This window comes from Cervus elaphus, chromosome 15 (assembly GCF_910594005.1).
Source record: "Cervus elaphus chromosome 15, mCerEla1.1, whole genome shotgun sequence".
In the NCBI taxonomy this organism is placed as follows: domain Eukaryota; kingdom Metazoa; phylum Chordata; class Mammalia; order Artiodactyla; family Cervidae; genus Cervus; species Cervus elaphus.
In genome coordinates this window covers 60,967,111-61,247,546 of record NC_057829.1, presented here as the reverse complement: position 1 = coordinate 61,247,546, position 280,436 = coordinate 60,967,111, and the positions used below count along the sequence as shown (strand labels likewise).

General features: G+C 43.6%; 4 protein-coding genes and 1 long non-coding RNA gene across 7 annotated transcripts; 4 read left to right on the top strand and 1 right to left on the bottom strand.

The window, feature by feature from the left end:
• The first annotated feature begins 3,871 nt into the window (after positions 1–3,871).
• Positions 3,872–61,568, top strand: TM9SF3 (transmembrane 9 superfamily member 3). Its single transcript, XM_043927008.1, has 15 exons — positions 3,872–4,157; positions 12,956–13,151; positions 26,149–26,271; positions 29,089–29,249; positions 30,264–30,341; positions 33,397–33,528; positions 35,732–35,898; positions 41,225–41,319; positions 42,848–42,978; positions 51,707–51,846; positions 54,696–54,764; positions 55,606–55,752; positions 56,204–56,287; positions 56,412–56,488; positions 60,209–61,568. The coding sequence occupies exons 1-15, from the start codon at positions 4,062–4,064 to the stop codon at positions 60,274–60,276; spliced, it is 1,764 nt and encodes a 587-aa protein (XP_043782943.1). The 5' UTR covers positions 3,872–4,061; the 3' UTR covers positions 60,277–61,568.
• Positions 61,569–68,742: 7,174 nt separating this feature from the next.
• TLL2 (tolloid like 2) lies at positions 68,743–204,915 on the top strand. Of its 2 annotated transcripts, XM_043925982.1 has the most exons (21): positions 68,743–69,176; positions 103,716–103,826; positions 130,893–130,970; positions 144,862–145,017; positions 146,678–146,795; positions 152,048–152,226; positions 153,143–153,248; positions 161,699–161,823; positions 164,409–164,524; positions 169,738–169,840; positions 178,007–178,123; positions 179,286–179,431; positions 179,873–180,068; positions 188,718–188,843; positions 189,564–189,724; positions 190,365–190,545; positions 192,498–192,623; positions 194,700–194,827; positions 198,153–198,366; positions 201,646–201,896; positions 203,928–204,915. In XM_043925982.1, the coding sequence occupies exons 1-21, from the start codon at positions 68,996–68,998 to the stop codon at positions 204,060–204,062; spliced, it is 3,054 nt and encodes a 1,017-aa protein (XP_043781917.1). In that variant the 5' UTR covers positions 68,743–68,995; the 3' UTR covers positions 204,063–204,915. The 2 variants fall into 2 exon arrangements, with proteins under 2 accessions (XP_043781917.1, XP_043781919.1); XM_043925984.1 differs by lacking the exon at positions 144,862–145,017.
• A 4,909-nt stretch (positions 204,916–209,824) lies between these two features.
• OPALIN (oligodendrocytic myelin paranodal and inner loop protein) lies at positions 209,825–224,029 on the top strand. Its single transcript, XM_043925909.1, has 6 exons — positions 209,825–210,233; positions 214,410–214,472; positions 218,312–218,347; positions 219,413–219,532; positions 220,871–220,927; positions 222,275–224,029. Exons 1-6 carry the CDS (start codon positions 210,231–210,233, stop codon positions 222,449–222,451), a joined length of 456 nt encoding a protein of 151 aa, XP_043781844.1. The 5' UTR covers positions 209,825–210,230; the 3' UTR covers positions 222,452–224,029.
• Positions 224,030–229,991: 5,962 nt separating this feature from the next.
• DNTT (DNA nucleotidylexotransferase) lies at positions 229,992–261,754 on the bottom strand. 2 transcript variants are annotated; one of them, XM_043925829.1, is made up of 11 exons: positions 261,511–261,754; positions 251,213–251,387; positions 250,412–250,540; positions 248,976–249,146; positions 247,673–247,744; positions 246,334–246,457; positions 243,696–243,828; positions 242,328–242,433; positions 237,677–237,922; positions 232,263–232,346; positions 229,992–230,423 (listed from the first exon to the last, which is right to left on the bottom strand). In XM_043925829.1, the coding sequence occupies exons 1-11, from the start codon at positions 261,711–261,713 to the stop codon at positions 230,337–230,339; spliced, it is 1,530 nt and encodes a 509-aa protein (XP_043781764.1). In that variant the 5' UTR covers positions 261,714–261,754; the 3' UTR covers positions 229,992–230,336. The 2 variants fall into 2 exon arrangements, with proteins under 2 accessions (XP_043781764.1, XP_043781765.1); XM_043925830.1 differs by having other exon boundaries at positions 232,263–232,343.
• Positions 261,755–261,799: 45 nt separating this feature from the next.
• LOC122708959 lies at positions 261,800–265,085 on the top strand. The gene is made up of 3 exons (XR_006345362.1): positions 261,800–261,904; positions 264,279–264,397; positions 264,778–265,085. It is a non-coding gene; the product is annotated as an uncharacterized LOC122708959 (long non-coding RNA).
• The last annotated feature ends 15,351 nt before the right edge of the window (positions 265,086–280,436 follow it).

Sequence of the window (280,436 nt, the reverse complement as noted above, 5' to 3'; positions counted from 1 at the left end):
TTTGGCAGAACAACCTTGATTTTGATGGTGCCCTTGAGTACTAATGATTTTTTAAAAAATTTATTTATTTTTTGCTGTGCTTTGTTTGGATCTTTGTTGCTGTGCATGGGCCTTCTCTGTGGAGAGTGGGGGATACTCTCTAGTTATTGTGTGTGGACTTCTTATTGTGGCGGCTTCTCTTGTTGGAGAGCACAGGCTCTAGGCACATGGCTTCAGTAGCTGCGGCTTGCAGGCTCCAGAGCACAGGGTTAGAAATTAAGTGGTGCGTGGGCTTAGTTGCCCCATGGCATGTGGGATCTTCCCAGACCAGGGATCGAACTGGTGTCCACTGCGTTGCAAGGCAGAGTCTTAACCACTGGACCACCAGGGAAGCCTAGCACTAGTGATTTTTGAGCCTTGAGGTCATCAGGCTCCAAAAATCTTTGAAGCCATATTCCTTTTCCTCTAATTACTTTATCTCCTATTCCTTCTTCCCAAGCCTACTCGTTATCAGACTTTTAACACCTAAAGCTATTTATCATCATTTCCTTGTACCTACCAGAGTTCCTGGCACATAACAGATGTTCAATAAACACTCTTTGCATTAATGGCCCTACATGCTCTTTCCCTCATTAAACTTTACCAAATAGGCTGCCAAAACAGGGTCTGCTTTTCTCTTCTTGCTCATTGTTCATATTGCCTTTTGAACATTTGCACTGTTGGTCACATTTTGTGCAATTCTTTTTTTGTACACTGTTACGCCTGTTGTCTGTTATGTGTGTAGCGTTTCCTAGTTCTAAGTCTACACTCCTCAAATGAATACTTTTTCTTGTGTCCTCCCTCACTCAGTTGTGTACGACTCTTTGTGACCCCCATGGACTGTAGCCCACCAAGCTCCTCTGTCCATGGAATTCTCCCGGCAAGAATACTGGAGTGGGCTGCCATTTCCTTCTCCAGGGGACCTTCCCAACCCAGAGATTGAACCTGAGTCTCCTGCATTATGGGCAGATTTTTTTACAGTCTGAGCCGCCAGGGAAGCCCTGTTATCCCCACCCTCAAGCAATCGCCAACCTAGTGCTCCTGACAATACGGAGCAAATGCTTAATGCCTCAAATCTGTGGAGGCTGGTGATGGATGTTAACCAAGAAACTACTCATCCATCTTAATTCAGCACTTACACTGCTTATTCTTCAATTGCCCATCATCACTTGATTCAAGAGCTGTGATTATTCATTCACGGAGCATTCACTGAGCTTACACTATGAGCAAGTCACAGTGCTAGGTGCTCTGAGGGATATACAAAGATGGATAAGACACCTCCTCTGACCTCTGTTGCAATTACTGGTGTATGATTCATTCAGCAATTAATCAGGTACTGCCTTTGTGATGCCTCTTAGACTATTTGGAAAGTGTTCTTTGAGTGCTTCTGTGCTATTTGACTTTTCACTTATGTATGTCTTCAGTAAATAGTTATTGAATGTCTATGATGTGACAAGCACTGTCCCAACAGCTGGGACAGATATAAACAAATGGTAGTGGATGCCATCAAAAAGGGTCAGAATGCAGTATAGAAGAGGATGTGAGACTATGGTAATTATGACATAAATTATTTTATGACATAAATGCAGCTGGAATCCTGAAGAAGGGATACTTAACTTCCTGAGGGCATCATGCAAGGTTTCACTGAAGAGGTCATTCATTTAGGCCAGGAAAATGAGTAAATAAAGGTTGTCCATTCGTTTCCATTCTAGGCAAAGGGAACATTGAAGAATCTAAAAAAGAGTGGATGAATGTGTATATACAACCGAGTCACTTTGCTGTACAGCAAAAACTAATATAACATTGTAAATCAACTATCTGCAATAAAAATTAAAAAAACAAGAGCAAAGGTACAGAGGTATAAAAGAATCTGTTGTATTTGGGAAATACAGGGATGTAGTCTGAGCAGACAGCAGGACTTTCCTGCTGGCTCAGATGGTAAAGCGCCTGTCTACAATGCGGGAGACCTGGGTTCGATCCCTGGGTCGAGAAGATTCCCTGGAGAAGCAAATGGCAACCCACTCCAGTACTCTTGCCTAGAAAATCCCATGGACAGAGGAGCCTGCTGCAGGTTACTGTCCATGAGGTCGCAAAGACCCATGTCACTTTCACTTTCAGCCTGAGCAGAGATCAGTGGGAGGTAAAGCTGAGGAGATAAATTGGGAACTGATTCCTCAGTTGCATGCTAATAGGATTATCCTTTAGGAAGGAATTTTTTTTCTAATTACACAGATAGCACATACCCACTGTATAAAACACTCAAATATTGGCAGTCATGTACACTGTTAGTGGTTTGAGTCATAATCTTTCAGATTATTTTCTGTGGTTAGACTAATATCATTCAAAATGGAATTAATCTATACTTGCAAATTTTTTCACTTAAAATTGTCTCTTGGCTATCATTCCATGCCAGTGTATACAAGTCTACTTCATTTCTTAAAATGATTGTATGGATGGCGGTCCATAAGTAGTAAGAAATAATGATTCTGGGGCTTTCTTGGTGGTTCAATGGCTAAGACTCCACACTCCCAATGCAGGGGGCCCAGATTCGATCCCTGGTGGGGAACTAAATCCCACGTGCCACAACTAAGTGTTCATATGCTGCAAATAAAAAAACCAAGTGCCGCAATGAAGACCGAATACAGCCAAATAATACATAAATAAAAATAAATATTAAAAACAAAAGACTGATTCTGAAGTCAGATGCTTGGATCAAGTCCTTCAGTAACTACTTAACCCCTCTGTGCTTCTGTTACCATTTCTGTAAAATGAACAAACAGTGCCCGTTGCCTAAGGATTGGAGTCAATACATGTGAAGTGCTCAGAATAGTGCCTGGCAGATGAAAACATTAGCTGTGATTTCTTGATTTATGTAAACAATATACAAGGAGTATTTTAAGCAAGGCAGTGATACAGTCAGGTTTCTTTATAGAAGAATCCCTCTGGTACCTGTTGGGGAGGATAAATAGGTAAGGAAGACCAGTAAAAAGGATCCTGTTAGGAGGTTGTTGCAATACATGGTGAGGGAGGTGTAGACAACTGGCTGTTACTAGGAGGGGAGAGGAAAAATTAATTCTTTAGATATTTCTAAGATAACAAATGCTAGAACTTGTTGACTGCTGATGGGTGATAGAGACAACTCGACTCCAGGGTCCAGATGTTTGGCTTAGAGGACTGTGCAGTTGTATATTCAGGTATATATTTGACAAATAACTTTCTAGTTTCCACAATGGGCCTGACACCGTTCTAGTACATGTCAGTGAACAGGATCTCTGCTTAGGAGAGAAGCTTAGATTCTAAGAGGTGTTTCTATCTGTGGACGGGCGATTCAACAAATAAACTAACAAGAATTTTAAAAAGATTGAATAGATGTTCAAAAATATTCAGGGATTTTATCACACTCGTCCAACCCGGCACCAGTTTAGCAATCTCCCTTAATGACGATTATGGAGCTGGTGATTCATTCTCGGCGGGAGCCGAGCGCCTGTGTGGGTTCTTCGATCTGATTCCCGCAAGCGAGAGGGGGCAGGTCAGACTATTACCCTACTTTACAGCCGAGGAAAATGAGGCCAGGAACAGTTGGGCGTTTTGACCCAGGTCGCACAACTAGAACAGAGGCGGCTTCGGCCCTACGCTGAGGGCCAGGCAGCCGCGAGGGGCGCGAGGCTGGGGCCAGTATGCGTGCCGCCAACCTTGGGAGCCGGCGGGCGGACCGGCCGGACCCTCGGGCGGCCCTCAGCGGCCACGGACTCGCGCCTCCCGGGCGGGGCGGCCGGCGGCGGTTGCGGCCCCGCGTCGCGAGGCACTTCCGGCGTGTGCCGGGGTGGCCGGATGACGTGGCTGAGTCAGAGGAAGAGGCAGGGAGGCGCGGGGGGCGGGGGAGGCTCCGGAGCGGGCGGTGACGGCGGCGGCGCGGAGGAGCAAGCGGCTGGGCCCGGGCCCCGTGCGTCTGTCCGCGCCCCGTGGATGCGAATCGGCCGCGGCGGAGGCGGCGGCGGAGGAGGAGTCGGTGGGCCGGCGCCGGGCCGGTGGGAGCGCGGAGGATGAGGCCGCTGCCGGGCGCTCCCGGCGTGGCGGCGGCCGCCGCGCTGTTGCTGCTGCTGCTGCCCCGGGCCCGGGCGGACGAGCACGAGCACACGGTGAGAAGAAGCGCTCCCTGCCGGCGCGGCCGCCTCCGCCCGCTCTCCGCGGCCCGCCGCCTCGGCAGGCCCGGCGCGGCCTGGACGGCTCGGCTCCCCGGCCGAGCCCCGCGGCCGCCTTCCGGTTGGGCCTGGCGGAGCAGGAACCCCGGGAGCGGGGAGGAGGCATTTCCGTGTGCTACCGGGACCGGACTCCACTCTCGAGTGCCTGGGCCTCCTTTCCCCAACCCGGACCTAAATGGCGCCGAACCTCTGAGTCCCGGGGCCCCGGGAGCCGGGAAAGAAGTGGAGTCTGAGGGTCGGGGCTCACTTGGCCGCGGCAGTGGGGGCCGCAGGCAGCCAGTCTCGGGGCTGGTGTCCCCCAGGGAAGGGAGCTGCGCCCGTGCTGCTGGGGGGCTACGACACGGCGGAAGATGGATGCACCACGTATTACTCGTCATACCCTAATCAGGAAATATCCACCACTTAATGGTGCTCACCGGCCTTGATTTCCCCCTCCTGCCCAAACCGGAATCTAACCCTGGCGTGGGGACAACCTTGATAAACTTGAGGTGAAGAGCACTTTACACGTGTACAGGCGCTCAGCCACCGGCATCCGCCTTGGAGGCCTTGTAACTTTCTCCTTACCTCTTCTGGCCCCGAGATGAGGCTCGCGTCCCAGTGGTCTCTAGGGCAGCTTCTGATTGTGCAGGGTCTTAAGTTGCCCTCTTGTCTTGCTGGGAACAGTCGGCTTTGCATTTAGCCTAAAATCGTCGACTGTTCGTTTAATTGGCATTTTCAACGTTAAAGCTTGGATATTAACGACTCTTGTGACTTTCACTTAGGAATGTAATTCACTGGCTTTCGTAATGGTAGGTGTGAGCAGGGCAGTAAAGTCATGTAAATTAGAGGGTGAGTGTGAGTAGTTTGTGTTTTTAGACCTTAACTCATTAATGATATGACTTTGCATGAGAGATTGTGTAGTACTAAATCTGAAAGTCTTCTGTCATTTCTGACAAGTGAGGAAATAAAGCGACCAGAGAAGTCTGTAGGTTAGCTGTGCTCTTCATTTAGTTAACACGAATTCTAAACTTTAAGGTACAGCAACTTCAGACACAGCAACTTCTTATCTGTATATTTTTTAAGTCCGGAGCCGGGGACGTTTTTGTACTGTATTTGTGACTTTTCACCTTAAGATAGTTTTATTCGCAGGTTAAATAGTTTAAAACTTGTCTCAAAGAGTAAGAAGTGTTCATTTCCAATGGGCATTCTTTTGGCCAACGAGTACTAATATTTTAACAGTTTTTTTTGAGCACTTTGGAAAAGTTACCATATAAAACTCGAAATTGTCTCTTTAGTTCCACCGTACAGGCATATAAGCTTAAGAGTAGTATTTTACTTTTATATAATGAAAGTGAAAGTCGCTCAGTCGTGTCCGACTTTCTGCGACCCCGTGGAAATTATACGGTCCATGGAATTCTCCAGAACAGAATACTGGAGTGGGTAGCTTTTCCCTTCTGCAGGGGATCTTCCCAACCCAAGGATCGAACCCAGGTCTCCCGCATTGCAGGCGGATTCTTTACCAGCTGAGCCATAAAGGAAGCCCGAGATACTGGAGTGGGTGGCCTATCCTTCTCCATTGGATCTTCCCAGCCCAGGAATGGAACTGGGGTCTCCTGCATTGCAGGGAGCTTCTTTACCAACTGAGCTATCAGGGAAACCCCTTTTTATATTGTGTTTTATATAAACCGCTGTAATAGGGAAAAAAAACATTAATTAAAATGCTACAAATTGGAGGTGAATAAAAAGATTAATATACAAATTTTAAATGTAAGTGCCAATTTAACTGAAATTTTATGGCAGGAACGTTTAATATTTTAAAACCAGAAATTGAATGTAAAATACTTGATAAAAGGTTTTTGAGAGAATACGTCATGTATGAGAAAATTGTTGGACAAAAAAATGTTGACTCTTTTATTTCAGTCATGTTTACATTGAACTGCTCTCACTTGTTAATACCTATTTTAAAATTTTAGGTATTTAAAAATTATGGGGAAAATAGCATGAAGATATATGTAAAAAATTTAAGTGTCATTATATATTTTTTGGTTATTAGCCAAGATATTTTATTTCTTAAAAGTTTATTGAAAATATTTTTGAAAACTAGACATTCACCTCAAACCGATAATAATACTGAAAAGGGTATGGTCAAGTGACTTTTTTTTTTCCACCAAGAAGGCAAAAGTAGCTAATGAAGACAGAATGATACTGAAGGGAGAGAAAAATTGTCAAGGGAAGGTTACTGAGTAAGTGTTTAATAAATACTTATGAAATTGGATTGTTAACCAAAGAACCGTCTAAAAGTTAGAGTTTGCCCTTAAGATTAACTTTCTGTGAAGACAGTTTCTAGATAGAAATAATAGCTAAGCTTTTGTAGCAATATGTGGTAGGCACTGTCCTAAGTACTTAATATGTATTAACTTGTATTTTAAACATGTATTGATAATCTTGTGAAATGAATGGGATTATGTCCTCTGCATAGATGAGAGAATGGGATGGCGAAGAAGTTACTTGCCTGAGGCTGCACAGCTAGTACAGGTAGAGGTAGGATTTGAACTCAGGCAAACTGAATTAATAGTCGCCTACACTCTCATAGGATATGCTCTACAGCCTTTTATCCTTAAAAAATAGGACAGTAAAACAGTTGGTTTCAAATTGAGTTATTTTCGGTATTGAAAATACTTCTAAGTGCTTAAAAGAAATGTTTGGGTAAGCCTGGTTTCATAGGGAATTGTTACTGAGGTTGTGTTTGGTTTAGTGTTAAAGAGGGACGGAAGTGGGCATGTGACCCCTGCAGCCACTTAGTGTGTGCAAGACATAGAGACTGCTTAGCTGAAGGCTGTGCTGTCACCATTTGAAATTCTTAGTACTTGTTTAGAAAGGAGTCTTGCTTGTTTATTTTGTGCTGGGCCCCACAAATTATGTAACTGATCCTAAGACAGAGCAACCAACTACTTAATGCAGTTCCTCAAAGCCCTTGATTTCTCTTACTTTACCTACTGGATTAGGATTCAGCTGACCATTTGAGTCATACGGTATTTTTTTATGTGCTTATTTGTCCAATGCTCTTAATATTCTCAGGAGAATAATGGGAAGGAAACATGCTGCTGTCTTCTGGAATATATACACATGCAGAATATATAAAATGAGTTCCTTTCAGTTTTTAAATTACGAAACATACTCTTAAATAAAAATTAAAGAATACTTTCATGAAAGACAGGTTCTTAATAAATGATTGAAGAGTCATAAAAAGAACATTTAAGAGTGAAAGGTGTATAGGTTATGGCTCATGCTTATTTGGATTTCTGAAAGTTGAAGCACTCGGAAACAACTAGAGTTAGATTATCATGTCTCCTAAGCTTCCTGAGGACTCATTAGAAAGATTGCAAATTGAGAATTTTAGAGCTGGAAAGACTTAGGACCATTGAATTCAAGACTCATTTTCCTAATGACCTGAAGAGGCCCAGTGGCTAGCCCAGGGCCACAGGAAGAGTCTGAGCTACATGATTTCTAGTCCTTGTTTTTTCCACCTGTCTTGTACATATAATTTCCATAGTAATACTATGTAAAAATATCAGCATAAAAAAACCAACAGTCAATGGCACAGAAATCTTAAAAGCATTTTATCATTTACACTGAAGCCTTGACTTATTTTGAGCTCTGTTGCCTCAAGGTCACAAAATCAAAAAATTTTTTTCTGGGTCTGTCATATACCAGGCTCTGTGCTTAGCACAAGTGGTATTTAATCAGTGCTTGTTGAGTGACTTGAGTAATTGGGGAGCTGCCAGGGGTAAGAATATGAAAGGTTGGAAGTTTGATAACCCTGTTGCTTAATGCAGACCATTGTTCATTTAAAATGCATGGTCTTGGGGATGTTGTGTCTTAGGGGCCCTTCCTAGCTTACAATTCCATTTCTTTGTGGCCCATTGTACCTCGTATAGGTAATGTTGGAAGGACCCGCTCTGTGCTTAGGATAGCCTATTCTCAAAATCTGCCATAAGCACTATTACACCACTGGGTTAGAAAAAAGATGTTTGCTTAGACAAATGGAAGCCTTTAGTCTTTATCTCTGTTGGGAGTATGGAACTCTTAAAACATATGTGAAGATTTATAAAGAGGATAAACTGTTTACTACAAGTGAATTTGTGAGTGTTTTAATATAGATCTAGTTTTAGGAAGTGCCAGAATTCATTGTCCTATTTTCAGCTGTACTCTATGGAAGACTAAAAGTTTATTTAGGGATAGGGTTATTTTGAGAGAGAGCAGTTATCTCAAGAGGTATCCAAAAATACACTAATAATTTGTTTGTATTTGCATTCTGATGTATGTGTTTTAAATAATTAAAAGGCATTGAAACTGTGATTTTTAAAACATTTCAGAACTGGATTTTGCTTTCTCAGATATGTATTTTAAAGTAAGCATATATCTTTTCCCTCATCTTATAAAAGTATTGGCATTTGGGAACTTAGTCTGAGTCTTCAGTTCTTTGCCTGTCTACATAAATTCTGATTTCTTTATTCGGATTTTACATGAGATCATCAGTAACATTATCTCCTGAAGTGTTCCTCCTGAGAAAAGGTAATTCACCATGTCTGTCAAGGAGGGAAACTTCTGTACCTGCACTGTCCCAGCACATAAACCGTATTTAAATGAGAGACCCAACATTGGTGACGTCTTGAGAACAAAGGTCATTGCTTTTGAGATTAAAGCACAAGGAGCTTCTTAGGAAGGTTGTTTTTTTTTTTTTTTTTTTTTTTACTGTTGGGCAGATTAAAGGCTCAAATGGAAAAGTTGTTCATTGTTTAGCACTTCCTTAGGTGCTTTGTACAGCTGTACTTTCCCCAGATTCCTTTATTTAGTTTTTGCTCTTCAGTTAACTGAAGCTGATTAGGGATTAGCAAAAGTGTAGTCCTAAATTTATAAACGCGATGCAAATTAGAATGATCTTGGACAAATTGTGTAACATCTCTTTCTAGTTTTTTCGAATCTGTAAAATGGGGAAACTCATAGGAGCTGTCTTATAAAGCTTTGAGACATTAAATATTTGTATATATAAAGACCTTAGAACTGCACCCAGAACATGGTATGTCCTTAACAAGAAGCCTCATGGAAGGAACCACCCCCGTGTTCAGGGATCCTCTGATCCACTGCTAGGCTTGCTTTACTTTTTCTCTCCCCCTCTTCTGATTATATCCTGCAGGTAAGTTATTAAATTCCATCTTGCTCTTTGGCAACTCAGTTTTTCCGAGAAAAGTATTTATAAAGAGCTTGCTAAGACATGGGATGTTTTGAAAGCAGGTTAGACTAGCCTTTTGGCTGCACCACTGGTGTCTCAGATGGTAAAGAATCTGCCTGCAATGCTGGAGACCTGGATTTGATCATGGATTGGGAAGATCCCCTGCAGAAGGGAATGGCAACCCACTCCAGTATTCTTGCCTGGAGAATTTAATGGACAGGGGAGCCTGGCGGGCTACAGTCCATGGGGTCGCAAAGAGTTGGACATGACTAAGCGATTCACACTTGTGACCTCCACAGGTGGAGGGGAGAGTCTTACCAGTCCTGTCTTCCCACCAAGTTGGGGAGCCCAGGGACTTTTCTAGCAGCTTAGCGGAAGGAAAGGTTTTTCTCCTTAAAACCTTTCTTCCTTTTGGTATTTTCTTATTTCAAGATCTTTTAAGACACATTTTTCTCTCTCGAAAAAGAACTCTGCCCTTTGGAAATACTTATTCTCAGGGATAATCAAAAACTATAATGAAAAGTAAACATTTTAAATTCTTGAAATTTGTGGTCTGTATAAGAAGCAATGTAAAAGAAACATTTTTAACCTTAATATTCGCCCTAATCGGTGTGTGTATGTGTATGCGTGTTTATGTCTATATAACATATATATATTATTTTTCCCCCAATCCCTGCTTTAGTCCTCTTCCCAGAAGGAATCCTAGGCTACAGAATTGTACACATTTTGTTATAGTACAATTTGCATCATGTCATCAGAACTCTACTACCGCATTAAGGTTTCATGAGTGTTTAAAATGAGTGACGTCAGAATGTGTAGTTAACACACACTATGACCCTTAAATTATTTTAGTCTTATGTTTCAATCTGTGTGAAATAAATGAATGCTCTATTTTAACAAGTGTTAATGTTTTTGTCTATTTTTAAAGGAATGTGAGCATTAGGATTTATAGAGAAGGTGTTCTGTTTATTTTCACAAGTTGTTACGTTTACAAAATTCCTGCAGACTCTCAGCAGAATTAATGACAAGAATAGTTCCTCTCTTTCAGGGTTATAATCCTGAATGGATACATGTGATTACCTCTCCTTCTTTCAAAGGATACTATTGCATTCAGTGCACATACTTGAAACTTCTTCTAAGTTGCTAACGACCTTTCATTTCAGCCTTTCTTCAGTGTTTTGTCATCATATTTATTAAATATTTTTTTGTGTACATGATACTATGCAAAAAGCTTTCTACTCTGTGAACAGGTTTCAATTCTATTATAATACCAGCTCTGTTCAGTGGATAGTGATTGGTTTAGAGAACTGTTCTGAGACTTGTTATGCTGTATCTGTATCTGTGCAGAAAGGAATACCTTGATTGATTAGTGCAGTGCGACCTTAAACATTGGACAGAAGGGTGATGTCATATGTATTTTTTCAAGCCCCTAAAGTAACAAGAGTAGTTATGAATGGGGATCTGTGGGTACATTAAGACCTTTGATTGGGTTCTTTGTACTTAAAGATTATCTACAGTTTTTCTGGATTCACTTGAAACAGCTTGTGATTTTCCATATTGTTATTCATCCCAATCCTTCTGTGCCAAAGCAAAAATAATCATTCTTTTACTGTTGCTACAATAACTCTTTTTACCTTAATTGTAACACTTACTTCTTCACTGTTAATCATTGACTTTTCTGGATCCACTTTGGACTGTGAACTACTTATAGGACAAGATTTACCTTTATAGCATTAACACCTAGTACTATTCTTAGTACACGTGTCATGTATTCAAAAAGTCAGGTAGTTTTTTATTTCCTTGATGAGGTACCTGAATGATGTCTTAGGACAGTGAGACATCATGTTTGAAGGTGATTAGATCTAAGTCCTAGTTTGATGGTGGTATGAATCAAAAGAGGCAGATGCCTTATATAAGAATAGACAAGTCAGCGGTTTTTGGATGCAGGGGAACTTGGAGATTGAGTCTCCGTGTCTGAGAGGATAATACCATTAGAAAAAGTTTTGAGGGGTTGTGTTTGGGTGGGATGAGTTTGTTTTGGAGATGTTGGATTTTGGTGGAAAATGTTTATTCATTTTAGATGGAGGAAAAGTGAAGTGGAAGTCCCTCAGTTGTGTCTGACTCTTTGTGACCCCATGGACTGTTTATGTATAGTCCGTGGAATTCTTCAGGCCAGAATACTGGAGTGGGTAGCCTTTCCCTTCTCCAGGGGATCTTCCCAACCCAGGGATTAAACCCAGGTCTCCCACATTGCGGGTGGATTCTTTACCAGCTGAGCCACAAGGGAAGCCCAAGAATATTGGAGTGGATAGCCTATCCCTTCTCCAGCGGATCTTCCTGACCCAGTAATCGAACTGGGGTCTCCTGCATTGCAGGAGGATTCTTTACCAACTGAGCTATGAGGGAAGCCATTAGATGGAGGACTGGGAGTAATGTTTGGTATTTGGGCTGGTTGGATAGGTTTCTCTTTTATATGCTCCATAGCACACTGCCTGATTATAATTGCTCATTCAGTGTCCATCTTTTTGTTTAGGCTCTAAGCTCTAGTAGGGCAGGAAATGTGTCTTGTTCAAAGCTGTCTCAGTTGTGAACACAATTATTGGCACATAGTAGGTACTCAGTAAATAGTTGTTTGGTGATATAAGTTCTGCACTGTTAGTTGACAAGCTGCGTCTTATGTTGTCTTTCATTTATATTGCTAATTAGGATTATTAGTTTTAAAATCACTCAGGTAACCACTCTTCATAGAATCATTGGAATTTTAAACTTGAGGAGATCTTAGAAATCTTTGGCAGTTCCCCAGTTGGACCCTGGAAAGGTGAAGTCACCCAAAGTCATTGGACCACAGCACAAGTTTAGCTACGTAAAGTATTCACTGATGGGTAAAGCCATAATTGTTTATTCAAAGAAATTTGCATGCAGTAGCTGTGTTTCAGGCTGATAAAGGGAAAGATAGAATGATGACTTGGATGAGTTGTGGAGGTTGCATAGTATGGCTTTCTCTTCCTCTTTGGTCATTTCCTCCTTTTGACCAATGATTGTGGGGGGGGCGGGAGGTGAGAGTTTATTTGTGCTTGCTGACAACATTAGATTTTTGGAGTTTCCAGTGATTAGGTTCTGGATAAACTACTGATTTTGTTTCCTCCTCCTTTGTCCACGTTAGCATAGTGAATCATGTCGGTTCTAGGTTTATCATTATGTGATAGTGTAAATATTAAGTATAAACATATTCTTACAGGTTATTGGAGTTTATTTAAACTGTATCTTCTATGAAACAAAGTCTGGAAAACATGAATCTGCCTGAGACCATAATCAGAATACATCATTTTAAAATTCACCAAATTTCATTTTTAATGTGTAGAAACTGATCATCATTTTGAAACAAGCTTCCAGCATTTTATTTTAAAGCTTCCAAAACTGAGATAGTACATTTTTGTTTAGAATAAATAGCAAAATATGCCCTTAACTTGAATTAGGTTTTTTAAGAAAACATATTCTTACTTGCTTTTTTGGTTTGTTTCAGTATCAGGATAAAGAGGAAGTTGTCTTATGGATGAATACTGTTGGGCCCTACCATAATCGCCAAGAGACATATAAGTACTTTTCACTTCCATTCTGTGTGGGGTCAAAAAAAAGTATCAGTCATTACCATGAAACTCTGGGAGAAGCACTTCAAGGAGTTGAATTGGAATTTAGTGGTCTGGATATTAAATTCAAAGGTACGTAAACCGTAATAGTCCTTGTGATAAAAGTTAGACTGTAGACGAGGATTTCTCAACATTGGCGTTATTGATGTTGGGTCCAGATGATTCTTTGCCAGGGTGTGGGGGTGGGCTGTCTTGTACATGGTGGGACGCTGAGCAGAGCTCCTGGCCTCTACCCTCTAGATGCCAGTGGCACGTCCCAGTTGGGACAGTCGAAACATTTTTAAACATCGGTAATCACCCTTGTTTGAGATCCACTGCTCCAGACTCTAAAAGATGTTTTTATCTTTAAGTTATGTGTATTATATTTAGAAAAGTATAATAGTAACAAAGATTTGTTTTGAATATTTATAAAATATTCATGAATCTTGTTAATAAAATTACATTTCCTTACCATATTTATTTCTGAAAGGTGTTTTCTAATAAATCTTTTAGTGATTGGACATAATGTGTTTGGGGAAAGCCTTCATTGATTCCTAATGGAGTCATTTCCAGAGGTGCAGAGATGTAATGGGCTGTATGGATACTTAAGAATTACGTGTAAAGTCTCCAGTTCACGTTTGTGCTGTTGGCTCAGTGTGTGTCAGTGTAGTATTGCTTCATCCTCTCAACACCTGTTTAGTGCGGTTTAAAATTTTAAGTCAAAGACTTGTTAAAATTGGGGGTGGGGGTGAAAATCCCCTGTAGCTATTTATTATTTGTTTTATCATTGCCCAAGAGTGTGTTTATACGTTTTATTTTTCTCTGTGAAGTTTGTCCCAGCAGGTGTTTCCTGCATGGACATTTTTACCTGGTGGGCAGACACCTGAGTAATTGAATTTTTGCAGGATCTTTGATTAGGTGTCTTGATGTCTGAATAGAGCATGGATCTTGTAATCAGAAGCTTTGAATTTTAATCCTGTTTCTTTTACTCTATTGATTTTAGTAAAGTTGTTTACTCCAATTTTAACTTTATTGTCTACATGTATGAAATGAGTAGTAATGGCCCTCTGATATTTTTAGCCTTTTGGGAAGAGAGTGTAAAATGAGATATTTTAAAGATAATATTTTGAATGTAATGTTTAATTTTGATTTGTTAAATTCTGTTGTTCTTAGGATGTTTTTCCCTATTGTTGAAAATAGGTATATGCATTTACATTTTTTTTTCTGTATTATTCCTTGGGGTTTAATTATAAAATTAAGTTTAAACCACAGTGGCATGGCCTGTAACTTTATGAATTATTATAACATGCCCTGAGGCTTGCTTTAATTTAATGAGGTAATTTATTTAATCAGAAATAAGGAGGAAACTTAGAATATGCAGTCTTTGAGAGCCTCAGTACTACATTTATTCACATACTCTCTCCTCTTCCATATTTGATACTTATGTCTAATTTATTAAAAAGGAACCAGAGGAAAAAATAGGCAAAAACCCTGAGTCCTTCGTTGCTACTATGAACAGATTTCATACCTTTTTGAAATCTTCACATTTACTAACTAAAGAAGAGTTACTCATTCAGCTGCCTTAACGATTCTTATTTTATTAGTTTCTTGAAGCTGAGATGGAAAGATTATTTAGATAGAGAGGGATGGTTTTCATGGGTTGTAGAAGTGGAATTTATTTTCCTTTCAGACTAAACACTTTTAGATGAAAAGAGTCAGAACTGGCTGATGTTACTCCCTAAGAGTTGGCAGTTCCTTGGAGTTCTGTCAACCCTGCACTCCGGCATGGATATGCTGCTAAAGGAACTGCCATGTTACGTGGTCCAGATGCAATAGAAAATGCTAATAAGATTTCTCTTTCAGTTGTAGATCCTTGCTCTCCCTGTTCAGAGATAAAGTTGATCATGCTTTGAAAAGTGTTTTGTGGGGTTTCTTGGTTGTTCTTGTATCGTAGAATTTTAAAGGTGGGATGGACCTTACGGATTGTGTCATCTGATTTCCTCTCAGGGAGGCCCAGAGATGAAACGATTTACCTAAGGCATACCGCAGCATGCTAATGCTTGTGGAAACTTGAGCGTTCTGTCCCTGTGTGAACTGTAGAAGTATTTATATTGTTAATCTTTCATCCCTTAAGTATTTGATTTTTAAAGGTTCTTCTGAAGGCATATTCAAGTAAGATAATACAATTTTGGAAATACTGTGACACTAGGGAAAACTATCTATATACAGATACAGATACACACTTAGGTGTGCATTCACACAAACATAAGTTTTTTTTTAACCTAGCAGATTCTGTCAGGCTAAATGGATTGGTGGTGTTTCGTAAAATGAAGGTCACTAAATAGATGGTGGTGCAATGGTAAAGAACCCGCCTGCTAGTGTAGGAGACAGAAGAGACTCAGGTTTGATCCCTGGGTCATGAAGATGCCCTGGAGCAGGAAATGGCAACTCTCTCCCGTCTTCTTGCCTGGAGAATCCCATGGACGGAGGAGCCTGGAGGGCTGCAGTACATGGGGTTGCCAAGAGTCAGACATGACTCAGCATTCTTAGAGGAGAGGGTGGTAGTTTTGAGTCTGATGTAGGACACCCCTCTCTCAAGGTTTTATGGACAACTTTGTTTTTTCCTTGCTTAATAGTTTTTATGCTACCACTTAGCAAAATGCTGCATCGAGAACATTTAGAGAAAGTTAGAAAGAAAAGGGCATACTCAAGGTGGGTATCTTTGAGTGAGACTTGAAATCATTACCCTGTAATTTTCAAGGGTACCTCTCTCTTAGAGTCTTGTTTTTATGGAGTAGAAAGAACATGTGCTTTAGAGTCAGAGAGACTTGATGCATCTCAGCTCTGCCTCTGCCTATCTATATGGTTCTGGACAAATTATTCAGCCTCTTTAATCTTACTTTCCTCATCTGTGAAATGAGGGAAATAATATTCACTTGATAGAATCATCAGATTTAAATGAGATAATGCATATACATCATTTATCAAAGTTCCTGAAAGTTTACATTCAGGAAAAGGTCATTGTTATGAATACTAATAGCACATAGTGTGTGTCTGTACTTCAGACTTGATTTTGTATTAGCAATTATGAAATGTTAATTGACTAAATTATAAAATTCAATTATAAAACAATAATTGAGTTTATTGACTATAGTATAGGATTTGACTTATCCTCAAGCTGCTGCACTAGCCTGCTGGGTGGTTTAGTTACTTCCCCAGGGGCAAGGACAATTGAATTCTTATTCACTGCTGCATCCTTAGCTATTAAGTTATAGTGAGCTCTAATAAATTGTCTGGCATCTAGTTTGTGCCTACTTTTCTTTATACCTGGTTCATTAATGATCTTTAGATCTGGAATAGTTATTTTTGTTTGTTTGTTTAAGGTTTTTATTTTGTATTAGGGTATAAACAATTAACAGTGTTGTGGTAGTTTCAGATGAACAGCAAAGGGACTCAGCCATACATATACATGTATCTCCTCTCTCCCAAACACCCCCCCATGCAGGCTGGCACAGAACATCGAGCTCGCGTTCCGTGTGCTGTACAGTGGGTCTTCATGAGTCATCCATTTAAATACAGCGGTGTGTACATGACCTTCCCAAAGTCCTTAACTAGCGCTTCCCCTGGCAACCATAGGTTTGGTTTCTAAGTCTGTGAGTCTCTTTCTGTTTAGTAGGTAAGTTCATTTGTGTCGTTTCTTTTTAGATTCCACATATGAGGGATGTCATTTGATATTTCTTTGTCTGGCTTACATCACTCAGTAAGATGTAAGATGGACTCTCTAGGTCCGTCCAGGTTGCTGCAAATGGCATCATTCCATTCTTTCTAAAGGCTGTGTGATATTCTATTGTAGCTATGTCCCACATCTTCTTTTTCCATTCCCTGGTCAGTGGACATTTAGGTTGCTTCCATGTCTTGGCTATTGTAAACAGTGCTGCAGTGAACATCGGGGTGCGTGTATCCTTTTGGATCATGTTTTTCTATGGTTATATGCCCAGGAGTGGGATTGCAGGGTCATGTGGTAGCTCTGTTTTTAGTTTTTTAAGGAACCTTCATACTACTCTCCATAGTGGCTCTACTAACTTACGTTCCCACCAATAGTGCAGGAGAGTTCCCTTCTCTCCACATCCTCTCCAGCATTTGTTGTTTGTGGATTTCTTTGGTGATAGCCATTCTGACTGGTGTGAGCTGATATCTCATTATAGTTTTGATTTGCATTTCTCTAATAACTAGCAGTGCTGAACTAGAATAGTAATTCTTAAGCAGGGGAGGTAACCAAACACTCCATTCCCTCTCTTACAAGAATTCTTGCAGTATAATGAACAATTAATATAAATATCATATAAATATAAATATTAATTGTTGAAAAGTTGATGGATTCCTTCCTCCTGTTTATTTTATTGATCTTCCCTTGAACTTTCTCTTCCTTGAATATTCCAAGTTAACAGAGGGGTTAACTTATCTTACTGGTATTTCTTCTACTTCTCTAGAGTGAAATGGTGAGTACTGCAGATATGGAGATATACCAGGGGCTGTTTAAGACTCTTGTGTATTTCTACTCAGTGATTCTCAATCTTGTCTATTTTCATCCTTGAAATAAACTTATAGAGGTGTATTATACCTATTTTTCAGATGAGGAAGTTGGGGCCCAGAGATGAAGTAAACTTGTTTAAGGATTCACAGGTGAAAAGTGGGGGGAGTGAGAATGTGAACTGAGCAGTCCAGGGTTAGAGTTTGAGCTTTAACCAATTTGAGTTTTAACCACTCTGCAGTATTTTCCTCCAGATATCTGTTCAGGTTGGTGAGGCCTGATTGCCAAAGGGTGGGGAAAGGACTTGGGAGGCTGCAGGTCCTTTCAGCCTGAATGAAGATTTTTGTTTTTGATAACCCCACCCCATCTCCAGTCCCTGGATTCTCCTGTTCCTGCTCTTCTGAGGCTGGAGCCTCTCTGCTGAAGTTCTCTAGGGCAAGTGCTTCTGGTCAACTGCAGGGGCAAGTTGAGGGTATTCATCTGGTTCTGTGATGGGTGGAGGAGGGGACCTGGGCATCCAAGTCCTCCATAAACGTAGTTTCATACAGTGTGTTCAGCCCTGTGTCTGTCTGTCCTCCACCTTTCAATGTCTGTGGTGCCTCCAAGTCCTCTGAGTGTGTCTCCTGTGTGCCTTCTGTTAGTTTCCTCTGCCTTATTAGTCATTGCCATCTTCCATTTGTTTTCCATTTCCTCAACGTTTATTGAAATCTTTTCTCACTGTTTTCCTTTCTGTCCTTGTGCACCAACATTCTTTTTATTCCTTTATTGACATTTTAATAGAGTTTCGAAGGTAAAAGACACTTGTGGTTAATCTGCCTTGTTTAATTGGAAGTGGGAACTCGATGCAATATTTTGTCCTATTGGCTTCAACTGAAGTGTTTTAGCTCAACCAGGCAATTTGAATCTTATATTGAATCTTGACTAGATATTTTGAATTCATGGTATTAGCAATTTTTTAAACTTTACACTAACTGAAAATTTGATAAGCACGGTCTTTCTGTAAGTTCTTATTCAAACCATTGCTAACGTTTTCTTCAGATTGACATCTGTCTTTTTTGTTTTCAAAACAATGTGTGTGTATATATATATTTTTTTGATTTTAACAGTGATATAGGATCAATGTACAAAATTTAGAAACTACAGAGAAGTGTAAAGAGTATAAAAATCACCTGGATATAAATACTAGTAATAGTTTCTTCTTTTTTTCTGAGCATCTTTACAATCACTTGCATTATTTAAGATTTTGAATATTGGGTTCATGTTATTAATATGATTTTTAAAATGTATTTAATGAGCATTTACGTAATGTTTATTGTGTGCCAGATACTGTTCTGAGCACTTGCTCATTTAATGTTATGTATTAATTAGTTTTTAATCTTTTTTTCTTAACATCTTATAAGCTTGTCTTCAGATTGTTAATTACTGTTTAAAATGTTTTTATTTAGTTTTCTGTAAGTGGATATTATAATTTCCCCCCATTTCCCAGTGCCAGTTTACTCATTATTTTCTTTCCTTCCTTCCCCCTCCCCTTTTTTTCTGTTAGAAATAATGATATTTGTCTATACTAGCACATAAGTACTTTATTTCATCTTTGAATCTTTCATTAGGTTAAATTCTTAGAAGTAGAATTACTGAATCAAAAGGTATACATGGCTTTTGTTTTTACATGTTGCCAGATAGCCATCTAGGAAAAAATTATACAGATTATCCTGCCAGTCAGTTGGGTCAGTTAGTATTGTTTATGTACATGGTTATTAATTAACAGTGAAAATGCCAGTTTTTCAGTCCTTTTTTAAAAGGTTCATTCAGCAGTTTTTCAGTGCTTATTGTATTCCAGAGCCCTATGATAGGCTCTGGGTATACAAAGTTGAGTAAGAAGCTATGGCTTCAGGGGTCTGTAGACCCTCTGGAATTGTACTTTTAACTTTGAGTGAATATGCATTTCGGGGGATAAGGGAGATATCACTTTCATTTGATTTTCAGAGAGGTACTTATAGTCACTATCTGTGACTATATGGGCACTTGTCCTTAAAACAGCTCTGGGACAGAGATAGCGTAGATGTTATCTCTTTTACAGTTGAGAAACCTGAGGGTCACAGAGGTTAAGTGAATTGCTTTTATTCACAAAGGGGCTTCCCTGGTGGCTCAGAGGTTAAAGCATCTGCCTGCAATGTGGGAGACCTGGGTTCGATCCCTGGGTTGGGAAGATTCCCTGGAGAAGGAAATGGCAACCCACTCCAGTATTCTTGCCTGGAGAATCCCATGGACGGAGGAGCCTGGTGGGCTACAGTCCACGGGGTCGCAAAGAGTCGGAAACGACTGAGCGACTTCACTTCACTTCACGTAATGATGCCCAGACTAAAATCCAAGTTTCTGCCCATTTTTCTATCATTTGTCTATAGTGACTTCATGAGAAACTGCTGAGTGCTGCTGAATTTGAGAGAATATTTTTGATTTTCCAATTCAGTAATGCAATCAAAAGAGAAAGTAAACAAAGGAAGGCGTGATATGTTCTTAGAGAACTCATGAATAATTATCACATTCTTTTTTCAGTGCTTTCACTGTTTATTCAGTTATTAGTCTGGAGTGTTGTTGAGAATTGATGACAGATTTACTGGCATGTAGTTTCCAGAAATACCCTTGCTTTCTGTTTGGAAGATCAGTGTTGACATTTGCCACTTTATAACTTTGGTTTTCTTTTTCCCCCATAAAAAAAAAAAAATTGCATTGGTAAGATCTTAATTGCATCCTCTTCAGGATTCATAGGTGTGTATTTCATGTGAGAAGAGTATGTTATTGTTGTTTAGTTGCTAAGTTGTGTGCAACTCCCCTGCGAACCCATGGACTATAGTCCACCAGGCTCTCTGTCCATGGGATTTCCCAGGCAAGAATATTGGAGCAGGTGAGGGTATATCCTATTGTAATTTTAAAGTCGTGATTTGTGGTGATGGATGTTTCAGATTGTGTTCCAGTCATGTAGAGTGCTGAGTAGTGATTTGGTATATTCAGTTTAGACATTACGTTCCTTGTCTTCAAAGTGGCTTTCTCCAGAGGGAAGTGCTTGTTTCAGTTGAGCGACCAAGCTCTTCAGTTATTGGTGATGTTTGTATTTGCTTACATGCTTGGAAGAGGAATTCATTCAAATATGACAAACCTAGGTCCTTATTATAGCCTGCCATAATGATGTTTTCTCTTTTACCTCAGTATTTATTTTCTAGATTTTATATCACTGAAAGATAGTCTTCAAGACTGCTTTATCGCTTCTTCTGAGATACTCAGCTGAGAAATTTCATTTGTTTATATTGGTGTTTTCTCCTTACACCCACACACATCCATACCCCCCTCCCCACATTCACAGGCAGATGCATGTATGTGTGCATACTTAGTAATTTCCTTTGTCAAATAAATGGAAAATCATGCTCTTAAAATTTGTTAAAATGTTTTGTTTATTTGTTCAGTGCTTGCTCTGTGCAGGATACTGAAACAGGCAGAGCTGGGGCTGAAAAAGGTTCTGATCAGTTATAGACTGATCAGTTATAGACTTGCTCTCAAGACCTCATGGTCTTTTTGAGAATCTGAGGTACTGGTGTGAGATTCTAGGTGGTGCAGGCCTAGGTCCTGTAGGAGGTATGGAAAGAAAGCCGTGGGGCTTCAGTGAAGGGGCAGGCTGAGTGGTTTGAGCAGTGAAAGGGTTGGGGAATCAGATCACTCTGCGGGGGACAGGGTTGAGAAATGGGAAGGATTCTAGGATAGACACGTGAGGTGGGGTTTACTCTACAAACAGAAAAATCCAGAGGCCCTGGGAGCACAAGGGATGTGGGGACTGCAGGTGGTTGACTTTCGCTGGAGTATAGGGAGAGAGGATGGTAGATAGTTGAGAAAGAGAGGGTTAAGCTAAAGTTCAGACTGTGAGGAATCTTTTCAAAGCTTCATATGGGTAAATGTCATATTGTATACCTCATAACTTCATTGGGGAAATTACTGCATTGTTAATGACAGTTATCAGTGAATGTCTGATTTAACACGCGGAGTTTGATGGCCTTGCAGAGGTAGCTGTGAGTTCTCCCACGGCCACTGGGGCCATTCGTTGCTGCTCAACCTGGACCTTCCTGTGGTTCTGGCTCTCCCCTCTGTAGCTCCAGTTGCCTGCTGCCCTTGGTGCATTAACACAATCTGTGGAAATCCCATTTGGAGCCCTCTTGCTGGCAGTTCTCTTAGCTCCTTTTGTAGTAATCTCTTTCTTAATTCTCTCTTCCTTCTCCTGTGCTCAGTCTCAGTTTTTGCCATTATGAAAACCCTCAATTTCTTGCTGCCTTGAAAGGGCCTGCGGAGAAGGAAAGCATGTATAGGAGCCACTGTTGTTGAATTGTTGCTTTGTTCACTCGCCCCGTCATGTCTGACTCCTTTCGATCCCATGAACTGGAGCATGCCAGGCCTCTCTGTCCCCCACCATCTCCCAAAGTTTGCCCAAGTTCATGTCTACTGCTTCAGTGATGCCATCCAGCCATCTCATCCTCTGATGCCCTCTTCTCCTTCTACCCTCAATCTTTCCCAGCATCAGGGTCTTTTCCAGTGACTCAGCTGTTCGCATCAGGTGACCAAAATAATGGAGTTTCAGTTTCAGCATCAGTCCTTCCAACGAGTATTCAGGGTTGATTTCCCTTAAGATTGACTGGTTTTATCTCCTTGCTGTCGAAGGGACTCTCAGGAGTCTTCTCCAGCACCACAGTTCAAAGGCATCAATTCTTCGGTGCTCCACCTTCTTTATGGTCCAGCTCTCACAACCGTACATTGTGACCCCTAGGAAGACCATAGCCTTGACTATACAGATCTTTGCTGGCAGAGTAATGTCTTAGCTTTTCAACACACCGTCTAGGTTTGTCATAGCTTTCCTGCCAAGAAGCAAATATCTTCTGATTTCATGGCTGCTGTCACCATCTGCAGTGATTTTAGAGCCTAAGAAGAGGAAATCTGTCACTACTTCTACCTTTTCCCCTTCTATTTGCCATGAAATAATTAATGCTTTTGAACTGTGGTGTTGGAGAAGACTCTTGAGAATCCCTTGAACTGCAAGGAGATCCAACCAGTCCATCCTAAAGGAGATTAGTCCTGGGTGTTCATTGGAAGGTCTGATGCTGAAGCTGAAACTCCAATACTTTGGCCACCTCATGCGAAGAGTTGACTCATTGGAAAAGACCCTGATGCTGGGAAGGATTGGGGGCAGGAGGAGAAGGGGACGACAGAGGATGAGATGGCTGGATGGCATCAAGGACTCGATGGACTTGAGTAAACTCCGGGAGTTGGGACAGACAGGGAGGCCTGGCGTGCTGTGATTCATGGGGTCTCAAAGAGTCGGACACGACTGAGCGACTGAACTGAACTGAACTGAATGGGGCCGGATGCCATGATCTTAGTTTTTTCAATATTCAGTTTTAAGCCAGTTCTTTCACTCTCCTTCTTCACCCTCATCAAGAGCCTCTTTAGTTCCTCTTTGCTTTCTGCCGTTAGAGTGGTATCATCTGCGTATCTGAAGTTGTTGAGGGTTCTTCTCCCACCTGTCTTGATTCCAGCCTGTAACTCATCCAGCCTGGCATTCCTGATGTGCTCAGCATATAGATTAAACAAACAGGGAGATAGCAGACAGCCCTGTCTACTGCTTTCTCAGTCCTGAACCAGTCAGTTGTTCCATACTGGGGTCTAACTGTTGCTTCTTGACCCACATACAGGTTTCTCAGGAAACAGGTAAAAAGATCTACTATTCCCATCTCTTTAAGAGCTTTCCACAGTTTATTATGATCCACACAGTCAAAGGCTTTGGCGTAGTCAATGAAACAGAAGTAGATGCTTTTTTGGAATTACCTAGCTTTCTCTATAATCCAGCGAATGTTGGCAGTTTGATCTCTGGTTCCTCTTCCTTTTCTAAACCCAGCTTGGACATCTGGAAGTTCTTGGTTTGCATAACGCTTTAGCCTAGCATACAAGATTTTAAGCATGACCTTACTAGCATAAGGGGCTTCCCTGGTGGCTCAGACAGTAAAGAATCTGCCCGTGATGTGGAAGACCCGAGTTCAGTCCCTAGGTTGGGAAGATCCCCTGGAGAAGGGAATGGCAACCTACACCAGTGTTCTTGCCTAGAGAATCCCATGGACGGAGGAGCCTGGCGGGCCAGAGTCCATGGGGTCCCAGAGAGCTGGACACAACGGAGCAACTTCCTTTACTGGCGTGGGAGATGAGTGTGATTGTCTGATGGCTAGCACATTCTTTAGTGCTACCCTTCTTGGGAATTGGGGTGAGGAATGACCTTTTCCAGTCCCATGGCCACTGCTGGGTCTTCCAGATTTGCTGATATATTGACTGCAACACCTTGATGGCATCATCCTTTAGGGTTTTGAATAGTTCTACTGGAATTTGTCGCTTTATTAACTAATTATTATTAATATTAATTAATTGTTTATTATTATTATCTAAGCTTTATTCCTAAGGCCCACTTGACTTTGCTCTCCAGAATTTTCGCTCTGGATGACTGACCACACAATTGTAGTAATTCAGTTCATTTGGATCCTTTTTGTACAGTTCTTCTGTGCATTATTTCCATCTTTTCTTGATCTCTTCAGTGTCTACTCGGTCTCTACCGTTTCTGACATTTATTGTGCCCTTCTTTGGACAAAATGTTCCCTTGATATCTCCAGTTTTCTGAAGAGATCTCTAGTCTTTCCCCTTCTCTTGTTTTCTCCTAGTTTTATACACTTCATTGAAGAAGGCCTTCTTGTGTTTCTGTGCAGTTCTTTGGAAATCTGCATTTAGTTGGATATACCTTTCTCTCTTCCTTGCTTTTCACTTCTCTTCTGTTTTTTAGCTATTTCTAAGGCCTCCTCAGATAACCACTTTGCCTTCTTGCTTTTCTTTTTCTTTGGGATGGTTTTGTTCATTGCTTCCTGTACAATATTATGGACCTTCTTCCATAGTTCTTCAGGCACACTGTTTACAAGTTTTAATCCCTTAAATCTGTTACCTTTATTGCATATTCACAGAGAATTTAATTTAAGTCGTACCTGGCTGGCTTAGTGGTTTTCCCTGCTTTCTTTAAGCTTGAATTTTGCTATGAGAAGCAGATGATCTAAGCCACAGTCAGCTCCAGGTCTTGTTTTTGCTAACTGTATACAGCTTCTTTATCTTTGGCTACAAAGAATGTAATCAATTTGACTTTGGTATTGACCATTTGTTGATGTCCATATGTAAAGTTGTCTCTTGTGTTGTTGAAAAAGGGTATTTGCTGTGACCAATGCATTCTCTTGGCAGAAATGAGTTAGCCTTCACCCTGCTTCATTTTGTTCTTCAAGGCCACACTTGCCTGTTGTTGGATACAAAGCAATTTTCTTCTCCCACTTTGAGAGTGAGAGTATTACCCTGTCCCTCTTTCATGGGACTTCAGTGTTTCTTGCTATCTTTGGTTTTATAGTTTTGGGGTATCCACTCTGGGCTGAGCAGTAATGAGGGGAAGCTGTTCTCTCTGTTGAGGACTGGGGAGACATGGTGGTGGTATCTGGAGTTATACCTCAGATTGTTACTTCTGGTCTAAATAACCTTATAGATGGCTGTTAACTATGGTTTGGCTGCAATTTATGTTTAAGTTGTTTTAATCAGCATTGAGAAATTTGAGAAATTTAACATTGTTTCTTGGAGGAAGTTGTTTTTCATTTTCTAAATAACCAGTATTCTAGTACAGGAGAACTTAAAAACAAAAATTTATGCTTTCTTTTTTGTTGTTGTTAAGGTTGATTTCTCTCTTTTTTCCCCTCATTGCTTAAGTAACATAAAAAAAAAACAGTTCAATCCTTTGGTTGGTCATGTAGAGTGTTTTTCAGATTTTGTTTTGTTTTGTGTAGAAACTAATCATCCTAAGCACATTTTTGAAAGGTTTATAAGTTAGCATCTGAACAGTATTTTCAGATAACAGTATTTTTAAAAGCAGTCAAGAATGGAGATGACTCATCTCGAAGGAACTTTCCAGTAATTTATATACAGTGACACCTACTGGATAGAGGTTTACCTTTTAGTTTTTCGAATTATGAAAAGTCACTGGCATTTTTCATAGAATCTGAAGCCTCCAGTGACTTGCACTTCTAAGAATGTTCAAATGAATACTTATCACAGAGATCTTATAGCTAGACATTATTGGCTTTACTTAGAATTATATTCTTGAGTTTTTGTATAAAATGAAGCTTTCCTATGTGTTTTAAGCTTTTCATTTCTGTTTTAAAATCAGCTTATTCATTTGAAAGTTTTTCTGTAAATGTTCTAAATAATTTTCTTTCTATAAGAGATGCATTCTTCACTAATAAGATATCTTTGAAAAATGAGGATGATTAAAATTCTTTTATTGTGATAATCTTAAACATACACAAAAGAGGAAATAAGAATTCCCATATATATGTCACCCAGGTTCAACTGTTATGAGTAGAAATTTCAACTTCAATAAATGTTGTTTTTGTGTGTGCTGATTTTCCTGTAACTCTTCTGCAAGCGAGAGTGCTGATTTGCAGTTTTTATTTTACGTAGATGATGTGATGCCAGGCACTTACTGTGAAATTGACTTAGATAAAGAAAAGAGAGATGCATTTGTGTATGCTATCAAAAATCACTACTGGTACCAGATGTACATAGATGACTTACCAATATGGGGTAAGTACTGTATGTTACATTTAAAGTTTGGGGGATATTTGCATAATTAGCAAGATTTCTGTAATGACTATTCAGGTGATTATACACTGAATCAATAAATGTGTTTTCACTCTTTTCCACAGAATTATTTTAACACCAATTTTATATGGTCTGCTGTTACTTGAAAGATTTTTGACATTGTGTCAAACTTTATATGAAAATTCCTGAAAATATAACTTTTATACAGTAAAAATATTCAGATTCAAGAGATTAAAAGGTGCTTTGAACAGTCTAAAATATTCCTCTTGCCCCAATTTTTCTCATATCTTATTTTGATTTATCAAATACAATCAAAGGGACTGAATAGGATTTTAAAATTATATTCTGGCTTTATCTCATGCAGAACTGTGGTGGTATGATTTTTAGGTACAAGAGTCTCCTGAATGACTTGTTTTGCTAGTTCTGTGTTATTTTCCAAAAGTCTATTATGTTTAAAAATTTTTTAAACTTTTTTATGTTTTATTTTTTTATATTGTATGTCCGTGTTTATCTCTGTTGATAGAGAGGAGCAATGGAATAGTAGTATCAGTTTATGCAAAATCCAACCATTGTTTGTGCTGGACTTGATTAAATTACTTAATATGCAAAAGCACAGCCATCTGTCATAGCCAGCATGTTTGATCACATTTTTCTCTTAGTGGCGTTTGTTGTTGTTTGTTTTTTGATCTTTGGACATTTGTTCTTATATATAGTTAGTACATATAGTTAATATTCTAATTCTTAAAATTATTAGCAGACTGATGTATTCATGAGAAGCAAATTGCAAGACTGAACATAACAACTCAGAGTTTAATATGGTACTAAGATGGAATTAAGGATCTTCCCTGTAGCTCAGACGGTAAAGAATCTGCCTGCAACGCAGGAGACCTGGATTTGATCCTTGGGTTGGGAAGATCCTCTGGAGAAGGGAATGGCGATTCACTCCAGTGTCGCCTGGAGAATCCCATGGAGAGAGGAAGGAGCCTGGCAGACCACAGTCCATGGGGTCGCAAAGAGTTGGACATGACTGAGCGACTAACACTATGACTAAGATGGAATTTATAAGAAAGTTACTCTCAGGATATAATTGCATGCAGCGTCATTACTGTGTCACATGTTAATTAGGTATAAATAGGAAGCATTTCATGTAAGTGACTGTAATTAGTGTAACAGACATTTCTGTGATCAGCTCTGAGGGTAGCAGGAAGATCTGCTGAATATTCGCTGAAGATTTCTGAGCCTGTAGTTTAGGAGAACCCTTTAATCTGGGTTTCCTCTTTTTGGTGAGAGAGCAAGTCCCTCTCCTTCTCTTTTGCATTGCTTATGGGTTTCCTGCCTGGAACCTTTGGCTTTTCCAGTCATTTCTTCCGCCTCCATAGCAACATGGCAGCTGTGTTTTCCTGTTTCCTGTCTTAGCATAAATCTTTTTTAGCTCTGGGTTTCTGCCATATTTGGGTAGATACTTTTGAATGTCCTAGAATGTCTGAACCGTGGAAAACCTTGTCAGAAACAAATCTTTACCTGTCTTTTCTTGGGATAAAGGTTTTAGAGCTTTTAAAAGTCCCTCAGAGAATACTTTCCTATATAGTGTAATTGTGTCTCCACCCTCAGAGTTTTCAGAGAAGATGGGTAAATAAACTTCCATGAAATTAATTATTAGGTAGATTTTATTATCCCTCTACAACCTCAAACAAAATGCATCTGTATTCCTTGAACTTGTACCAGTTAGAGCAGTTTTGGTTAATAAGCAAATAATTCTTAATAAAAAAATGATCTTTTTTTTTTCCCCCTAATGCTTTCATGAGTTGCACTGACCATAGAGGGAAGACCCAAGGAGTAACTTTTAGAACCTGAGATTTTCTAATGAATTTATAGGCTTGGGTATAGGGAACATTGAATAACTAACTGACAATGTGAGGGCACCAGAGATGGTCCTCAGCTACTACCTGATTCCTTGTTTGGGTCTTCTCCTTCAGTGTCCCTTTGTGATCAAAATGATCATTTTAACTATTGCCTCATTACCATTTATCTTCAACACTTCTGTCATTTTGTTGACAAAATCCTAGGGATAATTCTAAGACTTGAGGTATAAAGAGGAGGCATTTTAAGTTAGGCTTCCTTGGTGGTTCACATGGTAAAGAATCAGCCTGAAGTGCAGGAGACCCGGGTTTGATCCTTGGATCAGGAAGATCCCCTGGAAAGAAAATGGCAGCCTACTCCAGTATTCTTGCCTGGAGAATTCCATGCACAGAGGAGCCTCGTGGGCTCCAGCCCATGGGGTCACAAAGAGCTGGACATGACTGAGTGACTAATATGTATATACATATGTACAACTATTAGGAATGGATTGATCATAGGTTATTAGAGAAAATACGAGACTAGAACTCTGGAAACCTTGGTTTTAATTTTAGTTTGTCCACTAAAGTGAGAATCTTGCCGAATGGTAATATAGTGCTTCCTTGAAATTTTGAGATATCAGGGAACATAAAGTATATGATCATAATTATTACAGTGAAGGTGTACTTTGAGGATCAAAGTATGAACTTTGAGGATCAAATTAATGATAGATTATGCTTAGCTGTTCATCACTTTTTTACCATGAAGTGAAAATGGTTTGTATTTGCCAAGTAGTTAACAAAGAGAAGTCCAGCCTGCAGCTTTTCCTTGTTCTAACTGTAAGGAATAATAGTAATGTTGCTGTTTTTTATAAAAATGCTTTTTACTGAGCTTTTCGTTTCTAATGTGTTTTAAATATTAAGTGATGTTACATACCTGCGTGAAGTGTTATTTCTTTTGTAGGTATAGTTGGTGAAGCAGATGAAAATGGAGAAGATTATTATCTTTGGACCTATAAAAAACTTGAAATAGGCTTTAATGGAAATCGAATTGTTGATGTTAATCTTACTAGTGAAGGAAAGGTGAAACTGGTTCCCAATACTAAAATCCAGATGTCATATTCAGTAAGTATTAAAATAATTGTATACAGGAAGAAGTGTTTGTAACTTAACATCAAAAATTAAGTTTTACAACTTCAGTAAATGAAAATGTAGCTTGAAATGGGATGCAACAGAAATACTGCTCAGCATTTAATTTATATAGTAAAAATCTTATTAGACTGTATTTCCCCAGTGTCTGTAAGTAAGCCTCCTGAAAACAAGGAGATTTACTTTAGGTCTGTAGTAATAGACACCTGTTATGCAATGGCAGGACCTACCTACCAGTTGCTTCAGCAAAGTTTACCATTATAACTGAGCAGTTAGCTAACCCAGCCATGTATTCTTCTGGTTACTTTTTAGCAGTGCTCCTTGTCTTTGCTTTTTACTGTTGCAGATTAAGAGATGATGCTATTGAAAATTTCTGGATGAGTAAAGTTTACCGTATTTTGCTTTATCAGATGGAATAAGATGCTCTTGCAGAGTAAGAACCCTTTGTAGCTGTTAAGTTAATTCTTTTCTATTATGATTAAAAGTAGTGGAAAGAAGAGAAATCTGATGTAGGTAGCCTTTCTCTTTGCGAGTTTCTTTTCCTGGTAGCTAGAATGAGTCCATTGCTATTAGATGGTTTTGAAAGTTTTTCAAGGTTTGTGCATATGTACCTAGTACAAATAATATTTGCATAGCTGTATTTATAAAGAAACATTATCTTTGTAATAAAATTAATGCAATCTAGAGACAAAGATGTTCAGATTATTTATTTTGTCTATTTAATTATTATCACATTTATGAGGTCAGAGAATTTAACAGGTAATAGTCCTTGAAAACTGAAATGATCACTCTAAGTAAAGTCATAAGTTTTGTTAATACACAGAGAGGGAAGCTGGGTAGTTTTTTTAATCATATATTTCACCTTCTCAGATTTGTAGTAACTTTCTACCATTTCTCAAATTTCTTATTCTTAAGAGTGTAAATCTTTTCAAATTTTGCTCAGAGTATTGTTTACTGTCCTTGATATTCAAAAAAAATTTTTTTTTTCAGGTAAAATGGAAAAAATCAGATGTAAAATTTGAAGATCGATTTGACAAATATCTTGATCCATCCTTTTTTCAACACAGGGTAGGTAAATTGTGTACTTTACGACATTCAGTATGTGCTTCAGTCAGTCACACATTAAGCAATTGTCATCTGTAGGGCACAGTGTGAGGGCTGTGAATCTCAAAGGTTTAACTATAATGCTGATTTCAGATGTGAGCTCAGAGGGGCCTGAGCACCTGTTAAATTGGAGCTGCTGTCTGTGGGGCAAAAAGCTGTGTTTGGAGAGTTGGAGGGGACGATCAGAGTACAGTTTGGGACATAGTAGTTTTGAAGTCTTCAAGACATCCAGATGGAGATAATGACCAGCTAGTTGGATCTGTCAAATGGAGTTCAGGAGAGAGGCCTGGGCTATAGATAGAAGTTTTGTGGTCATTGGCATATAAGTAGTATTTAAAGCTGTGAGACTGAATGCAGTTACCAAGAAAGAGTGTATAGAAATAGAAGAGCACTGAGAACTGAGCACTGGGAGCAGGAGTGTAAGTGTAGAGAGAAAAGCAGAAACCAGCTCGGAGCTCTGAAGAGATACTTGTATGGTGTGAAAAAAGAATTATATGGTATCCTGAAAGCCAAGAGAAGAAAGTCTGTCATGGAGGATAGAAAGATTAGTTCTGAATTGTTGCTGATGGGCCAGTAAGGTGAGTACTGACAGTAACTGTGGATTCATCTGGAGTCATCAGTGAACTTGACAAAGAACAAGTTTGGTATAGTAGTGGGGCACAATCTCAACAGAGCTGGTGTAAGAGAGAATGAGGGGAGAGTAATTGGAGGCAACAAGTCTGGCTACTAATGGGAGTGAAGAAATGGTGCAGTAGTCAGCAGGAAAGATGGGATCAGGAGGGAGTTGGGGTGTTTTATGTTTTGTTTTTTGAAATGTAAGGAAAACATGTTTGTATGTTGATGGGGTTCCGTAAAGAATACAAAACTGACGATGCAGAAGATGGGGAGAATTAATGAACCTTTTTCCTTAAGTAGGCAGTAGTGGATGGGATCTGCTGTGAAGCATTGGGATTGTTTGTTATACAGTGACTTACCAGCACAGACTTTGGAGCTCCAACTGCATGTAAACTCTGTCTCTGTCATTTACTGTAACCTTGATGAAAGGACTCAGTTCTTTAGCTTCTTTTCAGCAGTGGAGCGGGGGTTGCAACTCTACTACTTTGCAGAGTTGTTGTGAAACTCCATTTGACCATGTTTATAAAACCTCTGGTATAAAACCTTCCATAGCAGGTGCTCAGGAAGCAGCAGCACTGGTGGTTATTAATCTCCACTGTTCTAATGGTGGTGGTAAACCTGGAGTGCCACTTTTAGGATTAGCAACGCTAGAGAGCGCTGGAGGCAGCAGTTCATAGGGTTAGTCACTGCTGTGTGACAGCTCATTTCTTTATTGTTTTAAAGAAATAATTTCCCTTGGTTAATAACTTCAGAATCATACAACATTTTATAATTTGGGGGATAAAGGAATATTATAAAATGTCAGGTTATTAGTAGTACATTATAATAGGTATTAAAGTTTGCATCTTTGATTAGAAAATAGAGAGCTTTGCTAGAAATTTTAACATTTGGGGGCATATCGTTCTTATTACCAAACAGTAACTGTATAAAACTTCTTTTCAAAAATTTGATAAATTGACTGAAAAAAGTTATGAGTTTTGTGTGTCTGTGTGTATATGTACACACATATATATGTATGTATAATTTTTTCTCTCTTGTCCTTTTCTGGGTCGTTAATTTCCAGAGTAGCAACAAAAGCAAATCTTTGTAAAAACCTATTTTTATATAGTGCATTTATAAATCTTAAGAGATACTTTTGTGATAAACTTTATATGTGAATAGTTTAGGTTCGATATGCAAGCTTCCTTGGTGTCTCAGAAGGTAAAGAGTCTGCCTGCAGTGCAGGATACCTGGGTTCGATCCCTGAGTCAGGAAGATCCCCTGGAGAAGGAAATGGCAACCCACTCCAGTATTCTTGCCTGGAAAATCCGATGGACGGAGGAACCTAGTGGACTACTATCCATGGGGTTGCAAAGAGTTGGACATGAGTGAGCGACTAACACTTTCACTTTGATATGTGAAAAAATAGGGAATGTTACTGTAAGTTTTAGAATAGAGAAACGATATATGAACATGATGTTTCAGAAAGATGTACTGGATTCGCTGTTACAGCATAGACTGAAAGGAAGGGGAAAGACCAAACATAAAAGTCATCACGTAGGAGGCCATTAGAGCTATCAGGTGAGAGGTGATGGCATGGGAATGGAGAGGAAGGGGAAAAAATGAAATGAGAGAGGAGAAATTTTGAAACTACCCATAAGGAAGAATTTTGGGGAATTAAAATGTAAAGAAATTGATGGACAGTGCCAGAGACATAGTTGAAGTCAGATGTGCTGCATCTGAATGTAATTTTTTGACAAATGTATGGGTGAAATCAAAGTCAAGAGCCTTGGGGACGTTGACAAACTATGGAGTACATCAGAGTTCTCTGTACTATGGATAGGAAGGTGGCTTAAGTCCACAGCACCCAACTATGATGGGTTTAGTCTTGTCATTTTGATAAGGTTTTCAGGTTGTTGCTCAGTTAGAGGGAAGGGAACTAATATTTATTGAGTATTCACTGACGTGTGCCAGACAGTGGTGACATGTGGCTTACATATGTATTAAAATGTACAAATCACTTATGATACAGTATCATTTCCTTCATCTTTGATGAAGGAAAACTGGGGTTCAGGGCCTGTGTTTAAACTGTATTTTGACTCCAAAACCCATTTTCTTTCTCTGTAATACTGAATAGCATACTTCATGTGGCCAAATTGTACTTTATTTGTACAATTTGATTGTGATAATCTATATATACAGTATCATACTTTTAATGCATCTGAAGCTTACTGGAAAGAAAGCCAATCTCTTTGATTACTCTTCTTCAGTGTATTTTAATTTTGGATTTTCATGTAAAAGTTTTAGAAGATTTTTGTGTTGTGTTTTTTTTTCTTTTGCATAAACATTCCATTGTCATCATGAAACCTGTGAATTTTATAACTGGTATTTCATGTAAGTAATACTTTATTTTCTGTTATTCTAGATTCACTGGTTTTCAATTTTCAACTCCTTCATGATGGTTATCTTCTTGGTGGGCTTAGTTTCAATGATTTTAATGAGAACTTTAAGAAAAGATTATGCCCGGTATAGTAAAGAAGAAGAAATGGATGACATGGTAAGCAAACATTTTATTAATACATTGTATTTACAAAAAAATTGAACTCAAGTGTTTTTGAATATTGGAAGTAGGTTTATAATCCTGAGATCAGCTGATCTTTAAAATTCAGAATTTTCAGGCTTTAGAAAGATATAAACTCCCAGAGGGGTCTCTAATCAAATATTTTAATGTTTTTAAGTTGCCCTGATTAAATGTCCTACAATCAAATACATTAATGTGTTTTCAGCAAAACATATGAATGTTCACCCTAAGTGGGATGAATAAAATAAACAGTGTAAGTAATCTCTTGTTAGTTCAGTCTTGAGATTTGCCACCAGAGAAGGATATGTCAAGCTTGTGAAACAGACTCACTTTTCAGAGCTTTTGATTTCAGAATTGCAGCTAGGAGGTTGTCAACTTGTATTGGTATCTTTCTAATGCTGCTAAATATTGCATGAAATTAAGAGCTGGTGGAAGGATTGATTTACATTTAGTTCGGATGGTTCAGAGGTTTGCTTTTGAAATTATTTTTACTAAATTATAGAACAGTGTTATAAATGAGCAAAAGTGTGGTTTGTTTGTTTGTTAATTTTTTTGACCACACTGCACGACTTGTAGGATCTTAGCTCCTCGACGAGGGGTTGAACGCATGCCCTTGACAGTGAAAGCACAGAGTCCTGACCATCGGGGAATGTTAATGGCTATTCGTTTGTTTTTTTTTCCCTTTTTAAAAAATGAAGTGTAGTTAATTTATAATGTTGTGGTAGTATCAAATGTACAGCAGAGTGATTCAGTTGTTAATGAATATTCTGTGTAGGTATGCTCCATCATTAAATAAGCTTTGAAAACAGTTCAATTAAAACTTTAATATGCGTATATGTCTTGTGAAATATCAGAGGCCCGATGAACTATTTCAGTTCAGTTCAGTTGCTGACAAAACACAGTCCACTGAAGAAGGGAATGGCAAACCACTGCAGTATTCTTGCCTTGAGAACCCCATGAACAGTATGAAAACATGAAATATTTGCTGCCTCTCAAATATAGCTGACCCAGACCACTCCCCCTCCCCTGCCACCACCAAAAGAAACCCAGAGATTATCTTGAGGGACTGATTGACATTTGTTAAGAAACACTGTTTTAGATACTTGCTTACTCAGGTTGAAAAGGCATAATTGAATGTTTTGTTTAGAAAAGCACTATAGATAGCATATTAAAAAGCAGAGACATTACTCTGCCAACAAAGGTCCGTCTAGTCAAAGCTATGGTTTTTCCAGTAGTTATGTATGGATATGAGAATTGGACCATAAAGAAAGCTGAGCACCAAAGAATTGATGCTTTTGAACTGTGGTGTTGAAGTCTTGAGAGTCCCTTGGACTGCAAGGAGATCCAACAATTCCATCCTAAAGGAAATCAATCCTGAATATTCATTGGAAGGACTGATGCTGAAGCTAAAACTTCAGTACTTTGGCCCCCTGATGCAACAAACTGACTCGTTAGAAAAGACCCTGATGCTGAGAAAGATTGAAGGCAGGAGGAGAAGGGGGGCGACAGGATGAGATGGTTTGATTGCATCACTGACTCAATGGACATGAGTTTGCACAAACTCTGGGAGTTGGTGATGGACAGGGAAGCCTGGTGTGCTGCCATCCATGGGGTCGCAAGGAATAGGACATGACTGAGTGACGGAACTGACTGATAAGACAGTTAAATAATATTTAACTATTCAATACATTCCCCATGTACTTTCTTAGGCTCCAGGCTATAAGGGGCATTTCTGCATTGCTAGGGCATCTAGTACTGGTTTTAATCTTTTCTTTTGTTCTCCACCTGGGCCCTGGTCATACGTGAGCCATAGTTATGATGTAATGTCAAGAACAGCATCTGAAGGTAATGTTCAGAGCTGCTGGGCTTTTCTCCCTGTGTGACCATTTCTTTTTGCTCCCAGACCTCTTCTTTTTCCATTCTTTGAGATTTTCTGAGTACAACCAGGAGCCACCTTTCTGAGTTTCAGTAATATCACACTTTATAACATAATAAGTTATTAAGTCAGAAATTATTTTAAATTTAAAATGTCTTTTCTTGATATTTTGAAACTTTTAATAGCTCTAAGTTTGTAGGGAGGGAACTTACAACTGTAGTTGTAATTTTTTAAGCTATTTTATGTATTTTAATTTCATTCTGGATTATTTTCTTTTCTCTCAACACATATATATATATATAGGATAGAGACCTTGGAGATGAGTATGGATGGAAGCAGGTACATGGAGATGTATTTAGACCATCAAGTCACCCACTGATATTTTCCTCTCTCATTGGTTCTGGATGTCAGATATTTGCTGTGTCTCTCATTGTTATTATTGTTGCAATGATAGAAGATCTGTATACAGAGTAAGTTCATATGTTTATAACTTTATTACTTTTCATTGTTCTTGAATAGTTTTAATAATTGAACCTTTAAGTCAATCATATTAAATATCGCTGACCCTAATTATCCTAGAATTTAAAAAGCATAAGTGCCATTATTGCAAACAAATAGTGAACAGTATTCTGCAGCTATAATAAATATACTTTCCTGTTATCTTCTAAAATTACTAACCTTATTGAATACTTTGCTTGGTTATAAAGATTATTTTTCATTAGAGGTATGAGCAGTTACAAATCAAGAGTTCTTTGACAAAGTGAGTAGACACTTTTATGAAAGCTGAAGGTCCAATTAGATCTTCTAAGAAGCACACAAGGATTACCCATTTAGTGAGTTAGTACTTCACATTTGCCTCCAAAATTTGGAGCTCTACAGAATAGAAGAAAGCATTGTAGATAACACTAAAAAGAGTGGTGGAAAAGGCACATGAGGTTAGAACAATAATTGCATGGTTTTTCCTTTATTCTGTCTTTACATGGTTTCTGGTACACTGTGTCTTTGAAGACAAAACCAGTTTCAAGAAATCTTTAATGTGAGGCCTTTGGATCCTAAGAAAAAGTTGTACATTCATGGATATCTTGTCTTTATTGAGTAGTCCTATAACCTTGTGCTCAGGGAGCCATGACCTCAACAAAGCAAACACACTCTGAGCCTGGGGTGTAGATGCCACCCCATGAAGTCCTCAATCAGAATGACACTTGTCTCCTGTTACATTTCATACCTCTGTTGCAGTTCCTGATGGTGCTTGCTTATATATGCCTGGCATTTGGTGGACAAGTGACAGATTGTTGCTGGAAGCAGGACTCTTTAGTTACATATTAAATGTTTAACTATAACTGATTTTTCCTTGCACTGGACAGTAAGCTCCTCGAGAGTAGAGACTGGGCCTTACCTTTGTGTCTCCGAGTGCCTGAAGAGCTCTGTGTATTCAGGTTCCTCAGTCAGTGCTTACTGACCTGAAATGAATGTGTGTTAGTCAACAAAGGTATTTCTGTGTAGTTTGTTATATTTCTTTAATGTAACCTTTGTATTTTAGTTACCACATAAACCTTAAAATAATTGGCCAAAACCTAAACTTCAGTGTCTTGTCGGTAGTTCTAATTTTAGGATATAATATATTTCAAGTAAACTAAATCTCAAATTCAAGAAAAGCTGCACTGGTAGGCAGATTCTTTATCACTAGTGCCACCTGGGAAGCCCCTTTCTACATGAGACTACATCATCCTTCACATTAAATACTGGATTAAATTCATCACTATGGAATTGACACTGACTATATAGTCACAGTGTTAGAAATTAGTATTGGGTATTTAGTAGTGGGTAAGAGAGTTCCAGAAAAACATCTATTTCTGCTTTATTGACTATGCCAGAGCTTTGACCGTGTGGATCACAATAAACTGTGGAAAATTCTGAGAGAGATGGAATACCAGACCACCTGACCTGCCTCTTGAGAAACCTATATGCAGGTCAGGAAGCAGCAGTTCAAACCAGACATGTAACAACAGACTGGTTCCAAATTCGGAAAAGGAGTACGTCAAGGCTGTATATTATCAGCTTATTTAACTTCTATGCAGAGTACATCATGAGAAACGCTGGGCTGGAAGAAGCACAAGCTAGAATCAAGATTGCCGTGAGGAATATCAGTAACCTCAGATATGCAGATGACACCACCCTTATGGCAGAAAGTGAAGAGGAACTAAAGAGCCTCTTGATGAAAGTGAAAGAGGAGAGTGAAAAGTTGGCTTAAAGCTCAACATTCAGAAAACTTAAGATCATGGCATCTGGTCCCATCACTTCATGGGAAATAGATGGGGAAACAGTGGAAACAGTGTCAGACTTTATTTTTCTGGGCTCCAAAATCACTGCAGAAGGTGATTGCAGCCATGAAATTAAAAGATGCTTACTCCTTGGAAGGAAAGTTATGACCAACCTAGACAGCATATTAAAAAGCAGAGACATTACTTTGCCAACAGAGGTCTGTCTAGTCAAGGCTATGGTTTTTCCAGTGGTCATGTATGGATGTGAGTGTTGGACTGTGAAGAAAGCTGAGCGCCGAAGAATTGATGCTTCTAAACTGTGATGTTGGAGAAGACTCTTGAGAGTCCGTGCAAGGGAGATCCAACCAGTCCATCCTGAAGGAGATCAGTCCTGGGTGTTCATTGGAGGGACTGATGCTGAAGCTGAAACTCCAATACTTGGGTCACCTCATGTGAAGAGTTAACTCATTGCAAAAGACCCTGATGCTGGGAGGTACTGGGGGCAGGAGGAGAAGGGGACGACAGAGGATGAGACGGCTGGATGGCATCACTGCCTTGATGGACATGAGTCTGAGTAAACTCCGGGAGTTGGTGATGGACAGGGAGGCCTGGTGTGCTGCGATTCACGGGGTCGCAAAGAGTTGACATGACTGAGCGACTGAACTGAACTGGACTGAATTGAACTGAACCTCTCCTAGGGGTTTCCCAGGTGGTGCTAGTGGTAAAGAACCTGCCTGCCAGTGTAGGTAGACATAAGAGACACAGGTTTGATCCCTGGGTTGGGAAGATTTCCTGGAGGAGGAAGTGACAATCCGCTACAGTACTGTTGCCTGGAGAATCCCATGGACAGAGGAGCCTGCAGGCTGCAGTCCACAGGGTCGCACTGAGTCAGACATGACTGAAACGACTTAGCGCACACACAGGCAACTTCTCCTAGAATCCAAATTTTTGCTTTGTTCTTTCTCAAATGCTAGTGTTTCAATGTTGGCAATTCATTTTTTAATGCTGAAGCTCTTGTGCTTATAGACCTTCAGCTTTTAGAAATAAGAATCCCCACCTAATAGATGGTTATTAGCAGGCAAGTCATGCATTGTTATTTAAGCCTGTCATTGTTATCAGTGGTTTTTCTACCATTTGAAGTGAACATACTTAATCACTTACATGATAAGTACTACACCTCTGAATATTATTATGAGATCAGAATGACTAACCTTATTGAGGTTCCATGTTAGTAGCTTTTTGCTCATTAGCTCATTTAATCCTCACATCAGCCCTGTGAAGGGACTATTATTATCTTCAACCCACAGACGAGAAAGGTGAAGCTCAGGGAGGTTGAGTAGTTTGAGTAAGATAACACAGCTATTAGTAAGGAGTGTTAGTAAGCTGAGATTTGAACCTCGACACTCTTCCCTGATAGCTTAGATGGTAAAGAGTCTGCCTGCAATGTGGGAGACCTGGGTTCAATCCCTTGGTCAGGAAGATCCCCTGAAGAAGGAAATGGCAACCCACTCCAGTATTCCTGTCTGGAAAATCCTATGGACAGAGGAGCCTGATGGGCTATGTTCCATGGACTAGCTAATGGTTGGACATGACTGAGCAAGTGACACCACTGTCACTGTGACTCCTGCACTTGTCTCTTAACCTTCAGTGCTCTAGATATGAAGATAGAGATAATAAAAATGCACAGTGATGAGAAAATGAAAAAACTTGCATGTAAAATTTGTAAGACTCACTCCAGGAGTAGAAATCTCAAGGATTCTAGAGGATAAAAAGCAGATAAATGTATATAACCTGTGACAATTACTTTGTTCAGTGATGATCATGGCAATCAGGAAAGAAGAAAATACTTAGATAGAGGATCAGCATCAATGTGTATGTGCCAATTAGTGTGATATTAACCCTGGAGAAAGCATGGTGTTTGAGAAGGTATGAGTAAGTCTGGTAAATGCTTTGTAGTGGTGGGATGGCAAGTGTAGGTAAAGCAGCTACTTAGATAAGATGTCACCCTCTCTCCCCCCACCCCCAGTCTTAGAGAGATGAGCAAGGATGGTTCTCTACTTTAGTAGGTTTCTTCATTGTAGATGAAAGTGGTCTATTTTGGGTGGAAAATGCCCATCAGATATTTATGAACGAAGAGGTGCAAGGGTATATATCTGATTTTTAAAACTGTAACTTATTCTCACACTTCCACTTAGTGGAAATCTCTCTGGGACTGAGAATGTAACTCTCTAGTCATTTTGGACTCTTAACCACATGACAGCAGCCTGAACTCTGTCAGTGTCTGTGTCAGTATCCACACACCCGGTAATAAGCAAAATGGATCAATTTGTTAATGATAGTCTGGAAAAAAAAGTTAGTACTTGCAATGTTTAATTGTATTCTTGAAAAAACAAATTTGGCTTTTCAAACTGATTAACTTTGAGAAACCCACAATCTTTTAAACATGGGAAACATATTGCTGCCACGTTTCTTTTTAGCTGTATATTTATGTAATTGAATATTATATAGTGTTTTAACATACACATTAAGAAATTGAGCTTAAGTGTTTGAGCAGAAAAGTGGTACATGTTTCAAGACTGTATGGTGGCTTTGTAAGTCCACGTAGACGGACAATGGAATGTAATAATTATTATCCAGAAAATGGTTAATTTTTGAAAGTTGTGTTTCCTTCCAGCACACACATTAGTGTAATATTCTTGTAAGTTGTGTTTAAAAGAGTATTCTTTAACTCAAATTAACAAGGCTATACGTTCTGTCTACAGACTTTTACCTTCCTAGTTGTGGTGAGTTTCAGAAATGGTCTTTATCTTTAGTTAAGTACATTTCTATATTATGGCAGATGATGCTGTCATTTTATCATTTTATTATTTCTCTTTGCAATTAGGCATTTAAAATATCTTTGTCCAGTTTTGTTCAATAGGGGAGTTGATCTGTATTGCCTAGATAGCATTACTGGAAGAAGAGGTTAGAAATTATTGATCTGAGTTAATGTTGATTTGTAGACTTATGAATTTTTAAAAACTGTTTTAACAGTATAAGGGAAACTAAATAGAAGTCTCAGTACTATACCATTTAAAGTAATAGTAGTAATATAGGTTACAGTACTTCCATCTTATTTCTGTCAGCAGGCAAGACTCTTAAGCAGTTAAACTATAAAGAGAAATATTCTAATTAATTTTCTTAACAGATGAATATTCTTTGCCATGTGATGCGATTGGTTCACAAGGTTGCGAAACAGTTTTAGTGCCAGCTTCTAGTATGTTTGCCAAAGAAATGTGAAATGTTTGTTAGGAATATTATGAAATTTAACTTCAAATTAAAGAAAAGTAGGATCAGTCTGTTACCATTTACATGTAATTTTAACTAGAAATTCATTTACTGGGCAACCTTTTGAGGTCCGCTGCAGTCCAGGAATATATTTTTTCTGTTACTGCTAAATTTGTCTTTGATGTTAAACTGATGTTAATGTGATAGTATGATATTTTCTTTAAATCATTGGTTTTAGTTTATCATATATGTTGTTTTGCCTTTTTAGGAGGGGGTCAATGCTCAGTACAGCCATATTTGTCTATGCTGCTACATCTCCAGTGAATGGTTATTTTGGAGGAAGTCTGTATGCTAGACAAGGAGGTAATTTCTGAGTTACTGTTTGTGTTTTTAATTACAGATTCTAATATTTCACTGTAAGGTGTATGTAGTTTCAAATGGGCAGTACAGCCATTATAAAGTCATTTGTTATCCAGTTTCACATAATCTCCACCAAACCTGTTACATGTTCTCATCTGCTCTTTATGGAATCCTTACATTTTATTTCCTAAAATTATGAATAATTAGTAGATTATCTCCATTGTCCACTGTGAAGTTAGGCCTGAGGAAGCTGTGGGAGAGAGTGTATTTAAGTTACTATTATTATTTTGCTTTGAGGTGTCTAATTCCCTAGTAGTGCTCCATGGGAGGCTTCCTCATAGACTCTATAGCTTTACAACTGAACATAAAGGCATATTTCATGGTTTGTGGATATATGTCTGGGCAGTGGGAGGATAATAGGAAGGAAAGCTGTTTATTTCTGTTGACCCTTAAATACTTTTCAAAAGATCCTGCAGAAAGATTTTCTATCACAATCTTTTGCTAAAGGAGCTTCATCTGAAATACCCCCCTGCTGCTTTACTATTGTGACCTGAAAATGATGGGTGTTCATGTATGATGTGAGGTTTCTGCCTTGTGGTGTTTCTTTCTGTGATGGCATTTAAGGTCTTTAAGTTCGTTTGTTTTTCCTATAATTGGTTGGGGTCAGAAAAGTGATAAAAGTAATAGATTTGCATATTTCAGTTTATGAATGAAAGGTTGTTGAAAGATGTTAAAATTATATTCCTCAGGATAGAGACTTCCTAATGAGATTTTCCTAGCCCTTCCTAAGCATTAGAGGATCCTGCCCTTCTTTTAGTAGGCTAGACATAAAGGCTAGAGGAGCTCAGAGCACAGGATCATTTAAAATTCCCCCAGGATATCCTGGTTTACCATGGCTTTTAAAAAAAATTGGTCCTGTCAGACTTAATGTGGTCTATACTGTAAACAGAGATAATTCTTTGGATTGCCTGAAGGAGTGTCATTGCAGATTCCTGACTATTTTAGTTAGCTGTTCAGTTTCTCTGTTCTCCCTCTAGATATGGGAAATGAGTCTTAGCACACAGGTCTACCATCCTGAGGAAGTAGGGATGCCTGAGGTAATGCCTGCTTTGAATTTGATCTGAAAACTGGTTAGGCTAAGAGCTGTACAGTTTATGGTCTCCAGAAAAGTTTCCACAGGAGGAACAGGTTACCCAAAACAGGAAATTGAACGCAAATTTGCTTTTAGTCTGATTGCAAGTGAAGAACACCCAACCAAACTTAACTTTACTACACTTGTTCTTGAAATTTGGCAGAGTTCAGACTTAAACTTAGGAGTATCAGATCTTACCAAGGGTAATCTAAAGGTTATTTTCTGATTGACAGTGTCCTGAGGAGATCTGATCATGTCCATGTCTGACATTGAAAGTATAGGATAAGAGAAGGCTAGAAAAGAGTTGGAACTTAAGAAGAGAAATAGCCACCTTTCAAACATTGATGTATGTCTGTCTACCTAGCTTCTCTGATCGTTAGAGTTTCCCTTTTCTTTCAGGAAGGAGATGGATAAAGCAGATGTTCATTGGTGCATTCCTCATCCCAGCTATGGTGTGTGGCACTGCCTTCTTCATCAATTTTATAGCCATTTATTACCATGCTTCGAGAGCCATTCCTTTTGGAACAATGGTGAGTTGCTCAAATCTTACTTTTAGACTGAGAGTATATTGGTGATGGACAGGGAGGCCTGGCATGCTGCAGTTGATGGGGTCGAAAGGAGTCGGACATGACTGAACTGACTGACTGACTGACTGATAAGCATTCTAATATGAGCTCTACCGTCTATCCAGGGTACCTCTAAACTAGGCGGTACCTTAAGTATAACGCTACCTTTTACTATTTGCAGCCAGTCCCTACTCAGTCCTGGAAAGTTAGGTAAAGAAAATTTTTTCTTGATTTTGTCAACCAATGAAGTGAAAGGTCAACTTTAAAGTAAGACAAAAGAGAACACTGTATTGTTTTATTAGGAATGAGGGAAACTGGTGAGTATATTTCAGAGGAAGGATGATGACACGCAAGAAACATGGGTGTTTTAAGGTGATAGTTGAGTGCAGTGGTAGGAAGTGAAGACTGTAGCATTTTTTTTTTTGTAACAGTACTATTTTTAGAACCTCATGAAAGCATTTATATTAATATTGATAACTTACATGCTATAAATATTTAAATCCTATTTTATATCTTACATGTTATTACAGAGTTTGAAATGTTTTAAATTTTTTAAATATATTAAAACTAAAGCACAGGAATACTGGTGCTTTATAGAGGTAACTCACAGTCTTGATTCTTCCAGTTGTTACCATTTTACTAGAAACAGAATTTTAGGCCTAGAGTAGACTTCAGTCTTAGTGTACACTTGTGCAGACATGCACACGCACATACACACACATAATGCAAGTTGCAAGGTGGTTACTGTTTTTCAGAGAGGTAATGTAACATTTAACGTCATACAGATTTAATGGCAGAACTGCAACTGGAACCCATATCTCTGAATTTTAACCTTGTTTTGGGTTTCTTTCTATCATATGGGAATTACTGAATGGTCCCAGAAAAGTCCAGATGATTGGTTGTTTTACAGTCCAAGTTTTTCAGAGATACCTTGCGTATATGTTTTTATTAAATCTTTAATAATTTTTATTTAGGAATATTTTGCAGATTGCTTCAAAATTGCAAGCTTTTTTTTGGTTTGGTTTTCGTTTTTCAAGCCACGGATACTGATAATGGTTAGGAAAGGGTAAAAGAATTAGTAACATTGAGAACTGGAAAATAATTTGCTTTATAGTAGTTCTAGGCCATCAGAAATTATATAGAGAGAGTCAAGTTACTTAGAGGTGATCTGCCAAATGAATTACTATCATAGGGCTTTAAAAATTAAAATTCAGATTCCGTTTTAATTTTTATAATTTGTTACGGTGAAATGTTATTTCAAAGTTGCTTTGTTTCACAAAAATTATAAATGTTGCCACTCTGTAAATGGGGTTTTAAATGTTAACATTCAATGTAATTTACCTTTAGATACTTTATTACTTACCGATTACTCAAGTACAGTATCAGACTCTATGCTGAGCAAGAGATGGTTTATAAAATTGGTTTATAAAATTGATGGTTTATAAAATTGATCTTCATTGTATAAAAAGACTGGCTGTTGGTGCTTAGCATCCTCCTACAATGTCCTGGTCTTTGTAATGAAGGACTACTGCTTTCAGGTTGTAATCAGGTGTGTGGTCTAAAATTTTTTCTTCCTTTTAAGAGTGTCGTAATTTGTTTAGAACATGAAATGTAAGAATTGAGATATTTGACGTAGTTGTCCATTAAGTGTTTTAACTACTTAAATTTGTATTTTAAGTTATTTGGCTTGTTGACATTATGAAGAAAATGGTTATATTATTCTCATAAACTCCATGGTCCCCAACCTTGGATACACATAGAATCACATGGAAGTTTAAAAAATTTTAATGCCCAGGGCTTCATCCTATGCCAGTTTATCTGTCCTACTTTAAACCCAATCTCTAGTGTTTACCTGATTCTAGTTCTCAGCGTCTGAGGATGGATCTGTTAGTTGTAAAGTTCCCGAGTCCCATATGTCTGAGAAACTGGATCCCTTACTTTAATACCCTCGTCTAAAATCAGAGTCTTCAAATAATCCTGTATACTCTTCCTCAGGCTTATTCTATCCCTGTTCCTTTGATTTCATACCCGTTGAGCCCTTTCTCTGGGTGATCTTCTCTCTAGTTCTGTTTTCTCAGAGAGTCCACAATTGAGGGCTTAATTCATTCTTAGTAAGAGTGACTTCAGCTTCTGTGTTGCCCTGCAGAGGCACCAGAACAATGGGGATTGTGTCCACTTGAAGTCCAGAGTTCTGTCAGAATACTTCTGTTGTCCCGAGGACTAGCCCAAGATAAGATTGAAAGTGGGAGAAGTTTGTCTCTGGACCCCAAATTCTCTGGTCATATGTACCTGTACATAAAAGCCATTAAATCCATGCCAGATTGAACTTGTTGAGTACTTGTCAATCTTAGCAGCTTATTAAAGGTAAACGAAACATAAATAGAGGGTGGTAGCAGTAATCTAAGCTAATGTCTAGCATCTAGTCTTAAGGCATGATTCCTAGAGAATATTACAAAACTCTATAAGAGAGCATTTAAATGAAATTCGGGGTCAAAGATGGTTCAGAGATGAACATACCCGTTACTAAAGTTGGCTTATTCTGGCCAAGATACTACAGAGAGTTAGAGAGAGTGTACTTCAAATTAAATTGAATCTGGTAAAGTAACCTTTTTCCTTTGGAATTTGTTAAAAAATGATTTAAGTGTCATACCCAGAGTTTTTGGTCCTGTGAGGGTTTCCTGGGAGTGAGGAAAGATTTGCCAGGGGATTCTGAAAAATGTTTTAGGCATCAAGTCTTCTCTGGGTTGTAAATCTCAGATTCTTAATGATATTGGAGGTTTTCAAAGGACAGAGAACCAAATTGTAGAGTTTTAAACTCATAGAGACAAAGTAGCACAGAAACTGATAACCTTTCAATCTAAATATCATTCACCTCAGAATGCACTGATAGATCCGTGACTTATCATACTTTATGATTTAGTCTGTCAGTGGGTAGAGTAGTTGATGGAGAAGTAAGAGGTCATGAGCCATGTTTGTCATTTTAAGATTGTTTTACCTGGGGAGGGGAATTATCAGAAATGTGCCCTATGTTTTAGGAAAAAAGATTTCACAAATATTTAGGGAAATGCTCTCTCATGATCCAAATATTTTACCATTGCTGGGAAAATGTCATGAGAATTCAGGGGTCTCAGAAATGAAATTCATGATGTGTAATCAGAAATTAACACAGTGAGGGAAGAATGGAGACAAAGATTAATGGATGGGTGCTATTTTGTGATCTCTCAAAGGTTGTAAGAAGAGTATAATCAATTGACCATATATTTGTTGGATCTATTTCTGGACTTTCTTTTCTACTTTGTTGTTTCATTGATTGATTCGGGTTGGTTGGTTGGTTTGTTTTTCCAGTATCACACTGTGTTGATTATTGTAGCTTTACAATAAGTCTTGAAATCAATTCTTTTTCAAAGTTGTTTTGGATTTTTTAGGTTCTTTGCATTTCCGTGTGAAGTTTAGAATTGGCTTGTCAAATTCTACAGAAAAACCTGATTAGAATTCCATTAAATCTATTGGATAAATTTGGGAAGGATTCACATCTTAACAATATTGAGTCTTGATTAATGAACATGGTATATCTCTTGATTTATTTAGACATCCTTACTTTTTCTTTGTAATGTTTTGTAGATTTTAATGTTTTGGTTTTGTACAGCTTTTATTGAAATTACTCCTAAGTATTTCATATTTTTTATTTTATTCATAAATGGTATTTCTTAAAATTTTGGTTGCTTGTTCATAGTGTATAGAAAAATAGTTGATTTATGCATATTGGCTTTGCATCCTGCAACTTGGCTAAACTCACTTATTAGTTCTTATTTCTCTTTTGTAGATTCCCAGAGATTTTTTGCATGTATTGTGTTGTCTAAGAATAAACAGTTTTACTTCTGCCTTTCTAATCTGTATACCTTTTATTGCCTCACTGCACTGGTTAGAGCCTCTAGTTCTTTTCTTTTTCTTGCCTTGTTGCACTGACTAGAACCTCCAGTCCAGTGTTGAACAGAAGAGGTGAGAGCAGACTCTTTATCGTGTTCCCAGTCTTAGGGGCAAGGTATTCAGCCTTATGCCATCAAGAAATGTTACCTGTCGTTTTTTCATACATGTCCTTCATCAGGTTGATGAAGTTCCCCTCTATTCCTAGTTTGCTGAGTTTGTTTTATTGTGAAGGGAGGTTGGCTCTTGCAACAATTTTTTCTGCACCTTTCGAGATGATCTATGATTTTTCTTTTTTTAGTCTGATAATATGGTGGATTGCATTGATTGATTTTTGACTCTTAAACCACTCTGGAATTCCATTGATAAACCTCAATTTGTTATGATGTAGTGGCTCAGACGGTAAAGTGTCAGTCTACAATGCGGAAGACCCAGGTTCAATCCCTGGGTTGGGAAGATCTCCTGGAGAAGGAAATGGCAACCCACTCCAGTATTCTTGCCTGGAAAATCCCACAGACGGAGGAGTGTGGTAGGCTACAGTCCATGGGGTCGTAAAGAGTTGGACACGACTGAGCGACTTCACTTTCACTTTATTATCCATTTTATATATAGCTTGATTTAATTTGCTGAAATTTGTTCTTTTTTGTTGTTTTGCATCTATGTTTATGAGAAATATGGATCTGCAGTTTTCTTGTAATATCTTTTTTTAATGGTTTGATATCAGGATAATGCTAGCTTTATATTGGATTGGCCAAAAAATTCATTCAGATTTTTTCATACCAGCTTACAGAAAACCTCAAACTTTTTGGCCAGCTCTGTAGAATAAGTTGTTAACTTCAAATCCAGTGTGTTCTTCTGTTATAGTATTGAAGTTGCCAGGAATCAGAATGAGAAGTGTTGAAAATATCTATAAGATAGGCTTCTTATAAGTATTTGTGTTTGAGTTGGCAGTGTCCTGATTATTAGGTTGATTATTGTCAGCATGCTTAAATTGAAGCTAATTTTTATATCGACATAAAGGTATAAAATGTATAAGTAAAAAAGGAGCAATAAAAATTGTCTGCTCTGAGCACATGTCAAGGAAATACCTAAACATAATGACTGAGAAGATGATATATTTTCTAAGAATCACCTTGTGCTAAGTCGATTCAGTTGTGTCCAACTCTTTGTGACCCCATGAACTGTAGCCCACTAGGCTCCTCTGTCCATGGGATTTTTCAGGCAATACTGGAGTGGGTTACTGTGCCCTCCTCCAAGGGATCTTCCCAACCCAGGGATTGAACCTGAGTCTCTCAAGTCTCCTGCATTGGCAGGAGGGTTTTTTAATCACTGGCACTACCTGGGAAGCCTGAGAATCACCCCACCTATAAGCAATTACTGTCTGTCACCCTCAGTGAAATTTATATCCTTTAGCATCCCAAACAGAGAAGGGAATGGCAACCCACTCCAGTACTCTTGCCTGGAAAATCCCATGGACGGAGGAGCCTGGTGGGCTGCAGTCCATGGGGTCGCACAGAGTCGGACACGACTGAAGCAACTTAGCAGCAGCAGCAGCAGCATTCCAAAATAGCACATTTTGGGCTGCCTGTTCCCTTTCCATTTTACTCACACCGCAGATTTCCTTAAAAGGCCAGTTTGGAAACAAAGGTAAAATAATATTCACAATCTTGCCTTGTGACTGAGATTGAGAATAGTTGACCAATTGGTACATCTTTGGAGTATTAAGGAGTGATATGCAGTATTTGTTTCTAACTTGTTCTTCTTGTCAGTAGGGGACGCCCTCAACCTGTAGTGAGTCCTTCCTTCCCCCCTCCCTGTTTTCACTTTACATTGATCCGTGAACAAAGGCTAGGAAGCTCTAAGGGAAGGCCCTATATTAGTTTGAGTTCCAGGTTTTCTCCAGTGTATTAAGCTAATGATTTTTTAACTCTTAGTTGCTAAATTTCAAGTTAATTGAAAGCTTAATGTAGAAACCCAAGAAAGAAAACAGATAATAAGCATGCTTCTATTAGTCTAAATAAATTTTGCTAATTCAGTACTTTAACATTTTAAGTTTAATGAAGGCAAGAAAGTTGTGATGAATACAGATCTAATATCAAGGGGTAAGATAACATTCTTCTTTAGTAACCAGTTTATTTGGTTGAGTATCAGTACTGAGAAAAATTCTGACTTCACAGATGATTTAGTTCCATGTGACTGTTTAACAACTCACATTGCAGTCTCAGAGTATTTCTTCAAGTAAACTCATCCAGAACTTGGACATAAAGGAGTAGGAAATTGGTTTCACAGTTCAGTCACTAATAGTTTCCAACATACTGCTCACATTTTTACCATGTATTAAAGTCAGGAAAAAGGGGAGGGGATTTAAACAAATATAAACAGTGATAATGTCTTGATGAGACTGTTTATTGGTTCCTTTATTGACTGTTGTTAATGCTTTGAGCACACAGGCAGGGTATGCCTTCACTTCACCTGCCACTTAATTGCTTATGACATGCATGTACTGTAGTGCATTTGCTTATAAAGCTTTTAATGAGCAAATATGTGCAGGCCAGAATTGGGTGGGAGTGGGGTATGGGACAGAAGAACAAAAGACCAGTGTAGGCCTTCCTAATCAGTGATACATTTAGTAGGAGTCCAAATATATATATATACAGAGATAGCAGAAGAAACTTTATTCTGAAGTTTACATGAAATGAGTTAACCTGATTGTGGTATCTCCAGGTATTAATATTTGGTATGAAAATAATTTGAGTCTGTTTATTTTTTTGTTGCTCTTTATTTTTACTTTATTTTTAAAATTTATTTTTAGTTGATGGATAATTGCTTTACAATATTGTGTTGGTTTCTGCCATACATCAACTATTACTTGGCCATAGGTATACATATGTCCCCTCCCTCTTGACCCTTCTCCCACCTTATTTTTTTTACAGTTAAAAATAATTTTTTTAAAAAAGCTATTTTCAAAAGGATATTCAAATCAAGTGCTTGTGGGATTCCTAACTAAAACTTTTTTCAGCAGGACCTGAGGGTTCTGTGGAACAGTTTGAAAACTACTTTGCTAGACCATGTCATTCCACATAGGAATGTTTTCTCAACAACTTCTCTTCAGTCCTTGTTTGAAATTAGAGTTCTGGTAAATTAAGGGAAAATATGTAGGTCTCTTATTACAATGTTTTAATATTTATGAGTTTTATATACTTAATGGTAGCAAAATAATAATTTAAAAACAACAAAAATTGAGACAGAATTCAACCCCCAAATATGGGATATGCATAATTCACAATATATCCTAGTATTTAAAATATCTTTAAAACATCTGCCTATTTTTTATGTTTCACCTTTTCTTATTATTCATATAAGCAAAAATTCATATTATTAACACATCTAAACTGAGATACCACTGATTTGAGTTTCTAAGTCTGAGCTTTAAAATGGAATGTCAGAACTCTTAACTCTCCTACTTTTGTACGAGTTTTACTGGGCTTCCCTGGTGGCTCAGATGGTAGAGTCCGCCTGCAATGCAGGAGACCTGGGTTTGATCCCTGGTTGGGAATATTCTCTGGAGGAGGACATGGCAACCCACTCCAGTATTCTTGCCTAGAGAATCCCCATGGACAGAGGGGTTTGGTAGGCTACAGTCCCTGAGGTTGCAAAGAATGGACACGATTGAGCGACTAAGCACGACCTGAAGGGAAAATGATGATGCCCTTTGGTTTGTCTAAACACATGCAAGCACACATCAGGGTATAATGAAGATGTAGAGTTTTCAGTAATGTTGCTTCAAATTAGATTCTTTCCTTCTCATGTCATCACTGTGGATTTTCTACCCCACACCTCTTCATTTCTCTCAGTTAATTTCTTCACAATTTTCATTCAGCGTTTCTCTCACTGTTGATTTATTAGAACCCCAAAATATATATTTGAGAGATACTAGAGGTGATTCAGTTCTGTTTCAGTTTTAGAAGTTCAGAGTGAACTAATCCTGATTTACATGGTGGCTGAAAAGAGCTTGAGTGTGTCTCTGTAAGAATACAAGTTCATATAAAAAAGAAAAAAAATCACAAAAAAAATGCTTCCTTAACTTTGGTTCTAGAATCTCTGTATGGTCTCCCCTGTAATGTTAGACTTTGGATTACTAATAGGCAGAGAAATAGTCATATTATTTTAGTAATATACATATATGCATAAATAGTGATGTTTTCTTATTTTTAAGATCCTAAAGCACTGTAGAATAGAAACGAGCAGACAGAATGAGACAGGCAGATCTGAAATGAAATCTTAGTTTGGCTACCTACTAAACTGTGTGATCATGGGAAGTCACGTAGCCTCTCTGTCTCATTTTCTTCACCTGTGAAGTAGGGAAATAACACGTGTAAAGGTCCTTGAGCTTATTAGGAGCTCAGTGAAGTATAGGCAAGTAAATAAGTTGGTTATAATGATAAAAGATAAAGGATATGTTAAAATCATGACAGCTGAAACAGAGAAAAAAGGACTATGGCAGGGGCAGTGTGCAAGAATAGGAAATATTGGGAGCTACAGTTGATAGGAAATATGGTTCAACTTGTATTTAGTTTAATTCTAATATTTTAAAGGACATTCTTTTCCTATTGCTATTAGTATGTATTCTGCACAATTTTAACCCATTTTGAACTTAAACATTTTCTTTTATAATCAAATTGTGTTTAAATTTTTTTATCCTTTTTATTTGTTTTTGTTAATATTATTGTTCTCTGAGTAATCACACACATTTTAATTTAATTTACAGGTGGCTGTTTGTTGCATCTGTTTTTTTGTTATCCTTCCTCTAAATCTTGTTGGTACAATACTTGGCCGAAATCTGTCAGGTCAACCCAACTTTCCTTGTCGTGTCAATGCTGTGCCTCGTCCCATACCGGAGAAAAAATGGTAAAGAGAATGCTAAATTTTCTTTGATTGCTTCTCACAATATATAAATTCTTAAGGCTGTTGCGTATACATAACTTTTAGAATTGGCATGTATTTATAAGTTTAAACTTAAGATTTGTATTTTTCTTTCTCCTTCAACTTATATTGTTAGGAGTAGTAATAAATGGTATCTTTATTTCACTTTTTGAATATTAGTGCCATTCACAGAGAAATCAAATGCTTTGGTCAGTACACTAGTTCATAGAGGCGGATAGGACCTAACGCAGCAGCTGTTGTATTACTGCAGCCTATAAACCAAGTCTGTTTTTATAAATAACGTTTTGTTGGAATATAGCCACGCCTGTTTATTCCCATATTGTCTATGACTGCTTTTCCACTCTAGCATCAGAGTTAAACAGTTATGACAGACACCAACCATATCACCTGTAGAACATGAAATATTATCTGAGCCTTTACAGAAAAAGTTTGCCAACACCTGGCTTACAATTTCAGTGTCCTTTCCACATTTTTTATTCAAAATAAAATTGACACACATTTATAGCCATATATTTTGAATCAATTGAGAGATTAACTAGGGCTTCCCAGGTGGCACTAATGGTAAAGAATCTGCCTGCCAATGCCAGAGATGCAGGAAAGGCCGGTTCAATCCCTGGGTCAGAAAGATCCCCTGGAGTAGGAAATGGCACCCCACCCCAGTTTTCTTGCCTGGAAAATTCCATGGGCAGAGGAGCCAGGCGGCCTCCAATCCATAGGGCCACAAAGAGTTGAATGTGACTGAGCACATAATTTACTGACCTACATTCTTTATCTTCACTTCTGGGGTAGTATAGAAATCTCTTAGATACATTTTTGTCATTTTATGCACAAAATGTATTTTTGAGGATCTCCCGTAATTCAAGATTTAATCCTGACAAAAAGATGACAGGTATTTCTGTTTAATAGCTAAAGCTATTCTTCTATTGCAGTAGTTTAAACATAGTTTATAGTTCATTTAGTCGGCTTTGAAATAGTGATTCTTGATGGATTTTTAACTTGAGATGGTTTATATTTTTTCAACCTTGGACATAAAATGAGATATCACTAATATGTTTATATTTCTAATTTTTGTAATTCAAATTTGAATAAAATGTGAACTCACTGTGCATATGTTTTGCCCTTTAAAATTAGCATATTGAATGTTTTAGTGCTGATTTATGCTATTCTGCATTCTTTATTTTACTAATTCTTACAGACATAAATAGAACAATCTTACTGCATATTTTTTTATTCCTCATCTCATTTAAAACAACTATATGGTAGACTCTACATATTCATAATAGGGGATATATATTGAAATGCCTCTGTTCATAGATATTTTGCTGTATTATAAATATTACTTATTTTCAAGTACTTATACAGTCTTTTGAAGACCTGGAGGTATGTAGACATTTGCAGAAGTGGAAGCTGGATAAAATAGCCTCATAATTTAAAGGAGAGTGATCTGTTCTAGTCTTAGGAATTATACATGTTCTATTTTTTTTTTTTCTTTTTTTTAGATTAGTGCTATGAGGATGTCTATAGTCTGTGTTTTAAAGTCAGTTTTATCTTCTTCAAATCAAGATTAGCCTGTTAAGGCCCATTGATATCCTGATGTTCCTTCACCCATTACTTAGGAGGATAAGATTAAAGTAAAAGCCTAGTCAGAAATCACAAAAGTTGCTCTGGGTCACTAGATTGGTGAGAGGAAGGAGTAACCTGTACTCTTACTAACCATGGGTGACGTTTAGGTATAGGAAAGGCTCACATGTCTCTTCATTTTCTCTATGTCATTATATGGGAACCAAAATCCACATCCTAGATCTGGCAGGCAAGTCATTTTTAACCTCTGTGGATCTTGACTTCTTATAAAAGGAAGAAAGGAGACGAGATTAAATGATCTTTAATTTTTTTTTTTTCAGCTCTCAACTCATTTTCTTCTCAATTTTGTAGTTTGTTCATGTCAGAAATGGTAGTTTGCTGTCTTTTATGTGCAGTGTACTATGCCAGGCACTGGGAATACCTAGATGAATAGCTTCTGCCTGCCAGGGTTTATAATCTAGTGAGTAATTATATAAGTAATTAGTACAGTATAGTGTGGTAAGTGCAGCCTTGGAGTTACATTCAGAAGGCAGTCGAAGAACCCACCTCTGGCTGGGAGACTTGGGAAGGGCGTTATAGGGAGAACACTCGAGCCAGTACTTGCAGGAAAAGAAATATGAGACAAGGGAGGGCATTCAGGGTTGGAGAATTACTGACTGCAATCAGTAAATATTTGTTGAGTAAATGAATGAGGTTTGAATTTTATTTTTGAGTCATTCTTTGACTCCTTTTATAACTCAGAACTCATAATACTTTAATTGTATAATTCAAAGGAAAAGGAATTACTGAACCAAGGAAAGCATGAGCAAAGAGACTGACAAGGCCACAATTTGGGAAACATTATTTCAGATGGGGGAGGCAGTTTCAAAACTTATATTTTCTTTTCCTATGGCTTTCTGTAAGTAAAGGACTAAAATTTTTAGAAGTTACTGTAAAGTATAGATCAGGAGGAGACAGAGTTTTTCTTGAGTTCTGCCAGTAGCAAGAATTTGTGTTCCTGAAATTCTTATCTTGGGCTTTAATGCCAAAAAGAATTTTAACAATAAAATTTTAACTATGGCTAATTTGAAATCCCATTTCACTATTGTGCCTCTTTGAATTTTTGTTTTTTCTCTTTACTGGCTTATTTCTGTCCTTTAGATTATTTTTAAGTACCAACGATTCCTGTTATCAGAGTTAATATAATGTGGAAATCATACTAGAAGTTCACTGCTAATTTCAATATTTTCCAGGTTCATGGAGCCTGCAGTTATTGTTTGCCTAGGAGGAATTTTACCTTTTGGCTCAATCTTTATTGAAATGTAAGTTTTGGCAATGTATTTATGTTTGGAGAGATTTCATTGTAATAAGATAAAGGAAATATGGGAGTTAGGGTCGCTCCCCCTTCCCTTGCCCAGAGCACTGCTTAGATGCTCCTCTCAGGTGCATTGGTGAAGCGCCTGTCATGGTGCGTCATGATTGTCCCTTTATTGATATTCCGTGCTGAACTCATCTCCTTGAGGGTAGAGACTGTTTAACTGTGTTCTCGCTGCTTCTCTGATATGTGTAGGGCTTCTGTAAATATCTGTTGAAAGAATGGGTAATAGATAAGGTAACTAGCAAGCAGAAGGGAACAAGAAAAAGAAAAAAGGTTAAAAAAATCCTTTTTGTTTTAATGATGGCTTAGGTAATGGAATTAGAGGAAAGGATCTTTTTTTGGTATAAAATCATAGTGCCCTTTCTCTTGCAGTCCTGTGAAAATGGCATAGAGCTTTCTTAGACTTTCTTTGCCTAATTATTTTTATTTTCCTAATTTTATACATTATTACCATATCAAACCTTTTTAAAAAATTTAATCGGGTGTTTTGTAAACTGTGTTGCTTGTATAGTAGTATGCAGAAAAAAATAAATGAGAGAATTTATTTTAAAAATATGAATTTTTAGCTGTTTTCATTTTTCTTTTCCACAGTACACTCCTAAAGCTTCTCATTTATTCAGTTTTACTTAGAGATGAAAGGGGAGGAAGGGAAACTGTTGAAAGTTGCTTGGAAGAAAAATATTGAGATTTAAGTGATAACTAAGGTGCAGATGAGATTTAGCAAGAACAGGGTAAGTTTTATGAATAAAGATTGGAGAACTGTGTCTTTGTTGGGCTGTATTTAGGTATTTCATCTTCACCTCTTTCTGGGCGTACAAGATCTATTATGTCTATGGCTTCATGATGCTGGTGCTCGTCATCCTGTGCATCGTGACTGTCTGTGTGACCATCGTGTGCACGTACTTTCTACTCAATGCAGAGGATTACAGGTGGTGAGTACTTACTTCTGGGAGGAGCTTCTGGGGACCATATAATGTAAAATAAGATTGCATTTGAAATGTATCAAGTGAAGTAAAAATCTATATACAAGTTTTCTTAAGATAGTGTAGGAGTTTTTTCAATTATAAAAATATTGACGATTTTAGAGAAAGGAATAGTATCAGTCAAAAAAATTGGGAGTATTAATGAGGGTCACTATTTTAAACATGAGGAGACATTTGAAAAAGGAAATGGTTTATTTAGGGTCATTTGTAATTAGATATCTGATAAAATTTAGGATCTCTCCTTCCAGTTCTTTGGCTTTCTCCTTGTTGATATATTTAAATGCCATTATACATGCATTTGTTTTTATATATATAGAATCATAAAGGATGTTTTTATAAAATGCTTTGCTTTAAAATCTTTCAGTGCGATCCATTCAAAAGAGTTACTTTTTTTCTTTAGGCAATGGACAAGTTTTCTCTCTGCTGCATCCACTGCAATTTATGTTTACATGTATTCCTTTTACTACTATTTTTTCAAAACAAAGTAAGTGGAGACATTTTCTCATTTTGTATTTTAGAAACTAAGTATCATTTAAATGCTAGAATTTAGGCCTTATGTTGAAAGTAAAAATGGATATGCTGTATATGATTTTTTTGTTTTATTTCAGGATGTATGGCTTATTTCAAACATCATTTTACTTTGGATATATGGCGGTATTTAGCACAGCCTTGGGGATAATGTGTGGTAAGTTCTGAAATTCTTGGAATATCATGAGTAAATCTCTGAGTGTTTCTGAATCAGAAAAATACAGTTTTTGGAAACTGAGAAATAACCTTCTATTGTTTGATCAGGAACACCAAAAGAAACTCAGACATCTGATTTCAGTCCTTTTAACTATTCCTCAAAATCTAATTTATTACCTCACTGATTTCTTTAATTTCCTGTTTTTAATAATTGTGTATAGCACTATTTCCCATACCACAATTAGTTTTTCATTCATGTTGAGAATTGCGTTTTTTTTTTTTTTAAGCTTAGATTGTTTGGAAAAGATTATTGTGTAAACAAGTTAAGGTTTTGGCCAAATGATTTTTGTTTGGAAGTTTCTGTTCCCCTGTTCATTGAGGTAAGAGTGTCCAGGAGGCAGCACAATTGACTGGTTCTGAGTACACACTTGGGTGTTTGCAGACCGGGCTTAAGTTCTGGCTGTGCAGTCTGTGGTTCTATACCTTGATCCAATTCCCCAAGCTCTCCAAGCGTCTATAAAAGGAGGATGATATCACTGTTTCATGGATGTATTACAGTCTTCCATTAAATGGAAGAGGTAATAGTTATCACCATAAATAGAGTGTATAGTGTGTGTGAAATAGCTAGAAAATGAAAGAACTTTTTAGAAGCACCATGAAAAATGGAAAAGACATGAACTGGAAAGTTTAAGAAATCTGGATTAAATCTCCATGCTGCCACTTAACCTCCTTTGTGGCCATGGGAGGGCATATTAACCTAAGTCTCATTTTCTAATCTATAAAATGGGCATATCTTTCAGAGAAGTTATCTGTAATAGTGTCATGTGTATAAAGCACCAGGTATAGTGCAGGTCTGTTATTAGGTGGTGAGACATATGAGACGTGGTGGGGAGTTTTGGGGAGGAGCAGGACTTTGGGGGGCCAGTCTTGATTGTGAATCGTAGTGCCCCTACTTAATAGCTAAATTTTTGAATGCTTTTCCTGTTGAAATTTCATCTTGCTGCCTGACAGTCCTGGCACATTTACAGTTCCCTGCTGTTCTGGCAATGTCCCAACATTTATTCTTTAATGGGTTTATATGCCTTCAGTGCTAATCTGTTTTTGTCAGGGAGGGGAACAAGTTCACACTGGAAATGATTAAAATGTCATCATAATACAAAAATTATACATACTCATCTGGTTATATTGCTAATATGCTTTTTCAATCAGTAATTGAAAGAAAAATATATATATTTTGTAATGTAGAAAAAAAATAATTTTGTTAAGGGGGAAATAATTAGATTGCTGCAGACTTTATGTTTTGAGCATAGCATTTTAGTTTTTAAAAAATTAAGTTTGGTATTATTCCCAAGACATTTCTTTTTCTAGAGAGCATATTCAGTCTCTTCCTTTTATAAAGTAGTATTTTATAAGGTTATTCTTGAGATAGTCATAAGATTAAGAAAAATGATTCTCTAGATTGACACTATTTTGCTTTTAAGCATATCTCTGCTCAAAAGGGAACAATATTTTATAAGTCTTGAAAATTGAATTTGCTTATTGGACTAGTACTGTATTGTGCCAGTTAAATTTTTGATTCTACCTAAAATTTTACAGATACTTTAAATTAAAAAGAATTCAGGTTTTTAAAATTGAATGGTTATTTCCACTTATCTTGTAAGAACTTATATATAGCTATTTTAAGGTGAATTATCACTAATTTTCAAGGATAATATAATTTCATATTAAAAAATAAGTGTCTATTTATTACAAAAATAGGTTTCCTTTATTGTCTGAGTGGGTTTTTAAAGTATTTCTGATATTTAATTATGGGGAATTTTCAAATATATGCAAAAAGAGAAACAGTAGTATATACGTAGTGAGTCCCCATGTACCTAACATACCTAATAACATCAGGAATTGTCAACTTGTATCCTGTCTTGTCTTCGTTCTTTTCCCACTTTACCTCCTTTTTTTCTGATGTGAATCTCAAGCTTCATGTCATTTTAGCTGTAAATATTTGTGTGTGTGTGTATATGCATGTGGGTATATAGATACATCAAATGTGCAGTGTTTATATAATTATTATATAGCTATAATATATAAGAATGCATTATATAATAATATTTATATATATATATATATATAATTTCCTAAGGTGCTCAAATATTCACTTAGTATTCACTTTTATCCCACACATCCTCATTTCTTTTTTAATACAGTTTGCATCAAGATCCAATTAAAGTCCATGCATTGCTTGGTAAAACTGTCTTTTAAGCAGCTTTAAGTCTGTTGATGTTTACTCTCTTTTCCCTTACAATTACTTAAGAAACTTAGGTTTTGGTTGGTTTGTTTGTTTGAAATCCTGTTGAGTTTTTCACTCTGGGTTAGGCTGATTGCATCCCTAAGGTATTATTTAATGTTTCTCTGTGTGCTTTTCCCTGTATTTCCTGTAAAGTGGTAGTTAGATCTGTAGACCTGATCACACTCAAGAATACCTGTCCAATAACACTTAACAGGTGGTTTGTAAACTTTCATAAGGAGGCACTTAAATGTCTGGTTGTCTCTGTGAGGTTAGCAGCCGTTGATGATCATTGCCTAGTTCTTCCACTAAGTTCATTAGTGGTTACAATATTTTCATTCCATTGTTCCTTTTATATTTATTAGCTGGGACACTTCTCTAAGGAGAAACTTCCTTTCATCAGCCATTTGATTCCATTGAGCTACAGTTTACATATGTATAGGAAAGGCAGAAAGACTTATTTTTTCCTTGCATACACCTTGGGTGAATAAAAGTTAGTTCAAAGGTAGCCAGTTAGGTGTATGTGTGTGTATCGTTAACTCACGGAAGACTGACTTTTAGACTTTGATGGTAAATTCCTAAATCCAGTGGAGAATCTTCTCTATCATACGAATGACCACCTGTCTTGTTCTAAAGATCTCTTAGTATTTACAGTAAAGAACTATACAGTTAATTCATTGATTCAACAAATATTTATTGAGTATCTTACCATGTGCCAAGTACTTTTTAAGGGCTAGGAGGCAGAAACTTAATTTAACAAAACAGAAACACCCCTGCTTTCTGATATTTTGGGCCCTGTTTGAGGCTAATTATTCAAAAACAGCATTTCAAAATTCCTGATCTACTTATCTGTCTCTCTCATCCATGTCCTCAAATGCCTACCTTTCTACCAATCACACAGCTTCTACATTTAAACATAAAAAGGAAGTCATCAGAAATGTGTCCTCTCTAGAGCTTCAGATGCTATTGGGCCATGGGTCTCAGTCCTTCCCTGAGAGAACCCCCAGTCACTTCTTACTAAATTATCCATAAGTGTATCATATTGTTTGGAGAACATGTTAGTATTATTTTAATAACCTAGAATAATCTATGCTTAAATTTTTAAAAGACTTATTTTTTCCATTTAATGGATTTTTGTCATTCTGAAATTATTCTGTCTTTTTAAGAGATTATTTTAATTCATATAGTTCATAATTCATGAAATAATTGATATTTAACTATAAAAATGTTACATCAGGCCAGACTTGGTATATGACAGCAACAGGTAATTTGCAAAACAAGTGACACTATTTTAGTAAGTTTAGGGAGAATGCTAACATTAGATGTTATCTTAAAAAAAGAATAACTTTCCAGAGCAGAGAGCATTTAGTGTTTGTTTGTAAATGATGGGTATATGCTCTGTATGTATTTGTTTCAAAACATCTTATTTTATCTTTACAGGAGCAATTGGTTACATGGGAACAAGTGCCTTTGTCCGAAAAATCTATACTAATGTGAAAATTGACTAAAGACCCAAGAAAGCCTGGAACTTCGGATCAATTTCTCTTTCACAGGGGTGGAACTTGCACAGCAAAAAAAAAAAAAAGGCGCAAGAAGAGATTTGGGCTTTAACACTGGGTACTTTGTGGGTCTCTTTCGTGGATGGCTTAAAGTAACATCTATTTCCATTGATCCTAGGTTCTTACTGACTGCTTTCTCCAACTGTTCACAGCAAATGCTTGGATTTTATGCAGTAGGCATTACTACAGTACATGGCTAAACTTCCCAAAAACTAGCTCATTAAAGATGAAATAGACCAGCTCTCTTCAGTGAAGAGGACAAATAGTTTATTTAAAGCATTTGTTCCAATAAAATAAATAGAGGGAAACTTGGATGCTAAAATTACATGAATAGAAATCTTCCTGGCACTAGTGTTTCTACAATACTGAAAAATGATGTTCCAGAAAGATTACTTTTTTTCTCTTATTTTTACTGCCATCATCAACCTGTTGTGGGACATTTTTATATATTGAACCTGGGTTCTTTTTTGACCTGCTTTTTTTCCGCCCCCAATTCAACTGCATCCTTTTTTTTTTTTTAAGAGAAAATTTTAAAATATTAAATCCTGCATGTAATATATCTGCTGTCATCTTAGTTGGACCAACTTCCCATTTATTTATCTTAAAACTATCCAGTTACATCTTAATTCCATCCAAAGAAGATACAGTTTGAAGATAGAGGTGTACTCTCTACAATGCAATTTACTGTACAGTTAGGAAGCAAATTGTTAAATGGAGAAGATATTTGTTTTTATTAAACATTTTGAGATTTAGATAAACTACATTTTAACTGAATGTCTAAAGTGATTATCTGCCCCCTCCCCCCAAGTTAGTCTTACATCTTTTTTGGGTTTGAATGAAGGTTTTACATAAGAAATTATTAAAAACAAGGGGGGTGGGTAATAAATGTATATAACATTAAATAATGTAATGTAGGTGTAGATTCCCAAATGCATTTGGATGTACAGATTGACTACGGAGTACTTTTTTCTGATGATGATTGGTGTAGAAATGTGTGAATTTGGGTGGCTTTTTACATCTTGCCTACCAGTGCATGAAACATTGGGGTTTCTTCAAAATGTGTGTGTCATACTTCTTTTGGGAGGGGGGATTGTTTTCTTTTGTTTTTCTTCCTGAGACTCCCTACAGGAGCCAAATTTGTAATTTAGAAACATTTAATTTTGTTAATCCTGTCTGGGGCACTTAAGTAACATCTGAAGCATTACTGCTTTAGAATGTTAAAATAAAATTTCCTGACCAAATTGTTTTGTGAAAATACATGTGTTTGCAATTTGAAGATATCTTTTCAAAAGACAGTATTACTGAACGCAGGGGGTTTTTTTATCATGCTTTTCTGATATAAGGGACCCATACTTTAAAATCCCCAATATTGCTTTCATCTAGATTATCCAGTGCAGTCACAAAATGAATGAGAAGCCCTTTGAATGAAATTGTGGCACAAAATCTGTTCAGGTCAGTGTACTATGTAAAGTGGGGATGGGTAAAAGTGGTTAGTGTACTAGAGGATGAGCAAATAAAGCTTACAGTTTTCTAAGAGAAGTAATTTTAATTTTGAATACATCTTTCTGGAACGGTCCATAATGTGAAGTTTTCCTAGAACCATTGAGTTTCTAGTTTAATAGTTTGCTATGCAAATGACCACCTAAAAACTGTACTGTATATTGGTGTTTTTAGAAAGACTCAAAACATTTTAACCTTAATGTATTTAAACCTTAACATGAAGTTCATGCCACTCAGTTACATAAGGTGTTTTTATTACAAAATATGTTTCTGTAAATTAATAGACTCTGCATCCTTTAATATAGCATTAAAGACTATAAAGGGTGGCAAGTTTGATTTCTTACCACTTAAATACGACTGACATGAACAAACAGAAATTTGATCAAAAGCTGTCAGTAAATCGTCTTCTTCAAGCCAAAATATTAAGTGTAACCTGCTAGTTCCTTCATTTTCTGTTTTTTCTCACACCTGCCTTTAAGATCTAATAAGAAAACTAAAAGTTAGTACTTAATGGCTTATATTATATAACTTTTAAAATACATGTAAAATTCTTACAAGAACATAGAGTCTATCTGATATATTGTAAATTGGGTGGCAAGCTTCTATCTTTATAAAATGAAATTTGTTTCTCATGAATCTTTCAGGTAAGATACAGGGTTTTTAAAGAATGAGTGATTTAGCTGCATTCAGGTACACCAGTTCTTTTACTAAACTAATCTGTATTTGAAAATCTTTGGAATCTTCACTGAAAAATAATTTTGTAATATCCAAATATGTGAAGAACTATTAAAATGAGTATAAGTCACCTTGAAAAGTCCTTTAGAAAATAGGTATTGGTTTATGGCTTTGTAGAGGGGCTGGGTTTTGTGTGTGTGTGTGTGTGTGTGTGTCTTGAAGAAGATGTAATCCACAAATAGTTCCATAGCTTTCAGTTGTAGAATAGCAAAATATATTATTTAAGTTAATCAAAGGGTAGGATTTTTCCACTTCATAAATGCTATTTGTCTTTCATTTATTAACATTTGCTCAACTTAGCAACTGAAGTTTTGAATATTTTCACAAACTGGGGATTTGTATCTGTAAGCACGCTTCACCTGAAACTTAGCTACACTAGTGACATTGTTAATACGTATACTCTAGTACAAGAGTGGGCTTCCCTGATGGCTCCGACGATAAAGAGTCTGCCTACCACGCAGGAGACCTGGGTTTGATCCCTGGGTAGGGAAGATCCCCTGGAGGAGGACATGACAGCCCACTCCAGTATTTTTGCCTTGGAGAATCCCATGGACAGAGGAGCCTGGCAGTGCAAGAGTAGGATAAGGTGGAAATGTAGTGACTGGAAAGTTGGGAAAGCATCCATCGTGTTGAGCTTCTGGATTGTATGGAGTTTGCCCATAAATTAAGCCCCATGCCCTTGGAATTAATTACATTGTGGTGATTTCTGAACATAGTGAATGGTATGCTTGAGTGTTTTCCATTGAGAGTGGATGGATCCCTTTATAAAGGTGGTTGCTGCAAACTCCAGTTCTTCCAAAAACCACTTTATTCAGGGTTATATATCCACAAATTGTATTCATTTTGATAAAGCTTTTGTTTCCTAAATGTTTACTGATCACCATATGCCAAATGTTTTGCAAATAAATATTAGTTGAAGATTTCCTAATTTTTTTTTTTTACAAATGTAAAAAAAAGAAATAATGTATTAGTGCAGTTTGTTCAGGAAAGGCTACATATCGAAGGGCTTCTGTGTAGGAATTTTGAGAAAGAAAAGCCTGTTTGTAATCTATACACTGCAGTTTCATCTGGGTTTTAAGTGTGTCTTAGTGCTTAATTCTATTGATTTATTGGCACGTAATTAACAGGAGTAGTGACATGAAAATACAAGTATTCATGAATGTTTTATATCTTCACAAAAATTACATAGTTATGAAGCTATATTTTAACAATATGTTAAGGAGATCAGAGAAGTGAAAATTTACCAAGACTGGAAGTGTGTATAGAAATAGACTAGATAGATTTAGAAGTAAGGTAGATCAGAAAGTTGACATATTGGTGCAGAAAGTTTATAAGATTTACATTCAGTTTGAGGAATAACTCTTGTTCTGTGAGCATTTTCTAAAAGCCACCTGATTTGACCTCTTTAGAGCTGTAGGCAGACTTGTGCAGACAAAGGAAAAATTAAGTTCTTGTTTCACTGTTACTAGGATATGGAAATAAGCTGTTGTGAAAAGTGTTCATCTTGAAGTATTGGTGAACAGGGCTAATAATTGATAAAGCAGGATTTTGTGTGCTTGCCCCAGTTCATCAGTTTAGGTCATTTGAAGGTTGTAAACATTAAAAGTAAGAGCTTAAGGGAAAGGAGGAAATAACATGGCATTCTATTTGAAGGACAACAGAGTATCTTTGGAAAAGCAGTCCCACTTGGGCTTTTTCAGCTGTGTCAGACTTGAACCTATAAATCCCCGGAGTATGGACAATTGGTGACAGAGTTGGAAGGAAACAGTTACTACTCAGTGATGACTTCCATTTTTGTACTCACCCGTGATTTGTGTAGGCCATGTTCCAACTGACTTTTTAGTAATAGAAATCCAGTGCAGTATATAATGTATCACGTTTGAAGTTCTAATCTAGTCTGTTAATCTAACCGAAGTTGAATTTTTTAAAAGTAATAAAAAGTCAAATGTTCTTCCCTCGGATGCTTTATTTCTTTCCTTTTTGAAACAGATGATCCAAGCATAAAGGATAACCCATTGTTATTGGCACGCATATGAAGAGATTACTAATAGCTTTCCACAATTAAAGAAAGCAGGGGTGAGCAAGCTTTCTGTGAAAAGCCCAATAGAAAGTATTTGAGGCTTTGAGAGCCGTGCAGCCTGTGTCACAACTGCTCTACCGTTGTAGCACAACAGCCATGGGAGACAGTACATCAGCTAATGAGCATGGCCCTGTTCCAATAAAACAGCAGAAACAGCCCGCAGGTCATAGTGTGCTGACCCCTGAAACAAAGGATTTAAAACTTGAGATTTGGGTATTTTCCCCAACTTCATACTTTGAGGGAAAAAATGTACAGAAAGTGGGAAGAATGGTATAGTGAATCAGATTTGTCTTTTTAAGAAATGATTTTTTCTCTCATTACCATTCTTTTGACTTTCTTTGTGTACAAACTCTTGACTCCAGCATTCAAACCCCTCTGTCCCTATCATTCTCCTGATTGAGAATACTTGGTATTTGTCTAGTACTACTGTTGCACAACAGTTTCACTTGCATCCTCTCACAACTATCCTGTGAAGCTGATAGCATAGGCAGCTACATTTTAAGAAACGAGAGCAGCTAGAGTTCCTTTTTAGCCCAGAAGTCATCAAAATTAGGTCCTATTGTTTTGACGGCTGTAACTGTAAAATGGGGACGTCACTTCTCCGGCTTATGGAAGAGATATTCATAGAGATCATGCTGGAAATGAGTGTTCTATAGCAATGGATGGGGTTGTTTTTATTGTACTACTAATATATCAAAAGTAGTGGCGAACTTCTCCAAGTCTATTTGTACTTTTTTTCATCTTGAGTTTTAACTAGTTATTTAAATTCTTGTTAGCCTCCTTGATTCTTTTCTCCCCCTGATTTTATTACCAGCCCCAGTTGACACCTTACTTGGAAATTCTTGTTAGCTGAATAGTTTAAATTGGTGCAAATTTGGGTACTTTAGCTCTCTTTAGTGGGCACTTTTGTCTGGTTGGAAAACTAGGAGTTTAATAGAGGAAACTGTTATACAACCAACTTCTGAATTTCACAGTGAGAGCTTTTAGTAAATAGCTAATCAACAGTTTTAACATTAGAATGGGAGGGAATAAATTTGTGTTGGGACACATGGAGTCAATGATAATGCAGTCTACAAATGTTTTTAAAGTTATCTTCAAGGTTTTGCATACTTAAGGTGGTAGGAGTTTCAAATTTTTTAAATGGAGGACATAGTTGTAGGGGGGGTTTTGACATAAGTCATTTAAACTGGCCCATGTCACAGTTCTTATGGCTCTGTGTAAGCCACTAAGATTGTGGGACCTAACCTTGGAGGTCAATGAAGGGAAGAGAGGGTCCAAAGAGGGTCCAGAGAGTAAGACAGGTCTGATACAGGTTAGAGACCCAGAAGGGACAGACAAATAGGTTAAGTGTCATAGGTGTGGTAGCTGCTGTAATGTTGGCATGAAGATGCAGCCTGTGTGGTCACGAAGTTGTGCCCGGCAAAGACATGGAGCAGCAAGGCCCTATTAGGATGAATGCAAGATGTTTAATGCAATGTGAGTAGCCATAATGGAGATGGCAAGAGCTCAAGACTGGGATACACATGTAAGGACAGCCTGATGGTGGATGGAGGGCCTGATGTGCCTCCCTTAAACGGGCTTGGGTAGGGGTCTCAGCCACAGAAGGTTTTAAACGGCTGCTGAAAATCGTTAACAGTATGAAATATTTAAAAAACTCAAAAGTACTGTCTCAGTGGTCAGTTCGTGTAAACTAAGAAGTAAACCAGCAAATGAGAGTGCCCTCTTTACCCTGAAGGGGCTGCTCCCTGCCTTGGAGAAGGTGGTGTGGTACCCTGGAAAGGCATGAAGAGGAAGAAGGGACCTCTACTCTGCAGAGTAGTTATGGAGGATAAAACTTTGTAGGGGTGGAGGCGTTTGAGAGCAGCTGTAAGAGAGCTGTGGAACTCGGCATAGGGCATAGCAGCAAAGAGTTGGGTGGATGACAGACATCTGACTGAAAAGGGACAATTGTAGGGACTTGTGATCATGAGCTGTGGAGGAGGAAACCCACAAATAACTAATGGAACTGAGCTGAGTGGCTTTAGATCCCAGAGCCTTTTATTCCAAATCTATCTCTAGTTTTTTTCATGGAAATTAAAAAATACATTTATAAAATTATTTGAGCCCTAATTAGAGTTTAAAACATAAAAGTGAGTGAAATCAGAAAACATGAAGCTGAGAAAAATATTAACCATCACTTTCAATTGTTTCTAACTTTTCTGTATTATGACTCAAGTAGTTTGTTCATACTTGTTTGGTAGCCTCTAAGATAGCATTCAAACAGGGCATCTGACATAAAGCTGCAGTTTGCTCATCCCAGAGCATGATTGTCTTCAAAATGTTTGGGCAAAGAATGTTGGTGAGAAGCCTGGCAGCTACTCACGAGGTGGGGATTAGAGGCAATAAAAGCTCACAACCTCGGTGCTTGCACAAGAGGTCGCCTGTAATGTCTATTTTCCGGAGGAATTCCCTGCTAATGAGGCCAGTTGGCTGTTCGCCTAGTGCCATCTGGAGACCTGGAAGTGTCACAGAAGTTTGTTAGGCTTTTGAGATGTTGACTTTGTGGACTTGTCTACTGACAGGTGGTGACCTTCACTGGGTTAAATGCAGAGACCTATGGCGTTGGGTTTGACTCCTTCCAGTGTTCAGGCAGAAATGACGTTCAACTCCTTCCCATACCTATTTAATGGCCACTTGGTCTTCCCTGCCATTTGGTGGCATCCATTCCCCTCCCTCTCCCCACCTGCCCCAGATTACTCCCTCCCCTCTGTCAAGTTCTTCTTGCCCAATCTGGCTCCATCCTATATGTGCCCATTTGATGAAAGCTCAGCATGAAGCAGGGTCAACTTACATTTCTAAGGGCCAAGACAAAACACCCAGTAGTTAAACCTTTACTGGGTTGTAGGACTTGTTACCCTACTTATTAGATGATCATAATGCAAGAAATTCAGAATCCTGTGTAAAGCCCAGCTCTGGGCTCCCTGTCTGCTGTTTTGTCATTGGTGGCTGTGAAACCATGTGGAAATCACAAAGGAAATCTTGGTCCCTTTTTCTGCTTGCAGTTTAAATGGAAAAAAGATTCTACTGGGTGTGATGCTGACTACACATTGATGTATTTTACTTCTTAATGGGGCAATTTTGCTTTTGTAGAAAGGTCTTTGAAAAGCCTCGTGGTAATAGCGTTTTTATGTCTATAAATCAAATTGGCTCAGTCTAACAATTTTTACATTTAAGGTACAGCATAGGAGGGGGTTTCAAATATCTCTTGATTATTCTTACATTATTTGGGCATATGTTTTTAATTAGCAAAAAATTAACCAGACTTCAGAAATTGGTTGTTTTTATTCCATCAAGTTAATGGTGAGTGGCTTATTTAATAAAACATGCCTGTAATTTAACACAAATAGTAGGTACAGCTGTTCATTTGTCAATCTTTTCCCCTGTGTGAATCGTCTTGCACTGTTTTCCTAAAGGATAGGGTCACGTAGCGGGGAAATCCGTCATTTTAAATCATTATATTCTAACCACTCAATATCACCAGCCATACGTTAGGTTAGGTGGTTACTGCAGCAAGCGCCGGTCACGGCTGGACGAGGGAATGTGGAGAAAGCTGAGAGGATCGTAATCGTCGGGTCTTTTTTCCTGCGCCAAAAAAGACCCAAAGAGAAGATTCCCTTCATCCCTACAGGGAAATGATTCTCCAAAAGCACATAGCGAGCTGGTAATGGGGATCGCTCGCATTGGGTTTCTGGTCCGGCGCTCAGAGCTCTAGCCACTACCTCCTGTCTTCACCCACGTGTGCACCCGGGAGTTGTAAAGTGAATTTTGAGAATAAAGCAAGGCGGGAAGTCCAGCCTTGATCTTCAGGAGCAGCGTTGAAGGGAGGGTGGGCCAGAGGCGCTGTAACACCCAGAGAAGGGCGCCCTAGGCTCGGTGGGAGCTCGGCGGGCTCCGGGTCCTTGCCTTCAGCATCTGCACCTCACTCCCCTTCCTCCGAAGTTGCGGAGGTGCCGGGAAGAGGAGGGGCCTCGCCTCGGGCGCCCGAGTGATTGGCTGCCCGGGGCCCCTGGCGAGGGTTGTGCGGTCCAGCCCGGGTGGAGAGGGGCGGAGCGGCCACTGCTCCAACCACTGCCACAGTCGCAGCCGCCGCAGCCTCGGCCGCCGAGCAAGTAGCTCCGAGCAGCGGCTTCCTAGGCGCGCGGACGCGGACCGGGACGCCGCGCTCTGGGGGTTCCGCGCCTGAGCCATGCCCGGCAGCCGCGCGTAATCGCCGTGCCGGGTTGCCGCCGACCCGACTCTGTACGCGGTCCCTCGCCCGAGAGTCCTGCTTTCGGTGCACTCAGCTCCCTCGGTCTTGGCCGGCCGCTCGCAACCATGCCCCGTGTGACTGCGCTCGGGGCCCTTGTGCCATTGCTGCTGCCTCTCTTGCTACTGCTGCTGCCGCTGCCCCGCGACGCCGGGGGGCTCGGGGACGCCACCTGGGACTCCTCGGCGCTGGAAGGCGAGGAGAGCGCGGAGCAGCTGCTGGAGCATTACCATGACCCGTGCAAAGCCGGTAGGTGCCGCAGCCGGGGAAGTCCGGCAGAAGTTTGCCTTTGAAATGCAAACGAGGTAGTGGGCAAGCCAGCGCGGCAGTCTGTGGGGGCGGGTCACCCTTCCCCTCCGCTGAGATTCCCCGGACTCCCCGGGAAAACAATGCCCCAGAGGGACTGCTTAAATACCTCTCCGGCTGGGACGTCCTGGCCCCTGGTGTGCGGCGCGCACCGGGTGGCGGCCGCGGGAATGTTCCCAAAGTGTCCGAGGCCGAGAGGGCGCCCAGGGGCTGGGGCGGGCCCCCGGGTCGCCTGACAGCCAGGTGGTCACCACGGGCCACCGCCGGACGCGCTGAGCTGGAGCAGAGGGGCGGGAACCGGGCTGGGCGCGGCGTTCCCAGGCTCAGACGGAGTCTGAGCTCCGATTTCATGGCATTTGTAAGTTTCACGCAAAGTTTCCCAAGATCTTGTGGTTACTCTTGGGAAGAGAGTTTAAAAAGCGAAAAGCTTCACAGCAGGCAAAAGGAAAGCGGTAGCCGATGGAGAATGAGCAGGACTCGAGTTGCTGCAGACTTCCGCGTAGCCTGCTCTGTGGTCGCGGCTGGGGGTCGTCCTGGGCGGGCAGAGATGGAAGCCGTCAGGTGCTCTAATCCGGACAGGAAGCCGCGCCCCAGGACGCGCGGGTCTTTCTGGCTCTAATCGCGGCCCGGGCGCTGCAGCTCCAGTTTCCCGCTAGGGGCTCGTGTGTCCCAAGGATAGCGGCTTCAGCCGCTGCAAAGCCCGAGCGCATGTTCCAAAGAAAGCCGTGGGTCTGGGGCAGTTCCCAGCTGGAACCGAGGGGTGCTCACACTCCCCAGAGAGGGTTGGTCTGAAGCCCGCCGAGCAGCTCCTGGCCCGGGGCCACGGGTAGAGGTGTTTATCTCTGGGCAGGGTCCGGCTGGTTCTGTGGGCGGCCGGCAGAGACGAGCGGACCAAAGGAAGCTCGCATCCTCCACGCGCAGAAGGGCAAGGTGCTTTACTTCTGTTGAATGAGGGCGTGCTGTGGGCCAGTGTGGGCCCCGTCCCCTCACTCCCTGGAGAGTCTCAGTCTCCCTCTAGTAGGCTGAGTTTTCTCTTCTGCACTGGGGACAGTAATTGTCGGAGGTCTCAGATAATTTATGGGGAAATTCTCTGCACATGGAATAATGATGAAGACACTGCTTGTGTTGTTGTTACTGCAGCCAGTGTAGTCTAGGCTCTGGGTTGGAGAGGTCAGAAGTCGGTGAAATCTGGGGCAGACCAGGGTACTCGGAGGCCAGAGAACCTGGGAGAGTGTAAGACTTGAGAATCTTGTGGAGGGTGCCGATCATACCAGGCTTGAGAGCCTGGTCTTACCCTGAAGGAAGATTTCTCCAGAATAACAGTCCATTGCTGGACCTTGTGGGATTTCTGAGTTGGAAGGAGGACAAAGAGTTGATCCCTGGGTAATTTGAGAGGACATCCACAGGTAGCATGTCCTGACAGGTTCTCCATTTCTCACTGGACCTAGGTCCCAACCAGGCTTGAAGAGCCTCTGGAGCAGTGAATGGTGGCCTTGCCTGAGAAGAAAGGCACTCAGGATGCAAAACTGGGAGGGGGGCTAAATGGAGTGGATCAGCCACCAGCCATCACCTGCACCTGTCAGATCCTGGATTTTACTGGATGTGAACCAGGGGCCTGTGGGAGGCGGTGTGGGCCTGGACTGGGGTAGCAGTCAGTGTGCTGGGGAAGGTATCGAGAGCCTCTAGGATGCTGAGTGCTGATCTGGGCTCTGTGAATCTGGGTGAAAGAGATACAGGTCTTGTCTGGGAGCTCTCCAGCTGCTGGTCTCGGCTTTGTGGAATAACACTAAGGCAGCTTGGGGCCTCATTTTTCTCCAATAATTTTAGAGAAATTGCTAGATAACCAGGGCATGCATGTTCTGCGACTCTTCCCAGATGGGATGGGATGGGCGGGCAGGGCTAGGAAAGTAGGTTTCAGCCAGCTTCCCGCATCCTCCACAGCCATCGTGTGTCCTCCCAACCCCCTGACCTCTCCCTCATCCATGCCAATGCTGAGAGTGTCCAGAAGAGGGCGATGGCAAGGGAGACATCAATAGGTTCAGGCTTCTGGAAATTCCCTGAGCAAGGTGACAGCCTTCTAAGGACAATAAGCAGTTCACCAAGGACTGGCATCTCAGCGAAAGGATGTGCCTCTCGGCTTGCGAAGAACACTGCCTTTGCTGGTTCTATATTCAAACCAAACCTTAAAGGGCAGCCTGTCCTCCTATCCCAGTCACATGCTAATCCCTGACTCCTCTTGGCCAGAGCCCCTTGCCTAGCACCTGCCTTGGGTCTTCAAATCTAAAACACCTCCCACTTGCCCTTCTTGAGCCAGGGGTCTCCATTCTGTGAAGGATGTAGAGTGCAGACAAAGAGTCTGGGGTCTGTTCCTAGCCTCTCAGGAGCTGTGTTCCTTGGCATGTTCCTTTCTGAGTCTTAGTTCCTCATCCACAGAGTGACACTGTTGGACTAGTTAGGGTGGCAGACTGCCAGGTCCAGGGAGCTGGCTCCCTTAGTCCACAGCAGCCCCCTTCACACCTCGCGAGCCCTTGAGTTTATGCCCCTGGCTCCTTCCTTCTGTGTGGTTCTATGACCTTTGCTTCCAGCTCAGGCTCTCAGAGGCTGACCAAACTGGTCAGTGTTCTGTCATTTACACTTTTACCATTTGCTCATTTTACTGTTTACTCTGTCATTTGCAAACTGTGTGACCTTGGGCAAGTCACTTGATTTCTCTGTGCCTTAGTTTCCTCGTTTGTGAATAAGGATGATTCCTAATAGGTTAGTGTGCTTAGGACAGTACCTGACTTATAGTTAAGTACTTGATAAACAGATTTCCTAGAAACTTGTTGAAAGAACATCTTCATGCTGATCTTTGGAGTAAGTTTTGAATTGTGAAACTTAAATTTACTAATAGACAATCTAATTGAGGAACTTCACTGGTGGTCCAGTGGTGAAGAATCCATCTTCCAATGCAGGAAACTCAGGTTCGATCCCTCGTCAGGGAACTAAGATCCCACATGCCTTAGGACACCTAAGCCCACGTGCCGCAACAAAGATTCCAGCTGCTGCAACTAAGACCTGATTCAGTTGAACAAATAAATAAATGTATTTTTAAAAACCAATCTATTTAATGCTATAAAAAGGAATGCTTTTGAATCATATGATCTTGAAATGAGACTGGACCTGAGAAGTGCTCCTGACCTGGGGCTGGTAAGATGCATGGGGCTTCCTGGGTGTGGTCTCTGTCTGGTGGCCCATGGGTCTGCTGTTTGCTTTTCATCTGACACTGTAAATGAGGTCAGGAGTTCAACTGAGTAAATTGCAAGACATCCTTTCAACCACCATGTCTCTGAGAACAACTTTTGCAAAATTTCTGAGAGCTTCTCTAGCCTGCTTGCCCTCACTCGTAATTCCTTAGCTGCATCCAGAGTGAGAGGCCTGGATCCTTATCCTGACCCTGCCTCTTACTCTTCGTACGGCCTGGAGCAAGTCCGTCACCTCTCTGTGCCTCAGTTTTCTCATCTGCAAAATGGGAATGGGGACGAAACTGCTTCTAGGGCAGACATAAGGCTAGTTGTAGCTGTATTTTTGAGAGGGCAGGGTCTTAGACAGGACTTGTCTGTAGATAGATTGTTTAGGAAGTGACCCCAAGCAGCAAGGAGAGGGAGCAGGGGCAAGTATGACCAGGAAAGAGGAAATCCAATGAAGGGAGAGGAATCCAGGTAACTGCCTTAAGTTAATAGGGTCGTGTTCCCACCTAGCCCTTCCATAAGGCCTCCCAGAATTATCTGCCCAGGAAACAGGAGGCTGGAACATTTATACAAAAGCTGCTGTTCTTCGTTGTTTGCTCCCTTTTCCAGCTTCTATCCCTGTGTTAAAAACCACCCGAACTCTGTAGTATTGAACAACTGCCATTTTACTGTGTAGGTGAGTCTGTGGATAAGGACTTTGGAAAGGGCACAGCAGAAATGATCTGCCTCTGCTCCACAGTGTCTGAGCCTCTGCTGGGTAGGCGTGCAGGCTGAGGGTGACTTGACAGCTGGGAGCTGGCATCATTGGAGGCTCACTGGTTCTCTCACATCTGGCAGCTGAGGCTGGCTATTGCCCAGGGCCTCAGTTGAACTGTTGGCCAGAACCTACAGGTGGCCTCTCTGTGTGGTCTGTCCATGTGGGCTGGTTAGGCTTCCTCACAGCATGGCAACTGGATTCTAGGTGCATGCATCCCAAGGAAACCAGATGGCAGCTGTATTTCCTCATGACCTTGCCTCGGGAGCTACGTAACATCTCTTCTGCCATGGTTACAAGCTCTCCCAGATTCAAGGGACATGAACATAGCCCACCTATCCAAGGGAGGAGTGTTAAAGTCACACTGTTAAAAGAGCATGTGGAGTGACTTCCCTGGTGGTCCAGTGGCTAAGACTCCATGCTCCCAATGCAGGGGGCCTGAGTTCAATCCCTGATTGGTGAACCACGATCCCACATACTGCAATTAAGCACATACTCCACAAATACTGAGCCCAGGTGTGCTCTAGAGCCTGCATGTAGCAACTAGAGAAGTTGGTGCACTGCAGAGAAGAACCCAACACAGCCGAAAGAAACAAATAAATATGTAAAACACCTAAAAAAAAAAAAAAAGAGCATGTGGAATGGGGCGTGTTGTTGCCACCAGTTTGGGAGAATGTGACACTCCTTGAGGCATGAACTTCCCTGCCCCTGTGTGTGGTTGCCATGGGCTCTAGATTCAGAAAATGTTCTCAAGTAGAAAAGTGGGAAGCCATGCAGCGGATGCATGGAACTGAGGATCTGGGACTCAGGTCACCAGCAGTGTCTACCTAAGGCTGAAACAATATACAGATACCTTGTAAACTGTCAAGTGCTACATAGCCTTTTGGGTTTATAAAAGTGAAGTTGACAGCCAGCTTTACTTTTCAGTTGGTGGCTTAATAAATGCCAGGCCTTCACATATGATAAACATATATATTCCTCCATGAATGAATACAGTCAGCAGTCCCTCATGGCTAACAGCAGCAGAGCTGGGGTGAGGAGGCTGGCCTGGGAACTAGTTCATTTCCCAGGAGCAAGTTTGCAGGCCTTACTCACACTTTGAGACCTAACTTCTGCTGGAATTTGGGGCCCCACTCCATCTTGTCATTCTTTCCCAGAGACAGTGACCTTACAATCAGTTCCTCATTTTGGGGGTCACCAAGAGCCCTCTTTAAAATGGCCCTCTCCGGGGCAGCTCCTATCTGCAAGCCCTCATGTTATGACATGAGACTGGAGTGTCAGACTGTGTGAGGCCAGTGACGGTTGTCCGCCTCGGTCACTGCTGTAAGCCCAGTGCCCCGCAGCACATCGCGGGTACTTGTCAGTATTCTCTGATTGAGGGAAGGATGATTCTGCCTGGCCCTGTATGGATGGGGTCTGTGGCCGAAGGACCCTCCAAGCTTGCTGTCAGCTTGGAAAGGGAAGCAGAGCCAGCCAGGTAGGCAGCAGCCCCTCCTGGGAGAGCTCTAGGTAGAGAGTGGGGACGTGGAGTCTTGGGCAGCACTCCCAAGGTTTCCTTCCTTCACGGCAGGGGCAGGCACCCCAGATTCTTAAGCACAGATGTGAGGCTCCTGTGGTGCCTCCTAGAAGCCTGTCTCCCTGGCATAGCCTGTCCCTAGTGCGGGAGCCACCATCTCCCTGGCACCTAGTCTTTCCCTGGGGTGCCACACCCAGGTGAGGGCAGCTGGCAGTTTTACAACTTTGTTTTTATCCCTGTGGTCTCGGTGTCCTTGCTGATTCAGGCAGGTGCTGGTTTGATGGAGTCAAATTATTCCAGAGCTGCATGGAAATGAAATGTTGATCTTCCCCTCTTCTCCAGGCAGGAGCTGCATTTAGTCCACCCTGGTTTCCAATTTTTTACCCTCGAAGTGCCCCAGGGCAGGGCATGAGGTAGTTAAGAGCCTGGGCTTTGACAGTTGATGGACTGGGGTCCAAAATCTGCTGCAGGTGCAAGGGTTTGTGACCTTTAGAAAGTTACTTAACCTCTCTGAGCCTCAGTTTCCTCCCTTGAGAAGACTCCAGATATTCACTTCTCAGGGTTGCCAAGGATTTAGTGATACAATGTTTGCCTTGTGCTCAGCACTGTTTCTGGACAAGGCAAGAGGTCAGTGATGGATATGTACATCCCTAGAGCACAGAGCAGGTGCTCCCAAGTACTTACTGAACTTGTGGTGAAACACTCCAGAGAAATTTGAATTTTGTGACACGTGAACAAGTGATTTCATGTATTAGAGTTATTTAGAGATTCTTAAGTTCAATTCTGATAATTATTGGCAAACAGCATCTCAAAAGTAAGTGAAAGGTGAATTTTAGGAAAAAGTTAAGGATGGGCCAAGGCAGAACTAGGGAAGGAAACACACTGTCTTGGCTTCTGCAGAGAGACATAGCTGCCCATGCTGAGGATTCAGCTAACCGAGCAGGTAGAGAACAGGTGGCCTTCAGGTGCCCCACAGAGCCAAGAGGTCCCAGTCAGGGCCATGACTCAGGCTAGGGGGCAGCATCTGGGGGAGGGGAGGTCAGAAGGGGAAGGCATCAGCCCCTTTTGGGTGAGGGTGTTCCGAGAGCTGAAAGATAGCAAGAACACCACCCCACTGACCTCCAGTCCAGGCCCCAGAGCAGACGAACAGCTGGAATAGTTTCCATTTTGCATCTGGAAACACACCCTCAGGCCGAGACCTTCTACCCGATGTTGGTGCTCCTTTGACTTATGATGCTGGCTCTGTAGGTGGAGCTCAACAGTGGAGGCAGAAAACTCCAAGAGGGTCCCCAACTCTGACGTCAGTGGGACCCGTGTTTCCATTTGTTTCCTGCCCGGTGATGCTGCAGTCAGCATCTTGCACCCTCTCCTGGGGGTGGCATGCGTGTGGGGAGTGTCCTTTATTCCTCTGTCCAGCACAGAGAGAGGAGAGGAGCCGTCACAACAGCCTTCTGTCTGCAGGGTGCCTGGCACACCTACGGAGCTAAGTGCCGATCAGGCCTCAGCCATGTCCCGGGAGCTCCTGGGTGTGGCCTCCTCAGCGGGAAGATGCTCCCGGTGCAAGCCAAGTGCAGACGGGCAGCAGCCCTCCCACCCGGCAGCGCCTCCCGTCGGACCTGGACCTCCCCTTTCCACTGCTTCTCCTGCCACTCTCAGGGTTCTCCCCGGCCCGGGCTGTGGTTGTTTGAGCACCTGGCTCCTCGCCTGATGTTTGACCACCTAGCCTGTTGGTTTGGTACCCAAGCTTCGGAGTCAGGCTGACTTGTATTTCCCTTCTCAGCTTTGTCGCTTACTAGCCGTGAGAGCGTGAGCGAGTCTTGCAGCTGTAAAGCCTCGGTTTCCTCTTCTACATAATGCAGTTAATAGAAACTCCTATTTCACAGGCAGTTGTTGAATGAAAGGCACTTGATACTGTGCTTAGCAAATAGAAGCACTCAATATTTGTGAAATATTGCTATCATTTTGTGGCCTCCTAAATACCTGTCACGCGCATTAAATTGAATTACATGAACAGCATCACTTGCTATTCCTCTGAGAGCTCTGAGGAGTGAGCCGACTCTGGAGACAAATTGCCCGGGTTCAGATCCCAGCTCTCACACTAAATGACTGTGGGACCTTAAGCGAGCCGCTTAAGCTTTCTGGATCTCCATTTCTTCACCCATAAAGTGTGGTTACTAATATCTACCACAGAGAGTGATTATAAGGGTTAGATGAGTTAATATAGACAAAGCACTTAGAATAGTACTTGGAACATGGTAAACTGAATGTTTAATATTCAATAAATATTATTATTTTTATTATTATCATTCCATAGAAATCCAACAAGGTTTCAAAGAGCAGGAAACGACTGGAACAGATGATGATTTTGGAGTTTTATGTTTCCTAGTGATGCTGATGGCAGCAGTTCTTCTGTATCCAGACCTTGCCCTAAAAACAAACCTTCCATGGCTCTCATTGGCTTCGTTGATGTTTGGCTGGGTTGGGGGGTAGTTCCTTGTGCTGCAAGCCAAACAGATGTCCAGGTCTCACTCTAGAAGCCAGCCCTTGACTGGAGATGTGTGATTGGTGTTAAATCTGAGCTTCCGTTCAGTCTGTGGTTCCTCCCAGCCACTCCTCTTTCGAAAAGCACTCCTCCAGGGTCCAAATAGCCAAGATGCAAGCAGGATTTGGGCCCACATTGCATTCGATGGCAGTGCACATCCTTCTGGCACACGTGGTCAAGCAATCTAAATAGAGGCTGTAACTCCATTGGTCTCCAAACCTTTGCCTTCTCACTCCTCACTATGTTCTTCAAGAGGAAGAATAATGGCATTACCCCCCACAGTGGTTACAGCATTGCCTTAGCATTGTTTATAAAGCTCTTTCCCTTCCATTCTCTCCACTGGTCTTTCAAATAGCCAGGAGATGATCCAGGCACTCACAAGAGGTGTTTCGAGATCTTATGATCCTGTGGGTATTGCATGATAGGTGACTGCCCAGGGGAGGCTGGACTAGGACCCACACAGGACACTGAACTTGTAATCTGTGAGACAGACACCTCAAACACCTGTTCTCCCTTTGAAACCCATGGTCTCGCCAACCCTGGAACAGCTTCCCTTCTCCTGGCTCCCCAACCCCCAATCAACAAGCATCTCTCACTGTTCATTCTGATGGTCATATTTTCCACTTGTTCCCCAGAGCACCATAACCCTCCACCTTCTCCCTACCCTCTTCTCTGTCCTTGGCTAGCAATCCAACATGACTAGCAAGGATGAGACAGTTCTGACCTTCAAAGTGTTCTTAGTCCCAAAGCAGAGGGAAGAATAAATGAATAACACAGGGTGTTGAAATGCATCTTTTATCCTCTCTGTTGCCCCATCCCTTTCCTACCAGTCCCAGATAAGTGCCTGGGTGTCAGGTCAGTTGAGGACAATGGGTCCAGCCACTCTCCCCTCCCCAGAAGGAGAGGACTTCGATGGCCCATGATTCCCAAAGAGGCTCTGGTTGAGTGGCAGCCTGGGTGGCAGAGCAGAGCAATGAAATATCCTGTATAAGAGACTACTTTTGGCATCAGGCAGCCCGTGGCCTAAAGCCTGCCTATGTCTTCATTGCTTGTGTGGCTTTGACTAAGTTTCTTAACCTCTCTGAGCTTCAGTTTCCTTATTGGGAAAATGATATGAAAACCCATCAACTAGATTTGTTTGCAGATTGAATGAGGTAGTGAACAAAAAGTGTTTAGCAAGTGGTCATTAATTGTTAGCTCTTCTCCTTGCTATTATGATTACACCTGTTATTGTTCCCCATTTAAGAATTTCCCTATAAGTGATAATCTCTCTGTGGCCTGTGCAGGCTTATCTCTCCCTCTGCAGAGAGTTCTCTTGGGATCCAGAGTGTGCAGCAAGTGATAATTTATTGCTCCACAGCTCACTTGCTCTCATCCATGAAGCAGGGAGTGGATAACAGATAAACCAAATGCATAGAAGCAGGTTTCTCGTGGTATCCTCTTAGCCCGCTCATAATACAGTTCTGCCTGGATGCAAACATAGCAACAGGAACTGAGCTTTCCTGCTGATTGGTTACAGACCTATCTGTGATCACGCCACCCTCTAACCACTTCTGTCAATTACCAATAAATATTCTCAAGCTCGCCTGCATGGGCACTTGAGTGTTGATGTTCAGCCCGCTCAGTCTTTGCCCGCTCCGCCAGCTGGGCCACTTATCTCGTGGCTCATCCTGCAATTTGCACTGAGCCTCCTCTCCTTCCTCCCACCTGGGTTACTGGCCTTGAGTCGATATGAGGCTTGCCTGAGCCAGTTTCCCACAGGAGCAGGCTACCTTCCTCCCTGACTTTATTATCGAATGCCTGGGTCAGTTCTCCTTCCGGCTGAGCCGGCACTGGTTCACCATCCTCTCCCCCGGGCTCACTCATGGCTTGCTGGGGTCTGGGCCCCATGGTGGCAGATCCAAGTGGCACCTGGTGGTGATGGCAGGTGCTTCAACCAGGAACTGGGCACCATCCTGGGTACAGGTCTCTCCCTCCTTCTCTCAGGCAGTCCAACCCAAGTCCTGCCTGCACCCATCTCCCTGCTGCCTCCTGGCCTCCCAGTCTGTTTAGGACCCTCAGTAAATGTGTCCTTTTCCCCTAGGGCCTTCCCAGGCCTGATCTCAATCAGGTCCCTTCTCTTAAATCTCTCATCACCTTTTTTCCCTTGTTCCACAGGTTTGACAATCAGTGACTAGGTATGGTCATTGGAGTGACTTTATCTGCTCAATGTCTGTCTCCATATCAGACAATGAACTTCAAGGGGCAGAAAATTAGACTCGTTTGGTTTCCCACTCACCAGTGCAGTGCTTGGCACATGATGAGTGCTCAACCAGTAATTGCCAAATGAAAAACTGAACAAATGAGATACCATAGAGATTTGGAAAAGGTAGCAGTTACTATAAGACAATCAAGGAAGGCTTCCTGATAAGGGAGGTGATGAGCCCTGAGTTTGGCCTGAAAGGATGGATGGGACTTAAAAAAAAAGGGATTCAGGGGAAAGCATTTCAGGTAAAATAAATATTATGAGTCAAGACAAGGCAGCAGGAATGCTTTGAAGTTGTCTGGAGCTGTGGCATTACCTGGCTTACTCTGCTGAATACTAGTGACAAGGTTGAAAGAGGTTTGAAACAGTGAATGTCAAGCTGAGACATTTAAAGCATGCCCCTTAAGCAAGGGGGAGCTATTGATGTGTTTTGAGCAGATAACTGTTGTAAGGCAAGTGATGTTTAGGATCTGTAGAAGCAGGAAATAGGAGGACCACCAGGAGTTCTAGGCTTGGGAGCATGGAGTCCAGACTTGGGCCTCAGGATTGGAAAGGAAGGGAAGATGGAGGAAAGATCATGGCTCTGTGTGTAGGACAGGTCCCAGGCTGAGTTCTGCCTCAAAGACTAGTGAAACATAAATGAGTTCATCCGGAGATGCTCAGCAAGTTTTGGGGTGCCCTTGAGATGGGCAGGAAAGGGAAATTATATTTCTTTAGCATAAAACAGTTTTCTTAATTATGCAGCAAATACACATCCACTGGAGAACATTTAGAAAATATAGAGAGAGCCAGCAAGAGTAAAAACTTCCGGCAATTCCATTGCCTAGGAGTCACTGTTGTTAATATTTGTTATATAGTCTCCCAAAGTTTTTCCATGCATGCTACCTATATTGTTTTGAATATATTGCTTGTATTTCACTTTCACTTAGTACCACGAACCTCTTCCCATGACAATAAAAATGCTTAGGTAATAAATGTACTTGTATAGCATCTATTTTCAGTTGTTTGGTATAGATGCGCCATATTTAATTTAATCAATCCCCTGTTGTTGGACATACAGATTTTTTTCCCCAGTCTTTTCTTTTGCTTTTGTAAGTAATCATGCTGGAGTTATCCTTATTGCCTGATTTATGTGTATGTTTTAAATTATTTTCTCAGAAAAAATTCTATCCATTGAATTGCTGGGTCAGAAGTATAGATCTTAGGGCTTCTGATTCTCATTTTCAAATTACCCTTCAAATTATATATATAAATATATATTTTACTCTTTGTACTCTCATTAAGATTAACATTAACATTTTTGTATTCTAGTTTTTAAAGTCTTTGTAGGTTTGAAAAGAGAAAAATAATTTACCTTTTTTTCAATTTGCCTTTATGTTATAATTGTATTTCTTTTTCAAATAATTTTGAGACTTTGAATATATATTTTGGTTATTTGTATTTATTTTGCTGTGTGCATTTCCTATTTATGGACTTTTTCCCTCCTTATTTATGGACTTTCTTTTTTCTTTCTGTTTATGCTCATTTTTCTAATTAGATGGTCATTTTTAAAACATTTTGCAGGAACCATGAAAGATTAAGACTTCAACCTTTTATCTGTCATGTTTGTCACAAATAATTTTTGGAGAGATTTTTGAAAAGCTGAAAGATTATCCCATACCTTATCACTCACTTGCTCCATGGCGATGATTGCATGGCTCAGTCAGTTAAGATTAGGTGGAACTGCTAGTAATGAACCCATGTTAATTGGCTGTGGCCATCAGGGTCCAGTTGGGAGACTGAAACCACATCAGTAATTTCAGAAGTAATTCAAAAATTTAATATAAGGATTATTAACTAGCAAAAGGGGATGACTACTAAAAGAGGCAGAGAGAACTTTAAAGAAAACAGGGATGGTAGATATAGGGAGCAATTATTAGGGAAGGAATATATTTGAAAGAGGTCCCTCCGCCCCTGCAACCCTCCCAGGCTGTGACTTAATAGGAGAGGATGTGGCTGTGGCCCCCTGACAGTTGGAGAAGTGTGTTGAGATGCTGCAGGAAAAGGCTGACAAGTGGGGAATTGCCCTTTGGAGTTTGGTCAAAACTCTGAAGGTTGGGTGCCCGTGGGTCTCCCGAGCACTGCTGGTGACCACTCTGCAGGAGCAAGAAAGATGAGACCCCCAGAAGGAGGAAGTCCCCTTCTGTGTCCCTCTTGTGCCCTCTACTGACAAAACGTTTTCAGGGTTCGGATCTAGTACCACAAGGCACAAAACATGACAAACAAGGGTGGATTTAGAGCTGATAAGCAATGTATTGATAGCCAGACCACTGCCCTAAACAAGCCAGAAGTTGCTTTCTCACTTCAAAGCCGGGAGTTCTGCGATCTATGACCAGTATGGCAGTTCTGCTCCAGCAAGTCCCCCAGGGTCCAATCTGCTTCCAGCCTGCTCCTCCACTCTCCCTAGGCTGACACCCTTGTCTTCATGGTCCATGACAGTAGCCCAAGCTCAAACCATCACAAACACAGTCTGGAGTTGGAAGTCATGGAAAAGAAAAAGGACAAAGAATGCGACAGAAGGTTCCCAGGAGATGCCATCTGTTTTCGTCTCATTGGTTGAAAGTTAGTCACATGACCACAGATAGCTATATGCGATTCTGGGAAATATTTCTTCTGGAAGGCCTGGAACTGAGCATCAAAGGTTGTGTTATTTAGGGGAGAAGGGAGAAAACTGGTGGATGATAAACAGCCTCTGCTACAAGAGTCCACACTTGTTATACCTTTATGAAGAAAATTTAGGCAAAATCATGATATGCTTATGACCACTAGTGAACATTAACTAGACACACAAGGTGAGATCTTAGAGTAAAATCTTTTAGAATGTTTGAGTTGGAAATTACCATTGAAATTATTTATTCTGTTTTATGAGAACCCTTAAGGCCTAGAAGGGCAGTTATGTGTCCAAGGTCACATGGATAGCTCCTGGCATGCCTGGACGTGGACCCCAGGTCTCCTTTACTTTCCACCTAGTGTATCTTTCCACTCTCTGCACTGCTTAGGTTCTCCAGGGGGCCTTTGTCTTCAGAATGAGTCCTGCTTAATTGCACTGGTGACTTAATGCTCGACAAGAGATCATTCCACAGTGGAGATATCAGGGCTTATGAGATATGCCTGGCCCTGGAATCAGGCACATAAGATGCAAAATTAGAGTCCAGGAACCCTCTGGCTTTTAGAACCTAAGTGAAAGTGAAGTCATTCAGTGGTGTCTGACTCTTTGCGACCGCATGGACTATAGCCTACCAGGTTCCTCCGTCCATGGGATTTTCCAGGCAAGAATACTGGAGTGGGTTACCATTTCTTCTCCAGGAGATCTTCTCAACCCAGGGATTGAACCCGGGTCTCCCGCACTGTAGGCAGACACTTTACCGTCTGAGCCAATAAATTGCACCCTTTTCTCCATGACTTATTGGAGGCCATGTGAGCTTAGGCTATGGAACACAGCAGGTGTGAGACAGCAGTAAGTTCTTTGCTGCTGGAATTTAGCAGTGAGAAGTGTCATTTAGGCCAAAGTAGCCATTCACCTTACCAGTCAGAATGCCATCTTCGTATTTAGCTATGGAAATAATAGGAGGATTTTCTTAGAACAGGATATAAGATGGCAGCAGGAAACAGACTTTACCCCAGGTGTTTCAAATGAAGAGATTTTCATGAAGGGGCTACTGTCAGAGGCAGGGTTAGGGAACAGAGAAGAGCACGAGGCAGCCAGAGACTACCAAGTCTCCCCTGGGACTGAAGAAACGGGAAGTGAGCTGTTATAGGAGCTCCGGCTCCTGTGAAGGAGGGTAGGTGGCTGAGTCACTTGAAGTATAGTTGATTTCCAATATTGTGTTAATTTCACATATACAGCATAATGATTCAGGGTTTTTTTTTTTTTTTTTTGCAGGTTATATTCCAGTATAGGTAGCTATAAGACAGTGGATATAATTCCTTATGCTATACAGTGTATCCTCCTTGCCTATCTATTTTATATATAGTAGTTTGAATCTGGCACCAAAGTAGGGAGAAAGCAGGGAAGAAATGCCTACAGCTCTCTCCCCTCTTCACTCTGATCAGCCAGGGTGTCCTCCTGATTGAATGCAACCAGAAGCCAGAGAGCAGGGAGGTGTAGAGGAAACAGTCCATAGGTTCTGCCTTCCTGGGCACAGAGCAGGGCAGAGAGGGTGGAAAGTAAGTATAAAAAGGATAGCTTGAGTCATAGCTCAGACCTTGCTGCAAGTATTCTTTTCTGTGGATGGAACTGTCTTTAGTATCTTTACAATATACATTTGTAAATGGCTGGGTGTGGCGCCTCCGATGACACTCCTTCTTCTAGGCCAGTGGCAGACATGACTAATTGATCACGGCTCCTTTTTCCCTGGGTCCAAGAAGTCACCTGTGGGCATGTGAGGGGCTTCTCAGGTGGTGCTAGTGGTAAAGAACCCACCTGCCAGTGCAGGAGACCTAAGAGACTGGGGTTCGATCCCTGTATTGGGAAGGTCCCCTGGAGGAGAAAGTGGCAACCCACTCCAGTATTCTTGCCTGGAGAATCCCATGGACAGAGGAGCCTGCTACACTATAGTCTATAGCGTTGCAAAGAGCCAGACACAGCTGAAGTGACAGCACTCACGCGCACGTGCAGAGACATGTGAGATGAAATAGATTTGGAGCTGTAAAACTTAACTAGCCTTGCTGCTGCTGCTGCTGCTAAGTCGCTTCAGTCGTGTTCGACTGTGCGACCCCATAGACAGCAGCCCACCAGGCTCCCCAGTCCCTGGGATTCTCAGGCAAGAACATTGGAGTGGGTTGCCATTTCCTTCTCCAATGCATGAAAGTGAAAAGTGAAAGTGAAGTCGCTCAGTCGTGTCCGACTCTTAGCGACCCCATGGACTGCAGCCTACAAGGCTCCTCCATCCATGGGATTTGCCAGGAAAGAGTAGGTTGGGTGGGTTGCCATTTCCTTCTCCAAACTGGCCTTGCAGATATAGCCTATCTGCTCCTGCCAGACTGGTAGAGAATCTTTTTTTCTGGAGAATTAGCTGAGCAGGTATTTCTTAAGCCAAGTGAGTCCTGCTTGGAACATGGATCTGAAGTACATTGGTGCAAACTTACTGTAATATAGATGAAGAGGCAAGACAGAAGGTAATGTCTGTCTTGAGCAAGGTAGCCTCTTGGCTCCTCTGGAAAGTAGGATGATGCCAACCAAGGTAGAAAGCAAAACTGGGTGTTCTCTTGAGATGGGATCAGCTTTCGGAGCTGAGTTGCTCTGTGGTACCCATCTGTTTGTGGTGCTCTCCTAGGTCCTGATTGACCTTAAAAAGATTTTTGTTAAGTATAGTTGATTTACAGTATTGTGTTGGTTTCAGGTTTACGGGACAATGATTCAGTTTTTTGTACATTATATTCATAATAGGTTATTACAAGATAATAGGTAAAGTTCCATGTCCTATACAGTATATTCTTGTTGCCTATTTTATATACAGTAGTTTGTGTCTGTTATTCCTATACCCCTAATTTGTCCTTCCCTCTCCCCTGTTTGTTTTGTAACAATCTTGTATGTAACCACAAGTTTGTTTTCTCTGTCTGTGAGTCTATTTCTGTTTTGTAATACATTCATTTCTACTATTTTTTAGCTTCCAAATATAAGTTATACCATATAGTATCTGTCTTTGACCTATTTCACTAAGCATAATATCTCTAGGTCTACCTACATTGCTGCAAATGGCAGTATTTCATTCGTTTTTATGGTTGAGTACTATTCTATTGTATATGTATAAAATGAAATATCTTCTTAATCCACTCATCTGTTGATAGGCACTTGGGTTGCTCCCATATCTTGGCCACAGCACTGTTACAGACATTGTGGTGCATGCACCTCTTTGAATTAGTGTTTTCATTTCCACTCAGAAGTGGAATTGTTGGATCATATGGTAGTTCTGGGCTTCCCAGGTTGTGCTAGTGGTAAAGAACCCACCTGCCAATGCCGGAGACCTAAGAGACGTAGGTTTGATCCCTGGGTCAGGAAGACCCCTGGAGGAGGGCATGGCAACTCACTCTAGTATTCTTGCCTAGAGAATCCCATGGGCAAAGGAGCTTGGCGGGCTATGAGCCATAGTGTCACACAGAGTTGGACACAACTGAAGCAACTTAGCATGTGTGGATGCATGATATTCTGTTTTTGTTTTTATAAGGAACCTGCATACTGTTTTCCATAGTGGCTGCACCAATTTATGTTCTCAACAATGGTCAAGGGTTCCCATTTCTTGAACATTTCTTATTTGTAGATTTTTTGATGATAGCCATTCTGACAAGTGTGAAGGGATACCTTATTGTGATTTTTGATGTGCATTTCTCTGATAATGAGTGATGCTAAGCATTTTTTCATGATTGACCTTTAACACAGGAAGTCCTATGGATTCTCAGGTCCTGCTGCTTTTCTGGTGTGCACACTCAGACCCCTGAGTTCAGACTGTAAGTGGCTTCGAATAGAAAACTCTTAGCTGGAACAAACGGCCAATGGGTTATAGACGTTACCAGCATGATTTAGGGCATAGATGGCAAATAGGTCCCAATTCACCTGGCATCTCCATCCATTTGTGCTAGCTCTCTGTAGACTGTGTTGAGATGGATATGAAGGCTGTGTCCTCCTGTCCAGGGCAGTAGGGTTGTGATTAGCTAAGGATAATTGCCCTGGGACAGAGGGGCTAAGAGGGGTGCATGTTTGTCTCACATTTGCCATCACTGGTTGATAGTCAGCAGATGTGGCTTCTAGATGTGATATTTTAAGCAAGTCAATTAACCTCCCTGGATCTTAGTTTCCTCATATGGAAAACAAGGACATTGCTTGGGTGACTTTTAAACTCTCTCCATCTTAGAAATGCCATGATTCAAACTAGTTTGTGTGTGTGTGTGTTCATGTAGAACCTGCAACAAATCTGTTTGATCCAATTAAACTATTTTCTTTTCCTCACCCATCTCTGCCATATGCTTGAGTAACTAAGCCTTCCATGCCTGTGAAGGCCATTTCCCCAGGCTGGAGCAGCTGGAGACCCTGGAGACAAGAGGCCTCCCATACTAAACAGATTCTCCTCTTTAATCTCAACCAAAAGATCCAAGAGGTATGATTCACAGGTCCTCCCGTTTCCTCTCCTCTGTCCTCTGCCAGCCTGAACCTCTCCCCTCCTGCTCTGCAAACATGCCTGAATGCAGAGTCCTGAAATTTAGGTTCATGGTTTCAAAGTTCATGGTCCTGAGAATAAACAAAAAAACTATTGTGGTTGCATAGAGCTGCGGACCCCATTAACACCACCCCATGAATATTTATGGCGTGGAACTACAAAAGAACATAGAGGCCATATTGTATTTCCTAGAACTTTCTTTCCATCAGGTCCTTTCTCTGTGGGTCACTTTCATGTAAGCTTTGCTTATTTAGTTGCACACTTTAAGCCGATTAACTTTTCACTAAAAAAAAAAACCCTCCCTGTTTGTTTGTACATACACTCCCTTGACAAAGATTCACAGAAAACTGCTTTAAACCTGGTAAATCCCTCTGCTGGAAACTTGACGTGAACTAAATGTGTCTCTGGGTAGGATTTCCCTGTTACCCTCCCCGCCTCTGGCCCCTCCACCCCACCTCAGCCTGTTCCCTGAGAGGAATTCCAATGGTCTGAAGGCTCTTCCAATGGTCTGAAGACTCTTCTGGAAGTCTCTGCTCCCCTCTAGGTGACCATCTCGTGGAACATTAGAGAGGTCCTTCCTCAGTGTCAGGTTATTGGGATGGACAAACGGTAGGTCCTAGGTAGATGCCCTATGCTTCTCTAATAGAAACTGGAGTGAAAGCAACATGGGAGCCAGAGGGACCTGGAGACATCACCTCCACTGCTCTCCAGACTTCAGTGAGTGAGTCACCTGTGGGGCTGGGCAGGATATGAACTTAACACGCATATTCCTGGACCCTGTCCCTAGAGATTCTGATTCCATAAATGTGGGCAGGGCCTGGGAATGTGCATATCAACCCTCTCCTTAGAGACTTCTAACACGTGGTCTGTGGCTCTGCCTCCAGAATCCCTGAGCTAGTTCAGCTGTCTCATTGTATGGCTGAAACAAATCCCACCAAAGGGAAAAGTGGCCTGCTCAATGTCACACGCAGCCTCCCAGCGCCCTCTTCCCAGGGTAGACCATGCCTGTGGTTCCATTACTGCTTTAACTCTGGCCTTTTATGTCTGAAAGGCAGCCTGTATTGTGGAACATTTGTGATTAGGACTGTGAGTGGATAATTGAAAAATAAACTTCCTGCAAGGCTAGGCCGTAGGTGTAGAAATGAAAATCAAAGACTGGCCTGGTTGATGGAGGTGAGGTGAGATGAGATCAGGTGAATACCTGCTGGAGGTCACTCCTATGGGATAAATCTGGGACTGTTGATTTTGGAATGAACCCTGGGAGGGGGCAGGCCTGTGGTCAGGATGGGCAGGAAAGTTGTGGGGAGCCGGGCAGGGAGTAGGTATCGCCCAGCTGTGGCAGCCCTCCCTGGGCCTCCTGCTCTCTGGGTGGTGGGAAACAGTCCTGGGGAGGGTGTGGTTGGGGACAGAAAGCAACAGCAGAGTTGAAGGGGTCTCCCTCTGACTGGCTGGACTTCTGCCTGGCTCACGGACTCCCCAGCTCTGTAGGCTCCAAGCCAAGGGCCACTTAACATCCCCAGAATCCTCCCTCGAGACTCTCTGGATTTCAGGGGGACCACTGGGGAGAGGGTTGTGAAGGACCCTCTGGCTAGCCTCTTCTGCTCTATGTCCCCTCCATTCACCCCCACCAGACTGCCCAGTCCAGACCGGCCAGCATCTCCTCTGGGAACAGAGCTCTTAACCGCTGACCCATGAGATCAGCTCCCACCTTGCATCCCAGTTCTAAAAATAGGTCCCGTATGAGGCAGTGAACCGGGCTCCAAGTTCAGAGCTGAGAGGTCTGCGTTCCCCCTTTCTCACAGTTGTAAGCTAACAGGCATGTTGTGAACTCCCCTGAGCCTGGCTTTCCCCGTGAAATGGAGCTGGTGATCTGTGCCCTGCCTTTTCCTGGGACTTGGGCGAGGAGTGTTCATTCACTCACTGGTTCCATATTTGTGACTGCAGAAGGTCCTAGCACTGAAGGTCCTTGCCCTCAGCAGGGTGCGGGGGTGGGGAAGAATGTGTGGTGGAGGGGATGCAGACTGTGAAGTGCTGCACCCAGTGAGGGACTCCTGTGCCCGGCTCCACCTTGGGTGTTCTAATAGCGCTGGAGCTCCATTCCCTGTGTCTGAGCCTTCCTCTCCCCCCTGCCCAGGCTCAGAGTTCCTGCAGCTTTATCTCCTATCTCACTCTTGTTGACGGTCCACATGACTGGCCATCACTTCAGCCAGGCCCTCTCACCTGGACCCTTCTGCTCTTGCCCTGACAGTGCCTCGCTGTTTCTCCCCTCAGGGTCTTTGCACATGCTGACTCTTTGACCAGCATGCCCTTTTCCCCTTGTTATCCACTTGCCAGACTTCTGCCTACCTGTCACCCTCCTATTCAAGTGTCACCCCTTCTGTGAGGCCTGTCTCAGACTCAGCCCACCCCCGAGGCTGAGTTCGTCCCTCCTCCTCTCCACCCTGCCATCCCTGCCTGAGCAGCAGGGGTCACTTCACGGCAAAGATGGGAGTTAGAACTGAGATGTGGCCTGGAACATGTTGCCTAATCTCTCTCAGCCGACTTTCCTCATCTGGAGAAAGAGCACGGTGATGGTGATGGCACAGAGTTGCGGTTGTGAGGGTTAGAAGAGTGTGGAGAGCTGGGTATGTGGCTGGTGCTCAGGAAGCATCAGTCCTGGGACTGTCTTGGCAGTCCAGTGGTTATGACTCCATGCTTTCACTGCCGGGAGTGCAGGTTCAATCCCTGGTCAGGGAATTAAGATCCTATATGCCATGCAGCAAGGCCAAAAAAAAAAAAAAAAAAAAGGTTGTCAGTCCCTTTCTTTTCTCTTGGTCCACAGAGAACAATTAGAACAGTAGGTTTGGAAGAAACAGACCTTGAGCTCCCTGTCACAGGAGGAGGGGTGTGAGGAGAGGCCACTCAGGCATCACATGGTGGGTTGGACCCAGTAGCCCCTTCTGGTCCTAGGATGATTGCTGAGCAGTGCAGCAGTCTCCACAGGTGTTCCCTAGGATGGAAGATTCGGTGAGAAGGAATTCCAGGGCAACCACATTGGCAAATGTTGCATTCTCTTTCTCTTGGAGAGTTGTGATAATTTTGGGGAGCTTGATCCTTGGAAGAAAAGCTATGACAAACCTAGACAGCATATTAAAAAGCAGAGACATTACTTTTCCAACAAAGGTCTAGTATAGTGCTGCACCCAGTATAGTCAAACAAAGGTATAGTCAAAGCTATGGTTTTTCCAGTAGTCATGTATAAATGTGAGAGTTGGACCGTAAAGAAGGCTGAGCACTGCAGAATCGATGCTTTCGAACTGTGGTGTTGGAGAAGACTCTTAAGAGTGCCTTGGACTGCAAGGAGATCAAACCAGTCAATTCTAAAGGAAGTCAACCTTGAATATTCATTGGAAGGACTGATACTGAAGCTGAAGCTCCAATACTTTGGCCACCTGATGTGAAGAACTGGCTCATTAGAAAAGACCCTGATCTGGGAAAGACTGAAGGCAGGAAGAGAAGGGGACGACAGAGGATGAGATGGTTGGATGACATCCCTGACTCAATAGACATGAGTTTGAGCAAGCTCCAGGAGATGGTGAAGGACAGAGAAGCCTGGCGTGCTGCAGTCCATGGGGTAGCAAAGAGTCAGACATGACCGAGAGACTGAATAACAAAAACAGAAGGCTCTGAGAAGTACTGCAGTAAAGAAAGCAGTTCATCTTATTTTATTTGTTTTACTTTATTTTCTTTATTGAGGTATAATTGATTGACAATATTATGTTTCAGGTGTACAACATAATTATTGACAATTTTTGAAGTTATACTCCATTTGTAGATATAAAATTTGACTGTATTCCCTGTGCTGTACAATATATCCTTGTAGCTTATTTATTTTATACATTGTAGTTTGTACCTGTTAATTCCCTACACCTATCTTGCCTTCCCCCATTCTCTCTTTCCACTGGTAACCACCAATTTGTTCTCTATGTCTATCTTTTTCTGTTTTGCTATATCTACAAATTAAGAAAGCAGCTTAAATAGTGTTGCTGAAATTTGACCAGTGCTGGCTTAAATCTTGGGGATGAATTTTGGGTGAAGTAGAAAGAAATAGTTTGAAATTTCATGGCGACTCAGTGGTTAGGACTTAGTGCTTTCACTGCCAGGGATCTGGGTGTGATTCCTGATCAGAGAACTAAGATCCTGCAAGCAATGCAGTGTGGCCAAAAAACATAAAAGAACCTATCTATGAAACAGAAACAGAATCAGGGACGTAGAGAATAGACTGGTGGTTGTCAAGGAGGAAGGGGGTGGGAGAGGATTGGATGCAAACTGGTATATATAGAGTGGATAAACAATAAGGTCCTACTGTATAGTGCAGGGAACTATATTCAATTTCCTGTGATAAACCATAATGGAAAAGCAGTAATTAACACAAAATTGCAATTTCACAATACTTCAATAAAAATAAATCTTAAAAAGTTTTATTGTTTTGCCAGGCAAAGGCGGCCATACCTGGCTAATACCTTCAAGACTGTGTGTCTCACCCTGGAGGGGTAGTGAGGAGTCTCAGTGTTCAAGGAGCGGGCCTGATTAGCTCATGAACATTCTTCTGATTGGTTGGTGGTGATGTAATTGGGAGTCAGCATCATCAACCTTCTGGTTCCAACTGGTCTGGGGTCTACATGCTTGTGGGCGGCATACAGTGAACATCTTCCTCCTGGTGGGGATTTCAGTATCTGCAAAACAACTCAAAGGACGTGGTTCAGAATATTATCTATAGTCCTTGAGGAAGAACTAAAGGTCCTTGACTTTGTTTAATGGCTAAAGATTATTTTGTCTTGCTTGACTGTTTTCCTTTCTTTCTGCCTTTTCTCACATCTCTGATGAAATTTATACTTTGACTAAAGTTTTTCTACAGACAAAAGGCAGGTGAAGGACATGGGTGGGGGTCTATTCTGAGAAAGCCTCGTAGGGTCTGCTTGTTTACAATAGTATTTCTTATTAACATCTTAGAATGTGAAACTTTGGGAGATGTTGACTTGGTGGAGGGGCTGTGATTTGGGAATCAGGGAGGCATTTTTTACTTAAAACACCCATGAAGCCTCATCGTGCCTACATGACCTTGGCCAATTCCTACCTCCTCTCTGGGCCTTCCTTTGAAGTTAATGTATAGGAGGCACTTATCCTGATCCCTGGGACAGAGTTCTGTGTGCTTCAGTCAAAATGCTGTGCTATGGGGACCCTGAGATGAGACATTCTGTGATGGGACTTGCCCTGCAAGGGTTAGGTCATGGTCATCCTTTGCAGCCTTGAGAATCAGGCTCATGGAATCAGATGGGGAACATGACATAACTGTAGAAACTGAGAGACTTTACAGTTATTTATTACCTAGACAGCATATTAAAAAGCAGAGACATTACTTTGCCAACAAGGGTCCATCTAGTTAAGGCTATGGTTTTTCCAGTAGTCATGTATGGATGTGAGAGCTGGACTATAAAGAAAGCTGAGTGCCGAAGAATTGATGCTTTTGAACTGTGGTGTTGGAGAAGACTCTTGAGAGTCCCTTGAACTGCAAGGAGATCCAACCAGTCCATCCTAAAGGAAATCAGTCCTGAATGTTCATTGGAAGGACTGATGCTGAAGCTGAAACTCCAATACTTTGGCCACCTGATGCGAAGAGCTGATTCATTTGAAAAGACCCTAATGCTGGGAAAGATTGAAGGCGGGAGCAGAAGGGGACGACAGAGGATGAGATGGCTGGATGGCATCACTGACTCAATGGACATGAGTTTGAGTAAACTCTGGGAGTTGGTGATGGACAGGGAGGCCTGAGTACTGCAGTCCATGGGGTCGCAGAATCAGACACGACTGAGCAATTGAAATGAACTGACTGATTGTTATTACAGAAATGTGCTGAAGCTGGCTCTTACCTGATTGTGAGAGCTGAATGTAGACGTATCCGCATCTCCATGTTCTGTGACCATGAAGTCAGCCACGGTGGGCGTATTTGTACCAGAGAAATAAGACTTTCCTCTCCCCTAGCCAATTGTTAAATATCAGCACTTCCTTGATTATACATCATTAGAAAGTATTTCTTTAAAATGCCTCCTTTTTTATTTTCAATTTTATTATATAATAGCTTTTAATTTTTATTTGACTACTTTCAAGGTTTCTATTTTTGATTTCTGAAAAGCAGTTTTCCTATTGTATTTCATAATTTATTCCTGATAGTCAGTGTCCAGAGCTTCGTAACCAAATACCACCACCAGGTGACAACTCCCTGAATTGCAGGTTGGAGGTCCATTGGGGTTAGCCTGGACTGGTAAAGATGGCATTTTCTTTTTTTTAAAAAAAATAATTAATTTATTTTAATTGGAGGCTAATTACTTTACAATATTGTAGTGGTTTTTGCCATACATTGACATGAATCAGGCATGGGTGTACGTGTGTCCCTCATCCTGAACCCCTCTCCCACCTTCCTCCCCATCCCATCCTTCAGGGTCGTCCCAGTGCACTGGCTCTGAGCACCCTGTCTCATGTTCTAACCTGGACTGGTGATCTATTTCATATATGGTAATATACATGTTTCAATGCTGTTCTCTCAAATCATCCCACCCTCGCCTTCTCCCACAGAGTCCAAAAGTCTGTTCTTTATCTCTGTGTCTCTTTTGCTGTCTCACATATAGGGTCATCGTTACCAGCTTTCTAAATTCCATATATATGCGTTAATATACTGTATTGGTGTTTTTCTTTCTGACTTACTTCACTCTGTATAATAGGCTCCAGTTTCATCCACCTCATTAGAACTGATTCAAATGCATTCCTCTTAATAGCTGAGTAATATTCCATTGTGTATATGTACCACAGTTTTCTTATCCTTTGATTTGCTGATGGACATCTAGGTTGCTTCCATGTCCTAGCTATTGTAAACAGTGCTGTGATGAACATTGGGGTACACGTGTCTCTTTCAATTCTGGTTTCCTCGGTGTGTGTGCCTAGCAGTGGGATTGCTGGATCGTATGGCAGTTCTGGTTCCAGTTTTTTAAGGAATCTCCACACTGTTCTCCATGGTGGCTGTACTAGTTTGCATTCCCACCAACAGTGTAAGAGGGTTCCCTTTTCTCCACACCCTCTCCAGCATTTATTGCTTGTAGACTTTTGGATAGCAGCCATTCCGACTGACATGGGATGGTACGTCATTGTGGCTTTGATTTGCATTTCTCTGATAATGAGTGATGTTGAGCATCTTTTCATGTGTTTGTTAGCCAAAAAGATAGCGTTTTCACTGGTGTACATTTTAGATCTTTCCTATGGCCTATACACCCATGTTATACATTTCTGTGAAGAATTACTCTACTTGACCTTTTCCTTACAGCCATGACAGGCTCAGAGGTGTAGAGGAGAGCCCGCGGCCCCAGGGGCGTGGTTGCTGGATGCAAAGCCTCTGGGGCCTTGAGTCAGTGCTTCTCAGACTTCACTGTGCACACGCTCCACCTAGGGATCCTGTTAACATGCAGCTTCTGATTCAGCAGCTTTGGAACAGGCCCTGGGAGTGGGTGTTTCTGTCAAGATTCAAGATGAGGTCAATGCTGCCCGTCTAGCGTGTGTGTGCTCAGTCGCTCGTGTCCAACTCTTTGTGACTCCTTGGACTGTAGCCTGCCAGGCTCCTCTGACTGTGGGGATTCTCCAGGCAAGAATACTGGAGTGGGTTGCCAGTAGCCAGGGGTCGGTGGTGGAAGAAGAAAGTTACCCAAGTGGTAGGAATCCTTCCTTCAAGAGTCTTCTCCTAGGAGGCTGATGGGTCTTGCCTTTTGGTAACCATTCAGTAGCTGTGTGTTTTGAATGTGTAGACTTAGCTCATTAGATTCTAAATACTGTTCAGCTGATATGTTGATTTCAATTATTTATTTGTGATTTATTTTGGTGAGAGGTTCAAAACCAACTTGACTTTTCCTCAAAGAGCTAACTCATTGTCTCCATGTAATTCACTGATGTTGATTAATCCCCCTCTTTCCACAAATTTGTGAGACCTCTTTTGTCATATATACATTTTCTTATATAGACTAGGGATTGCTTCCAGACTATTCCATGTTGCAGGTTTGTCAAAGATTTATAGCGTATTTTCATGTTAGAGGAGGCCAGTCATCCTTTGGTACTTTCCTCCTTCATTTTTATCACCTAATTATGCAGATGAACTTTAATATTCTTTTGTAAATAATAGGAAAAAATTTATTGGACTTTTGATTAAAATATGTTAAACCTACACATTATTTCAGAAACAGAGTATGTCTTCCCTTTCATGTCACTTTTTATAGGTTTTAGTAGAATTTTACAATGTCAGCATGGTACTACTTTTTTTTTTGGCTTCACCCTTCAGCCTGTAGGATTCCCTGACCAAGGATTGAACCTGTAACCCCTGCATTGGAAGTTTGGAGTTCTAACCACAAGACCATGGAAGTCCCAACATAGTACTACTATTTGTGTCAAGGTTTTTCCTAGACATATGATCCTTTTTTGCTGCTATTTTAAACAGAATTTATTATTTTATATTATTACATTGTATATTATACAATATTTTATTTTATATTATTTATATTGTTTACTTGGGCTTCCTTGGTGGCTCAGTAGTGAAGACACTGCCTGCAATGCAAGAGACACAGGAGACGTGGGTTCAGTCTCTGGGCTGGGAAGATCCTCTGGAGAAGGGCATGGCAACCCACTCCAGTATTCTTGCCTAGAGAATCCCATGGACAGAGACCTGGCGGGCTACAGTCCATAGGGTCACAAAGAGTCAGACACAACTGGAGCAACTGAACATGCATGCAGGCATGCACATATTGTATACTTATAGCGATTAGCCACATGTGGCAATTTAAATTAATTAAAATAATATAAAATACCGAGGGGTATCTGCTTAGCTCTGGCATTTCAGCCTGACATGCTGATCTCGCTGGTGAAGGCCATACTCTCAATCCTTTGGCTTTGGTTGTCAATCATCCTCTGTGGCCTGTCCTGTTGACCTCAGGCCTCTGCTGTTCCGCTGGCCTTCTTGACACCCCTGCATCCTCCCTAGGCATGTGGGAGCACCCAGAGTCCCAGACACCAGCTGCTGGGGACCAGATTTGGAAGCACCCTTGGCCCACGTCTCTGGACATTGCCCTGCACTCCCACTGTCCCATTGCCCCTATGTGTGGTGGATGGGTGGCTTCTTCTAGACTTGCAGCCGCCCTGGGCTATACCTTGGAGAATTGCCTAAGAGCCTTGTGTGCACAGGCTCCCTCACACCACATGGCCCATTCCTATCCTTTGACGTGGAAGGCTTCCTTCTCACCCTTCTACTGATGGGGACTCCCCAGGTCATATCCAACTCCTTCCCTGAAGTAGCCTTTGCCTTCTTCCCTCCCTGAGGCCACAATGGCAGAATGCATGCAGGAAACAAGACTCACTATCTATTGAAAATTCACCAGTTTAATGTTTTCAGGTATGCCTGTTGTTTCAAAAGGAAGGAGATCTGGTTACTTTCCAGGCAGGTGGCTGAGGAATAATTTAGCCTGGCTTTGGGCATTGAACTTACATAAATAGAATTTGGAACACACTTGCCTTTCATTAATTTATCAATAAATATTTTGTGAGCATATTCTCGATGTCAGACATCATTCTGGGCACTAGGGATATTTGTAGCAAAATAAAGTAGACAAAAATCTCTACCCACATTAACAGACCTTCTAGTGGTACCCTGGGTCCTGGTTTTATGGTGGGTAGTTATTCAACATGAGTTTTGTGCATAATACTTTTTGCTCATCTTGAGAGTGGCTTGGTGACTATTTCCTATAGGGTTAAGAGCTAATGGCCTGTCTTCATTTTCTGACAAGCCTTAGTCTGTTGGATAGAGACATAGTGACCATCCCTATAGGAGAATGTGTACTTCTTTCTATTTCATATATTAAAAAAAACCCCTAAAGGAGGGTTAAGAAGCTCTTTCTGGGCCTCAGATTTCATCTTCGGGTATAGAGACTCAGGCCAGAAGACAGTCTTCTGAAGTTCCTCAAGGCTTTCATTCAACATATGTTTCCTGCTCTCTGTGCTGAGGATGGACCTACAGGGCAGGCAGACAGTCCTTGCTTTCATGAAACTTCGAAGATAGAAGTTAATTAACTTCTGTTGTGATGAGACCCCTGGTGGCTCAAATGGTAAAGAATCTGCCTGCCAGTGCAGAAGATGAGGTACAATCCCTGGGTCAGGAAGATCCCCTGGAGAAGGAAATGGCAACCCACTCCAGTATTCTTGCCTGGGAAACACCATGGACAGAGGAGCCTGGAGAGCTACTCCATGGGGTTACAAAGAGTTGGCCATGACTGAGCAACTGAATGTGATGAGACTGTAGAGGAGAAGTTCTAGTAGAATGGCCTGGCCTTAGGACTCAGAATGGCTCAGGTGTGGTAGAACATCCTGCAACTCTTCTGGAACAAAAGGACCCTCCAGTCCATTCAGGAGAGACCCGCAAGAGTTATCTTGGAAAAAAACAGGAGACAGAGGTTTTGTCTAGTTCAGAGGACAGGCTGTTTCAGAAATAGACTCTCTCTGTAACTCCATGGATGCAGCCCTCAGAGTCCCTGCAGTCAGATGGAGTCCGCCTCTGAGGATGGGAGCCTGGCTGGAGGCTCTGGTGGCATCCTTTTCTTGCAAACAGAGCCCATCCTGTGTGCTTGGCTCAGTAAATGTTTACATCCTGCCTTCCTTCCTCAGTCTGCTCTTTATCGTGCCTTTCTGCCGGAGGAGGAGCCATAAAGCCACAGTAGATTCTGTATTGACATGAAGTTGTGACCTCTGGGGAATCCCAGAGTGACAACATCTGCCTCCAAGCTGACTCCTGAGCATTCTTATGTTCTCCTATGGGGCATTGGTTGAGATCGCTGAAGGAACTATGTGCAGAAGAGCATGCACGTTGTTGTTGGAGTCTGGGGTGATGGCTCCCCACTGTTGCCTCAGGCTTGTTTTGAATATCCAGAGCCCACGTCTTCCCCCTTTGGCATTGGGATTTTCACTCTGGGCTCCCAGATGCGTGTGGACGGATTCTACTGTACTAGTTCAGATGACAGCATGATGAGAATTGTCCTGGACTGGAGCCTTGGCTCTGTGAAATGCCTAGTTCAGGGACTTTGAACAAATCACTCAGCCTCTCTCCACAACATGCTCATGTCTATGGAACGGGATCAGGGGAGGACTGGAGATGACAACCTGATTCTGGACCTCTGTTCTGGGGTACCAGTTACTCTGGTCTGAAGCCTGATGTTGGGGAGCTTCCAGAGCCCAGTGCAGTGCTGGTGAATCATTCTAGGAGAGGCATCTAGGTGACGGGCAGCAGCCTTCTTGGACTGTGTCTTTGAGGGACAAGTTCAGTCGCTCAGTTGTGTCCGACTCTTTGCGACCCCATGGACTGCAGCATGCCAGGCTTCCTTGTCCATCATCAACTCCCGGAGTTTGCTCAAACTCAAGACCATTGAGTCGGTGGTGCCATCCAACTATCTCATCCTCTGTTGTCCCCTTCTCCTCCTGCCTTCCATCTTTCCCAGCATCAGGTCTTTTCCAGTGAGTCAGTTCTTCACATCAGGTGGCCAAAGTATTAGAGTTTCAGCTTCAGCATCAGTCCTTCCAATGAACATTCAGGACTGATTTCCTTTAGGATGGACTGGTTGGATCTCCTTGAGGGACAAAGGAGCTGCCTTTAGGATTCTGAGACAGCATAGACAGAAGGGCAGTGTGTGAGATCAGATGTGGTGTCAGGGACCCTCCAGGACCACAGGATAGGAGGCTAGGCTGGGTGTGGGAGGGGGCTTTCTGGGTCCTGAGATGGACAGTCCAGTGGCAGACCCTGTGGTCTTCCCAGTGTGTGCTCCCAGGGGCAGGCTGGGTCAGCCCCTTCTGTGGGGCTGTGGGTAAGGGCTGCCTTGGGCTGGGTGCTAGCAGTAAGTCAATGACCGCCTTGTGGAGGTGGGAGGGGTCATACCTGTTACAGCCTCTCTTGATCTCACTGTCCATCACCATTAATGGGAGCCATTGCTGAGGATCTTCATGTCTGAAGGTGCAGCTCAGCTGAGCATCTTATATTTACCCAGTGATGCCTGGTGCCAGCTTTACTCACAGTATCTCACCTGATGCTCACAACAACCTTGTGGGGAAGCTATTATAATTATTTATTCTCATGTGAAAGATGAGGAAACTGAGATTCAGAGAGGTTGCTTGCTCACGGTTACACAGGCACAGCTTGGACAGTTTATCTCATTCAGTACCTCCACTCTTAGCCAGAGCATCTATATGATTACTTTTCTTAGTGTATATAAAATGAGATTTGCTGTATGAAATATGTGTACAACTGGAGCCTGTCCTCAAGGCACTTGGAATCTGGTAGAACGGGAAGCTGAGGAAGGAAATATGGGAACTGAAAAAAGCCTGGGTTTGGTTGTTCTGGCTCTGCCACTTGCTGGCTGTGTGACCCCAAACAAGTCATTCTCTTCTTGGAATCTCAGTTTCTTCATCTATAAAATGGGAATGAGAAAGGTCAAGAATTATTGCATATGGACAATCCAATATTAATTGTAAAGCATTATAGAAAATACTTTTCCTCCCCACACCCCCAGCTTCACTTCCTCTACCCCCACCCTTGCATTTATGGGCTCAGTAAATATTTGTTAGGTAGAGGAACAGACAAAATTTAGCTCCTGTGGTCTGGTTGATGTGGTCTGGTTGGGACTGTTTTTCCTAAAGGAATGCAGAGAGAGGCAGGCATGTTTCAGGAGTGGGAGGAATACTTTCATGCAGAGATATGGCTGTTGGGAGCTGAGTGAGCTTCACAGGGCAGGGGCTTCTGGATGAAGACAGGGCAGAGTAGGAGAAAGAGAACCCAGTGAAAATTAGAGTGACACGACTCTTCACTGAATGCTCCCTGAGGGCCAGGACCTGTCATACTGAGTGTTTAACACACTTACCTCATTTAGTTCTTGCCAACTCTGCAAGGTAGGTAATTCTATTTCAAGATGAGGAAACTGAGGCTCAGTGAGTTCAAATGATTTGTTGAAGGTCACACAGCTATCAAATGGCCACAATAGGATTTGAACCCAGGATTCCTCTGGCTTAAAATTACATGTTTTTAATCAACCTACCTCCCCAGGTGAACAATACAACACAGGCAGGCTAGGAGTGCTTTCAGGAAGAATTCCTTATGTGGGAAGCAGCCTGGGACTCCTTCCCTTTGAAGTCAGGAGGACTCCTGAGTGCTGGGCACTGAAGGGCTGGAAACCAGATGGAGACCAAGGCGGGCTGAGCAAGCCCGAGACGAGTTTCTTGGCAGCCCTCTGACTTAGGAAGCTCCCTTACCCTGACCTCAGTTACTCTTTGGTTTGCAAACTGGTGTGTGCAGGGGTACCAGAGGCTTAGCAAGGGGTGCACTGTGCAGAGAATTTAGGGGAATGAATATCCAGATTCTAAAGCTTCCACACAAGATTCTGTATTAAAACTGCTGGAGGATGCCCTGGTCATGGTGGTCCCTCCCCAGTTTTACCGAAGAGAGCCTCACTTGTCACTCATCCTGGGGTACAAAACCCTCTGAGCACTAAAGAGAAAATGAGAAATGACTGGTCACAGAGCAGCCTTCTCTGATGATGAGTCAAGGTATCTTAGAAAAGGAGATGGAAGCCCACTCCAGTATTCTTGCCTGGAGAGTCCCATGGACAGAGGAGCCTGGTAGGCTACCATCCAGGGGTCACAAAGAGTTGAATGTGACTAAAAACAACAAGGCATCTTAGACCTGGCATTCTCCTGTCTTTTCCTATCTGTATGAATTTCTGTTTAGGGGGATGCATGGTGCTTAGTGGAATGTTTTGAATTCAGAACAACTTAAATAGAGTTAACGACAGTGATTCTTTTAAGTATAACTGATATGGTTGCTGGACTTTCATAAGTTCAAGATATGTGGATAAAACCCAAGATGAATATTTCCTTGTTTTCTTTCTGATGTAGCATGAGCTATTCAATAAGATGGTTAAATCTATTTTACCAAATCACATTCTGAAACATTTATTATAATTATAGTCAATCTTCATTGTATAAAATGTTCACTATTTTTTTTTTTTACTTCTTGTGAACAAAATTTTAAATGTATTTAAACTCATGGGGGAAATTCTTTAATGTTAGGCTTACAATATACATAAGGATATGTGGCTTTTAAAAATTATTTTGGGGGACTTCCCTCTGGTCCAGTGGCTAAGACTCCATGCTCCCAATGCAAGGGGCCTGGATTTGATACCTGGTCAGGGAATTAGGGCTTCCCTGGTGGCTCAGAGGTTAAAACGTCTGCCTACAATGCGGGAGACATGGGTTCAATCCCTGGGTTGGGAAGATCCCTGGGAGAAGGAAATGGCAACCCACTCCAGCATTCTTGCCTGGAGAATCCCATGGACGGAGGAGCCTGGTGGGCTACAGTTCACGGGGTCACAAAGAGTCGGACACAATTGAGTGACTTCACTTTCACTTTCAGGGAATTAGATCCCACATGCCCCAACTAAGACCTAACACAGTCAAAAAATAATAAATAAATAAAATATTTGAAAAATTATTTTGGGGATATGTGGGCACAAAAGCTTGAACATCATTGTGCTACTTCCTTGGCTTGTTGAAGTCTTCCCAGGTCCTATTAATATACTCCATTGCCTTCCGCCCTCTTGCTTCTGTGCTCTCAGATGTGAGGAGTGCTCCTGACTACACTGTGAATGCCATCAATGACAAGGATGTTTTTCCTTTGAGGAAAAGATGGCAGTGTATTGTGGACTTGAGCTAAATCTTCAGGAAAGTGGGAGGGACCCTCAGGACCCTCAGCTGGAAACCATCTTTGGCTGAGCCAACTTTGTTACACATTTCAACAAGGTGAAAATAAGTGTAAATTTCAAAATTTTAAGCAAATCGGTAGTTGTGCAAACCATCACCACAGTCCAGTTTTAGAACATTTCTACTACCTGGAAAAATTCCTTCATGGCAACTTATAGTCTGATCTCATCCACACCCCCAGCCATAAGCAATCACTATTCTTTCTAGCTCTATAAATTTGCCTTTCTAGATGCTTCATATAAATGGAATCGTATAAGATGTAGTCTTCTGCATCTGGTTTCTTTCACTTAGCATGATGTTTTTTAGAATCACGTATTGTAGCATGTGTCAAGACTTCTTTTTTTTTTAAGTTTGTTCTTTTTAATTGCTAGATAGTTTTCCATCATATAGATAGACCACATTTTGTTTATCCATTCAACAGATGATAGACGTTTAGGTTGTGTTCAAGTTTGGGGCAATTATTAATAAGGCTCCTAGAGCCTGGCGGGGTGCAGTCCATGAGGTTGCAAAGAGTTGGGCACAACTGAGTGACTAGGCACAGCACATGAATAAGGCTGCTGTTAACATTTGAGTACAAGTCTTTATGTGGACCTATATTTTCATTTCCTTTGTGAAGATCTCTAGGAGTGAAATTGCTAGCTCTTGTGATAAATTTAACTTTGTAGGAAAATGCCAGAAACCTTCCATAGGGAGTATACCATTTTATATCCCTGCTGGCATTGAATGAGGGTTCCCAGTTCTCTGCACCATGAGCCTGAGTTTAATCACTCTTTTGTTACTCAAAGGCCTTCTCAGTTTTTCTTTTACTGTTTAGTGATAAGAATAGGCTGGCTGTTCCAACTCCTGAAGTTCCTGATTTTCCAGATTCTCTCCATTTCTTTTCATTCCCACTATGAATTGCTCGATTCTTTTTTTTTTAAATTCAACTTATTTAAACAACAACAAAATAAAAACAATAAAAATAATTTACCTATTTCTCCCACACCTACCCCACTCCCTGCCTCTGGCAACCATGTATGTATATATAAGCTTATATACATATAAGCTTTCATGTGGAATATATATATTCTGCATGTAAAAGAGATCACGTGATCTCATGTGATGTTTGTCTTTGTCTGTCAGACTTTTTTCACTTAGCCTAATGCCCTCAACATTCATCCATGTTGTTGCAGCTGGCAAGATTTTGTTCTTTTTTCATGGCTGACACGTTGTTTCCGTATCTTGGCTATTGTAAATAATGCGGCAGTGAATGTGGAGATACAGATATTGTTTCAGATCAGTGTTTTCATTTTCTTTATATAAGTACTCAGAAGTGGAACTACTAGGTCACATAGTAGTTCTATTTTTCATTTTGAGGGGAAACCACCATATTGTTTTCCATAGTTTTTGTTGTTTAGTCACTAAGTCATGTCCAATTCTTTTGCAACCCCATAGACTGTAGCCTGCCAGGCTCCTTTTTCAGTGGGATTTCCCAGGCAAGCATACTGGAGTGGGTTGGCATTTCTTTCTCCAGACAATCTTCCTGATCCAGGGATTGAACCTGTGTCCTCAGCATTGGATGGCGGGTTCTTTACCACTGAGCCACCAGGGAAGCCTGTTTTCCATAGGAGCTGTACCAATTTACATTCCCACCAACAGTGCACAAAGGTTTCTTTCTTTCTTTTTTTTAAATATTTATTTATTTGGCTGTGCTGGGTCTTAGTTGCAGCATATGGGATCTAGTTCCCTGACTGGGGATCAAACCCAGGACCCCTGCACTGGTAGCTCAGAGTCTAAGCCACTGGACCACCAGGGAAGTCCCCACAAAGGTTTCTTTTTCTCCACATCTTTGCCAACACTTCCTTTCCTCGTGTTTTTGATAACAGCCATTCTAACAGACGTGAGACAATATTTCACTCTGGTTTTGCATTTTCCTGACCTAGGCCTTTAATCTTCAGTGCAGTTGGCCCCAGCCCTGTGGCTTTGATGCACAGATTTATTATCTGTTGTTCTCTCTCTACCAGTCCTATCTCTTAGGCTCAGGGAGAAATTTGATTGGATGGACTATCTTTTCCAATACCCTTTTCCAATACCCTCTGGGCCACTAGTAAATTCATTCTTTGATCTCCAGCTTAAATTGATACACTTCTATTTTCCCTTCCCAGCTGTCTTTTGGGGAGACATTGCCTTAGATGAAGAGGACCTGAAGTTATTTCACATCGACAAAGCCCATGACTGGGTCAAGCAGTCAGTGGAGGACATGGGACACAGCACAGGTAAGTACGGGGTCCCCTCCACCCCCTCCGTGGAGGGAAGGGCTGGGGACTCGGACACGGTAGATGTTGACCACAGATCATTGGTATCTGGCCTGTTGGTCCAGGGCCCACCTGTCAGTGGAAAACCAGAGGGACCACACCTTCTCCATTGCAGGCTGGGAAGCTGAAGTTTGCCTGTCCTTCTAAGAAGGCCTCCATCTGCCTCTTTATCCAAAGGTTCAACCCTGAGCTCAGAGACTTGAACTCAACATGGGTTCTCAGGACTCCAGCCTCGGGGTCTAGCGCTTCCCAAATGGAGGGGATTCCTGGAGAGGCTCCACGAGGGCAGTGGTGCTGATCAGTAGTGGGAAGATGCTTGTGGGGGGAGATGGCGAGGGAGCAGGGGTATTGTGTACTTGCTTGGCCTACAAACCAGGTGGAAATCCCCCCCGGGCCAGGAAACACTGACGAGGCGTATAACGCTCTCCCACCCTCCTTCCGTGCCTTCACCTTGGGGTAAGCAGTAATGAGACTGGTTTCCTGAGTTCTCCTCACCTCCCTGCCCACTGTACTCAGACGCCTCCCTTCTGTGGAATCTCCATTTTCAGAAAGAAGCCCAGGGTTCTGCGTTTTGGGAGATGATAGGCTGTGTGGCTGACAGTGACCAAGGCTCCTGTGTGCCAGATGCTACACTTTCTGTGCTGCCTGTGACCCCTCTACCCGCCCTCCCTTCCTTTCTTTTGAGGCTTTAAAAAATTGTGGTAAGAACACTTAACGTGAGATCTATTGTCTTAACAAAATGTTAAATGTACAACACAGTACTGGAAACTGCAAGCACGATGTGATACAGCAGATCTCCAGAACATTCATCTTGCATAACTGATGATCCTGCTACTGTGTTATGATGCTGCATACTTCCCTCTTTAGCACCTCTCATGGGTCTAATGCAGTGCTGGTAAGAGAAAGAGGAGTAACATGTGGCCTCCGCCTTCAAGGAGAGCTTTCTTGCCAGGCAGACAGAGTTTAGACCTGGACGAGCTCACTGACATCTCAAAGTTCAGTCTTCCTGTCTCTAAAATGAGGATGAAACCGGCACACCCGTCAATGGGGGTTAGGAGGAGTTACTCCAAAAGGACTGGGCTAACCTGGTGCCTGGCACGTGGCATGTTCTCAAGCAATGACAGAGGTAATCACTAAGGCACCCAATCCAGCGGAATGAAACTGAAGTGTAGATAGATAAACTGTAATTCCTCAGGGCAAGTGTTACAACGAATCAAGAGCAGTGGGGCCAAGAAGGTCATCATGGGGATGAACACTCTTGCCTTGTGTCTTGAAGGATGAATAGGAGTTCCTTAGGTGAAGAATCAAGAAGAGACATTTCAGCCAGAGGAGAGACTGTGTGCAGAGACAGGGAGTATAAAAGGGGCTGACTTAGGGAACAGAGGAAGTTGTGGGTCACTGGATGGTGGCTCTTTGGGGAGCTATTGAAGATAGATGCACCTGGAGAAGTTGGGGTAGATGATCAAGGTGCCTGTTGACAGGGTGGGTGGGAATGTGCCCAGAGTGGAGGCAGCTCTCATGGTACCTGGTGTCTACGGCCCCAAAGAGCTGGGGCTTTCCTCTGTGGGCTGCAGGAGTCCTGCCTAATGTTTCTGAATAGAAGTGTAATTCCCTCATCTGTGGCTGGGGGAGCTTGATGGAGTCCCCTCCATCGCTGCTCTCCACATCCCATCTGCTGCCCTGAGCTTGCTGGGTTCCTGGCTAGATGCTTGGGCAGCCCTATCATGCTGCTCGCTGGTGGTGATGGTGGAAGAGGGGTTGTCAGGACCACCCTTCCCCTCTGCTGATGAACTTGGTGGCATCCAAGAACATCCCCAAAGCCCCCCACCCCTGAGTGCCTTGCACAGCTCAAAGATTCTGCTAGAACTAATTTACCAATTCTCCATTTCAGCTTCTCCTGGCACCAAAGGCCCTGGGATCTGTATTCATTTAGGAGGGAAGGAGAATACATTGTATTCATATTTCTGGGTGTGGTCCGAGTTCACTCATTCACTCACTCACTCAATTATTAATTGAAACCTCTACTGAGTGTTCATTTTGTGCCAGGTCTAGTGCCGAATCCTGAGATGGTATAGACTGAGGTGTCTCTTAAAGGTTCACCAGCTCGTGGAGGAAATAGATGCAAAACGAATGAAGAGTTAGAGGTAGAGGTCCCAGGAAGCACAGGGGGAGTAGGGACACTGAAAAGCACTGCTCCCATTGCTGGGGGCGGGGAGTCAGAAAGGCTTCCCAGAGGCGGGGGTCCTGGGGAGGTGGACGGGATTCCCAGATTGGAGAAGGAGTCGAAGGGTTGAGAAAGACATTCCATACTGAGGGAGGGGTCATTCTTGGGGTGGGAAATGGGATGGCAACCTCCACTGAATTGGTGATAAGCTCCCTTCTTGTCCAAGGTCTGCTCCCTCTTTATGTGTGGGGGGGCAGTAGGACTGTGCTCAGCAGAATGGGGGGCAACTGCCATGGCTCATGGGGAACATGAGCAGCTGCAAGGACTAGGCCAAGCTCCACACAGGATGTAGGGCGGAGGGGAAGGCAAGAGAGCAAAGGTTGTCAGGAGGTCAGAGGTCCTCATCGCCAGTGGCCGGGAGGAGGGAGGAATGAGCTTCTTTTGGTGTCCGACTTTATGATTTTCACTTCTTTGGATTTGAAGGGACTTCTCCTGTATGGTTTGAAAAGTCCATTTGAATTTTAAATGGGATTTCGGAATCCAAATTATTTCTCACACTGTTATTTACATGGTATGTAAATTACATCATAATTGAACTCCAACCAAAGGAAGCATCTCTTCATAATTCTGTCATTCCAGCTCATCATATATGCCCCCCATCCGCGCCCCCCGCCAGATTCTTACTGGTGTCCTAGAGAAGTCGATCAGATTGTAAGTTTTGTGTGATTAATTTTTTTAAATTTTCTTCTTTGCTATATTGGGCTTCCCTGGTAGCTCAGCTTGTAAAGAATCCACCTGCAATGCAGGAGACCCTGGTTCAATTCCTGGGTCGGGAAGATCTGCTGGAGAGGGGAATGGCTACCCACTCCAGTATTTTGGGGCTTCCCTTGTGGCTCAGCTGGTAAAGAATCTGCCTGCAATATGGGAGACCTGGGTTTGATCCCTGGGTTGGGAAGATCTCCTGGAGAAGGGTATGGCTACCCACTCCAGTATTCTGGCCTGGAGAATTCCACGGACTGTATAGTCCATGGGGTTGCAAAGCGTTGGACACAACTGAGCAACTGTCACTCACTTCACTTTTGTTATATTATTTTAGTACTTAAAACTAGTGAACCTTGCTATGACCCGGGTTCAATCCCTGGTTAGGGAACTGAGATCCCATGAGCTGTGCAACACAAACAAAAAATCAGTGAACTTCACATAGCTCAGACATGCTGTATGACGTACTTTTCTGTGTCCAGTTCACGTGGCCACCACCCAGACCAAGGGATGGAATATTTCCAGAACCCCGAGACTCCCTCTCATGCCCCCTCCCAGCCAGCACGGCAGCCATTCGTCTGACCTCTCTCCACATGGATGCATTTTACCGACACGAATGGACCCATGCAGTGTGTGTTTGTGTCTCCTCCTCCTCAGTTTTGTGACTGTGGAATTTCCCCCATGTTGTGTGTGAAGCTCTGGTTTGTCCTCTTTGGTTCTTGTGCTGTGTTCTCCTGCATGAAAATACCCTGCTTTATTCATTATTCCATTGAGAGCCATTTGGACATTTGACAGTTTAGGGATATGATAACTGAAACTACGACTCACAGTCTTGTGTCTACCTTTCTGTGGACAGAAGCACTCATTTCTGTTTATGTACCCAGGAGTGGAATTGCTGGGTCACAGGGTATTTGTAAGTTATTAGGAGATGCAGTCAGATTTCCCAAGTGGTTGCACCAGTTTACAACTGTGTGGGTACATGTTGACTTGGAAAGCCGGCAGAGGTGACCATGCGGGACCCATGGAGACCTCTGGGTCTTGGTCTTTCCAGCTTGGGGACCCCACTCACACCTCCAGACCTGCACAGCATCATCATCACGAATGCTCAGGGTGGCTCCTGTCAGCAATCCTCCTGCTGTCCTTGGGGGATCTGCCATGGCACAGCATGGGGACCCAGGCTTGCAAATTTAAGTAAGAGACCTCAAAAAGAGGCTGGGCTGTGGCCAGCCACCATGCCAGCTGAATGACTAGCTGCCCGAGAGTCGCCTGTCTGGGAGGTTGCCTCAAGGATGTGCAGGGAAGGGAAGCCTAGCAGCCCTGCCTCTGACTCCTTCATGGTGCTCTCCTAAGGCTGCCGTGGTGAGCCTCATGCTCTGAAAACCTGAGTATCTGTCTTCTCGTTCCTTCTCCGCTGTGAGCTGAGAGAAAACAGAGTCCACACAGGTTCGACTTTGGATCCCCAGCACTTTTGTATCTAGGAGGTTGGAGACAAGAGAAGGAAGAGGTAGATGGAGACTGGCAGGCCCTGGATCATCTCCCATGGGCCTTAGGGGTGAAGAGCTCCCACAGGGCATTGCTCTCAGGAGTGTAGTCAAAGCACTGGTCACCATCACCAGCTTTGACCTCGGACTGTCTGGACTTGAATCCTTGAGCTGGGCCTCAGTATCTTCATCTGTTAAATGGGTAGAGTAATAATCCTTACCTTGGAGTGATGTTGTGAGGACCAAAGGAAAGAATACATGCAAAGTGCTGAGCACAGTGCCTGGCACATAAGAAATGCTCAATAAACATCAACTCTTCCTGTTCTTCCTCATTATTAGCAGTAGTATTTGTAGAAAGAACACTGACCTAGGTGGGTTCAAGGTTAAAGTAGAGGATGATGGACATTTGTTATGTGCAGGAGGGAACTTTAGGGGCTCAGGCATGAGGCCTTTGAAACATAAACCTTCCTGATATTTCCTCCTTCCCAAGCTAGAGATATATAGTTTTTCTGGTGTGTTTTTATGCAAGGTTATTTTTATCTTGATTACTTTTCTCTGAGGGCCTATAGGACTTTGCATCTATCTAAAAGTTATTTTATTTTCATAATGGGAATATTTTAAATTGTTTTTGCTGATTAAACTAATACCACTGGTTGTTAAAAAAAAAAAAAGTCCAATAGCTCAAAACTGTAAAAAGTATAAAGTGAAAATCCCCTTTTATCCCGGCCCCAGGGGTCCCCATCATGATCTGTTTGCTGGATCCCTTCCAGCCTTACTGCACTCAGGTCATGTGCAGATATTTTTTAAACATAAAAGGACTTTCTCTTAACAACCTCTTGTGTAACCTGCATCTTTAACACCATATCATGGACATCTTTTAATGTGGTATTTTGAGGTTGATCACATTTCATGTACAACTCTGCTACCATTTATCGAATTAATCTATACAGATGGACCTGACGGCTGTTTTTCTTCTTTTCTGTAATTTTTTTTTTTTTCTGTTAGAGACATTGCTACTGTGAACAACACTCTGCATAGATCTTTAAACGTTTGCTTTGGTTAAAAAAAAAAAAATTTTAAAGGAACCACACCTTTATCCGCTCTTTGTACTTCCAAATGTGTGAAAGGATGTATTCTTAGATATTGGTTATCTCATTTCCAAGTTTGGGTAATTAGCCCTGGGTTTTTGGGAGGGTAGGATGGGAACAGAGCTAAATCCCTGGAGGGGGATGGGATGCACTGTGGCCCCAGATACCTCCTTTCCCTGGTCTCTCCTATGAACTTGGAGCTACTTTCCCGGTTGCTGAATGAAACAGTGTCCTTGTTCTAGAAATGACCTGGTCTGCCTCATTTTCTAGATGTGCCCTGTGTCCCAAATTCAGCCAGTTGCAGAGTCAGGACTAGAACCCAAGGCTTCCCATCTCCCAGGCTGTGTCCTCTGTGGTACCAACCTGTCTGCCATGTTGCCAGAAGGAAGGAATGCAAACCAACAGGGGCGCATGTAGCCATGCCTTTGCTGGCCCTGGGAAAGGAGCTGGAGTCTTTTTGGACCAGGAAGTGAGCCAAGACCTTATCCCTAGGTGAATCTGAGAACCCACTTAGTGTGCTGGGCTGGCCCCAAAAATAGCCACTGAGGGCTCTGGGTCCCCAGAAGGGAGCCCCCTTGCTGGTCACTTAGGATCTTAGGGTATTGGTAATTCTTTCTGATCAGATCAGTCTCCCTGCCTCCAGTTTCTGCTTCCCCATCCTGCTTCCAGGTGATCTTCCTGGACCTGACCTTGCAACCAATGTACTAGATTGAAAAGTGTTCCCCTAGATTTATATCTGTCCAAACCCCAGAATACAACCCTATTTGAAAAGAGTCCTTGCAGATCTAAGATCTAGTTAAGGATCTTGAGATCATCCTTGATTTGGGGGGCCCTGAGTCCAGTGACTAGGATCTTTATAAGAAGAGGAGAGGACACAGAAAGACACAGAGAGAAAGACCATGTGAAGAGCGATGTAGCTACAAGCCAAGGGACAGCATGGATTGCGGAGAGGTAGCTCAGCTGGTAAAGAATCCACCTGCAATGCAGGAGACCCCAGTTCGATTCCTGGGTTGGGAAAATCCACTGGAGAAGGGATAGGCTACCCACTTCAGAATTCTTGGGCTTCCCTAGTGGCTCAGCTGGTAAAGAATCCGCCTGCAATGTGGGAGACCTGGGTTTGATCCCTGGATTGGGAAGATCCCCTGGAGAAGGGAACAGCTACCCACTCCAGTATTCTGGCGTGGAGAATTCCATGGACTGTGTAGTCCATGGGGTCACAAAGAGTCAGACATGACTGAGTGACTTCCACTTAATCACTTAATCACCACAAGCTAGGACGAGGCGAGGAAGGTTTCTCCCCTAGAGCCTAGAGCAGAGGAGCATAACCCTGCTGACCCCTTGATTTCTGAGTGCTGTCCTTCGGAACTGGGAGAGAATAGATACCTGTTTGTAAGCCGCCGACTCTGTGGTAACTTGTCATGGCAGCCCGAGAAAACTGATGCACGGCTTTTTAAAACCCTTCCATGGCTCCCCATCCCTTATCAGAAACATTCCTTATCTGGTGCCATAGGTCCTCGATGCTTTATCCACAGCCCACACATTCATTCCCTTCCCTCTCTTCACCCTCCAGCGAAACACTATGGCATCGTGTCTGTAGAGACCCCCAGTGTCCTTCCTTCCAGTCTTCTGTCCCAGCTATGCCCTCTGCTCCAAGTCCCCACACTACAGAAAAAGAAATGAAGGTCCATAGACAACCAACAACTTACCCAGGGCCCTACGACTAGGGAGATTCATGACACCCTTTACTCAGCACAGATGCTGGTTTCAGAGGCCACCTGGGTTGACAGTGCTGTTAATATCAACCTGATTTTGTGCTTGAGATGGAGAGAGTACTGTTCTTCCCCGCTGCCCATTTTCAGACAGTCCCATTCCCCCCACCATGAGAAGCGGCAGCAGCCTCTTGGATATGTGTGGGGGTAAGGAGGCAAGAGTGCATTCTTCAGGGAGAGAACGTCTTTCTGTGAGCATTTTATGTGCAGTGAGAAGAATGGGAGTTCTGGGCAGGCAAGAGCCAAGCTGTTCTATGAATGGGGCCCTTGAATTAACATTGCAGAGTTTCCTAAAGCTGCTAATCGGATTAGCTGTGTAGTGGAGGAAGTACTTAGCGGGACACACACACAGGCACACACACATTCTCCCATCCTTTTGCATCCTCTCTGATGTGGGGGTGCAGAGCCTGACACCCCATTTCTGAATCCTGGGATACCTCTCCCCCTAACCACACAAGATGTGGAGAAAAGGCCTGTGTGCTTGACGTTTTGGGGACTTTCTGGTTGTTTGTTTCTGTCCTAAAACGTCCAGGAAGTGAAGTTGAACATTCTCATCTTTGCAAATGTTTAGAAACTTGGAGAGGAAATCTCATCTTGCAGTTCTCTCCATCCGGGTAATGGATCTAATTTCTTGCTCTTTGTAATGAAGACTCTGGAAGGGGAAATGGCTTTAATTACTTACTGGCTCTGATGGAAGGTGACGTTTCCCGCCTTGTCTATTTTTGAGCCACTGGGCCACGTCCATCTCTTTTTAAGGAACCAACCTTACTCTTAACTCCTGCCATCTGTGTAGGACATCCACATAAGCCCAACAGTTTGGGCATTTGAGTTCAAAATAATAAATCAGCTGGAGAGAGTCCAAGACTTAAGTTGGGGTAACTTGCCTCCTCTCCTTAGGCCTTATCACTCACAGATGGACCCTGCAGAGGGTTGTTGAGTTCCTTCTCCTACTTTGTCTGTGACTTGTAGGGGTATGTGCTACCATCACCTGGTCTCAGAGTCTCCTCTGAATAGAGGATCTCATGAAACCACATCCTGACTTCTTTCAAGCCAGTTGGAACTCTGTATTTGAGCTCTGGTGCTTCAAGCTGGAGAAAAGAGAGGAAGCAGAGGCCATTGAGCATTTAGGGGCTAAATTTAGGCACAAAAGGCTAAAGGGTACCCATGAGAGACCCACACATACTACATGGGTTCCTGGGCCCTGCCTTCCAAGGGACCCAACATGTCTCTGTTCCTGGACACATTTTTAGCCGTGAGGCCCTTGAGAGAACTTGTGAGTGGGGGTTGCTTTGAGCAGCCCCATCAACAGGCTGTGGTTTTTCTGACTGTCCTCCCATGGAGACATTTCCCACACTGGGTAGACATGGCTTCAGCTTTTCACTAATCTTTATTGGTGGTGGGCAAGCTACTAACTGACCAGCATCCAGGAAAGAAATGGGGGCAGTGGTGGCTCCTTGTGACATCCTGGAGAAGGGACAGTGTCCTGAGCTTATGGATGAATGGCAGCCTAGGCTTGCTGAGATGGAGACGGTTGGGTTCAAAACTGTCTTCTGTCACATCAGAAAACATCATCTGGGTGAGATGTGGTGGTCACTCTTGCTGGGGCCACTGGCTTAGAGGAACAAGAAGCTGTCGGGAGCAATCTTACTCATCCTTTCCGCTGTCTCCTCCAGAGCTTGGGAACAAGGTCTTGGGGACTTCTTTTTCCCTCCTTATATTGGACTTGATATTTTGTGCTTCACAAATCCCTCTGAGAGTCTGATGAGTATTTTCAGCACTTCTTTGAGAGAAAGGTACAACATAGTTTTGCTTGCAATTTTAAGAAGTTTACTCTGTGAATTCCAAGTTATGAAACTCAGGTCCATGGTCCCCCTTTCCTGTCTGTTTCCACTCTTTCAGAGATGTTCTCACATGGACATCCTGGATCCTAGAGCTGCAGGATAGAAAGGCATGGATGCTGGTGTCAGGCGGGCTTCCCTGGCTCTGTACTGATAACTGTGGGAGTTAGGGGATTCCTTCCTTATTTGGAAAGTGGAATTGAGGGGGGAATGGGAAAGTGTGGGAGGTAAAGCACCCATCCTGGAGCCTGAGGAATGGTAGGTGCTCAAGAAATAATACCCATATGACTGTCTGTATGCTGGCTCCCGCCTTATCTCCCAGCCCACCTCTGTGTCCCAGACTCCACACTCCCTAGATGCCTGGAAGTCATTTCCTTTGCAGTAAGTACCCTGCCTGCATCCCGCTGGGGTTTCTGGAACCAGGCTTGTACCAGTGTCATCTGATCAGATCCTTGGATTTAGATCCCACCAGCCATGGGGAATCTCTATCAATCCCCAACATAAAGCCTTCCGTAGTCCACCTGAATCAAACTCTAGGTCATGAAGTCGGCCAAAGATCTGAGAATGAATTAGATGCTGGTTCTTCTTTGATGGCAACAACCAGAAGAATAACTACTGTTTGTTGTGTGCTAATTGTGTCTTGTTGTTTAGTCGCTTACTCGTGTCCAACTCTTTGTGACCCCATGGCGGTAACCTGCCAGGCTCCTCTGTTCACAGGATTTTCTAGGCAAGAACACTGGAGTAGGCTGCTATTTCCTTCTCCAAATAGTGTCTTAAATGATCTCATTTAATCATCATACAACAGCTCTGTGAGGCAGGTATTGTTGATACCTATAGATGTATAAGCTAATGTTCAGAGAAGTGTGTAACCTTTCTTGGATCACACAACTAACTACTGGCAGAGCCAAGATTAGGACTTAACTCTGTCTAATGTCAAAGGCTGCTTTTAGCCTCTACACTGCATTGCTTCTAGAAATAGCTGCTGGCTTCACCACTAACCCTGTTGCCTTGAGCTGTGAAGGCTTGGTTTCCCCACCACTACCTTTGAGAGGTGGTGATAGAAGACAAAGGCGAGTTCCAGGCACTTGTGGAGCTGCTCTATGGTCCTGCCCACTGTCATCTCAGGTTGCCGTGTTCATGTTCAGTGTGTGCCTTGCTTTGCCCACAAAACTGTCAATAGCTGTGACTTCTTTTGTTTGGTCTTGGCGCTCTCTCTTTAGTTCCAGCATCAGCCTGGACACAGGGACGGCAGCAGACAAACCCTTGTGAGTTGAAGATGGAGCCTCAGGATTGCATGGTGGCCTCCTTGCTCCTCTGCTCCCCCAGGCCACTTGGGGTTAGGACTGTTCGTTTGAATGTGGGTGTCTGGCATGGGAACCAGCAATGAAGAAAGGTGCGTGCTCAGGGGTGGTGCTCTCTGGCTGGGCAAGCCCAGATCACCTTGCAAGAGTGTCTGAAGAGGGCATCCTTTGGCCACATGGTCAATAGCTTAACTTTACTGAGCCCTTCGTACAAAGCCCTAGGTGTGGTCCTTGGGTCTTTTCCAAGCCAGAGACGAAGTGCCAGCCTTTCTTCCCACTCCTCCAGAGCTCCTCTCAGCTGTTTTCTTTGCAGATCTGAGCCCACCCCTTGTTGATGGCTCTATTTCACCCCTCCCCTTCCAGAGAGAATTTGCCTTGGCTCCCACAGTCTAGAACTTGATCTTTATAGCTGCACTGTGACTTAGGCATGTCTTAACACTCCCCTTGTATCTGCCCACAGCTCTGCTGAACGCTGCCTTCTTGGTAAGAGTCCTTTTCCCTCTCTCTCCCTCCACTCCCTCTCTTCCTCCTTTAAGGACCAGATGCTAATTGGGAACCTCTTCTGTGCTCAGCACCAAGGGTACAGCTGTATCCACTTTTTCTTCCGCCATTAAGGAGATGGAATTTTAATAATGGACGTGATAATGGTCCTGCTTTGGCAGTACTGCAGGAATGGGGCAGGCTGAGGTGGGGGAGGACCTGGGACCAAAAGACACCATGGGTTTAGGGGCCCTACAGACTTCCGAGAGGAGGTGAGGTCCAGTGGGCAGAACTCACACCTGGAGAGAAGGCCCAGGATAACAGCTGTCATCAGGCAGAAGTTGGTATTGGGTGTCCAGCCTGGGACCCAAGACCTGATGGAAGGCAGGAATGTTCGTGTAAGGACAGAGAGCCAGGCAGACAGCATCAGAGAGGCCTGTAATAGAACTCACAGAGGGTTCCAGTGCCATGCTGGGAACTGGGAAGAAAAGGCAAGGACCCTGGTTCTTCCGCAAAGTGGGTACTAAGGAGGACAAGAAGCCAGAGCTTTGGCCTGAGGGAATAAGATGGGGACGAGGGTCAGAAATTAAGCAGAATTCCTTAGATCAAAATTGGAGCCAAAGGTGATGTGCCGCTGTGACCCTCGAGTGTGGAGCCCAAACTCCCTAAATCCCCCTGCCTGAGGATAGGGCTGGCTCCACGCATAGTCAGCAACTGGAGAGGAGGACTGGGGTGAGGAACTAGGCGAGGCCTGGCAGTTATTCCTCCCATAAAGTTTTCAATTTAGTGAGATGATTTGAGATGAAAAAGAGGCATCTGATAAAGTGCACATCTGCTCTTTGGGAAGGAAAAAAGAATGCAACATAAGGATTCTATCATCTCTCTCCCTGAGGCCTCGTTCAGAGGCTGACTTATACCTTGGATTGAAGCCAGAGTTCTCTGTGAATTTGAAGTGTTGGGAAAAGTTAATTCACCTTTGGATTGATTTTTATTATGACTGCGTTTGTCAGAATTTGGAGAAACTGGGCTGGAAGGCTACTTGGAGTCACAACAGCGTGCAGAACCAGATGGGGGAGGGGCAGGGGCCACCCTTGGGCATCTATGCAGGGAGCCGTTATCCCAGCCCCGCCACACCCACCCCTGCCAACGAAGGACCTTGAATCTGGGATCCCGAGTCAAAACTGAGAGATATAGCTTGAGAAACCAGGACAAATAAGAGTTTACTGCCGGACCCTCTAGGCAAGGTCCTTTCAGTTGAGAGATACAGAATCCCACTCGATATAGCTTGATAGGAGAGTTTATTTAGCAATATATTTTCTTGGCCATTTAAGGACAGAAGCAGAAGAGCTGGCCTCTGGGGACTCGTCTAGAGATGAGAGAGAAAAGAAGGCAGCTGGCTTCTCTCAGGGGCCACAGAGAATCTCCTTCCTGCTTTTTCTCTTCTCCTTGCACCTGACCACCATGGCCACCGTGCCCGCGTCTGCATCGTGATCCCTCTGCTTGCGTGTTCCCCACTGAATGCCTGCGGTACCCATCTATGTCGGGGTGCTGGGGAAGCCCGCAGAGTGGAAGAGATCACCAAAAGAAGGAGTAAGAAGTGAGCTGATCAGTGCCCCGGGGAGGCAGGAGGGAGAAGCAAAGTGATGAAAGAAGCAGGTGGTGGGTCTGCTTCTGTGGCTTCAGAGAGGAGTGAAGGCTGGAGCCGCCTCTGGTCAGTGGAGGGGACGGATGAGTGAACTGCCCCCTGGCGTGTGGGGATGTGGGAGGAGCGCCCTCTGGACTTAACTTGGTCTTGGGGTCAAGCCTATTAACGTCACACCCTCTTTGCCATTTATATTATTTTCATGGGAAAAAAACGAGTTCTCATCAGTCATCTTAATACTGGAATTCGGGAACACAGCCTCATGAGAGCTGGGGATGGCTAGTCTCAGGTGAGGATCTAGCCTTTGCCACTCAGTTTTGGCCAACAGAAAGATTGTGCCTCACCTGTCCAAGCATCACTCTTTGCTTCCTCTTAATATGATTCTATTTTCATGCTCTGTTAACTGTGTATGTTTTTTTTTAATTTATTGCGTAGAAATCTGTTTTCTGTTCTTCATTTAAATAGTAGGTGATCCCTAAAACAAAATGAAATGAAATAAATCTACTCTAAGGTTTTTTATTTATGCAGCTCTCTGATTGATTGTTCTAGCCTCAGTGGCCTCAATAAAAACAATATTCCCTGCCCTGACCTAAGAGCACACTGTAGTGAATCCTTTTTGACAAAATAAAGGATGTGTTTATCTAATAATTAACCACCTTTAAAATTTTTTAGCATAGCATTTTTAGTTTTCTTGCACCCTTGCTTTTGTTTTTCTTGGCCTCTTTTGGATATGTACATTTTGTTACAGCTGAAACTGACCTTCGTTTCAAATGCATTTACTACTCAAATATTTTCTTGTTGGGCATGATAATGAACTAAATTGTTTTCAAGCAAAACCAGTGCCACACCCCTTCAGTTATCCATTGCATGGCAGACCTTGACATGTCAATTCGCCTCATGGGACCTCCTTGTCTGTAGAATGGAGGGTTGGACTTTAAGCTTCCTGAGGGCCAAGAATGATTCTCTCAGTTCTTTTGACAAAATAATCCATGAATGTATGTGGACTCAGTGATGGTGTCAGCAGTGTTCATGGTTGATCAGATATCTGTATGTCTTCAGCTCCTCATGGGATGCCTCATGGGACTTTAGAATGGTCTGCTCAAATTGCATCTAACACAAGACCTTCTAGAGACCCTCCAATGGGCTCCCACAGGTGTTGACAGCAATGTGACTGTGGCCCCACTTTGCCAGTGGAATCTCATCCTGCATTCAGGTCGACTTATTTCTCTTTGGTATCCTTTACTGACCCTGTTTGCTCACAAACAGTGAGAGAAAAGCACCTCCTGACCTGGACACTGAGCCTCTGAACTTTATCAGTCCCCATCCTGCTCCTTGCCTGTGCTTCAGAGATTCTCCATGACTCACCTGCATCCCTGGACCTTGCTGCCATGGCCCAAGGAATTCCCATCTTCCCTGACACGGGCACCTCCTAGAGGCATTCCCATTTGCTCTGCAGCCCAGAGGTCTTAAGCGGTCAACCCACCAGCCAAATCTGGTCTGCAGATGTGTTTTGTTTGTTTTGTAGAGCTTACATTTTTTAAAAATTTACTGCCAAAATTTAAAAATCAAATTTCTCATAAAAACCCAGAACTCTGGCTTCTCTTGAAAAGTTGGAAGTTCTGGCCCCACTGGTCCAGCAGTCCCACATGGCAACAACCAAAGGAGTTGCGTAACAGTGGATTGGTCTGTGGCGGAGCAGGTGCTCTGCGGTTTGCCACAGACCTCACTGCTCCCCAAGCATCTTTCATACCCTGCTGTATTACTTGCCTTGGCTCCTAACTCTGGGCATTGGAGTTGGCACTTTGGGCCAGTGGGTAAGGGTCAACATCCTTGGCCCCTAATTCAAGTCCCATGACAACAGCCAGGGCTGCGCCTCTCTGCTCCATCAAGGGAGGAGGTCCCAAGCATTAACTATTGCCTGGTAGTCTGGAACCAACCTTTTCCTGGAGTCTCTTTTCTTCCTTTCTTTGAACTTTCAATCAAAGTCCTCATCCTAGTCCTCATCCCATCCCTTCTTTACCCCACAGCACAGCATACCATATCCCAGGCTCTGGTTGGCATTAGGGTGCCAACAGGACAGTGTCCTGCAGCAGGTGGTTTATGGCACAGCATGTGCTGCTTGGCATCAGAACACATTCTTTCTGGCCCAGGGAATCAGAGGAATGGGACCATTAGGTAATAATCTTTCTGAAACAAAGGGTTCATTCCACATCATTGACATACACCACCACCCAGAAAAAGACTAGTCACTCTAATCTCTATTCACTTAGGTTATCTCTTAAAGATAAAGTCCTTGCTCTGTACTTCTTGAACTAAGCTGACTTCTGTCCCAAAAGGTCAAAGATAGGCTGTGGGGCCTCATGGTCCTCTTTCTGCTTCTCTCCTCCAGTTCCCTGAAGAGGGCTTGGGCTGGTCTTCCTTTCCATGATTCCTGAGTTCCTTGCTACTCTTCCTGTGACCCACTTCATGGGGTTTGTCCTTTGAGACATCTATAGATCTGTAAATCTTTATCAGTCATTTGGTCACCTGTGCAAAGGTCACATGCTAAAATTCTTCTAAGATGTTCAATGAGGACAAATGTGTGTCTCTTCCAAGGAATGTTATACCAGGTAGTGAGAAAGACTTAACCCTTGGGTGTCAGTTACCTTTTCTTTATTTTCAGGGGTTTTCCCTTCCTTTTCTGTTCCCATCAGACACCAAGGGACAGAGCAGTGAGGCAAAGAGTAAAGGTGCAGAGTTGGACCCTCCCAGCTCTGCTACATACCAGGTGGTGACCACAGATCAAGTACTTTAACCTCCTCGAGCCTCAGTTTCCTTATCTGTAAAATGGGGGTAGCCATAATAATTTACCCCACTCAGGTTCAGCAAGAATACACACAATTGAGATAATACATGCAAGTATCAGTCAGTCCTCTTCAGTCCAGTTCAAATGGTCATACTTGTTAAGCCTCTACTATGAAATCACACAATGGAAATAGACAAGATATTGTCTCAGTCCTCAGGAATTAAGTGTCTCATAGGAACAACAGGCTTGGTCTGCAGATTGTTATACTCCAGAGGTGGTATGATCAGGGCTGGGAGCTCCTTGAGAGGAGGGACCGCGTCTGATCTGGTTTTCTATCTCTGACACCTGGTACAGTGCCTGGCACTGAGAGGTGCCCCCTAGAAGCTTGCTGAATGACAGAATGAATGAACAGGTGAATGAGTAAAGGGCCACTAGGGGTTTGTAGGTGAAACATAGAGACAAGAGATGGCTTCACAGAGCAGGCTGAGCTGAGCTGTGGAGGATTTTGATTAGGGTCGAGGTGGGGAGGGTATTGCAGGTGGAAGGCAGAGCCTGGTCACAGTCATGGAGTGGGGAGCTTGGGGTGAGAACTGAGCGGCTCCGGGCGGTTGGCAGGTGGGTGAGGAGGTAGGACTCGGGGGAAAAGGGAAGCTGGAAAGGCTTGTTGGGACCAGACTCCGGTGGGACTTGGACTAGACTTAAACTCCCCTCCCTTTTCTGCCTCAGTGCCCAGAAAGCTGTGTGATTGTGGGTGAATTATTTAAAGTTTTCGATGCCTCAGTTCTTTCATTTGTAAGTAAAGTCGGTAATAGTCCTTACCTCACTGGACTATGCTGAGAATTAAATGAGAAAATATGCGTAAGGCAGCAAGCATAGTCCTTGGAAAACAAGGTCCCCAATAAATAATTTCCCTCAGCAAAGCTCTAACTTGTAATTTGGGACCCACTATTCAGTGAATGAGTAGATGGGGAAGAAATGGAAACAGTGGCAGATTTTATTTTCTTGAGCTCCATAATCACTGCAGATGGTGACTGCAGCCATGAAATTAAAAGACGCTTGCTCCTTGGAAAAAAAGCTATGACAAACCTAGACAGCACATTAAAAAGCAGAGACATCATTTTACCCACAAAAGCCTGTATAGTCAAAGCTATGGTTTTTCCAGGAGGCATATACAGATGTGAGTGCTGGACCATAAAGAAGGCTGAGCACTGAAGAGTTGATGCTTTCAAACTATGGTGCTGGAGAAGACTCTTGAGAGTCCCTTAGAGAGTAAAGAGATCAAACCAGTCAATCCTAAAGAAAATCAACCATGAATATTCATTGGAAGGACTGATGCTTAAGCTGAAGTTCCAGTAGTTTGGCCACCTGATGCTAAGAGCCAACTCATTGGAAAAGACTCTAATGCTGGGAAAGATTGAGGGCAGGAGGAAAAGGGGGCAACAGAGGATGAGATGGTTGGATGGCATCACCGACTAAATGGATATGAGTTTGAGCAAACTCCAGGGAAGTCTGACGTGCTGCAGTCTACGGGGTTGCAAAGAGTCGAACACAACTTAGCAACTGCACAACAACAACAACTCAGTGAATGACACTTACTTATCTTGGCCAATCCATTCTACTCTCCCAGGAATAACAGGATGACAACACACAAGCTAGTCACCTGAGTCTTTTCTTAATGTATGTGTGCAGCCTAAGTTGCTTGAGTCGTATCCGACTCTTTGTGACCCAGTGGACTGCAGCCTGCCAGGCTCCTCTGTGCATTGGATTCTCCAAGCAAGAATGCTGGAGTGGGTTGCCATGCCAGGGATCAAACCCAAGTCTATTCTGTCTCCTGCATTGTCAGGCAGGTTCTTTACCACTAGCACTACCTGGGAAGCCCACTCCAATATTCCCATGGACAGAATGGCCTAGTGGACTACAGTCCATGGGCTAATAGGATGTATATCTTCTTAATGTATATCTTTGGTTAATTTTTTAGTTGTTTGATGTCTCAAGTTGTTATGGAGCAATGTTTAAAGAAATATCATGCTTGGGTACAGAGAAGGTCTGGTTTTCACTGACTCCCATTGACTATCAATGGATCCTCAGCCTAGACTTGGTTCTCTTAAGTGTGCTTTAAGGAGAACTTGAACTTTTTACTTCATTTGTGGTATTTCTGGTATAAAATGTCTTGTTTCCATGGCTTATTGTTTCACCCCATTTCAGACTTCAGAATAGTTTTAGAACCAATAGTAATAATAGCTAACTTAGTGAATGCTGACTCTGAACCAGGCATTGCTCTATGGCTTACATAGAGCATGTGTAAGCATATGGCATCATCTCTCTTAATCTGGATGATGACCCTATGAGGTGAATACTCTCATCCGTATTTTATGGATGAGGAGACTGAAGCATAGAGACATGAAGTGAGTTAAGATCACACGGCTAGTAAGTGACAGAGTAAAGGTTTAGCCTTGGACAGTCTGACTCTAGAGCTAGCCCTCGAGGTCCATCTTGCAAACCACCTGACTTGCTAGAACTTTAAGCACCTAGAGATCAGTCTAGGGGTAGGCTGTTCCATTTGTGGTCCCTGACAAACCTCACCTGGCATAGTCATTCCTCGTGACTAGGCTTGGTTTTGACTGGCTTTGGCCAGTAGGACATTAGGAAGATTACATTATACTGTAAGCAGAAGCTGAAAAAACACTTGCACAGTGGGGCTCATCCTTTTGGAATGCTGCCTCCACATGAGCCATCTCCACCATCCCTCAACCTTTTCGTCCCAGCTCAGGTCACAGAACAGAGACCAGTCAGCCCCATTTGTTCCTCACCCCAACTCCTGGCCCTCAGAAGCAAGGCTAGAATGGTGGTTGTTTTAACCCACTCTGTTTAGAGGAATAGTTTGTTGCATAGTAACAAATGATGGAAATGATTTCCATAAATGATGGAAATGGCCAAGAAGCCAAGGCCAGGCTTGTGTGAAAGATGTGGGCCAAGTGCACAAGAATACCTAGAGTCCAGGGCTCAGGAGATCAATGGAGGTTTGAAGCCAGGTGAGCAACAAGTACTCCAAGAGCATCTTTAAGCAGAAGGCCTGACGTAGCTCAACCCACAGTCAGGGACTAGGAAAAATGCAGTCACAGGCACTCACAATGGGCGGAGGGCCCAATACCAGGCAAGGTGGACATCTGGCTGGAGGCTCCGGGAAAGAGTAGCTCAAATTTGCATGATAAGAAGGCTCTCAGGAGCTTCTGCCTGGGGTCAGAGCAAATTCCAAGGCCTCTTCAGCCAATGGCAGGACACAGGTGAGAGTCAGTGAACAGAGAGGGGAAGGGCGGACTGGGTCTCCCAGGAGCCCATCCAACACTGTCTGAACGAAGGTTCCAACAAGCCCTCCCTCATTCTCACCAATGAGCTTTCCTCTCTTCCATCTTGCCAAGGTGTGGGCTCATTGTTTTCTCTTTCCATGGTCAGAGCAGAAAATCAGAAAAAAAAAAAAAAAGGCTGGACTATAACCTTTCCATCTGCATAAACACAAGTATGTTTCTTTCTCATCAGAAAAGGGTTTCCCAGCAACTGTGTGTTTATATGTGTGTGTGTATGTGTGTGCACACATACACTATGAAGTGCAGAGCACATGTTCTTAGGCAAAATATGTGATGTAATCTAGTTCTTCATTTGAAAATCTTTTTATTCCCTGATTATAAAAGTAATATGTTGAACAAGATTTAGAAATTACAGAAAGTACATAAAAAATTAACATTTGTCCAAAAATCACCCATCAGAGATCATCACAATGGACACTGTGTTTATTTCCTTCCAGTATATTTTCCACATTGTTTTGTATTTCCTTTATATCATAATTACTTTACTACCCACTGTGGGGCGTGTGATTATACAGTCTGTCTTTAAAATGTTGGGGATGAACATCTTTTGTTTTTCATTGTCAGTTTCTTTGTACTGATATCTAGAAGTCATATTATTGGGTCAAAGTCATTATTATTGCTTGTTTTAAAAGACATTGATACATCTTGCTGAATTACCTCAAAACATATTACTAATTTATAGTTCTACACCAACAGCAGTATCTAAGAATTCCTGTTTTATTATACACTTGCCAGTAGTAAATCATTTTATTAACAAAAACTGGCAGTGATCTTTTAACTTATTTTCCCTTTCCCTTCTGTAGCATTTGAAATTTGGTGTAGATATAAAATTACTTGGCACCGAATTGCTTAGGATTACACATTGATTACTGTAGTAGTTGCCTAGTTCATTCCTAAATCAACCTGTTAAAGGGACTTTGCCTTGCTGTTTTTTTTCCTAATAAATAAATAAAAGCTCTGGTGAGTAGGTGTGTCTTGCCAGTAGTTTTCTGACAGGGTATGTAGATGCTTCATCCATTGGCCTTGCCTGGGATGCTTGCTCAGACCCCACCTATACAGGTGTAGAGCAGGGTTAGGAGCATGGATTCTGGAGTCAGAAGGGCCTGCTTTGCAAGGCAAATTCAGTCACTTACCAGCTGGGTGACCTTGGACAACTTATTCACGAACCTCAGTTGTCTCTTCTGTAGAAGAGGAATGATGTTACTTATTCATAGCATTGCCATATGAATTACATATGACCAAAGGGCGTGGCAAATTGACTGTAAGGGTAAAAGTCTAATGCCCTGCACGAACTGACCCTGCATCTCTTAGGTGTTAGCCTCAGTTCCAGCTCCATCTGACACTTATTTTCCTCCCTCTGGACTTTTTTTACTTGCTGGTTTGTTTTTTTGTTTCCTTCTAGAATACTATCCCCAGATGGATGTCTACCTCATCATTTAGGTGTCAGCTCAAATGTCACCAGCTCAGATCTTTCCTGGGATCCCATCCCCCATTGTTGTTTGAAAAACTTTTAATTTCTTGAGAGTGCTTAATCCTTCCACAGAATGGTCTTTTTCGCTGTGTTTTGTTATTTGTTTTTTGGCCGTGCCATTCAGCTTGCGGGATCTTGTTTCCCTGACCAGGGATCAAACTGAGGCCCATGGCACTGAAAATGTCGGTCCTAACCACTGGACCGCCAGGGGAGCCCCATGATCTCATTGTTTAGTGTGGATTTTCTTTCCTCCACTGGCACCAGGAAGGCACCATGAAGAGAGACACTGCCTGTCTCTGCCTTCAGGAACCCAGCATGGTGCTGCCCAAAGCCAGCACTCAATCAGTACTTATGGAGTGGACTGGCAATAAAGTGATTTTTAAGATCTTGTGCTAGAGATTTTATTTTTTTTCCTTAGAGTAAGCAAAGTAGTTTTCTGCTAGATTTACCTCTAATGGGTCAGAGCTGGAAATACAGGTATTAAAAAGTCAGTAAAAATGTAAGAGCTAATGTTGTCCTGGCAGGGTTACTTGTGTTATGTCTTAAAAGTTTTGACTTTAAGATATAAAAGTTTTGACTGATCTGGGAGATTCTCAGCCTCTTCATCCAGTGGCTGTGTGTCCACAGTGATGTCTTAACTGCCCTGAACCTCAGTTACCCTGCATGTAAAATGAGAATAACACCCACCTCAGAGGGTTAGCTTGAGGATTAAATACAGGTAACATGTGAGTACCTGAAAATAAGCAAGCACTTTTTTTTTTTTGGCCTCATGGGCATGTGGCAGCTTAGTTCCCCAACCAGGGATTGAACCCATGCCCCCTGAACTGGATGGCAGTCTTAATCACTGGACCTCCAGCAAAATCCTAGTCAACATTTAAAAACTGGTAGTTATTTTTGCGTTTAAGAAAAGCAAGAACCAAGTAACGCTGGGCTCTGAGAATGATACAGAAGGAATAATTACTATGAGGTTCTGTTTATTAATTACCATATTCATGAATATTAATTCATAGTCTCAATGAGTGATCATATATTTGAATAAACAATACTGACCTATGACTCTGTCCTCTTGGGCTTTGGAAAAGCCCATCCCTTTCTACCTAGATGTCTTTGGATGTATATGGTTAATATTTCATTAATTATGGTGGAGGGGCGTTGTGTGTACATCAGTGTCTCATATGATGCATATAATTAAGCCACTTTTTGTTGGGAGCGGAAGAAAATTGGGCTTTCCCAAAGAAAAGCAGCTTGCTCCCAAAGTTGCTAACAGATTGCTTCTTAATTGAACTTGGGAGGTGAATTATATGGTGAATTAGAAAAAAGAACAACTCTGAATTTAGTGAATTGTTCCATAAAGGAAACTGTGGGATTGAATTGCAAATGCTGGATGGAAACATTTCAGCCTGGCCCCATGCATCACGGGCCGCTGACCTCTGCTGTGTTTCAGTGAGAGCAGTGAACAGGCCTGGAGCTCTCTTTTCAAGGCATGGAGGGCATTCTTTCCCAGAGACCAGCTGTAAGCCTGGGTTTCTTATGCAAAGGAGACGTTTGAATAAACCCCTGTGACTAATGAAATCTACAAGGTCTTTGCATAGCCTCTTACTGAAGAGGTAATTAACCAAAGATCAAATATGGGCATATATATGTATTTTTTCAAGTATTTTTTTTTGTCTTGCAGTCACATGCAAGGAAAATATATCCGCAGTCTCTGAATACTCCCTGTCCTGATTGCGCCCAATCTTTGTCTGCATCAAGCTGTATTTCTCTCTGCCTTGTTCTGTGTGCTTGTGGCTGCAGTTATAACCACAGCCACACCTGTCTCACTCATTTGATTGCTTTTACTGAAATATATGTGAGAAATGACTTTTCTTAGTACTCAATGTCTGTCTCCAGCTCCACATTTTCCATTCCTGGTGAGCTTGGGAGGAAAGAGATTGGTTATAAGAACACATCATGAGATGAGGCTACCTTTTACAGGGTTCTCTCAGTAGAGAATCTCAATTTTGGCTGCACCTTAGAATCACCTGGGGAGCTTTTTAAACTCCCAAGGCCCAGGCCATGCCTCAGACCAATCAAATAAGAATCTCTGGAGAGGGATGCATACATTGGTATTTTTCTAAAAGGCTTCCCAAGGTGATCCCAAAGTGCAGCTAAAGTTGAAAGCCATTGTTCCAAGAATATCTATTCCCCTCTCTCTGTAAGCTAAAAAAGACAATATTTTTCCATCAGTGATGCTGAGTTAGAAATGATTGGGGTTTTCTTTTTAAGCACTGTCTGCCTGATTCATCCATCTACCTATGCATCCATCCATCAATCCATCCATCAGTCACATATTTTATTGGGTGTCTGCTATGATGTGCCAAGGGCAGTGCTGGGTTTATTATTGGGCAAGACAAGGTCCCTCTTCTTCAGGATGCTAAAAACTAGACTAGGGGATCAGCCAAATAGACAGGAGATACCAATGACTTGTGGTGAGGGATGTGACTAAGCCCAGGGCGCTGGAGACCGAGAAGAGGGGGCTTCTATCTCAAGAGGAGCAACAGGGCTTCCCAGAGGAAGTGGTGTTCAAGCTGAGCCTTGAAGATCCGGAAGGATTTGGCCAGGCGAAGAGGTGGGTGTGACAGAGGAAGACGCATCAGCAAGAAGAGAATGGAAATCCCAGGCACCCTGAGTAGCTGAGGTGACTGAACACAGAGCAGGAAGCCCTGAGGCACCAGGTGGAAGAGGCCAGCAGAGTCACATCACAGGGGCTTCAGGGGTCCTGCCGGGGTTTGGAACTCATCCCGGGGGGTAGTGGGAAACCTTGGGAGAGATTTCCTCAGGGGAGTAGTCAAACCATATTCACTCCAAGTTGACCCCCAGGCTTAGCTGTAGTGGAAGCAGGAGTTTGGCTGCCCTTCTGAGAAAAGATTAGACCTGCCAATCTCTTGCTGGTAAGGGTGACGGAGGAAGGATGTGTGTCCTTAACTGCTGTGACCCCAGTCTCAATGGTGACCCTGGATGTACCCTCAAGACCTCCTGGAAAACGCCCTAGGTCCCTTGGAAACAGGCAGGCACCCCCCCTAGATAACCCGACTTGTGCTCTTTGTTCTTTCTGGGTCTGAGGCAGAGGGGGAGGAGCTCAAATTTGGGGGGTCCGTCAGGACCCACCTTCAGCTTCTCCGTTACTAACCACCTCTGTACCATCAGGGCAGACAAGTCACTTCACCTTTTGGAACCTTGTTTCCTCATCTGTGAGATGGGGATGTTCTTGGCTTTTTTGCCACTGTGTCTTCATGAGGCTGGACTTCCCAGGTGACGCTAGTGGTAAAGAACCCGCCTGCCAATGCAAGAGATGTAAGAGACACAGTTTTGATCCCTAGGTCTAGAAGATCGCCTGGAGGAGGGCATGACAACTCATTCCAGTATTCTTGCCTGGAGAATCTCATGGACAGAGGAGCCTGGCAGGGTTGCAAAGAGTTGGACAGGACTGAAGCAACTTAGTGCACACACATGCAAATAGTGATGCTTTCCCCACCTTCATCTACTATGGGCACTTGGTCTCCTCCTCAACTCCAGAGCTTCTATTGTAACACCAAGGACCAAGGGGCCAAAGGAATCAGAAGTCCTCAACCTCCACCTCCTTGGCCTCCTGCAGAACTGCATAGCAATCTCTCCCAGCCATCGCTTCCTCAGCCACAGCCTCCAGCTAACCTTGAACCGGGCTGTGCCCAGCTATCCTTACAGGACTATATATATAGTATATACATATATATAGTATACTATATATATATATTTGTAGGAGCCAAGCAGGTCTAATTATTCTAACTCTCCATGCTAGACTGGAACTACATGGACATCTTTCAAATCCCAGCTTCTGTGCCCCCTACTGCCCACTACTAATACCCCTGATTATATTCAGAGCCAGTGCAGTTACAGAATCCTTTCATGTCCTCTGGCTCCCATTTAGATCTCTCAGAATAAAAGCCCTTATTTTGAAAATGGCCTGCAAGGTCCCCCACAGCTCCAGACCCTCCACTGCTCACTGACCTCAGTGCCTGCTATTCTTTGCCTAGCTCATTCCATTCCAGTCACACCCACCTCCCTACTGCCAAGCATACTCTCACCCCAGGGCCTTTGCACCTGCTGTTCCTTCAGTTGGAATGCCTTTCCCCAAATATCTACAGACCCTCTCCCTCACTTTCTTCAGGGTTCTGCCTTTCTACCTTGTGTAAAATGGCAACCCCTCACCCCTAGCATTCCCTGTTCCCCTCCACCCTTTTCTTCATAGAGCTTGTCAACAACTGACATATATTGAGTCTTCTATTTGTTATCTCCTCAATGTGGGAGACCTGGGTTCGATCCCTGGGTCGGGAAGATCCCCTAGAGAAGGAAATGGCAACCCACTCCAGTATTCTTGCCTGGAGAATCCCATGGTCAGAGGAGCCTGGCAGGCTACAGTCCCTGGGGTCACAAAGAGTTAGACATGACTGAGCGACTTCACTTCACTTCACTTCTTCTACTATCCACCAGAATATAATTTCCATGAGGTCAGAGTAGAGTTTGTTCAGTCATATCCTGAGCAGCAGAAACAGCATCTGGCATGTAGCAGGTGTCAGATAAATATTTGTTGAATGAGCGAATGCCTAAACAAACCATTAGCTCATTCGAAACTCAAAATGGCCCATTTGACAGATGAAAAGTCCTAATGCCCAAGGTCCCATCTATGCTCACACAGGGAGGAAAGACGAAGCTAGCCTTGGCCTCAGGCTCTCCTTCAGTCTGCTCACCGGCACATTCCTCTGCTGGCCAGAGATTTTCATACCATCAGGATTTCCCCTGACCTTTAGCCCAAGAGGAAATGATATTGCAACTGAAAGAATACCCAGAGGGCTGAGAGCTGGCAGCGAAGTCCCCAGCAGCTGCAGGGAGCGTGTGAGTGGATTCAGAGTTGGCCAGAAAGGCAGCGGACAGCAGGATGAAGGCATGCAAAAATATCCGCGTGCGCCTGGGCCACCGCCCGCGTCAGTCACCAGAGGGAAAGAGGTGGTCTGTGAGTCAGGAGTTGGGATTCAGGAGCAGCAGAGAAGTCTATCGGGGTTGTCTGGGGCCAGGGCATTAGGTTCCATGTTTAGGACCCTTCTTTGGGCAGCACTGGAAGCCTGTGACCTCTGTGACCTCTGGGGCACAGGAAACATCATTGAGCTTCTGACCAGGAAACTGTCTTGAGCCCTCAGCTTCCCTTATGGGCTGGCAACCCTGGGCTGATCATTTTGTGTCTCAGTTTTCTCCTCTGTAAAACGGGGTTACACTTCTGCCATAGAGTTTTTTAAGCAAAGTCAAAGGGGAGATGGAGAAACTGTTTTGTAAGCTGTGCTTTTCTAAACAAATGCAAGAAGAAATAATTTTGCACCAGTAGCTTGTTCTGTAGATGTTTTAATGTGGCTTTGTAGTCTCCTGGACACAGGATTTGTCCTTAAATCTGCTTTGTGGTATCCTGACCTACCCAGCTGCTCAACCACCGAATGCAGGAGACACTAGGGGCCCCTCTCAGTCCCTCGTGTCTAAACCATCAGCCTCTCCTGTTGCTCTGCCTCCAACTATTAATGTATTCCTAATATCCCTGCGGATCCAGCCTCCCTGCCTGCCTACCATGGTCAGCACCTCGACACCACACGCCCATTCCCGAACTAGATTCTTTTCCAGATCCTCCTTCTGCTGGGATGCGCTGGCCCAGATCTCCATGTGGCCGGCTCCTTATCTTCCAAGTCTCAACCCAAATGTCACCTCCCTGAAGGGTCTTCTCTGACCACTTTCTAAGAGGCTGCTCCAGTCCACTTTATCACATGCTGCATTTGGTCTTCAGAGCATTTTCTGAACCTGCAATTGTATCATTCCTTTATTTTCTTACCTACCATTTATCATCCAGCTGCCAATTTGGAACCGATGCACCATCTATCTTGTTCACTGCTGGATCCCTGCTCCCTGGAGCTGTACCTGGTTCATAGTAGGTCTAATAGTGGACAATGATAGACCATCTTCTTGGTGGGTCAGGTGGGAACCTGATTTCTAGATAATACTAACCAATGAGATTGTGCATCACTGCTCTTGACTGAGGCAGTGTCTGCAGAGTCTGAGTTATAAAGTGAACAGGGAAGTTTCTAAAAGGAGACTCATCCCAAAGCGGAAGCCAGGTTAACTAAGTTTAAGGCGAGGCAGCAGCCACTGTCGCATCACACAGTCAGGAGCAGAACTGGTGACTTCTCCCTGCATCCCACACCAGGGACTTCAGAATCAGAGAGCATCCTTTGTGTACTGGGCTTTCTCAGGGAGGCGAGGGTGAAGAAGCTGACGATAGTATTCATCCGTTCACTTTGTATATTTCACTCCAAGTACCCTGAACTGATTGAGGAAAGGCTACTTTATTAATAATTTGTGAGCTATGTGCATGGTTATAGGAAAGCAAGTTCTTTTTAGCTTCAGCATTTGAGAACAGCCCCCTGCATGTGGTAGGAGCCTGGATATCCTTTGTTAAACAAATCTTTGGGGACTTCCCTGGTGGTCTTGTAGTTAAGAATTCACCTTGTAATGCATGAGTCAGGGAACTAAGCTCCTCACATGCCACGAAGCAACTAAGCCTAAGCGCCCCGGTGCCCTTGCACCACACCCAGAGAGTCCATGCACCACAACGAAAGATCCCACATGACTGGAATAACACCAGAAGCATCTAAATGAATATATATTTAAAAGAAAAACAAACCAAAAAAAAAACCAAAAACCCACAAATCTTTACTGATCCACTGGTGATTCTGATCATTCCCTAGGTGACCAGGTTTGTCCCCTCATTTCATGGTGCTGATGCAAAGAAGGCTAGTATGTCCTCATGTGTCTCTTCTTTGTTCCTTTAGGTGGGCTTGGAGAGCAGCCATCTGGGAGCTGGCCAAATGCTACAGCCACAAATGCCAGCAGCGAAGAAGCCAGAGAGGGTAATGTGAGACCCCACCAGGCCTGGGGGTACTTTTTTCTTTCAGTTGTTTTAAATTTCACATAAGATTTTTAACCATTTTAATGTGTCCCATTTCATGGCATTAATTACCTATACAATGTTATGCCACCATCACCACTATCTAATTTCTGTCACTCCCCGTATCTCTCCTGCCTCCCTGATGCTGGCTTTGGGCACCTCATGTGTGTTAACAGCTCAGCCATGTCTGACTCTTTGTGACCCCATGGACTGTAGCCTGCCAGCCTCCTCTGTCCATGGAATTCTCCAGGCAAGAATACTGGAGTGGGTAGCCATTCCCTTCTCCAGGGGATCATCCTAACCCAGGGATCGAACCCCGGTCTCCGGCATTGCAAGCGGATTCTTTACCATCTGAGCTACCAGGGAAGCCCTTTGGGAATCCTTTTACTTTCAACCTTAGTGAACTAGAAGCCGCAAAGACTGTAGGTGAGAGAGTGAGTCCTCTGGTTGAGTGAGGTGGGTCGGTTGCCAGAGAAAGGTGTAAGGATGGGGTTTGGTTGCTCAGGGACTGGATAACCTCCAGTCAAACCCTACAGTCTGGACTTGATTTTTCTCTCTGGTGCTTGGCTGGTGGGCTGAAGGCTCCGAGAATTGAGAGGTGGCATGATGAGGCTATGGGCACTGGCGGTCTTACAGAATGAGTGGGCTGAAAAGGCAAGGAAGGAAAATACACCTGCTGGGGAGGTAGGTGTAGAGTAGAGACCCCTGTGGGCGTCTCTGGGGGCGGGGGTGCTGTGGGAGTGACTGGCTGTGGGCAGGGCCACTGTCAGCAGGGGTCTGCCTGGAGGTACCATCTCCGCCTGTCTGCAGCCAGCGCCCAGACACGCATGCGCTCTAAGAGATTCTAGCCTGGAGATTATAGGAGGCGCCTCACTGCAGGCATCTCACTTTGGATGAAGGTTTTCCTGTTCAGAAAGTGTGCCGGAGGAGAAAGGCTGCTGGGCTTGTGTCTGGCCTGCATCCTGCACGAATCAAGGCTATTGTCGACAATAGCATCTCTTCTATATAAAGTCAATGCAGAGCAAAGGGAATCATTTAAAATGCTAGAATCCTGTGTTTTAGGGATGCCTCTGTAGAGATGAAATACAAATCATTGTTTGCTTTATTTTATGTTTTTTCTTTAATGTTATTTTATAGTTTACACATACACACATATATATGTATAATTTCATGCTAATGTATATGATAAGTGTATGATAGCATCATATACTTTCACTAGTGTTGTGGATTTTTTCTTTTCCTTTTAATTTGGCTACCTTCTTCACTTCTTTTTTTCCACATATTACCACTCTCTCTTCACCAGGTTATGCATGCTAATAACTTTGAATGCACCCTTCCATGTGTTTCTCCATGCACATATATTCACATATACATTGATACAGAGATACACACATATATAAACATACATATAAACCCATAAACATATATACAGATATACTTTCTCACTGGTTAAAAAAAAATGGGGTCATATTTGATACATTTTTTTATGCATTATGTTTTCCTCACTCATCAATACTTCATGGCAAACCTAAGACCCTTATTACAATTTCAGTTTATTCTTTTTTAAAATTTTATTTATCCGCTTATTTATTTTTGCCTCTGCTGGATCTTCATTGCTGCTCTCAGGCTTTCTCTAGTTGCATCAGGTGGGGGCTACTCTCCAGTCGTGCTGTGTGCGCTTCTCGTTGTGATGGCTTTTCTTGTTGCAGAGCACGGACTATAGAGCAAGCGGGCTTCAACTGTTGTGGCCCATGGGCTGAGTGGCCCTGCCACAAGTGGAGTTTTCTGGGAGCAGGGATCAAACCCATGTCCCTTGCACCAACAGGTGGATTCCCAACTACTGGACCACCAAGGAAGTCCTCAATTTATTTTTGTTGTTGTTGTTCAGTCACTCAGTTGTGTCTGACTCTTTGTGACCCCATGGTGTGCCGCATGCCAGGCTTCCCTGTCCTTCACCATCTCCGGAACCTGCTCAAACTCAGGTCCATTGAGTCGGTGATGCCATCCAACCATCTCATCCTCTGTCATCCCCTTCTCCTCCTGTCTTCAAATCTTTCCCAGCATCAGGGTCTTTTCTAATGAGTCGGCTCTTCGCATCAGGTGGCCAAAGTATTAGAGCTTCAGCTTCAACATCATTCCTTCTAATGAATATTCAGGATTGATTTCCTTTAGGGTTGACTGGTTGGATCTCCTTGCAGTCCAAGGGACTCTCAAGAGTCTTCTCCAACACTACAGTTCAAAAGCATAGTAGTTATTATTATTTAATTTGTATTTCTCTTATTCCTGGTGACTTTTAGCGTCTTTTATCTTCACCAGTGACTTGGTGGTGCACTTCTGTGAATCACCTCTTGCTGTCCTTGGGTCATTTTTCTCTTAACTTGCTGACCCCCTCTTATCCATCTGACCTCATTCAGAGAGAGGCAGATTCTTCTCCCACTCCCCACCACCACCATTTAACAAACATACATCTGATTCTTAGTCACGTGAAAAATCTGTATTTTTCTGCTTTGCTTTCTTGAAGGTATTTTGACTTAGGCGTTTTCAGGTTCCTAGACACCTGATAAACTCAGGGTCACTTCATTTTGGCCACAGATGACCAGCCCTTAATGATAAAGTGATGCATAGGGTATGAGGGTGAAACCAAAGGGATTTGCCATTACTCTTTGCTGATAGGGCAGATGGTTAAGAATCTGCCTCTAATGCAGGAGACCTAGGTTTGATCCCTGGTTTGGGAAGATCCCCTGGAGAAGGGAACAGCTTACCCACTCCAGTGTTCTTGCTTGGACAATTCTGTGGACCGAGGAGCCTGGTGGGCTATACCCCTGGGGTCACAGAGAGTTGGATATGACTGAGCAACTCACACTTTCAATTTTCATTTTCGGTGATGTAGACCCCATATCTAATTTAAGTGATTTATTTTTGCATTAAAAACTATCCCCAAACTTAGTGACTTCAAACTCTGATTTGTTATCTTGCATGAGTCTGTGTGTTGCCTAGGCTTCGTGGGGTGGGTCTTTGGCTGACATCATTCAGCCAAAGTCGTTTACTTGACTACATTCATCTAGCAGCTGAGTTGGGTTGAGAGGTCCAGAAAAAGCTTTAGTCACATATTTAGCACCCCAGCGTGCCTCCACACGGCTCCTTCTCTGAGTGGACCTTTGCCATGGAGTTGTATGTGCTGTGCTTAGTCTGTCAGTCATGGCCAACTCTTTGGGACCCCATGGACTATAGCCCCCCAGGCTCCTCTGTCCATAGGCTTCTCCAGGCAAGAATACTGGAATGGTTGCCATGCCCTCCTCCAGAGGATCTTCTCACCTGGGATCGAACCCAGGTCTGCCGCATTGTGGGCAGATTCTTTACCATCTGAGCCACCAGGGAAGCCCAAGAATACTGGAGTGGGTAGCCTATCCCTGCTGCAGGGGAACTTCCCAACCCAGGAATCCAACTGGGATCTTCTGCATTGTAGGCAGATTCTTTACCAGCTGAGCTACCAGGGAAGCCCTAACTTAGGTGGTCTAACTAAGTTGTTAACTTAGTTGTCTAACTAAGATTTTTTTACAGATGGCAGTTGGCTTCCCAGAGAAAGGAGACAGAATCCACCAGTCCACTTAAGGCTGGGACTCAGAACCTTCAGAAAGCTACTTCTGCCACATTGTGTTGATCAAAGAAAGCCGAAGGGCCAGCTCAGCCTCAAGAAGAAGAAAATAGATTCCACTCCTTTGTGTGAGAAGTGGTGTGAGCTTACAGAAATGAGAGCTATGGCCATATTTAGAGACCATCTACTGTCTTCCCTCACTGTATCTTGTCTGCTCACCAGCAATAGCTATTGTTAGGATTTTTAATATTTGCTAGTTTGTTGGGTGTAAAATGACCCAATCAAATAAACTTGAACAGTCAGGCACACTTGGGTTTGCATCCCAGTTCAGCCACTTTGTAGCTACGATCTTGGATAAGTTATCCAGCTCCTCATCTAAGGTTTGGCAAGGATTATAAACAATATTTATGCAAAGCACATAGCCATGTGTCTGGAACATAAGAGGTACTCAATGAGTGTAGCCCTTCCACTTCTTTCTCTCCACCTTCACTTCCAAGAATTATATGACCCAACACTGGAAGTGCGTTGTCCACCTCTGGACTGGGATTTCACAGCTGTTCAACAGCTGCACAGAAACACAATTAAGGAGGACAGGAAGGAATAAAGCTGCCGCCACCCATTAAAATTCTGCCTCTGGTTGGGTTGTACACGGTATTCACATTGTGATGAGAGCTCTTCTCGGGTGTTTTAGGGAGGATGACAGCACTGCCCCACCCACACCCCACGCCCCTGCAGCTGGCTACATCCACAGTCTGCAGCCCCTCAGATGACCCTGGTGTGTTTGAAGAGGATAATATCAAAGTTAGGCCAATCTTTCCAGTCTGAATCCCTCCAGTATTGTCACAGCAGACGAGTGAGTCTTTAAGCATCCAGGGCGAGCTGGAGGGGGAAGGAGACCCCCAGGGTGAGGTGAGGATGGTCCCTTCTAACTTGTTCCTCCAACCCTCCCATCTGTCCCTCCAGGGCACTGTCAAGAGCCAAACTGGGTACCTCTTGTTTTGTTTGAATTAAAGATAAGACAAGTTGTGTCAATCTCAGATTCCCCTTTAATCACAACCCGCCCTCCTTCCACCACCCCCCAGAAAAAGAGACTGCCCAAGCAGGATAAAGGATCTGAAGGGAGCCTCTGGTTGGTCAGCTGTGGCAGCAGGTTTATTTCCTGGCATTATGTGGCTCTCTTCAGCCTTGACGGTGGGTATTTGTGCTTCCAGCCTTGGGGAGTGCTGGGGGGCTTGGGGAACTACTCACTCGGCACCCCCCTGGCAGACCCTTTGGTCTGAGGAGCCTTCCTTCTCTGGAGATGAGAGTTCAGCATACATTTGGGGGCTGATAATGGGATTAATGAAATGAAGTGTGTAACTGTTCCTCAAATGAAGCTGTGACTATTTTGATAGAGCCTGATTTCCAGAATCATATTCATAAAAGAGAAGGGACTTTTCCCTTTCTGTAGCTGTCCCTTGAGGGCTTTGGTCTGAACAACCTGATTCAGTTGTCCCAGAGAATAAGGATCCCTCAAACTTAGGCACAGAGCATCCAGACCCCTGAATGTCACTCAGGTCAGCATATCTGGGTGTAAACTGAACCTGACTTTGGACATTCTTTATAGCCTATCCCCAAATGCAAACATGATGGTGATGATTGCAGCTCTTGTTGAGTTCTAACCATGGCAGTCTGATGTTCACCGCCTGGCTCCACGCCCATGACACCGCCACACAGCAGGCAGGAGGGCTCAGGGGACAGTGGCTTGTCTAAAGCCACACAGGTAGTGAATGGCAACATTTATTTTCAGCCTAAGTGCCCCGGACCCCAGGCCTCTTGCTCTTAATCTCTGGGCTACCTCATTGATTCTCAAGCTTCTTTTTGTGTCCGAGTCACCTCGGGAGCTTGAAAAAGCACAGACGTCTTGACAGTCCTTTAGGTTAATTGAGTCCCAGTCTCCCAGTCTCAAGGCAGGGGGTGGACACCAGGATTTTTTAAAAGTTCCTTGATCAAACCATTGTGGAGAATAAGCCACAGTTTCCGCTTTCACCCAGCCTTTCAGAATCACCGCAGGCAAGGTGTGAGCTTGCCCATCACCCATGAGGTGAGGGTTATGCAGATGGCTGGACCATCAGGGTGTTTACTTCCAGTGTGGGAGGGACCGGTTGACTAATCGAAAATCTGCAGTTCCTCGGTTGAGAAGTCTGGGTCAGGCCTGGTTCTGTCTATGATGCGGCTGTGCCTTCAGCTGGAAACGGAACATTGAATAGCTAGAGCCGCTCTGCCTTTTCAGAGAGGAGAGGGTACACTCCCAGAGCCAGGGAATTTAAATGGACTTTATCCCCCAGCCCACCCCAACCCCCAGCGTGTTAAATCCTTTCAGACACCCCTGTGCTCCTCTTCAAATGCAGGACTCTTGGACCATAATAAATAATTACATCCTTCTATTTGGACTCCGATTCCAGATAGTAGTAATCCAAGAAAATCCAATAATGACAGTTGCATTAAGATCCTTCTTCCAGGCTAAGCAGAACATCTGTTTAGACATATTTTTAATCGGCAAATGCTTCCTGTGTTGAGTCCTCAACAAATTAAATTTCTCACTGGACTGAGGGGGAAACTGTCATTCAATAACCCATCTCTGGAAATTACACTCCAGCCTCTTTCCAGGTGTACTTAAGATTTTCCCATACTGACTCGGCTGCACACAGGCCCTTATAACACCAGGTCACAAGTATGGATAAGCGCAGCTTCTCTGAGAAACATCGGATTCCTTAGTGTTAGTTCCTCAAACAGAGAAGTATTTTTGCCTGTTCTTCAAGGGGGAGTTGGCGGCAGAGGAAAATTAAGAGACTTGTTGAAAACCATATGGGAAATGAATAACAAACTTCCACTTGCTACATCACTGCCTGTGATTACTTAAGACAGGATGATTCTCAGGATTTAAACATTAAGGACTTCAGGGCTGCCAACATTTTGGAGAGGTTTCCGCCGCAGAATTGTTTGGACTGTTGGTTGTTTATTTTTAGAATAACTCATCCATTCTTTAATTAATTAATTGAAAACCTAAAAGCACCCCATGCTTACCACCAGCCAGACACTGTGCTGGGTGTGAATAGAGTGGTAAATGAGCCAGCCACAGTCCCTGCCCCCATGGAGCTTCCAGCCTACTGGGGCAACTCACATTTGAAGCTTTCCCAATGGCTCAGCGGGAAAGAATCAGCCTGAAGTGCAGGAGATGCAGGTCTGATCCCTGGGTCTGGAAGATCTCCTGGAGGAGGAAAGGGCCATCGTTCCAGTCTTCTTGCTGGGAAAATCCCATGGACAGAGGAGCCTGGTGGGCTATAGTCCACAGGGTCGCAAAGAGTTAGACACAACTGAGCACACATACGTTTGGAATCTGGATGCAATTTGTAGTCCTGGGCTGGGATAGCAAGTTAAAATATCTGTAGAGGCCAAGCAGGTAATGTCAATGGGTGAAGTGGCTGGATGGAACCATGTGAAGTGGGAGATAGATTCCAGCAACCAGGAAAACATGTGCCTTGACTGTGAGGAGCAGATGCTACTTAACTGCTGTGGCTTGCAGATGATGGAAGATGGGCCACTGTTGCCACATCTTCCCATTTTTGAAGAACAACTAGAAAATTGGGATTTCTATGTGAAAGTCCTTGATTTTTAAAAGTTGGCTTCTCCAGTGAGATTTAAGAAAAAACAAAACAAAGTGTGGTCCAAAAGCATCCAGGCCAAACAAAACACATCTGTGGGTTGGGTTTATCCCAAGAGCTGCAAGTGTGTGAATCCCGATCTAGAAATTCTAGCAGTAAAATCATTATGTTCAGGCTGAAAGATGTGTTACGTGCCAACTTTCTGGCTCTAGCGACTGAACTGGCATGGACTGCTTTTACAAACGGAGAACTACTAGGAAAAAAAACAAAACCTTCCCCTTACCCCAAATTAAAAATACAGAGTTACACTCAAATAAAAGAAAGGGAAATTGTCATGATCAGGAAGGAATAGCTATTTGCTTTTAATGACAGATACCTAAAGCTAACTACACTTAGATACGGAGGGCTGATACTAAGACAGTGTTATATTAGCAGAGGGATAAGCAAGGGAACAGAGTAGAGAATGCAGCAATAAACCCAACTTCTGTATGACCCAGAAGTTCCACTCTTCGGTATTTATTACAAAGAAATAAAAATCTTTGTGCAAATGCCTGTACATTAAGGTTGTAAGAGCTAGAAACAACTCATATGTCCTTCAATGAGTGAATGGTTAAACAAGCTGTGGGGCGTGCATACCATGAAGTACTACTCAGCAATTAAAAGGAACTATTGATACCTGCAACAACTTGAATGAATCTCCAGGGAATGGCACTGAGAAAGAAAAGCCAGTTCCCAACGGTTATACACTGTAGGATTCCGTTTAAATAATATTCTTCAAGTGAGAACATTTTTGAAATGGAGAACAGATTAGTGGTTGAGAGTTTAGGAATGGGTTGGGAGGGAGGGGGAAGGAAGGTGGATGTGATTGTAAAATGGCAACATGAGAGATCCTTATGGTGATGGCACTATTTATAGTATCATGAATGTGATGGTGGATACACAAACCTGTACATGTAATAAATTGTGTAGAACTGTACACACACACACACACACACACATGAGTATATATAATGCTGGGGAAATCTGAATGAGATCAGTAGATGTCAATATCCCAGTTGTGGTGTTATACTATAGTTTTATAAAATGTTCGAGGAAACTGTCAAGGGTACACAAAATCTGTCTGTATTATTTCTTGCAACTGCATATGGATCTATAATTATTTCCAAAAAATTTTTCAATTTACAAAAATTATTTCATATACTTCCTGGTAAAGAACCTGCCTGGCAATGCAGGAGACGTAAGAGATGCATGTTCGATCCCTGGGTCAGGAAGATCCCCTGGAGGAGGGCATGGCCACCCATTCCAGTATTCTTGCCTGGAGAATCCCATGGACAGAGAAGCCTGGTGGGGCTACAGTCCATAGGGTAACAAAGAGTCAGACATGACTGAAGTGAGTTAGCACACATTTCATATACAAAAAAAAAAATTGAACCTCAATAGTATGACCATTGCAAAGCTTGTTTCATTGTTTGTTGTGGAAAATGTATTGCCCACAGAAAACACCTGTTGAATGATTCATTTAAAGCAAAAAACATAATTACAAAAAAAGATCGAAAGTAAGTGATGAAGGAAAACTATACGAGGCAAACACTAATCAAAATAAACTAGCATAGCAATATTAATATCAGTCAAAATAATCTTTATTATGGATGAATGTTATTACAGATAAAGAGGGTATTTATTGATAAAAGATACAGTTTAGCTGGAACATTTAACAATCCTTAACTTGTATTACTTAACCAACATAGCCTTGAAAAATATAAAGCAAAAATTAAAAATAAAGATGACATTCACAATCTCAGTTCTCAAGGTTGTTTAAAGCACTTTTCTTGATAGCAGATAAACCAAGAGGCCAAAAATATTTGTAAGGAGAATATTTGAACAACATATGTAGCACCCTTCAACCATCAGTTTTGGAAATTGATGCACTTTATTTCAAGGATATATGAAACATTTATAAAAAGCGATCACATTGTTGTTCAGTGACTCAGTTGTGTCTGACTCTTTGCAACCCCATGGACTGCAGCATGCCAGGCTTCCCTGTTCATCACCAACTCCTGGAGCTTGCTCAAACTCTTGTCCATTGAGTCAGTGATGCCGTCCAACTATCTCATCCTCTGTCATCCCCTCCTCTTCTCCTCCTACCCTCAATCTTTCCCAGCATCAGTCTTTTCCAGTGAGTCAGCTCTTTGCATAAGGTGGCCAAAGTATTGGATCTTCAGCTTCAGCTTCAGTCCTTCAAATGAATATTTAGGGTTTATTTCCTTTAGGATTGACTGGTTTGGTCTCCTGCAATCCAAGGGACCCTCAAGAGTTTTTTCCAACACCACAGTTCAAAAGCATTTGGCATTCAGCCTTCTTTATGGTTCAGCTCTTACATTCATGCATGACTACTGGAAAAACCATAGCTTTGACTATATGGACCTTTGTCGGCAAAGTAATGTCTCTGCTTTTTAATATGCTGTCTAGGTTTATTATAGTTTTTCTTCCAAGGAGCAAATGTCTTTTAATTTCATGGCTGTAGTCACCATCTGCAGTGATTTTGGAGCCCAAGAAAATAAAGTCTGTCACTGTTTTCATAAAGCAAAGCTCAAGACACCAAAGAGTTGATGCCTTGAAGCACAGGCCAGCATCCATGGCCAGAAGGCCAAATCTAGCCTGCCATCTGTTTTTGGAAATACAGAGTTATTGGAACACAGCCATACCCACTCATTTACATAGTGTCTATGGCTGATTTCACACTACAGTAGCAGAGTTAGATAGTTGCAACAGAGAATATAGTAACCTCAAAATGTAAAAATATTTACTATATGGCTTTTTACAGAAAAAGTTTACTGACCCCTGCCTTGGAGAGTAAGTCTTTGGAACACAAAGCAATGTTGGAGATCAATAACACACACACACACACACACATTTTAGATATTAAAAATCACACCTCTAAATAATTCAAGGACCAAAGAAGAAAGTCCAAATGGAACTTACAGGATGTATCAAGGTCTAACATTGAAATGTACATGTCAGACTTCCCTGGTGGTCCAGTGGTTAAGACTTCACCTTCCAATGCAGGGGGTGTAGGTTTGATCCCTGGTCAGGGGGTTAAGATACCACATACCTCTCGGCCAAAAAACCAAAACATAAAACAGAAGCAATATTGTAACAAATTCAATGAAAAAAAATTTTTTTAAGAAATGTACATGTCAAAAGACGGGATGTAGATAAAAAGGAACTCAGAGAAATTTCAGTGTTAAAAATGGTAATACTAGAATATAAGAACAATTGAAAATTAATGTGCCAAACATTTAACTCAAGATGCTGGAAAAGCATGGCCAATTGATTTTTTATGGGTTGCCAGGACAATCCCATGGAGGGAAAACTAGTCTTTTCATCAAATGGTGCTGCTGCTGCGAAGTCGCTTCAGTTGTGTCTGACTTTGTGCAACCCCATAGATGGCAGCCCACCAGGCCCCTCCGTCCCTGGGATTCTCCAGGCAAGAATACTGGAGTGGGTTGCCATTTCCGTCTCCAACACACGCACGCATGCTAAGTCGCTTCAGTCATGTCCGACTCTATGTGACCCTAGCTAGTACAACCAGATATTGCATACAAAAGAATGAAATTAGACCCCTACCTCACACTATATACAAAAATTAATTTAAAATGTTTGAAGATCTAAATACAAGAGATAAAACTATAGAACTCTAAAAGAAAATACAGATGTGAATTGTAAAGAGGTTGGATTTTGCTGCACCTTGGAATATCGTGACCTTGGCTCCAGACTACTGCAATAAGGTAAGTTGCACACATTTTTTGGTTTCCTGCTGCATATAAAAGTTATGTCTATACTATACTGTAGTTTATTAAGTTTGCAAAAGCATTGCATTTGAAAAAACAATGTATATAATTTTAAAATACTGCTAAAAAATGCTAACCATCATCTGACAACTCAGGGTTACCACACACCTTCCATTTGTAAAAAACACTCAATAAAGTGAAGCACAATTAAACAAAGTATGCTTGTAATTTATTATGTATGACACAAAAAGCAACAAAAGAAAAAAATGAATAAGTTGGACTGCATCAAAATTAAGAACTTCTGTGTTTCAAAGGATACCATCATAAAAATGAGAAGAGAACCTACAAAATTGGAAAAAATATTTGAATTTGTCTGATAAGGATATGGTCTCCAGAATATACAGAGAGTAACTATAATGCAAGAATAAAAAGACAACCCAGTTGAGAAATGGACAAAGGATTTGAATAGACATTTCTCCAAAGAAGATATGTTGTTGTTGTTTAGTTGTTAAGTCATGTCTGACTTTTTTGATCCCATGGACTGTAGCCTGCCAGGCTCCTCTGTCCATGGGATTTCCCAGGCAAGAATACTAAAGTGTGTTGCCGTTTCTTTTTCCAGGGGATCTTCCCAACCCAGGGATCGAACATGAGTCTCCTGTGTTAGGAAGCGGATTCTTTACCACTGAGCTACCAGGGGAACCCCCAGAGAGGATATACAAATAACTAATAAGCACCCAAAGATATATTCAACATCATTAGTCATTAGAGAAATGTAATTCAGAATCACAGTGAGATGCCATTGCACAGCCTTAGGATAGCTATAATAAAAAAGATTGGTGTTGACAAGGATATGGAGATCCTGGAACCCTGATACTTTGCTGGTAGGAATATAAATAGTGCAGCTCCTTTGGAAAACAGTCTGGTAGTTCTCTAAAAGGTTAAACATAGAGTTATTATGTGCATTGGGATGCTTCCACTCTTTGGCATATACCCAAAAGAACTGAAAAATATATGTCCACACCAAAATGTGCACATTAATGTTCAGATCAGTATTATTCATGATAGCCGAAAAAGTGGAAACAAACCAAATGTCCACCAACTAAAGGACAGGTAAACAAAATGTGATATACCTACACAGCAGATTATTATTTAGCCATAAAATGTAGTGAAGTACTGACACATGCTACAACATGAATGAACCTTGAAAACATGCTAAGTGAAAAAGGCTAGACACAAAAGGCCACGTATTGCATGATTCCATTTATATGAAATGTCTAGAATAGGCAAATCCATAGAAACAGAAAGTAGATTACTGGTTGCCAATGGCTGGAGGGATTGACTGATAATGGATACAGGGTTTCTTTTGGTGGTGATGAAAATGTGGAATTCCATAGAGGTGATGGTTGCACAAATTTGTGAATATACTAAAAACCAGTAAACTGTACACTTTAAAGTGGTGACTATTATGATGTGTGAACTGTATCTCAGTTTTTTTAAAAGAGAGAAAAGAAGGTAGAAAGGAAACATCAGAATAAAATAAGTGAAAATAGAAGGATGTAAATAAAATAAAATTAATGAAATAATGAAAACAAAAAGAATAAACAAAACCAAATCTAATTTTTAGGGGAAAAAATATAAAAACAAAAGAGAAAATGTCCCAAAGTGAGCTTAATGAGTGTAAGCAAGTAGATTGAAAACAAAACCTTAAACTGTCTGAATGATGAATTAAACAAATGTGGATTCAATTATTCAGTTGCCTCAAGGTTAAGCGTTTCTACCCACCCATCTATCTCTGCTGTTCCTAGGGATCATAACTTGAACTCAGAGCCTTAAATAGAGTCCCCATTTCTTTCCCATATTCTTCCCTCAAGGTCCAGATATACAGAGAAATCCAGAAGAGCTGGGGATTCTATGGGGCTCTACATTTTACAGGGGTTTATTTTGCAAATAATTTATTGGTTTATCTTGCAAATAATTTATTTTCCCAGCATCACAGACTCATTCACTTTATTCGTCACACTGGCCAAATTATTTCCAATATTTGTAGCATTGACAATATTTGGTCAAGGCAGGTGACTGACGCAGTTTGTTCTCCCCAGTGTCTGTGGCTCTGAGAAGAGAGTACATCCCTAACTTGGCTCCACTTTAAAGGGCTGTGAGGTGTCCTAGTCACTTAATTCTGTGGCTCACAGGCTGCCCTTGAGTCCCATGGGGCTTCTGTCAAGACCTCCTACAAGCCAGACCCACTTCTATACTAGGCCTAGGATGCTTACTACACTTACTCTTTAAAAAAATAAAATTTCTCTTTTTTCTTTATTTTTGGCTGTGCTAGGTCTTTGCTGCTGTGTGGGGCTTTCTCAGGCTTTTCTCTAGTTGTGGCAAGTGGGGTCTGCTCTTCATTGCAGTGCACGGGCTTCCCATCGCAATGGCTTCTCTCTTGTGGTGGAGCATGTGCTCTAGGGCATGTGGGTTTCAGTGGCTACAGCATGTGGGCTCAGGAGTTTGCAGCTCCCCGGCTCTAGAGCACAGGTTCAACAGGCACATGGGTTTACTTGCTCCAAGGCACGTGGCATCTTCCTGGGTCAGGGATCGAACCAGTCTGTGTCTCCTGCACCGGCAGGTGAATTCTTCACCACTGAGCCCCAGGGAAGCCCTACACTTTCTCTTCCTCTACTCAGGTTTAAAACCCTGAACAGATCCAATATCCCCTTTAGAATACATGTTCTGACTTTCTCCTTTTGTGGATTCATGGGTGATATAATCTTCACTTTATGCCCAAGAGGAATTAAAAGCAAAGTAAATGGCAGCCCAACTCTCTTGCAGATGGAAAGGAGAATGCCCTGCTTCCACAGAGCCCTGGAACCTTGCATGCTGGAGCTGAGACCTTCTCTCCCCGGGTCCGAAGAGCCACAACCTCAAGGACAGAGAGGATATGGCCGGGAGGGGTCATCCCGTACGTCATTGGAGGGAACTTCACTGGTCAGTAGCTCCAGATGAGGCTTGCTTGGGGCTGGGGGCTTTGTCTCCCCTAGTGGGCAAAGTTCTCCCTGCAAGGACTCAGGTGGGATGGGACAGATGCTGGGGTCATAGCAGTCCCCGTGCTTCAAGCTTCCTCACGACCACAGGGTCTAATGCACTCAGCCTGAGGAAACTTCAGTCTCATTTGGGGCTCTGTCCTCAGAGGTGGTCACCCGGTCCCTGAGGCATTATCCCAGAGCCTCCAGTACAATGTCACTCTGCCCCTCAAAGAGTCCCCAGTTCTAATAAGAGAGAGAAAGAGATGTGTGTTCTTAAAGAACTAAAATGTAGGAATTGTCATCAGCTGCTAACTTTTGTTCCTTGATATATTTTTTGTTTGTTTGTTTTCTTTTTTCTTTGGCCTTGCCACATGGCTTGTGGGGGTCTTAGCTCCCTGACCAGGGATCAAACCCATATCCAGTGCCGTGAACGCCCAGAGTCTTAACCATTGGACTGCCAGGGAAGTCCCTGTTTCTTGGCATCTTAACCATGTTCTTTCAGATCTAGTGTGCTTATCTTGCCAAATATTTATATAACTTTCATCAAAATTAACTAATTTTATAAAGAAAACTTTCTTTACAAAGAGATTTTTTATTCTATAATTAGTAGGATTGCTATTTTGGTGAATCATTGTTCTATAAACAATTTTAACTTAAAGTATCAAGATGGCTCCCCCAAAATGGACAGCTAAGTTACTCTTTATTCTGTATATATGTTTTAGGGGGTCAGTGAAATGACACCACACCCACATCTTCTAGATCATCATGGGAACCTCCTAGTGGTTTGTTGGTTTTCTGCAACGAAGTCATTCCAGAATTCAGATCCCATCCCCAACCTGCCTGTGTACTTCCCAAACAATTCTTTTTTTCTAGATCCTTCTCATTCCTTCTACCAAAATCAAAATACAGTTATCTTATTTATTTCAGACTGATAGATTTTTAAAAGAACACTTATTGACTGGATGAAACTATCAGCCTAGAGTTTGCAACTACTTTTTTCTTGCTCCTAATTTACTTGTTGATTTATCTTCAATGTCTAGTCAAGGAAATATTAAGAAAAGTTTGGAGGAAGTATGAAATTCGTCTGTTCTCAAAGGCCTTGTAGAACATTAGGCTCAAGGATCCCCCAGCAAACACTGAAACCTAATGCAAAAATATGATGAGTGTACCTACAAATAGAATTTTTAGAGCATATGGGAATATACTCTCCTATAGGTAGAAAGTAAAACGAAGGGGTAGAATGCAGTACTGGTGAGTTACTTGAAAGGTCAAAAATTTCCAAATTGAATAACCTAAGTAACATTTTTTTAAAGTTTAGGAAAGTACTTTCAATACAAAGGAAAAGTTGGGAGGCTGGGGACATTTGAAAATCTATTTTTACACTCGCTTCCAATTCACAAACTCCTACTCTCTAAGTTTTGGTTATTTGGGAAAGTTATATTGTATTCTTAGCCAGGGAAATCCTTAATCCTAGTTCATTTTAATTCTGGGTCACTGAAACAAGCTTTTTTTTTTTTTTGATCATTGGAACAAGCTTTGTTAATGAACCAGCATGCTCTAGAACATCTAAGGAAGCTATGGACCCATGAATGAATTGATGAGCACCTATCCTGTCATTTCAGGAAGCCAGAGGGCCATTTTTAAGCAGGCCATGAGACATTGGGAGAAGCATACCTGCGTGACCTTCATAGAGAGGACAGATGAAGAAAGCTTCATTGTGTTCAGTTACAGAACATGTGGGTAAGTGAAAGTGAGTTCACCTCAGTGGAGACTGAGGCAGACAAGTCAGGTGGCCCATGAGCCTTGAATTTTTTCTCTAAAACAATATGTGTTCTAATATGCTGTAATATATAGGAGTCCAGAACTTGCCAGAAACTCTTCTTGCCCTCAATGAACTCACAGTCCGGGGACAAAGTAGGTAGGTCAAGAGGAAGACTCCAGAATGACAAGGTGTTTGTATTTCCTGTCATGGGAGCAAGCTGAAGGAATTGAGAATGTTTCATACGGAGAAGTGATTCTGAACCAACTTGGGGCCAGTGATTCCACTGAGAATCTGATGGAGCTACGGGCTCCCTCATGATGGATATACATTTATACAAAATTCTGCATGTAATTTTGTGAGCTCCATGGGCTTACAGACTTCCTCCAGAAAACATGATAAATAATAAGATGATTGTATTATAACCAAACTTATCTGTTATGCCAATAAATATAAGTGTGGTGTATTTTCCTGAAAGGAAAACTTTCTCATATTAGTTCAAAATCTTAAATCCAACTACATGCTATATATGTGAGAGGACTACTGAAGAAAATGATCCAGAAAGGTTTAAAAGCAAAAGGTAAGAAGGCATATAGGCAAATACTAACAAAAAGAAAGCTGAGATCACAATGCTAGTTGTAGACAACACTTTTTTGTTGTTTCTTCAATTCATTTTTAAAGAAAGTGCTGAAAGAAAAAAAAAGGTGAGACACTTTATAATGAGAAAGAGTACAAGCTACAGTGAGAATGTAACAGTCATAAATCTTTATGCACAAAATAGCATAGCATTAAGAGTCATAAAACAAGCCCCAAGGGTTTCAAGGGGAAATCGACAGAAACACCAACGGCAGAAGACTTTATTTCATTGCTGTCAACCCAAGTAGATCAATGTCAAGTTAACCAAAAAATAAGTAGAGATTTGTAGAGGACTGGAAAAATGTAATTAACAGAGTTGAGCCTCTGGGTCTACCAGATTCTATAACCTGTAACACATTTTAAAAATGCCTCTTAAACATTTATAGACATGGTTTATCTATTAAGTGTTAAAAACACCTCAATGTATTCTAAAAGTCCAAAATAAAATTAAAATATTCTCTGATTGTAAAGCAATGAAACTGGACATAATAACAACAACAAAAATAGAATAAATGCTCCTGCATTATCTGTTAAGACCTCCCCTCCCCCCACCCTTGTTTTTTACAACTCTTAGGTTTTAAAGAAATCAGGATTAAAATTACAAGACATCTAGATAGCAAAAGCTCCATGATTCAGAATTGAAGAGATCTGGGTAAAGCTATGTCCAGAAAAAACCACATAGCCTCAGATAGCCACAAATCTGAGAATTAAGAATGACAGTGAAATATTCAATTTGAAGAAGTTAGCAAAACAAATGAATACATAAAACCCTCCACCACAACAAAATAAACCTCACAAGAGCAAGAAAATGGACAAGGTAACACATTATAGAACCGATAAATTGGAGACTGACTTCTTCAAATAAGCAAACAAAAAACTGTAGATAAACTAATTACTTGTTAGTCTAAGACAAAAAAGTGGCAGTGCAGAAACATACAAAGTTAGACATGCAAGAGGGAGAAGTAACCACAGATTCAGCAGAATCATAAAAAAGAACTTTATAAACTCTAGGGAAAGAAATGTTGAAACCTGGATGATGTGATTGACTTCAAGGTAGATATAAAGGACTGGCACAGACCAGTAACTTTGAAAGAAATTGGAAAATTGATGGAGAAACTTTCTCCTCATACCATTAACCTAGAGTTTCACAGATGAATTCTTTCAAAACTTCAAGAAACAGATCACTCTGGTACTATTTAAGTTTTTTAGAGCATAAAGAAAACATTCTTCCAATTTACTTTTAATAAACTATCATGGTGTTGCTACCTCAAAATGAAAAAGGTGGCACTAAAAAGGGAAAATTATAAACTCATCTAACTTATGAACAGCCATGCAAAATCCTAACTAAAATGTTGGCACATAGAACACAGCAGTAAAAGAATAGAAGAGTAGCCTGCCAAAAAGGTTTATCTAAGGAATACAGGACTAGTTCAACATTAAGAAATCTATCTGCATGATTCAACAAATTGATAGCTCAAAGGAGAGAAGCCATATTCATGTCTCAATAGGTGCTAAAAAGGCATCTGCACATTTCAGCATACCTTCATGATAGATCCTTGACTTAACACACCCACATATACACATTAACATAACACACACAAATCAAATATATATATATATATCCCAAAAGCCCACATCATGTTTATCAATGATAATTCTAGAAGCATTTCTATTAGAATCAGGAACAAAAGATGTTTATGATCACCATAGTTATTTCACATTTTTTTTCTGGAAATACTAGCTAATGTAATTTGACATGAGAAAGATAAACACAATGAATATTGGCAAGAACAAGTATTGTTTGAAGTTAATGCGACATGTGGTGAAAAAACCCAGAAAATCAATAGGAAAACTATCAGAAACAAAAGGAGACTCTATTAAGGTAACTGACTACAAAATTAATCAATAGTAAATAACTTTTGCCTTAATGAAATAATTTGATACAGTAATACTTTCATAATGGGGGAAATCATAACTTTAGTAGAAACATAGTAGATAATATGTCTAAGAATAAATCATAACAAAAATGCAAAAATATGCCAGCCGTATAGGAAGAAAACAACAAAATTCTAAGGAAACTTTAAAAAAAAGAAGTAAAAATGGAAATACATACTGTTTCCTCATATGGAAATGCCCAACATAGTAAAGATGTCAGGACTTCCTAAAATAACCTATAAATTCATGCCATTTTGATTTAAACAGCATCTTCATATATGTATTTGTGGGTGTGTATGCACATATATTTTAAGAGCTTGAATAAATGATAGTAGAGTTTTTCATGTAGAAATAACAGAGAGAACAAACAATAGTGATAGGGACAGAGGTAGGGGAAGAGAAGAGGTCTGATGTTCTATCCCAACATATATGATATCAAAATGCAAATGAAGGGCTTCCGTGGTGGCTCAGCGGTAAAGAATCAGTCTGCCAATTCAGGAGACATGGGTTCAATCCCTGACAAGATCCCACATGCCACAGAGCAACTAAGCCAGTGTACAACTATTGAGCCTGTGCTCTAGAGCCTGGGAACCACGACAAGAGAAGCTACCACAATGAGAAGCCCACGTACCACAACTAGAAAGAAGCCTGTGCAGCAACATAGACCCAGCAGAGCCAAAATAAATAAATAAAATTATTTTTAAAATGCAAATGAACATAATAATTAAAACCATTTGGAACTCAAGAAAAAAGTAAGATATATGGAACGAAAGAGCTTGAAATGAATATGTTTATACACTAATATGGTAGCATTTTAAATGAGAGAAAGATGGATTAGTCAGGGATATGTGACTATTGGGATAATTCAGCAGCTCATTTTAAAGAAAATAAAACTGGGATACTACCACACTTCATATACCAAAAATGATTCTGGCCAGATCAAAGATGTAAGCATTAAAAAAATGTATTTTCATATTTATTTTTGGCTTTGCTGGGTCTTCATTGCTGTGCAGGCTTTTCTTGAGTTGCAGCAAGCAGTGGCTACTCTATAGTTGCGGCGCACAGGCTTCTCATTGCGATGGCTTCTCTTGTTGCTGAGCACCGGCTCTGGGGCATGCAGGCTCAGTAGTTACAGCTCGCAGTCCCTAAAGCACAAGCTCAATCGTTGTGGCACATGGGCTTAGTTGCTCCATGGCATATGGGAGCTTCCCAGACCAGGGATTGAATCCATGTCTCCTGATTCTTTACTACTGAGCCACCAGGGAAGTCCAAAGATGTAAGGATTTTTAAAAGAAAAAGAACAAATGTGAAAAGTACTAGAAGGAAGCAAGATTGCATATTAATTATAATCTTGCAGTGTAGATGGCCTTTCTAAATAGCACATAAGAAAATAAAGACATTGCATTAAAATTTTAAACCTTTATATGGCTATAACAAAAAAATAACAAAGGGCGAAAAACATTTGTAATGCATTTAAGAGTCAAAGATTTAATCCCCTAGTTTTCAAAAGGTTCTTACAAATCAGTAACAAAAAGATGGACAACCCTCCCCCCTCCCCAACTGGAGGAAGATGTGATCTCATAGTTCACAAGAAAAAAATATAAACATCACATAAAACATGGAAAACTATCCAGCTTCAGTGAAATACCACTTTTTATCTATCAAATTGGCAAAAGTAGTTTGGCAAAACCAGGGCTGGCCCAGTTGTGGGGAAATAGGGCTATTTAACATACTATTAATGGGCATATAAAAAGACACAACATTTTGGGATTGCAACTTGATAGCATCTATCAAAATATCAAATGCACATATCCTTTTATCCATTGATTCCATTGCTCGGAATTTACCCTACCAAAAGCAAGTAAGACTCCAGTGGTTTCTTTGTTTTGTATTTTGTTGTTTGTTTTGTCTCCCTCTTCCCTGAGGCTTCGGTTAAATAGAAAAAACTGAAGTCAGTCTAAATGTGTGTTAATAAGAGACTGATTAAATAAATTTTAATACTTTGTTGCTTTGAAAAAAATTAGGTTAACATTTACTGTTATGAAAATATCTATGAATTAAGGAGGAAAAAAGGCAAGATGAAGGACAATGTACATGATGTATTTTGTAATTAAAAATATTATATGTGTATATACAGATGTATTACATTTTTTGGACTAGAATTTGAGAAGCTGTTAACAATAGTTATCTTTGGAACCTTAATACTATACTTAAATCTTTTGTGACATGGGCATGTATTTTTTAAACATTTTATAGAAGTTATCTGAGTGGTTGGATTATGGGCCATTTTAATTTACTTTTTACAGCTTTCTATATTAGGAACAATGAATATATATTTTAAAAAATAATTGTGCCCAGAAGGGAAGTCATCTCTAAGGCTCCTCTGATAATAGCAAAAAGACTCATGCTTTACAGAAACTCAGGGGCTCCTTCCTTTGTCTCTGCCTTGTCATCAGAGACTCAGGGATAGAAGGGTGGGGGAAGGTATGTACTTTTTTCCTGGAGGAGAGGCCGTATCTTTCTAAGGATTCTCCAGGCCACCAAAAAGGTCAAGAGCCATTTTTGGAGGGAATTCCTGCCTTGGGAGGGAAGTTGGACAATGAGATTGTTTTCAAGCTTCATTCCCTGATCTGCTGACCTGGGTATTTCTGCAATTGTCCAGCTGTTGTTCCTATGTTGGGCGCCGAGGTGGAGGCCCACAGGCCATATCCATTGGAAAAAACTGTGACAAGTTTGGCATTGTGGCCCACGAGCTGGGCCATGTGGTTGGGTTCTGGCATGAACACACCCGGCCAGACAGAGACCAGCATGTAACCATCATCAGAGAAAACATCCAGCCAGGTAAGGAGTCTGTATGGAGCCTAGAAGCCAGCAGTCAGGCAGGTAGCATCATGGGGTCAGGAGGGAGGAAAGAGAAGGGCAGACTGACACTCATTTGTAAGTATGGAGGCCTTTGTCACCAGCATTTTGTCCTTTGTCCTTCTGTGGTCCTTCCTGGGAGGTCATCTGCTAGAGCTTTCAGGTTAGAGCAGAAGCAAAATGATTCCATGTCGTAACGGACTGTGAAATCCAACTCCATTTCCTAACAGGAACAGAATCGACCAGAACACTGTTGCAGCATCAAAGCTACTCATCCAAAAAAAGAGTTCTCCCAGTTGCTTTTCTAAGGCTCATTTTTGCTGATGTAGGCAACACATATTTTTGAAACTGAAATATAATTAGGACACAAGTACATGAAAAACAGTATTTCTGCCTATCCCAAGGCAGATAAAGTGTCTAGATTTCTTAAAAATACCTCCCTGTGTTAAACAGTTTTATACAGAAATTCATATTGAACATGAAAGTCACTGATTGAATCATATATTTGACTTAAAAATGCTTTCAAGAGTCTGAATAGTGAATTTGAGATTGAACTTAAATATTGGATTTCTTTTCTTTGTTCCTTCAATAGCGAGACTAGAGAGTTAAAGGCAATTTTTTTTTATTTCATAACTAACCTGTCTATTAACTTACTTTAAGAGTTTTGAGAGGCATTTTGGGAGGAGTGTTGGGTGGTGGGGTTGGGACCACACAGAGCTGTTCTAAGTTTCAAATTTCTAATCTGTCAAAAACAACAAGAAGAACCACCACCAAGCCTGTCGTTTGACTGACTAACAGAGCTCTCGGAAGTTGCTATGGGCCCTCCTTCTCCCCCCTCTGCCTCCTTTCAGGTGCCTGCCTTGGTTTTCAAAGACCTTAACAGAGTGTTGTGTCACAGGTCAGGAGTATAATTTCTTAAAAATGGAAGCTGGGGAAGTGAGCTCTCTGGGAGAGATGTACGACTTCGACAGCATCATGCACTACGCCCGAAACACCTTCTCAAGGTCGGAATCTATGGTTACGCCTCATCTGTGTTGTACTGTGCCTGCCGCAGGCGGGGGTCGGATTCCAGGAGGTCTGCGGAGAGCAGGTCTCTGCATGTTCCTAGCACAGTTGACATGTCTGTCCTTGAAATACGGTGGCCTCTGGGCTGCAGTGAAATATAATCTAATCAGGTTCCTGCTAATAAGATTGAATCCCATTGTGAAGCTGGTGTTTCATCATGCCCTCATGTCACAAGCAGCAAACTGGAAAAGGGAAATTATTGAGGGGCTGGCTGGAATCATAACTTAGAAGCTCTGCGTAAAATTTCCAGTGGGTGGGGCCTTCTTTTAAAGTACATCCAACCAGGTCTCCTAGAAGAGGTGTGGTTTATTGGAAGCTAGACTGTGTCAAAGTTGGGAGGGTGGTAAATCAGGGGTTCATTTTAGAAGAAAGTGGGGCTCCAGTCAGTTGGGGGGCTCACAGGTAGCGGAGGTTGGAATGAGAACAAAAATCCAGGTCTCCTGCCTGCTGGCCACATGTGATGGTAGCTGGTGTCCTCAAGCCTGGGCAGGCCAGTTATTTATGGCTGGCCTCAGCAGGATCGGTTTTGATGAGCTCATGCTGTGCTGGACCCAGTGTTAAGTATTTTGCATATTACCCTTGCTTCTATATTACCGTATTATCCTACCCTCATCATGTAAGTATTTTGTATAGAGAAGTGTTTCACTGCTCGTCCCAGTTTTGTAGATCTTTCCACTCGAGTTATTTTTCTCTCTTGGCATTTTTTCCCCTTAGTTTCAACCTAAAATCAGCTTTTTGTTTATTTATTTAATCATTAAATAAGATTTAAGGTGATTCCCAATATATACAAGAAAAAAAAATAGGTGAGGAGATTTGGAGATGTGAAGAGGGAAAAAATAAGGGTAGATAGCTAAGTTGAAGCTTGGAATCTATTTGGTATTCAGAATATATGCCACAAACTCCTGTACCCTTTGTGGGGTTGGCAGCAAATCCTGCCCCATGCTTCCTAGCAGGTCATAGCAAAGAGGGAAACAGTCTATTTCATGAGTCTCTATGTCCATCAAGATCAAAGGAAACCATTAATTCAAGAGACACACAGCTCTTGGGAGTGGAAAGGACACTGTTTACCCAGACTTCTTGGCTCTTAGGTACAGCTTCTGAAAGCATCCTGTCGATAAGGTCATACTGCCATGGGTGACATCCTCCACATCTCAGCATCCCAAGTTCCAAGGGGGCACTGGTCCTCTGGCCACACAACTGAGTTAGTTATGATCGCCATCCTGCATCCAGGCAGGAGCCCTCCAGTGCTTTAGTGGGTGGCGTTTGACCCAAAGTCAGCATCTTGGAACACCTGGCATGGGAGTGACCTACCCACTTCTCTTTGCTCTTCTTCTGACTCTTTATCAGAAGATACAGAAGGCAATATGATGTAATGAAGAGACCACTGACCTGAGAATCGAAGGCTGAATTCTAGCCCTTGTTCACCCATGCACCTTGCTGTTGAAGGAGGTCTGGATAGTAATTAGGGGCAGCTTTGTGTGGGGTCAGATCTCCACCTTCCTGGGCCTCAGTTCCCTCATGACAGAGTTGGAACAGATGTTTTCTGAGCCCTTCCAGCTCTAACATTTCATGTTGTAATTTCTTAACCAGAATGGGTGAAGGATTGACACGTATGATCTCACACATTGCCATATGGGAATCTGAGGCTTCCTCTTCCACACTGGGAAATGGAGACTTTGAAGGACCTAACCTGGGGCTCTGAGAGGCAGGATGAGTGCCCCCTCTGCAGATGTTGGAGGTGGGATGCTTGGATGTGGGGGTGGTACTGACTCCCAGGGTTGGGAAGTGGTGCAGGGAATAGCCAACTTGCACCACATTAGCTCTGGGGGTTGCTAAGTGGAGCCAAAGTATTGATTTTTTCAGGGAATCAAGGTCAAGTTGGTCCAACTGAGAAGCTTGTACCTTGTTGTTGTTGTTGAGTTGCTCAGTTGTGTCCTACTCTTTGCGGCCCCATGGACTGAAGCACGCCAGGCTTCCCTGTTCTTCACCATCTCCTGGAGCTTGCTCAAACTCATGTCCATTGAGTTGGTGATCCCATCCAACCATCTTGTCCTCTGTCGTGCCTTTTTCCTCCTGCCTTCAATCTTTCCCAGCATCAGGGTCTTTTCCAATGAGTCAGTTCTTGGCATCAGGTGGCCAAAGTATTGGAGTTCCAGCTTCAACATCAGTCCTTCCAATGAATATTCAGGGCTGATTTCCTTTAGGATTGACTGGTTTGATCCTCTTGCAGTCCAAGGGACTCGCAAAGTCTTCTCCAACATCGTAGTTCAAAAGCATCAGTTCTTTGGCATTCAGCCTTCTTTGGTTCAACTATCACATCCATACATGACTACTGGAAAAATGATTGCTTTGACTAGATGGACCTTTGTTGGCAAAGTAATGTCTCTGCCTTTTAATACACTGTCTAGGTTGGTCATAGCTTTTCTTCCAAGGAGCAAGAGTCTTTTAATTTCATGGCTGCAGTCACCATCTGCAGTGATTTTGGAGCCCAAGAAAATAAAGTATCTCACTGTTTCCATTGTTTCCCCATCTATTTGCCATGAAATGATGGGGCTGGATGCCATGATCTTCATTTTTTGAATGTTGAGTTTTAAGCCAGCTTTTTCACTCTCCTTTTTCACTTTCATCAAGAGGTTCTTTAGTTCCTCTTCACTTTCTGCCATGAGGGTGGCGTCATCTGCATATCTGAGGTTATTGATATTTCTCTGGCAATCTTGATTCCAACTTGTGCTTCATCCAGCCTAGCGTTTCACCTGATGTACTCTGCATATAAATTAAACAAGCAGGGTGACAGTATACAGCCTTGATTTTCTCCTTTCCCAATTTGGAACCAATCCATTGTTCCATGTCCTTGTACCTTGGGTTTTGTTTTTATAGATGCCAAAACTCTTCATATTGCTTTATAACTTATCTATTAATTATTTGTATAAACTCATTTATTATTATTTATATGTTGGGACTTCCCTGGTGGTCCACTGGTTAAGACTTCACCTTCCAATGCAGAGGGTCAAGATCTGATCCTTGAAAACCAAAACACAAAACAGAAACAGCATCATAACAAATTCAATAAAGACTTTAAAAAATAATCCACATCAAAAAAAAAATATCTATCTGTTGTATTCTTCTCTCCCTCACTGAACTGAGGTCTTTGTGGATAGAGACCACCTCATTCTCTTCTATTTCCCAGCACTCAAGACAGTGCCTGACACAGAGTAGCTGTTCAATAAATATTTGTCAAATGAACAAATTAATGAATGAGTCCAAGGAGACAGGAAATCTGTAGTGCCGGGGACTTGGTGAGGGAATAAATGTCCATCATCTGACAACAATTCTTCCCATAAACAGATACAGCGGTCACTTCATTAAGAAGAATCTACACATTTATTTCAGATAGATTACTACTAATGGGTTGTAGAAGCTTAATTGCCTTCTCCATGCCTGCAATGTGCCAGTTACTATGCAAAGTTCTGTAACTAGAGCCCATGGCAAGAATGCAGGTAAATCTTCTCTTCTGACACCAACATTTCTTTTCTTGTCTTTTCAGAAAAAAATTCTTTCTTTTTTTTTTATTTCTAACCCACCAGGGAAGCCCACCCCCTCCTGCTACCATGATGTCACCTATTGTCACTGTACCTGGCGTGCATGCTAAGTCCCTTCAGTTGTGTCCAACTTTTTGCGAACCTATGAACCGTAGCCTGCCAGGCTCCTCTGTCCATGGGATTCTTCAGGCAAGAATATTGGAGTGAGTTGCCATGCCCTCCTCCAGGGACTCTTCCCAACCCAGGGACTGAACCCGAGTCTCTTTCCTTCTTCTGCATTGGCAGACAGCTTCTTTACCACTAGCACCACCTGGGAAACCCTGTCACAGCACCATCTACCCCCAAACTTGGCAGTTAATAACAGCTTATTTTTTTTAATGACACTGTGTGGGTCATCCTGATACATTCCTTGCTGGTCTTGCCTGGGATTGCTGCCACGACAATAACCATTAAAACTCCTAAGACCTGGGCTTTAGAATGTGCATGACATTATCTCTGTCACATTTTATTGGCCAGAGCAAGGCACAAGTCTAGCCCAGATTCAGGTGATGATGAAAGACATTTTACGTCTTAATGGGAGTACTTGCAACTTCGCATTGCCAAGAGGCACAATTTGTTATTTTAACAATCCACCATAGTTAACTTCACACCCTGCCCCAGAACTGAGAATGGTCTCAAAATAGGAGATCTATTTTGTCGCTGTGTCCTCTATGCTAATTTTCTTTATGGATTTTCAGAAAACTACTTTGTTCATTGGGGATATTTATCAATGGAGTCTTTAACTAGGGGTCTTTCCTGGTCTACTTTTTGTTAAAATTTCCCCCCTTCTTAACCCTCTGGCATTACTCTTGGTCAGGTGTCCCCTGGATCAAGCCTGCCTATCATCTTTGATTCTGCCAAAGACCAGAAAATGCCTACAGAACATTCTCTCATCTCTGGGGCAAATGCTATTCTTGCTGTTGGGAAACTCAGTCTTCGTGTGTCTTTACAACTGAGCTGTTTGCTTCCAACTTCATTCCTTCTAGTTTATTGCAGTTCTTGCCTCCTCCCCTTGGTTGGACCACAGGCTGTGGGGAGTGATATCTTTGGAGGTTTCGTGGGCAAGAGTCCAAGAGATGAGGAGACAGTTCTCTGGTACAGGAGCGTCTTTGTTTGGAGAACTCCGAGCTGACAGTTTTATTCCCTGAGGGCATCTGCCAAAGCTTTTCTTAGTTTAGCAGAATGTCAATGCTAAGGGTTGTCCTACATAAAAGGGGGGATGTGACTGCAGCGGTTTACACAGGGACGTCTCTTGTGGTAAACATCTTCCAGAGCCCACCGCAGTGCTGCCCGCCCCAGGATGTGCTTGGGGGAAGGTGGGAAGGGGCTCTCAGCTTGCAGAGCCATCTGACTGTGAGCCGTGGTTGTTCCTGCTTCTTTGGTTTTTGAAGTCTCCTCACTTCCTAACTCTATCAAGGCATCTAACGCACCTGAAGATCTGTTTCTTGGGTGGTGGGAAACACTGGCTGGAGAGAGGACGATGTCAGGAGGGGGTGTCCAGGCCTGCCTGTGTTCAGGTCCAGAGTTGGCTCCCCATCACTAGCTTTGTCCTCGGGTGAGTCTCTGAGGCTCTGCAGGTTGGTATTCTCACCCGTAGAGAGGACCCCGCGTAACAACAGCACCTGCTTCTTACGGTGTTATGAGGATTAAATGAGAGGGTGCATTTAGAGGGTTCACCCAGGTCCTGGCACGTAGGCAGTTCCCATGAATGGACAGTGTGTATGAGCACACACTGCCCACGCAGCAGGCTGCTGGCCGAGTCGCCTGCCCCGTGTGAGTTTCCACAGTGTCAGTTAGCCTGAGTTGCCAAGAGATTATACCGAGCCCTGCATTTTGTGCAGCAAAATGTCTTTCTCCAGGGGAATCAAGACAACAATTACAAGTAAATACGTTTTATATTGGAGCAGAAGCACCCATTTTTAGATTCACAGGTGACTGGATTTAGAATTTTATGTAGTCATCCTTTGTGGTTTCACTCTTGGTGAAACCGGTGAGGTCAGTGAGGGAGACCAGGGATTCCACAAAAGTCTCTCTAAAGGACCCAGAGATGAGGCAATAGTGAGAGACAGGCCGGGTGGTTAAATGTTGGGGCAAGCGATTCTGAAACGGACATCGGCAGACAACCTGGTTAACAATGAAAAGAAAGTGAGCTTGAAATCTGATTTAGAAAAAGAAGAAATATATACAAAAACAAAAAGGAAGAAACAGGGACTAATATATATTTTCAAAGGTAATGCTGACCTTAGGGAAAAGAAAACGTTTGAAAGTGAGAGAGAAGAGAAAGGAGAAAGCAGCTAATAACTAGGTAACAGGCATTTTTTGCATTCCCTTTTGAGTCTAAATAGCTATTTTGCAAAACCTTTTGATGCCAGTGTCCTGTCTTGGCTATGGGATTTAATTCAAGAAGCCTTTGTTGAGGTCTGCTCTGCTATAGTTCCCTTGAGGGCAGAGATGAAGGACCTGGTCTCTCAGCTGGAGGAACTTACTGTTTAGCACAGAAGATAATTATCATCAATCCCAAAAGATAATACAGTTTGATAAGAAGAATCATATCGAATTAGACAAGAAAGGCCCAGAGGAGGGAACAACTCACTCAGGATGGGAGGGATAGAAAGTGCTCGGGAAAGACTTCTAAAAGGGAAGCCATCTGCTGGAGTTTTGAAGAATGGTCAGCAGTTTGGTAGTGAAGAAGATGAGTGGTGGGCAGCCTTGGCAGAGGACAGCTTGCTTAAGGGCATGTTTGGGGCAAGAAGGAGGATGAGGTTGTTTATGGTAAAGGTGGAGGAGTCAGGAGAGGAAGGCTGAAGCCAGCGAGTCCTGGGCCTGGAGCTTCAGGTGATGGTTGGAAGTGGGTGAAGGCCTCCAAGCAGAGCGGACACATGCCTGCCCTTATATCCAGGATGATCACATTGCTGCATTGGGTGGGGAGTGAAGAGTGGCTGAGCCTACAGTGGGGTGACTACTGGAAAGAGTTCAGGAAGGGAATTCTGATAGCTAAGGCAGTGGTCTGGAATGAGGAGGAGGGCATAGATTCAAAGAATGGATAAAGCGTGCTACAGACTGGCCCTGGTTCCTCGTTTCAACAAGGGAGTGAGAGGGAGAAGACAAAGCCAAGGGCACCTTCAAATTCAGTCTCAGGTTCATGGAAGGAGCAGGAAAATGGAGTGCATTAGGTTTTGAATGAATTGGATTTAAGAACTCCATAGGACAGTGCAGTGGAGGGGTCGCTAGACATATCTCTTAGCAGATGGTTCTAGAACTGGAATCAGAGAATTAGCTGTCAGCCTATAGGTATTCCCTGGTGGCTTAGACAGTAAGGAATCTGCCTGCATTGTGAGAGACCTGGGTTCGATCCCTGGGTTGGGAAATGGCAACCCACTCCAGTATTCTTGCCTGGAAACTTCCATGGACAGAGGAGACTGGTGGGCTACAATCCATGGAGTTGCAAAAAGTCAGACACGACTGAGCGACTGACACTATAGGTGTTGGTTAAAACCCAGAGAGCAGGTGGAGCAGGAGAGAGGAAAGAAGAAGGAGAGGGCGGAATTCTAGGAATAGCATTTCCAGGAGGCAGGAGAAGTAGATCCTAACTTGAGAGAGCAGTGCCTGGGGAACCAGGGAGAGGAGAGTCTGAGGGGGGGGGGGGTGGGGGGCTGCAAAGGTGGTCATGCTGCAGAGAGAGCCGCTGAGCACTGACAAGGGTGACCCACCTCGTTGGTCACTGGCTGGTGACTGGTGACCATTGCCGGTGAGGTCAGATCGCAGTTGGATTGAGGAGTGAAGGAGCAGGAGGCAGCCAGACTGAGTATGGAGACGATTCTTTCCAGATTCTTGGTGAAGAAGGGATGGAAAGGATCAGGGTGGTAACTAGAGAAGGCCCTGCCCTCCAGGAGAGGTCCCTGATCGGGGTCTGGAAGCAGAGTGGGAGGGTCAGGCAGGGGGTTAACCACACCCATGACAGGGAGATGTGAAGAGAGCCAGTGTCATCCAGGCAGGCTGGTGGGCTATTGTCTGCTTTGCTCCTCTTAGCTTTCATTCCCACTGGAGCAGAGCGAGATGACCATCTAAACCAACCTCTCACTGTCCAGAGGGGCGAACTGAGGCTCAGAGAGGGAAGGGACTTGTCTGAGCTCACCAGGTGGCAGTCAGGCCTTAGATAGAGATCTCTAGGCCAGAGCTGTCCTGACTACCTCCTGTCCTCTGTATTCAGCCCATTTGCCATCTGATTATCCCTCCTGCCAGCAAGGCCCCTAAACCCTGAACGCCTTCTTTCACCAACCCATCAACCAGCTCTTGCTGACCAGCCCCTCCCTGAGAACCTCTCATTGTACTGGTTCCCAAGCTCTCTCTGGAGCCTCTCCAAGACCTATCCACGTTGGGAGCTGCCTGTCGCACAACTCCAGAGGGCGCCACTCACACGGTCATCTCTGAATGATGCTCCCTGCAACTGTGCAGTGGGGGCGGTGGTGGTGGGGGGACCCTGAGGCCTGGACCTGTCAGGGAATTTGTGGAGATGCTCAGGACACTTCAGTAAGGAAGCCCTCAGGGCCACTGGGCTAGGGCATATTTTTAAACTTGGCAGAGTCATTTTCCCATTGGAAAGGGAGCTGGCAGCTGAGGAAATGGAATGCTAACATGCCAGCGCCAGGCAAGGCAGCCCCGTGAGTCACACCACCAGGGGTGGGCAGGCCAGGGGGTAGGAATGTGGATGGGGTGTGGACAAGGACATGAAGACTCTAAACCCCCACACGGACGGCCTGACAGCCTTGACTTTTCATTCTCCTTTCTCTCTCTCTCCTTTCTTCCTATAGAGGAGTTTTCTTGGACACCATCCTCCCCCGACGAGATGACAATGGTGTCAGGCCAACCATCGGCCAGCGGGTGCGGCTCAGTCAGGGAGACATAGCTCAAGCCAGGAAGCTATACAAGTGCCCAGGTAACTGTAAATCACGGGGTCCCAGGGCCTCCGGAGCACCACAGACCTCTCAACCACTGTTTGCAAGCTTCCCCGGGGCTGGGAAGACACCTCGGGGAGTGTGAAGAGTCTCTCCCTTGGCAGCTGTCATTCCCAGTGTGCTGCTGTTAGGAGGTGGTAGACAGTGCAGAAAGCCCAACCGGTGGAGTGGTTGCAGGCAATGAAGCAAATGATGGCTCTTAGAGGCCACAACTTAACTTGTGGGAAGCTTTGGAACTCTCTGGCAAAGCCCTGATGGTCAGAAGAGGAAGAAGTCGTAGTGGAACAACAGTGAACGGGGGTCCAACGCGGTGTGCATGCCACAGGTGTGAAAGCGCTCTCCTTGCTAAGGGAGTCGGGGAGGTGGGTTTAGTAAAACAATAACCCAGGGTTTTGCAGAAAGGCAGAGTGAGGGAGCATGTTTTTGGAAGGGTGGAAGCCGGCTTCCCAAACACTGGAAGGCAGAGGGTATCTCAGTACTGTAAATGAAGTCACTTCTGTGATCTCGGGCTCTCCTAACCATCTAAGGTGCTTGTCGGTGGCCAATATTCTGCCACTGGAGGCTGGACAGGACACTGGATCCCAGCAGATGTCTGTTTCTCTTCCGGTTCAGAAGCCCCACCCCTTGAGTTTGCCCTCTTTGCTTCCATCTCATGGGCTTCAGCATCACCTCCCTGCCCCTGCACCTGCTTGCCACCCTAGGAGAAACTCACGTCAGCCCCTTTAAGTTGCTGAGCTTCAGTGGAAAGCACTACTTGACAGCAGGCATGTCTCCACCAGTGATAGGAGAAAAGGCAATTTGGTGGCTTAGAGAGGAAAAAGGAAATTCCGCTACCAAAAGGTCTGCTTATCTTTTCCAGACTCTTAGACCAGACCTGCATATGATCATAGGACAGAATATTTGAAATAGGGGCGATCTTTGAAAATTGGCCTGTCACCTTTTTTTTTAACCACACTGCCGGCAGGATGCACTCGCTCATAAAGCCACAACCGTACTTGGTCCCTAGGATGGCAGTGCTGGCGCTGCTTCCCTCCCAGGCCGCCGTTCTGGGAGACTCACTTCCTCCTACAACCCACTTCCCGACCATCTGTGTCCTGAACCTGCCCAGGAAAGCCCTCTGGCTGCCTCAGCTTGTGTGCAGAGGACCGTGTGGGACTGCTCCATCATGAAACTCTAGGAAATGTGTCCATCCAGCTATTAGTCGTCTGGGGGTGTTTTAGGGCTGAAATACAGGACACATGTATCATATAACCCTGCTGCATTGAAAGAGAAATCTTATAGCATTCCCTGGGAAATGCCATAGTATTTATTTAGTTATAATGTATGTATGTGTGCCTCTTACTTCCCCCTGAAGGATTGGAAGCAGCTGGTAAATACCATGGAGCCACACAGTAATGTGTCTGTCCCTGCAGAATGTTGATGATTATTCTAAAATAATTTCCACAGAACCCTCAGGGGTGTTGACTGCTGGGCGTAATCCTCATGATGCCTGGCAGTTGTTCAGTAACATGATATCGAAGCCCCGATATCCAGGATTTCCTGAGGTCAAGGATGGGCCGTTCTCCAGCCATCCCTTCCTACAGCTCCCCAAACTGCATCTTCAAGTAGTTTCAAGCAGTCATTGAAAGCAAAGGTGGTTGCCATGCGGAGGCCACATTGAATGGAGGAAAAGAAGCCTAAGGAAGTGTGTGTCCCACACTTTGGAGGTGGCCCCACGAGTCGAGGGGTGCTCAGCAAACCAATGCTCTTGTCTTTGAGTTCTGAATCCCTAGAGGTGAGGGGATACGAAACGCACAGCTTCCAAGCTTATGCCTACAGACATTGTTTCTTTTGAGGACAGATTAGGGGAAATACTGCTTACATACATAGGACTAGGTTCCAGACTCCAGGCAGCCCTCAAACATTCAAGGGAAGAATATCCCACTGTAGAATGTGCCAGCTTCCTGTGCTGCTGGTCATTTTCCTTCCTTTTTCTTGACTATTCCATGCTCTTTCAGAGGTGGGTAGCAGAAAAAGAAGAGACAAGATCTCACTTAACAGCTGATGTACATTTTAAAGTGTTTTGTTTTCTCTTTTTGCTCCACATGCATGCCCTTTTGTATTTTCTCTGCCACAGATATTATTAGCAGTAATTATAATGGCTGCTATGTGGGGGGTACTCATGGTGTGTCAAGCACTGTGCTGAGCCGTTTCATGTAAAGCAGATGGTTTCATTAATCCTCTAAGCAGGTCCCACCCATTTCACAGATAAAGAAAACTGAGGCCCAGCAAAGCTGGGACATGTGCCCACCACCAAACAGCCAGCTGGAGAGCTGAATTCAAAGCCAGCTCTAGGCTGTGCTCAATCCTGAGAGCCTCAGAGGAAACCTTTAGGGTGTTACTTTTTGGCCCCCAGGCCTAGTTTTTGCTTTTATTGGTCAGAAAAATGTCAATCTGCCTGCCATGCTTTTCAGCAGGGTGTTCCTGGGGCTTTGGCTGGTTAACAGTGAATTTGCTTAGCAGTACTGTCCATGGGCGGGAAGCGTGTGCACATGCCTGAATCATATGTGTTGTTTTGCTTGCGCAGCCTGTGGGGAGACCCTGCAGGACACGATGGGGAACTTTTCTGCACCTGGTTTCCCGAACGGCTACCCTTCTTACTCCCACTGTGTATGGAGGATATCGGTCACTCCAGGGGAAAAGGTAGGTATGAAACCACCTCAGGAAATGCTTTGCATTCTTTGAGTTGGGTGAGGCATGAGGAATTAGTGTTATTATTCATAGCAGTAATGGTATCTGTTATGTTTTGTTATGAGCACCTACTATGTGCCAATTACTGGGCAAACTTGCTGAATGTTCATGATTTCTGGACTTTCCCACCCGCCTCCCCCATACAAATAGAGGCCTATGTACTACATGTCCACTGGAGTTCTAAATCAAGCTCACATCTGGTAAAACAAAGTAGGCACTATCCTCCTACCTTGATAAAGACACCATCAGGATGCTCTGGAAGGCAAGGGACCAACTTAGAATTTCTTGACACCTCAGAGTGCTGTGTATCAAAGTGGTACTACAAGGAGAGTTAGCCGCCAACCGTGGCTGTCCCCTCCTCCTCTCCCCAGCCCCAGCTCCATCTAGGAGCAACCAGGGCCACCCCCAGCCCACAGTCCCAAGCATTCTCCACACCTACCTTGCAAACAGCTGTTGCTGGGCTCCCCTTCTAGTGGAGGTGGACTGGCCGTCTGTGTTGTCCACCTTTGGGAGGATGGATCCAAGGCAGAGATCCTTGCACACCCTGGATTCCTGTCCTGGGTGCAGTTTAGGGTATATGATCTGGGGAAATCCTGGGTAGGTACATTCCTTTGGTTCTGAAGATTCCACAACCCTCTAAAGTTGAGCCCAGGGCAGGGGTCTCTTTTGCCCTGGTGCAGGGATGGTATATTCTTAACCCTTCTGCAGGGTTCATCTTCTTATCTCCATTATATGAACAAAGGATCTGAATCTCAGACATTTAAAAAATTGCCCCCATCCACTACAAGATATAGAACTGGGAACTGGGGCTTCTGCACCTCGAAGTTTGTTTTTTTCCCCTACATCTCTACAAAACCAAAGGTCCTTCAGGTCTTCTCAACCTAGATGCAGCTACCTGTGAAATGTCCTCTCTGCCCCTTGGGTCTAGCTTCCTACAGTCATACCTGTCGTGACTTGTCTCACAGTATCTTGACTGCTGACTTATATGGCTGTTCCCTTTCTAGACCCTAAATTCCTTGAGTACAGACATGGTTCACCCCCAACACTCAATACAGCCCATGGCAGAGTCACACAAGAAGTATTTGTGGACGTGTAGATAGATGAGTGGCTGAATGGAAAAAATAATAGTTGGGGGTGCAGTGGGGGGGTGTTGGATTTTCCAGTACCTGTAGCCATTCTTCAGAATATTCCTAATTCATCACTTCAAAAAAATGTCCACTTAAATGTTAAGTTAAACATATTGTGATAACTAAAGAGAAATGATGGCGAGGAACGACTGTGAGCACTTTCTACGGGCTAGGCATTGTTCTTGGCATAGCATGTGGAGTCTCTCATTTAATCTTCACTTCCTGTGACTATTACCACACTCATTTTGCAGGTAAGGAAATGAACTTGCCTAAGGCTACTCAGTTTGTTGTAGAGCTGGGATTTGACCCCAGACAATTTGATTTGGAGAGTCTGGATAGTTAATCATCCTAAATTATTCCACAAAGGGGACAGGCTAGACATTTAAACATGTATTCATACACACAGACTCACATGCACACACACACAACAGCCATATGCTCACATCCTTCCTTTGGTTCTAGGCATTTATAACAGTGTGGTTGTCATCTTGAACCTAAGAGACTTCAGACCAGTCTGCCTTGAGCAGGTTTGCTGTGCTTGTGCCTGCAGGAGGCTTCCAGGGGAGGGAGGCAGGAAGAAGGAGGAGGAGGAAGAGGAAGGGATGTGGTAATCCCTAAACTGTTGAATTGCCCTGAATAGCAGAGGCTATGTGGTATGTGTGAACAGCAGAAGATTCACCAAGCCCTAATTATAAATGCTGACTGGGGCAGGGAGACTATATATGCTGACTGGAGCAGGGAGAATATATCATTGAAATTCCAGCCCCAATTATTTCAACTTTGACTTCATCCAGCCTTCTCCAGAGGTGCTAGTAATCAGCAAACTTGATTGATTTGAGTTTCGCCTCCTGTGCATCAACCTCTTCCCCTGTGGTCTTCATGGTTCACTAATAGACCTAAATAATTAGCCTGAATAATTATCCATTCATTTACATTGTGAACATGTTACCGAGGAAGTTGTAATAACATTTCCGTTCTGCAATTTTACAAAGCAAAGGCTAAAGAATTATATTGCAACCAGTTAGCAAGGATTACCGAGCCCTTCCTTCCTGAATTCCAGCACTGTGAGAGAGATGAAAGAAATCTAAGGTATAACCTCTGTCTTCAAGAGACTTAAGAGTTGAGAGTCCTTTCTTCACCGCTAGGAAGTCTCATTTAATTGAAGGAGGGGCATTTGCTCAGCACCAGTACTTTTTTTAACTTCTGAAGTGATTCCAGTCCACAGGCAGATTGAAAGAAGAGTAACATCACACACACACACACACACACACACACACACACACTCTACAGCACAGGAGGTGAGCTGGCTGGTTATTTTCCGGTGCTGACTTCATTTCCTAGGAGATTATAGAGCTCTGCTGAAGATGGTGCTCCTTGTCCTGAGACCTGAACTGCAGAGCTGTGGGCACTCTCAAGATAGGCTATGCAAAGAGCACTTAGTGCACGATGTACACTCAGTGTGGCTTGATTTTTTTAAATCGCCCTTTATCGAGTGTCTATTATATCCAGGCACGGCACGATACCTGCCATATACAGTTTCTCATGCAGTCTCGTGAAAAACCCAGTGGTGGGCATGTTGTTTTACAGCTGAGAAAGCTAAAGACCCAAGGGGAAAGTATTTTCCCAAGATTTCATAGCTGGGAAGATATCCAGACCTTCCTGCCTCTAAAAACACCTGCTCTAGAATCACTCCAAGAGAGGGGAGAGTTCACCTGCTCTAGAATCACTCCAAGAGAGGGGAAAGTTCACCTGCTCTAGAATCACTCTAAGAGAGGGAAAAGTTCACCTGCTCTAGAATCACTCTAAGAGAGGGGGAAAGTTCCAAAGAGGGAAAGTCAAGTTTATCTGGGCAATCAGGGAAGGTATCAGGGAGGAGGGAAGGGCCCCTGATCTGGGTCTGGGAAGGACCCATTAGCACAGATACATCAGGGTGCACCTGGAAAACAAGGTCAGGCAGGCTGGGCGCTGGGGGCTCTGAAAAGTAAGCCAAGTTTAGTTTATGAGACAGGTGTATAGGGAGCCACTGAAGTTTTCTGAGCACAGGAGGGATCTGGTAAACATGAGCTGTATGTGCAGGATTGATCCAGAAGACCTGGTGTGCAGAATGGGATGGGGGTGCAGCAGGCCTGGTGAAGGGGAGCAAGACTGGCTCATAGCAGGGACTCCGACATCTCAAAGGAAGGAAGTCCATCAGTGCTGGCATAAACAATGGAGGCCAAGGAGAACTAACCCCGAGCTAGAGCACCTTAGTGACTGGGGTGAGGGTGTCCCCTACAGACAGGGAAGCTAGAAGGACAATGTTTTTCTTTTGAGGTGCCCTCAAGGTAATGACATCACCGATTCAGTGGATGTGAGTTTGAGCAAACTCTGGGAGATGGTGAGGGACAGGGAAGCATGGTGTGCTGCAGTCCATGGGGTCGCGAAGAGTCAGACACAACTTGGCGACTGAACAACACAGTTAATGGGCACCCAGCAGAGGAGAGAGAACAGTGGGCAGAGCACGGGCTGCTGTGGCAAAAACCAGAGAGGAGAGATTCCAAGCAGAGAGGCCAGAGAATAAGGACAAGACCCAAGTCCTTTGCATGTGACCAGGAGAGCACTGCAGAGCCTCCAAGGTTTACTTAGAGATGTAAGACCCGGGGCTATAAGAACAGGAAAGAAAGTGGTCAGTGGAGGCAGGAGAGTGAAGATGCTAGAAAAAGATGAATGGACGGTGAGCAAACCCCCACGGCCCTGGGTGGGAAAACGTCAGGGGTGCAGGGCCTGGGGCATTGCCCTTATGCAGGACCCTGGAGAGAAGAAAAGCTGAGAGGTGACAGGTGAGGACACTCCAAGCGCAGACAAGGAGCCCACCAGAGAGCTGCAGCCAGACAGTCCTGGGCACGTGCGTGGTGGGCTCCAAGCGGGGGTGAGGGGAGAGGGCAAGCCTGAGCTCGGTCTGGGCTGGCTGAGCTGGAAGGGGCGCAGGGCCCATGTACTGAGCCTGCAGGGCCACCCAGCCCCTCCATCACTTGTGGACTAAGGCACCGACTGAATGGCCTCAGGGGGTCTCAGGGTTGTCCAAAGGAACTGAAGCCTCCTTCCCAGTCCCTCGGAACCCACCTCCCTTCTCACCTCTCCTGCCCCCTCACTCCAGACATGCACACAATGACCTCTACAGAACGCTCAGCAAAGTTCCCCAAGTGTCTCCTTGGTCTGCTCGTGTCAAGCCCTCGCACCAAAATTCTGTCTGGCCCTCCTCTACCCCTGCGTCCCCGTTCCCCTTAGGTTAAATGCCACCCCCTCCAAGAAACCTTCTCCTTGTCCCTGGGGCAGAATCTAGTTCTCCTTCCTCGAGGCTCCAGAATGCCTTTCTGTCCATCCCTGTCTTTTCAGCATTTCTTCCATAGTGTTTACATTGATTTAGCACATCTGTCCTCCTCTCCTTCTCTGAGCTTCTTACAGGCAAGAAATCTGTCTGACTGACCTTTCTTCTTGATTGGCCGACACAGACTGGCACACAGTAGGTGGTCAACTAACAATGGTGAAATGAATGAATGAAACTGCTGGAAGGTTATTAACACACCACACCTCAGAAGAGTGAGGTCACGACCAGGGGAACATTGATCACAGAGATGCTCGGATGCACTCAGGCTCACCCCGGGCCCTTTAGAATGATTGATGATGTTTTAAGATCTTTTCGTATCTCTAAACTTCACTGACCCCTTACCTCCTCCCAAATCCCCAGTCTCAACGCATCCTGGCCTGTGTTTTTAATGCATCTTGCTTTCTGTAAACCACTAAGTGACTTCAAAAGCTCAAGTTATTCCCCAGACAGAACCATAGAACCCATCTCCTCTGTTTACTCCTCATCCTGTTTAAGGTTTATTATTTAATGTCATGAGGTTTCCTGTGAATGCATTTTTGAGAGGACACTCCTACTGTGGTCTGAGAGCTCTGTATGCTAAAGGGTAATGTGAGAACACCGCTATGCAAGATGTATCTTCAAAACTCCTCAGACTTGGCTGCCAAAACTCACTTTACGGTAACTCTTTACAGATCGTCTTAAACTTCACATCCATGGATTTGTTTAAAAGCCGCCTGTGCTGGTATGACTACGTGGAGGTCCGGGATGGTTACTGGAGAAAAGCCCCCCTGTTGGGTGAGTTGACTGCAGAGAGCCTTAAGAGGGGCGCGCTTAGATGCTCTCTGCGATGCTCTTAAATGTTTGGAAGGGGCCATCCACCAGTCACAGGAAGCTCTCACGGGTTGGTGTCGTTGTAAAACTCTGAACACTCCATTTGGCCGCACATGTTAAAAGCTTTTAAAACTGTGAATACTCTTTGACCCAGCCGTTCCACTTCTTGGAATTTATCCTAGGGAACTAATTAAGGAAGTGTGCAAAGCTCTCGCTACAGGGACATTCACTGAAGCAGGAAACATTGAAAACAATTTAAATATTCAACAGTAGGGGTTAGATGAATAAATTATAATACATCTCTTCCATAGAAAACTATCCAGCCATTAAAAACAAAGTTGGACTATTTATTGATAGAGAAAGATGTTTGTTGTATGTTGCTATGCAAAAGGTGTTGCAAAATGGATATGCAGTAAGATTCTGTTTTAACAAAAGCATATATATTACGAAGCACTGCAAAATCAGACGCCTTCAGGGCTGCTTTCCATAGGGTCGCACAGAGTTGGACACGACTGAAGCAGCTTAGCATGCATGCATGCATTGGAGAAGGAAATGGCAGCCCACTCCAGTGTTCTTGCCTGGAGAATCCCAGGGACGGGGGAGCCTGGTGGGCTGCCGTCTATGGGGTCACACAGAGTCGGACACGACTGAAGTGACTCAGCAGCAGCAGCAGCAGCAGGGATAAGGTTTAAATGAGAGAGATGGCATTGGTATAATCAAGTAAGGAGTGGTGGGGAGTGTGGCAAACTAAACAGTAAATATCCTGACTCGAGTTACCCAAAGCAAAATTACTTAAAACAATCATGCAGGCTGGATTCAACTGGAAGGAACCATTTTGTGACCTACAATATAAACATTAAGTAAAGTTAGAAATATAAATAAATAACCGTGGTTATTTCAGGATGATGGATATAAAATTTATTCTCTTGTTGTTCCTGGTTTATCTAATTCTTCTCTGATAAAAATGTATTCTTTTGGGAAGATGAACAATACATGAACTCAACAGTACATGAACTCATGAAAAGGCAGGTGGGCCTTTGAGTAAGAGGCAGTGGGCAGGTGGCATAAAGAGAAAGGTCAGTTCACTCAGGATTGATCACCAGAAGAGAGATCTCTAAGGGTGACCAAGGAAAGTTAAGGTCATATAGAGGCCTGATGGCATCGGTGTCAGGACAATGGACATGGGGACTTGTTTGGCCCAGGAATGTCAACCATGGTGGAACCAGAAAGAGGAGCAGAGCCTAAGGAGTCAGTTGGGAGGGTCTCCGCTGAGAGTGGGTTGTTTATAGACGGCTGTTCAGGGTGGGCTTCTGAGGTGGACCACTCTTAAGTTCTCTGTGCAAACTTTGTCCCTGGCAGATCTTCACGTGGGCAAAAAGCCATACTTGTGATGCTTCCAGTGACTGGGCCGAGTGTGACAGCTGACTAAAGATGGAAGCAGGAAAGAGTGGAGAACACTAAGGTGGGGAGTTTCCCTGCCAGACCAAGCCCAACTTCCTGTCAGATTCCGGAATAGCTCAGGAGAGACAGGGATGGAAGGTCTGGCTGGACCCAGGGGGCCTGGCAGATACTAAACTTCCATATGGCCAAAGGGTCTCAGCCAGATCAGCTACTGCTGGGAAGGGCACACAAGTCCTCTCAGTCCAGAGGGCCATGAGCTTAACTTCCTAAGGTACAAATAGGTAGGAATTTGTGTCCTCTGGAGTGGGAACATAGCCAGAGCCGGCTTTGAGTGGAGGGTGCCAAGTTATCACTGGTAGGGGGTCAGTCAGGTAGTTGGTGGGCCAGGAAGGCAAGGCAAGAAACTGATTCCCAGGCCAGGCACAGACAGACAGGAGTGTGTGCACTTCGGGACAGATGAGTTATGCCACCCGATGGCAGGGTGGACACTCTCTGGGTTTCTGCTTCCTGTCCAACGTGAGCAGACGCATTGTGTATGGGGAGGCGTGGCTTTGTAGGTAGCACCGATTGGGTGCAACAAAATAAAAACAGAGGGCTGCTCTCCTGGCCGCAGAGGTTCCAAAACCTGGCTGCACCCCAGCATCAGTGGGGAAGATTTCTATGAGATTCCTGGGAAACTGTTGAATCAGGATCTCCACGTGGTGGGTCAAGGAATGATCCCACTTACCAATAAATATTTGTGCATGTGTACTTGTCTGCTACCAAATACACAGAAACGGGCTGCAAGGGCTCTCAGCAAACTAAAGAAGGTGGTTGCCTCGGAGAAAGAAAGAATGGGGAGGGGGTAACCTCCTGGTTTGGTTTGTGTACTTCTGGATTATTTGGCTTTTTGATAAGAATGCATCCAAATATTCCATAATTGAATTAAAAAAAAAAACAACGCTGTGTGGGAGGAGTTTCTTGAGAACGTGGAATCGTGTGGACCTTTGAGTCACTTCATCACACACCTTCATGAGAAACCCACACTCCCCAAGAGCAGGCGGACTCACCAGGGCCTCACAGCCTGCTAGTGGCTTGAGATCAGTTCAGAACTTAGAAGTCCGCTGATGGGGTGAGGGGACTGTGAATCTAGAAGGGACTCCCCATAGGACTGCCAGATAAAAATGCATGATTCGTTGTTTATCTGAAATTTAAATTGAACTGGGCTTCCTGTATTTTTGTTTGCTAAATCTGGCACCCCATACCCCCTAGGGAACGTGATAGACTTGAAAAGCTCAGGAGGGGGGACGTTCTCTATTCCTAAAGTTCCCTGGAGAGGGCCAAGGCACGCTCCTGAAAATGGGCACAGACAGAGGGATTTCCAGCCACCCCTTGAACTTGAAACAAGAATTTTCTCACTACAGATCCTGGGAACTCTGACCACACGTTCATTGATTCGATGGGGCTTTTGCTGTTCGTCATTGTCAGTGATGGTTTTTGTGTGTGGGTTTTTTGTTTTGCTCAGGTTTTACACTTTTGCAGTGAGTGTGTGTAGGTATTTGTGTGTGTATGTCTGTGTGTGTGTGTGCCAAGTGTGCTGCAGCCAAGGCATGGCCCAGCGCCTGTAACCGTCATTCTTCATTTGCAGGAGTTCTCCTTTGCCAACTATTTGGCCTGCTCTGATGTTTCCAAATGCAGTTGTTAGTGAACTTTTGTGTTTGGAACAAGTGCATTGTGTGGGCCGAGCTGGTCCCTGGGAGGGGTCAGTGCCATGAAATCTGCCGGGAGGAGGCAGGTCAATGCCCCTTTGGCAGGAGGGAGAGCGGATTAGAGCGGATTGTGAAAGTATGCATCTTGCTCTGAAAAACTGTGCATTGCATATTTTCCCAGGGCAGTGTGTGAAACTCCAGGCATAATGGACGCATAACTTTTTATGAATGAACCCTTTATGACTCCCCATGGAGTCCTCTTGTAGTGTCCTCATCTGCATTTCCTCTTCTTGATATCCTTATTAAACTCCTCCTCCAAAGGCGGGAACCAGAGTTCAGTTTAGGAATTTGACACTTTTTCTCTCATCCAATTTCTCTCCAGCCTGTTAGTCTCCCTGGGAGGAGGCTGTTTGGGTCCCGGCTTTTCACATCCTGATTAAAGGGAAATGTAAGTAGATTGAGAACATTTCACGCCTGCTTAAAGGTAGCAGATTCATTTTTTCAGTTTCGAGGGTCACTGATGAGTTTGCACCTAGAGAGGGGAGAAAGGTGGCTGCACAGAACTCATCCAGTAACCTGAAATGCTGGCCTATTAATTGGATTCTCCTCCCTTCTTTCTGCTAGAGGAATTACTCTAACAATGCACTTTTGTATGCAGAACCATCCTTGGGCATTCTGTACCACCACAATGCGCACAAAAGCCTTTTTCCCCACTTTCCCTGAAGTGGGGAGGGAAGTTCAGAAAGGCCAGGCCGGCCAATCAGTGTCGCGTGGCCCCACTACTGGGGGCTCCCTGGATTGGGGCAGCCTCCCAAATGAGCAGAACCCATACCACGAGGCAAATTGGCATGCCTGGCATTGTCACAGGCTTGCTCTATGGTTTGAGTCTTTGATCGTCATTCCAATGTGTCTGTTTCCAAACTGGGAAATGGGAATAGTGATTACATTCCCAGAGAACAGATTTGATGTCTATTGATCCAAAAATGTACAGTATTTAGAACCAAGTCCTAAACAGAGATGTTCCTTTGGATGGTGGGTGGCAGTAATGGTGAGCATGATGAAGAGGGTTAGACTGGGGATGAAGGTCAAGATCTCAGGCTGCTAAGGTTCAAATCCTGCTGCACTTACAATCTTGAATGTGTCCCAATGTGCTCAGTCGCTCAGTCGTGTCTGACTCTTTGTGACCCCGTGGACTGCAGCCTGCAAGGTCCTCTGTCCATGTAATTTTCCAGGCAAGAATACTGGAGTGGGTTGCCATTTCCTACTCCAGGGTTACAACCTTGAGTATAACTTAAATTGAGTATGGTAGTAGTGGTTTAGTTGCGAAGTCGTGTCTGACTCTTGTGACCCCATGGACTGTAGCCTGTCAGGCTCCTCTGTCCATGGGATTCTCCAGGCAAGAATACTAGAGTGGGTTGCCATTTCCTCCTCCATAAATTGAGTATAATTCAACTCAAATTCTCCAAGGCTCAGTTTTCTCAGAAACGAGATTAATAATAGCACCTACTTCAAAAGGTAGTAGGGAGACAGATAATCTATATAAAGTGCATAGGACAGTGTCTGGTATAGACTAGCTCGATTTAAAAGGGAACTTTTATTAGAACCATTACTATGATGGTAAAAGTCTGGTGACATCAGTCTAGGGACAGTGTAGGAGGTTCAGGTTAAGAATTGCAAGGTGATTTGGGGAGATTTTGCTTAGAAATAATTTGTGATTTACTCTACCAAGCCTAGCTCTGCCACGGCCATAAAGGGGCTTCCCTGGTGGCTCAGTCAGTAAAGAATCTGCAATGCAGGAGACTTGGGTTCAGTCTCTGGTTCGGGAAGATCCTTTGGAGGAGGGCATGGCAACCCACTCCAGTATTCTTGGCTGGAGAATCCCCATGAACAGAGGAGCCTGGCAGGCTGTAGTCCATGGAGTTACGAAGCACCGGACATGACTGAGTGACTAAGCACATGAGCACAAGGCAGTGAAATCCAGCTGAGCCTGTAATTCCTACCTCCTCCCGGATAGTGGAGCAGAGGCAGGTTGTCCTGCGGCCCCAGGGTGGGTGCTTCAATCTCATCTGGTTGGGTTCTTAGGCAACAAGGAGGTGGAAGTCCCTCTCTCTTTTGGAAACATCCCCAGCAGCTGTGACAGCTGGGATTTTAAAAGGAGGAATTTGGACTTGAAACTGGGTTTGGCTGAGAAACCGTTCTTTTTGTGAACCAGCATTCAGAGGCTCTGTCTCCTCCTCACTGGTGAGAAATACCTCCCCAGGTTTACATGTTGTTTTCCAAAAACTAATTGATACTAATTGGTGATGCTGAAGGAGCCATTACTGGAAGTGTAGAAGCATCTGATGGATTTTTCCCTGCTCAATTCTCAACAACAGTTTCAGCTCATCTTATTAAGCTCCCCAGATCCAAAAGGCTGCAGGGGGCCAGAATTGGAAGGTTAGGAGCCTTCCAAGACACTTGCTCCTTGGAAGAAAAGCTATGACCAACTTAGACCAGCATATTAAAAAGCAGAGACATTACTTTGCCAACAAAGGTCTGTCTAGTCAAGGCTATGGTTTTTCTAGTGGTTATGTATGGATGTGAGAGTTGGACTATAAAGAAAGCTGAGCGCTGAAGAATTGATGCTTTTGAACTGTGGTATTGGAGAAGACTCTTGAAAGTCCCTTGGACTGCAAGGAGATACAACCAGTCCATCCTAAAGGAAATCAGTCCTGAATATTCATTGGAAGGACTGATGCTAAAACTCCAATCCTTTGGCCACCTGCTGTGAAGAACTGACTCATTGGAAAAGACCCCGATTCTGGGAAAGATTGAAGGCAGGAGGAGAAGGTGACAACAGAGGATGAGATGGTTGGATGGCATCACTGACTCGATGGACATGAGTTTGAGCAAGTTCCGGGAGTTGGTGATGGACAGGGAAGCCTGGTGTGCTGCAGTCCATGGGGTCGCAAAGAGTCTGACACGACTGAGCGACTGAACTGAATTGAACTAGGAGCCTCTACCCTCTGTGTCACCCCTAAAGATTGTTGACCCCCGTTGGCCAATAGCAAGTGTCTTTTATTATATAGTGGCTTTTATTCCTCCCTGTCTCACTCCCACATTTCTCAGAAGGGCAATAAGAGGATACCCATTAAATACCTGTCAAGTGAACTTTAAAATGGTTTTTGGAGATGAAATTCACACACCATACAACTCTGCATTTAAAGCATGCATGTCAGCAGTGATGGCATGCTCACAGATTTGTACAGCCATCACCACAGATTTAGAACATCTTCATCAGCCCTCAAAGAAGACCCATGCCCATTCACAGTCATTCCCCCACAATGTTAAATGGATTTTTGAGTGATTCATACTGTTAGCACTTGGCAAAACCATGCGCTTTCCATCCAAATAGACCTTGACTAGTCTGTGTTGTGAGCTGATCAGTGTGACTTAGCTCACCTCCCACCCCACCCCCATCTCTAGTCTTGCTGTGCTGCTATCCTTATATGGCATTGGAAGTGATAATAGTCAAGGAGGACCATGCTCTGGGAAGGCCTGACCTTCCCCCTTTTCCTCTGTAAAAGGTCCAAATTTCATAGAATGTATTCATTAGCTTAAAAAATACACATTTTGGAGAAAGAAATGGCAACCCACTCCAGTATTCTTGCCTGGAAAAGTCCATGGACAGAGGAGCCTGGCGGGCTGAAGTCCATGGGGTTACATGACTGGGCATGTGTGCATGAGGTGGAGGGAGATGGGTTGGTAGCAGTAAAGTGGAAGAACTAAAAAAAAAAAAAATACACATTTATTTGCATTTTCAATAACGCAAGTTCAATAACAATTAGGAACCCCTTTGCATCAGATAGTAGGAACTTAATTGAAGTCAATTTGTGTTCCTCCTCCTCAGAGTGCCAGTAGGGGGCACACTTTGTGCCAGGGGCTGGTGTCCCAGGGGCATCTGCATTGCTATCCCAACTGGCATTCCTGGTTCGACCTCATCCCCCTCTGGTCTCCAGTCCTCTGGCATCTAAGTGGCTGTTGTGCCTTATCCTGTCTCAACTTCTCCAGCCCCATGTAGATCAGTGCCAAGTCCACATCTCCCTAGAAGACGTTCTATGGGAGGCATTCAATGGCTGTCCAGGCCCTCTGGGCCATGGGAAAATTCCTTCTATCCCCTTCCCAGGAGTCCTGTTGCTGCCATCCTTTCCTGCTTTTCATGAAGAACTCTGCCTGCCTGTCTCCTGCCCTAATGTCTTAAGAAACCCTATAGACACTCCTGTTCTGAGCCCAGGTCGGACATGGGGGATCCAGGGTCTTGTTGCGCCTCAAGGCTCTGCCAGGAACTTACCCCGGGGACACAGCTCTCTGCTTCTTCCAACTCCTTAAACCTCCCTGGGGCATCTATCATCCTTGTCCACCTGGGGCACCAAGTCTTTCCAGAGGTCCCATGACGCCCTCTCCAATTCTCTGTCCCCCTAGTCCCCTTGCTCCTCTATCCCAGGAATCTTTCTAAGACAACAAGGGGAAGGGAATGTGCTCTTATGCACTGTGTACTTTCCTGAATTTTTGGTGTTGTGACCAGACTTGTGGAATTCAAAAGCCAAGAAGATCTGATCACATCACCTTGTGTCCTCTGGCAACCCTTCCTGGGGCAGGGAAGGTATAAGGCATGCCCCTCAAATAGAAGGCTATGTATGTAGTAGAAATACCAGGGGGGACCCTCATCACTCGCTCAGACCACCACCCCACCCCTGGCCTTGCTGAGACGTCCTCCTCCCCCTCAGCACTTGTCATGACCCCCTGGCAGGGGAGGGGCCACATTCTGGGTATTCGGTTGATTGGCGTCTGAGACTCTCCGGAAGGAGGCACACCGGCGGTCACTGGTTCTATTCCAGCTTTTCATCCTTCAGTGCTACAGGATGAGTCAGTCACCCGGTGAGGACTGCTCCCCTTGAACCTCATCTGAAGCAGCACTGCCTGCTCTCTCTGTCTTTCTGCTTCTGCTGAGCCCCCTCCTTGCTGTCTGCCAGCAGCCTGACAGTTCTTTTCCCTTTCCCAGGTAGGTTTTGTGGCGACAAAGTCCCAGAGCCCCTCATCTCCACGGATAGCCGGCTCTGGGTGGAATTCCGAAGCAGCAGCAACATCCTGGGCAAGGGCTTCTTCGCGGTATATGAAGGTTTGTTCAGGAGGGGAGAGGCCGCCAGTATGGCTCCTGACGTGCCTCTGTCCTTCCCACGCAGCCTGTGCCCCTTCCCACCCTGGCCCGGGCAGCAGCTGCCGGTGCCATGAGGGTGGGGTAGCCGTCGTCCCCTTCCCCCATGTCTGGAAGCAGAGAGGCCAGCTGGGCTCCCTTCAGCACAGGCTACCTGTCACTACCCTGCTCAACCCCATTAGAGTTCAGCGGGGACGGTGTTGGGGACTTAGAGAACCCTGGGGAAATGCAAGCCACCTCTGAGGAGCTGTATGAGGCTGAGCAAAGAACCCAACCTCTCTGAGTTTCATCTGTGAAACGGGGACTTTGGACAACGTCCAGGAATTTCCAACTGATTTCTTGGAAGGGTGGTGGTTGAGGAAACCAAGAGGTCTGGGCTCTAGGCAGCTGTCACCAGGGCAATTCTGCTTCTGTCTATTCTACATATTGGGTCTCTCTGGCTAAATAACCCTGTGCCCTCCCTCCCCCAGAGGAAAAGTCCCTTAGGGACTTAGATTGTAATTTTGGAGAGGCCTAAGTTTTTGTTTTTTAATATTTATTTATTTGGCTGCACCGGGTCTTAGTTACAGCATGTGGGACATTTTTAGTTGTGGCATGTGGGATCTACTTCCCTGACTAGGGTATCAAACCTGAGCCCCTTGCATTAGGAGCTCAGAGTCTTAGCCACTGGACCACCAAGGAAGTCCCAAGTTTTGTTTTTATAAAGGAAATAGCATGGGTGTGCGTATGTACACATCAGTCTCTACCCGTGGCCCTCCTTCTCTGCATCAGGGTTACAGGGGGAAGTCAGATGTCACTGCTGCTGGGACCCCTCCCTCAACACTGCCCCACCCCCCATACCCGCACACTTGATTGGAACTTCTGAAGGTGTGGCCCCGGGGTTCCCAGAGCTTGAAAAAATATGCCAGGTGATTGTGATGCCAAGCAAAGGTAGAGAGCCACTGCTCTCCATGGTTGTTTTCTTTATATGAGAAAAATTCAGAGTTGCAAACACAGGGAACCATGCCTTTCCAGAGGCGTCAGTCCATTGGAAATGAAAATGTTGGCAAGTGGAGCCACCTAGCGGTGTACTTCCTTAGTAAGCTCTGACGGGGGACCCCCCTTCCTCCTGGCTCTTTTTCTAAAGCTACCTGTGGGGGAGACATTAACAAAGATGCCGGTCAGATTCAATCTCCTAACTACCCGGATGATTACAGACCTTCCAAGGAATGTGTTTGGAGGATTACCGTTTCGGAGGGGTATCACGTGGGGCTTACCTTCCAAGCTTTTGAGGTGAGTACTGCTGGTCTTAGACACTGCTCTATAAAGATGAGTTTCCAGTTTGGGTTTGAAGACAGGAACCCAAGAGGCTATTTCAAGTCCAAGGCACATTTTGCCAGGACATCTGGTATCAAAACGTCTGCAGGTTTTGAAATTGCATCTGCCTCCTTTCTGAAGGCTGCTGGAGAAGGTGGGGGAATCATTGAAGCATAAGTCCAGAATGGGATCCCAGGGCGTTTTATTGACTCTTTCTTCCCAGTTTATCATGACTTAATGTCTTTTCAACTTGATTCATCCTTGCCTTACGCAAGTAGGAGACAGCTTGGAAAAGTTCCAGAACACACTTGGGCATCCTGGTTAGGTTTTTGAGAGTGATATTTAGTTTCCTTTCTTAGATTGAAAACCTTTAGGCCGAGCTGCTATCTTCCACATTGCCTCTGTTTCTCCATTTAGATTGAAAGGCACGACAGCTGTGCCTACGACTACCTGGAAATCCGTGACGGCTTCACGGAAGACAGCGCCCTGATTGGCCACTTCTGTGGCTATGAGAAGCCAGACGATGTGAAGTCCAGCTCCAATAGAATGTGGATGAAGTTCGTGTCCGACGGCTCTATCAATAAAGCTGGCTTTGCAGCCAATTTTTTCAAGGGTATGAATTAGCAGTTGTTTCCATTTTAGACACAGGAAGAGGTATTGCCCCCCGGCCTAAGAATCACTACACCCGCAGACCTTAGCACCAAACAACGCTCCCTGCAGTGGGGAGGCAGCGATCCGTTTATGCAAAGAGCTGTGCATAGATTCCCCAGTAGAGAGAGTTCTCCACTGACTCAGGAACAGGCTTAGTCTTGGCTTCTGTCTTTGTGGCAGAAAGTTTTGCTGCTGTGCTTGGAAATTAGGTTTATCGGTTTACAAGGTCAGCTTCATGAACCTTAGTGCAACTGAGCATTGATAACAATTTTTGTTTGTGTAGTCACTATCATTAATTGAGCACCTATTGTGTCAGGAACCACGCAAGGTACTTGATTTACACTATGTCACTTAATGCCCTCGATCAAGGTTGAAAAAGGCAGGCTCAGGGTTGCTCAGATAGTTAAGCAGCAGACCAAGAATCTAGTCACAGTCTGACTCCTAAACAAACTCTCTCCAGAACACTGCCTTGCATTCCCTGATATGGGATAGAGAGGCAGCCCAGGTCTTTAGCTCCTGAAGCATCAACTCCCAGCCTGCAAGTCTACACTCAAGTGGCAGGGCTTGTGGGGGAGACTGAGAAGGTTTGGTGCTCAGGAAACAAATATCCATGCTGCATTAGGGACTGACTGCTCTCCGAGTTCTTGATAAAATCAGGCCCAGAGTGGCATGGGAAGACCATCATTCCTGGCCCCAGCGGAACAGCTTCCTAAGACTCTTTTGAATGGACAGGTCTGCCTTCTCCACTCTCAGCGCCCTGGAATTCCTCAGACCACTTGCTAAGAAGCAATATAGGATATTCCGCAGTGCCTTTGGGTTGGGCACCCACCAGCACATCAGCAGCCGCTGAATGGATATATCCAGTCTATAACTGGGGTGACCGATCAGTAACTCCTTCCCACTTCCCTCCTTTCCCGGGCTTCTGGCTGCGCTGACCCAGAAATCCTGGTCCCTTCCTTACTGTGTCTCCCCATCTGCCCCCTTTCTATCCCCTTCTCCCAGGTTTTAGGTGAGCAGATGGTGTCAGAAGAGCCCATTTCCAGCTGTGTGACCTGAGCCGGCATCCCTTTGTCCTTACTGAAGCCTCAGTGTTCCTCTCTGTAAAACAAGAAGGAATCTGCCCATTTTCCCCAACCAGCTGTGAAGCCCCAATGAACTAATGGCTGTGGAGACACTTCATAAGCTGAAAAGTGCCACACGAGTGTGTGAGAATGTTATTTTTTCCTGCTTTGAGGCGTCTGATGACAGCAAACCAAAACAGCAAGAAGCATAGCATTCTGAATTACTGGAGGCAAAGTTAAATACTTTCCCAAGCAAAAACAAAGCAAAAAACACAGAAAAAACAAGCCATAGCACGTGTATTGCAAATGTAGTTAGGTTAGTGATCACAGTGGAAAGAAGAATGTGGGGGTCTTAGTAGAGATCCCAGGAAAGTCACAGCCCCCGCCCCACCCTAGCCCAGACTGCCCCTGCTATCTCCCAGCCTGGGGACACCCCCATCTGACTTAGTAGCTACAGTGGCTGGGTGGTCTTCAGCAAGTTACAAATCCTTTCTGAGCCCCAGTCTCTCCACCTATAGAAATGATACTACTAGTTTATCTCAGAGTTATTGTCAGGAAAAAATGAAATGGCATTAAGTGAATAGACATGGTATCCTGTTTAGTCCTGTTAATTGTCTTTGCTAAGGAAGGGATCTCTGAAGTGGTTATTTTTTTCTCTGGAAAAAATGATGTGACCGTTTCTTCTTGCTGTCAGTTTTTTTTTTTCAGGTATCAGTTTTTTATCGATGCTCTAACAGATCACCACAAATGTGATCATCTTACAGTTCTCAAGGTCAGACTTCCTTGCCTTTCCCAGCTTCTGGGAGGAGGCGCCTGCACTTCTTGACTGGTGGTGCTTTTTGGTCTTCAAGCCAGCAAGGGTGGCTGAGACCGTCTCAGGCTGCATCATCGACCTCGGTCTCCATCGTTGTTTCCTTTTCTGACTCTGATTCTCCTCTTGCTACTGTCAGTTGGAAGGACCCTTGTAGTTACTGTGGGCCCACCAAGCTGATCCAATGTAGTCTCCCATTTCAAGAACCTGAATCTAATCACATATGCAAAGTCCTTTTTGCCATGTAAGGGTAAGGTGACACAGATTCTAGGTTCCAGGACTGTGATGTGAATGACTTTGGGAGACCTCATTTTAGTTAACCTGTCACCCATAATCATGAGGTTTTATTCTAATTCTCTTGGTCCTAATTCTCCTGTCCTTCTTCTTCCCTGATTTCCCACCCCCAGGTCTTAGGTGTTGGGACTTCTTTGCAGTAAGATAACTGACAACCAGTTGGCACTGGTCCACCCACATCTCATTCCTGGTTCTACTGATGATCTGCATTATAATTTTGAGAGGACCAGCTAAAATCGAAGGGCTTCCAAATTGAACAAGTTAAAATAGTGTGCCCAGTTAAATTCAAAATTCCGATAAGAATGATCTTTTTAGTGTGTGTCCCAAATATTGCATACTGTACTAAGAAATAATTGTTCATCTGAAATTCAACTTTAACTGAACCTTCTGCTTTTTTTTGTGGCAGCCCTAGTGGAGATGACTGGAGAAGGCAATGGCACCCCACTCCAGTACTCTTGCCTGGAAAATCCCATGGACGGAGGAGCCTGGTAGGCTGCAGTCCATGGGGTCGCAAAGAGTCGGACACGACTGAGCGACTTCACTTTCACTTTTCACTTTGATGCATTGGAGAAGGAAATGGCAACCCACTCCAGTGTTCTTGCCTGGAGAATCCCAGGGACGGCGGAGCCTGGTGGGCTGCCATCTATGGGGTCACACAGAGATGGACACGACTGAAGTGACAGCAGCAGCAGTGGAGATGACAGGCATTGCAATGGTGGGGGGGGGGGGGTCCTCTCTGTGATGCTAAACCAGTTTGTAAGGGACTGAGTCGAGAACCTTGACCTGCTCTGACCAGCTGTGATAACTGGCTCTGTTTTGCTGGTTAGAAAATGCCATCTTCTCCCCACTCCACATTTAACATTTATTCAGCAGTCATCAAACTGTGTGTCAGGGACTGTGGGACAGAGGAGAACATGGTCATTGTCTTCAAGAACTCAAGCTGACCAAGGGGACCTGTAAGCCAATGGGCAGTGATGTTGTGTGAAGTGTGGACATCGGAGGAGGGTCTCACTCAGTGTGGGGGTGGGGTGAGTGAGTACCCAGACAAGCTACTTCAAAGACATTTCAGTTGGCAGACATCCTTTTAGATGCCCATCAAGGTGTTGAGGCCCACGTACACTAACTTAGTGCACAGTTAAGACATCTTTTTTGAGCTTGTTTTTATGTTAAGAAGGGCCTCAGAGAACCACTTTTAGAAAAGGAGAACTATACAGCATTGACCTTGACTCTGAGTCTTCAACGAAGAGCCAGGTCTGGTGGAAGCCTCTTTGGGACCTGTCTATTAAAGGAGAAAGAAAAGACATTTGTTGAGTGCCAGAAGCTGCATTAGTTACTTCCCTTTGTCTTCGGAAAAACTGCTTGCTTGGTGTTATTACCCCCATTTTAAAACAGAAGAAACTGAAGCTCTAAGGAGGCTGAGCTAGAACTAGACCCCAGATGTGTAGGATTTCACAGCTCACTGTCTTTCCTCTACAGAGACCTGAAAGCCACAGGAAAGTAAAGTGAAGGGATTTGAATTTTTCATTTGATTTTGATGCTCATCGCCTTTCTGCCTTCTCTACACGTGGGAGTATAGGGAAAAGGGCCCTGGCTTCAGCCTCTGCAGTGTGGGGTCTTGTCCTGCCCACGCCCCTTCCCCACTCCCCTTCCCCGCTCCCCGCTCTCAGGCAGGTCAGTTTTCCTTTCTGAGACTCAATCCTGCCTGCTTTGTCCTCCACTGTATTCCCAGTGCCAGACCCAGAGTGAGTTCAATAAATACTTATGGGGCAAAGGATGAATGAATACGGCTCAGATTCTCACTTGTGGATTGGGCTTCTTGCTCCCTGCTCTGCCTACCTTTCAGGGTTCCCACGAGGATGAATGGAGCCAGAGAACACAGTGCAGAGCAGTGCTGTCCAACAGAAATAGGAGGCGAGCCACAAATGCAGGCCATGGATGTAACTTTAAACTTTCTAGCACCCACCTTACAAAACACGTAGAAGAAGCAGCAGAAAGAAAGAGGCAAAATTAGTTTTAATACCATGTTTCCTTTAACCCAAAGTTAAATAAATAAACGTCAAAAATACTACCATGTTAATATGTAATCAATATACATAGTATTTTCTTAAAGTTTTAAAACTTTTTAAATGTTTTTATTTATTTATTTTTGGCTGCACGGGGTCTTTGTTGCTCAACACAGGCTTTTTTCCCAGTGGCGCTGCACAAGCTTCTCATTGCAGTGGCTTCTCTTGTTTCGGAGCACAGGCTCTAGGTACACGGGCTCAGTAGTTGTGGTACACAGGCTTAGTTGCCCCGTGGCATGTGGAATCATCCCAGACCAGGGATCAAACTCTTGTCCGCTGCATTGGCAGGCAGTTCTTAACCACTGGACCGGACCACTGGGTCGGATCCAATGTACAAATATTGGGAGAGATTTTATGGCTTTTTTCCCCACACTAAGTGGACATCCAGCGTGTCTTACCCTCACAGCAGGTCTGAACTTAGACTAGCTGTGTTCCAAGAGCTCTGCAGTTACGTGGGGTCTAGCACAGGTTAGTAGAGGTCTGGACACAGCCAGCTCCTTTGCCAACCTTTTTCCTACAAGGCCATCAGTAGGATGTCCTGTGAGCACACAGGGACCAGGAATTCTCGCGTGTGTCAGGAATTCTCCAGTAAAAGAAACTAGAAGAGCAGCTACAGAGGCCACGCAGAGGAGTTGGACCAGCCACCGAAGCTCTGGCCTTGGTGCCAGTTGGCAGGAATCTCTGCCCAGGGCCCAGCTGGCACATGGCTCTGTCCAGGGTGCCAGTTGGCCTCTGCAGCCCTCCCCTGGTGCCAGATGGCTTTCCCGCTCAGAGCCTGCTGGCAGGGCAGCAGGAGAGCACCTCACATCCCTGCTTACTTGGGGAGATAGCGAGTGCGTTTGCAGGTTGGCAGGGTCAGTTTGGTGATACGTTCCCCACATCAAGGGTGGGAGGATCTCCCACCTTGATCCCAACATTCCCCAGTCCCAGTGCTGCGGGCCCACCATGGAGCGTTTGATGTAGGGGGTGGGGGGTGCTGGCTTTCTTCAAGGTGCCTTAGAAGCTTAGGGATGTGCCCTGCTTTCCCTTTCCTTAACTCTCTCTGAAATAGCTTTGGGATCCTGCCTGAGTCATCTCATTATCTAACCTCAGAATGGTTCCTTCTGTCACTGGTACCACTTGGAGAAGGCAAAAAAGAGTCAAAATCCCGCTCTGCGAAGCTGGTACCTGGTTCAGCCTCTTCTCCCACCACACTTCCCTACTCCCCCAAATTTTCCTGGGGTACTTAGTCTTGACCACTATAGCTCAGAGCAGGCACGAGCCTGTTGACTTCAAGTAGGTGCTACTTCAGTACAGTGGGAGGTGACGCAGAGTACACCCAGGCCCACCCCTTCAAGGGCAGGGCCCTAGTACACTTCCATGCCACCCACCCGAGTTGGAGCAGGGGTGGAAATGGCCAAACATCCCATCACCCTTCTAGTCTTCAGGAGAACTATACTCCCTCTGCTTAAGTACAAACCCAGCCCACCAGCCTCTTGCCCTCCACATGGCTAAGGATGCTAGGAGACTTAACAGTGGTCCTCCTTTCTTGCCTATGACATACGTGTGTCCTTCCATGGCCATATCATATTCTGGCATTGGTCTCCCCCCATCCCGGCCACCCATCTGGGCCCTTTAACTTGTTCTAGGTTGATGGGCTCTTTCCGTGGTTCCTGTTTTCCTTCCTCCTATGCCCTCCAGCCAGTTTCTTAACTCTGCTATGCTGCCTTCTTGCCCATCTAGTCTTCCTTCACTGGCCCATCCTTGATGCTTTTTTCTTCTTTCTGTTCCTATCTCTCTTCCTTCCCCAGGCCCACACTACTCTACTCTGCCCTGACTCAGGGATGTCTGGCGGCCTTATCCTTTTCACTACTCCCATCATTGTGTCTCCACCCACTGAAATTTCAAAAGCAACCCTACTCTTGTCTAGAGCAATAACTACTGTGTACCTAGAGTCTATATGCTGGGTACTTTGCAGGAATCATTTTCAATCACCACAACCCTGAAACCAGGTATTATCCTCATGTTAAAGCTGGAGGAAGGCTCAGAGAAGTCAAATCACCCAGTTTATTAAAGGATTATTCACCTGGTGAATCATGCTAAAGACTGGACTCTTTCTATTTCTCATTATTAATGCTTCTCCTCATTTTATACTTTTTAGCAAATGTCTAGGAAAGTGCTTTGCCTATTATAAAGTAGTAAATAATTGTAGGATTGTAACTACTTTAGCATACTTAGTACTTATATTTGTTTGTGACTATGGGGCTTCCCTGATAGCTCAAACAAGCTGCCTGCAATGCAGGAGACCCTGGTTTGATTCCGGGGTCGGGAAGATCTGCTAGAGGAGGGATAGGATCCTCCAGCCCATCCTGGAGGAGGGATAGGCTACCCACTCCAGTATTCTTGGGCTTCCCTTGTGGCTCAGCTGGTAAAGAATCTGCCTACAACGCGGGAGACCTGGGTTTGATCCCTGGATTGGGACGATCCCCTGGAGAAGGGAAAGGCTATCCACTCCAGTGTTCTCTCCTGGAGAATACAGTCCATGGGGTCACAAAGAGTCAAACACAACTGAGCCACTTTCACTTCACAAGGACAACTTCAACCCCGTGCCTACAGGGTGTTCCCTAAACCCAGTCATCCCTACTGGCCAACTTATTTGAGCTTTTGTTGAACCCAAGGACACATCACTCTAAGAGCCACCACCTAAATCTGCTTCCCACTATAGGAAATGATGGGGGATTTACAAACTGTCCTTTACCCAGTGATGAGCCACCAGGTTGATGAGTGTTTTGTGCATCGTGGATCAGGGAGATTGGAAGGAAGTGAGTTTATTTGAGTTGGAGTTTTTGAATTGAAAAAAGGAGAATTGACGGTTGAAAGTTTTGCATTTTCTGCAGGACCACTATGTTAGAAGTTGCCAGGAGTCAGAGTTTTTAACAATTCAAATTTCAAAGAACTAGAAATACTTAATAACAGTGAGAGTTCTATCTCTGGGTGTTTTCCAGCAGGGTCTGAAAAGCTCTCTACCAGAAATCTTATTAAGTGGATCCGTGCTGAGGTGGCAGGACTGGGAATCTTTTCAAGTTTTTATCAACTTGAAAATGTCCTCATTCCTTTTATTTTATGTATGATGTGAGGTCTTGTGAGATTTTGTGAACTCCGTCCTTGCTCTGTTCTTACCTTCCCTGGTATTAGGAAACCAACACTTCTACCCACTCCCCAACCCTTTCTTCTTCCTAGATTGGGCTCTTGTTGTTTGAAGATCTCTCCGTGTCTCATCGTCCTTTCACTAGACTGCAGCTCTGTTAGGCCACAATCTGCATGCTGTTTAGGGATAAATGTACCACAAATTGATCACAGAAACTTATGATTTTTTTTCTTTTATGTCTGACACTCGTTTTGGAGACATCCAGTGCCTGAGTTTTTTCTTTCTTCAGTGGTGCAGGGCTGACAGGCTGGGGTGATTCTCCAATGAGTTCTGTGTTCTCTTTCTGGACAACACCCTGCTTGCTGCTCTTTAATTGCCCCCAGCACATCAGTGAACCCCATCTAACTCCCCTGCTAACTCAGTCTCACTGTGGCCTCTTCCTGCAGTTGCTCCTGGGAGCATCGGCTCATCTAAGAGCCAGTGTTTTCTGTAAACTTGACGATCACCCAGGACACATCTTCAAATTAGTAATAAAAATTTAACTCATAGCTTCCGGCTCTCTCCCTAGAGAATAATTATATATCTTCATCTAGGAGTGTATCTCTTTGTCCCTGTGTGTGTTTGTGTGCATGCTCGCACACACATGTGTGCATGGTCAGTTGTGTCTAACTACTTGTGACCCCATGGACTGTAGCCCACCAGGCTCCTCTGTCCATGGAATTCTCCAGGCAAGAATACTGGAGTGGTTTGCCGTTTCCTTCTCCAGGGGATCTTCCCGACCCAGGGTTCAAACTCATTTCTCTTGCATTGGCAGGTGGATTCTTGACCACTGCTCCACCTTGCTCTTGGTCCTTACCCTTTGCTTAATGTCCTGAGAAGTTCCACATTTATGGAGGGAGCCCCAGTTTTATGGCATTGAAGTCGATCATCTTTGGTATGGAAGCTTTGAGATTTATTAAGGTCACAAACGAACACTGCTGATTAAACTCTTCAAAGAGCACAGTTATCCAAGTTATCCAGGCCCGATCATCTCTCAGAGGAGTCCTGTTTCCTGCTAACAGGTTATTCTCGTGTGCTGTCAAGACTCACTCGCTGCTGTAGCTGCTGCCAGTTTCTGTGGACGGGGGACTCCGTGGAAGGCGGGCACCAGGAGTTGTTCTTGTTCTTAGAGGGAATCCTGGGATGTGGACCACAATGGGGAACAGACCTGACAGTTGTTTGATGACTTAACCAGGGTCACCTTCCTCCCCAACAGAGGTGGATGAGTGTTCCTGGCCAGATCACGGTGGGTGTGAGCAGCGCTGCGTGAACACTCTGGGCAGCTACAAGTGCATGTGTGATCCTGGCTACGAGCTGGCCGCTGACAAGAAGGCCTGTGAAGGTTAGTATTGGACCTGCCAAACTGGAGTGAGAAGGGATGGGGGACAAATCTTAGGAGAAGGGGAACAGATGGAGATGGGGCAGCTGGTCGGCTGTGAAGAAACAATTGTGGGGGATGATTCACCTCCCTCCTGGAGGGAAAAACAACGCGATAAGGCCACAAACGCGAGATGACTTTATCGGACTCCACCCCAGCAACTGAGCAAATGGAATCATGGAATTTCATTTTCTTCTGTGACCATGTGAAATTCACATGATTATAAAGATGGAAAATGAAAACAAAGAATAACTGTGAGCACTTCGGTGTGACATGACAAATAATTTGCGCATTTCATTTATTTCATTCCAACCTGGCTGGCGGTGTTTCCCTTGCCACCTGCATGACTCTGCCTGTTCATGGAAGCCAGGGACATCGCATAGCTTGGTGCAAACATTTCTTAGCCCAAGTCATATGAAGTCCCCAACTATGTCCCTGAGAGGTTAAGCACAAATGCCTCATCTTCTTTTTAAAAAGCAGTAAAGACTTGTCCTCAACTCCATCCCTCCAAAACCTCAGTTGAAACAGACCAGAAGAAAGGACGTGAATTAATCAGTTCAGATTGTCTATATTTTGTTTTTGTTGATGTTATTAAAGAACAGCAGGGCTTATTGCTGCTTGGGGGAAATCGCAGTCACTTGGAACTAAAACCAAATGAATCTTGCTTCTTTTCCCTCCGTGCAGTGGCCTGTGGCGGTTTCATTACCAAGCTGAATGGAACCATCACCAGTCCCGGGTGGCCGAAGGAGTACCCTACGAACAAAAACTGTGTCTGGCAAGTGGTGGCCCCCGCCCAGTACCGGATCTCCCTTCAGTTTGAAGTGTTTGAACTGGAAGGCAATGATGTATGTGTCCAGGCTCTGATTGACTGGGAATGCTGTTGGGATGTGACCCAGGGCTGGGAACTCGGGAGGGGATCAGCAGGCAGGGAGGTGGCCTCCAAGGGTTGTGGCATTGTAGCTGGGCAGAATCTGGGGTGTTTGTCGAGGCGATTTCAACTGCACACCCTTGGGAGATGAAGTGCTCTGGTCCTCTCATCACCGATAAATCCAAGGAGAAGCAGGACAAGAGAGGAGGAGGGAGGTCTTGGGAGTGGGAGGTGGTCAGGACAGGTACGTCCCCTGAGGTAGGAATCTGGGGCTTAGTGTCCAGCTGGGAAGAATGGAGGGGGTGAGATGCATCTGGGGACCAGGGTGGCATAAACAGCCCATTCTCTCCCATGGGCAGTGGTCATGGGATGACTGCATCAGCCAGCCAAGGCCCAGGCAGAGCCCACTGCTGGACAGCAGGTCCGACGTGCCCCCATCTGCACCTTGGGCTGGAGGGATCCCAGTGAGAGTCGAGAGGACCCTCCTGCCGGACCCAGTCAAACCCATCTGCTCACTTGGAGGGTGCAGCTCTTAGGAAGGGGGTCCTGCAGGGTGCCGGGATCTGGGGGGAGGGAAGTGGGAGCCCCCGGCAGCTCCCCACAGCGCTCCTTTGCAGGTGTGTAAGTATGACTTCGTGGAGGTGCGCAGCGGCCTGTCCCCTGATGCCAGGCTGCACGGCAAGTTCTGCGGCTCTGAGACGCCCGAGGTCATCACTTCGCAGAGCAACAACATGCGTGTGGAGTTCAAATCCGACAACACGGTCTCCAAACGCGGCTTCAGGGCCCACTTCTTCTCAGGTGTGCGGGTTTGGGGGCAAGACCACAGACTGAGGGAGACAGGGTTTTGCAGGCTCCCAGCCTCAGGGCACCCGCCTACCCCTCTCTGTCCGCTGCCCATGCCCTCACAGTCTCTGCCTCTGTCCGGGTTTTATATAGTGGTAGCTATATTATTATAGGAATGCCGAAACAAATGACCACACACTGGGTGGCTCAAAACAACAGAAGTGTTGTCTCTCACAGCTCTGGGGGCCAGAGGTCTGAAATTGAGGTGTGGGAAAGGCTGGACTCCCCCAAAGGGCTTGAAGAAGAGCCTGGGTTGTCTCTTTGTAGCCCCTGGTTCCAGTAGTGAAGTGCTGGGTGGTCTTCAATTCTTTATTTGTTAAGGGTCCTTTAAGGATTCTTAGTTGTCCTCATGGAATCAGAGGCTAAAACACCGAGTGTTTGGTGACCCATTACCGGCAGTAGGCAGAGCGAAGGGAGACACCTGAGCCCCGAGGTTATCCTTGGGGGAGGCCTGGGGGTGGAGGCTGACCCTCGGTTAGTAGGGGAGGAAGCTGCCTCAGGCAAGGGCTGCACACTTGAGGCACAGGAACCACAGTGACGACCGCAGCTAATGCTTGAGTCCATCCATGATAATAAATAAAAGCTAACAGTAGAGTCCCTTGGACTGCAAGGAGAGCCAACCAGTCCATCCTGAAGGAGATCAGTCCTGGGTGTTCATTGCAAGGACTGATGCTGAAGCTGAAACTCCAGTACTTTGGCCACCTCATGCGAAGAGTTGACTCATTGGAAAAGACCCTGATGCTGGGAGGGATGGGGGGCAGGAGGAGAAGGGGACGACAGAGGATGAGATGGCTGGATGACATCACCAACTCGATGGGCATGAGTTTGAGTAAACTCCGGGAGTTGGTGCTGGACAGGGAGGCCTGGTGTGCTGCGATTCATGGGGTTGCAAAGAGTCGGACACGACTGAGCGACTGAACTGAACTGAACAGTGACATGGGGCTGGACACTGTTCTAAGTGTTTTTTTCTTATACTAGTTCATTTTCTCCTCTCAACAACCCTGTGAGGTAAGGACACCATGACTGACTCCATTTTACAGGTGAGGCAACTGAGGCACAGAGGTCAAGGACTCCCCAAGGTCACAATAGCTGGAAGCAGAGGAGCAGGGCTGGCACTGGGCTGTCTGGCTCCTGGCTCACATGCTTATCTGCTCCACAGGCAGGAGGAGGCGTGGAGTCGTTGAATAAGAGCCCAGGCCTCCAGGTCACACCGGCTGCTTGCTCACTGAGTAACCTTGGGCACGTTAGCGGTCTCAGCCTCAGTTTCCCTACCTGTAAAATGGGGACACAGGCACCTCCCTCCTAAGGATGTGTGACAATTAAGTTAGGTAATATAGAGAGTATATGCTAAGTTGCTTTAGTTGTGTCCAGCTGTTTGCAATCCTATGGACTGTAGTCCACCAGGCTCCTCTGTCCAAGGGATTCTCCAGGCAAGAATACTGGAGTGGGTTGCCATACCCTTCTCCAGGGGATCTTCCCAACCCAGGGATTGAACCCACATCTCATGTCTCCTGCGTTGGATGTAGATTCTTTACCACCTCAGAAGCCCAGAGTATAGTATAGAGTGATTAGTGTCCATCACATAGTAAATAATTCATGGTAGCTGTTTTTTTCTTGTTAATATTATTACTAATATTAGCCTATCCTTTAGGGAGCTCCTTGGTTTGGGTGGGGAGCAGGGGTGGAGCCACACGTACACATAAAGTACTTTAGGAGCATGGGGAATATACAGGGCCAGGTCATGCCCAAGGAATGCCGCCCCAGCCTCCCCCTCGGAGAAGAATAATCAGCGTTGGGGATGATCAGGGAGGCTCCCTGGCAGAGGCTCCTTTGGAGCGGGGCCCTGGGCTGTGAGGAGCGCCCCCATGTTGGTGGTTCCCCTTAGGACAGCCCGCTGATCTCCACAGACAAGGACGAGTGCGCCAAGGACAACGGCGGCTGCCAGCACGAGTGTGTCAACACCTTCGGGAGCTACCTGTGCCGGTGCAGGAACGGCTACCGGCTCCATGAGAACGGGCAGGACTGCAAAGAGGGTGAGGCTGGATCGCGGCCGGGGTCAGGGCGTGGGGGGTCACCTTGGCTGCCCGAGTGTACCCATGCTTAACAGCCAGGGGCGCTTCTTCCCCAGTTGGCCAAGCCCGGAAATGAGGCTCAGCTTCTGCCTTCCTTCCCTTCTCCCAGCCTCCTGCTCATGAGTGATTTCCCCCAGGGTAGTCACTCCCTCAGGGGGCTCGTAGGGGCCCTCAAGTGCTCTTCTACACTTATTATTGCAAAGAAGTTAAACCCCAGGTTCCAGAATCAGACCCCCAAGGTTTAAATCTTGGCTCTGCTACTTACTAGCTGTGTGACCTTGGGCGAGTGACTTAACCTCTCTGAGCCTCAGTTTCCTCTTCTGTATAAAAAGGACTAAACATACCTCCTTAAAGTTTTTGTGAGGGTTAAATAAGAGAATGTTTAGCAAGTATTTCATATAGGCTGACACATAGTAAGCACTTGAAATGTCAGTAGATATCAGCTATCTATGTCGTAATCTTATTTACCATGCATGAGTCTAGTAAAATAGAACTTGGGGAAGACTCTGTTCCCTGCTCCGTTTGCTCCTGGGAGTCCTTCAGAGCCAGATGGCTTTTGATATCCAGCCACTCTGAGAAAGGCCTTCCCTGCGTGCCTATTCCACCCTGCAAAGGGGGTTTGAGCATCTCGATAAACACACAAGCCTGCTGGCCTTAGCCCCACCACAAAGCCCTGCATGCACAGCAGGGAAGGGAAGAGGTGAAGACTTCACGCCCCACCTGGGACAAGCACTTCAGACTTAGGGGATTTGGGCTGGCCAAGGCCTCCTTGGAAAATGAGCTAATTAAGAATTGAAGAAGGAGCTCAGACATCTTCCGAAGCCCACCCTCAAGGCCAGCGTTCTGACCTGGACACAGGCAGTCACAAGTTGGGTTGAAAGTTGGGTCGGAAGAAGGAGCTGTCATTCTGGAACTTAAAAAAACTAAAAAAAAAAACCAAAAAACACTTTCATCTAGCCCCTGCGGTGCAGGGGAGGCCAGGAGGATTATAAAGTCAGCCAAGGTTCCATCAGGTGAACGGGATGGGTCCCCGTTGGGGGGTGGAGCGTCCAGGAGCAGACACCCCACATCTGAATTGTTGCCCTGTTGGCACCTGTTCTCCTCATGGCTGCAGAGCAGAGGCAGCAAGGAGGTGGAACCTCCACACAGCTGCCCCCCACCCTGACCTGCCCTCAACTGCCCCCTTCCCACAAACACACACACCCGCAACCTGCAGCCTGGGAGACAGCAGTGGTACCTCCTCGGGGTCCTCTCCTTCCTAATCAGCAATGGCAAAGGCAGTCCTGGCTCCACCCCTGACCAACAGGTCGCTTGCCTTCTCTCAGCTTATTTTCTCAATTAGAAGGTGGAAAGGATTAAATGAGAGGGTGCAATCAAAGTGCTTACTACAGCGCTCAACACAGAGGGAGACAAATTCTAGCTGTTGGCCAAAACGCTACTTACTGAGCTAGTCGTGGCACCACTCTTTGCAAATAGCATGGTAACCAGGGCAACATCTGTAGCCTCCAATTGAAACTACTTTGGAAACTAAAAGACAGGAGGCATGGTGATGGAGACCTTTGTTAGCGCTCGCCGCGCCTTTCACATGCATTATCTCATTTAATCCATGCACACACCCCCCTCCAAAGGGTGTGCATTTAATCCACGCACACACCCCACTCCTTTTACAAACAAGGACACCAAGGCTTACAGAAACTCCCAAAGTCCCCCAGCTTGTATGCAGTGGAACCAGGACTTGAGCTGAGGCCCATCTGGCCCCAGCGCCTGTGGTCTTAACCAACTCTCCCATATTTCCAATGACAACTGCAATGCAAATAGCAATAGTTAGATGACCTGGCTCCAGGAAGGTAGCGAAGAAAAATACATCAGATCTCTGAGCCGGGGAACCTTTGATTCAGGCCAGCCTCTGCCCCGACGTTCAATGACCATGTGACAAGAGCTCGGGCGGGGGGACACTCTTCCAGAACACCTCTTCTGCTGCCCAAAGTGAGCTACCTCTCTCTCTCTCTCACGCTGTCTCTCTCTGCCTGTCCCCAGCCGGCTGTGTACACAAGATCAGCAGCGCAGAGGGGTCCCTGATGAGCCCCAACTGGCCTGACAAATACCCGAGCCGGAGGGAGTGCACCTGGAACATCTCTTCAACCGCGGGCCACAGGGTGAAACTCGTGAGTTATTTTCAAAGTCTGTGAACGACACAGATTTCAGTATCAGGCTGACATGGGTCTGGCTCTCTGCTCTGAAGCCTGGTGATGTTAATCAGCGTTTCCAGGACTCAGTTTTGTATTCTGGAAAACGGGGCTGCTAGTAAAACCTACCTCCCGTAGCTGTTGTGCAGATTAGAAAAGAGGATGTACCTGAAGCCGTCAGCACGGGGTGGTGGGTGAGCAACACTGTGTAAACAGCATCTGTTCACAGTGGTTCACTCTGAACTGGCACCCTTTACACAGACTTCAAGTGTTGTTTGTGATTCCGTTGTTTGCAGTTATACTATTTTACCAAATGATACATTCTCAAGATATTAAAAAAAATATAGTCAGTCAGAGGGTTGGAAAGTGAAAACCAAATTTCCAGACCCCCATGCTCACTCTAGAAATTACTTTTCTGAACATTTTTTTTGTGAATTCTTCCAGAAATTTCTGTGTTTGTATGCACAGGAAAAAAACATATATCCTTTTCTTGCTCACATTTCTCAAAAGTACTCTATTATTCATATTCCTCTACAACTTAACATTTTCCCCATTAACAAAGAGTTGGACATGACTGAGCAACTAAGCACTTAGCACCTCGCTGTTGTTAGCTAATTAACAATAGGAGATTAAGTTATGTATGCTAATTCTCTCTTGCATTAAACATATATATCTTCCAAGCCTTTCTTTGAGTTTCTCTGGTGGCTCAGCTGGTAAAGAATCTGCCTGCAGTGCAGGAGACCCGGGTTCGATCCCTGGGTTGGGAAGATCCCCTGGAGAAGGGAATGGCAACCCACTCCAGTATTCTCGCCTCGAGAATTCCATGAATAGAGCAGCCTGGTGGGCTACAGTCCATAGGGTCGACAGGAATCAGACACAGCTGAGCGATTAACACACTCCCACACAAGCCTTTCTTTAAAGTCCTATCTGTGCATATGATTGTGGTAGTCTGCATACCATGCTCGGTTATTGCAAAAGAGAAATAAGTTTTTCCTACAAGTCTTGCTTCTCAACCACCAGGGACTCCCAGATCCTGGAGTGTAAGACAAACCCTCTTGCTTTCTGGAGAAACTGTATTCCAGCAGACAAACAGTTTTTAAATGGGTCATTCTAACTCTGGAGATTGCTAAACTCTTCAGAATATACATAGACGTCCCCTTGAATTATGGACCCCTTGGATTAATATATATGAGTGTCCCCTTGAATTATGGACCATATCTCCAGGGAGAAGGGGAGATAACATAGGAGAAGGTGATGATAAACAGACGCTCACCTGGAGATTTACATGGGTGTTTATTGGCGAGAGCAGTGAGGAGGACAGGTGGATGAACGCGCGTCCAAGTTGGGCAGCAGGTGCTGGTGTCTCTCTGTGCCAGGCCTGGGGCATCGGGGGTAAAGTCAGGGTCCCTGACCAAGGGTGCTCATGTGGGCACCTCCTATGCATGGCTGTCCCTATAGTAAGCACTTTGAGTTGCTCTCCTGGGTCAGTCAGAAGCCTTGAATCTGGGCGAGGGTGAATTGAAGCGAGTGCATTGGAGAAAGGCTGCCATCTGCTGGAGGATGTTCGTCATGGCAACAGAAATCTTTGAAGCAGCGGGGGAATGGCTCCCCCCGGGGTTGGGAACGTGCAATGTGCACTCTTGGAACCGGTGCTTCGGTGGAAGGGTCCCAACATTTCAATAATTGCCCCCAAAGTCTTTTCCTGTTCTTTGCAGTGGCCAGAGTGAGCCCAGACCTCCAGTTTATCTGAGGCTCATACATACGTGCTAGTTCTTAAATATTTCCTTGGGAAGTGGGTAGTGGGTATTGATCACGCTCTACTGTTTTGCTGCCACAGAGTGTGAGCTGAATGCTTACCAAGAAGCTAGTGTCTGACTGCATGGGGACAGCCGCGGGGCATCCCATGATGGGGAGCCCCCTGGTCCGCCATCCACCTCCCACTGCCCTGCCCACCCTGTTTCCACCGGCCTCCCTTTCCCACTTCTGCCCACAGCCCTACTCCCACTCTCTGGACCCTCCTCCCTGTCTGTAAGTGTGAAGAGTCTTTCCCATTTCAAGTGTGTTTAACACCCTTACAAAAGCCAATGGCCCCTCTCTTTCTGCCTCTCTACCTCCATCCCTGACCTGTTGCCCCAGCTCCCTTGCTGTGAACTGAGGCTCTTTCCTAGCCCCTCCTGGTAATGTTCTCTTTGTTGCCCCAGCTCCCTTGCTGTGAACTGAGGCTCTTTCCTAGCCCCTCCTGGTAATGTTCTCTCTCCTTCTCTGTCATTTGGTCCAAGTCTTCATTTAAAGTGTCCCCTCTCTTTAAATGCCCCTGGTAGCCATGGGCAGGCCATCAACTAGTCATCTGCCCAGAGCCTGAGAAGTCCTACATTTGGAGCTGCTGAGCCCAGCGCACAGCCTGAAATTATGAGGTTGCTCTGGCCTGCTTTGGGGGACAGGCTTGGGGGGACAAGAAGAAGAGAGGCGGTACGGGAGGGTGATGGTTAGGAGTGTGGTCTGGAGTCAGGCTGCCTGGGAGTCAAGTTCAGCTCCATCCTCTAGCTGGGTGAGCGTGGGCAGGTCCCTTAACTTCCCTAAGACTCAGTTTCCCCTTCTGCACACTAGGGATACTCATAGCCCTTCCCTGACAGCGTCATCAGAATTAAGTAACAAAATGCAGGGCTCTGCATGGAAAGAAAACTCACCTCAGGCCAGCCTCTCTGATCATGAGCATGTGGAGCAGCGTGCACTTCATAAAAGCGCCGTTCACATCATCTGTGCCGAGGGGGCTGCACAGTGCAGTGCAGAGGTTGCGGGCAGGGGCTCCTGGCCTCCTGGCCTGAGCCCAGCTCTGCCAGTGGGTGACCCTTGGGCAAGTTATGCGACAGCTCTGTGCCTCGGTTTCCTCACCTGTAAAGTGGCGGTTATCACGGTAGACACCTCACAAGATCATGAGGACTGCTACTTACCAAACCCTGAGAACAGCACCTGACCCAAAGGAAGCTCCGTCGTCTCATGGTTAAGCGAGGGAGACTCCGTGAGACACGACCGAGGAGCACAGACATCAACACGCGTTGACACTCTCTGACCCCAGCTGTCTTATCCGCCACGGGGTCATGGTGGAAGTAGCTCACAGGGTTGCTCTGAGACCAAAAGAGGCCAAGTGGTGACCCTCACCACAAGTGTGGCCACCATTGCCATGGGCTCCACGCCCCCCGCACAGCTCGCTGGGCAGATGCGTGTCCTTGTGTCCCCGGAGAGGGGGCCTGCACCCACCCCGGCTGAAAGGACCTGGCCTCACTCGCTGCTCTTTCATCCCCAGACATTTAATGAGTTCGAGATCGAGCAGCACCAGGAATGTGCCTACGACCACCTGGAACTGTACGACGGGCCTGACAGCCAGGCCCCCGTCCTCGGCCGTTTCTGCGGCAGCAAGAAGCCGGACCCCGTGGTGGCCTCGGGCAGCAGCCTGTTTCTCCGGTTTTATTCGGACGCCTCGGTGCAGAGGAGAGGATTCCAGGCCGTGCACAGCACAGGTGCGTGGGCTGGGGCCCTGGCCTTCAGCTAATCCCCATGTGGACCCGAGATAGATGAGTGATGAAGGCAGGAAAAGGACCACCTTTAATTCTGATTATTGTGGGGACGGGAGGTGTGTGATGACGTGTCCCTTTTAAAATGAAACACGAGCAGCCATGCGGGGAGGGCTGTTTTAATGTCTTTGACAACCTATTAAGTGAGCAACCCTTTTTCAGTGCCAAACTTCTTACCTCTCTTCTTTTCTTCCTCCTGCCCTCCTTTTAAACTTTTATTTGTAATTTTGCTGGTTTGTGTCTGGGTGCTGAATGGTGGAAAGAAGTCCTCTGTACCCTCCAAGAAGCAGTTCCAAAAAACCAAAAGTGTTTCTGTTTCCCGTTATTTTTCTCACTTGAAATAAACAGCCTTAATTAGCCCTTTGGAGGAAAATGTTTATGCTTATAACTTACATTATTTACCATGTTAAATAGAAGAAAATCAGTAAGAACATTGGCTCTGCTCTTTAGCCACTTAAAGGATACAGCCTGGGACTTGTTCAGTCGCTAAGTCGTGTCCGACTCTTTGCGACTCCTCTTTGCAGCATGACAGGCTTCCCTGTCCTTCACCATCTCCGGGAGCTGGCTCAAACTCACGCCCATGGAGTTGGTGATTCCATCCAACCATCTCATCCTCTGTCGCCCCCTTCTCCTGCCCTCATACAGCCTGGGACTAGAATCCATGAAGCAACCTGACTTTCTGATCCTCGCCCTCTGACAAAGCAGCGGCAGTGAGGCTCACTCAGAGTCTGCGATCATGATCATGACTTCTTTGAGGTTTTCTGATCCCTTTAACAGCCCCTTCTCCCAGTTTTTTCCCAGAGCCAGAAAATATGAATCAGATGAGACAAAGCGACAGCCAGCATCTTTGAAGCCTGGCTGACCCTGGCCGCGAACTCCCCACTGTTCACAGCTGCATCACCACTTCCCTGGTGACGTTTAAAAGTCACTAACTAGTGACTTCACCCTCTTGTCCCTGCAGACTGAGTGTGGGTGATCAGGGTGCTCAGGGTCCTGCAGGAAACAGGGGCACACTCAGGTGGAGTCATTATTTGAGAAGCTACTAAAGGACTGTTTACAGAGGGCTGGACAGGATGTGGGGACACCACAGGGACAGTGCAGCAACCACTCCTAAGATGTAAGGCTGTCACTCCCTTCGGCCTCAATGACAGAGGTGGGGGATCAGTTCCTGAAGCCTAGAGACAAAAGCAGGCAAGCAGAGGGCCCCCAAACAGGAGCTGCGACTTGTAGTCAAAGGACACAGCCTGTGGTGACCAGGCAAGGAGGGGCCTGGGACTAGTGCCCTGACCTTTCTCTTCCCTGATCTGCTAGTGCTGCCTGTGGCCGGATCATGGGGCCAAGGGGCTCATCCATGTATACCCAGAGGTCTGCCTCCAGGGGCCAGGGCAGGTGGGAAGAGGAGAGGAGATCTGGCAGGATGGGTGGGAGGCATCCTACCCTGCTCAGCCCTCACTTCATTGCCAGCCACATCGCAAGAATTTGAAATTTTCCAAAGACAGCTCAGACCTGGAAGAAAATCTAAGCCAGAGCACATTCAGGACTGAGAGCTGGCAGTTGGACAGGACTGGGGCCAGGCTGGATGTGGAGCTCCAGCTGGGCGGGGGACAGCAAGGGGCAGAGTTGGGGGAGGCGGGCAGGGGACCTCCGGGCAAGGTGAACGTTACCGTACAATGTGGACGCCACACCATGGGGTGGAGGCATGGAGCACGCTGAGAACTGCAGTGGGGAAATTTACCTTCAAAATTCCGTTGCTCTCTAATGGCCCATCACTCCCATGTACGTGTTTTTATCATGTGTTATGTAGGATGGGCTCAGGCCAACCAGAGTTACCATCCTAGTAAAAAATAGAAGCTAAAGCTACAGAGTACAAGTCCAAAGTTTGAGGCATAGCTCACCTGTAACACCTGCAGAGGGTTTTTGAAAGCTAACCTGTGGTCAGGCTCTCAAATGCAGGTGCTGCTGCTGCTGCTTAGGCACGTCCAACTCTTTGGGACCCTATGAGCTGTATAGCTCACCAGGTTTCTCTGTACATGGTGATTCTCCAGGCAGGAATACTGGAGAAGGTTGCCATGCCCTCCTCCACCATCCGGACCATCAGGGAAGCCCAAGAATACTGGAGTTGGTAGACTACCCTTTCTCCAGGGGATGGGGATCTTCCAGGAATTGACCCAGGAATCGAACCGGGGTCTCCCACATTGGGGTCAGATACATTACCAGCGGAACTATCAGGGAAGCCCAGATACAGGTGCTGCTGCTGCTGCTAAGTCACTCCTGTCGTGTCCGAATCTGTGCGACTCCATAGACGGCAGCCCACCAGGCTCCGCCGTCCCTGGGATTCTCCAGGCAAGAACACTGGAGTGGGTTGCCATTTCCTTCTCCGATGCATGAAAGTGAAAAGTGAAAGTGAAGTCGCTCAGTCGTGTCCGACTCTTCGCGACCCCATGGACTGCAGCCTAGTAGGCTCCTCCGTCCATGGGATTTTCCAGGCAAGAGTACTGGAGTGGGTTGCCATTGCCCTCTCCAGAAATAACAGGTGCAAGCCAGATCTATTCTGAGGTTTCAGGTTTGAGCCCTCACCAGCAGTTTTGATGCGCTTTTGGCGCCCTCTGCTGGCAAAAATAACAGATTACGGTAAGTCTGTCGGCAGGAGTGAGCCCTTTTCAGATGCTTCCAGGCAACAAAGTGGTAAAGATCCAACCACATCCCACATCCCGGCGACCAGTAGGGCAAACCATCCCTTGGCCCCATATATCCATAACTGGAGAGAAGGAAAGGCTTTTATCCTGGTATCTCTGGTGTTCCCCGAGGCTCTCTATAGCCCAATCTGGGTACATAGGTCCTGGGTTTGTGTGTAAGTGCTAATTTGGATTCCCCAGCGAACCCTGGAAACTCCTGGATCTCTTTTACTCCTCTGTAAAATGGGGTTTTTTTGGAGGAGGAAATGGCAACCCACTCTAGTATTCTTGCTTGGAAAATTCCATGGACAGAGGAACCTGACAGGCTATAGTCCGTGGGTTGCAAAGAGTCGGACACGACTGAGTGACTAACAAAATGGGGCGATGAAACTTGCCTGGCCTTTCGCACAGAGCAAACACTAGGCTTTGTAGAGAAAACCGGCCTGTACAGAGGGTGTGGAGAGGGCCGGGGTTGCTGGGGGTGGGGTGCGTGGCGCGGAGCGTGTCCTCTCTGTGCCGAGGGGGCATCGCGCTTCTCTCTCTGCTCCAGAGTGTGGGGGCAGGCTGAAGGCCGAAGTGCAGACCAAAGAGCTCTATTCCCATGCCCAGTTTGGGGACAACAACTACCCAAGCCAGGCCCGCTGCGACTGGGTGATCGTGGCGGAGGACGGCTACGGCGTGGAGTTGATCTTCCGCACGTTTGAGGTCGAGGAGGAAGCCGACTGCGGCTACGACTACATGGAGGCGTTCGACGGCTACGACAGCACAGCGCCCAGGCTCGGCCGCTTCTGCGGCTCCGGGGTGAGTCCTGGGGATGCTGGGGGTGGTGGGCGGTCACCGCGGGGACCCAGAGCATGAACTGAGCGGTCAGACACACGTGGGTCACAGCCCTGGCGGCCCCTGCGGCTGCTTAGGGCCCCAGCCAGGAGGCGCGTCCTGCTGGAGCCGAGAGGGAAACCCGGAGGGTAGTGGAGAGGAGGTTGTGAGGTAACAGGGACCAGGTCAGGAAGGCCTGATGCAGAGGCCAGCTAGGGAAGAGCATCTTCCTTTTAGTGCTGCCTGTTTTTGCAGACTGGGCTTCCCTGGTTGCTCAGCTGGTAAAGAATCCACCTGTAATGCAGGAGACTGGGGTTTGATTCCTGGGTGGGAAAGATCCCCTGGAGAAGGGATAGGCTACCCATTCCAGTATTCATGTGGCTCAGCTAGCCACTCCTGTATTCTGGCCTGGAGAATTTCATGGACTGTATAGTCCATTGGGTCACAAAGAGTCCCATGCAACTTTCACTTCACTTCACTTTTGCAGAGAGTTTGTCTTACTTTTGCAGAGAGTTTGTCTCCCCACACCCCCATTTTTATTTAGCCTTCAGGCCTTTAAAAAAAAAATTTTTTTAACTCTCCTCTTGTGTAGTCTATACACTCCCAATTCTCTCCCCCAGTAGAAACCAAATGCTTATACAAATTACAAATCACTCTTTTAACTATAAACATTAGTTGTGTTCAAGGTCATTATGATTGTTTTCATTATCATCTTTTTTCTGGGCCACCTCCTCAGGACAGGGCATGCCTGTTTTCATCACCATTTCCCCAGCACCTGCCATAGGCCCTGAGTTGACGCTCAGTGAGAGCGTAGACCAGTTCGGTGTCCTGGTCCTCCTCCATCTGCATCATGCTGAGCACTGCCCACACTGGGCTTCCAGCTCTGTCTTTTCCTTCACCTGCAGAGCTGATCACTCAAGCCTCTTTGCAATTGGCCGAACTTACAATAAATCATTCTGGAGTCATTAGTGCATGTGGTAAACTGGCCTCAAACTGGCCTTTGTATGGATCTTTGAATAATATCCCTTCATCTTCTCTCACCCTCCAAAAAAGAAAGGATGACACAGTGTGGCTTAGCTGATGCAGTGCCTTTGAGAGATAAAGGCTTTCAAACTGTGGGGTCCACATGTGGAGGAGAACTTTGAAGGGTCCTGAGCAGTGAAATATATGGGAAGCCCAGTTTGGTTCCATTAGAATCTGGCAGATGGCAGCCTGGGATCCTGGCTCCCCTTCACCTACCACCTGGCAAAAACTTTCTGTCAAATGTAGCAACTCCATCCCAGTTTTGTCCTTGGACAAGACAGAGGCCTCAGCGATGGTCTTTGTCTTAGATCTCCTGGGAGAACATCACAGCGGTGACCCTAGTGCTGGGGATTTACGATATACACTATATAGTCAGAAGACCTGAGGTTGAGGACTATTGAGTTGTGAACTAGATTTTCAACTGGATTCTCAAGCATAGAATGGAGATGGTGCCTGCCTTATAAAGCGACTGTAACTTTACATGAGATGAAATCTGAAAATGCTTCAGCGTGTGTGTGTGTTAGTCACTCAGTCATGTCCAACTCTTTGCTACCCCATGGACTGTAGCCTGCCAGGCTCCTCTGTCCATGGGATTCTCCAGGCAAGAATACTGTAGTGGGTTGACATTCCCTTCTCCAGGGGGTCTTGGAGGGATCAAACCCAGGTCTCCTGCATTGCAGGAGATTCTTTGCCATTTGAGCCACCAGGGAAGCCCTGAAAGTGCTTAGATGCACTTAATTAACCGATGCACTTAATAATAATAGATTCTATATGAGCTGTGCATTTAGAATTGTCTTTGGAAAAGTAGAGCTGGGGCAAGGGGGTGGAGGTGCTATTGGGAGCAGAATTTGAAAAGGTTTTATTTGAAAAGCAGCTTGTTTTGATGTCCTTCAGCGTCTCTCCTGTGTCTTTGTCTCATCCTCCTTATTTTAATACTCCAACCATAGCCAACTGGCTTAAAGTCCCCCTGGTTTTCCTTTCTCCCTCCCTCAGCCATTGGAAGAAATCTACTCTGCAGGGGATTCTCTGATGATTCGATTCCATACTGATGACACCATTAACAAGAAAGGCTTTCATGCCCGATATACCAGTACCAAGTTCCAGGATGCCCTACACATGAAGAAATAACGTTGTTCTTGAAAAACAGGAACTGAGAATGTTTTTATAACAATAGCACCTTGTGAATCTGCCCTAAAGCAGTGTACAGTATTATTCTCAAACAAAAACTCAAAATCTAGCCTTGGAAGCGTGTGTTTCTGATGAATTTGGCCAGAACAAGGAGGGGAGAAGATATTTCTTTGATTCCGGCCTCAGTGTTACCAATCATGCAGTTTTAAAGATTGAGATTTGATGTCACTGGCTATTTAAGCTTGGCCTGTTTGTTCTCTTTGCCCTTTGCTCCTATGAGGCAGAAGCCTACCCTTGGGTGGCTCTGTTTCTGGATGTGCTTCCATAGGTGTAAGGCAGGCTGACCATGTCTCAGAGACTCAGGGCATCTTCCGTCAGCGCTGGGCAATGAGGATAAAAGACTGGCCATAGCTCACGTGATCCTCACAGCTTTAGCTGGAGACATTAACTCTCTGCCAGGGACACATCACCCAAGAAGCCCGAGAATATGGGTGCTGGGACTAAAACAGGCATCACGGTAAGCATCGTACAGAGGAAGCTGGTGTTTGAGGATCACTGTCACATAGCAAGGAGACCCCCAACTTGTCCTCTGTGTCTTCAGCTCTGCTTGCCCATGTTGGGTTTTCTCCATCCCTAATTGCATTAAGGGTCCAAGGCATCTGTTGTGACTTCAGCAGAACATTTGCTGGTGAGAGTCCCTAGTCTTCTGAAAAGAAGATATCCTGACTTGTCCTCCTGCCCTCGCTGACTTGGAGAAGACTCCACGTGGCCTTGGGATTCCATGGGCCAATAATATCTCTTTCTCCAGCCTTGGAGGCCCTTGCTGTGGTTGACTTTCATTCCTGACAACCAATTCAAACTATATTTGCAAAACGTGCAAAGACATCTTATGGGGGACCATTCAGATCCCTCATGAACATCATTGAAAACTGGTTAATTATAAGTTATGTAAGAATCAACACTTTGTGGAACAAGTCTACCTGTGACTAACTTCCTGAAACTGGTTGGGTTAAAGAGTGCTTTGGTGACTTACTCAGACTAACTAGCGTTCAGTCACCAGGTTTCAAATAGAATTCATCACATTTGGCACTCGCTTTGGAGAAGTGGAGAGGATGTTGTTTACATAATTTTAGAACCGCCAGGTATACTTTAAACAGTGAGGTAGTTTTGAATGGCATTTCATTAAGGCATCTATGGGCATTATGAGCTAAAAGCTGTGGTATGTTAGCTTTAAAAAAGAGTATTTATGTTGGAATAATTTTAAAATAATGTTTACATAACTGTAAGTCCTGTGTGGTTGGTATTGAACACAGGATCGCACATGAGAAGGTTTTTGGTGAGAGTTGAAATTGCTCCCAAGCACCAGAATTCCTTGGGGATGAATCAACATCTTTTGAAACAAAATATTTGCAAAACATTTAAAGGTGACATTTTTGAAAATCAGAATATGGCCCCAGAGGACTATGTCTAGTTTAAAAGATTGGTGGGAGTTAAAATAAAAAGACATAAAAGAATAAGAATACAAAGAAAGGTAGAAAAAAATGCATGGGAATATGTTTTCCTTAAAACAGAAAAAAATCAAAGTATTATTATTAATATTAATATATGTCTGTATATATGTATGTATGTAAAGGATCCACTGTCAGAGCCTTAATCAGTGCAGTGTGATAAATGCTGACCTACAGGCTTGACTGAATAGGCCCTCCTGGACCGGCCTTGTGTTTTATGGGTCTACTTTTACCAAGCCTCTCTTGGCCTTTCTTGGCCCTGGAGGGAGGTTCAGCCTACATTCTTATATTGTGATCTTTCGCAGCCCCTGTCCCAGAATATCTTTGATTCAGCACATGGAACAGCTTGTCATGTGGTTCAGGTCTTTCCCACCTCATAGGGTAGATTCCATTCCTCTGATTTTTCATTTGGGGGCTTTTATTTTGTCCCATCTGATCTTCAAAGTTGACACCGAAATCAGGATGCAGAAGGTGGCTGTTAAGGGTCTCTGCCGAGGACTTGAAAATTCTGTAGTTTCAGCCTTTAGAAGTCTGAATAAGATTGATGAATTCCCTGGAAAAGTGAGAGGGAGTCAGAAACAGAGTCAGCTCTGCCTCTGTCTTTGCTGCCCTCATGAAACAATGGTACTTGTTTTTCTCTGTCTAGTATGATTTTCAAAAACACACAGCTTCAACCATTATCAACCTGTGGCCAATTGGAAACAATGAGACGCTTATGAAAACCTTTCTTTAGGCCTTCTGTGAGTGACGTATTCTCAGAAAAAACAAGCTCTGATTCAGCTGGGGCTGGCCAGACAGCTCCCCTGGAAGCTCAGACTCACGGGACATACACACAATGCAGGTTCTGCAAAGAACTGAACAGATGGCTTCACGAGAGAAAGTCCACTCAGCAGAAAGACCCAGGCCCCTGCCTTGGCTCTTCCAAATGCTCAGTGACCAAATGCTCAGTAACATCCCACGGGACGTTACCCATGCCTGCTTTGTCCTTGGGGCTGTCGCAAAGCTCCAAACAGGCTGACTTCAGCTCAGAGAATTCTCTTGATGACCTGGTGAAACATTTGGGGTCCAGGTCTTCAGCCTGTTCCAATTCTAGTGTCATCTGGTCTAGCAAATGCTAGAACCTGGATCCCAGGGCAGGGTGAGGATCTGGAATTAACTTCAGCCTGTGGAATTTCTCCAACCAGAGAAGGAGGCTGTGCATTGATTCACCATAAGATGGTTTTCCTCCAAAGTTAAGTTTTATGTTACTCATGAAATGCTCAACCTGGTTACATCATTTGTAAAATCTTGTTAACTAGCAAATCACCCTGGGGTTTGCCGTCAATCTGGTCCATTTGATAAATATCAGATAATTTGTGGTATTGTCATTGTTCAGTGTGTGAACAAGTGTTCCCTAGGCTTCAGCAGATGGTATTCAAGTTTCCTATGTAGACTGAACTTCTGAAAAATAATCCCAAATGCCTAGAAGGTTTCTTTAAAAAAAAAGAAAAAAGGAAAGAAAAACCATTTAGAGCATTATCTATAAATATACTGTATTTTTTATCTTGTGTAATGGTACGTTTCATGAAATGTCAGTTTCAAAAAGAAAGTGGAAAGGAGCTAACATATGTCTAGAAAGAATTGTTTCATTAAAGAATGTGGATTTATCGACGTGTCCTGGTTTGTATGACAAGTCCTCTTGGTGATCTTTTTCTCCAATATCACAAGAACTTGGGAAGCATGTACAAAAGCAGGGCATTCTCTCTGGCCTTCTAGGATCTGGTGAATACCCAGAGCCTGGCTCCAGAACAGGGCTCCTATTGGACCCAGAAAGTCATGAGCAAAGCTGAAGAGAGCTTCAAAGTCGTCCCCCTTCTTGGATCCAGACAGGTTGGAAATCTAACACCATGAACGTTGTGGAGATGGTTGCTGCTGTAACAGCGTAGGCATGGTAGCCATCTTCCCTTTGTCCCCCAGCAATTCTCTTCATCTGGTTTTGAGCCTGAGGACCACATGTGGCCTCTAAAACTGAAGGTCACAGTTCTTATAAGGGGGCTCTCTTACAAGTGGCAACTGGGTTTTTGGTCTTTGGGGATCTTGTTGTTCATGATTTGCCCCAGCTGCCCATGCACACAGTTATTTTTAGTTCCTTATAGTTTCTTTGTGTTTGGTTGCTCAAGGAGACATTTGTCCAGGTGCAAGCAAGCACTGTAACAAGGGGTCCCAGGTCGCAGACCCCAGCCTGTCTCAAGACACATCAGATTCTCCTTCTGAAACTAGAGTCCTGATCAAGGGGTAAGAGGGCTGAGCTTCTTCAGGGCTTGTTTTCCCTGGGAGGATGTCCTGAGAGCACCATCTAGGAGTTCTTGCTGCTGAAGCCTCAGGAGCGACCCAGAGCCGGGGTCCCCGACCTCTCTTCTTTCTGTTGGCATCCCTACACCCCCCAACCAATTTCATTTCTTCTTAAATTAAAGATTAGGCATCTGAAAAAAATTAGACTTCTCTTTTGATGCTTATGACTGGAAAACCATGACTGACCCAGACTCTTAGTCCAGAGCACCCGTTGACTGACTTTCTTAGCAATTCTTCCAAAGGAGTAACGTGTCCATTGGAGGACAAGTTGGTGATCAGTGGATGCAAAACAAAGACAGAGTTAAAAAGGCCCTTGCTGGCCTTATCCATCTGCAGACAGCTTAGCCAGAGGGGGCAGGGCCATCAACGCCAGTTCCTTGGTCCAGATCTCTGGACCAGGTGTAATTTCATGCCCACCAAGCAAAGATAGAAGCACAGTTTGTACCAGTTGTGCTGATTTAAATAGTCTAATAACCTGTATTGTAAACATGTTGTCTCTACTTTATAGATTGAGATGGAGGTTGGAAGAAGTTACTTCACTTGCCTAAGACCACACAGGGTCCAGAAGTGTGGTCAAGGCATTCCAAACAGGTGTCTCTGAGCTGTGTTGTCTCCCTGACTTCTGGGCACCAATGGATTCAGTTTAAGCCTCACTGAGTCTTGGGGACCTGAAGCCCCATGAGGCAAAGGCCATGCTGGTCTTGTTAAGCAGGGCATACAGTGCCTGGATCCTCACACTCCATTTTCCAGGATCATCTGCCTAAACAGATGGTGTCTCCACCCCTGTTATATCCCAACCCCAGGAATTGGCTTTATTCCAATCTTCCCCTCCCTTTCTTCCCTCCCCACCTCACATGTCTTTCATCATCAAGTCTCACTGCCTCTGCTTCCTCAATAAGCCACAAACCCCCTCACTGCTCTCCATTTCCACTGCTCTCATCCCAGGGCAGCCAGTGTCAGCGCTCACTTGGACTCTGCTAACCAGAGTCTGGGTTAAGCCTTGTATCGCTTGTAATCCAGGCAGTGCAGGTAATCATTGTCAGCCCCGCTTAGATCATCCTCTCCTCAAAACCCCGAAAGTCTTCCCATTGCTGCACTGTGGAAGTCTTACCATGCCCTGCTGCTCACATCACAGGCCCCTGACTCACTCTGCTTTTAACCACTTCCAGGTCCCTCCCAGCAGGTTCACTGGCCTCCCTCCTGTCGCAGCACCCCAAGCCTGCTTTAGAACCGGGCCTTTGAATTTCATGTTCCCTCTGCCTGTAAGCCTCTTCTCATTTTCTCACATGCATCTTAAATGTCATGTCTCAGAGACAGCTGCCTCCCCATCACTCCAGACCCTCTTCCCTTATACACCCAACTTGTTCCTCCATAATGATTTTCCCTGTCCTGTTCTGACTGTTGTCCATCTGCCTCACTGGAACATACAAATTATGTTCCTTAGAGTTCCCTAGAGTTGGGAATTTGTCTTTATCACCAAGCCCGGAACAGAGCCCAGAATAATGCTTGGCCTAGAGAAGTTAAAGATTTGTTGAGGGAATGAATGAATGCACTCTTTGCAATGACCAAATCATTGGTTTTAATTTTGTTGTTTTGTTGACATGAGATTCCAACTTCTTCATTGTTTTAAAGAAGTAAACTTCTAACAGAGAACTCATAAGAAATATAAGTCAGTCCATGTCAATGGCTTGGACTCTCGGTCTGTGGGGCTCTGCATCAAAATGTGAGAAAAGAATGAGGGTGAGGCTAAACTCATGCTCGTCACCTAAAGCAGCTACAGCCCTGCCTCCAACACAGAGCAGGCTCCAGCCCCCATTCCCCAGGCACCCCCTGCATCGATGCTGGTGATGTGTTGACTCCCTCATTGCTGGGACAGTGATCAATGCCACTGCCTGGCCACTGGGGGTGGAGTGGCCAGCCTCACTCAGCCTGTGTGTAACCCATTGTTTCTAAAGAGCTGCTGGCTGCAGGAGCCACCAAGGTCTTGGGCCAGCTCTGAGTTCTTTGCTGAGATGAAGGTGTAACCAAGGAAGGAGCTTGAAAGTAAAAAAGGACAGAAAATGAAAGCAGAGAGCATAGGCGACCCGGGCCATACACCGTGGCCACGGAGCAGGAGGGCTTCTCCCCTGAGGGATTGGCCAACGACTCGGCTACTCCCCTGACCATAAATGGCTTGGCCAGAGCTCTTTTGGAGCCACCTCTTCTGTTGGCACCCTTGCTCTCCCAGTTGGATGTTCCTACAAATGCAAGACACAAGCCAATAACACCAGCAAAAAGTCGAGGTTGCCGAGGACAGCGTTTAGAGAAGGCTCTTGGGAAGCTGTTGGAAATGGTGAGTGAAAGTGAGCATCTTTCCTCTGCCTAGCCTTCATTTCTTTCTATAAACAATAATACCCAGGCTTTTAAAGCTCACATCTTCTAATTAAAATACAACTGTACCTGCAGTGAAAGGAAGTTAAGGAGCTTGGCTTTTAATTATTTTCCTATTAGTATGAAATTATTTTCCCGTTAGTACGAAATGCTAATCATGAAAATAGGAAATTACTTTCCTACTAGTACGAAATACTAATCATTAAAAATTCTCATCTGATATTTGCTGATGCCTCTTATATTTTAATATTAAAGTTTTGCTTTTAAAACCCCACCTACAAGGGTGCAGAGTAAATGTTTCAGCTAACCTCACTTCCCAGTTGGAGCAATGAGTCCTTTATCATTTGTTCAGTCTGCCTTTTGCTGTGTGATCCACAACAGAGAGACTCATAAGTTGCATCAGAAACTGTCTACCTTTCTTACTGACTTGTGGTACATGTTTGGTTGTGATTCAATCAAATGAAGTTTGCTGTGTTAGAAGGGGCTTCTGTGACTCCTTCATTAAAGAGATTAGTAAAAGGGGCTGTTCCGATTTGGAGTTAGGAAGATCTGTGAAATAAGATTTTTTATTTGGAAGATCCAGCCTCTTCTTCTTCAGCCTCTTCCCACTGACCAGCTGGGGACCTTGAGAAACCTGTCTTGGTCTCTTAGTTCCCTCACCTATGATGTAGGGGTAAGAGTGTGCCCCTTGTGGGGATGAGAACAGTGTGTGACACATGGGGTATCCTCAGTCACCGTGAGTAGTTAGCCCGTCTCCCCTCATTCCCATCGCAAACAGCAGACTCATAATGAGTGACACTCAGCCACTGAGATCCTGATGTCCCTTTGGAACCACTATGTAGATATCAACATAATGCTTAGACTAGCAGTGAGTGTCTTGTACCAAATTTCTGTACTTTGAATATTGTAAATTCATGCAGACAATTCCATCCAGCAATATTGTCCTAGTGGCTCCCCTGTGCCTTGCTCCATGCTGGTCAGGCCATGAAGAATATGACACCATGGGATCCCTCACCTGGAGTAATTTATAGTTTTGAAGGAACTGCCACAGACATTAATTCCTTTGAGTTTATCCCGTGAGACAGGCAGGGCAAGTTAATAGTATCCCAGTTGTGAGGGTGGAATAACTGTGCCTGGAAGAATAGATTTGTTATGAAGAAATGGAGACCAGAGAGCCTGAGTTACTTTCCCCAGGCCACGCAGCTACTGAGTGGCTAAGTGGACTTGAATCCAGATCAGGGGACTCCAAGGCCAGAGTTGCCTTGCCCTACTCAGCTTTCTCTCTAAAGGACACTGAATCATATTCTTCTCCACCCACATGTACGTGATGCTGTTTTCTCCATGAGAGTACTGTAGTGTGTTTCTACAAAATATAAATGTCTTTCTGAAGTTGGCCAAAATCTTCGTCATCCAAATGTTGATAAACAGCACGTGCAGTGGCCAACTTGTTGCTGCTCCTCCCTTCTGTTGTCCCCCAAAGAAAGCTTTGTCCTGGGCCTGCTGACATCAGTAGCTAGTGTTTGCTGATGAGATAAGGCTCTGGGCAGCTGCATTTGATGCCGTGACCAGCCAGCATCCTCTGTGGGCTTGGTCGATGTTAGCATGAAGGTAGGTCCCTTGAGCAAAAAGACCTAAGTAGCTCAGATGTCTTACTAATACTGTCTTGGAAGAGGAGGTGCAAAGTGCTGTGAGTCTGGGGGCTCCAATTATTCTGAAGAAACTCTAGGAGTCCTGAGGAAGCCTGTGACATGGGAGAAAGGCTGCTGGGACTTCCCTGGTGGTCCATTGGCTAACACTCTGCACTCCCAAAGCAGGGATCCTGGGTTCCATCCCTGGTCAGGAAACTAGATCCCACATACCGCAACCAAGAGTTTGAATGCCCCAACTAAAGATCTTGCACGCTATAACTAAGACCCAGAACAGCCAAATAAGTAAATAATAATTTTTTTTTCTAAAAAAAGAAAGAAATAGGCTTTCACCAAAAGACCCAAGTCCCAGTGACAGCCAACTAATCATGTGAACTTGGGCAATCCATTCAAATTCTTGCCTCAATTTTCCTTTCTATAAAGTAAGGGTTTCCTGTTGCTAAGAGACAGGGAAGTGAACAGTTGCCACAGAAGGGTGCTGGCCTGCTGGGGCCATCCTAATTGAAACACAATCTTTGGGGCAGGCGGCGGTGGGAACTATACCTTGTAGGTGCTTGAAACATTTTTAGTTCACAAAAGAGTTTCTCATTCATTGACCTCTCTGAATTCCAACCTACCTGAAAGCTAGCTAGAATAGGTGTTTCATCAATTTTGTATATATTGGTACTATCACCTCTAGACCCATCTTCCAGGTTGGATTTGAGTCACATGGCCCAATCTCATTTGTCTGTTTTAAGAGATAAGCTCTCACTGTTCTCCTTTATCCATGAGGGAATTTCTGAGAAGTCCCTGGGCCTCAGGTTCCTCTTCTGTAAAATGAGGGTCTGAGGTAGACAATCTTGGAGGCACTTCAGCTCTGAAATCTTAGGATTCTCTAATCCATCCCAATCTCCCCATTATTGGCTAACAAATTTATTTTAAATCTTAGTAAGCACATTTCTTCTAGAATGATAAAACCAGGTTTCAGAGGCTTCAGGAAGAACAGGAGCTGGAGTTTAAGCCAAGTTGTCGGGGATTGGGGAGGCTGGGGCTGAATGAGAGAGAGCCCGGCCAGGGGGCATGAATCAAGGGTGACTGAACAAGGCGGGGGGCCAATCAGGTAGAAACAAGACCACTCCAGCCCCTTGATCCAGGGGCAGAAACTGTCACCAGCAGAGCTGGGGCAGAGTCCACCCATTTTTTCACATCCAGGCAGGGAAGGCACTGGGGAAAGAGCAGCTGGGAGAAACTAACATAAAAGAGCCCAAAGTGGAAGGATGGAAGATGGGAACAGGGAGGAGGAAAGAGCCGCCAGAGGCCCTGGGCAGGACCTAATCCTGGAAAGTGGACATCTGGGTAGGCTAACAAGTTGGTGCCCCATTGAGTCCATGATTTTTTTTTCTTTTTAAAATTTTTATTGGAGTATAGTTGCTTTACAATGTTGGTTAGTTTCTGGCAAAGTGAATCATATATATATATATATATATATATATATTTATATATATATATATGTCTCCCCTTTTTTTGTATTTCCTTCCCATTTAGGTCACCACAGAGCACTGAGTAGAATTCTCTGTGCTATACAGCAGGTTCTTCTTAATTATCTATTTTATACATGCGCTCAGTCAGAGTCATGTCCAGCTCTTTGCAACCCCATGGACTGTAGCCTGCCAGGCTCCTCAGTCCATGGAATTTTTCAGGCAAAAATACTGCAGTGGGTTGCCATTTCCTACTTCTGGGGATCTTCCCAATCCAGGGATCAAACCTGTGTCTCTTGCGTCTCCTGCTTTGGCAGGTGGATTCTTTACCACTAGCGCCACCTGCAAAGGTCATTTGATACTTGGTAGTGTGTATAAAGCCCACAATCTTTAAATATTGACCCCATATTTGAGGGAGACATGAGGCTGGCTTCTACGTGAGGGGAGGTCACAGAGCATTAGCCTCTTTCCTCTGTCATCCCGACCAGCTCAGCTCCAGCCTGAAACCCCTGCCTTAGGACTCAGTAAAAAGGGAAACTTGTCTTTCTCAGATTCTCCTCCTGTGAGGGAGTTGAAGTGGGAGCCGCTGGGGTCTTACTTCCCACCCCAAGGAGAAAGAGCCATCAGTCTACACAGGTTCCTTCCTGAAAGGAGTTCCAGGGAGAGAAAGAAAAAAAACAACTTTCAGCACTCTGCTCAATGTTTCTATTAATGTTTTTGCTGCCCTTTTGAGTCAGGACCTCTCAGGAAATAGCTTGACTGGCTGGTCCCTTAAACTGGCCCTGGTTGAGGACCTGGGAGGGGAGGAAGAGTAGGACTGCCTTGACGCTGAGGGGGGATCTCACGACCCCTGACTCACCTGCTCCCCTGCCTCTTCGGGGGCCAAGATTGGGAGGGAAGGCTGGAGCTGACTAAGCCTGTGGGGTCAGTAAATTCTCCTGGAGTCCGCCAGGGTCTATGGCATTTGGTGGAGGGGTCAGACTATGGCCTGGCTGACCATTACTGGAAGCTTTAAGGTTTCCTTCTGTCTTGCAGAGTTTTTCACTGAACTTCACACTGCCGGCCAACACGGTGGGTACAGCGGCCCCCGCTTACCAGGTAGGTGAGCAGAGATCAATGCAGAGTTGACACTGGGCCTCCAGGGCACCATCACACAAACCTCATGTAAAGCTGTAATGTTACACAGGTTTCAAAGCACTATGAAGAGCTGGGGATGCTGAGAGACATGTTCTCAATGATAAGAATTACAAATAAACATTTTGAAAAGGAAAATAGCAAGAAACCAAAAAACACTTAAATTGCCATCAGTAGAAAACACTGGGGTCACTCCTTCCAGTCCTGTTTGACCCTACATAAATGTTGACTTCTGTTGTCTTCATACCATGGTCTTCTCACCTGTAATTTTATATAACAAATGTTTTCCATCAGCCTTTATAAAAGTAACTGAGAGTGGTCACGTGACATTTCTTCAAGTGAATTATTTAGCTAAATGACCAATCACAATTAAGAATTCTTTTGTGATAAGCATAGGTATAAATAAATCCTTGTTGGCACTTAACCTGATTTCCTTAGAATGAAGTCTAGAAGGGAAATCATGGGTCAAGATGAATGAACATCTTATGGCTCTGGATTATGACAGTTGCAAGTCCACATGGAGATTTTCAATTGATGATGGCAGACAGTTTCAATCCAGAATTGACCCTCGGTCTTTTGTTCTCCCGTTGTTTAGAAGATAACACACCAGGATTGTTTTCTGACCAGAATTGCTGCTCTGATGGAGCTAGGCATTTTCCTGGCCCAGGTTTTTAGTGGTTTGGGCTATGCCAAGTTTTTCTAAAAAGTCATATAGTTATTTAAAGAAAATAGACTGACTGCCAGGAAAGAGGACGCCTAAGCCGGTCACGTTTACTGTGACATGAGGGCAGCGGAAATGCAGACCCTAGTGGCCCACTGCCGCCTTTGCTGCCCACACTGGCGACCCTGCCCCTGACTCCCTGGCACCTGCTTCCCCTCCTGGTGAGGGCCCTGTCTTCTGAACCTCCCTGACTCACGTGCTCCTTGCTTCAGCCTCTGCCTATTGTCTGCAGAGGCTGACAATAGCCTATTGTCAATACTGTCAATAGCCTATTCCCCTATCCTTCTCCTTCCCTGTCCAAATCTTTCAATATGGTGACTGGCGGCACTTGTCACCTGGCTACTTGAAGCCAGCCCGTCTGTAGAGATCCCAGGTTCTGTCTTATCCTGGCTTGGCGCAGCCTAGGAAGGTAACTCCGAGAAGCAAGGAGCCATTGCTTAGGGCCATGAGGGTGAGGGGGTGAGAGGGAGGCACTAATGCTGCTAGTCATCACCTTTTGGAGCGTCTCTGAGAACTGTCCCTCCTCCCTTGAATCTATGTAGGACGACAGCCACCCCAGTCTGCCTGGGACTGTCTGGTTTTAGCACTGATGTGTTGCAACCTAGGCAACTTTTCTGAACAACCAGGACATCTGGCCACCCTATCTGTGATTATATTTCTGCCACATAATCCTTCCCTTTTGGTGTAGCTGGATGCCCTGGAAAGTGGGGGGGAGGTGGATGCCAGGTGCATCAGAGCCTCTCTGCAGGGAGTGGGGAACAGGACCACATATGCAAGTCAGCCCCTGCTGGGCCATACTGAATGGTCAAGTATGAAAATTAGGGATGGGGTACTGCATTTGTCATGGAAAGGAGAGCAGCATGACATTTAAGAGCTTGGACCCTGAAGTCAGACCACTTGGCATCTACCACTGAGGGCTGTGTGACCTCACACAAGTTACTGCACTTCTCTGTGCCTCAATCTTCTTTACTGTAAAATGGGGATCATTTTAGTCCTGCTTCACTGGCTGTTGTGAAGAATAAATGAGCTGATAGAGGGAAAGTATTTGAACAGCCTGGCACATAATAAGGGTTTCACACGCATTAGCTGGTACAGTTAGCAGGTGTTCACGAGGGCAGAAAAACCCATCCAGAGAGAGAAAGAAGGAAGCAAACAGGCAGAGAAGAGCACAAGCGAAAGGCCATGCCATCCAGGAGTGATGGAGAGATTCCAGGAGGAAGGGACCTTTGGTCATGACAAAGTCTCAGGCCCCAGTTTTAGTGCCTGGAGAAGCCGTATTCCCACCACCTGTGGGCTCCACGAGGAACCCCTGAATTTTTAGAGTTAACTCATTCTGGGGGTCCAAAGCCAGCTCAAATGAATTTCTGTAACCTGAAGGCAGAACATCTTACCTGAAACAATATCTGCCTCTTCCCATCACCCTGAGAAACAGAACACTTTAGGCAAACACAGCATTAAGGTCATATTGTGGGGTGGTGGTGAGATTGTGTCTCAGTAAAACTAAAACCATTTAAGTACCAAGTGTCAATACCAAGTTAAGCAAATATTTCTTTGATCAGAGCTCTCTGGGAAAGAGGTCCAGGCTTGGAATGCAAACATCCAAGTTCAAGTTAAATTTATCTGTGAAACCTGGGAGAAGACCCATAACTTCTCTGAGATCCGGATCATTTTTTTTCCTTCTCTTTTTGTAAAATAGAGAAAACTATAAAAAAGACGAAGCCACTGGAATTCCAATGTACTCACTGAAGTTGATGAGTGAAAGTGAAAGTGAAGTCCCTCTGTCGTGTCCTACTCTTTGTGACCCCATGGACTATAGCCCGCTAGGCTTCTCTGTCTATGGGACTTTCCAGGCAAGAATACTAGAGTAGTTTGCCATTTCCTTCTCCAGGAGATCTTCCCAACCCAGGGGTCGAACCTGGGTCTACTGCATAGCAGGCAGACTTTTCACTGTCTGAGCCACCAGGGAAGCCCATGGTTGATGAGAATATTCAATAAATAACAGGTCTGGCCAGAACTTTGCCAAGTTTAAAGGGACGATCAAAGCTTCTACTCCTGGTGAACATTTGATCCTCCAAACAACCCTAGAGGTAGGTGCTCACAGCCCTATTTTATGGTTGAAGAAATGAGGCCCATGAGCTTGTGAGTGGAGAAATCAACACCCCATTCCAGCGGGAGACTCGGACCCATGCTCTTAACCCCACACTACACCACCTAGCATAGCTTACACGAGTTAGTTGCTAACGTGGAACATTGTGCCCTGAGATTTCTCCATCCAGATAAGACTCTCATCTGAAATATCTTATAAATGGGTAAAATTCAGTGCCCCTCTTTGAGTGGAGCTGTGAACTAGAAACATGTATTCATTCAACATGGAATTATGTCGGGAATATGGATAATTCACAGCTTCAGAGACCTGCCCAAGCCATCTGCTTCATTATGGTAAGGGAACAAGGAAGGCCTTCTTAGAAACAAGTAGCCTTCCCTCGTGGCTCAGATGGTAAAGAATCTGCCTGCAATGCAGGAGACCTGGGTTTAATTCCTGGGTTGGGAAGATACTCTGGAGGAGTAAGTGGCAACCCACTCCAGTATCTTTCCTGGATAGAGGAGCCTTGTGAGCTACAGTCCGTGGGGTCACAAAGAGTTGGACACAACGGAGTGACTTACACTTCCTTCCTCCAAGGTCTTCTTAAAGAGCCTGGCTCCACTGGTATTTATATTTTTTCCTTTCTAGCAATGGGGACAAGTAGGCCCAAAGTGTGCTGGGAAGGGTGTGGGGACTTGGGACAGGATAAAGCCTTTTTGAGTAGTAAAATGTATTATGGCAAATTCACAGGGTGAATAACGAAGCTCTCACCTGAATTTCTGATTTCTCGTGCCTTGTAACCAATCTTATTCCTTCTTACCTGGGAAGGATTGAGGAAGACTCTATTCCACAGTTGTTGTCATCTGTTGTTTTTTAATAGAAAGTTTAGCAAAGGGATATACTTTAGGCATTTACAGCTTAACCTTGGGCAGACAATCTTATATGATGTGCATTCTATAGATTTTGTTATCTTAAGATGTGTGTTCTTTTTCTACACAGACTTCCTCTCCAGTTGTGACTGATGGAAAAGGAACCGTAAGTATACCACTTAAATTATTGAGCCTTGGTTCAGTCACTTAGAAATGGGATAATGCTGTACCCATCTTGTACATTCATTTTGAAGATTAGATGATGTTTGCTATGTGAACTGTCACCAAGCAAATAACCTGCTCAGCTGTTTTTCTTACAACCAACTCAGTTCAAAAGGGAAGGAGAACATGAACAGTCACAGATGATTCCACAAAGTCTGGAACAAAAGAAGCTAGACATGAGAGAGTACATACTTTCTACTTTCATCAAGATAACTCTGAAAAGTAGACAAAGCTAAACTACAGTGATGGATTTCAGGATACACATGCAGTGGCTGGATAGGAGCCCAAGGGGGCTTCTCAGGGGTTGGCAATCTTCTGTTTCCTCATCCAGGAGCAGGTTACCTGGATGGGTTCATGATATGAAGTCATCAAGCTGCATATTTATAATTTATATACTTTTATATGTTTTGTCATTCTTTAGTAAAATCACCCCCTCAAAAGTGACAGAGACTCCAGTGTTATATGATAGTTGCACATCTATAGGGATTCTCAATACTCTCTGCAAGTAATTACAAATATGAAAACTTATGGGGCTACGAGCATGGCTACTTCCACTCAGATCAAAGAAAATGTGAATTTGGAAATTAATCAGTTCATGCATTTATTGTACATAAATTTATATGGTGTGGTATACAGTAAAACTTTTTGGTATATATTTTACTTTTTTCTGAACTAACAGATAAGAATGCTAATTGTTGCTTTGAATTGTTTTTCAGCTTTTCCTATATTGATACGACACACATTTCTGTTTCTAGGAATGGCCTGTTCATATGTTTGTTCAATTTTCTACTGAATTCTTGTCCTTTTCCAATCAGTTTAAGCAACATGCATTAAGTACGATGGAAATGAGCCATTTGTCATGTACATTGGAAACAATTTTTCACTGTACTTCATTACGCCTTTGATTTTGTGTAGGACACTGAGGATCCATGCAGAGTTTTGTTTTACTTTTAATCTTTTGAACTCTTCCCTTTTTTTCTGGGAGAATCTGACTGTTTTCTCTGTGCAGGACTGCGGGCCTTCTCTTGGGTTAGCAGCAGGCATCCCATCCCTGGTGGCCACGGCCCTGCTGGTAGCCTTACTGTTTACTCTGATTCACCGACGAAGAAGCAGCAATGAGTCCACTGAGGTGACTGGCAGTTTCTTTGGGTCGGGACATGTTGGTGGGAATCAGTATTCAGTGAACTGGCTTTGGGCTGGGGGTGCCAGGACTCGTGTCTGTTTTCTGAGGACAAAAGGGTGGGTGTTTCTGTGACTCATTTTCTGTCTCAGACTCATGACCCTACCCCCCAGGCAGAGCTGATTTATCATCCAATCCTCAGGTCACTTGAGGACCGTACTGGGGGTGGCTCAAGTAGGAGCAGAGAGGGATGTTTGTTGCCATGGCGAACACGTCTGTGCAGTGAGTGTGTTTTCTAACCTTGAGAAACAAGGACACAAGCTTCTCAAAGAAGCTTCTCAAAGAAGATGGAGGTGAATTTATGAAAGACGGGAGACAGTTGCTGAGATGGCCATCACAAGGATATTTCCAGGAACATGTGACTGTATTTATCTTTGTACTTTTCCTACATCCTAACACACATCAGTCACAAGGGAATCTTCTGATCCCACCCCTTACAAATACCAGAGTTCTCTGGAGACCAGGCTCAGAATTCAAGGGCCACTCTGACCCATATCCAAACAGAGGCCATGGTTGTGATACAGCGATATTGTGTGGACTCTGTGTTCTAATTGCATCCTTATTTATGAGCATTTCTGATTGTTCTCACACTGGTAAGTGTTAACAGGGAGTAAAAAAAAACCTAGGTCTTATCTCTGAGTCTGCCACTTTACAATTTATATGTGAACCTCGGCAAGTGATAGAACATTTTCTGTTTCTTGGTTAGTTCAACTCCAAAATAACTCCAATTAAATCAGAATCTCTGGAAGATAGAGTTGTGGCATTGGTATCAAAAAACCTTCAACATTTTATCATGGATCATTTTAAACAGATACTAAAGTAGAAGGGATAGTATAAAGAATCTGGTTATCCACAGCGGTCAATCTTGTTTCATTTCTACTCCCACCCACTTCTCCACAGTGTCAACCTATATTATTTCTTAAGTAACTCACAGTGGTATCTCTTGTTTGTGTTTTTTAGGGGGCCAGTTATTATCCTTTTGTTTATTTTGTTTTGTTTTTAAAGCACTCTGCTGATCCTAATGTGTGGCTAGGTTTAAGAACCACTGATTTGGGACTTCCCTGGTGGTCCAGTGGCTAAGACTCTGAGCTCCCAGTGCAGGGGGCCAGGTTTGATCCCTGGTCAGGGAGCTAGATCCCACATACTACAACTAAGACCCAGGGCAGCCAAATAAGTAAATAAAATTAAAAAAAAAAAAAAAGAACCACTGATTTTAATCATGGTCATGGGCAAATGTTGTAACCTTTCATTTCTTCTTCTTTTTTATTTTATTCTTAACCAACTTAGGAAAGTGAGAAGCCTTGTGAAATTACAGAAATCTATGACAGCCCCAGGATAGCTGAGGTAAGAACTCTTGGTTATAGTCACTATACGTCATTCACACGACAAACAAGCTAAGGGTCTTCAAGCCTGTCGTGTACAGGAGCACAGTGTGAGCACAAAGGAGGTTCTCATTATACTTTTATTGGCTGGACAGGAATTCAAGGTTGAATTCATATCAGAAAACGAATTTACTATTATTTGTTCCACTGACAAAAGAGAAAACCGTGTGATCACTTCCAGAGGAGACGAGAGTTCAAAAACATTAAACAGCCATTTGTGATATGAATTCCGAACAAACTAAAAATTTTTAAGGAATTTTTTTAACTTAAGACATCTTTTTTAAAAAATCACAGCAAATATCATACCTAAAGGTGAAATGCTAATGATTCTCTTTCAGATCAGAAACAAAACAAAGATGCTCATTGTTACCATTTCTACTGAGATATTATTCTTAGGTCCTAGCCAGTGCAGCATGTTGAGAAAAAAAAAGTAGAAATTAACTCAATGAAGGGGAATTCTTTCACAATGTATACATATGTCAAATAATCACACTGTAGTCTTTAAATATCCTTTATTTGTCAATTATACCTCAACAAAGATGAAAAGAAAAGAAGCAGAAAGCATAAAACTGTAAAAGAAGAAAGAAAAGTGTCATTATTTGATATGTAGATAATATAATTATCTACATAAAAAGCCAAATTATCTACAGATATATTGCTAGAATTAGCAAGATATTTTAACAAGTTTACTGGAGGTAAAAGTCAATATTAAAGAGTAATTTTTGTTTCTAAAAATCAGTAACAATTAATTTTAAAAAGTAATTTTTAAAAAAATAAAATTTTATAGTGGTAATAAAAATATATAGAATGATGAAGAATCAATCTAACAAAACCATATAATCCTTCATGGAGAATAATAAAGTTTCAGTAAAAGATATTTAAATAAAACCTAAGTAATGGGAGTTTTTATACAATGCTCCTGGATCAAAGAACTCAATATATATATGTATCAAACAACTTCAAATTGATCTGTATAATAAATGTAATTACAATATAAATTTCAACAGGTATTTTTCATGGAACACAATAGGGTGCTTCTAAAATACATGTAGAAAAAAAGTCAGGAAACAATTTAAGTACCAACAACAACAGATAGAACAAATAGCAAACAAATAGGAAGATGATAGATTAAAACTCATCCAGTGATCACATGGATGATGTTCAATGTCTTGAAAACTATGTTTCAAATGTTTTGTCTGATGGTTGGTTGTTTCAGGTGGGAGGGTAGATCTGGTTGCTTTTTCTCCAACTTGGCCAGAAGCAAAAGTCTTTGATGTATTTTTTTAAAAAGCCTATTTGTTTTCTCAAGAATCCTAGGAGGTTACCTACCCAAGAGAAGAATATGATGGGAGGAGAAGAAGCCCACATATATGTGAAGACAGTATCAGGAAGTGAGGAGCCCATGCGTGACACTTACCGCCCTGCTGTCGAAGTGGAAAGAAGGAGGGGCCTGTGGTGGCTCATTCCCAGACTGAGCCTGGAGTGAGGCGGCGAGCCAAGCAGCAGACCTGGAGCTGGGAGCGAGCTAAACATACAGGGATCGATCGTGCCCGGAGCGAGGAGAGAAGCCAAGCTGCTGCTTAACCACTCCAAACTTCATTTGCAGATCTGGAAAACTTCAGGGTTGATTTTACTCTTTAAGGAACTGATCTGATAAAGTGCATTCTGACTCTCAGACCTTGTGGTTTAATAATCAGTGAAGTCACTGTGCATTCAAAAGGAGCCCTTGAAACTTGCTCCTGACCCCCAGTGGGGATTTGCTTTTCTTTATGATTTGGGGAAAGGAGTTTGATTTCTCAGTGGCTCACCTTTTCATCTTTTTTCACATCCATTTTCTCAAAAAAGCCATTAGACCTGGCTTCCATGGACAGATTGGCCAAGGCTAACATGGTGCGGGTTGGGATTTAAATGATACTCAAAGGGGACGTGTGAGAAGGAGCAGTTCTTTATCTCTGAACACCTCAGGGTAGAAATCAGGGGGAGCCACACGTTCCCTGACCACAGGGGCAGCCCGTGGCTGGGTCATTCATCTCTCTCTCTTGTGATCAGAGGGTATTCAAAGTGTGTGTGTTGTGGGGGTTGGTGAGCACATGTGTGTGCTGAGGGTAAAGAGGGTGGAAGGAAGGCAGAGATTATTTCAAAAGATTATTAGAAATAGGGGCTATACTTATTTTGTGGGAATAGAGAGAAAGGTTCAAGTCCTTGGACCATCAATGGGGAATATCTCATGAGCAGGAAGAGAGGTCAAGAGGACTCTGGGTGGGTGAACACAGGACCAAAGGGATGATCCAGGTACCAACGTGACTGTCATTTGAGGGGAGCCCATGAACAGCGGTAGCTGGATCAGGCAAGGTGTCCACCATCGCTCCTGGGAGGAGGCTTCTGGGAGTCCTGGTTCCCTAGCACAGGTCCATTGTTCCCCTGATGGGAGAACCTGGGTCCAGGAGATCTCGGGTCTACCCACCAGCTGCACGGGCCACCTTGAGGAGCTGTGGAGATATTCCTTTCTCACACGGGACCCCTAAATGCTCAGAAACATGGCTCCTCTAATTCAAACAACCCAGGACAGATTCTTCACACCCCATCACTGCCATGCCAACACGTGCTCGTCAAAGCTCCTTGTGAAATTCAGTTTTGTGCTAAGACCCCTGAGTCTAGACCCGTTAACAAGCAGATCTGGCTGTGATCCAGGTGCTCCTACTTCTCTTACCTGTTGAGAAGGAGCTTGGATTTGCTGAGAACATGACTGTGGCCTTGGCCTTGACACTCATAGGTGTGAGCTCTGGGGCAGATCATGGACCTTAGCTCTGTAGGTACAAAATGGAGACTGTCATTTTCTTCCTTCTACCCTTAGGGGTGTTGCGAGGGTGAACGGAAACATGACTTAGTCTATAAAGTAAGGTGTGACTTATATTTTGGACCATTTATTTCATGTAATTCTGCTTACAATCCATTGCTTATTACCTAATTTTAAATGGTTTATACTAAACTATCAAGGTTCAATATTTCTGTCACCTTTTTTCTGCTGTGATGCACAAGAGCTTATTTTGGAATAAAGTGAAAAACAAAAATGAGCGTTCTTGTGGGCCTCCAACATGTCTGTGTTTTTTCTTTGCCTATATTAGAGCATAGGCCATTGGCCCTAGAGTGGGAATCAAGGTCACCTCCAGGATACAGCTGGTGCTGGCGATGTTCAAGTTGTTCACAGAGGGCAGCCCAGGTTGTGAGCAAAATGCTGAGACTGGGAGTCAGAAGCTCTGGCTCCCCAGCCTAGGGCCTGTGCTAGCATTGGGATGGCCTTGGCCAGTCACACTCTAGAAAATGTAAATGAATAATAGTGACAGAAAGCATATCAACCATTGCCTGGGGATGGTGGGGTGAGGAAGGGTGGAGGGAGAGATTCCAAACGGCCACAAAGAGACTCTGGGGGGTAATGGATGTGTTCTCCTTCTTGATTGTGGTGATAGCTTCATGGGTGTGTCACACATCAACACTTATTAAATGGTACACTTTAAACATACAATTACTATATCTCAGTTTTACCTCATTTAAGCTTTAAAAAAAAAAAAAAAAAGAATCCAAGGCACACAGAGCAATAATCTCTGCCACTGGGTTTTGCTTTGTTTTTTTATTTGACCAGATGGGGTCAGGATCTTTATTGCCTAGAGCAAGCTCTTAGTTGTGGCATGTGGGATCTAAGTTCCCTGATCAGGGATCGAACCCAAACCTCTTGGGTTGGGAGCTCAGAGTCTTAACCGCTAGACCACCAGGTAAATCCCAAACTCTCTTTCTTTATTTTGCATTTTGCCAGGAGAACAAGAGGATGTGGGAATGTGGTTGGTGTCCTTTCTGGGACAAACACAGTCTTTCTCTGGAGAAGTTGGAATTAGACAAGAACAGATTCACGTACTCAGTGCCTAAAAGGTGGAATGAAATCCACTCTCAAGAACTTTCAGTATCATCCTGAACTAAGGACCCGAAAAACTCCCCAGACCCCCAAACTCCCCAAACTTCACACACACTGTAGAAGCATTTTACCTGAAGGAATGATGGGTGAATTACCAAAACTGGAGGCAAAATTAGAATTCCTTTAAACCTAGGTTTAAGAAGATATGAATTCCCTGAAGCTGTATGCAAATTTTATATGAATAATCATTACTCATGGGATGAGATTCCATTAATCTCTTCCGATTCTCAAAGCAATCTGCAATACCCCTACCAACAGTTAAATATAAACAGTGATAATGACAGCTGAAGGTTAGTGACAAGGATGTCAAATTCAACCTTTCTTAAGTGACTTGCTGCCACACTTTTAATACAAATTGACTTGAAATTAGTAATGGTTGTGCCTTTTTAGTTTTATAGAAAAAGGAAAATGGAGTGAAAAAAATTAAACTTTCCTATGGAGATGCCTGTTTACATGAAAGTCATGGAGATTATTTGTTAAGAATACCTCATAAGAATTATAGACAAGAAGGCTGAGTGTGGGTTTTAGTGTACTTCACACTAGATGTGTCACTTTGGAAACTGAGTCAGCCTCCAAAGGGGATCCTGTCCATTATCATTATCATCTTCATCATTAATTTTGCAGCAAGAAGATAGAGATGGTAAAAGTAACCTCACCTCATTCTGCTTCCTGCTCCTGGGTTAGGGAAGGCTAAACACATTTTTGGGCTTGTTTCTTGTGAGAATGTTATACTTTGTATACCAGCGACATGTAGGATGTAAAATGCATTGCAGTTCTGTTCAAATCCAAGTGGACCACAGTGAGGGTCATGAAGAGTCTTCTTCATTTCCAGCTGCAGTAAAGGAGGTGGATTTCTGTAAAAAATAGAATATTCTTGTCCTTGGATTTACAACGTCAGTCCATGAGAGACCGATTTGGGTTCTTAAATCATATGCCTGCTTTTCTGGGAAGTAGTCCTCAGGTTCCTGAACTATGCCCAGATTATATGAAAAAGACTAATCCCTGTTACATTTATAGTACTTTTTAGTTTTCAAAGCACTTTTCATTCATTATTTTGCTTGATTTTTCACACCAAATCCAGGATGTAATGTAGTGTGGGTGTTATTAAAGCCTGTTTTACAGATGAGAAAATTGAAACTCTACAAAGATAATTTTGTTGGTCCTCAAGATTGTAAAGCAAATTGCTTTGAGAGATGATTTAACTTTTGCAAAAAGAGTTAAGAATAATGAATTTAATTGATAATAGAGGCAGGTTTCTGTACTGTTCTGGGTCCTTTGATATATGCGTTGCAGGGAAGGGTTTAAAACATGATAGTGTGAATTAATTGATAAAAAGTGCATTCAACACAGATAAAATTAACTCGCACTATGGCCGCCATCTGTCCCTAAGAGATGAAGGTCAGTGAGTACCCGAAAGTCCCTGTGAAGCAGCCTTTGACTTCCAAGAAACTACCGAAGTCATGGGACAGGGCCTTTGCCCCATCACCGTCAGGCTCGGGCATAGAGAGTTTCAGCTGGTGTAGCTGGTCCCGGCCAGATCCAGACAGTCTCAGGTCTGGGAGTCCAAGAATCAGCACACTGGTCCTAATCTTTCCTACCTCCTGTTCTGGCTTTGGGGGCTTGGTACTTACTGGTACAAAGTACTGCATGTGAAGTCCTGGCAGGGTACAGAAAGGTTCCTTTCCCTGAGGGAAGTAACTTGCTCTTTGTTGTTGCTCTTGTCATCTAGTAGCTTGGTCGTGTCCGACTCTGTCTCTTTGCGACCCCGTGGACTGCAGCCCGCCAGCCTCCTCTGTCCATGGGATTTCCCAGGCAAGAACACTGGAGTGGGTTGCCATTTCCTTCTCCAGGGGATCTTCCCAACCCAAGGATCGAACCTGTGTCTCCCCGCTGAGCCACTAGGTGTCCTTCTTAGTCCAAGGGATCACAGATGAAGCACTTTACAGTGTTAGCTCATCTATCCCCCAGCAGATGCAAAGGGAGGAACCATTACCATCTTGATTTCACAAAAGAGGAAATCGAGGATCAGAGAGGTTAGGTAACTTGTTCAAGGTCACACAGCTAGTAATTAGGGAAGCCCGGCCTGTGTGCATATTTTCTGCTGAATCAACAGAAACTCTGGCATTAACTGTGTGACGTTGGGCAGGCCAGGTCTTCTCATCAGACCTTTGTTTGTCACCTGACAGCAAGAAGGATAGACTAGGATGTTTCCGAGTTCCTGCTCAATATTCTTGGGCTTCTGACTTGATGTGTTTTTATTGTAGTGATACTTGAAGATTCTTTTTTTCCTGCCACCAGAGGGTGCTCTGCTCCCAAAGCAGGAGGCACTGGGGAAGGCTGAGTTCCAGTTAATAGTTGACACCCCGATTGATAAAATTCTGATCAAAAACAAAAAATTCCTGTGCAGCTTTAGGAATTTGTGGAATTCTTAACAAGCCTTCCCAAATAAGAAAATTAGCTCAAGAAACCCCTTAGAATTTTTGCTGTTCTCACGGGGTAACTCCTCCCTCATGGACGTCCTGGGGCTTTGGTATGATGAGGACCTTGAGAGCCTCAGCACTGGGTAGGTGGTGTGTTAAGGCAAGCAGCCCACCTGCACGTTGCCCAGGCATCAGCGCCTCCTCCCTGTGCTCCTCTATCCTCTCTCCCAGTTCTTGCCATGTCCCCATCCCACTAGTAATGTTTATTACATGTTTTCCTTTACATTGATTTTCTTTTATTCTTACTTACGTGTACTCAAAAGAGAAGCTTTCTGCCACTACCATAAATGGAAAAGCATTACTTTTGTAACACATATGAAAATAAACAGCTTTCTAGAATATAAGTCCCATACTTATAATCAGAGAGGTTTTTATGTTCTATCCCATGTCCTATGTCTAGAAAAATGAGTTACCTAGTAGGCACTCAGTGAATATATATTATATAGGTCATATAGATATTCATCTACATGCTACCTAAATGATCTCAAATATATGTGGGCAATACTGGAGCAGTGGAAGAGACTACAAGAAAATTTGGTAGATTTGGGGAGTTGAGGCTGCTAAACATGACCAGCCATGTGATCAGACCATGAGGCCTTTCTCAGTGGGAGTGGCTGTGTCCACCCCCCACCCCACCCCTGTTTCTCCAGCTCACCTTTGCCAGAAACCCCAGGTGCATATACCTGAAGCCCAGTCCAGTATACAATTGTGTTCAACCTGAACCATCAGGAGAAGCAGAAAGTCTTCATCTGCCACTTCACATCCTCTAAAATCACTCTCATTAAAAACAAACAAATCAAAAAACAACAGAAAACCAAAAGAGAAAATAAATCTTGGCAAGGATGTGGAGAAACTAGAAACCTTGTATACCACTGATAGAAAGGCAAAATGGTGCAGCCACTACAGAAAAGAGTAAGTGGTTCCTCCAAAAAGTATAGAATTACCCTGTGATCTAGCAACTCCCCTTCTAGGTTTATATTTAAAAGCAAGCAGAGTCTTAAAGAGATACTGTATACCAGTGTTCACAGAGCACTATTCACAGTAGCCAAAAGGTGGAAACAACACAAATGTCCATCAACTCATGAGTGAATAAATAAAATGTGGCATATTAGACATACAATAGACTATTACTCGGCCTTCTAAAGGCATGATGGGCTTCCATGGTAGCTCAGTCAGTAAAGAATCTGCCTTCTGTGCAGAAGACCCAGGTTCGATCCCTGGGTCAGGAAGATCCCCTGGGGAAGGAAACGGCAACCCACTCCAGTATTCTTGCCTGGAAAAATCCTATGGAGTGAGAATACATTCCATATGTGGTCTCCTGCCGGGACGCCTAGGGGCACAGCTGCTGGAGAGAACCCCATTACAGTCAATGTGGTCACATAGAGTAGGACACGACTTAGCAACTAAACCACCACCAAAGGGATGATGGCTACACCTAGATGAACCTTGAAAACATTATGCTAAGCAAAATAAGCCAGAAACAAAACAAGTACTGTATGATTCCACTTACATGAGGTACCCAGAAGAGGCAAATTCATACAGGAAGAAAGTAGAACTGAGGTTACCAGGGGCCCAGGGGAAGGGGAATTGGGGAGTTATTGTTTAATGAACACAGAGTTTCTGTTTAGGGTGGTGAGGCATTTCTGGAAATGAATAGTGACAACAGTTGCGCAACTTGTAAAGCACTTGCCCACTGGGCTTTGCTTGCTCCCGTGTCTCAGCTGGCAAGGTGAGAAGGAGAGGGCTGGGTTACCCCAGGGGTCCCAGGGGGAGGAGGAGGATGAATTGGAGGAGCAGAAGCCCACCTAGCTCCGCCAAACACCCAGCTCGTGTGCAGAGCTGTGCTGTGTTAAGCAACTGAGTTTGGGGATGGTTTGCTTTTGGGGCAACACTAGCTGATACACATCCCACCCCCAGGCTCCAGCACCAGGAAGGGAAGGAGGCTCTTTGCCTGTGCCCAGGGCAGGGCATCAGGCTTCTCTAGGGGTTCCCGGATCTCACCATCCCTCTCTTCTGAGGGAGCTAAAAGGAAAGGGCTAGGACCATGGGGAGGCCTCCCAGTCCTCCAGCAGCTGGGGACACAGAAGCAGCTGAAACAGATGACCTTTAGGGTCCTTTCCAGTCATGGAGTCGATGCCCTCCTAGAGGAGGCCGGTGTTCCAAATTGGTCTGCAGCCTTGCAGTTCCAAAGGCTGCCTCCCTTCCCGTGGGTACCATAAGGTGAAGAGGGCAAGAGAGATGAACTCCTTGGAAAGACTCAGAGATGGCCATTTGGGAGATTGTGCTTCCTTCCGTGTGAAAGCAGTGAGAATGCATTCCATCCTCGGCCTCCTGCCGAGATGCCTCGGGGCACAGCTGCAGGTCACAGAGGAGGAGCAGGCTCTGACCTGAGCTGAGAGTCAGTCCCTTTCCTCCAAAAGCTCCAGGAGGGACTCAAACCCCCCTTAGAATCTCTGACCTTCTAATTAAACCGGTTCCTCCTCTCAAGGTAAACCTTAGAATCGTTATTTCTTTCATTTTGTTACATTTTTGCTTAAGAATATTTTAAAATATGTGAGTGAATAAAAAAGACTCGATCATCTTGTTTTTTCCTATTTTTATTGGAAATAAACAGTATTTCAGCTACACTGTGGGCAAAGTGGGCTTTGATGAACTTCCCTGGAAGTGAGCCACCAATTACAACACTGTTTCCATGGAAAATGCATTGCGAGTTCTACACAATAGTCTTACAAATGGCTTGCTAGAGCATAACCCAGGTGGTGCCTGATCACGTTTCCAAAACTACTTATTTCTAGAAGCAATCTACATCTTGGTAAAATGTAAAGAATCCCAAACTTGACTAAGGCATCTTTCATTATAATATGAAGCATAATTTGTCTAACCCCCCCAAAAAAAAAACAGAAAAAAAAGTTGACAACTTTCTCCTAAGCATTTCTTTCCCATGGTTCAATGTAGTCCAATCCCAGATGTGCAAAGATTTCTTCTTCACTTTCTGCTTTGAGAAACATCCTCTGAAAGCATAAGAAGACATATGTGCACTATGATATTTTTGTTAAGTACCTCTGAGCTGACATAGTAAAAATGTTACTTGTAAAATTGTCTTGTCATAATGAATTACTGCCAAAACACAGTTCCCTGCTTCTGAGGATAAAAATTCATCTTACCTGACTTCTGTAATTTTTATATTTTCACCCCCAAAAAACTTAATAAATTAAGGTAAAATTATGACAGCCTTATATATTCAACTAGAGGCATTTGATACTTTTCCTATTGGTCTGTAGTGTTCATTAGAACTACCCGAAGGAGCCTTTTAAAAGAATGTTGAAAACGGAGCTGTAACCCAGCCCAATGAAATCAAAAGATCCAGAGAGGTCTTGTCATTCATCTATTTAAAGGCTCTGGGAAATTCTCACGTGCAGCCAGAATTACATACTGCTGCCATTGGTAAGGAGCAGTGGCAATTATAGGATGCTTGTACATGCCGGATTCTCCTCCTGGCCTTCCACCCTGCCCCACTCCCACCAGGCTCCCAAGCCCACGGTCTGTTACATCAAGCAGCACTTCCCTCCAGTCCTTCTGGTCTATAGCACAAAGTTGGGCACATAGGAGGCACTTGCTTACTTTGAACTATTTGTTATGTATCAGTTTGTAAGTTTCCTAGATCATGTTAGGTGAAGCTGCCTCCACTCACATGCTACATAATTGATGCTTTCTTGCCAGCATCCACAGCCCTCTCTTATGACAGCAGCACCTTGATTTCTCTTTGGAAAACCACACCTCCCTATTCTCAGTCTGAGGGTCACCTCCAAGGAGGGGCACATGAGACAAGCCTGATCAATCAGAGCCATGGAAAAGGGTTCAAGGATGGCTACATGGCCCAGGTCTGGCCTGTGAGCATTAGCTAGGGCTTGCTGGAACTATTAGGAAGGAAGTTCTTCTCTGTTGGCATAGCTAAGCTAAAAGGATAGGATTCGTGGGAAAACCCTGCCTGAGAGTGACACCAACACTGAGGAAAAATTGCATGAGCACCTGGATACAGTTGCACCTGAAGTCCGGTTACCCCAGATGCCACAGTACATAAGCCAATTTTTTTTTTTTTTTGCCACTGCCATTTTGTATTGGGTTTCTGATTTTTTGTGAGACAGGGTCTAACTAAATACACTTTATTTAGACTAAACTCCCAGAGGATAAAAACCATTACTTTTACTTATTTTGTGTCTTCCTACTCGGAGCTTCCTACAGTGTCCTTGATCACTATAAGTACAGTTGAATATTTATAATAACTCTTTCTAATTCATGCAGCAATCATTTTGCTGAAGCAGCATTTGGATCATGACCACTGTAGGACTCGCACACCAAGTGAGTCTCTATGGTGTGTGAGTCTAGCTGACCGCTCATCTACCTCTCAGGACACCTCTGTTGCTCTCCTTCTTGCAGTTGACTCTCATTAATGACCCATCTGGTCACTCAGAATTCTACTTCCCACTGCATTTGAAGGATACTTGAGTGATATTTGTGATTTGGGGGGATCTTTGATTTTCTTTGGAGTTATTCTTTGCAAACACCAAGGATATATCAAGCTCAATTTAAATTCATTGCTGGCCTGGTTCTGGAGACCCAGCTAGCTCAGCATCTTTGAGCCCAAAGCCTCCGAGGTGCATTCTGGGTCCTGTGGGGGTTGTGCTCCTGTCAGGATCTTTCCAGCTGCCCTCAGCTGTGATCTGTGGGAATGGGGCACCTGGGGCAAATGAAGCTGAACCTGGACACTAGATTCAGTTCAGGAAAAGTGCTCAGGGAGCCAGACTTGGGGATGAGGATCAAAGTGGCCCATCTCAGCAAAACAGAGCTACCTTGGTCTTGTCATACAAAGCGTGGTTATCCAGCATCATCTTCCGCTCGTGTGTGGCATAGCGCCGGATGTCTCTCTCAAACTGCTGGATAAGAGATCATTAAAATAAAATCACTATCAAGTCTAGAATGTCTTCAGTATTATCTGTCTAAAGATATTTAAATCCCTATAATGAAATATCTAGGGCTTCCCTGGTGGCTTAGTGATAAAGAGTCCCCCTGCCAATGAAGGAAATGTGGGTTCGATCCCTAGGTTGGGAAGATCCCCTGGAGAAGGAAATGGCAACTGACTCCAGTATTCTTGCTTGGAAAACCCCATGGAGAGAGGAGCCTGGCAGGCCACAGTCCATGGGGTCATAAAAGAGTCGGACACAACTTAACAACTAAACAACAACAACATGAAATATCTATCTCCACTAAACATTCTCCAAGTGAATTTTCTCCCCCAGGGCAACAGTCCACCATGACAAAGCACCATGCTCACATGTAGGCATTAGATTGTAAGCTCCATGAAAACAAGAACTGATTTGTTCTGTTCATAACCATATTCCCTCCTAATGGTGCCTGGCACACAGATGATGCACAGTAAACGTTTGCTCAGTGAATAAACAGGTATTGTGAGGATTGTGTCCAGAATAATTCCTGGTCCAGAGTAAATGCTAGATAAATAATAGTTTGGTGTTGTTTTCTATTTGGAATACAACTATTGTAAACAAGGATGAGGAGTCAGGAGACCAGCCTGGTCCCTATCTGGCTCTGTATCTCTCTGCAAGTCACCCAACCTCTCTGAATCTTGGTTGGTTAAATAGGAAGGTGGAGGAAGTGCATGAGTAAGGTCTCCTCTGGCTGTAACATCCTCTGTGAACCTCTATAAAACTGATGGTCTGGGCCGGCTACTTCAGAATAGCATCTCCTATGATCAGCATGGGCTGATCTGTGGCTCCAGGGAGAAAAACCTGAAGCCTTAGATGGACGACAGGAAAACCTTGGGAAAAGGACAATGAATGAAGTTGTTGTTGAGATTAATTTTCCTGAGAGAAGCACAGATCTAGAAATGTCCTTTCCATGTAGGATTAGGGAGCAAACCTGGAATCATGAAACATAAACTTGGGCAGACTTCTGGAGATGGTGAAGGACATGTAGGACTGGCGTGTTACAATCCATTGGGTCACAAAGAATCAGACACGACTGGGCAACTGAACAACAACAACATGTAATCATTGCACTAAAGTGAAAGAGGAGAGTGAAAAATTTGGCTTAAAACTCAACATGCAGAAAACTAAGATCATGGCATCTGGTCCCATCATTTCATGGCAAAGAGATGGGGAAACAGTGGAAACAGTGGCAGAGTTTATTTTTTTGGACTCCAAAATCACAGCAGATGGTGACTGCAGCCATGAAATTAAAAGATGCTTACTCCTTGGAAGGAAAGTTATGACCAACCTAGGCAGCTTATTAAAAAACGGAGACATTACTTTGCCAACAAAGGTCTCTCTAGTCAAGCTATGGTTTTTCCAGTGATCATGTATGGATGTGAGAGTTGGACTGTGAAGAAAGCTGAGCACCGAAAAATTGATGCTTTTGAACTGTGGTGTTGGAGAAGACTCTTGAGAGTCCCTTGGACAGCAAGGAGATCCAAATAGTCCATCCTAAAGGAAATCAGTCCTGGACTTCCCTCGTGGCTCAGACAGTAAAGCATCTGCCTACAAAGTGGGAGACTCGGGTTCCATCCCCGGGTTGGAAAGATACCCTGGAGAAGGAAATGGCAACCCACTCCAGTACTCTTGCCTGGAAAATCCCAAGGACAGAGGAGCCTGGTAGGCTACAGTCCATGGGGTCACAAAGAGTCAGACATGACTGAGCGACTTCATTTCCTCACTCCCTGAATATTCATTGCAAGGACTGATGCTGAAGCTGAAACTCCAATATTTTGGCCACCTGATGTGAAAAACTGACTCATCTGAAAAGACCCTGATGCTAGAAAAGATTAAAGGCAAGAGGAGAAGGGGACGACAGAGGATGAGATGGTTGGATGGCATCACCAACTTAATGGACATGAGTTTGAGTAAATTCCAGGAGTTGGTGAAGGACAGGGAGGCCTGGCGTGCTGCAGTCCTTGGGGTCTCAAAGAGTCAGACAGACTGAGCCACTGAACTGAACTGAACTGAACTGAACTGAAGTGATGAGTATGGGAAAGCTGGCAAAGACTGGGACTTGCCCTTCCTGACCTGGATGTGTGAAGACAGACTTTCCAACCTGAAGTCCTTTATAAGGCAGTGGAGGGGGAGCTAGGGATGTGGAAGAGTCAGGGTGAAGCAGATTCTGGGTGGAGTAGCTGCTGGTCTGTGAAAGTATGGGAGTGTTGCTTAGCACATGGCCTCCACAGCCCAGGGCTTTAAGCCCCCCAGCACTTACAGCAATGGCTGCTCACACTGGGCATGGGAAGGCTGGAGAGGATGGGGTAACTGGAGCAGTGAAAGGCTGCCCCTGGCTCCTCAGTTCTGTGTGCTGAGAGATCTATTCCTGGACTCCTTTGCCAACCCCTTTGAAGCATTTTTGCCTGGATTGTTAGGGATTATCATGATGTCTTCCATTTGGAGGGTAATAATATTGATTAAATCAACATTTATTGAGCACCTACTGTATGCCAGGTGTGTTCTGGGTGCTTGGAATATACCAGCGAAGAAAACAATGATGTCTGCCCTGGTGGGGCTTGGATTCGCGAGCAGGGGACACAGATAAGACACGGTAACAGCATAAGTAAAGTACATGATGGACATGAGTTTGAGCACGCTCTGGGAGTTGGTGATGGACAGGAAAGCCTGGTGTGCTGCAGTTCATGGAGTCACAAAGAGTTGGACATGACTGAGCGGCTGAAATGACTGAAAGTACGTGATATGTTAACAGATAATGCTGGGTAGAGGGCAGGCCTCGTGAAGGACACAGGATCTGAGGAGGGACTTGCCCAAGGTGAAGGAGTTAGCCAGGTGGACTCAGGAAGGAGCACTCCATGCAGAGGGAACAGCTAGAACATAGGCCTTAGGGAGGAGTGAGGCTGGCCGGGGTAGGGAGAGAGCAGTGGGAGGAGTCCAGAGAGATGAGGGGGAAGGAAGACCACGCAGGGCCTGTGACCGCTGGAAGGCTTTTACTCTGAGTTGAATGGGCAACCCCTGCCAGGTTTTGAGCAGGGGAGTGGTGATCTGACTTATGATGACAGGATCACTCAGGGGGCAAGCGACCAGTTGGAACACAGCCATGGCTATAATCCAGGCAATGATATCCTAGTTAATGTTTACAGAGTGCTTACCCTGTGCTGGGCGCTGGGCTGATTTCCTGCTTTATATTAATTTCTGATTTGCTCTATTATCACTAGTACTTAACAACTTCTAAAAGAGTTTAACATTATCTCTAAAAGAACAGTATTACGTATACAATTAGCCTCAGAACTGTGTTAAGATGAAGGCACTGTCGCATTCAGTTCTCCTGACAATCCCATGAGGTTGGTATTGTAATTAGCCTCATTTTTCAAATGAAGAAAGGAAGCCCAGAGAGCCTCAGCAATTTACCCAAGGCCACACAGCCAACCATAGAGCTAGGATTCAGACTCCTGAATCCCAGACTCTTTACCCTGGATGGTTCTGCCTTCTGCTTTACAAGCTCCTTAGTTTCTCTCAACAACCCTGTGAAATAGGAAGGGTGAGGATGTTGTCTTTCGTTTCAGAGAAAGAAGGGCAGTGGCACTAAGTCTGGCTGTATCATTCGCTGGTCACAACAGACTTCAGAGATTAGCCTACTGCTGCTGCATACCTTTGTGCAAGCTGGGCCCTGAAAAACTCTAGAGGGCGCCATTCACATGTGTAGCTTTGTAAACATGCATGTTTCTTCTGACAATTTTCTGGGAAATGGCAATAAGGTGTTTTAAGGAGGAGATGCTTTTTAAAGTTGGTGAAAGGGAGCCATCCGGGCTAGTGAAGAGGCTGGGTTAGCCTGGGCACCTGGTCACCATCATCCATGTGTTTCCAAAGCAGAGTGTGCCTCCTCTCAGCATCTGACACAAACAAGGACAACACCCTTGAAGGAACCTCAGCCAATAAAGCCATGCTGACAAACAGTTTGAGTTTGAAGAAATAAGATTCAGAGGAAAACAGAAACTTCTTTAAAAAACAAAAACAAAAACCTAATGAACTCTGGACCCAGTCCATAAATTGCACTGGATGGCTCTAGAAAAATCTCAGCTTAATGTATCCCTATGGATGTATTCTGCTCTGGAAATCTTTAGTGCACAAAGGTGTGAAGGAAGCTTTGTCAGCTTAGTAGATGAAACAACCTGGTTAAATTAATGAACCCAAACTGAGGTGAGATTAACAGATTAATTGGCTTGAGGACATTTCCCAGGCCCTGAAATCTTTGGGTAAAAAGGCGAAATTAAATTTCCCAAGCTGCATTTATGATGTATTGCTTCATCAGCTTTCCTACTTTTTATGAACGAAAGATACCAGCCAATATTTTTGATAAGGGTAAGAAGTTCTAGTGCTGAGATTGTGCGCTGAAATAATTCCAGCCCAAAGCAAACACACTTGACATTTAATTCAAGGTTAAGGACAATTAATTTCTATGTCATTTATCATACAAAATCCTCTAATGATGTGTGCCACTCAAAGCAACAGCTAGCTACATAGGAAAACAGAGTGGGGTGTTAGTAGAAGGGTGGAACATAAGCTAATGGAACAGACCACAGGTACCGTGTCTGTGAATATCACATGGTGGGAGCTGGGGACTGCGGCTTGGCCAGCACTGGTCCCATGTCCGGCGTGGTGCTAGGGGCTTTGCCAGCTTCATCTCACTGGATCCCTGCAACCCAGAGGGATAGCGTTGTCTTTGCCTTAACTTTCCTGATGGAAAACTGAGTCTTAAAGGCCAGGGGAACTTGACGAAGATCACCTAGCTGGTCAGAGGCAGAGCAGGGGCTTGTGACCAGGTTTCGGATAAGCCAAACCTGTGCCCTTAGCCACCAGGCTGCTTTCTCTGCTTCAATGGTTCTCATACCTGCAGGGTTCTTTCAAACACAAATTGCTGTCCTCCACCCCCAGAGTTCCTGATTCAGTAGGTCTGGGGTGGGGTGGAGTGTTCACAGGTCTAACCTGGTAAGCAGGTAAGGCTGATGCTGCTGGTCAGGGGATCACATTTTGAAAATACCTATTCTAAAGGCATCTGTCTCAGCTGACCGTGTGCAAGTGGAATGCCCTGATTCAGAGATTTCTGGGCACTTTCTTCTCTCCTGTCCACCATCTCCTCCTTCCCTGTCCATTCTCCCCCAACCACCACCCCCGCCATTGTCTCTCCCCTGGCCCCAGGTAGAGCTAGTCTACCTCTTATGGAAAGCTAAGGCCATCCCAGGGATGAAGGCAGCACTTACCCGGGAGCCAGTCCAGCCTAGCAGGGCAAAGGCACGGTTCTCGTAGGGGCACATGACCAGGTCCACACGGATGGCCTTCCAGGTCTTTCCTTCCTGCTGGTTGGACTTACCACTGTCCACTCTCTGATGGTGCAATTTAAAAATCAGAAAGCATTTTTGAAAATGATCTAAAGTATCCACCTGCCTGCTTGGTAACTTGAACTTTTCAAATGTCGACTCCACAAGGTCATAATATAAGAGTAATCCCTGAAAATAAACAGAAAGACGTCAGGAAGAGTCCCTGATGCAGAGGGTCAGAGACTTTATACTGGGCTCTTAACGAATGCTTTTAAGGAAAGCTTTGCACATTTGAGGATATGGGTATGTCTGTCCTTGCATTGTGAGCCCACCTGGTGACTCTAGCAGAGGAAGGCGAGGAGTGGGTGCATTACCCTCCTTCTGCAGCAGAGGAATTTAACGATTAGAGGGGCCACACCAGGGCCACTTCATGGCAAAGCTGCCAGAGGATCCACTCCCTAAGCATCTGATCACAGACAGTGCTCAGAAACTTGCCTCACTCCCAAACCAACCTTGAACAAAAAGCCAAGCTGTTATATGCAGTTGTTCTGATTTAGTGTCCCTCCATACTATACTGATGACTAGGTCAACTTGGGCCCAAAAGATTGTGACTGGAGGCTCAGCCTGCTTTGGGGCCTGATGACTCACTCTTTCTAGCAAGCACTCTGGGATTGTTACTCTGCCTGCCTTGGAGACAGGGACAAAATTAGTGGCACATCTTTAAACGTTGCCTAGTCAGAAGGTCACACCCAGCAACTGCCATCCTCCAACTTATCTGCTCCATGGGAATTCCTCACCACACAGGGCAGATGTGGGGTAGGGAGAAGCAGAAATATGCAATTAACTGCTAAATCTGAGTTGCATCTAAAAGAACAAATAGCCTTAAAACAACCTAATCACAGCTATTAGGATGTAGGATTTGTTCTTGGGTTCTTTAGGTCTGATGTTCTCAAATATTATCATCAGGAACATTTGAAAGGTTTGTTTCAGCACAATTTTGGAGGCCCTGACCCCAGAGTGATTCATGAGCAGTGGGGGTGGGGGAACTTTTCAGGTGGTGCTGTTGGTAAAGAACCCAGTCACCAGTGCAGGACACATAAAGAAAGCAAGTTTGATCCCTGGGTCAGGAAGATCCCCTGGAAAAGGGCATGGCAACCCACTCTAGTATTCTTGCCTGGAGAATCCCCGTGGACCGAGGAGCCTGATGAGTTAGAGTTCATGGGGTCACAAAGAGTCAGAGAGACTAAAGTGACTTAGCACATAGGGGGTGGGGTGGGGGGGTGGGGGGGTTGGGGTGGTGCATTTCTAGTAAGTTCCCAGGTGTTGCTGATGCTCCTGATCCAGGGACCACACTTGGAGCAGGCCTGGTTCCCTTTACTGTTATTATTAGACACATTCACATCTCTTCTGCAATCCACCCCCACCCACAAGAGACATTATTTCAACTGGACTCAACACTTGGAGGAGGGGGTATTTTTCCTTTTGTGGATCTCAGCAGAGGGAGCACCCTGCCCTCAGGGCCTATTCCAGAAAAGGTGAGAGGAAGAATCAACCCATCTGCAGGGCTAATGTCAGGAAGAGCCTCTGGTGCAGGAGGTAACTGTTGCCCTAAACAGATTTGATAACCAGCTCTGGGGAAGACACAATTCTGCTTTCTAATGAAACTTACTAAGATTAGTCAGTGTAGCAGCTTTTCCTGGCTATTTAAATTATGTAAATTTGAAAAGGAAGCTATTAAAATAACAACCAGTCTCACCTTGAAGCCAAATTTATAAAACAACCCTTCCCCCTTAAAAAAAACCACAAAGCTGTTGTAAACTGTGTGTGCACTGTGGCCACACAGTAGTCCCACTCTGGCTGGTCATAGACAGAAGGGCCACCCACCAGGCATAAACCTGGACCACACTCAGTCAACCCTCCCCTCTTTGGGTTGAATTGCTGGCAGCCAGTGGAGCTTTCCGGATGGTGCCCTCCCCCCAGGATCAGTATCTCCAAGCTCTTTTCCTCCCACAAGAGATCTTTCAACTGGTGGAAGACTCAAACTCATACCCATCCTTAGCTGTTCATTAGTTCTTCAGGTGTTTTAAAACGTTGTGTTGTGTGAGTATGTGCTCAGAGTGTGCCTGTGAGACAGGCTGGGACCTGGGACCCTTTGCTGCACTGCTTGCACCTGGACATACCTCTCCTATATAGGACTAAAAATAATTGAGTGCATGCACAGTTGGGCAGATTCTGGATCCAAAAGATACAGAGACCAAAAAAAAAACCCAACTGCCACTTTGGAGGAGCCTGGAGCTAAAGAGCAAAAGTAGGATACTGCTCAAGCCCCCTGCACACACCACCACCTAAGAGGTGAGCAAGCCACCTAAACCACCCCTTGAGCTTGACCTGGACACACCCCTACCCTCACACCACACAAGGAACAAGCTCACGCCGCCCTCAGGGAGTGAGCAAGTAAGGGAATTTGTTGTTTGTTCCTGATCCCCTGTGCTGCTGCAGGGCCCCCCGGTATAGCCTTGCCTAAACTTCTTGTTTGGCCTTAATCAATTTCTATGGGTTGGGGAAGGCCAAGAACCCTGGTTGGTAACACCTGCATGAGATAGAATCATTTTAATCTGGAAAGTACAGATTTTTGTAAGAAAGGCAGGGGTGGGAGGTATTGGGAACAGGGAGTGAGGCAGAGGTGGAAATTAACCACCATGGTTCACAGCTGAGGTGTTGGGGGCAGCTGTGGGGCTCGGGGCGGGGGGCAGGCAGGTAGTGCTGAGACACACACTGCCCCACCCCGTTTCCTCCCTGAGGTCCTGTTTGTCAGAGCGCCAAGGGGAGCAGCTGCCTGTGCTCTCGCCTGGGTCCCCTCACCCAGCACAGGCCTGGCCCTCAGCAGAATTCAATACGCGACTATGCAGGAGAGATCACGACAACAGCCACTGTTTTGTTGTTTGGTTGCTCAGTCGGGTCCACCTCTTTGCGATCTCATGGACTGCAGCACGCCAGGCTTCCCTGTCCTTCACCATCTCCTGGAGCTTGCTCAAACTCCGGCCACTGTTTAAGCCACTGTATAATAGGCATTTATCAAGGGCTGTGCCAAGGGCCTTATCTAATGCTCTCAGTTAATCCTCTGACTAATGACAGAAGCTTGCTATCCCTGTTTCACAGATAAGGAAAGAGAAACTTGTGAAGATAAAAGCATAGTCCCAGGTCATATAGCCAGTCAGTGGAAGGGCTGTGCTTGAACAATCCCAAATCTAAAACCCCCCATGCTTAATGCCCGTCTCCACCCTCACCTGCCCATCTCTTTGCTTGGTGACCAGCAGGATGGCTGCCTGGTGACTAAAGAAAGACCAATGAAAAGGAGGCTCCTTGTCCCCCTCTCCCAACCCCACCCCACCTTGGGTTGGAACAGTCTCAGAGCATGGGGATGGTGGGGCCTCTATACCGAGGTCAAATTGGTCCATCCTTGCCGACTGAGAGGCCAGGCAGCCCCCTCTCTGCCCAGGCCACGGCTGACAGGGTGCATCAGAGTGATGTCTGTCCACGAGAGTTTCTTAGCTTTCCTGCTTGAGTGGAGCATGGGGCCAGCCTCGGTGGAGCTGACGCTTCCCCATTCAGCCTTTCCCTGGCTCAGCCTATGATGTTCACTTTCAGGGTTCCTGGCCACCTGGATCCACTCTCCCGACAGATGGAGGGTGGCGGGGGGCGGGGGGGGGGGGGCGGTTGGCTCGTGGCTGAATTTGGATCTGGTTCCAAAGCTGGGTCTTTATGAGTAATTCTAGTGTTCCCGGCACCGGGGTTGTGTGTTTCTTATTCTCACTGTATCTGAGGTCTTCTCTCTCTGATATATCAGGGAGCTTTGTCCACACCCAGAAGATGCTAGATCACTCAGGAAAAATAAAGCTATGCCAGAAAAACACCAGCCTCAGCCTCCTCAACCCACCCAGACCTGTAGGTTCTTGGATAAGGGCCCTCTGGCCTCCTTGGGAAGCAGAGGTCTCACTGGAGCGGGGCAGGAGTCAAGGCCCCGCAGGAGGCCATGGCTGCAGGGTCATCCTTAGCTTCCTCCACTGGGCAATAGGTAGTCCATGGCAAGTCTGATCTCAGTGGGTGGGGGGCCCTGAGCCATGACCTCTGCTGGACCCAGCCTACCGGCATTAGCTTCCTTCTTCCCATCTCAGCACAAAGTCAAGGTGGTTATCAACCAACATATTGTTCAAGGCAGCAGGGGCACCTCTTAGACTGGTTTTATCCCAGTCTGATCCCCACCCCTTAGCTTGCTCTGCCTGGCTCACCCCTCCCAGGTCTTCGCAGCACATGCTCTTCACATTGTTTAGGGCTCTGAGCCATCTGCAGGGCCTGCACAGAGAGTTGCCCTTGGCCCTTTTGGTAACAGGACGCGCGCGTATACACAAGTTCATAATCTGGATTCTAGGACCCAAAGCAGGTAAGTCTCACTGCATGTCACTGGTGCTGCGCAAACTATTGTAAACAACTGAGACTGGGTTAGATGCTCACGACACAATTACAAGGTGGATAAGTGTGTCAAATTCAGCAGTACTCCTTTAATGCCTGAGTGTCCAAACATCTTTCTTCTTACCTTTTTTTCCCATAGGTTTATCACTTTAGGCAAAACTTGCTCTTCATCCTCTGCTGATCCTGGGCTGGTAATTAAAAAATCTACATCATGCCCAATCTTCTTACCCCTGATTTTAAAAAATAGCATAAGAAGGAAATAAATTAGATTTTTAGCTCTCAATTTTTAAAAGTCACCTGTGTTTCTATGCCCCATACTTCAGGTTTGGGACACAAAATGCTCATGACCTGCTTTTTAAACAAAAGATCCTTGTTTACACAACTCTGCTCCTTACAAAATAAATTTATGACACAGAAAAATTTTAAATCATATATAGTATGTATGTGATTGTATTGTTGTTGTTTCGTGCTGAGTTCTGTCTGTCTCTTTGAGACCCTGAGGACTGTAGCCTGCCCGTGGGATTTCCCAGGCAAGAATACTGGAGTGGGTTGGCATTTCCTTCTCTAGGAGATCTTCCCGACCCAGGGATTGAACCCATGTCTCTCGCATCTCCTCATTGGCAGGTGCATTCTCTACCACGGAGCCACCAGGGGCACCCATATGATTATATGTGGGTGGGTAAAAACTGACAAAGATTATTTCCTCTCCATGCCCATGTGTGCACACACACTCACATAGAGACAAGTGTGACAAGCAAACCAAGAACTATATTCGCATAATACAAGATAGGACTCTTGAAAGTATGGCCTGGACCAAAGGCATCTTCTTGGATTCTGTGTTCGCTTCTCACTTTCTCTGTCACCTCCCACAGCCAACAGCCCCCATGTAAGAGGACCACAAGGAGAGATGGAAGAGGGTGTGGGAGGGAAAGAGTTTCTGAAATGGAGGCTTCAATATCCAACAATTGCATACATCTCTATGAAGAGTTCATTCATTCATTCACTGACTTCACCAATATTTCTCACATGCCTATTTTGTGCCAGGCACCACACACTGGTTCTCATCAAGCACTAAGTTCTGAAAATGTAGTGGGGAAAACATGCACGGAAGCAATACAAACAAATTACTTGACAGCTGTCCAAGGAGTGCTGAGGAGGGGTGTCTCATCCAGCATGGGGAGAAGGAAGTCAAGGAAGGCTTTCTGGAGGAGGTGGCATCTGAATTGAAGCTTAAAGGATGAGGAGAAGTGAGCCAGGTGACAAATTGAGGAAAACCAGTCCAAGCAGAAAGGTAGGACTGAGCAAAGTCACAGAGGAAAGAAAGAGCTCTGTGTGTGCAGAGAATGGCAAGCCACTTGGTGGTGTTGGAGTGAAACATGAGCTGCAGGAGATGAGGCCGCAGAGACACATATCCGAAGGCCTTTTGTGCCACAACCCCTGAGCATGGGGAGGCCCTGAAGGGGAGGCCAAAGCAGGTTTTATCATCATTTACCTGCGGAATCCTCCCGTCATGGTGATGAAGGCATCCGGCAGAAATGCCCACACGGCCTCTTTAACCAGCACACCAACCGCCTCTGCTTCGGCCCTGGTCACGCAGCTGACAAGGTCTTCATAATAGAGAAATCCTGAGAGGCCATAGACAGGTGAGTGGAGAAAGGGACACGTCCCATGTGAAATGACCGGCCCTCTGGGAGGGGAACTTGGCCCTCACACATAGCTGACAGGGCCACAGACATCAACCCCAAACGGTTCCACAGAGACTGGGTGATCTGTGTTCTCTTGGCTGTGAATTTTTCATATGAACAATGGCTCCTATTTTCCTACAAATTCCTGACTGAGAAAGAGGCAATATTATATCATAGAACCATGCTATTCCAATCTGGCTTCCTACTGAAGAACCAGCCCTCTTGATCAATAAGCTCCAAAGATTTGGGATGGGAAGATTTGGGGTTGGAAGGTGATAGATGAATTAAAGAACTAAAGTCAAGAATAGGAAGAGAGTAGATTTGCATCTGAGGAGAGTTAGGAAATGTCACTGGTGGTCTGGTTTATTGCTTCTTTGCCTGACCATCACAGATTAATGAGAGCTCCGACAGAGTGGTTATGATGAAGAGTTGTTTTAATGACTTGTTTATCCCCACAGATCCACAGAGGAAGGCAGAGTGGAGGAGTAACGGAGATGGGAGCTGTATCTCCGAGAACTGGGATGAAGCATAGGAGGGGTGGGGAGCAGGGCGCAGGGGAGATCCACAGAGCCTGAGGGCCAGCTAATGGTCCTTCCATACAAGGCTCTGCTCTCTTCTCTAGGATCCCCAGAGGGAGTGTTCCAACTCTGCCAGAATCTTTCTAACAATGAGAGGCTTTGGGTACCTACAGAGGCTGCCCATTTCCTAATTGTAAGGTCTCTGGGGGGCAGTTCATTATCTTTTTTCCAGCTTTATTGAGGTATAGTTGACAAAGACTGTATAAATTTAAGGTGTACAACCTGAAGTTTTGATATATATGAAATGGTTAGCTGTCGACTAATTAGCCTACAATGGAATGTTTTTCAACCTTAAGAAAGAAGACAATCTTGTCGTTTGCAACAAGGATGAACTGGAGGGCATTTGCTAAGTGAAATAAACCAGACTGAAAGACAAGCAGGCTACAGTCCATAGGGTAGCAAAGAGTCGGACATGACTGAAGCAACTTAGTACACACACACACACACACACACACACAAAATGTCTCTTAGAAGCAGAGTAGAATTGCGATTACTAGGGGCTGGAAGGTGGGGAAAATGGATAGATGTGTGTCAAAGGGCACAGGATGAATAAGTTCTGCAAATCTAGTGTATAGCATAGTTAATAACTGTTAATAGTTAATAACAGTTAATAACACTGTACAGTATACATCAACACAGTCATAGAATTCCCTAGTCATCTTTCATAAAGTTGCTAACCTCTGAAAGATTGCTAATAAGTTTTCTAAGATGCCACATGAGAACTAAAAGAATCTAAAGGGAAAAAAAGACCCATATTCTTATTCTGGACTCCTGAAAGTTCATGCTTGATAAGCATTGATGTGAACCACCAAAAAATGCTTTCTTTGTCTCCTCCTGCTTGTTTCTTTCCATCACTTAAACAGAAGAGAACAGGTTTTCTTTTCATTGTTGCTGTTCTTTTCTGGCCTGCTTTTGTCGAAGATCCCCTTTTTTTAATATTATTAAAAATGTTGATGACTTCCTCATTCTTTATAACTCAGAAGCCACAGTCCTCAGAACTGTGGCTATGACTTCCTTTCAAATCCCAATAATATTATATTCTACTGCATATTAAAAATAAATGTTTTTTAAAAAGTAAATGCTTAAAAGATGTACATTTTTTTACCTTGGTTCCAGACATTTTGTCATTAAAAAAAAATGACAAGGACCCTGTATAAATGGAAGTAACCAAGCCATCTTCAACCTCCTGGAAGCCTTGTCAGTCTTTCAGATATCTCTCTCTATTCTCTTCTAGGTTAACACGTCCTGGCTGGGTAGACAAACTCATGTCTAGGTTTCCACAGTTTCCACTATATGTCCTGGTGTTATACAGTTTCTGAAACTGATCCCTATTTGTGCCAAGCAACAACTCTAGTTTGTTCAAATATTATTTACTCCCCAGTTCTCTATGTCAACTTTCTGACCTGGATTCCTTACCCATGCCTTTTACCCAGCTCGGACCCAAACATCTGGAAGGGTCAGTTCAGTAAGAACAGATCAATGATGCAACCAGTTTTGACATCTGGATAAAGGAATGACAACAGCCACCCGGCAGGGCCTATTTGCTCTGTGCCAAGCTAATTGTTTTGCCTCCAAGATCTGATCTATTCCCTACTTACGTACTGATGTATAGATGAGGTAATGAAGGCTCAAAGATTTTAAATAACTGTCTCAAGATCACACAGCTGGAGAGTGCAAGAGCCAGGATTTGGATCCAGGTCTATCTGATTCCAAAAGCTTGGGCTTTTAGCCATAGCATGAAGAGAGGCCAAGCAAGTGACCAAATCACCAAGACTGGAGGTGACGTATGAAGTACAGCTGACAGATCTTTACCACGACCTGATCAGCCCATAGAAATTATGGGAGATCTTTAGGAGAGACAATTCACCTGCTTTCTGCATTTTTGTGAACGTCAGGGTTTTGTCTGACATTATTTTACTCAGAGATCTGAACCCCATCCTGAACCATCTCTCAGATGTCTTCAGTCCCACTCCAAAAACAGAAGTAAAGAGCTGAAACAAAGGGAAAGACGTGCCTTTAGTTTCTAAAACAATCATTATGACAACAAAGTGATACTTTTCAAGGTCAAGCAATTAAGAAAAAGCATAAACAAATCTCTGACCTAGTGTCTCCTGAATATGACAAGCAGGGGGCAATGGTTATTTTTCAGAGGCGTTTCTATCTCAGGACATATGGTATAACTAAAGGAAGCAGAAGTCGGAGGCAGCTTCTGGAACTACCCAGGGATTCTATATTACCAATAAGGATTGCCTTCACTGTCAGTGCATGACAACAGGTATCCATACCCACACCCGTCCTCTGCCAAAGGTCTGTTACATACATTCATGCATATTCACCCTCACAATTTAATGAGGGATGCACATGTAGGTTGCATAAATTCCCCACCATCACACAACTGGTAAGCGGCAGAGCCCAGACTCAACCCAGTCTGTCTGAACTCTGAGGCTGGGCTTCTGCCCTCAACTACCTTTGAGGCCTGAGCATCACTTCTGAACCAAAGGGATTGGTAGGAGTCTCTGCCTACTGCAACTCAGAGATAGGGAACACTGGGAGGTAATAAATCCTGCTTCAGAGTAGACAAGATGCAGTGAGGAGCTTTCCAGCACAGGTTGATTCTCTAAGAGCAGGTTTGTTTTGTCTCACAGTCCTAGTGTACCCAGGAGTGACAACCTCTGGGAGGTAAGGTCATTTATATTGCCAAGCTTACCGTAGCATGGCAATAAACTCAAGCACCCATATTTATTCAGGCATTTGCTTCCTAGATCACTTCTATAGACTGAGTTGTGACCCTTCCTCCCAAATTCATATGTTGAAATCCTAACCTCCAATATTATGGTATCTGGAGATGGAGTTTGGGGGAGGTAATTAGGTTAAATGAAGTCATGAGGGTGGGGTCCTCCTGCTGGGATTAGTGCCTTTATAAGAAGAGACCAGAGAATTTGCTCTCTCCTTGTGTGTGTCTTATGAGGGGATGTTGAGAAGGAGGCTGTCTGTAAACCAAGAAGACAGCCCTAACCAGAGCCCAGTCATGCCAGCACCTTGATCTCAGACTTCCAGCCTTTAAAACTATGAAAAAATAATTATGTGTTAAGTCCCACAGTCTGTGGCTTTATGTTACGGCACCTCAAGCTGATCAGTACAACTACTTGGAATAATAGGATCAACTGAAAACCCATTTTTTATAAATACATGTACAAATCACTTACTTTGAAGGACTGATATCGTTCATCATTTAACACAGCTTTAACTTCAGAACTTTCTCCATCTTCAATAATTTCCTGCATGGACATTTGAAAAGCATTTTACACTAGTGATGTTAATTGCAATCTGAGATTTTCAAATCCCCCGATATAGTAGCTTAATTTTTCACTAAATATACCTATGGCATAAAGGATGTTTCCTTAGCTGATCTAGAGAAAACAAGACAGTTAAAATCTCGGGTTATTTTATTTCCAAGGACCCCTTTATAATCCTCAGGGAGGAAGGTACAGAATGATTGGAACACCAAACCAAAATGTTCACTGACAAAGGGGTGTCTAAATATTTGAGATGATTTTCTTTTTAATGGATATGAACTAGCTGAAACAAGAGGACTTTTCATCTGATTGGGTTAACTTTGGACCTATTGAAAAGCTAATTAAAGTTCAAGTCCTTATGATGTCTAGCTCAGAGCCACCCATGCATGCTAAGTAACTTCAGACATGTCCAACTCTTTGCGACCCCATCAACTGTAGCCTGCCCAGCTCCACTGGCCATGGAATTTTCCAGGCAAGAATACTGGAGTGGGTTGCCATTTCCTTCTCCAAGGGTTCTTCTCAACTCAGGGATCAAATCCACGTTTCCTGTGTCTTCTACATTGGCAGGTGGATTCTTTACCATTGTGCCAACTGGGAAGCCCCAGAGCCATCCAACCTCCTCTAAGTGGAGTTAGGATTAATTTTCCTCCCTTGAATAATTTGCCTTGCATCTGACTACACTGAAACTTCCTCTTGGATGACCAATTTGCCTTGCCAGGGAACCCTTAAACATTATTTAATAACTAACTAACCATCCCTGGCTCTCCTCTTAGAACACACAGGTAGAAATACAGAATCAGCTCCACTATCCCTCATACCCACTACCATTCTGGAGGGCAATGGCTGCTGAATGGAACTGAGGTTTTTCACACAGCCTGTGTTTTAACTCATAGCATCCCGTCCTGTTGAGCTTTTAGGTCATTAGGGACTTTCACTGTGATTAATAATGCAGGAGAGTTATTTTCTCACTAGCTGGCCCCACATAGCTCCAAGTGAGATAATATTGGGGTACGAATGACACATATACATGTGTAGCTATTTATGTAATATATATATATATAATATAATATATATATATAATATAAATTAGAAATGAAAATAAGTAATGAATACCACATCTATATAGTTAACAGGAAAATTTTTTAACTGCATCTCTCTCCCTCCCTTGGTAGCTACCTATTAGGAGCTGGAACGAATCACCTTTCACCCTTACCTCTATGATACACTTCACCTTGTCCCCCAGGCAGGGAATTCCTTCTGTGTCCTTCATACTGATGATTGTGAATGGCAGAGATTTAAGTACAGAAGCTGCTCTCATAAATGTCACATAAGAGTCTTCATTTTCTTTAAACTCAGAATTTTCAGCCAGTATCTCAAAGGCATCCTAAAGAATAAAACCAGATGAGCAAAATACAGTCTGTTTCCTAGCCCCTAGCCTCCAAGCCAGCAGTCCCTTGCAAATGCCTCTTGCTCTCTGTTAAATATCAGAATGCCTCGTGAGTGTTTCCTCAAAGGTCAGGATTGGATGTCCTATACTTTTTCACTTCTCCCTGGTTGGATGAGGGGAGTTGAGCTGAAAAGACAGACCACAGCATGCTTCGTAAGGAAACTTGGAATTCTCTGCCATTAGCTATTCAGGAATGATTTAACTGAAAAATGACTTCTTGCTCACTGCATCTTCCTAGTTATCACTTGACAAGATCCTTCCCTGTTTGCTGACTTTCCCACCAGCCTGTGGCCAGGAATCTGCCTGGATCACTGGAAAATCCTATCTCTTAGCTTGTTGGTGAAACAGTCAGCACTTAGTATAGACTTGTTGAGTGAATGGGTACGATCAGAAGTAGCACAAACCCGCAGGCAGGGTTATTTAAGGTAGGGGGTTATTTAAGGTAGGGCGTGTTTGCATTTCTGGCAGAGGAGGAAGTAGCTACAGCTGTGTGGCTTGATCCTCAGGGTGCCCAGTAGCTGCAATTTCCTGGTCTTCCTTGCACACCTGGGGCTAGAATTTTAGAAAGGAGAAGTTCTGTATTCAATCTACTAATGCATGTTTTATCCATTTGACTACTGGTTGTAGGCTGGAGGATAAGCAGTTATGGTTTTGTTCAGGTCATTTTGAAGAATAATTATGAAACTTCAGGGCTGAATGGGGCTTTAGAGATGATCTACCTAATATTTTATTAAGTGGATGAGGAAACAGGCTCAGAGATAGGAACTGACTTGCCCAAGATAGTTAATATCAGGCTGAACCCAGGTCTGCTGACTCTCAATCTTATGTCTTCCCAACAAAGCTGTTTATGCACAAAGCTATTTCTATGCAATTTGCTCTTACTATGTAGTGGACTAATTACAGTATGTATTTAGTTATTCAGAATATTTGCCTTTGATAAGTGTTGCATCCATTAATGACAACTCCCAATAAATTGTAGGTTACTTTCTCTAAAGAATATGCTCTAAATATGTTGTCTATTTCCGTAATAGAAGGAGACCCATTCTTGACAGAAAGAGGAACCAGAGATCATGTTGGGGAGTGGGTAAGAATGGGGGAAACATTCCTAGATTTTCAAGAAAATTCATAATTTAATTGGAGATCCACAGAAAGAAGCAGCAAGCCTTACGTTTGCTACAGGTGTTGTTGTAAAGCTCCATTACCGTGAATATGTGGTTGTAGTTGTTTAAAGTGGTTCTTCTCTGACACGCGTACTGGGAGATCTTTTTTACAGCAAGTGGCGGAGTCTTCTGGAAGTCTGGGTTTGGGGTAGCTGAATAGTCTGTTCTCACCTAAACAAATGTATAAGCATCTATTTTAAATAAAAAATTAATAGTAATAGATGTGTATGAAGAAAAATAAGAGGCAGTTCAATGGTAATTGTCTCTGGAAAGAGAATAATACTATGGAGGCTCAAGTTTTATGTTATATGCATTTCTAATATTTGAAACTGCTATAATTAACATGTATTATTTTTGTGATCTGAAAAAGTAACATGAAAAAGAAATACCGATTAAACATCATTTTCCTTTTCTGTGAACTTCCATAGTTAGGGTCCATTGGTGAAGGGTTTGGAACTAAGAGTTTAATTTTTTTCTTTATAAATGATCATGGTAAGAAAAAAAATAAGAACCTTCTACTTTTCTGGCTGCTAGAACATCAACACTTCAATATTTTGAATTATTTTTGCATAGACTTGTTTGTAAAAATAGCTACCATTTATTAAGTGCATATATAGATCAGGTTCAGTCTTAAGCACTTTACATGTGTGTTATTCTAATCCTCATAAGCCGTCTTACAAGATAGGCAGGCACTAGTGTTCTCATAACATAAAGAAAGAAACTGAAGCTCAGAAGAGCTAAGGGACTTGCCAAAGTTCACACAGGGAGCAAGCAGGGAACCTGGGGTTTAACTCAAGTCTGTTGAGTCTATAGCCCACATACAACCACTTTCAGGACACTTACAACAAGCTGGTGTTTTCCTGTAATCTCCACTGGTTTTCCTGCTCCCATACTTTCGATCAGCCAGGAGACATCAAGGAGTTCTAGCTGTGAGCTGGCTCTTATGTTCTGTACCTGAAGCCACTCGAGAACCTCTGAACCAGAGTTGTTTTCTGCTACAATGTGGGTGACAGAAGCACTGCAGAATAAGACAGAAACTTTCAAAATGAGAACCTCTCCTCTTTTCCCTGAGGTGTTCAGAGCATTCCATCCGGTGGAGAAAGATGCACAGTAGACCTGACCATAGGCATGGAGAACCTAGGCGTCCATGCCAGGGAATTCGACTTCAATTAGTATAGCAACGTGGTCTATGTTACATATCAGATGCAAGAAAACTTGAGAAAACATTAGTAAGATTGTGATGTTAGTTGAAAACAGAGGTCCAGAGCGGATGGAGGATGAAATCATTCTTAAATTAGAAACTTGTACTCTGCCTGTGGCTTTGATGTGCCATTTCCTTTTTATTTTGCAGAGGGTTTTAATCTGGTGCCTTTCAAACTTGTATGTGATCCACAGTTAGAAACACATTTTATACCATGACCCAAAATAGATACAGATGTAGCTGTTGATATGGATATAACATCCCACTAAATTGATCTCACAAGCCATTAATAGGTGGTGACCAGCCTTTGGGAAATAGCACTTTGCATGTTTTTCAAAGCACAACTCTGTGTTGTAAGACCCTGTATCTTTTCCCTAATAAAGCACTGAGCACTTAGCATGTTTCAGCACTGTCCGAGTACTTCACATACACCATCTCTTTTAATACTCACATAGCTTCTTAAGTACATATTATACTAGTCACACTTCAAAAATGAGGAAACTGAAGAACAGAGAGGTTAAGGACATCCTGAAGGTCACACAGCTGGTAAATGATATTTATCCTTTTTGATTGTCTTTTCTGGTCAATATGTTATTTCTATTTTTAAACAAGTCTTCGAAATCAGCATTATATCACTGGAACTAATAATTTTTAGGGCTCCTTCCGTTTAAATGGTCTACAAATCTGGGAAATAGCAAAAGCAAATAGCATATATAGGCATTGAAGAGAAAAAAATAGAATTATTTTTTCTTCTTTTTCCCACTTCTCTTGCTTGACTTCTTCCTCCTTCTCCTTTTCTTGATTGACTCTTAGATTCACTGAGCATTTGTTGGTTCACTGTTCTATTCACAGTCCTAGGTTCCCTGTGGTGGTGATGGGAAGGGGTTGGGTACCAAACAAGAAAAGGAAAGTTTCTGGGCATCAGCATCTTCTGTGAAACAGCTGGTTAATAAATTATGACATAGGCAAGACCTTCAATTGGTATACAAAGAGGGAAAATAATTCAGTGTGGGTTGGGAGAGGTGGATGGCTTTGTAGAAAAGCAGAATTTGTTTGTGCCTAGTCTGGATGCATGGGAGGGATAAGGTGCCAGGATGGTAGCACTTTAGATCCTCCTGGAAGAAAAGGTTCAAAGGTCAGAGCAAAGGAAGGAGAGTGGCCTGGATTGGAATGAAGAATTTCTGTTGGGAAGCAGTTGTAGATGTGGCTGAGCAAGTGCGGTAAGCACATTACAGAGGGTCTTAGAAGCCTGGTTGAGAAAGCTGGATCTTATGTTCTGGGATTATGGAGCCACTGAAATGTTTTGTGAGCAGGACATGGATAGCATTGCAGTGTTATTTTAAAAGACTAATCTGGTATACACAATGATTTGGAGGGGGAATCATGGGTTGGGGAGCTACTTAAGAAGATGAATCACTGGACCAGATATAAGATGATTTAAACCTTAGTCTGGTTCCTACAGTGCTAGAAAGGAAGGCAAAAGAGACATATGATGGACAGCTGGCATCACCTATAAAAGGTGAAGTGGGGCATAGACTCAACTATTACTCCAGCTTATCTATCACACTCAAGTGTTATCACTTTTGGTAGGAATAGGGATTTAGGAAGTTCCATATCTTTGGAGGAAGGAGTGGGGGAACAAAATTGAAATTTATTTTAGGCAAGCTGCCTTGAAAGGATGGCTGGAGATCCAAATGAAAATATCTGGCTGACTGTTGGGATCTGGGGCTGGCGCTGGGAGGGAGGTGGGACTGGAAACCAGAGCTGAGACCATCTAGATAGCAGGATGTGCAGCAGGCCCAGGCAGAAAATAGTCGAGATAAAACCACCTTTTAAAAGGGCCAAGGGAAGACGGCTAGCTGCTTCCCTATTCCAGGTGTATATGATTCCAAAGACTACTTATAGTAAACTTCTTGGAAGATTGTCTATCTCAAGACTTGAAGAAAACCACAGAAGAATCAGTAGGGTTAGACAGTATTATTCTTTCTATGTTTCTGCCCTTTGAAGAGAAATGATATTATTATATTGTTTATTATTCTTATTAGTACTGTTATTCTTCTAAATAAGGTTTTGTCTAAACCTCAGAGGGGGATGGGTGTGCTGAGGAAGAGCTCTGGGGCTCAATTTCTAAATTTAGGCCCCTCATCATCCAGTCATGTACCACCACCCTCAGTCCCTCTTCACCTGGGACTCCCCAGGACTGTGTGGGGGTGTCTGAGCTCACCCTATTGGATGAGGACCATGTGCATCTCCTACTGAATTCATATAAGCTTATTCAGGAATATAAGCTATGCAGCGTATGAAAGAAGATTCCGATTTGGATTTCCAACCCCTGCTCATTAAGCAACTAGCAAACAAAACAACAATAACAATAATCAAGTACATACAAAAACAAAAAAAAATCAAATAAACATTCACATTGTGTTATTCAGAATTCATTACTGTTTGTCACTGTTTCCCACAAAGTAAGAGATTGAAAGTCAGTCTTAGAAACTTTGACATCATTGTACAGGCATATCTCAGAGATATTGTGGGTTCCATTGCAGACCACCACAATAAAGTATTTTTTCACTGTCTATGCTGAGCCATTAGCAGACAGGATTACCAAGGAGGGTCACCTGCTCTGGTGTGTTCTGCACACAATGTCTTACTGCTGTGTTGTGACAGCTATTTGCTGGTATAATGGTTTTCTCTTTGCCCTGAGCACTCTGGTATTGAAGATACTAATAGAACATCACCATGTGCCAGAATCACTGTAGATTAATTTCATACACTACTTGATTTAATTGTAAATAATTCTATGAGATAGGTAGGTATGATTATCTCTAATAATAAGAAAAGAGAGCTTGAGAGACATTAAAAATTCACCCAGCTAATAACTGGTGGAGCAAGGATTTAATCTGAGGTCCATTTTAATCTAGAACCTGTGTTCTGGGGGGGCTTCCCTCATGGTCCAGTGGTTAAGACTAGCAGGGGCATGGGTTCAATCCCTGGTCGGGAACTAAGATCCCATATCCTGCGTGGCGTGGCCAAAAAATAAAATAAAACCCATGTGTTGAGCCACACTGAGCTACCCCTCTGTGACTCTGTGCTTTTTCCAGTGAAAAAGTCCTTTTCTCAAAAGGACTAACATCAGAATGAATATCATCAGCAGCAGCATCACCATCATCATCACAATGAAGATGAGAAAACCAAGGCCTGCAGAGGTCACGTGAAGGCAAGATTCAAACCCAGGTGTACATGACTTGAGCAATCTCTTAACGTTCTACTAGACTGTGGTTAGACCCCTGTGTGAGGTTTTGTTTGTTTTAAGTAATTTTCTATATTTTCTCACTTTCTGTCATGAATTGTTTCTCGTTAGTTTTCTGTGTAAGGGAAAAAATATGCATGAATGTCATTTTCAAAGGCAAATAAACCTGGGATTGGGGCAGAGGTAGTCTCTGCCTTGCCCCCGAAGGCCTGGGCTTTCTTCTTAAGATAAAAGTGGCAGCAAGCTTCAGGCAGCCATCCTCAAAGTCTTCTAAAGACCCCAAGGCCCTGCTGAGATGGCCGTTCCTGAAATCTCCCTTCTCTAAGTCACCTAGTTTCTTAGCCATGACCAATTAACTGTGCCTTGGACTAGGTTTGGGAAGTTGTGAACCAATTACAAAGATTCTGAACTAGGCTTTGGCCTTCAGCTTCCCCCAGGGAAAACCATGCAGAACCCTCTTCTTTAAGTGGTGCTGAATTGAAATGTACTTGGCTTGGTCCTTGGCATCCCTGAGGGCAGGGACAGTGTTATAATCTGCCAGGTAGTAATCAAGTCTGGTGCCCAGCTCATGGCAACATTCATAGTAATGGTCAACAGAGAGATCACCGGTACAATGAACTGATCATGCGTGGCTGTGAGAGTTGGACTAGAAAGAAAGCTGAGCGCCGAAGAATTGATGCTTTTGAACTGTGGTGTTGGAGAAGACTCTTGAGAGTCCCTTGGACTGCAAGGAGATCCAACCAGTCAATCCTAAAGGAAATCAGTCCTGAATATTCATTGGAAGGACTGATGCTGAAGCTGAAGCTCCAATACTTTGGCCACCTGATGTGAAGAACTGACTCATTGGAAAAGACCCTGATGCTGGGAAAGATTGAAGGCAGGAGGAGAAGGGGACAACAGAGGATAAGATGGTTGGATGGCATCACAGACTCCATGGACATGAGTTTGAGCAAGCTCTGGGAGTTGGTGATGGACAGGGAAGCCTGGTGTGCTACAGTCCATGGGGTTGCAAAGAGTTGGACACAACTGAGTGACTGAACTGAACTGAATAGCTCTGAAGGAATGTTTCTAAAATTTTAGTGTCTGTAGAGGCACCAAGGATGCTGGCCTAAAATTCATATGCCTGGGTCCTATTACCAGAGATTCAGATTCAGTAAATCTCACCTAGGTCCCAGAAATACACATTTTGACAAGTTCCCTTGGTGATTCTGACATATGGTAGTCAGTCACTTCTAGTTATCTATTGGTGCAACACCACCTATCCCAAAATGTAGTAGCTTTTAAAAGGCAACAATTTTGTTATGTCTCACGATTTGTGGGTCAGGAATTCAGGCAGCTCAGCTGGGCAATCCTTCTCTTCCATACGCAGCTGATGGAGGCACTGATGTTCCATGCAGCTCAAGAGTCTGGCACCTTGGTGAGGGTGCCTGGGAGCCTGGGCTCAGCAGCATCTGACACCTGAGCAACTTTAAGTGGCCTCTCTCAGGGGCAACTCAGACTTCTTACCTTGTGAAATAGTGCTGGAGAGGAAGATCACTCTTTACCTGCCCCAGCTTAGATGGGATCCCCATGCTGGACTTGGGGCTCAGTTAGAGCAATGTTTCCCCATGCAGCACTCATTTCTCCGCAGGTACATGAGACAATTTTAGGGAGTACACAATAGAACATCTTAGAAGTTTATGTGTTAATTAAATCTATATTTTTAAGTTATGTATATCAGACCCATGATTTTTATGGCTATTATTCCTTAAGCTAGAGATAAATTATAATGACTCAGACTAGGGGCAGTTAAAAGAAACACAGTAGTTACATAATAATACACATGATAAAAGATATCACAAGAATCATGAGTATGACCCTTAGATGTTCAGAAAGCTCTAAGTTGAGAGATTAACTCACAAATCTCAGTTTTGATTTTTTTTTCTGAGATACCAGTATCCCTGATTTTTTATTTTCTTCCCCTAGTTTCTCGTGCTAGTTCTCTTTCTCTTTCTACTTCCCCTCTTGACACAATTAGAAAAAGTCTTCATGAAGAAATAGGCAGCCATCTTTTTTTTTTTTTTGCAAGAAGCCAGACTGCTATCTCTATCTGATTCCCCCAGTTCTCATGGATGGTCACCTGCTGTTTTCTTTGTCTTTAAAACTGTTTTCTTTCCCTGGAGAAGTCATTCTTAATCTTTTCATCTGACATAGGGCTTATTTTGTCAACAATAACTTTAAAAATAGTTATTTACAGTTGAACTGGGATGTTTACAGTTTTGTTTCGTTTTTTTTACAGTTTTTTAAAAAAATCCTCCTGCCAATTTCCCTAGCAACTGATCTGTTTCAGAATCCCTGACACTGAAAAATCAAGGTAGTTTTATTTGGTATTATCCCACACTCTAATGGGGCTTCCCTGGTGGCTCAGATGGTAAAAAAAAAAAAAAATCTGCCTGCAATACAGGAGACCTGGGTTCTATTCCTGGGTTGGGAAAATTGCTGAAGAACAGAATGGCAACCCACTCCAGTATCCCAGTATCTTGCCTGGAGAATTCCATGGACAGAGGAGCCTGGAAGGCTATAGTCCATGGAGTTGCAAAGAGTCGGACATGACTGAGTGACTAACATTGGCACCAGGAAAGACAAGCTTTTATTTCCAGCCCTTGATATACTGAAGACTGAGAGGGTCTTGCCTTGATTTTTTTTGGCTCACATTAAATGAGACCATGAACATTTACATTAATTGAAAGTTCACAAATTTTGAAATAAGTAATTTGAACCAAAGCAGGACAAACTGCAGGAGATAGTGAAAGACAGGGAAGCCTGGCATGCTGCAGTTCATGGGGTCACAAAGAGTCAGACACAACTTAGGGACTGAAGAACAACAACAGGACTAGAGTCTACACTGCATGCTCTTGAACTTATAGAAATAAAGTCTTCATTATTTCATTGATTACAAAGGTAATACTGTAACCAAAAGGTAACCAAACATTGTAAAAAGAATTCAGTGACAAAAATTACTCTTGGTAGTCATAAGTTCCTTTGCTTGGTTTTATATTCTCCAGATAAAGTATTCTTTGAGCAAATATTTCCTGAAGCCTACTCTGTGTAAGAAAATTGTCCAGAGTATGAAGATGAGGTATACACAATGGCCAAGATGACACCCTTTCCCTTGTGGAGTTGGGGAGGGATAAGGACAAAAGCCAAGTGGAAGAGTCAGGGGCCAACCCTAAGCCATGGGTCACCCTGTGTCCAGGAAGGAAGTTCCCTCCCCTAGGAAGGCTTCCAGGGGTGTTAGGTCTTACATGCAGAGAAGTGTAGGGAGAAGACATTCAAAGTTGGAGGAGAAAGAGTGAGGAAAAAAAACATAATGAGAAACCAGTGAAGATGTGTTTGGACACTAAACTTAGAAGAGGCCTAGAGAAGGACCAGTTCAATATCATATTTTCTGAAGCAGATAATAGCTCTTTCATCTGGTGTTCAGTTTATTTTCCAAACAATGACTTTCAATATTTTTATTTCAAACACCAAAAATCTGAAGTGATAGGGCATTGTCAAAGATAAACAAAGCTGGACACTCATTAAGGCAGTAAGAATAGAGTTTATTCAGTAATGACTATTGCAAAAGGGAAGAGGGTTCAGCATGAAAAACACAAGAAGGCTCGAAGTAAAGTATTGGGTAGGAAAATTCTAATTTTTTTAAAAAGATGAAAATGAGTACATGCCAGGAAAATACATTATGCTATCTTTTCATGCTAAGTGACAACAAAGGTACAGTTCCTGGCTCTCTTGTCTGATTTTAAACTCTTTGCTCACAAGGCTCAAGCCTTCTACTTGGGTACTAACAGAACACTTAACATGTGATGGCATGGTGGTATATTTCACTTTCATTCAAAAAATGCCTTTCAAAGATAGCCTTGTAGACAAACTATGGTGGTGCAAGCAAGGGAGATGTATCCTCTGATGGGTTTCTACTACTTGAACAGTGGAACTCAGAAAAAGTGATCATCTGCTGGGTGATGTAACCATGGGAAGCCACCCTTCCTATCTGGCTCTTTCTTCTTCAGCATCAACGATTTAGGTCAAGACAGAGATGGTAAGCTCAAGTGAGTATGTAAAAAGAGGAGAGTTGATACTGTTAAAGTTTTGAAACAGCTCAAAGTACTGCAATCAAGGATAAAAGAAGAATGTGACAAACACTAGATTCTGACCCTTCTCTACCTTGTCCCAGAGAACTAGAATATTATGAAGTTGCTCTAAAATTTAGGGTGTTGGCCATGGAATAAAATTCAGTAACCTTTTTAATTAATGTGCAAAAATGCCTCAAAGAACTTGATACTGCCCTTTATTTATATTTTAAGAACCAGCTTCCTATGGTACTTGGAATAGCATGTCTTTTGCAATATAACATAAATATTAATGAAGTCCAATCCAACTATAAAGATACAGTGTACATATGCTGGAAAATTAAATAGTTCCAGATAGCTCGATACATTCAGGCACACCAATTCTAAGCTGTGTGTTCAGGTTCAGGTAAGGCAGGGATCAGATTTTTCCTCAGATTTAACCCTCCTGGTAGCCAAAGAATGCACTAGAAATTATGGAGATTACTGCCTACTTTCAGAACTTTTTTTAGCTCCTCTTTCTCTGAATCTTTTATATCAAAAGGTGAGGTCTAGCTGTTTCTCTTGAGAAGTATCCTTTCTTTTAAAATAACAATTTCCTTTATTTTCATTTTAAAAATATGTTCATTGTAAAAAATTTGGAAAACAGAGAGCATAAAAGCAGCCATAATCTCTCACTACTACCCTCATGCCCACAAATAACCAGTTTGATGGGTTTCCTTCCTGTCTTTGTTCTATTGGTTTATGTCACTTGACCTAGTTCATATTGTGGAGAGAGAATCCTCTCCTTAGGATTTTACTAGAAAGGTCAATGGATTCAGCTAAGTAAGGAGAAAACAGCCACACTTTACATTTACATAGCTGTTCTAATTTATCCAAGTACATTGATAGCCATCATGGCAACTGGTATCACATCAGGTAGACTAGACCATTTGTCAGGAATCTAAGGTCAGAGAGGAGACAGGGGGGTCTTGCCCACATCACATGGCTGGGAAGGGTCAGAGTCAGACTCTGAGGACTAGAGATTTGTTTTATCTAGAGATTTTCCCCTGTAATAATCTTCATTGTCCCTTCCAATTAAAGTCTATATAGCTAACTATGGAAATTCCGTTTGAGAGCTAGAACTTCTGCTTCCTGTGGTTTATATTTGTGTCATAAAACACATTTGTATTTAATGTGTCTACTGAGCAGCCAGCCTGGGAACTTTGCCACAGTCACATCACAGCAGCAGTTGGCTCGCTGTGCACGTTTCCTCTGTCGCCCTAGCAGCTGGGCTCAGTCCCTGGCAGCAGAGCTGCCTCTTGGGTTTTCTTGTCAAAAGAAGTAACTTGCCTCCAGTCGTCTCTCCACCTACCTGCCTCAGCCACCGTGTGCATTACTTGTAGCTGTTCCTGTAACTAAACCAGTCAACTCTTGCTGGAAGTGTAGAGAAATTGGGTGAGGAAATCCATGGGAGACTCGGGAATTTCTGAATGGGGCATTTTAGTAAAAAAAAATTAAGTGTTTCTATGAGATTTGACTTATATTTGATGATTGACTTTTGACATATGTTTCTCTAGCAATTTGTAACTGATACTTCATTAGGATATGCTTGTCAGTTTTACTTATTTTTTTCAAGACAAAAATTTATTTTCACATAGAATTCTTATACATTTTTCTGAAAAAAAAAAAAATATGATCAATCTATTCCTTGGACAATCAAGGCCAGCCAATTGCATCAATTATCGTTGTTTATTCACTACAAGCCCTCTGGCAATTCTGTTTGGAATTATTTATGCCAAGATTCTAAAACCATTTGTGTCTGGATTTTGTTTGGTTTTCTCTTCCATCTATTTGAGACCCGTGAAGAGCTTACATAACTGTTAGAAAAAGAGCAAGGCCAGCCTGGGATGTGAGTGGGTGAACATTCGAGGCATCCTGTATGGTTGCTTCAGTTGCTTTCTTATTTGGGCTCTGAGCTCATCACTCTCATCAAGGTGTCTTTCACCCTTGGACAGAGCCACCCCTGAATCTTTAACCAGCATCCCTCTCTCTATGAATCCTACTCAGACTGCAGTTCAGAAAAGCATGATCAAAGCCACATTTGGGTGTTTGTGGTGAGCCAACTACAGTCCTAGCCCATCACAGACACTCCCCACCTCAGCCCAGCCAGATGTGCAGCTTGCTGGCCAACCAACCAAACCATTCTTTCTGCCTCCAAGCAGCTGACAGTTTTTGTTTGGACTCAGTGGTGCTTTTGTTCAGCTCAGTCAAGAGTAAACCTCGGTGGTTTCAGCACTGAACTTTCCAACTAGGTTTCTGTTTATCATTCCTTGATACTTCATCTCATAACAATGAAAGGCAAAAAAAAAAAAAATTACTCTATCTTTTGATGCCAACTGGTTTCAATATAATTGTATCAAATCCCCACTGATCTTATTTCCCTTAAGTAATTGCCTCAGATTTGTTCTTTGATCTCATACCTGTTCTCCCAGTGGGAACATCACCTCTTCTGTTTGCAGACTGAAAACACAGATTCCTTGGGTTCCCAAAGAAGCTGTTCACAAATGCCCTGCTTATTCACAAGCTGAAATTCGTGATGTCTTACCTGATCTCATTTTCAACCCTGAATCCTTTCCTTCGAGCCAGCTCCATGAGGAAGTTTCTGCGGGTGGTTCCCATTTTCTTCTCCAAAATGAAGAGGACCAAATTTTGAAACTTGATGTCATGAGGAGGGGAGGCCATCGAGGCACCCACCTGCCTGGGTCTCTTCTTCCGAGGGCCTGAGGAGGCTGTGCACAGAGGATCCATGGGAAGAAGCTGATGCTGCCTCTGGCTGTGCCATCAAGTGGAGAGGGAGAGCCTGCCCCTCCTTCACGAGGAGCCCTGATGTCATCTCACCATCCCACCCAGCCCTGCCCTGCTCATGGCTTCCTGCCCAAGATCCAGGGGGAACTGCTATCTCTGTTTATTTGTCCAGTCGGGGGATCATAATGGGAATGGTAAATTAACTTTGGCTTTCCTGTGCATAATCTCATCAGATCCTCAGAATAACTTTGTGAGGAAGGTAGGGAAGCATCATTCTTCCCATGTTATTAATTAATTAATCAATTTACTGATTACAGATTTTTTTAGACCCCTCTTGTCTTTATTTTTGATGCTTTTTTAAATCTCCTGAATAGTTTGCATTCTCTGCTCTCACTGTAATACATTGGATTTCTATAGCTTGCAAGGGTGTTATTTGTTGTGTGTGGTTGTTTTGATTTTGCGTAAACGGCAATGTTATATTTTCCATCCTGCTGATTACTTTTTCTTTTTTTTACTCAGAACTCTGCTTTCAGATCCATTCACTCTGTGTTCTAATCTGTTGCCTCTGATTGCTCCATTGTATTTCATGGTGGGCATTTCAGTTATGCTGGTGCATTTATAAGTGATAAGACAAACGCTCAGTGTACTAAAGATCATAGAACAAGAGGCAGAACCAGCTCTTGATTTAAGTCTTCAGGTTCCAAATGATATATATCTCAGCTTTTTCAGTAGACTGAGGTTGTCTGTTCAGGAGATTGAGTAATCTGTTATATAAGCCTAAAATCAATGGGATAAAATGGGATGATCTTTAGGTGAGAATTACTGCCACAAAGAGACATTTTCAAAACTTTATGTGCAAAATAAAATTAGTGTCTTTCATCAATACACTTCATGGATCTCATTTCCCAAGCATCTACCCTGTGGCCATAGCAAGCACCTAGAAGCTTAGCTGATTGAAGCCCACAACAACACTGTCTAGCATCCCCACTGGGTTTAACAACTTGCTAAGGGTCACAGAACTAATCAACAGGAAATTATTGAATTTAATCTCATTATAAAACCTGTGCTTTAACTACCAAGAAGCCATCCTCTACACGTGTCTCCCTCACTGGCAAATCTAAACTCTGCTCACGCTTGCTCCTTGGAAGAAAAGCTATGACAAACCTAGACAGTGTATTAAAAACAGAGACATTACTTTGCCGAAAAAGGTCCGTATAGTCACAGCTATGGTTTTTCCAGTAGTCACGTATGGATGTGAGAGCTGGACCATAAAGAAGGCTGAGCACTGAACAATTGATGTTTTCAAATTGTGGTGTTGGAAAAGAGTCCCTTGGACAGCAAAGAGATCCTACCAGTCTATCCTAAAGGAACCAATCCTGAATATTCACTGAAGGGCTGATGCTGAAGCTGAAGCTCCAATATTTTGGCCACCTAATGCAAACAGCAGACTCACTGTAAAGATTGAAGGCAGGAGGAGAAGGGGACGACAGAGGGCCAGATTTGGATGGTATCACTGACTCAATGAACATGAGTTTGAGCAAGCTCCGGGAAACGGTAAAGGACAGAGAAGCCTGGCATGCTGCAGTCCATGGGGTCCCAAAGAGTCGTATAGGACTGAGCGACTGAACAACAACAAGATTCACTCTGCCATATTTGAGACTGTTGCTACCTTCAAGTACATGAGCTCCTCACCATAATACCAGGGAAAAGGGATGTGCCAGCTTCCTTCAAACATTTGCAAAACTGTCTGTGTTGCTTAAGAGAGAAAGATCAAAAATCTTCAGATTGAATTTGCAGAGTAATAGCTTTTAACTCTCTGCAAGTAAGAACTTTTTATTTACTAGGGCTGGCTAAAAATAGAGAGGCCACATTGCACAGTGAAATATTACTAGTCATGAAACTTGTTTCAGTAGAGTCCAGACAACCGCTTGTTGAAATGTTTCAGAAGGGATTCATACATCTGGTTAGACCTTCACTGCAGTTCTGCTGTTTCAGTGTGCTGTGACTGCTCGCCTGAGGATGAGAGTCCACTGTGGCCCTGGCTGGTGGGTGTTTGGTTACTGAAGTGCTGAATGATTCACGTGAGAATGCCAGCTGGCCCCAAGGCATGGCACAAGCAAAACATTCTGGCAAGAGTCTGGGATTGATATGTTCACCCCCAGGAAATGGCGAAAAGAAGAACCAGTATGTCATCTAAGTGGTAAAGGGGATGGAGAAGTGTAGAGACATGGCTGAGAGCTCAGGCTCTGACCTCGGGCTGCCAATACAAATCTCATCATCTCCATTGCTTTGAAGCTGCGACTTTGAGGATGGTGTTTCACTTCTCTAAGCCTCAGATTTTCCCATCTTTAAAATAAAGAGTAACTGAGATAACCACAGAACAGCTGAGTGAAGTACTTGGCACAGAGGAAGCACTTTAAATAAAGGTCAGTTGATGGTGATTTGATGTTTTGTTTTTAGGGAAGTCCCAGTTTGATCTGAAATCAGAACTATATGTTTTATAAAGCTATTAAATCATCAAAACATTATTTTAACCAATGTCTTATTTAATTTACTTTGAATCACTAGTATGCTGAAGACATAAGACATGCAGATTCGATCCCTGGATTGGGAAGATCCCCTGGAGGAGGTCATGGCAATCCAGTCCAGTATTCTTGCCTGGAGAATCCCACAGACAGAGGAGCCAGGTGGTCTATGGTCCATAGGGTTGCAAAGAGTCAGACACTACTGAAGTGACTTAGCACGCATCAAAAATTAAAAATATGATGATGCCTATCTAGTTAGTCTCTCAGCCAAGAAATCTATCTTTCTATGTTCTGCTCTATGAGGTTGGGGATGGGACTGTACAAACTCTTAATCTCTTATCAGTTGGCTCCATGTTGGGACCTGCCAGTAGGGGGGCACTAGAGAGAGAAAGACTGCAAGCCTGGAGTGAGGAGAAGCACTCTACCCTTTTGATTTGCTTGTTGATACTTTCAGAGTCTTCTCAGTGACGGGTCTTCATTCTGGCATCTCCAGCAATTATTTTTTTTTAACCTCTCTCTTTTCTTTTTTTTTGCATAACCAGACAAAGCTTCAACATACCCTTCAGGGGCACCAACACTAGCCAGTAACATCTACTTCTCAGAGGTCTGAGTTCCAGCTCTGTAAGGATTTTCCTATGAATTCCCACAGCATCACCAGCAACAAGCAGCTCCCTCTTCTCAGAGATCTATATTCCAGCACCATGGGAATCTCCTGCTCCAAACTTGCAGATTTCAACAAGGTCCACTCTGTCCCTGTGTTCTTACAGCCCTGGGGTGAGACACACTTCCTATTGTTACTCTCTCTGAGTTATCTCAGTGTTCTCATTTTGCTTTGGAGCCCTCTGATGCCTGTTAAACCAATCCCCTGTATTAAATTCTGTCGAAATAACCAGCATGATTTCCTTTTTCCTAACTAGACCCTGAGTGATAAATATATTGTCCAATGAAAGTGAGGGTGTAGGGAATGGGGACAGACCTACACTGCTGGAGGCATACTCACTTCTCTAAGGGTAAATTTGTGTCATAAATGATACACATATTACTGCTGGTTATAACCCCTTGGCCAGAGTCAGTCACATTGTTCCACCTAACTGCTGCAGGGCTTGGAAATGCAGGGAAGCACATGGGATTTATGGGGAGTGTTCCTGTTCCTGCCATGCCCAGGACCAAGCTAAGTGCTGGCTGAAGAGTGTGGAGACTTCCAGTCAAGGAGATATGACTGCATCTGCACCAAGCCTGGGGCAGAGACTAGGGAGGACGGAAGCCCATAATTCCTGGAGGAGACGCTTCAAGAGAGGGACCATACTGTGCAGTGGTCAGGCCATTCCCAACCTTGCTAGAATTTCAAACCACGGGTTTGGCTTGGAATAAGACACAAGAATATGTGATCCCTCTGAAATAACTTCATACCAATTACTCCTTCTTTCAAGCATCACATAGACGTGAAATTACTTTATAAAATGTCCAAGGGCTATCCTAAGTTTAGGTCAGGTGTCTCCCTGCTCTCACAGTCTTCTGTGCCTCCTTGCCCAGAAGAGCATGTTATTCCATGCTAAAATACACTAACCCCTTCTGTGTTCCTTCCACTGGACTGTAAGTCCTGTTGGGACAGGAATCATGTAAGTTGTATTGTTAACAACATCTGAATCCCCAGCATCTAACACAGCTCCTTGTACAGTAGGCACCAGTAAATGTAGAATAAACTACAAATCAAATCTAAATTGGTGTTTTTAACTTTTTATGCTGTTTGGATAACTACGATATAATCTTACATATATATACATATAAAGATTGAAGGCAGGAGAAGGAGAAGTTGAGACAGAGGTTGAGATAGTTGGATGGCATCACTGACTCAATGGACATGAGTTTGAGCAAACTCAGGGAGATAGTGAAGGACAGGGAAGCCTGGCGTACTGCAGTCCATGGGATGGCAAAGAGTTAGACACGATTTAGTGACTGAAAAACAGCAACAATCTTCTGCCATCTCTGCCCTTCTCATGCTACAAATTCCCACCTAAATGGGAGCAAGTACAACACAATTGTAAAGGAGCCAGACTACCTGAATTCAACACTCAGACATTGATGAGCTGTGTGGCCTTGGGTAAGTTGTCACACCTCTTTGTGCAATTCCCTTATCTGTACAATGGAGGTTAAAATGATTTCTATCTTATAGGTGGTTATAAGGAAGAGTCCTGGTAGGCAGCAAGTGATAAAAAGTGTTCATTGTCCACTGTAATAGCTCAGCTTTCTTGTCCCCTGTCCTCCTCTGTCCCTTTATGGTATTCCCACTAACTGAGAAGTATTTCTACCAGAGAACTTCTCACTGGACTTTTGATTTCCCTAGATTCTACAAAAGTGGTGTGAGGCCCACTTAAGAACCAAGATCTCAATGAGACTGGAAGGATGTCCTGCTATGATTCCCAACATGGGTGCTAGTTTCATGAAGTGTTCCAGGCAAAACAAAAAGTCCTGTGATGTATTAAGGGAAACCAGACAAACTTTATGTGTGTTACCCCACTAAAAACTTTGAGAAGCCTTGCAGTAAAGAAACCTGTTTAATTTGGGTTCGCCCAATGTATTCCCGACTTGTTTGTTTGGTTTGGTTTTTTTTTTTTTGGTTTGTTTGTTATCTAGAACACCTTGTTGAACACCACAGGTGTTGACAGCTACATGCACACTCAGTCTCAGGGCTTGGAGTTAGGTCTGGTAACCACCTGCCACTCACCACACTCACCAGGTATGTGGTCTTGGGCAAGTCACTTAACCTGTGGGCGCCTCAGCTTCCAATCTGTAAAACGGCGATTATGGTGCCGACTTCATGGCATCGTAAGTGATGAAGAAGATAACACGAACATAGCCACTGGCTCCCTGTGGCTGCTTGGTCCCTATTCTACCTTAACCCTCGTCCTGCCAGTCCTATGTGCCAGGGACACGACCTGTGGTCCTGGCTTGGGTAGACGATGGCCGCTGTGAGGAAATGGAGAGCATTCCTAGCCATTGGCCACCACTTCCCGGCCCCTACGCAGTTGTTGCTCTTCATCGTTTAACCTTGATCTGTTTTTCCATCTGGGGTAATCCTTGGTATCTGCATGATTGATCTTAGAGACCTTTATTGAGTGTAAGTTTCTGGCACAGAAAACAAGGGAGAGGGTTGCAGTTTCTGCCTGGTTGGCTGGAGAAGTGGGCTTCTTCTAGCAAAAAACAAAACAAAAAAAACCCATTATTTTTATCCCGAAAAGTCGTGTTGTTCTAACGTTTCTGTGCATTAGAAGTCAGTTTGAAAGAGAAAACTTCTGCTTCCGGCAGTTTTATTTTCTTTTATATAAAAAATCTGGTATCCTCTACTCACTTCAAGCTGTTGATCTGGGAACTCTGCCATCCCCAAATGTGCGGGCAGGGTTTTGTTTTGGTTTGGTTTCTTACCAAGCACCAGTTTCCTCTGCTGCCTGACAGCTGTGTTTGGTTCTTGGCAGTGAGTGTTTTCTGGAGCTTTGAACTGCCTCCTTGGGAAAACTCGTAGAGTTTCTTGAATGGTAAAAATCTTGGAAAATTTGCTTCTCACTGCTAAGAAGCAATCTGTAGCGATGTATCCTTCATGCCAATAAATACAAGAAAATTCTGTATTTTAGTTAGAACTTGAGATTTCCCCTTTGTCCGCAGGGTGAGAATGGTGGCAAGAATAAGGAAATCAATGGAAACAGCAGCTTATTTGTGACTTCTGGTCTTCATTCAAAAATACTTATTAAACTCTATGAGACAAATGAAACTATCTATGAAACAAAAACAGATTCACAGACATAGAGAACAGACTGGTGGTTGCCTAGAGGACAGGGGAGGGATGGAAGTAGGCGGTTGGGATTAGCAGATGTAAGTTTTTATATATAGAATGGACAAACAACAAGATCCTTCTGTAAAGCCCAGGGAACCATATTCAATATCCAGTGATAAACCATAATAGGAAAGAATATTTTTAAAAAATGTATACATCTATATATTTCTGAATCACCTTGCTATACAGCAGACATTAACACAATATTTTAAGTAACCATACTTTGAGTAAAAAAAAAATCTATATATTTATTAAACTGCAGCTGACCATAAAATAGTGGGAGAAAGCATGGGTGTCGAGTCTGGAGGTAAGAAAGTATAGGTATTTGCCTTAAAGAAGAGTTTGAAGAGGAGAGTTGGGATTTTATTTGCAAATCCCCCTGGATTGCAAACCAGAAATAAGTACAGGAGTCAGATAGGTGCCCAGGAACATGTGAATGTTTAACAATCAGCTCCCAAAGTTCCAGAATGTTTAACATTTAGATCTTGTTAACTGGCACTAGTTGGCTCTAATACATCACTGTGACCTGAATCACTAGATCAGTTTTGTTTCTAGTAAACTGGAAAAGCTGATTTGACTTTCAGTTTCAGGACATGTATAATTTAATTGAGAGGTTGATGACAGAATCAAATGACGATGATGGCATAGCAGTTGTGGTCATCTGTGAAGATGTTAGGCTCTAGGAAGTACGTTATCATTTAGCCTCATGATCACTCTTCAGAGCACCCGGGAGGATGTTTTAACTTGCCCCTCTTACAGCCTCCTGCTGGAGGAATTCAGAGCAGAGAGGGGTGGGGAGAGGCAAGGATGATGCTCACAGAGAAGGGAGACTGTCCAGGGCCGGGAGGCCTGCTCTAGGTCTCAGAGAGCGCTGAAAGCCTGAATTGGCATTGGGAAGCCAGGGAGACCTTCTGAGCAGAGAAGTGTCAGGAACAATTCAGTCTAGTAGTGATGTGTGTTATAGTCTAGAAAGGGGTACCTCAGAGATGTAGAGACAGGGAGGAGAGAATTGGTGGGAGCCTTAACTGGAGTTATTCATTCATTCATTTGTTCATTCATTCATTCACAAGTATTTGTTGTGTGGTTACTATGTTATAGGCACTATCCTATACAACAAGAATACAGAATGAACAGTAAGAAACTAATACAACATTGTAAAGCAATTATACTCCAATAAAAAATAAATAAAATAAAGATGTACAGATGCTAGAAAAGAAAAAAAAAAAAAAGAATACAGAGTGAATAAAACAGACTATCCTTGCCTTCATGGAATTTACATTCTAGTCAGTGGAGAAAAGAAAAAATAAATACAGTTAATAAAAGAACTAGAGTAGGCCAGATGGTGGTAAGTGCTAGGGAAAGAAAAAAGAAGTTAGGGTGGGGTGGGGATGGCAGTTTTAACTAAGGTGTTCAGAAAGCCTCACTGAGGAGGTGACATTTGAGCAAAGACTTGAAAGAAGCAAATGGCAGTAGGAATGGAGGTGGGGGATAAATGTGACAGACCACGGGGGCAAATTTGAAAAGGACAATCTCACATCATTTAGACAATGATTAGGAAAACACTAGGATCATAGCCAAAATTGTAAAATACAGAATTCAACCAAATTTGGAATGTGTTTGACCTTATGGTTTTGAAAAGAGTTGGTTGAATTTTCAGTTATCTGTTACTAGATTGTATGGGGCAAATGTTACACTGCAAGAATATCAATATTTGTAAATCTAAGGATCTGAGATGGACTGAGGTCAGAGTGAAATGAACAGCAAACCAAGGCTGATGATAATAATATGCTTTGAATTCCTGGTTGCTCCTAGTTCCTTAGGAATGGGTCTTTCCCTGCTCCTGCTGCAAACACTTATCACGAAGGTCATGAACCCCTTCCCCTGCAGTGGGTGTTGTGGTGTACCGCCTAGAGCCGCCACTTCAGGACCCACGTACCCGTTTCCTCTGCTGCTGGGAGTGCTGCCAGCTCATGGCTCACTGCCAAAGGGAGCCACCTGGCCTGAGGTCAGGACCCTCTCTGGGGACAGCTGCATCCAGTTCCTGCTGGGGGAGGGTTATGAAGGCGAGGCCATCTTGTTTCAAGGGGTGACAACTCTGAAGGGCCCCCCAACTCCAGAGCATCCTATAGGATTGGCTGAGGCCTGTGTTGTGGCTCAACTGTTCCCTCTGCCTAGGCCACTCCCTTCATTCCCCCCAAGGTGTTGATTCCAAGAGCATCCTTAATAGACCACCTGCACACAAATCCCACTTCAGGGCCAGCTTCCTGAGAACTTGCCCAAAGAACACCCCTTTGTTACTTAGCCTATTTTGATTGCCTTCTGATCCCAACTACCTTTCCTTACGCAAAGAAGCTCAGCCTGTCTTCCTACCCAGGTCATAACCTCCTTGAAAGCAAGGAGACTGTCTCTGATCTCTTTGTGTACCCTCCAGAGTCCTGGTACATACACGATGGTCCCTAATTACGGGCTCAAGAACCCATTTTTGCTTTTGTCCAGGAGACCAATGAGAACCGTGTGCATGACACACCCCCTGGTACATAGCGGCAGAGAGCTCAGATCCACAGATGTTTTTGCCAAACCATTTCTCTAAAGCTGGTTTTGCTGGGGATGCAGCCAAAACCCTCTCTCATTCCCTGCCAGGAAGCGAAAGCCTTTTATCACCACCTGGGAGGAAAAAGGGGTTCAACCGCTCAGGCCCAGCAGAAAAAAAATCTCTCATTGGTGAATATGGCCTGAAACTCAGTTCTTGATACAACTTTAAGAAGTTTCTTTTGAAAGCATGCTTCTCAAAGAGAATCATTGAGAGGGTGAGAAACAGGGTCTCACTTAAAACATATAACCTTTTTTCATAAAGGTTTGTGAGCAATTGTTTACTTTCTGCTCAGGCACTCAGTCATGTCTGACTCTTTGCAGCCCCCTGGATTGTAGCCATCCAGGCTTCTTCAGTCCAGGGAATTTTCCTGGCAAGTACACTGGAGTGGTGGCGTCCTCACTGGCTCATTGATAAAGAACACACCCTGTTCCCTCAATGCAGGAAACATAAGAGATGTGGGTTTGATCCCTGGGTCGGGAAGATCCCCTGGAGGAGGGCATGACAACCCACTCCAGTATTCTTGCCTGGAGAATCCTCATGGGCAGAGGAACCTGGCGGGATACAGTCCATGGGGTCGCACAGAGTCAGACACAACTGAAGCACCTCAGCATGCAGCACACACATGCTGGAGCGGGTTGCCTTTTCCTACTCCGGGGAATCTTCCTGACCCAGAGATCAAACCCACGTCTCTTGCATCTCCTGCATTGTCAGGAAGATTCTTTACCATTAGTGCCACCTGGGAAGCCCTTACTTTCTAAACATAATCTCCCCAGATTCATATGCAATGTTTTAAAATGGTAGACACAATAACTTAGCTTGTAGTTCTGTGCTAAATTGTATGATTAAATTTAATCAAAGTGTTTTAACTTGTAGAAACTATATGCTATTCTGGTGCAAAGAGCCTAACTCCTTTCAGAAGTTTTCTGAGGTAGCAGGTTACTTAGTCTAAGAGAAAATAAACCCAAGCCCTACTAGTAAGTGTGCATTTTATTAGAAAAGGCAGGAGAGAACACAGAAGAAAGAGCTTTGGGGGAAGGAAGAGGTTTGCTTCAGAGAGCTTTAGGGGAGGACAGGGGGAGAGAAGACGGGGAAGTCCCAGGAAAATCAAAGCTGAGACTGGCAGCTCAGAGACGAAGACTCAGTAAACTCTAGATGTTAGAGTCTCCTGGGGCTTGTGGGTGTTTTAGTCAGCTCAGGTTGCTATAACAAAAATAATAGATGGAGTGGCTTAGACAACAGAAATATATTTCTCACAATTCTGGAGACTGAGAAGTCTAAGATCAAGGTGCTGACCGATGTGGTTCCTGATGAAGGCCTTCTCCCTGGATGGCAGACTGCCACCTTCTTGCTGTATCCTCACATGGCAGAAAGTGATCATGTCTTTTGTGTCTCTTCTCTTTTTAATTTTTTATTTTTTGGCTACACTGCACAGCTTGTGGGATTTCAGTTTTCTGGCCAGAGACTAAACCTGGGCCCCTGCAGTGAAAGTCCTGAATCCTAACCACTAGGCCACCAGGGAACTGCCTGTATCTCTTCTTGTAAGGGAATTAATTCCATTTATGAGGGCTCCATCTTCATGACTTAATAGGCTCCCAAAGGCCTCACCTCCAAATACCATCACACTGAGAATTAGGGCTTTAATCTGTGAATTTTGGGGAGACACAAACATTCAGTGGATCAGAATGGGTGAAAAACAAAAACAAAAGCATAAAACCCTGTTTGCCTGTTACATGCATACATTGTTACACATGTATTTTTTTCTCTGCTTAGAATTTTGGTTCTGACCCTGGCTATGTTGTTGCTGTTCAATCGGTAAGTCTTGTCAAACTCTTTGTGACCCCATCCTCTGCAGCATACCAGGCTTCCCTATCCTTCACTATCTGCCGGAGTTTGCTCAATCATGACCATTGAGTCAGTGATGCCATCCAACCATCTCATTCTCTGCTGCCCCCCTCTCCTCCTGTCCTCAATCTTTCCCAGCATCAGGGTCTTTTCCAATGAGTTGGCTCCATTACCTGAGCTTTTATTATAAAACATCAGAGGTCAGGCTCTCAGATCCCAGACTGATGGAATCTGAATCTCAGAAGATGGGGGTGGGACTTTGGTCATTTGTGTTTTACAGGCTCCATAATTGTCTTCCTGTGCTGCGAAGTTTGAGAAACAGCTTAGAATTTCATGTGTATGGCTGCCATTGCTAACTCTATTTTATTCTCCTTTATATATAGCTAAAAATATAGAGAGAGACATAGATGCCTTGCCTACTGCCTTTTGATATTTGGATTTGCTAAATCAAATCACTCCTTTTAATAGGTGAACGTTTTCCTCAGTATTCTGGACGACTCAAACCTGTACCAGCCAACACCTGTCAGATGGCATCAAGCAGAGCATCAGGAAAAGGCATTGCCCACTCTGAGTACCAACTCCCTCCATCACCACTCCATGAGAAGATGTCATAAGGACACATGGTCACATGCTCCTCCCATGTACCCAGGTGTTATCTTGGGAGTGTCACATTTCCTGGAGTTTTCCAAGCATGGGACAGTTTAAATTCTTGGATTGGACCAAAATGACCAAGAGAGGACTAAACTTTAGTCTTTCCCCATATTCCAACAAGAAGAAAGAAAATCAGCTCTTCTGTAGACAAAATAACAAAACTCACATTTGCTCTGCTCATATAATGTAAGTGATCTTGTACCCTGACACATGAGCTTATAAATTCATGTACATAGGTCTATGTCTATATCTATGTATATGTACGTACCTGTCTCTGTAGACAGAGAACTGAGAGGTTCAGGCCAGCAGTAGGCAGCACCTGGCATGGTGTAGGATTCTGGTGAGTGGCTTCCCGGCTCACGGAAGTTCTTGCTGTCACCATGTGGTGTCACTATTTTCTCTCTTAAAACGTCTCTAGGTTGTAAAGCAAAGTCCCTGTTGGAGAAAGTCTGGAGCATTCAATTGTGAATAAATGACTTTGATTTCAAGTTTTAAAAATATTCTTTCAGCAATTACTCAATCTTGGAGCCCAGGAAGGTAAACTGTGGAGCTTGTGAGAAAGCACACAGATGCCCAGACTCACCCTCACCTTCTGGGATTCAGATTCCATTGGTCTGAGGTATGACTGTGTGGATCACCAAAACCTGTGGAAAATTCTGAAAGAGATGGGAATACCAGACCACCTGACCTGCCTCTTGAGAAATCTGTATGCAGGTCAGGAAGCAACAGTTAGAACTGGACATGGAACAACAGACTGGTTCCAAGTAGGGAAAGGAGTATAACAGGGCTGTATATTGTCACCCTGATTATTTAACTTAAATGCAGAGTACATCACGTGAAATGCTTGGCTGGATGAAGCACAAGCTGGAATCAAGATTGCCAGGAAAAATATCAATAACCTCAGATATGCAGATAACACCAACCTTATGGCAGAAAGCAAAGAAATAAGGAGCCTCTTGATGAAAGTGAAAGAAGAGAGTGAAAAAATTGGCTTAAAGGTCAACATTCAGAAAACTAAGATCATGGCATCCAGTCCCATCACTTCATGGCAAATAGATGGGAAAACAGTGGAAACAGTGACAGACTTTATTTTGGGGGGCTCCAAAATCACTGCAGATGGTGACTGCAGCCATGAAATTAAAAGACGCTTACTCCTTGGAAGAAAAGTTATGACCAACCCAGGCGGCATATTAAAAAGCAGAGACATTACTTTGCCAACAAAGGTCCATCTAGTCAGGCTATGGTTTTTTCAGTAGTCGTGTATGGAGGTGTGAGTTGGACTCTAAATAAAGCTGAGCACCAACAAATTAATGCTTTTGTACTGTGGTGTTGGAGAAGACTCTTGAGAGTTTCGTGGACTGCAAGGAGATCCAACCAGTCCATCCTAAAGGAAATCAGTCCTGAATGTTCATTGGAAGGACTGATGTTGAAGATGAAACTCCAATACTTTGGCCACCTAATGAGAAGAACTGACTCGTTGGAAAAGACCCTGATGCTGGGAAAGATTGAAGGCAGGAGGAGAAGGGGACGACAGAGCATGAGATGGTTGGATGGCATCACCAATTCAATGGACATGAGTTTGAGTAAACTCTGGGAGTTGGTGATGGACATCGAGGCCTGGTGTGCTGCAGTCCATGGGGTTGCAAAGAGTCAGACATGACTGAGCGATTGAACTGAACTGAACTGAACTGAGGTGGACTCTGGTTCCTGATATTTTAGAAGCACAGATAGTTCTATTGTGTAGCCAGTGTTGTGAACCAAAGTCCTAAGTAGAGAACAAATATTTATGTAACAATGTATGCATGTAACATGCAAACAGTGGTTTATGGTTTTGCTTTCATTTTTTTACCCACTGTTGTGGGCTCAGTGTTTGTCTCCCTGAAATTCACTCCTTCATTTTCTGCTTTGTAATTTTTTTCTCTTTGTGCAGAAAAAGAATAGCATCTTCTTTATCTACAAAGGGCAACGTAGGGTTACACCAATCATCTATTTGACAAACAGAAGTTGAAGATCAGCATGGTATAACACAGGTTCCTCCTCTTACAGAGCTTTTCTTCCCGACCCAGGGATCGAACCCAGGTCTCCCACACCACAGGTAGACTCTTTACTGTCTAAGCCACCAGGGAAGCCTTTGAGGTTCCAGCTGTCAGCATAAACTGGGCAGAGGCCATAAGGAAAGAGGCTGGTCCTGGGTTTGAGTCTGGTTTTGTCATCTAGCAACTTTTGTCCTTGGGTAAGAAACTTAACCTCTCTCAGCCAGTATCCTCACACATAAAACATGCATAATATATATCCAGTTTACCCTGAAAATTAAAGGTGTTAACTTGCACGAATGGGTACATACTGAATGCCTGTTTAATATGTCGGTAGGGACTACCCTGGCCTCATGGTCCTCCAGTTCTGAGGCTGTGCAATAGTGTGGGGTTTGGAGCCCAGTCTAGGTTCCATCACTTACACCTGATGATAGGTAAATGGCTGAAATCCTCCATGTATGAATTTAAATTGTTATAGATATTGCCCATCTACAAACTGCTCTCCATGAGGATGTACTAAATTATGCTCAGATTATACATCATTTTCTCACACTCAACAGTGCATTATCAAATATTATTATTTGGGATCTTTGACAATCTGACATGTGGAAAAGTATCTCAGTGGCGTTTGCATTTGCATTTTCTTTAATATGTGAGTTTATGCCTCTTTTTCATCTGTTTTTATAAAACATCCATCTATATATTTGTCTATTTTTCTATTGCATGTGTTGGGTTTTTCTTACTGATTTGTGAGATTTGTTTACCTATTACAAAATAAGCCCTTTTCCTGCATGTAGCTTGCCCCAATTTGTTTTCTGACTTTTGATCTGGTTAATGGTGATGTTTTTCAAACATACAGATTTTTTAACATAGTCAGTATCTCAATCTCATCTTTTATGACTTCTATGTTTTGTTTCTTATTTAGAAAGCCCCTTTAACATGCGGAGATTCTAAAAGAGGGGAAAAAAATCTCATGTTCTCTTTTAGGTTTCTTCTGGTTTTATTTTTATGTTTAAATCTTTAATCAACTTGGGACTTATTTTTGTGTACAAAGTGAGGTGTTGGATCCAAGTTTCTTCTCCTCCAAGAAGCTTTGAGTTGTCCTAGATCCTTTTATTAAGTAAGCCATATTTTCTCCACAGATTCGAAACCTACTTAGGTTTTGAAAGAAGGTCAGTGGCTTCTAAATTTGGCAGCAGGAGGAGATCCAAGCAGCAGAACCTCAGACTAGGCTCTTAGCTTTTTCTGAATTGTGTCTCTCTTCATTTGGAAAAACAAGAAATAAATGTGCACTGATCTGAAATTTTAGTTCAACAAACAGCTGTATGGGAGAATGGAAAGAACATGGGCTCAGGAACGTGACTTCCTTTCTCCTGTTGAGTAATTGTGGGCAAGTCACCTCACTGTTCCATGCCTCAGTTTCCTCCTCTGTAAAACAGACCTAATAATAGCTTTTGTATTGTGAAGTTCAAGTGCATTCATATATGTGAAAGAGCTTTACAAATTATGAAGGGCAGTAGGTATCTTAGCTGTTCTTTGAACTTTTACAAGTTGGCACAGCATTACCACTTGACTTAGGCAACAAAATTCTAGATTTTTAAATGTATCCACTTTCTTGAAATCCTTCCAACTTCTTTGGAGATGTTTAACTTCTTTCTTCTTGCTGGTGAACATTCTGGGTTTGCTAGTTTTGTTTATTTGTGTGTTTTCTGACAGCATCTGTGTTGGGGGAGGTAGTGAGAGGAAGAGTAGGGAAGTCTAGGAAGTTAGAATCACCCATTTGGTGTTGAGGGAGAGGGAAGTGAATCTACATGGGAGAGTGATTTGGTGGAGGGATGGAAAACAGGGAGAATCACAGTAACAATGAATCAGTTTACCTGCCATTTTAGAACTATTTCCTAGAAAATGTGAAAATGTTCTGCTTCATAATTTAATTTATAAGAGGGCAGAACAGCATAACATGTAAGAGTCAGATAGTATAGTAGTTGAATCAAAGTCCCTTCTCTTTTTGCAGGCCCAGTTTTCTCATCTTTGAAATGGCAATACTTACATATGCATTCCTCATGCTTGTGTGAGACTAAATCAGGGACTGAAGCAGGCAGTCAAAGAAAAAGCATAAATCTCATAATAATGACCCTTGTGAAAAGAAGCAGAATCTGTCTGCACCCAGTCTAGCTGGAGTCCAGGCAATTACCCTGGCCCATCCTGCAGACAAACACCTCTCTCCACTTTGAAGCCAGCAGCAAACTGGATGGAGGAAGGTGCTACTGATATCCCACCAAGTTTACAGGAAAGGACATAGGATAATGACTCCGTCACCACAAGGGGAAGGTAGAATGTTCAGGAGATGGGGTGGGGCCGCTAAATGTGTGCCCTTAAGTTGCTTCAGTCATGTCTGACTCTTTGCAACCCTAAAGACCATAGCCCACCAGGCTTCTCTGTCCATGGGATTCTCCAGGAAAGAATACTGGAGTGGGTTGCCCATCCTCTAGGGGATCTTCCCAACCCAGAGATCAAACCTGCATCTCTTACGTCTCCTGCATTGGCAGGCAGGTTCTTTACCACGAGGGCCACCTGGGAAGCCCAGGGCCACTAGATGGGGATTTAAAAGAGAGGTGTCCATGGGGCCAGTAGGAGAAGGACCAGCAGAGAATCCAACTACCATTTGTGTTGCAGCTATGGGACACTTAATGAAGAAAAATGTGACTGTGACTTAATTGGCTGGAGCCAGAGAAATCTGTTCAGAATTCTCTCTGCTGTGAAGTCAGCTTTATCAACCATTCTGTAGATATGTTAGATGATGGCTATGGTTGATCATGGCTCTCAATACTCAGAGCCCTCCCTCCCACATACATTATTGCAAATGCTTCTAGCCCCAGGGGAAAGGTGAACGCAAAACTCCTTTTCCACATGTAGCACATTTTATCAAGTTCTAAAACTTTGAAAACAGGTCACCCAACAATTTATCAGTTGGCCCAGATGTTATAACAAATTACAATATTTTCTCTGTGTCAGTTGTTATGAATAAGTGACTTCTAAGGAAGTATATTGGAAACCACCAAAGATGTCTGCACTTTTTTGTAAGGTCACATTATTAAATTTTCAATGTAAATTTTCTGGTTAATTCTATACCAGGCTAGAGAAATGTGCTTGTGTCTATGTGTGTGGGCTCTCATTAATAAAAACCCCCCAGTAGGGCCAGCTCCATGGGCACGTAGCCTGTGTGATCACATAGGGTCCTGACACTCAGAAGAACCCCATGGTTGGTTCAGGGCTCTGCTGTTACAATCCTGAAATTCTTCACTTGTTAACAAGAGGTCTCACATTTCCATTTTGCACTGGATCCCAGAAAATATTAGCCAGTCCTGTCCTGTTCACTGTGAAATATTGGACTTTGTTCAAATGGCCAAACAAGTTTTTTTGTGTGTGTTTAATTTCCTAGTGGCTCAGATGGTTAAGCGTCTGTCTACAATGCGGGAGACCTGGGTTCGATCCCTGGGTCGGGAAGATTCCCTGGAGAAGGAAATGGCAACCCACTCCAGCACTCTTGCCTAGAAAATCCCATGGACGGAGGAGCCTGGTGTTCATGGGGTCGCAGAGAGTTGGACACAACTAAGTGACTTCACTTTAATTTCCTAGCTATCAGTATCTATTTTTTTAAATGCCTACTCTTCATAAGATATATATAAAATCATATGCTAATGCTTATAGGGAAAAATGCTTCATCATGCCATTGTACACACAAATGGTATGAATTTTGAATAAACAGCAATAGATAAAAGGTTTTGAAAGGGAAAAATGCAGTTGGATTAATTTCTTTGGTCCAGGAGGATTAATTCTAAACACATCATCTCCTATCATTAGAGGAAGTGAAAGAGAAATAGAGACTGAATAGAGAAGACCAGTCAAGGGTCTAGAAAAGAAACAGAGAGCAATTGAGGGTGAGAGAAAGAAATGAATCAAATACTGAGCCCTATAGTCTTCTTTCCATGAAAAAAAAGCATTTCGCATAGTTTACCCCTTTCTAATACGTGCATTATCTGATGACATTTTTTGACTTACCAGGGAGACAGATTGTGTGCTCTCTTTACTGTGTGGTTTTTAAATTTTTCTGTGTCTGGCTTGCTTCAAAGCAGACTAGAAACCTCATCTTGGCGATCTCCTTGGGTGACTGGACTCAAAGTAAAACCAAGCTGTTCAGGTGGCTTTGATCTCTCAACTCTCCCTGTGCTTGGAGGTGCTTTACTGTTTTGCCCGAACCTGAAATAATAAGGTTTACACGTAAGTTAACCTCTTTTCTTATACTGTGCAAATATATATCTTTACCCCCCTGAATTTTCAGCCCTGTTCTTTTAGTTTTGCAGCCCCAGGCATGTCTTTCATCAAATTAAATGGATATGTGTTAGCTAAAAAAATGATTCTGTTGCTTTAAGAGGGGAAAAAAAAGTTACACTTGGTCAGTCTGAAAATGTAACACCTGGCAACCATATTTAGAAATTTTTAAACACACACACACACCAGCCTCTAGCACTGAAGTGTGCAAAACATTACAGGAAGCTCATTGCTTAAAAGCAGTGTGAGTTCAGTAATTTATTTGTAAGTCTGTTGTTTGGAACTTGAAAGCACTGTTCCCCATAGGAAGCAAAGCTATAAATGGTGCTTTGGTCTCCAGGCTCAAAAAGACTGTTGGAAAAATGTCTGCTCTGGTGATGAAAATAGAAAACGACTCTCTGCAATACAGTAACTGAGCCAAAGAGAAAAACTAACAAAGTAAGAACTTGTTTGCTTTGAATGCTTGTGCTTGAAGAGGTGTGGGTTTCATCTGAGGAGGCGGTACTATATATGGAAATGGAGATTCCAGGGTGATTAGGGGTCATTTCCATAACCTAGGCTCTTTGAAAGTTCAGTTTAAAGCCTTGGTGTTCTCTGTCCCCCATGCAAGAAGGGGTACAAACCACAGGGTTTTGCTGCAACTTCCATGATTGGGTTCTATTTTGGGCACAGAATAGAATGGAGAGCAAGAGAGGCAGGGAAATTTTCCTGAGATGTCTAAAGTATTGGAGAAAAAGAGAGAAGGGATAAATAAAGCTCTTTGACCTTGTGGTACCACAACTCCCACTGTTCCTTTGGTGTAGAAAGTTCCCTTTGTGCCTCTCCTGCCGCACAGGGAACTTCCTACATGTACATAAAATGCCAGCTCATAGGTCCTCTTCTCTGGGGAACTGTCCCCATTTTCCTCACTTCCCCACTGGC

What these genes read in the sequence shown, in the direction of transcription:
- TM9SF3 (XM_043927008.1), top strand. Translation starts at nt 4,062, where the DNA reads ATGAGGCCGCTGCCGGGCGCTCCCGGCGTGGCGGCGGCCGCCGCGCTG. An exon ending in CGGACGAGCACGAGCACACG is followed by an intron (nt 4,158 to 12,955) that starts GTGAGAAGAAGC and finishes GGTTTGTTTCAG; the next exon opens with TATCAGGATAAAGAGGAAGT. An exon ending in TACTATTTTTTCAAAACAAA is followed by an intron (nt 56,288 to 56,411) that starts GTAAGTGGAGAC and finishes GTTTTATTTCAG; the next exon opens with GATGTATGGCTTATTTCAAA.
- TLL2 (XM_043925982.1), top strand. Translation starts at nt 68,996, where the DNA reads ATGCCCCGTGTGACTGCGCTCGGGGCCCTTGTGCCATTGCTGCTGCCT. An exon ending in CTTCTTCGCGGTATATGAAG is followed by an intron (nt 178,124 to 179,285) that starts GTTTGTTCAGGA and finishes CTTTTTCTAAAG; the next exon opens with CTACCTGTGGGGGAGACATT. An exon ending in GCCGCTTCTGCGGCTCCGGG is followed by an intron (nt 201,897 to 203,927) that starts GTGAGTCCTGGG and finishes TCCCTCCCTCAG; the next exon opens with CCATTGGAAGAAATCTACTC.
- OPALIN (XM_043925909.1), top strand. An exon ending in TGACTGATGGAAAAGGAACC is followed by an intron (nt 218,348 to 219,412) that starts GTAAGTATACCA and finishes TTCTCTGTGCAG; the next exon opens with GACTGCGGGCCTTCTCTTGG. An exon ending in ACAGCCCCAGGATAGCTGAG is followed by an intron (nt 220,928 to 222,274) that starts GTAAGAACTCTT and finishes TGTTTTCTCAAG; the next exon opens with AATCCTAGGAGGTTACCTAC.
- DNTT (XM_043925829.1), bottom strand. Translation starts at nt 261,713, where the DNA reads ATGGATCCTCTGTGCACAGCCTCCTCAGGCCCTCGGAAGAAGAGACCC. An exon ending in AGGGTTGAAAATGAGATCAG is followed by an intron (nt 251,388 to 261,510) that starts GTAAGACATCAC and finishes CTTATTCTGCAG; the next exon opens with TGCTTCTGTCACCCACATTG. An exon ending in AGGTGAAGTGTATCATAGAG is followed by an intron (nt 247,745 to 248,975) that starts GTAAGGGTGAAA and finishes ATGTCCATGCAG; the next exon opens with GAAATTATTGAAGATGGAGA.